At 40.5% G+C, this 288,358-nt stretch overlaps 1 protein-coding gene across 2 annotated transcripts; it reads left to right on the top strand.

Moving 5' to 3' along the window:
• The first annotated feature begins 50,787 nt into the window (after positions 1–50,787).
• nfatc3a (nuclear factor of activated T cells 3a) lies at positions 50,788–231,901 on the top strand. 2 transcript variants are annotated; one of them, XM_063066829.1, is made up of 10 exons: positions 50,788–51,132; positions 70,098–71,211; positions 87,054–87,216; positions 125,497–125,696; positions 132,911–133,083; positions 135,533–135,673; positions 146,699–146,754; positions 147,375–147,501; positions 167,379–168,140; positions 227,592–231,900. In XM_063066829.1, exons 1-10 carry the CDS (start codon positions 51,045–51,047, stop codon positions 227,711–227,713), a joined length of 2,946 nt encoding a protein of 981 aa, XP_062922899.1. In that variant the 5' UTR covers positions 50,788–51,044; the 3' UTR covers positions 227,714–231,900. The 2 variants fall into 2 exon arrangements, with proteins under 2 accessions (XP_062922899.1, XP_062922900.1); XM_063066830.1 differs by lacking the exon at positions 50,788–51,132 and adding an exon at positions 52,221–52,343 and having other exon boundaries at positions 227,592–231,901.
• The last annotated feature ends 56,457 nt before the right edge of the window (positions 231,902–288,358 follow it).

Genomic DNA, 288,358 nt, shown 5'->3' with positions numbered 1-288,358 from the left:
GCCTAAATGGGGTACCTGGCCAAGTACTAAAGGCCTGTGCTGATCAACTGGCTTGGGGGGGTGTGGAGGGTGGTTCACTGAGATCTTTAACCTCTCACTTCGCCAGTCTGAGGTACCCACCTGCTTCAAGCAGGCTTCAATTATACGGGTGCCTAAGAAGAGTGTGGTGAACACAAAATAACCTGCAGATGCTGTGATCAAAACAACACTGTCAGTACGCTGGATGAACTCAGCAGGGCGGGCAGCATCAGTTAGAAACGGTGAGTCGACGTTGGACTTGAATTGACCTGCCTCAACGACTATTGTCCAGTAGCATGCACCTACATCCACGGTGATGAAGTGGTTTGAGAGTATGGTGATGAGATATTATCTCCTGCTGAGAAGCAACTTGGATCCAACTCCAATTTGCCTACTGGAACACCCAACCCGAGAACATCTGGACAGCAAAGGCGCATACATCAGGATGCTCTTTATCAATTACAACTTGACATTTAATACCATCATCCCCTCAAAACTAATCAGTACATTTCAAGAACTTGGCCTCAATACCTCCTTTTGAAATTGGATCCTCTATTTCCTCACTTGCAGATCCCAGTCAGTTGGGATTGGCAACATCTCCTCCACAATCGCTATCAGCACAGGTGCACCACAGGGCTGTGTGTGTAGCCCCCTGCTCTACTCACTTCACAATTATGACTGTGTGGCTCAGCACAGTTCCAATGCCATCTTCAAATTTGCTGACAACACCACTGTCATAGGCTGAGTCAAAGGTGATGACAAATCAGCATATTGGAAGGAAATTGAAACTCTGGTTGAGTGGTGCCATAGCAACAACCTCTCACTAAATGTCAGCAAGACTGAGAAGCTGACTATTGACTTCAGGAGGCGGAAACAAGAAATCCATGAGCCAGTTCCCGTGGAAGGATCAGAGGTGGAGAGGGTCAGCAACTTTAAATTCCTCAGTGGCTTTGTTTCAGAGGACCTGTCCTGGGCCCAACATGAAAGTGCAATTACGAAGAAAGCACGGCAGCATCTCTACTCCATTAGGAGTTTGCAAAGATTCATCACGGTATCTAAAACTTTGACAAACTTTTATAGACGTGTAGTGGAGAGTACATTGGCTGCATCATAGCCTGTATGGAAACACTAATGGCCTTGAACAGAAAATCCAACAAAGAACAGTGGAAATGGCCCAGCCCGTCACAGATGGAACCCTCCCCACCATTGAGCACAGGAAGCATTGACATAGGGAAGCAACATCTATCATCAGGGAACCCCAGCATCCAGGACATGCTCCCTTTCCACTGCTGCCGTCAGGAAGAAGGTACAGGAGCCTTAGGACTCACATCACCAGGTTCAGGAACAGTTATTCCCCCTCAACCATCAGGCTTTTGAACCCAAGGGAATAACTTCACTCAACTTCACTTGCCCCATCACTGAAATGTTCCCACTATCTATGGACTCTTATCTCATGTTCTTGAAATGTCTTGCTTACTTATTTTTTTTTATTAATCTTGCTTTATTGTATTTGCACAGTTAGTTGCCTTTTGCACACTGGTTGAGTGCCCAAGCTGTTGCGGCCTTTCAATGATTTTATTATGTTATTATTCTGTAATAGATTTATTGAATATGCCCTCAAGAAAATTAATCTCAGTGTTGTATATATGGTGAAAATATGTACCTTGATAATAAATTTACTTTGAACTTTGAATTGGACCATGTGCAGGCTGAGGTGATTAGGTGTCATTAGCTTAATTAGCTTGGCACAACTTTGTTGGCTGGGAAGGTTGTTCCTACGCTTGCCTGTTGTATATTCTATGAAATTTTAATGGGAGCCAAGCCATTAAACTAATAATGTTTCTGCATCCGCCTTGCCTATTGCAAATCCGCATTGCAAAAGCACCCACCCCCCTCTACTCAGCTGCTCCCACCATGTGACTTGGGAGGGATGTTCAAGATTGAACCCCAAAGGATAAATGTCCATTACACCTCAGAGAGCATGTGAGACTATTTGGAAAGGTTTCCATCTAGCACCCTTTAGCAATAGCACAGATGCCACTAAGTTGGAAAGAGTGCAGACAAAATTTACAAGAATAACAACCTCTCTTTAATGACCGAGTTATAGGAGAACACAAGAGAAAATCTGCAGATGCTGGAAATTCAAGCAACACACACAAAATGCTGGTGGAACGCAGCAGGCCAGGCAACATCTATTTAAAGGAGCTATAGGAGAAGTTGGGCAGGCTAGGATGTTGTTCCTTGAGGTGTAAGAGACTGAGGGGGAACTTACTGAGGTGTATAAATTCATGAGGATTAGAGATATGGTGGATGCTGGGGTGGGGATTTATAAAATTTGGAGTGCATAGGTTTAAGGTGAGAGGGGAGGTGAGTGGTCTACTCAGAACCTGATGATGGGTCTTGAACCGAAATAATCAACTCTTCATTCCTCTCCAGAGATGCTACCTGACCTGTTGAGTTCCCCCAGCATCGGCAGAATCTGAAAGGTGATTTTTTTTTCCACACAGAAAGTGCTCTGGATATGGAATATGCTCCCAGAGCAACTGGTTGAGGCAGGTAGAATACAAACTTTTAAAAGCTGTTTGGGCAGGTACATGGACAGGAAAGAAAATAAGAGGAATTTTTTTGCATAGCAGGGGAATTAAGGGTCATGGGGAAAAGACAGGCAGGTGGAGATGAGTCCATAGCCAGATCAGTCATGATCTTATTGAATGGTGGAGCAGGCTCGACGGGCCAGATGGCCTACTCCTGCTCCTGTTTCTTATGCTCTTATGTTTCTTATGGATGTGGGCCAAATACAGACAAATGGGCCCAGCTTAGATGGGCATTGTAGTTGACATGGATCATTTGGGCTAAGGAGTCTATTTCCATGGTGTTCTCTATGCTATTCAGAATATCAAAAGCACAAACTATTAAAATCAAATTAACAGTTAGAGATTATTAACAATGCAAGAAAAACAGAAGATGTGAAGATGAATGGGGATGTTGTTCCAGCACCTGGCCTAACCAGCCGGCCTCTGTGGGCTGAGTGTTTGAGGGCTGCAGGTGGAATTATAATGAGGTTTGTTATCACTGACATTTAGCATGAAACTTACTTTTTTTTAAATCTTGCACTGCACTGCTACCACAAAACAGCACTGTAAGCGACAATATGAAATATAAACGATATAAAAAAGGTAGTGCAAAGAAAGAGCAAAATAATAAGGTAGTGCATCTCTTTCACCTCAGACGATTGAAGTTTGGTAGGGGCCTCCAGATCCTAAGAACTTTCTACAGAGGCACAATTGAGAGCATCCTGACTGCCTGCATCACTGCCTGGTATGGGAACTGTACCTTCCTTAATCGCAGGACTCTGCAGAGAGTGGTGCGGACAGCCCAGCACAGCTGTAGATGTGAACTTCCCACTATTCAGGACATTTACAAAGACAGGTGCGTAAAAAGGGCCCGAAGGATCATTGAGGACTCGAGTCACCCCAACCACAAACTGTTCCATCTGCTACCATCTGGGAAACGGTACCGCAGCATAAAAGCCAGGACCAACAGGTTCTGGGACAGCTTCTTCCACCAGGCCATCAGACTGATTAATTCATGCTGACACAACTGTATTTCTACGTTATATTGACTATCCTGTTGTACATACTATTTATTATCAATTTCTATAAATTGCACATTGTACATTTAGATGGATGCGTAACGTAAAGATTTTTACTCCTCGTGTACATGAAGGATGTAAGAAATAAAGTCAATTCAATTAAATAGTGCTCATGGTTTCCGGGGCTGTTCCGAAGTCTGATCGCAGAGGGGAAGAAGTTTTTCCTAAAAAGTTGAGTGTGTGTCTTCAGAGATAGAGATTGCAGCGGGAATAGAGAAGGAAATCCATGAGGAGAAGAGTATCTGTTGTAAATTTACAAAAAAAACAAGTCTGCTGCCAGAGGTCTGCAATAAAAACAGAAAATACGGGAAACACTTGGAAAGTTAGCAGCAGCTCTGGAAAGAGAAATAGTACATGTTTTAGGTCAGAGACCTTTTCTGATGAAGGATCATGGATCTGAAATATTAACTGTTTACAGATCAATAACTGGTCTACTGATGGAGTCTGTAGCTTGGTGGGATCTTGGAGGTTAGTTTAGAAATCTGGGAAAAAGTATTCCTGTTAATCCCAGGTCAGGAGCAGTGCTGGAAACATAATGAACTCTGGTTTAATGTATAGAAGACTTCATATATGGTGAGCACTCTGGGTGATCAAAGGGGCCTTGATTGCCATGTATGAATGATCATCGACATCGTCGACTGTACGAAAGCAGACTTGGAAAGATGTGCACCTGCTCATTTAGACTGAGTAGCACATGTCTTTGATGTTCTTGCTGTGCATTTGTAGGCGGCCTGTACTGAGATCCTGCAAATGTTTCTGGCAAAGGCCTTGAGGGATCCTGAAGCAACGAAGTGGACGGCAGTGGTGACTTACTTGGTCAAAGGCAAAGCTTGGGAGCCAATCTTGTTCTAGCAAGCCGTAAGCAGTTAACGCAGGACTTTGAACATCCACACACACTGGATTCCAACATGCCTGAGGGAGTTTTCCGAGCTGTTGTCCTTCTTTTGTCATACAGGTGTGTGATGTGCACGCTGATGCTGCTCTTGCTGATCCAGATGGTCCGAGGCCCAAGCTGGGACAGCACCAGCAGCACATGCTCATGTGGAAGAGACGAACCTCCAAATGTAGGTTACCAGCACCAACACTACAACTGAGAGTAGTATCACTGTCATTATAGCCTTCACAGCTGACAAAGCAATCTCTCAGCATAAGTCCTATGAACTAAGACTTTCATTGAAATGGCAGGGGAAGCAGTTTATATCAGTACACTGGTATAACTCCCCATTTAGTCTTCAGTTGATGTAATGTCCTGCCACTAGTATTTTTCTTGTAAGTCTAGGATTTCAATTCATTTAATGTTTATGTTAAATTTTTAGAGGCAGTGAGTGATTAGGAAACCATTCCAATCAAGACAATTGACGCTGTCAGGATCTGTTAACAGCTGTAATTAAAGTAAGTTTATTTTATGTACATCAGTAAATATTTCTATTTTGTTATTTCTCCTGCAGCTAATGTTCTGCCTGTATTCATGTTAGCATTCACCAGGTTTATTATTTGCAGTAAAAATTCAGTAATCTGGCCTGTTCTGTATTTTGCTGCTGTAATTTCAGCTATTCCATGCTAATGAATATTAATACTTCAAAGGTCTTTTATTCACCTGTTACCCACAGGGTGAACTTGCCATTGAGCTAGTTATGTTGTTAGGCAGCAGGGAATTGGGGCGCTATTGAATGGAAAGGAGGTACAGCAGACATTTTGCTTGTTGAGCCTGGTACCAAACCATGAGGATTTCCAAATCGTTGGATAGCAGTTCATCCTAGTTTACTGTATTTTCTGTCAGCAAAGAAAAGAATGATCTTATTAATAGTCAAGGATCTGGTTGGTAGATTAGAGCTGCTGCATTCCTTAGTCCTATTGTTTTTACAGTGCCCTCTTTGTCTTCTAGATATTTCAGTGGTGAACTGACAGCTGACCGTACCCTGTGACATTAGCACCAGGGGATTAGAAAGAGTTTGCTGCATTATTAATGAAGGTTTGCTGCAAAATAATCTGTTGTCAGTTACAAGAAATAGCACCTAATATATGGCTCGTACTACCTATTTTTTGAACTTTCCAGTTTTGAAGTAGCAGTGGAGAGAAGCTGTTAAAATTTTAGGCTCTATAGAGTCACAGAGGCTGATTAAGCTCCCAACAAGCGCATTTTTGGGATCTGAGAGAAAACTAGAGCACTTGGAGGAAGCCCACATGGTCACAGAGAGAAGGTACCAATTTCACAGAGTTCTGCCCTCTGCAGCTGTGAGACAGCAGATCTGCCCCTGTGATACCATGCCATCCTGAAACTGGTAGATCACTTCCTGTTGCATGACATTTTGTCCCCTTGTACCATCTATACAGTAATTTTCTCTCAAATATTCCATTTAGTTTTCAGTTCTGTTTCAATACTCCACATTCTGTTGCTTCAACCTCCTTTGTTCAGATGTTGTACTTTATAGCATTCCCTTGGGGTGTCCTTGAAAACAAAGTGAGCTTTCAGTAACATGTTTGGAAAACGAGCAGCAAACCACTAGTAACCTTTTTTTCGAGTTCCTGGGATCTTTTTCTGTTCCTATAAGCGCTCAGAATTATGAAACATGCATCAAACCTTGTGTTAAGTTTAAAATATTACATAATCTTAGAAAACAATGAAGAAATGACTTAAAGATGTTTAATTTTCAACATATAATTGCTTTCTCTAAGTCATGAAGTTAAGTATAATAGATGGCTTTTTTATCAGTCATATTTCACTGAGCAACACTTCAAAAGTCTTGTACCTTGCAGTAGTTACTATTCCTGATAAGTCGATGGCTTTAACTAAGAATTGAACCAATTGCCATATATTTCATTCCCTCTGCACTTATTGATATTGATGTATTGACTGCTGGGGCAATTTACATACTAACAGCTCGTGCTACAGCTTTCATTTACATTTACCTTTTAAAGTGGTTATGTCTTGTTGCTCAAAACCATGTGAGAAATGCACTTCAGTCTTCAGTTGTAATGGAAGACATACAAGCTGATTCTGCTGTAACTGTGTTCCAGGTCAAAAGGAGGAAGTTTGGGCGTTTATTCTCTGTACCTTCTGGGCAGCTTATTGGAATGAAAGTTCTACATAATTAATTTAAAAATTGTGAAGGAACAAAGGTTTTAGTCTGTGGGGTCTTTCCTGTAGTTCGTATCAAGTGACCTGAATACCAAATCCATCAGGAAGACTATATTAAATTTTAGTCTGCATATTACATTTTTTTCACTTTCCACTGGGACTTTGATATCATTGAGTTCACAAGGAAGAGGAGCTCTGTGTCCGTTTAGTTGTGTTTACACATTTCCATTCAGCCTGTCCACCTCCTTTCATCTGTCTAAAGGTGCAGACATTTTTTTAAGCATTGGAAATCTTCGTCCACTTTTATCCCAGTCAAACCATTTTCATTATGCCTAATGATTATTCATAGCGGATTCAGCATTATTCCAACATATTGAGCACAGATTTCCCACGCCTTGGTGGGAATGGTGAATAGCGGAAAAACTAACTTTGAAGACCAGAAACAGTCATCAATTCTGACTTCTTTTCCTCTTCTCTGGCTATTGGAGTTTTAATTAATTTTCAGCTATATTAAATCTGATGTTCAGTTTGGACATATTGTGTTTGTTTTGACTGCTTCACTCTTAAATTCTCGTAGCTAGACTTTTATTTGGCCCTGTCAGTTTATCCTCTTGTAAATTAACTTTTTTTTATATACAACTGCTAATAGTTTACTTTGTTTAGATTAAGTACTTTAGGAGTTTCTGTTTCCACTCAGAAACTAATTGTGTGAAAAATATATATATACTTGCTGGGGAAAGATTGCAGTATTGCATGAGACCCGTTGCTGTTTCTTCTTTTAAAGCAACCATAAAAAGTAAATGTAATCTGAAAGAGGCAGTAAAAACTCGCAGAAGCTCTCCAAGGTAAACACTCCACTATGTCACACCTCTGTGCGCTGGCTGTACGTATCTGAATTTTATCCCCTGACCTACAAAACAACTGATGCAGGATATACCAATCATAACATACGGACTAAAATTTAATTCACGGTCTTTAAATTGTACATTTCCTTCCGAAGTGACTCATGAAAATCCACACATCTCGATTTATCTGTTCTGAAGCAGGTTCTCCAACTAAAAATTATACTTCTGTTCCTCTTCCCTCAGACGTGGCTTGACCTGCTATGTATTTGCAACAGGCCGTGTTTATTTTAGTTTTCCAGAATCTGCAGTATTCTATTTCATTTTCATTATTTAGCTGGAAGACGAATTTTGTTGAGTTGCCATTAAAGGTTAATGTCCTGTTGGGAAAAAAAGGGAAGTAAAATGGGCTGAATGTGAAAGAAGATTATCCCTTCTACCCCACCCCCCATCTATTACCTCAGCCATTGCACTGCACTGTAAACACCTTAAACCACTTTTTATAATGCTGTTTACATTGTAAATACATGCTGATATTTATGTATTTAAGCACTTTTTATTTCATATGCATACTTTAACCTCTAACTTTATCTTTTACATAATTCTTTATTCTTTATAGTTGTTGAACGCTGCTGGTTTTTGTTGAATTACACCAATGTAAATTCCTAATACACAAAAATAAAGTTGGTCCTTGATCCTTTGGCTTTGATCTTCTGGAAAACTAAACACAATTTCCATTTGACCATAAAAAAAAGTCAAAAAAGATATTACCAGCAAGATAATGATGAACAATTTACTTGCTCGAGCATGTTATTTAAAATAAAACTACAAAGTCCAATTAAAACCTTGGAGACTGGAGACTGGAAAGGAGAGGTCCAGAGTCTTGTTCTGGGATTGGAGGACTGTTTTGTGTGTGTGTGTGGGTGGGTGAGGGGGGAGGAAAGGGGCTCGTTTTGTTGTGTTCTGTGTTGCCCTGCTAGGCATTGCAGACGTGCTATGTTGGGACGGGAATGTGTGGCGACACCTGCGACCTGCCTCCTGCCTCCAGCACATCCTTAAGATGTCGAGATGGTTAACGCAAATTTCAGTGTATGTTTCGATATAGTGAATCTGAAGACGATAACAGAAGGTAACACAAAACCAAAAATGATTGTGTTGGAATAACTCACATTTATATAGCGTTCTCTGTTAATGCCTGTTTTTGTGGGTTCTGGGAAGAGGGGAGTAGGACGCTGAGCAGACAGTGGCAGTGAACGGGTGTATTTTAAAAGGATTTGGAAGGGATAGAAATAGGTATAGCAAAACACCCTGAGCTTTACCATGTTACAATTAGAATAGTTACATTTATAAATTAGATTATCTATTATACTGGGGCCTTATTGACACACATGCTGTGAATTCCAAGTAATGAAGTTTAGTTTTGCTTTCCATACTAGAGGACACAAGGCACTAGAGAATCTATTGAAGGTATTTAAACAGTTCTCATGAAAAGCACCAACACAAAGAAACAAAAGGACATGTTGAAGTTCCATAAAGAATTTCACTTGTGAGGATTGCAAGGTGAGATCCTGGAGCAGGGTAACAAGTTGTGACAAGGTTACCTACAGGCCTCACCACCTCATTCTGGAGTGCACAGGCCAGCACAACAATTTCATAAGCTTACCGTTCTTTTTATTAACCTAATCCCAAAATTGATGGTGATTTTCTCCCTCTCCAAAATCTCAGAGAATGAGTCTAGGTTTGTAGTTCGAGATGGAAAGTGCCACTTCTGACTGGTTGTGTGACTCAGGGAAAAGCTGTTAATCTAGGAGCATCAAAGGGAAAACCCTGTAAACTGAGATAACAGTGAAACCATGGTGTGGATGGAAAAACAGTTGGAACATCGGTGAGTCACTGGTTCCGAGTGGGGATTCTGCTGGAAGCATAATCCAGCAGATTAAGAATCAGAGTTGTGATTTGGAGCCAGGAACTGAGTTCGACTGGAAGGTTAAGAACCTACTTTAAACATTATCACCAAAAGATTTCCATGTATTGGAAAAAAATCTAGAATTCTGACTCAGATTTAAAATTGTTGATGGAAAACAATGATTCCAAAATAGTTAAGCCATGAAGAGAGAATTCCACTTCATTAAAGCCAAGAATATGTTTTTGCTTAACACCCTCAGTGCGAGACAGAATAGGTAGCAAACACGAGAAAGTCTGCAAATGCCGGGAAATCTGAAGCAACACACAGAGAATGCTGGAGGAACTGAGCAGGTCAGGCAGCATCTATGGGAAAGAGTAAACAGTCAACGTTTCAGGCCGATACCCTCCTTCAGGACTGGAAAAAAGATGAGAAGTCAGAGTAAGAAGGTGGGGGGAGGGGAGGAAGAAGCGCAAGGTGGTAGGTGATAGGTGAAACTGGGAGAGGGGGAGGGGTGAAGTAATGAGCTGGGAAGTTGATTGGAGAAAGAGATAAAGGGCGGGAGGTGGGGAAATCTGATAGGAGAGAGTAGAAGACGATGGAAAAAAGGGAAGGAGGAGGAACACTAGAGGGAAGTGATGGGTAGGTAAGGAGATAAGATGAGAGAAGGAAACATGAATGAGAAATGGTGAAGGGGAGCATAGAGATAGTGGGTTTTTCAGCTAACTCATTGCTCAATGCAACTAGGACCATTGAAGAACAATACCAAGCTCAGTTTCTTTGAATTTACATTCATATTTTCCACTGGATAGTTTTCAGTAACAGTATTGCTGGTGTCGTGCTTCAGTTCATTGTACTGGTTTCCAAACAAAGTGTACCTCTCTGTAAGATGAATAAAGTAAGAGATTTTGTGCATGAACTATGCTAGGGGTTTATAATCTATTTGAAGACTTGTACTTACACAAGTCATGAGATTCAGTTGAGAGTGTAGTAACCGAGGCAGACAATTTGGGAATACCTGAATCCTAAAATAATGACATAATAATGACCATTAAACCCTTCCAGTGATGTTAGTTATAGGATACATATAGACAAAGTGACCAGGGATAACTCACTTCTGTGTTATTCTTTCTACATAATGCTGACATACTAGTGTGAAGCAATTTTGAGTTCAATTCCATATTATGGTAAGCCCAATATAGGCCAACAAAGTCCAAACACGTCTGTCTGGCATTTAATATTTGAGGTTGATTTTTCTCAGCCATTTACCATATTGCTGAGGCTTTGGCTGTGCTCATAGTTCTGACGTTAAGTACATTGGTTTCATTATACTACCAAGTTTTCTCAGGCTAAACAGCAGATCTTTATTTAGTTCATGCAAGTATAAGTTAGCATAAAAGTTTTCTGGTATTTTACAAATAAAATGAAGTTTAGGGCTCAGATTTGCATGAAGCACAATTTACTGAAGAAATACTATTTTACTGTTATGAATTCAGCTCAATTAATGTTCAAACATTATTTTTCTTACTTCCACATAGAATAATGCTAAATCTCTGAAAACAAGTGATTGTGTAAATACCTACAGTTGAAATACCCAACTTTAATGAAATACGTACATAACTGATCCACATATAGGTTTCTCTGTTCATACATGCAGAATATGGAATTTAATTTTAGAACATAAATATAAAGCTCAGAGGCTAACATATTGTTTCTTAAATGCTTGGCATCCACATGTAGTCATTTCATTTCTGACACTACAGTGTATTTTTCTTTCCTGGATGTTAACAGAAGAAATTTGGTGGTGGGCCTATTTTCACATCTACCTTCCTCTGAAGTATTGTAGAAATCTTTAAGGTTCACGATCCTTCACACGTAAATGAACTTCCTATCTCGGTTTCACTCAGGTGATCCATGTTGCCACAGCAGTAAGGAGCGCAAAATTTTAAACTCTGGATCAGAATTTTTAACTTGGAAGCTTTTGGTTCTAGATGTTTAAAATAACTAAGATGGGTCAAGTCTTGAAATTGGAAATATATGGCAACAAGATGCTCTTCCATAGCAGTTTCAAAAACCTTCACAGGAATGTTATCAAACAAAACTTGAGACAAAGCCACAAAAGAATACAGTAATCCAGCTGATAGGTCACGATAGCAATGGTAGCAGTCAGCGCAACAGTATTTCAGCTGTTTATTTTTAGTGTAACTTATAATAATTTGTTATGCCTGCACTGCACTGCTGTCACACATTACATAAGTCACGTCAGTGACAATACCCCTGATTCCGATTCTGAAATCCATCTGCCAGCCACTAGATCACTACATTTCTACAATTCCGTGCATGTCCCACCACACACTCATCGCTACTCACTAGTGACATTTGCTGACATCCATCAGCCTATGCCCACTGTCAGCAGATTGGCAGGAATATCACCCAGACACTTTCAATTCAAACACTTACTCTTGCCGATGAAAGTGTTATACAGCTGCTGCCACCGACCACTGTCTGGTAACTACTACTATGGCATTCATTGACTGTCAGTAAAGGAAAGGGCGTTGGTTATCATGTCACAGCCACGACAGAAATCAAGGGCACAAGAAGGGAATGCATTGTTGAAGGCACTTGGACCTGCTCCTTTCATTCCACTGCTTCCTCACACATTTTCGTCACTGCACAAGGTAGGATGCTTCACTTCTCTCTGTGCCTTTCCCTTGTAGACTTAAGCTGCAATTTTTATGGTTTTATAATTGTGTGACTGCTTTGAAAACTTGAGTAGGATGAACACAAGCAACTGCCTATTTGAAATTCAGAGCAAAATGGAGAGGCTGGAATCTTGAAATAAGATCAGAAAATGTTGGAAACGTTCAAATTAGGCAACATCTGTGAAAGAGAAACAAAGTTACTCTTTCTGGTTAGAGACTCTTCATTAAAACTGAAATGTTAACTATTGGAGTGGGTTACATAATACCCTACAAGACATCTTTAAATGTGAAATACCCTTAGAGAGTGAGACCATATATTTTGGGTATATACCTCAAGAATGGTTGAAAAGAGATAAATATTTAATGGATGTACTGCTGGTGGCTGGTAAAAAGACCCTTACCAGGAAATGGTTATCACAGGAGAGCCCAACTTTAAATGTATGGATGGAAATTACAATGGACATTTACAAAATGGAGACAATAACAGCATCTGTTAATCATAAGTTGGAACAATTTTATTCATACTGGAAAAAATGGTTTAACTACATAACACCTCATAGGCCTGATTTCATTCTCACAAGTCAATGAATATGTTGTAAAAAAAATCACTCCCTACTCTGTACATAGTTTTCTTCTTTCAATTGTTCTTTCTTTCCTCTCCTTTCTATAAGTGTATACCTCAGATAAATATTATGTGGAGATTTGTGACAAATATGATTATATGATATATATGTACAGTGTCTGAAATACATCTTATGGAAATGTTAGTCTGATGATGAAATTCAATAAAAACTAAATTACAAAAAAAATGTTAGCTGTCTTGTTCCACAGATGCTGTTTAGTTTGCTGGGTGTTTTCAGCAGGCTCTGTTTTTGATTCATATTGCCTATTACATTTATTGATTTTGACAATTATTTTTCTAACTTTCCTTTCAGAAGTCCGATATTTTCCTTGCTAAGAGGGTTTATCTTCTCCCATTGACATCTAAATGGTTACTTAGGTGCACGTTGCAGCAGATCTGCTGATGGACTAATTTGCTGTCACCAACTCTCTATTGGGAAGTGTCTTTCTGATCCTCAGTACCTTCCTCAGAATAGCCAAGTTGAATTCTGGTCTCTTGTACCTCTGAAACCCCGCTCCTTTTACTCATTGACAATGTCACCTAAAAATATTTCTTCCTTGATCAGGCTTTTATTTTATTTAGAGATACAACTGGTCCTCCTGGTGCACCAGCACCGCCACCCGTCAACCACCTATTTAACCCTAACCTGATCACAAGACAATTTACAATGACCAGTTGTTAGGATTGTAGGTGGAAACTGGGGCACCCAGAGAAAGCCCATGCAGACACCTGTTCTTTTGAGATGAGTTAAGACTTCTGGAAATGATGGCTTGCAGGTGATGTCGTACTTGGCACTGTGGGTCCTGGGTTTAGTGAGTTATTTAATTACCAGAAATGCAGACCTACATGCAAAATTGTTGCCGGAGATGAATTCAGTCTAGTTGTACAGAGTCTGAAGCTGGATAGGCAAACCCATACCTGCGGTGTGCGCTACAAAATTGCACGCAAATAATTCTAAGTTAAAAATTTCTCAACATTAGGTGATGCGCTAAGAATGAATAAATATAATAAGTTATATATTTCTTTCAATATAATATAACAGTTTCTAAAAGAAGGAACATTGTCAGTTGTAGTGGATATGTTTCTAGTGAGTTGGACTGTGTGATGCTGAGGTCTCTTAAAGGTTATTAATGACACTTGCAGGTGGACAAGGATCTTCCAGAACAGTTCTTAACAGCCATCGGTCCTTATTTTGCTTTCTCCTGCTCCAGGACATAGTGTGGTCAGCAGAGGTGGGTGAATGGTGTATGAGATTAAACTGTTGACTGAATGGGCTAATTTCATTTGACCTAATGGTTTATGATAAACCTTGCATTTGTATAATCAAATATTGGTGCACATTTCTGTCTAAACTTCCTGCTGCTCAGGAGAGGCAGCCAACATAATCAAAGACACCTCCCACCATAGTCATTCTCTCTGCTCCCTCCCCTAACACCCCCACCCCCCCGCCCAACAGGCAGAAGATGCAAAAGCTTCAAAATTCGTACCACAAACCTACCCCATTTGAACTTGAACAGAACTCTTGCTCAGTAAAGATAGACTTTTGTTCTCACAATTCACCTTGTCGAGATCCTTGCTGGTATTTGCTATCTGTGCTGCCTTTTCTCTGTCACTGTAGCACTTCATCTGCATTCTGTTATTGTTTTTTTTTCTTTTGTACTATCTTGACATAGTTGACATACTTCTGCACAGAAGGCAACACAAAACAAAGCTGCTTTATTGTACATATTTCAGAACATGTGACAATAATCAGCCAGTTACCAGTTAATTGTAAACAGAGGAGATTTTTATCCTGTACTCCAAACTGGATTTGAACCAAAGACCCTGAAGGAAAATTAAACAGCTGGTTTATTGCAGCAATCACCTCAGTCTCAAATGGATTGGATGATGTATGTCTTTGTGTCATGACAGGCATTGGAAGCATTTTTTATGCTAGTTGTGACATAAATTTTCTATGGATTTTACAGAACCTGCAGACTACACAATACATGCTGCTCTGGCACTGCGAATGTCACGAGGAAGGCTGGTGTTTATTATCCGTTCCTGCATGTTCTTGAGAAGATGCTGAAGGGAAACTTCGGTTTATGGTCGTCCGTAGCAAGATTTCTAATTGCACCTCAGGGCAAGGTGGAGCGATTCATGGTTATGGAAGTCCTTGGTATGTGGGATTGCTGCTTTTTGTAATGTACCTGCAACCCAGACACGTGTGCAAATGGCAAACGAGGGCAGAAAATTCTGGAAAACAGGAAAGGCAGCATCATTGAAGACAACAGGTTGGTTTACATTTTGGATGTAAACACTTTTGTCGGAACTTTTCTGAAAAGGTGCTGATGGTGAAGTAATGTGAGAAGAAATCTGTGAATGTTTCTCTTAGGAACAAAAGGTTTAGTGGCCTGAGATGCCCCGACAGTAGCAACATAATTCCATTTGCTTCTCTCCTGTCTGCTGGATCTACACTTGCCAAGAATAGGCCTTCGAAATGTTATCAGTTCCAACACAGCTGCTCAGCCCAGAACAGTGCAAAGCTTTCTAGCCTTTAGCAGAAATCCCTGCCACAGAATTGTTTTGAATAATACCTAAGAAATGCCACTGGACCTACTGGTTACCAAACTCTCAAAGGCTTAAATGTCTCTGATATTCAAAAGCATTTAGAACTATTGTAAAAAAAAACACATTACTTGGAATAAAATAATTCATGCAAAAAAGTTTTACTTTTAAAAAAACAAAGTAAAACACAAGTAATTTTAGTTAATTAAAGGAGGGAAGGGATGAACTATCTACCAACAGGTCAGAGGTATCTGTATTCACACAGGAGTGTGAATTTCAAACGAGTTACAGAGAGAAAGCCTGACAGGTGAACATAAACCTGTCAACATTTCTGAAAGAAATCAAGGCCAATGTATTTTACTAGTTAACGACAAAGGGATTCAATTATGTCTATTTTTATGGAATGAATATTTCTGACTTCCTGGCAGATTCCAGGCCAGAGTGAAGAGATAGATCTACACCCTGAATAGTGATTCCTGAGTACTAATATTAGTGGCTGACACATGAAAGTTATGGAACATTGAATTTCCAGGTAGGTCAAGTCACTTTTTATTGTCATTTCGACCATAAACTGCTATTACAGTACCTAGTAAAAATGAAACAATGTTCCTCCAGGACTATGGTGCTATATGAAACAACACAAAACTGCACTAGACTAAGTGAGACAACACAAGGCTACACTAGACCACGTAAGACAGCACAAAAACTACACCAGACTACAGACCTGCACAGGACTACATAAAGTGCACAAAACAGTGCAGGGCAGTACAATAAATAATAATCAAGACAATGGGCACAGTAGAGGACAAATTACAATATAATAATAAATGATGTAGATGTCAGTCTAGACTCTGGGTATTAAGGAGTCTGATAGCTTGGGGGAAGAAACTGTTGCACAGTCTGGTCATGAGAGCCCGAATGCTTCGGTACCTTTTGCCAGATGGCAGGAGGGAAAAGAGTTTGTATGAGGCGTGCGTGGGGTCCTTCATAACGCTGTTGGCTTTATGGGTGCAACATGTGGTGTAAATATCTGTAATGGCAGGAAGAGAGACCCCAATGATCTTCCCAACTGACCTTACTATCTGCTGCGGTGTTTGTGATCCGAGACGGTGCAATTCCCGAACCAGGCAGTGATGCGGCTGCTCAGGATGCTCTCAATACAACCTCTGTAGAATGTGGTGAGGATGGGGGGTGGGAGGTGGACTTCTCTCAGCCTTCACAGAAAGTAGAGACGTGGCTGTGCTTTCTTTGCTGTGGAGCTGGTGTTGAGGGACCAGATGAGATTCTCCGCCAGGTGAAACCAAGAAATTTGGTGCTCTTAACGATCTCTACGGAGGAGTTGTTGATGCTCAGTGGAGAGTGGTCGCTCCGTGTCCTCCTGAAGTCAACAACCATCTCTTTTGATTGGTTTACACTCAGAGACAGGTTGTTGGCTCTGCACCAGTCTGTTAGCTGCTGCTCCTCCTCTCTGTATGCTGACTCATCGTTCTTGCTGATGAGACCCACCACGGTCGTGACATCGGTGAACTTGATGATGTGGTTCGAGCTGTGTGATGCAGCACAGTCGTGGGTCAGCAGAGTGAACAGCAGTGGACTGAGCACACAGCCCTGGGGGGCCCCCATGCTCAGTGTGAGGGTGTTGGAGATGCTGTTCCCGATCCGGACTGACTGAGGTCTCCCAGTCAGGAAGTCTAGAATCCAGTTGCAGAGGGAGGTGTACAGGCCCAGCAGTTTCAGCTTTCCAATCAGTTTCTGAGGAATGATTGTGTTGAATGTTGAACTGAAGTCTATGAACAGCATTCGAATGTATGTGTCTTTTTTGTCCAGGTGGGTGAGGGCCAGGTGGAATGTGGTGGCAATGGCATTGTCTGTTGAGCGGTTGGGACAATATGCGAACTGCAGGGGTTCCAGTGAGGGGGCCCAACAGGGTCTTGATGTGCCTCAAGATGAGCCTCTCGAAACACTTCATGATGATGGATGTGAGTGCGACGGGACAGTAGTCATTGAGGCAGAACACTGAAGACTTCTTCGGCACGGGGACGATGGTGGCGGCCTTGAAGCACGTAGGAACGATGGCGCTGCTCAGGGAGATGTTGAAGATGTCATTGAGAACATCTGCCAGCTGGTCTGCACATCCTCTGAGCACTCTGCCAGGAATATTGTCTGGTCCAGCAGCCTTCCGTGGCTTGACCCTGCACAGGTTTCTCCTCACATCGGCCACTGTGAGACACAGCACCTGGTCATTGGGAGGAGGAGTGGTCTTCCTCGCCACCATAAAGAACTTTTGTAAGTGAGCTGAAGCATAACCAAAACTGGTGAAGGTATCTTTAATGTAATGAATAATGAATAAAATTGTTTTTATAATGTTGGTAGTGCAGAACAAAATACCCATGCGATTAAGGAAATACTGCAATTTTTTTCAGTTTATCAGAAGAATTTAAGATATTCGCTGTCTTCCTACTTGTTTTGTCATGCCCTTCCATTCACTCCTTAGGGTTCTGTCATGATGGATTTATCAGCATCTAATCACCATAGCAACCTTGGCCTCATTCTGCCTTTGAATTTTTTTAAAGAGGTACAGCAGGGTAAAAGGCCAGTGTTGCCCAATTGCACCCAGCTAGAGTTAAAATAGAATACCCTAATAAATTTAACTGCCTATCAGTATTTACTTAAGTAAGAGTTTGTTATGTGCATAACTAGGTGGGGGAGGGGAGAGAAAGTATGAATGAATGAATGAGAAGAAAGTGCTTTATCAGGCTATCACTCTGTTCAATGTAACTGAAGTTATGATTTTAAAAGTCTACTAGTTCTCATTTTGATCATTATTCTGTGCAATGCAGTCCCTGGATAGAACAGCAACAACTTAACTAAGGTACTTGCCCGATGACAATCTCAATGGTTGAATGGTTCAGTAGTTCCTTTTAATATCAGCATACAACCTGAAATTCTTACTCTTCACAGATACCCATGAAACAGAAGAAAACCCCTAAAGAATGAATGACAGAAAAATGTTAGAACCCCAAATTCCCCCTCTCATGCACAAGCAGCAGGAAAACATCAACCCTACTCCCTCCCTCCACTTGTTCCAGCAGGAGGCATCAGCACCCACCAACCACAAAGCAAGCAGTAGCAACGCCGCCAGAGAGGGTCTATGATCCACAGTCCAACAAAGACCATTGTTCGCCCAACAGTTCAACATGCCACAGGCTCTCTCTCTAACTATCAAGCCTCACCCCTTCCACAGCGAGAGCGTAGACGAACAGATCACTGTTTCAATGTTACAGCCCGAGGCGATGTTTATTCGAACGCACCCGACTTGAGAACCAGCAGACTCTTCCCTCCCACCCCCATCGACAGGGAGTGATCGCCCCAGAGCTGAGGCCACCAACAGCTGCAGCCACTGCATTGACGTTCCGAGCCCCTGCGATGCTTCAAGAGGCGGCAGCAGCGAGAAATCGGGCCACAGGGGCTGCTCAAGGGTGCACATCTTCCAGGCCACTCCTGGAGATAATCGAAAGCGGGTGGTCACTGAGTTCTGGGAGCAGGAACCTACCGCCGTGAAGAACTGCAGTTTGAGTGACCTGTAGATCACAGATTCTGCCAGGACCACAGCCACCTTGAAAAGGGAGAAAGAGACATTAAAGAGAGGTTTTTAAGCTGCACCACAGATGAACTCGAAGATTGCCCTCTGGCACCATCTTAACTCCTCCGCCTAGTCAGAGGCATTAACTAACAATAGACGATAGACAATGGGTGCAGGAGTAGGCCATTCAGCCCTTCGAGCCAGCACCACCAATCACTGTGATCATGGCTGATCATCCACAATCCTTTCATCACCCTTTTCTGCCTTCTCCCCATATCCCTTCACTCCGCTATCTTTAAGAGCTCTATCTAACTCTTTTTTAAAAGAATCCAGAGAATCGGCCTCCACTGCCTTCTGAGGCAGAGCATTCCACAGAACCACAACCCTCTGTGTGAAAAAGTTTTTCCTCCCTCCATTCTAAATTGTCTACCCCTTATTCTTAAACTATGGCCTCTGGTTCTGGACTCCCCCAACATCGGGAACATGTTTCCTGCCTCTAGCATGTCCAATCCCTTAATAATCTTATATGTTTCAATCAGATCCCCTCTCATCCTTCTAAATTCCAGTGTATACAACCCCAGTCACTCCAATCTTTCAACATATGACAGTCCCTCCATCCCGGGAATTAACCTCGTGAACCTACGCTGCACTCACTCAATAGCTTGAATGTCCTTCCTCAAATTTGGAGACCAAAACTGTACACAATACTCCAGGTGTGGTCTCACCAGGGCCCTGTACAACTGCAGAAGGACCTCTTTGTTCCTATATTCAATTCCCCTTGTTATGAAGGCCAGCATGCCATTAGCTTTCTTCACTGCCTGCTGTACCTGCATGCTTACTTTCAGTGACTGATGAACAAGGACACCCAGATCTCATTGTACTTCCGCTTTTCCTAACTTGACACCATTCAGGTAGTAATCTGCCTTCCTGTTTTTACCACCAAAGTGGATAACCTCACATTTATCCTCATTAAACTGCATCTGCCATGCATCTGCCCACTCACCCAACCTGTCCAAGTCACCCTGCATTCTCATAATATCCCTTCACATTTCACACTGCCACCCAGCTTTGTGTTATCTGCAAATTTGCTAATGTTACTTTTAATCCCTTCATCTAAATCATTAATGTATATTGTAAATAGCTGCGGTCCCAGCACCGAGCCTTGCGGTACCACACTAGTCACTGCCTGCCATTCTGAAAAGGACCCTACTCTTTGTTTCCTGTCTGCCAACCAATTTTCTATCCATGTCAGTACCCTACCCCCAATACCACTTGCTCTAATTTTGCACACTAACCTCCTATGTGGGACCTTATCAAAGGCTTTCTGAAAGTCCAGGTACACTACATCCACTGGCTTTCCCATGTCCATTTTCATAGTTACATTCTCAAAAAATTCCAGAAGATTACTCAAGCATGATCTCCCCTTCATAAATCCATGCTGACTCAGACCTATCCTGCCACCGCTATCCAAATATGCCGCTATTACATCTTTTATAATTGATTCCAGCATCTTCCCCACCACTGATGTCAGACTAACTGGTCTATAATTGCCTGTTTTCTCTCTCCCTCCTTTCTTAAAAAGTGAACCTGGAGATGATGAAAAAATAATGAATGTTACCGCAAATTTGAAGGTGAATATATTTTTTGCAACTTCTACTGCTTGTTTTTGACATGGTGAACTATGGGATGATTCGTTCACTCCTGCCAACTAATTCCACATTTAATTGAGAAAACTTGGATATTTTCTATTGACAATAAAATATTTAAATATTTTCTATTACTGGTTAATGGTTCCCTAATACAATTAGATGGAGTTTTAACCTCAAAATCTACCTTGTTATGATCTTATGCTCCTCTGCCTGCACTGCACGTTCTCTGCAGCTGTTGCACTTCATTTTGCATTCTGTTGTTCTTTTATCTTGTACTACCTCAGTGCACTGTGTAATGATTTAATCTGTACGAGCAGTATGCAAGACAAACTTTTCATTGTACTTGGTACATGTGACAATAATAAACCAATTCCAAATCTGCTTCAAGTTAAACAACCCTCATGTAGGCAACTTGCTTCAACAAAAGCAGAGTCATGCATAGATAAAGTCATGCATTAATTTCAATTAAGCAAATAAATTAAGCTTGAGAAGGAGGTGTTTTCCTTTTATTCTTTCTGTATTAGGAGCAGACCTTGAGAGTGTTTCGGATTTATTAAGAATTTCTGCTTCAGAAATTTGTGTTTTCTTCAGACTTAAAAGTCCAAGTGGTCATTTTCTAATTTAGCAGCCATTGTGGGAGCCCCCACCGTGGGACGCATCAGAAATCCGCATCAGCCTAGCAGTAAAAGTACTGGAAATCTGTACCTTTTCTAAATACTTTAAGTTAATTGGAATTCAAGATGTCCTGCCTCTTCAATTTATTCTATCACAGCACATTTGAGGGAGATGTATCTGGTTCAGATTTATCGAAGACAAATCCTTTTCCATGACACAGTCCCAAATCTCAGCCTGCCAGATTAATTTTTCCCCTTGGTGATATCCATTTCATTGTTTGTTTTGGTAACCTTTGATCTTCCTGCCACTAAATGCTCCCAGCCTTAATGATCTATTTTGAAGGATTGTGTTCCTCTGCTCTGTGCCTTGACTTGTCTGGATTAGCTCCAAGTATATTCCACTGGATTCTCAATATCTTGAATATAATGCACTGCAGAGTGCATCAAGCAACCTCATGGTGTCTTTATAAATAGCTATACTTCTGCATCGTAGGGTATGATAGTGGACACTGACAAATTGTAGACAAGCGTTGGGCAACTTTGGTGGATAACTCTTCGAAACCAACAAGCATTTTTGCTTATTTTCAAGAAAAAAATATAATCACCAACTTATTTTAACTATGATTTTGTCAGGGTTCATGAACCTTTAGCAAGACCTGATGCACCTTCATGTGTGCAGCATAGGTAGCTGAAGTAAATAGACTTCAGTGAAAACATTCGAAGCAGTAAATTAATAATAACTTTGAAATGAGAAACAGTCAGGCCTGACTGGATTGCATGCAACACTGCATATTGCAAGAAGTTAATGAATAAATAGCTTTGACATTATTAAACATAATTCACAGAAGTGTAAAATGCCAAGCAGGTGTGTGTGTAGATCAGTCAAGCAGAGGCATAGATCTTCCTAACTAACACACACAAAATGCTGGAGGAAATCAGGAGGTCAGGCAGCATCAGTGGAAAGGAATAAAGAATTGACGTTTTGGGCTGAGACCCATCATGAATACTGGAAAAGGAGGGGATAGGAACCAGAATAGCAAGAGAGAGGAGTACAAGCTAGAAAGTGACAGGTAAAGCCAGATAAGGAGAGAAGTAGCTGGGTGGGGGGGGGGGGGAGAATGAAGCGAGAAGCTGGGAGGCACCCAAGGGATGCCCTTTTCTCACTGTTACCATCAGGTAGGAGGTACAGAAGCCTGAAGGCACACACTCAGCGATTCAGGAACAGATTCTTCCCCTCTGCCCTCCGATTCCTAAATGGACATTGAACCTGTGAACACTACCTCATTTTTTTTAATATATAGTATTTCTGTTTTTTGAATGATTTTTAATCTGTTCATTATGCATATACTGTAATTGACTTAGTTACTTATTATTATTATTTCATTTTGTTTTTTTTCTTCTATATTATGTATTGTATTGAACTGCTGCTGCTCCTAAGTTAACATCACATGCTGATGATAATAAACCTGATCCTGATAGGCTGAAAAGGTAAAGGGCTGAAGAAGAAGGAATATGAGAGCAGAGGTGAGCGGAGCATTGGAGAAAGGGAAGGGGGAGGAGACCCAAACAGAGGTGATAGGCAAGTGAGGAGAAGAGAAGGGGTAAGAGGGGAGCCAGAATAGGGAATGGAAGAAGAGAGGACGGGAGGAGGAGAAATCAATGTCCATTCTGTTAGGTTGGAAGCAACTTAGACAGAAATTGAGCTGTTGCTCCTTCAACCTGAAAGTGGCCTCATCATGACAGTACAGGAGGCCATGGACCAATATGGCAGAATGAGAATGGGGTTTGGAATTAAAACATCTGCCTAATAATCACGTTCCCTAGGCCCGGAATCAATAAGTGAACTGGATAAAATGATGCTTAAGTTGAACATCAGTAAGCTATTGCTCTCCGCAGTTTCGAATCTTTTTATGTGCCTGATTGCTCTTAAGATCAGCAAGTAGGACTGGGATTGTCCATTGATTGGGAAGATTGCTGAACTTGGCATTGAATTTTCCCCACAAAACTCCTGCCACAACTTGAACTGTTAAAAGAAATCACCATACTGGTCACAAGAAAATTCTTTAAAGTGGGTCACAAGCATCTGAGGTTCCACTGCCTTGTTATCAGAAGCCCGAATCTCAGCTTCCACTTGAGAAAACCAAGACAGAGGTAGACCATTTAGTAGAAAGTAATGTCTTAATTAGCAGTTTCAGTCGGACAACCAAATGTGAAATAACTGAAATAACATTGATTATAAGAGCCAAAAGTGAGTACAATGGTACAATGGTACAATGGTAATTCTCTTTAGGGGTATCTCTTTATGCAACAAAATAGAACAATTATGCATTGTAAATTAAGGGCCACATGTACTGTATACAGTAGATATCTCCACCAAGTGTTTAGAAATGAAGAGTAATGTAAAATATCAGAAGAAGACATGAATATTCTAAAGAAGGATCAAAGAGAATGTACATTGTTCTCAGTGTTATGTTTTGTAACTCCAAAAACTAATCAAAAGAAAAACATGGGAGCCAGGAAATGTGTCTACTTAGTTTCTTTTTAGTGAGGTGCACACATATGACGTGGTGGTGTAATAACGTATGCTATGCACGTGCTTCATACATATAACCTGTAATGAATGATGTAAACACACAAAGAATGCTTAATCAAACAATATATTTACAATATTACTGAAATATTAAATACACAACACTCCTCCCTGCCTAGCTATAAACTCCAACTCAATATAGAATGCATCCCAACTATATAATTACTAAATAGACACCAACAGTATCGTAAGTTTTAAATGATCCCATTCAGGCCGAAAGATTTAATCAGTTGGGAGGGTTTCTTACTCTTGTGGAATAACGTCTTTCCTGAAAAGGAAGATCACTCCACTTGGCAGGTGAGACTTTGGCTGTGCAACAATCTCAGGTCCTGGGGCTTCCTCTGTGGTGGTTGTAGGAGTTGACCCTGGGACTGCAGGAGCTGATTTAGACAGCTCTGGACACCTTCCCTCTCCAACAGCTGATTCTGCTCTCCTCAAATGATCGATGTGTCATCTCCGGATGACATCAGACATAATCTGCACTCGTAAGAGAGTGGTGCAGTTCTCTTATTAATCTTTCCAAGTACCCACTTTTGATCACCTCTATAGTCTTCTACCAGCACCCATTGTCCAGGAGTGAAACATTGAAACTCCTTGTTTGAGGAACCCTCAATTTGTCTCAGCTGTTTGTCCTGCATTCCTTCAGAGATCAGGTTTGAGGAGATCCAAGCGTGAGCACAAGGGACAACCTAGGAAGAGCACAGCTAGTGAGTTGTTGGTTGTGGAGTGTGCTGTATTGCAATATGCAGGAGGAAATTGGCGAGCTTCTGATTCAGTACTAGTGCAGCGTGTTCTGCTGACATTGTGTGCAGTGCGTTCTTTAGACTCTGGGCAAACCTTCCCACCAAGCCATTTGCAGCTGGGTGGTACAGTGCAGATATAACGTGTCTTATTCCATTAATTTTCAGGAATGACTTAAACTGTTCTGCAACAAACTGTGGTCCTTTGTCATGGACTAAGTACTCTTGAACACCAGTACTTGAGAAGAGGCTTCTCAGCACATTAGCAGCATGCAAGGCTGTAGTGGAGGCTATTGGGAACACATCTGGACGTTTTTCAGCTGCATTCACTACTACTAAGAATCCATCAGCATTTCCATGAGTAGTTCTCCTCTTGAATTCGATCTTGTGATTGTGTCCTCTAAGGAACAGAGCCCATCTCTGCATTTGTGCTCCTGCTGTCAGTGGAGCATCCTTCTGTGGGTTGAAAATGGACACCAGTGGTTGATGATCAGTAATGAGGTTAGATTATGGGAGAGAATTTAACCTCATTACTGATCATCAACCACTCCCATAAAACCCCAAGCTAGACTCAAGACCTTTGTCAATCAGTGTGTAATTTGTCTCTGCAGCAGTAAGGGAATTTGATGCAAAGGTCACGGAGCGTTCACTTCAATCACTCATAACATGTGACATGACTGCACATGCACCATGAGGCCAGGCACCACAGGCAAGCTTTACTGAACAATGTGGTTCACAATATGTGCATACAGAGTCTGACACCACCATTTCCTTCGCCTTTTTGAAAGCCACCTCACACTGCTTTGTCCATTACCATTTCTTCCCGATCTGTAGTAATGAGTTCAAGGGATGGAGCACAGTGACCAGCTTTGGCAAGAACCAGTTATAGTAATTGGAAAATCGTGAAAAGGACATCAACTGTGACATATCCTTTGGCCTTGGGGCATCCACCACTGCTCGAATTTTCTCAGCACACTTGTGTAATGCTTGTGCTTCAATAGGGTGACCTCAGGAAGTGATGCTTGGTTTACAGAATTCACTCTTGCTGTGTTGTGCTCGGAACCCATAATCTTCTAATCATTTTAACTCTCTCTTTTGGAGATGCTCTTTGTGTCATCTTCACCGGTAAATGATGTCATCCAGATAACACTGAGTGCCTGGGCAACCTTGCAACACGTGGTCCATAGCCATAGCTTTCCACCAGAGTACTCTAAAAATTCAATGCGTTCAACATAGATTTATTATCAAAATTCATATGCAGCATGCAACCCTGAGATTCATTTTCTACACAGACAACCACAAAACAAAGAAAGCCATGGAAGCCATTCAAAGAAAAGCGTCAACAACCCCCCCCCCCACGTGTAAAAACAAATTCCGCCAATAATAACAAGAACATCAACAAATTTGTGAAAATGGCAACAAGAAAGAATGAGTAAAAACACAGAATATAAAACACAAAGTTCATTCAGCTCAGTGTTCATTATCTGCAGGCCACCCCAATTCAGCGTCGCCCAAAAGAGCAAAATAGCAATAGAGAAAGGAGCGACTAGGAGCTACAGTCCAATCCACAAACTACAGACCCAGCACTTTGGAACCATCCGCTGACAGCATCAAGGGAGAGCGGGACCATTCGAACGCTGGGGCTTTCCTCTGGCAGCAGCGAGCACGAGACTGCTCGATGGCGCTGAACACTTGCTCACCTTCCGCACTCACCTTGACATTTTCAATTTTCCTCGGTGCTTTAGTCAGCAAGATCAGAGAGAAATGGAGTCGATATTGAGCTCACGCCCCATCGCTGAGCTTCGTGGCCTGAAGGCTACTGGCCTCCCAAAACCTTCTCAGAGACGGCAACGCACCAGATCACTGAATCAGCCCAAAAACACACCATCAAACCATAGGTCACAGGCTCCATCAGCACCAGAGCCACATTTAAAAGAAAAAGAAGACCTAAACGAAGTGAAAGAATCAGATCCGTGGACCATCTGGAGACTTTTGTCTGTAGTAGCCCTGTTCACTAGCCATTATAGCGATAAAGCCTTTTGTGAGTGTTTATAGTGAGAAATACTTTGAACTCTTCTTCCATCTCCATCGATAGGTAGACCTCAGCTAAGTCCACTTTGCTGAAGTGTTTTTTTTCGAGAAAGGTTTGCAAAGATATTCTCTATCCTGGGCAGAGGGTATTGATCTACTTTCAGTACTGGCTTGATGGTGACCTTAAATCGGTCACCGCGGGTCCTGACAGACCCATCCTTCTTGGCTTCTGGGACCACTGATGTTGCACATGGGCTCAACTCAATCTTGGAAAGAATTCCTTCAGCCTCCGTGCAATCTAGCTCACTGGCTTCTTTATTCCAGTTGGTATAAAGAACTGGATGAGCTTTTTCCAAAACTTGGATGTGGCATTTTCATGTAACATTATTTTACCATTGGTATGTTTGAGTTTTCCTGTGCCAGCCTTGCTGGGGCATCATCCACTACCTTTCTTAGTTCATTTTCAGTTGGCTTTATTGCAGGGGATGTGGCATGCAAGTAGTGGATGGAGTTCCAATCAAGTTGTAGTTGCCTCAGCCAATTACGTCCCCACAATGGTGGCCATCCTGTTTTTACCACATGCAAGCCCAAAGTGGCTTGTGGGTTGTAATTTAATGTTATGAATGTCATTCACTCAAAAGCTACCTTTTTTCCAGTACAGTATAAACTCTTAATTGGATATCTGCAGGCTTCAGTTCAGTATCTTTGCAATGCCATTCAAACTCATTTTATGTCATGACTGAAACAGTCAAGCCCGTGTCCAACTCCATTTTAATTAATTTCCCATTCACTTCTGACGTAAACCATATCGCTTGTCGATTGTTAGTTTTCACAATATAAACTCAAGGTTAGTTAGTCCCGTGTCGGTCACTATTATACCTTTCATCAACAGCATGCAGATTAGTGCTCTTTTTGGAACTGCACCTTGACTTTTTATCTTTATCTCCCCTCGTGCAGTCCATTTATTTTTGACCACCTGACATGCTCCTTGTGCATGTCCTACTTTGTTGCATTTTGTGCAAGTTTCACCTCTAAATTTGCATTGGTCTGGTGTACGTGAGCCCCTGTAACATAATTTGTTTGGCCAGGCAGGTTTCTGCTTAGATGTTGCAAATTTAGTTGACACGTACCTTCATTCCTGACTGCAACTCAATAGCATCTCTGGCTGCTGTTTCCATTGATACAGTGATTTCAACTCTTTTAAATGTGAATTGTGCTTCAATTCGGAGACATTTTTGACTGCTTCCTTGTAATATTCCATAAACTAAATGATCTCTTAGTGTATCATTAAGCCTATCACTGAATTGACAATGCTCAGTTAATTTCTTCAACTCAGCCACGTAAGCTGAAATATACTCCCCTTCTTTTTGATTCCACTTATGAAACCTAACGTTCTGCAATCAACAACAATATCGATTCTAAATGTTCTTGTGTTATGTTTACAATGTCAGCGAAGCTCATTTCAGCGGACTCAGAGAAGTTAAATTTCTAAGCAAACTGTACACTTTTCCACCTGTTTTGCTCAGTATCACTGGTATTCATTTATCATTGGCTATTTCATTTGCTTCAAAATACTACTCAATTTGTTCAATGTACTGTACATCATCTAGTTATCTGTTGTGGAATCGAGTGCATCTATCTTTCCGATATGGTTACTGTCTGTCACACCTTGGCATTTAGGGCAGCAATGAAGGCCCTCCATCTCTGTCTGTCCTTGGCCATCTTCTCTATTGTGGCCCAGGTGTGGTTCAGGGTTCTCAATTCTGCTCTATGGTATGGCACCGACTTGTCTTTGGTTTCCCACATTTCCTCCATCCTTCGGCAGTCCAATAAAGTACTGTCCTGATTATGGAATTGGCCTCTCTTCTTGTCACATACCCAATCCATCTCCAATGTTTCCTCATGATGATTGTGGCCATATCCTCTTGGTGACACTGAAGGAGTAGGGGGTGGTTGGGGCTCTTTCTTGGCCAGAAAATACGGAGGGTTTTCCAGAGGCTCATAGTGTGGAATGATGACAGCTTGGCAAGGTCATTCTCTGCCATGCGCCGGCATTCTGACCCATACAAGATGTGGACAGAACACAGCTCTGGTACAGCTTCACTTGGTGTGGACGCTTTACTTGGTTAATCCCCATGCGTTGCTCACCGATCTGAAGACATTTCTAGTTTTACTGAGTCTGCACTAGATGTTGTCCTTGGTTCCACCAACCTGCTCAGTGATGTTGCCCTGGTAGGCAAATCAGTCAGTGCTGGGTAAATCAATGCCATATCCCTTGATGGGAGTTGGAGACTCTACTTTGAGAGCCATGGTCTCAGTCTTTTTCCAGCTGACTCTGAGTCCAACCTGTCCTCCAAAGGTACATAGGTGCTAAGGTTTCCTCGCATGTGCTGGTGTGCATGAGGTCATCCACAAAGTTAGTGTCTTCTAAAGTAGAGAACAGATTCCACCTAATGCCTCTCATCATATCTGTCATTATTTGCCTCATAACCCAGTCTATCACCAGGCGAAATAATATCGCCAACATCACACAGCCCTGCTTGATTCCTGTCTAGACTTCAAAGCTCAAATTGCAGTCCTCAACTGTGCAGGTGAAGTCAGCATAAACACTCTGGATAAACTGGACAATTTTGGAAGGGATCCCAAATGATCTGACAATTCGCCAGAGGCTCTCCCTGTGGATGCTGTCAAAAGTCTTTTCAAAGTCCACAAAATTCACATACAGTTGTCTCTCCACTGTTCTATGGTGTTATGTAGCATCTAGTTGACACAGCCTCTGTTTCTTCTGAAGCTATCTTGCGCCTCATCAAGCACACATCAACAACATCTGAAATCCATTGGACAATGACTTTGCGAGAATCTTGCTGGGCACTGACAGAAGTGTGATGCCACGTCAGTTGTTGCAATCACAGTACTCCTTTCTTGGGGATATCAACAATGACTCCCTTTGCCCAGTTCTTGGTACTTGTCCCCGTTCCCAGACATAGTAAACAGTGGTTGCAGGATGGCTACTGCCACTTTTGGTTCAGCTTTGAACAGTTCAGCTCCAAGTTGTCATGTCCTGGAGCTTTCCTGTTCTGTAATGATTTAATAGCAGCAACAATCTCTTCTTTGTTGGCTAGATATGTGTTGATGTCAGGGTCCTCTGTTGCCTCTTGAATGTCAGGTTCTTCATTTGGTGGTGGTCAATTCAGTAATTCTCTGAAATACTCTGTCCTTGTGTATCTTGCTCTTTCTCAGTTGTCAAAAGCAGATCATTCTTATTTCTCAAGGGAACACTAGGTCTGGCTTGTGTAATTCTCGCTTCGCCTAGCGGCTTGATCTCGGGGGTGATAACACCCCCCCCCCCGCCGGTCCAAACTTAAGAAATCTCGTTTAGGTGGATGCTGCACGATGTGTTCCCTGTTACAAATCAGTACCTTGTATAACAAACAGTACACAATATGTGATTAAACGATTAAGCTTTATAACTCTTATTTTGACTATATGGTTAGTAGAGAAACAAAATATAAAAGAAAAAGGACACCAATCTTATTAAACAGTCTGTGCACAATCGTTGGAGCTCACTCAGTAGTCTTCCTTCCACCATTCGATCTCTTCTGAGTGTCGCCGACCTTTGGACCCCCGCTCGGAGTCCACTCCGTCCGGCGGCCTACCGAATCTCTCCATTCGCGCCTTCTCTCTTCATCCCTCTCTCGCCTTCTGGCAAAAGCCCGTAAAACCCACAGCTTCCAGAATCACCAGACAGGGCAACAGAATCCTGATTGGCTAACATGCATAATTATCTCCAGCCATAACCCAAACATTTCTGCTACAGAGAAACCATTACCTCAGCAGTTAATATTACAGAGAAGCCATTGCATTAGCCTTAGCAGTGAAACATTACAAAGAAGCCATTACACTTGGAATTTTCTGCATAACAATTTTGAAATCTTGTATATATTTCCTTGATGGGCTGCTGCTTTGGCCTTCTCTGCAAAGTCTTCCATGTAGACTCCCATATCCTTCCTTTGAAATCTCTTCACTTTCTTGTTTGTTTCAGTTTATGCTAGTTGAAGTTTATCCTTAATTTGTGTTGACTTTACATTTTACACTTTCTTCCTAATTTTCCATCTTTCTTCTAAGGCTTTCCATGCTTCCTGCTGTACCCATTCTTTGTCCTTCCCAACTAGACAAACCTCGCTGCTCTCCTGAAAGACTGATGCATTCTGTTTCCACATACTGTCAATCCTGTCTACTGACACAACCTCCTCAAGGTCTTGCAAGGCCTGGAATCTGTTCTTCAGCTGAGTGGTGAAGGCAGATCTCTCACTGGCATTCTTGTGCTTTTCAACTTCAAAATGCCTTTGTATGTCTGTTCATTGTTGTTTCTGTAACGATTTTTTTTGACCATTCAGGGTTGTTAGCCCTGAGCTAGATCCCCATATCTGGAGGGCCGGAGGACCACTCTTAGTCTGGCCTCAACTATTTCACCTGCTTGGCATGGGTGACCCTACCAACAGTCAAAGCCTAAGGCAACATAGCTCTCCGCATCATTGAGGCACACAGCCCTCCAAACCCTACGTCATCTTTCCGGTGTAGCCAACCATTTCTGCTTTTTAAAAAGTTACAGTATTATTATTATCATCCAGTACTCACTATTTATGAACTCATGAATTTTGTCCATTTTCAGCCTTTATTTTTAACTCAAACGTCTCTCTTCCCTTCTGAAATAAAAATTGTGCCGCTCTCCAACAGGTAGGTAGTTGTCTCGGGTTTGTTTTAATACTTCCTTGTTGTCACTGTTATGTTTTGTAACTCTAAAAACTAATCAGAAGAAAAATACGGCAGCCAGGAAATGTGTCCACTTAGTTTTATTTTCTTTAGCGAGGCGTACACATATGATGTGGTGCTATAGTGACGTATAGCATTCACATACTTCTATATATAAGCCATAATGAAACAAAAGAATGCTTAATCAAACAAAATATTTACATATTACTTAAATATTGCTGAAATATTAAATACACTACACTATGCACATTGATTGAATTTGTGGTTGGTAAAAGTATTACAGATAATTTAATGTGAGACCTATGGACATTCATTGATGCTGGAAGTTACCATAGCACCCAGCTTAAGAAAAGCACAGCTCACTGTACTACACAGGGAAAGGACATCAAATGTTATGGTTAATGGGTGCAATGGTCGAGACTGACATCTTCATGGTTTTCACAAATTGCAAAGCTATTCACATTACTGTTCAAAGATAAGCAGTTCAAGAATCCCACTAAAGCATTATAAACAGAAGTAAATTATCATGGTCCGGATCGGGGTCCCTTTAAATTTAGCTTGTTTATGTTACAATCCGGACCGTTGATTCCCTGCTTTCCCATGTTCCTCGACTTTGGTGATTAGAGGCAATTAACACTCGGCTGAACCGGTAGTTTATAGTCTCCGGCTTTCAGCTGTTTGGTGTGGGAGTGTCTGCAAAGTCACGGCAGGCCAATGTCATCTGGCCAGAGCAAGCCTAGTCTCCGCCCGAAGCGAGTGCCGGTAATTTGCCTTTTCCTCACCGGAGCAACCCTGTCCAGTTACCTTGCCGAAGCGAGCCTGCAAAGTTTCCTCATCAAGATGGGTCTGTCAGTTAACCCGCCGGAGAGAATCAGGAGCCGCTGTCTACTGTTCCCGGGCCGAGTTGAGAGCTCGTCACTACCCGGAGGCTCCAAGTACCACGTCCTGGCTCTGGCGGCATCCCAGTACCACGTCCATGTCCTGGCTCCGGCGGAATCCAAGTACCACGTCCAAGTCCAGGCCCTGGCGGCATTCAAGTACCACGTTCTCGTCCTGGCCCTGGTGGCATTCAAGTACCGTGTCAAGTCCTGGTCCTGGTGGCTTCCCAGTTCCGAGTCAAGTCCTGGCCCTGGCAGTCTGTGATTCCTGTCCTACCCCCCTGTCTGAATCCCTTCTCTGCTCCTCTCGCCTCTAGCCCTTGACTGCAGCCCCCGCCTGCACTTCGGTCTAGTTCCATCACCAGAGCTAGATAGGTACTGTCTGGTGTTCATTCGTGTTGGTCTTGTCTTGTCCTTGCCTCCGTGGGGTAAGTCAGGCCGTCTTGCCATTGCCCCGTGGAGGGGTCATGTCTCGTCGTGTCTTGTCCTCACCTCTGTGGGGTAAGTCAGGCCGTCTTGCCATTGCCCCGCGGAGGGTCGTGAGTCCTGGCCCTATGACCTGTACCCAAGGAGGGGTCCCGGCTCTCTGTTCTGTGTGTGAGTCCCGGCCCTATGTCCTGTACCCAAGGAAGGGTCCCGACTCTGTGTTCTGTGTATGTGTCCATGGTTCCATGTACCTGCTCTCCCAAGACCGAGGCTCTGTTTTCCATGTTCCTCCTCTCCCTAGCCCATGTCATGTCCATGCCTGGTTCTGAGGTCCGAGCCCGAGGCAAGACCCAGGTACTGGGTCCTTGCCCAGTCTCGGGCTCGGAGTCCATACCCTAGCCTCTTCATGTCTCCTCTTGTTCTGGGAGCTGATTCCGAGTCCTAGCCCAGACCCTTGGTCCCAGCCTAGTAGTAGTCCTCAGTCCTTGTCCAGTTCGCTACGCCTGCTCCTGCCTAGCTCTCCTGATATCAAACAATAAACTAAATCTAAGTAACCTCACAAGATGTGTCTTGCATTTGGGTCCACCCCTGCTCCCAGTGCCCCAGCCATTGTGACATAAATGGCTTGTGATAAAGATGGGTTTCGAATTCACTGTCAACCTTTTGACATTAGTGAAAATGCTGAACCATATGTACTTTATTGATTTTTTCACTATATAGTATATGCAAAAGTTATTTAAAAGTTTCATGCAATCTGAAAATGGATGAAAAGCTATATGATCCAACATATTTTAGTCCTCTAGAAGGCATTCTCATTGGACTTTGTTGCAGTCTTTCAGAAGCCTGGCTTCAACACCTGTTACCTTCTTGCATTGGAGACCGAGTTAACTGATGGTGTGAAACTGGAAAAGACTGTGGAGAAATTCATTCGGATGGTTCCACAGTGCATGAACTTCCATTGATATGGTTAATGTAATGCTCATTATTTTCATTAAAGTTATGTTCCTGCAAAAGCAGTTAAATTTAAAGTCTCACTCATAGACCTACTGCCAAGGGACTGTCAGACAGTTTGGCAGCAGTCTCAAAAGAAACTGTAAGTGATCAACAGACATTGCCTCAGCACATCTCAGAATTTTGCAAGTATGTGGTGGGAAGTGGAAATCTAGCTTCACACTGAGATCGGATACTGTCCACTCCACCACCCGGTTGCACGGCCAGTCCAGTGGCTGCTGAGAGGGTCTGATGAACTTTGCAACAAGACTTAGCTGAAGAGGGTATGTATTTTTACAAATGACCCTCACTGCTAGAATAGATTCAGGATTGTTGAATATCAATTCCAACGTACAAGCGTAAAATAGAATTAAAGAATTGTTACTCCGGATCCAACGCAGCACAAAAAAACACACATAATAGGATAAAGAACACATTAATAAAAACAGAATATATAGAAATATAATACATTGGTTGTATGTGTATAAAGTGACATCGGGTACAGAAGTGTCTGTACACAAGTGAAGCTCTCTGGTTCTATTGGCTGCGTATCACTAGGGAAGACAATCTCTGGCCCCGCCAAACATGTGAGACTGAGGTGCAAGCCCACCCCAAAACCCCATTTGTGTGGATGCTGTGTGATTTGTTACCTTGTTACAAACAAGTACCACGAAATAACAGACAGTACAGCACATACAATTAAACATTTAGTTTTATAATTCTTAATTTGACTAAAAGGTCAGTAACAAAAAAGCAACAGAAAAAGAAAAGGCCCCCCCACTTTAGTGAAACAGTCTAATCTGCACAAGTTGGAGCTCATGGTTTCCCCTTCGACAATCCTCCTTGATCTCCCCGGGCTTCATCGATTCAGGGCCCCACTCCGGGTCGAGTCCTACGACGTCTTCTCCCTTCGTCTTCCGCTGAACGAGAGACCCAGCGTACCCCGGTCTCAGGCACACAACATGAAAACACACTCCCTTCATTGGACAGCTCACATTCCAAAGCCCCCGTTATCTCTGACCATAATCCAAGCACTGCTTCTACAGAAAGACCATTATGCTAGCAGTGAAACATTTCCCAGGGTGTCACATAAGAATGAAAGCAGAACAGGAACAACATCCCTATAAGGAAAGATTAACCGTATGGGGCTCTTTTGTCTAGACAGGCTAAATGGAGTAGATTCACAAATCCAATCACTACAACAGAACAAAAGCTACTTAATTTTTCAGCAAGTGATTCCTCTCCTGAATTAAGAAGCCCTTTTCATCATCAACAAAGCGTAGTTGAATCTGCCTCACTTTACTCTCTGACTAAGATATAAAAGCTCTGGGTCTAAAATACAAAAGCTTAGAGGTATTTATGTTAAAACTGCTGCTTAATTAGCACATGACCTACTACTTTAAGCTTTCTTCCCTTCTGAAACAGTTGCTGTGGAGCTGTAGTTCTTGCCATTTGCAAAACGTACTTGTAACTCACAAAGACTTCTTTGATAGGAATTGGCACTGGGTCCGTTGTTTGTCATCTACATCAACAATCTGGATCATAATATGGTAAACTGGATCAACAAGTTTGCAGATGACTCCTGGATTGTGGGTGTAACGGGCAGTGAGGAAGACTATCAAAGCTCGCAGCGGAATCTGGACCAGCTGGAAAAATGGGCTGAAAAATGGTAGATGGAATTTAATAGAGACAAGTGTGAGATGTTGCAATCAGGGTAGGGTTTACAGAGAGAATGGTAGGGCACTGAGGAGTGTGGTAGAACAGAGGGATCTGAGAATACTTATCCATAATTCCTTGGAAGTGTAGTCACAGGTAGATAGGGTCATAAAGAGAGCTTTAGGCAAATAGGCATTCATAAATCAAAGTGTTGAGCGCAGGAATTGGGATGTTATATTTAAGTTGCAAGGCCTAATTTGGATATTCTGTGCGGTTCTGGTCACCTACCTATGGGAAAGATATCATTAAGATGAAAGAATACAGAGAAAATTAACCAGGATGCTGTCAGGACTTAAGGGGAAGTTTCCCTAGGTTAGGACTTTATTCCCTGGAGCGCAGGAAAATGTTGGGAGACTTGACAGAGATAAAATTATGATGAGTATAGATAGAGCAAACTTTTTCCACTGAGGTTGGGTGACACTGGAACTGGAGGGAATCAGATGAAGGCAGAACGTGGAATATTTAAGGGGAACATGAGGGGGTATTTCTTCACTCAGAGGGTGGTGCAAATGTGGAATAAGCTTCTGGTGCAAGTTCATTTTCAACATTTAAGAGAATTTTGGATTAGTATATGGATGACAGGGATATCAAGGGCTTTAATCCAGGTATGGATCAATAAAACTAGGCAGTAGCGACTAGATGGGCTGAAGGGCCTGTTTCTATGTTGTAGTATCCTATGACTAATATACCACACCCCAAAACTGGAACGTCCAGTATGCACCATCAGGCAGCAGGTGCACGAGAACATTTTCATTTGCAAGTTCCCTGCCAGGTCACACATCACACTGACTTGGAAATACAGTATGTCATTCTTTTACCATCTCTCAGACAAAATCCTGCCTTTCTACCTAACCGAGTCCCTTCACCAAAGGGATTACACTGGTTCAAGAAGCTGGGGCATCATTACCAACTCCTTGTGAATTTTGGATTGAAGATATCAAATTCTGACCTTAATAGGGGTGACACATTCTACTACTCATTGAAAAAACAGGAAGTATTTTCTCACTTCATTTTCAGGAACAAAATTCCTCCCTTAATTTAAAGGACTTCGAGAGGAGTGGTTGGTGGGGAGTGGGACGTGAACATCTGCTTTCATAAATGTTAGATGTAGGCTTAGAGAAGGGGAGTGGAATTGGTTTTGAAAATAAGGCTTACACCAATTTTAGTGGATTCTACCATCCTCACTGAAATTATAGTAAATGATCAGGAGAAACCCTGGAGAAAATTGTTTAAGTATTTGCATGTTACACAATAGAAAATTGTGCACATTTATCATTGAGAATGTTCTAACAAAGGACCAGAAGATGTATATAAACTTGCAGAATTGCAAAATTTCATTATAAACAGATATTGTATTTTGGTTGGACTAATAAAAACACTAGTTACTACACCGTAACGCAGAAGGATCTTAAAAAATGGCAATAGACAACAAAGCCGTCACTTCTGGAACTGAACCTTGGTTAAATCACTCTTGTACTCTGCTGTTCTAATTTCCATCTAGCAGAAAGGAAATATAACCATGGGAAACATACACAAGGATGTTTTCAAGGATGATGCCAGACCCAGGTTAGAACAGAAAGATCAGGTAATGAGCTTTCTTTTCTTTAGGAAAGAGAAGATTGGAGGAACAAGAGAAAGTCTGCAGATGCCTGAAATCTGAGCAACACACTCAAATACTGGAGGAACTCAGCAGGCCAGGCAGCAATTATGGAAAAAAGTACAGTGGACTATTTGGGCCAAAACCCTTGTATTTTTTTCCATAAATGCTGCCTGGCCTGCTGAGTTCCTCCAGCATTTTGCGTGTGTTGAAGGTTGGAGGAAATTGGAATCTGAGAGAGAATTTAAAGATTGAGGAAGTTCAATGGTCAAGACAAAAAAAAAGAGGATGTTTCCACTTGTAAGAAAATCCAAAATAAGGGGCCATAAATACAAGACTCCATTGAGAAATTTCCTAGAGTGATTAGAACATTATCAGAGGTGTAATTAGTACAAGATACAAAAAGGTATGCGATGTTGCTAAATTGAGATGTAATTGCATGGAAAGAGCGCTATATGGAATGTTTGACACATCTGCTAAGGTTGTTTGAGTAAGAGACTATTTCTATGCCATGGAAGTCAATGTAATTCAATGTAAAAATCAGGCATTATGTTCTACTTGGTAGGAGATAAATATCCTCTTCCTTGGAGTCGAGATACTTGAACTTTTTACGATTATCAGATGCATATTGAAATATTGCACTTCTAAAAGATAAATGAAATATCCGTGCCCTGATTCATTCTGGACTGACTTGTAATGCAGTTGTCATCTCCTGAAGACACATTGCTGAGTTCTCTGAAATTAAGAATCCATTTTCTTAAGGATTATTTTCATTCAGATTTGCATTTTAATTTTCTTTAAAAATAATGGCTTTACTTGTTGTTTGCTGCTCAGCACAAATGCATTCTTTAATAGCCTCTTAATGTTAGAGCACCAGTCAGGGTTCAAAACCAACAAAGGTAGACTGGTTACTAGATTCATTTGTAATATTCAGTGGACAACCAGAATGCTCATCTCTTGAGTCAGTATAAACCTTAAGCATGCTATGAATTCTGGCTTACTGATTTTCAAATTAATTATGTGCTGTAATAATAGGGTGGATAAATATGAGTCATCGCTGTATGAACTGTTAAATTTCATCAAATATTTTTACAGAAGGAATCATTTCTGATAAGTATGACATTCTTTGCCTGTTTGCCAAGCAAAAGCATGGACTGGATTATTCGAGAATAAAATGCATTTTGCTGGAGCTCATTTAGAATAATTGCACTGGCATACATACCTTTATATTGAAAAAACAAACTACTTATGGTAGTTTACAAATCCACTATATAACATTCAGGTAAATTATCTATCCAGTCTAATTCAAAAAGATTATGTAAGATCCACTCATTGTTCAAATCTCAAAGGAAACTCTTCTGATGGACATTTTATCCACTATCCCTGTGCAAAGGATTGATTAGTTTGCTATACGAGTTGTATGGAATTTTGCAAGGCAATCCCTTTGCTATAGTTCTGGATTTGTATTTTTATTCAGATCTATGGTTATTAATTTATTCTAGACAAGTAATCAAAGAGCTAAGTCACCACATTCATTACTGCCAATTATTCTCTCATACTTGTCAAACTATAAGATTAAAATAACTTACTTTAATATTCTCAATCCTCCTTTGTTGCCAAAATATTGTGTTTGTTTTTATAAACATGAATTATTTATTGACAGGAAAATTCTTAGGTTGCTCTTGGTTAAGCAAACGACACAGTGCTCTTTGCACAACAGAAATCAGTTGCCCTTTTAATATCTACATGGATACAATGATCAATGCAACTGAAGGAATTAGGAATGAAGTTGCAACTGCACAACAAGTTAGAGGAAAGAATTAAAAGAATTTTTATTTACATGGCACCTTTTGTGGTTATGTGCCATCCCAAAGGGTTCCACTGTTAATGAAATACCTCTGAAGTGTTGTCACTATTCTACTGCACTGAAAGACAGCAGCCAATTCATATATACTAAGGTTCAACAAACACACACAAAAAAAAGAATGATTACATCAATAGTTTTAATGGTGATGCTGGTGGTAAAGTGCTTCTACACAGGCAAATCTGGTCTCTTGCCAAAACTGTTCCCTGCTTTAGAATTATCCTGAACTGAAAAAAAACTATCAGTAAAATTTCCTCACTTTAAACTATCTGCCTAAATCTCTCTCCCTTGTCAGCACCGCACTCATTTCTAAAGAAAAGTGCAACTTCCTTGTGCCAATGACAGTGCATCCACTCACTGGGTCCCATCCTTTCTCAGATCATGCTGAACATGATTTCTCCCTGGGTTGGCAGAGGATAGCATGAGATCAGCAAGGCAGTCAACCAAGAACCAATGTCAATAAGAGCTCTCTGGCATCTAAGCATGAGGTATGAAATACCATGCATGTGCAGACATAACTGTGGAACCGAAGTTCTTTGAGTTCGGTCTTACTGAAGGCACTGTAGTTTTTAAGACCATATGACATAGTAGCAGAATTAGGCCCATTCCACAAATCAAACCTGCTCCACAATTCCATCATGGCTGATTTATTATCCCTCTCAACTCCATTCTCCTGCCTTCTCATAACCTTTGACGTCCTGACTAATCAAGAACCTATCACCTCCACTTTAAATATACTCAATGACTTGGCCTCCACAGCCACCTGAAGCAATGAATTCCACAGATTCACTATCCTCTGACTAAAGAATTTCCTCTTCATCTCTTTTCTAAATGAACCTCCAAGTGGAATGAACCAATGTTTTGTTATTGCTGGAGTGGACTTGGAGCTGATTTGAAGCGGCGGGATCTGAGGTGAGTGGAGGCAGTGGAGCCTGTGCCCAAGAGCAAGGAACAAGCCAATATTTGAACAATTTAAATGTTAGGTCAGATTTGAAAGGTCAGATATGGGCTAAAAGGTGGCAGGATCCAGGCCTGAGAGCATATCAAGACAGTGGGGCCCAGGCCCGAGGGTGTATTGAAGTGGCAGGCTGCAAGTCCATGAGTGAGGAACAAGCTGAGGTTTGGCTGCTTTAAATGCCGGGCAAGATGGAAAAGTTCAGGATATTGGGACCGAAGGCAAGGGACGTGCGGTGTTCAGCTATCTGCTTGGTGAGGTTAACTCATCTTTGTGCTGAACTGAGGCTGTGGCCTGTAACTACCAGGCTCCTGGTTTGGCTGTGGTGATGATTGGCTTTGTGGCTGTGATCTCACTTTAGTGAATTTTAGTTCAGAATGTTATTTGCTTTTTGTTGTTTGCACGATTTGTTCTTTTTTTTGCACAATGGTTGTTCAATGCTCTTCTTTTTTTAATGGATTCTATTGAACTGTGTTCTTTAGTCTGTGGCTGCCTGTAAGCGGATGAATCTAGTATTCAATCTTTGATAATAAATGTACTTTGAACTCTTTGAACTTTTTGAACTTTAGAGGAAATATTGTCCATACATCCAAACTATCCAGACATTTCAATATGATAGGTTTCAATGAGACCCCCCTCCCGCCCATTCTGTTAAACCTCAACAAATACAGGCTCAGAGCCACCAAACACTCCTCATTCATTAATCCATTCATTCCCAGAATCAATCTTGTGAACCTCCTCTAAACCCTCTCCATTGCTACACACAACTGTTCTTAGATAAGGGGCCCAAAACTGCTTACAATACTCAAAGTGTGGTCTGACCAATGCCTTATAAAGCCTCAGCATTACATCCTTGCTCTGATATTCTTGTCCTCTCGAAATGAATGCTAACATTGCATTTGCCTTCCTTACCACTGACTCAACCTGCAAGCTAACTATTAAGTAATCTTGCACAAGGACTCCCAAGTCCTTTGGATCCCTGATTTTTGAATTTTCTCCCCTTGTAGAAAATAGTCTATGCCTTTATTCCTTCTACCTAAGTGCATGACCACATACTTCCCTACATTATATTCCATCTGCCACTTCTTTACCCATTCTCTCAATCTATCCAAGTCCTTCTACAGACTTCCTGCTTCCTCAATACCACTTGCTCCTCCAGCTATCTTCATATCGTCTGTAAACTTGGCCACAAAGCTATCAATTCTGTTATCCAAACTATTCATATATACATGAAAAGAAGCGGTCCCAACACTGATCATGTGGAACACCACTAGTCACAGGCAGCCAACCAGAGAAGGTCCTCTTTATTCCCACTCTTTGCCTCCTGCCAGTTAGCTAATCTACTATCCAAGCAAGTGTTTTTCCTGTAATACCATGGGCTCTTATTTTGTTAAGCAGCCTCACGTTGGCACCTTGTCAAAGGCCTTCTGGAAATCTATGTAAACAATATTCGCTGACTCTCCTTTGTCTATCTTGCCTGTTAGTTGCTCAAAGAATTCCAACAGATTGGTCAGGCAAAATTTCCCCTTAAGGAAACCATACTGGCTTTGGCCTATTTTATCATGTGCCTTCACGTACCCTGAAACGTTATTCTTAAAAATGAACTTCCCAACCACTGAAGTCAAGCTAACTGACTAATAATTTCCTTTCTTCTACCATCCTCCCTTCTTGAAGAGTGGGGTAACATTTACAATTTTCCAGTCCTCTGCAACCATTTCCAGAATCCAATGATTTTTGAATGATCACTACTAATGCCTCCAGAATCTCTTCATCTGCCTCACTTAGAACCGTGGGTGTAGTACATTTGGGGCAGGTGATCTATCTGTCTTCAAACCATTCAGTTTCCCAAGCGCTCTTAGTTATAGCAACGACATTCACTTCTGCCCCCTGACACTTTCAAATTTCTGGCATACTGGTAGTGTCTTCCGTAGTGAAGACTGATGCAAAATACTTATTAATCTTTCTCTTCCATTTCTTTGTTCCCCATTACTTCCTCTCCAATGTCATTCTCCAGCAGTCCGAAAGCCATTTTGCTTCTCTTTTACTCTTCATACATCTGAAACATTTTTGGTTTTCTCTTTTATATTATTGGCCAGCTTCCCTTCATATTTCATCTCTTCTCTCCTCATGTCTTTTTAGTTGTCTTCTGTTTTCTTTTAAAAGCTTCCCAATCTTCTAATTTCTCACTACATTTTGCACTACTGTGTGCTCTCTCTTTTGCTCTTATGTTGTCTTTGACTTTCCTTATTAGCCACAGTTACATCATCCTCTCTTTAGGATACTTCATCGTTGGGATGTATCTTTCCCGCACCTTCCAACTTGTCCCCAGACACTCCAGCTATTGCTGCTCTGCCTTCATCTCTGCCAGTGTCCCCTTCCAATTGACTTTGGCCAGCTCCTCTCTCATGCTTTTGTAATTCCCTTTACTCCACTGTAATACAAGAACAACTGACTTTATCTTCTCCCTCTCAAACTGCGGGATGAATTCTATCATATTATAATCGCTGGCTTCCAAGGGTTCCTTTACCTTAAGCACTCTAATCAAATCTGGTTAATTGCATAACGCCCTATTTAGAATTGCCTTTCCCTTCGTGCTCAACCTCAAGCTGCTCTAAAAAGCCATGTCCTAGGCATTCGACAAATTTCCTCTCTTGGGATCCAGCACCAACTTGATTTTCCCAATTTACCTTCACATTGAAATCCCCCATGCCTATTGTAATATTGCCCTTTTTACATGTCTTTTCCAACCCTGTTGTAATTTGCATCCCACATCCTGGCTACTACTTTGAGGCCTGTATATAACTCCCATCAGGATCTTTCTACCCTGCACTCACCTCTTCCCACTGACCGCAATTTTCCTTTATTATCTGCTTGTCCTTCCTCACAGTGTCATTACACACTGTATTGACTTGTATACCAACTGCCCCATCCTCAACCCTATCACTTTGATTTTCACCAACTTAGTTTAAGCCCTTATTAACAGCTCTTGAAAGCCTGCATGCAATGATATTGGTCCCCCTTGGGTTCAGGTGTAACCTATCCTTTGTTGTACAGGTCATACCTTCTCCAGAAGAGATCCCAGTGATCTAGATATCTGAATCCCTGCCCCCTGCACCAAATCATCATATTCTTACCCTCATTGATGCATGGCAGAGGGAGCTCCAGAGATTCCTGCCCTGGCGGTCCAGCTTTCAGTTTTCTACCTAACTCCCTATCTTCTCTCTTCACATTCTCTTCCCATTTCTTGTGTATGTCATTGGTAACAATATGCACCATCTGGCTGCTCACCCTTCCCTTGTTCTAATGCTGTGAACCTGACCTGAGACATTCCTGACCCTGGCATGTGGGAGGCAAAATACCATTCATGTGTCTTCTTCACATCCACCAAATCAGCTGTCTGCTCCCATAACTATGGTATCCCAAATCACACTGCACTCCTCTTCTCCCCCTTCTGAGCCGCAGAACCAGACTCAATGCTAGAGATACGCTCGCTGCGGCTTCTCCATGGCGGGTCATTCCAGCCCTCCCCCCAGAGTATTCAAAGTGATACACTTATTATTGAGGCGAACAATCATAGGGATACACTGCACTGGCTGCCTGTTCCCTTTCCCTCTCCTGACAGTCACCCAGGTACCTGCCTCCTGTATTCAGGGGTGATTACCTCCTTGTAGCTTCTACCTATCACCTCCTCATTCTCCCATATGAGCCAAAAGTCATCAAGCTGCAACCCCATTTCCTTAACATGGTCTCTAAGGAGCTGCAAGTTGGTGTACTTTTTGCAGATGCAGTTATCAGTCGGACCAGAGGTCTCCCAAAGTTCCCACAGTTCACCCAAGGAAGATACCACTAAATCTGGATCCATTCTCCGAGCACTAGCTATGTACTAAAAGTAAAAAAAAGCTTGCTAGAAACCTACTAGGAGCCTTGGTCTGTTCTTGTCCAAGCCTGTAGAGCCAAAGCCGGACCACTCTAACACTGCCCCACTCCAACAATGACCACTCTGCTTCCTATTCCTATCTTTTTATTGGCTCAAGTAAGACCCACTCCTGATGAGACTTGCATTTTTCACATGTCTCCAACTCTGCATTATGTCACTCTCTCCCTTGCTACTTCAAGCAAAGAGTCACTCCAACGAGACTTGCAGTTTTCACATGGCTCCTAGCCTGCAATATGCCACCCTCTCCCTCACTACTTCAAACAAGGACTCTGTCCCGATGAGACATAGTTTTCAAATAGTTCCTGCCCTGCAATATATCGCTGAAGATATATCGCTGAGTATTCCCTGGAGTGGAAAGGATATTTGGATGTTACTTTCTGAAAAGTCAGGGGAGTAGTGGCTTGGGATGATTAGAACTTTCAATGTGAAAAGAGTGGAGTCTCCTTTGTTGCTCTTCACTGTAGAGTTCCTCTTCTGTTTATTCAGGAGAGTGAATGCTGACTGTGGTCACGAGTAACCTATGGCTACCGGTTAGGGATATATGCTGACGATCCCAAGAAAAGAGCAAAAACATTCAACACATGGAGGGGATCTGGACTAGAAAAAGTAGTAAGAAGATAAAGACAGATAAAGACAGTGGTTGGTAAGTTGATGGAGAAAATCTTGAGAGGCAGGATTTATGAACATTTGGAGAGGTATAATATGATTAGGAATAGTCAGCATGGCTTTGTCAAGGGCAGGTCGTGCCTTATGAGCCTGATAGAATTTTTTGAGGATGTGATTAAACACATTGATGAAGGAAGAGCAGTAGATGTAGTGTAAATGGATTTCAGCACGGTATTTGATAAGGTACCCCATGCAAGGCTTATTGAGAAAGTAAGGAGGCATGGGATCCAAGGGGACATTGCTTTGTGGATTCAGAACTGGCTTGCCCACAGAAGGCAAAGAGTCATTGTAGACGGGTCATATTCTGCATGGAGGCCGGTGACCAGTGGTGTGCCTCAGGGATCTGTTCTGGGACCCTTACTCTTCGTGATTTTTATAAATGAGCTGGATGAGGAAGTGGAGGGATGGGTTAGTAAGTTTGCTGATGACACAAAGGTTGGAGGTGTTGCGGATAGTGTGCAGGGCTGTCAGAGGTTACAACGGGACGTTGATAGGATGCAAAACTGGGCTGAGAAGTGGCAGATGGAGTTCAACCCAGATAAGTGTGAAGTGGTTCATTTTGGTAAGTCAAATATGATGGTAGAATATAGTATTAATGGTAAGACTCTTGGCAGTGTGGAGGATCGGAGGGATCTTGGGGTCCAAGTCCATAGGATGCTCAAAGCAGCTGCGCAGGTTGACTCTGTGGTTAAGAAGGCATACTGTGCATTGGCCTTCATCAATCGTGGAATTGAATTTAGGAGCCGAGAGGTAATGTTGCAACTGTATAGGACCCTGATCAGACCCCACTTGGAGTACTGTGCTCAATTCTGGTCACCTCACTATAGGAAGGATGTGGAAGCCATAGAAAGGGTGCAGAGGAGATGTACAAGGATGTTGCCTGGATTGGGGAGCATGCCTTATGAAAACAGGTTGAGTGAACTCGGCCTTTTCTCTTTGGAGCAACGGAGGATGAGAGGTGACCTGACAGAGGTGTGTAAGATGATGAGAGGCATTGGTTGTGTGGATAGTTAGAGGCTTTTTCCCAGGGCTGAAATGGCTGCCACAAGAGGGCACAGGTTTAAGGTGCTGGGGAGTAGGTACAGAGGAGATGTCAGGGGTAAGTTTTTTACGCAGAGAGTGGTGAGTGCATGGAGTGGGCTGCAGGCAACTGTGGTGGAGGCGGATACGACAGCGTCTTTTAAGAGACTTTTGAATAGGTACATGGAGCTTAGAAAAATAGAGGGCTATGGGTAAGCCTAGTAATTTCTAAGGTAGGGACATGTTTGGCCCAACTTTGTGGGCCAAAGGGCCTGTATTGTGCTGCAGGTTTTCTGTGTTTCTATGCATCCTTCAGCCATGGTTACTTCCTCATTGGCATTAACCATAAACATGTCGTATGTCTGCGAGAACCCAGAGTGCAGTCAAACTGTGATAGACTGGATACAAATGGCCTCCCATTATCTCCAGGCTGCTGACATCGGAGCAAGGAGGGTCATCAGTCATGCATTGCAACAGTCAAATGCTGCAATCAAATGTCTTATTTCTGTATTTTATAACAGGATGAAACCAAGTGCAAGTTGTGGGGAGAATGCAGAGAAGCTTTGAAGATGATTTGGACAAAATGAATGAGTGGGCAAATACACTTAGTGGTCGCTTTTAGGTACAGGAGTGGAACCTGGTGTGGTCTTCTGCTGCTGTCGCCCATTCAGTTCAAGGTTCAGCGTGTTGTGTGTTCAGAGATGCTCCTCTGCACGCCATTGTTGTAATGTGTGGTTATTTGAGTTACTGGAGCATTGTTGTTACTTTGAACCAGTCTGACCATTCTCCTCTGACCTCTTCAGTCATTTTCACCCACCGAATGCCATTCTACTTTTCTTTTTGATATTTGCAAAACTCTCTATAAGCTCTAGAGACTGTTGTGCGTGAAAATCCCAGGAGATCAGCGGTTTCTGAGATACTTAAACTACACTGTGTGGCACCAACAAACATTCTACAGTCAAAGTCACATTTCTTCCCCGCTCGGACGTTTGGTCTGAAGAACAACTGAACCTCATGGTGATGCCTGCCTGCATTTTTGCATTGAGTTGCTGCCACATATTTGGATGATTAGATAGTTGCATTACAAGTGTACCTAATAAAGTGGCCACTGAGTGTACAGATATAGAACGTGTGGTATAGCATGGAGGAAAATTAAGATGCCTACTTTTGTACAGGAAACAAAGAGTGGTGATTGGGAAATGTTGATAGACAAAGAGATCCAGGGGTCTCTGTACACAAGTCACTGAAGGCAAACGTGTACAACGAGCAGACAACATGTTGGTCTTCTTCGCATGAGGCTTTGAGAACAGAAGCAAGCATGTCTTACTACAATTAAACAGCAATTTGGTGGGGCTAACTTAAGTATTATGTCCATATTTTTGTCTCTTAGCCTTAAAAAAGGATATACTTGCCTCAGAGAAAGTGCAGTGAGGATACAGTGGACTGATTTCTGGGAAAACAGGACAGTCCGATGAAGAAAAATTGAGTGAACCAGGCCCTTTATTCACTAGAGTTTGAAAGTAATTGAAACATTCAACATTCTGACAGGTTGACAGTCTGTATATAGGGTAGATGGTTTGCTTGTTGGGGATTCTAGACACTGGGATCATAGATATGGGCTAAAACATTTAAGACTGATTGAGGAGAAGCTTCTTCAGCCAGTGAGGCATGAATCTGTGAAATTAACTACCACAGAGTACCATGCAGGCCGTGCTATTAAACACATGCAAGAGTAGTATTTTTGGGCCACAAGAGACACAAGGTGGTTTGGAGAGCAAATGGGAATTGAGAGAGAACAGTAAATGGCAGAGAAGGCCTGAAGGGTCAGCTGGCCTATTCTGGCACCTTTTTTTCTGTTTCTATGTACAAAACTCAAAAGAAAGACATGGGAAATTGAACTCATTGTGGCCCTCATCTGATGGCTTTGACCTTGGGTAAGGAAATGCCCTATGTTATTTTGTACTAGTAGTCTATTCTACTGCTGAAGTTATGGGGGGGATGACTCTGTCCATGTTGCCATGGAACTTTCCATTCAGTTGGACTACGCTGGCTGCGCTACCTGCCCCTTGTCGAAAAGTTAGTGCAGAAGAACACAATTTAATTGTTAGTCAGTCAGGAAGTGGTTTGCGCAAAATGCTATTGAGGCTCCATAGGAAAAGGAGATGGCTGCTAACGAGGGTTCCCTGTGTAGTTTGTTGGTGATTTGGAAGAACACTTGGTCACCAGATCATCCAGGAAGAAAAAGCACCAAGACCTTCCCTGACTAGTAATGACAAAGACCTTTCAGGTACAATTGGACTTTCTGTGCTCTCGAGGTAACTGTGTTGGAGATGGCTCTGTGCTCTCGAGGTAACTGTGTTGGAGATGGCCCCGTGCTCTCGAGGTAACTGTGTTGGAGATGGTCCCGTGCTCTATGGGCTTTTCTCAGGGATACATAGTTGTTAAATTTGTGTTGGTTCTGGAAGATCATCAGTTGGGTGAAAAACACCTTCTAGTTTGCTTAAGACATGCAGGTTTTCTTGTGCGAGGAGCTGTTAACAACATATACACCAGTCTGCAGCATTCAGAAGGAACACGTCCAAGCATGGTGCAGCTGCTGCAGAACTCTGTTGGAAAACCACATTTAAAAACCCTGCCACCAGCTGTCTATACACAGTTCAAGGCCTTCAGATGAGAGCCTCACTGTAGGCAGAGGGAACCTATGTAAACAAAGACTGATGTAAATGAAGTAACATGCATTGAGAATAGCATATATGAATTATGAATGTAATATATCATACAGTATACCTGCCAACTTTATGAATTGATGATTTTGTAAGAAAATCCATAAAGTTGCATCTTTGTGATCCACCTCATGTTCCATGCATCCAAACTAGCATAGAATTAGTTTTGCTTCAGTCTGTAGCCCCTGTGTTATTCATGTAGTTTGTGGGTCCCTCACCTATTGCTATGACCCTGCTCCTCAAAAAAAAACTTTGAGCTTCTTGCATCCTTACAAACTACCACTCTGTGCCTGACTTTCATTTCCTATTCAAGGTGCTGTGGTCTCTATATTGTAAACCCATGCACATTTTGCACCCCCCACCAATCAGATTGCCTCCCACACTGATACACCTCTGCAAAATGACACCTTTGAGCAACACACACAAAACGCTGGTGGAACGCCGCAGGCCAGGCAGCATCTATAGGAAGATGTACAGTCGCCGTTTCAGGCTGAGGCCCTTATCTGTTCTTTCAGTTAGTCCTGACGAAGGGTCTCAACCCAAAACGTCTACTGTACATCTTCCTATAGATGCTGCCTGGCCTGCTGCGTTCCACCAGCATTTTGTAAGTGTTGCTGGAATTTCCTGCATCTGCAGATTTTCTCGTGTTTGCGTTTTTAAATGACACCTTTGTGTAGCTCTTATGATAAACTGTTCTCTTTCACGCTTTGAACCTTTCATCATTCTCTAGACCATGTGCATATCCTCACAAATTCCATAAACTTGAGTTCTCACACTGTTCACCAGCCAACTTCCTAATTAACACACAGCAACATACATAAAAGTTGCTGGTGAACGCAGCAGGCCAGGCAGCATCTCTCAGAAGAGGTACAGTCGACGTTTCAAGCCGAGACCCTTCGTCAGGACTAACTGAAGGAAGAGCTAGTAAGAGATTTGAAAGTGGGAGGGGGAGGGGGAGATCTGAAATGATAGGAGAAGACAGGAGGGGGAAGGATGGAGCCAAGAGCTGGACAGTTGATTGGCAAAAGGGATATGAGAGGATCATGGGACAGGAGGCCTAGGGAGAAAGAAAGGGGGGAGGGGGGAAAACCCAGAGGATGGGCAAGGGGTATAGTGAGAGGGACAGAGGGAGAAAAAGGAGAGAGAGAAAAAGAATGTGTGTATATAAATAACGGATGGGGTACGAGAAGGCCCTGATGTGGTCTTCTACATATTGGCGAGACCCGATGCAGACTGGGAGATTGTTTTGCTGAACACCTATGCTCTATCTGCCAGAGAAAGCAGGATCTCCCAGTGGTCACACATTTTAATTCCACATCCCATTCCCATTCTGATATGTCTATACACGGCCTCCTCTACTGTAAAGATGAAGCCACACTCAGGTTGGAGGAACAACACCTTATATTCCGTCTGGGTAGCCTCCAACCTGATGTCATGAACATTGACTTCTCAAACTTCCGCTAATGCCCCGCCTCCCCCTCGTACCCCATCCGTTATTTATATACACACTTTCTTTTTCTCTCTCTCCTTTTTCTTCCTCTGTCCCTCTCACTATACCCCTTGCCCATCCTCTGGGTTTTCCCCCCTCCCCCCTTTCTTTCTCCCTAGGCCTCCTGTCCCATGATCCTCTCATATCCCCTTTGCCAATCACCTGTCCAGCTCTTGGCTCCATCCCTTCCCCTCCTGTCTTCTCCTATCATTTTGGATCTCCCCCTCCCCCTCCCACTTTCAAATCTCTTACTAGCTCTTCCTTCAGTTAGTCCTGACGAAGGGTCTTGGCCCGAAACGTCGACCGTACCTCTTCCTAGAGATGCTGCCTGGCCTGCTGCGTTCACCAGCAACTTTGATGTATGTTGCTTGAAATCCCAGTATCTGCAGATTTCCTCGTGTTTGCGTTACTAATTAACACGTCCCTTTCAATTCCATTTGGCAATATCGGTTGAAGCCCAACTTTGAAATTTCTGCCTGTTATTCCAATACTTTTCTCTATTAGTCATCTAACACAGCTTGATAATCTTCTTGATTCTCTGAACACCTTTGAGTTCCACGCTTTACCCCTTCTCAGTTTAAGGCTCAGAGGCATTTGGGCTCAACACTTCTCTGCTTTGATATCTTGGAGATGCTCCTTAAAGCAGCTATTTGATAACACTTTTGATTTATTTGTCTTAAAGACGGGATATCCTGGTATTTCAGTATCAAATTTGTTTGATAATGCTCATACAAAACACCTTGGAATGTTTTACAATATTCAAGGCAATGTTGTTATTGACTTGCGAAATTCAACATCGAAGTTAAATGTTGATAAATATGCCTTATCTGATGATAAATTATCTTTCCATTTCACTTCCTTGTTATACAAATGCCAGCTAGGAAATGGAAAACTGAAATGAAAAAATAGTGAAGTCTGAGAATTCTCGGCAGGCGAGCCGTTCACATTTCTTGCGTTATAAGATATTCCGCAGTCGAGATATTGCAGAAATCATTGGATGTCCGTCCTCCTCATGGTTGGACTACAACTACCAGTGGGCACTGAGTGTGATGTACATGCGCAGTTGCGGGGTGTGTTTGGTGGGGTGGTGGCCGATGCGAGGGCCAGTGACGTCTGCAGTAGCAGGAGGAGGGCGCTGGCGCTCCAGTGAGCGCGTGCTGGCGGGGAGGGCCTGCGGGCGCGCGGGCGGCGTCAGCGAGCACGGGGCGGCGGAGGGAGAGCGAGCGCCGGGCGGGACGGCGAATGAGCGAGCGATGAGGCTTGACAAAGTTTGAGAGGCGCACGGCGGCGAGCACGGGGTTAACTGCTTGGAAACGGGACGGCAAAGCCAGCGAGCTGAGAAAGAGCCCCGGGAAAGTTGGCGCAGGGAGAGAGAGAGTTCGGGGCCCTTCTGTTATGAACTTATTAAACAAGTAGGGGAACGGGAAACTGATAACCGATGACTACTGTAAACAGTGGCAATGACGAGTTTGACTTTAGGCTGATATTTGGTGAAGACGGTCCGCAGCCCGGACTAGGCCCTGCAGGTTTGTACGAGTGCAACGCTTCCAGATTGATGGGGTTAACGCACTGGAACAAAAAAAAAGTTATACTCGCTTTTTTGCATAATGGGATATATTTTCCTTAAAATCCGGGCTATGCATGTCGAGATTTTTATTTGCCATTGCGTGTGTTGTATCAGTGTGGTCATAACTATGAAAAGGCGAAAGGCCAGGTACGGCAATCATTCGGGTCTCTTGCCCATTTTCCCCCTCCCCCTTATCCGATTTGATCGTGCGGAATATACGCTCGAGTCATATGGAGATAAATTGTATTGTTTACACACGCACAACTGGTCGTTGCTTTTGTTTTGCTCTGCTGGTGACGAGTGTTCTGTATACACTAACTGTTTTTAGAGGTCATTTAGTTTTTTTTAAGTTTAACTTTATACTCAATATTTACCTTAGAAACGAAATCATGCAGTTGAAGCATTTGCCACCTCTATTTAGCACACTAGTCGGCTATTTTATTTCTAAATATAATTTGGCATGTGCTGTAAAGTATAACTGAATATTATATATTAATTTCCCTTGATCCCTGCTGCGTTCACCAGCAACTTTGATGTATGTTGCTTGAATTTCCAGCATCTGCAGAATTCCTGTTGTTTTCTCTGCCTGTGTGTTTATCGTTGGTGCACGCCGGAAAAAAAACGTAAATAAGAGGTGTATCTCTGAGAGCCCATATGGGACGTGGGAATATAGAAAGTAGACTTGGAAGTTAGCCCAGCATTCAAGTCATCAAATTTGCCAAGACACGCCATGTGCAGTTCAGATGACAGTGGAATTTAAGACGAGGGAAGTGATCAGGAAGGTAGATCCACTTGCAGCACCGCATGGCATAGGACAGTTCTGTTGCTGGAGGTGATTGCGAATGTCGGCTGGAAATTGGTGTCAATCCACCGTCAAGTTGTCGTTTCGTAATATACTCAGCTTGTTCTTTCAAGTGACCCCCGGATCTGTTAGGGACGTCGACAGTAAGAAGACTATAAAAAAGAAAGTGGAGTACCAGCTCCTTCAGTGCCTGTGATTGGACGACTGAAATTTCATCAGGCTCCTGGTTAATTATAATTAAATATCAGGCTGACTTCGCCTGAAAGGACTACCGCCGTTTCTGAAGTTTTATAGGAGTCTTTATTTTAGACTTCAGGCTTATTTTGCACAGTGGTGGGGCTACAAAATGCTTTGTGCCACATCAGCAGGTGAGCAGCAGTTTCTGAATTAGCACTTGTATTCTCTTGATAATTTGAGCTAGATCAGTTGACGTTAACGTTTGTGTAATAATTAATTTTTTAAAATGATTTTGGTATGATTGAAATTGTAGGTGCAGTTTCCATGAATGTTTTTAAATGCTAATAGTTCTGTTTCTTAACAGGTATTGTATAATTTGTATTTTGTTGTGATTATTTTTTTGTCAATTTTACTAGAAAGAAACTTTCAACAATTTCTAGATTGACTGGTTTATGTGCTGGTTACTATGTGTTTTGCTAAATAATGAGCAGGAGATTTGTTTCCATGGAGTAGAGATCAGATAGCTATGTGTGGTATTTCAGTAGGTTAAATTTAGTGTGATAGTAACTATAGTAGTGTAGTGACATGGCTCATTCTTAGTGATGTAGAATATAGTTACCGAACTGTAATTACATCAAAATTCTGCTTTGTAATTCCAGGATTGTAAATGGAACTTCAGAGTTGTCTTGGTTCTTCCTCCAAAGTCCACTGACTTTGTCTAAAATAGTTGTCCGTTTGAGGAGTTAGTGTTGTAACTCTCCAAACTAGGGACTGCAGGCTGCCGCCTTTTTTTTCTGGTCCATGTTTTCTCTGAATAAACAAAAAGGAAAAATTGACAAGATTTTAAAAAATTACTGTTTGTATTGGGCTACTGCACACTTTATCTCCAAGTATCTTAAGGGCAATTAAATATTCTCTCACATGAATTAGATGGATTGCCTAAAGGAATAATTTTCTTGTGTAATAATTCCCAAAGAGTAGAAATTGAGCAGAAAAACACTGAACATATGCATGTAATTGAGCTGTATTGGACAAGGTAGGAGTTTGAAATATTTTGTTGAGAAATTAAGACTTGACCTCTAGATTTTTCTGACCATACAGTGTGATAAAAGAAAGAGTAGGTAAAGAAGAGCTTCAACTCTGACTTCTGGTGCTGTTGGTATGGAGTTTTCTTTGGTAGGTTAATATAGCCACTGTAAATTGTCCTCCATGGGCAGGTGAATGCTGGATCCTAAGGTGATGGGAGGTTGATAAGAGGAGAGAGCTGATGGAAATGTGTGGTTATACTAAGTCCTTTCACATCAGTGAAAATGAATGCTTGCTTGGGGTGGACTCAGTGAGTTGACAGGCCTAATTTTATATCCTGTGACTCTTAACTCCAGGGCCATTATAGCCAACTTTGCATCTTTTAAGTTCTTGACAGGAGTCAGATCAAATAACGAGTATTTAATTGTCTTTCAGTTTTCATGCAAAATTTCACTGACCCATTCAATTTAATTTATGTAGGATATATTGTCAATATTCATAAAGTGGAATGATTTGTTAATGTATGTTCAGTCAGTTAATTGATTACTGTTAAGTGCATTTGTAATAATATGAAAATATATTCGTTGGTAGACATCAGAATTCAAGTCATTGTTTCCTTGTGGAATATATTTTCATTTTATTAATGAGTACAACATTTAGACATTAAACAAAATTTGAAGTGTTTATCAGTCGGAATTTTGGGCCTAGTGCTAGTCTTTTATGTAGGTGGCAGCTAATTATAGCAGTGGTATTTTGAAGTAGCACATCAATGTTGTGTTGACAGTTAGTAGCACTTAGAGTTGTTTGAGTATTTTATGAGTGGGCAAATCAGCTATGGTTTAGCCACATGTCAGGGTTATTTAGCTACAGTCTGGGTTAGAGTTTTTCGTGTTTTTTTTAAATGTCTGTTCCTGAGGTGCATTTTGCTGCAGCTTAAGTTTTCTCAGACTTCATTGATTATTATTGCCATTATTTATTACAAGCAGTGTTATTTAGTCAGGGTAAGTACCTTATTTGTTGACTGGTGTGAATTATACAGCTAATGTTTGAACTGTCATTTGCTTTAATGTCAAATGATATCTACAGGTGCCCTCAGTTCATCGAAATGTAGGGAAAATCTTGCGAATGAACACACCATTCTTTGTGAAGCTAGCTCTTGGCATCTGCACATGAAATTCTATATTCTGAAAGTAAAATGTAAATATCTTTACATGTTGGGTGTCATGTTAGAAAAAGAATGTAATTAGATGTTTTAGGGTAGCATAGAAAGTATTTTACTTGTGTACTACCTGAAATAGCTTGGTTGGTTGTTTCTGACTCTTGAGTACATATTTATACCTCAAAGGTAAGATATTATTTAATCAGAAAATATTGGCTTGTAAAATACTGTGGATTGAGTGTTAAATTACCATGATTAACTTGTAGGATTAGAATAAATGTTGTAGCTTACAAGCAGTATTGTCAATACTGTATCTGTCTTCCTAAGGCTACTCGTTTGACAGTAAAATTTGGCAGCATTTGCAGAATAAAGTTGCAGTGTTTTGTGGTATTTACTTAATATAACTTTTTTCTCTCATTAGTTTGTATTCAGTGCAAGATTAAATATTTGTGAAGTGTACTGGTTAAAACATGAAGGCATGCAGTAGCATATGGTGTGACTTAATAGATTCTTTTTCTTGGAAATGATTGAGGAATTTTAGTTGTAATGTGGTAGAGTTCATAAAAGTGTGCATAACTTAAAACTGGTGGTCATCAAGGTGTTTTCCTCTTCCTGTATCCCATAATTCGCAATTATTTTCTGTATTAAACATCAGTTATTTACTTTTGTTTCCTATAATTAGCTGTACACAGTTGGGGAAAGTCAAAGTCTGGGTCTTGGTTTGAGATACGTTGTTGAAAATGTAAACTATGGTTGTGCCTATTCATGTTCCTCAAGTATCATTTTAATTGGTATTTTTGGTGTTTAATATTTTCTGTTTCTTTTTTATTATTATCAAATCAGATGTCAGAATGCCAATGACATCTAACCTAGTGCTATACAAGGTAACCTTTGCTTAGAAAAGCATGACTGACTCTAAAAAGTGACTTCTATCTTTTTGTATGTATCCAGTCATAAAGCCAAAATAAAACGGCCCATGTTTACTTTTCACGTTGAAGCACATTGGACAGATACAATATAATATTTCAATTTTTTTATTGTCTAAAAACTTGAGTTATGCACTTACTGTGTTATATAACAAGCTTGTCACTATTCTGACTTTTAGACGCTTTTGAAAGTGTATTAGTATTGTGCTCTTTTCTTAGAGAAGGTAGCTCGTGAAATGTTTCGTGAAACAAGTAAGCTAGAGTCACTGACCCTGCACAGATGATGGCTAAAATGACTATTCCAGTATGTCCACTGACCATATTTATAGGAACGTAGATTTTCAGTACTTATTTGTTGTACATTTACCACTATTTATTGCAAAGCTTTTGTAGTCTTTCTCACAGGTGTTTGGAATTGTGAGGTGAACATAACACATCAGCTGTATCTGACCTGATCGGTGTGGATGTACTGGGTCAACAATCATTTTCTAAGGCTTGCCAAACAATCTTCTGATATTATTCCATTTTAATGCTTGAAATTTCACATAAGCTATAAAGCCAATCAAAACAGCAGAAAAATGAAGCAACATAATAACTGATCCAGAACAAGATCCCAGAAATAGTAATATGATGATAACTGGATAAGTTATTAATGGTGATGTTGGCTAATGAACAAATGTTAACCAAGATACCAAAAAATGCTCTCAGCTATTCTTCAAATAATAGCAGGCATTCTTTGAAACCATCTGAGAGGACAGACTGAACCTAGGTTTAATGATAGTAACTCTGACACTGTTGCACTTTTTCAATTTTTGTTTCTATGGATTAGCAATCAGATAGCCATGTGTGGTATTTAAATAGTTATTTTTGCGTGCAAACGTTTTCGGTGTACCCAAACCCGTTTCTTTCTAAGCGTTTTAACAGGATGTAGTTGATGGTAGTGATGCAATTTGGATCTGGCTGTATAGTGTAGTTTCCTCGCCTATGTGTTTCAAAAGGATAAGGGTGCTAGCCACTGGGGAGTGAGGGCCCTTTTTCTCCATTTTTCTCTTCTTTTTGCTCTTGCTCTGTTTTGTCTTTTGCCAAGTTATCTTCCAACACATTTTGGTGCAGTACACAAGAAAACTGAGAGAATGTATAGTGAGTGTGCTTATTCTTTTATAGTTATCAATCAAAAACTGCAAATAACTGCATTGGAATCCACAGTTAGCTGTGTGTCGACAACTGTGCATTGGAGTCACAATGTTTGCTGCTTTTAGATAATTATCCCACAGGCACAACTAGGATTATGATCTACCTTGAATTCCCATTAATATTTAAACAAATTTGCCCAGTGTTTAATTAATATACATTTGCCTTAAAGGGACACACATCTACATGGTGCAGTTGATTAATGTATCAGACCAGGTTGTCGGACTTGCTTATCAGCTATTTTCTGTATACTCAGGCTGTTTAGGAGTGAGAGAAGGAGAAATTAACTTCATTGGGAAATTGTCAAGTACTGTTGGCTCACTCATTCAAAATAGATTTCTGTATTTTAAGGGGGTTGAGATTTTAGGAAATATTGCTGAGGTGGGGGAGAAGCTGGATGCCCTATCCCCATTCTCATTTCTTCTATATGGCAGCACTTGCACTGCTCTGTTACCCTTAATATCTTGCTGAGCAGCTGATGGAGTGTGGCCGTCACCATGTCTGATGAACTTATAATTATGGACAACATCAGATCATCTCACCGAGTGTTCTGATATCATTCTCCCTTCCCCATTTGGTTAACATAAAGGCCTAGGCTGTTGACTCTCAGCTCTGAAAATTTTTAGGGTAGGGTTATGAGTACAGATGCTACTTTTTTTTAGCATGGGACATTGTCATCAAAACCTTACATATTGGTTACCAAGGAGGAAAGAGAAAATTATATAAAAAAATAATGTGGGGGGTTTGTGAAAGTACCTCCATGTTCTATAGGTTAAAGCAAGCAGGATGGGCACTGAGCTCATTTGGGAGCAATACCTCATCATTTATGATGCCTAGTTTTACTTTATAGGAGATGATGGCATTCAAGGCCTGTCACAGTTGTCGAGCATTGCTCTGTGTTTCAGATTTAGTCAGGAGTTCCCGCTTTGCATATGAGATGGCTTTCCGGAGGTCTTACCTGAACCCATTGTATTTTTCTAGATTGCCAGTCTTGAATGACACTGATCTAGCCCTCAGCAGATTTTGAATCTTTTCATTCATCCAGGCTTTCTGGTTGGGGAAGACGATCATTTTGTGGGGCACATTCATTTATAAAGTCCATGACAGTCGTGGAGTATTTATTCGGGTCCTTTGAGTTCTTGAACATAACTCAATCCACCAACTGGAAGCAATCTCATTGGTATTCTTCTGCTTCCTGTGACCATTTCTTTGTAATCCTTGCCTTTGTTGCCTTGCTCTTTAGTTTCTGCCTATATGCAGGTAGGAGGTGAATAGCCAAATTGTCATGTTTCCCCAAATATGGTTGAGGGATGAAAGGGTAGGCTTTCTTGATGGTAGTGTTGCGGTGTTTGAGTATGCTTGGTGCTCTAGTGCTGTAGGTGATGTGTTGGTGGTAGTTGGTGATATATCTGTTCAAGTAGCCTGATTGAAGTCCCAGGCAAGGATTTGAAAGGCTTCAGGGCAGGCTGTTCCTTGTATGGAAAATACATCAAGTGCTAGCTTGGTATCTGCCTTTGGTGATATGTAAATTGTATTCAGGATCACGGTGGAGAACTGTCTAGGTAAATAGAATGGTTGGCACTTAATCATTATATATTCCAGGTCGTGAGAACCAGACTGAGATAAGGCCGCTACATCCAAACACCATGATGACTATATAATGATGCAGATGTTATTGCCTCTGCCCTTTCTTGATGGCATTGTCTGGTCCATACAGTGGATTGAGAACCCCTTGGGCTGGAGTGCCATGTATGGAGTGTGGTGGTGAGCCAGGTCTCAGTGAAACAGAATGCTGCAATCCCTCATTTCCCTCTGATGCAGAGGTTAGAAGTTGCATTCTTTCCCAGGATTGTAGTCAGTCATTCAATGGCCTCCTTCGTTCAATAGTTCAAGTTCACTGAAAACATCCGACACTTCCTGGATTGCTGGAAGCAGAGACCTTCTGCCAGAACAAAAGAGTGGGAGCCTCAGCTCCAGGGAAGTTCAGCGACGCGGCAAGAAGTTGCCTTGAATGGTGCAATCAGTGGTAAGAGGATTAGAGGCACTCACTGCCTAACATTTACAGTTCCCTGAGGCACTTAAATTTCTTAAGATGGTTTAACTAAAACTTGCCTCCCTAATAGTTTAAATAAAATTTGTTTTACTTCACCTGACAAGTTGGGTGAATTTCCCTTTTTCGATTTTAAAATTATTTTTAAGAACTGATTCTTTCTTCTTGCAACTGAACACTTTAAAAAGATAATGTTAGTGATATTATCAGGAAAACTCCTGTTAGAGAATTTGTTGAACATGAAAATATGTGGAAATTAAATTAACAATAATCATCAAGCAGGCTGATTTAATTAAATAATGTTTGAAGATTGGAGATGAAATTAAAACATGGTTGAATCATTTTGGCTGATTGAACAATTGATGAAGTTTCTATTACATCTTTTTTATAATTTGTGGCCCAGTAACTACTCCAGTAAGTTCCTGCAATGATGTCATTAGTTAGCAGTTATTGTTTAATACACACTGTAAGTTTATATTAAACACATGCCTTTTCATCAACCAGTTGTTTCCTGTTTGAGTTGCTGTTTATTCTGCTCAACCTGTACTTGTTATCTGTGGATCCTTTTTATGCATCATTTAATGACTACCTGAGGACTGTGGTGTATTTGGTGGAATTAACGTGTTTGAAATATAGATGGCACCTTTGATACCTGTATTTCTCATACCTGGAAGAACAAAGATGGAAAATGCTTGGGAATAATGCAGTGTATTTAAACACATTGTGTTTATGCGTGCTCAGATTATGATTGGACAGAAGATTGCATTGTCCCTATTTGTAACATTTCTACAGGTATTTGGTTTAAAGTATCAAGCACAGTTGAAGCTCAAATTCAAGTTGAAACTGGTTCATATTCACATCTTTCATGTAATGCAAAGTGTTATAATTTGTAGTACTCTGCTTCACATGTTTGTGCTCAGATGGTTAGTTATTCTATGATTTAGAGTCCTGATAGAATCAGTGCTGAAAGGGTTACTGTAGCATTATTTTTACTTGAATAGAGATGTGTTATAGACTGCATTCATGCTCTGGCACTTAAGCAAACTTACCTGCTGTGCATTGGCAACCTGAAGTGAACCACTGCCTCTGTGCAGCTTTGCCACGACTTTAATATGAGCCCTTGCCCTCTGCAATTGGGTCAGTATGAAGAGGCCCTCTGTGAAGGTTAGTGTGAGGCAGGCAGGGGCAAGCAATGTGGCTCTTCTGTGCTCAGATGCTTGCCTGAAGCCTGCACACTGGGCAGCTTGGTGAGTGCAGCCATTGCTGAAGATTGACTGAAACTACTTCCTGCATCCTGGATTCTACAGTTTGGGTCTTCTTAGACGTGATGGAAATTGCTGCTTCCCCCTCTTTGGCTGCACTGCTGTTACTAGCCCAGAGTTACCTTTATGGTAACATGCTCATTGCCTAGTTACCACAATTGTGAGCAATTGTTTTGGTAAGGCTATTAATTCTATTACATTGTGTTTAACTACCCTGTCATCCCGATCCTGATAGGCACCAGATCCCCTTTCCCTTATTTTCTATTGATAATCATAGATTGAGTTACAAAGTTTCAATTTAAGTACCCCAGGTATTTCCACTATAACATACGGTTTTAACTGTATGTAATAGTGTGCTGCTTTGCAACTAAATCATTAGCTCTTTGGATAAGTGTATTTTGCATGTCAATGAAGTCATGAAGGTATTACAAACACTACTTTCAGGACATAAGCCGTTTTAATGTGTCAGATATGAATGTTACACAGGTGAAGAAAAGCAAGAGGTAAAGCTCAGAATGGGTTCAACTGAGGGAGATTTTTTAAAGTGAAATAAAGCCATGAAAGTAGAGGGAAATAATTTCTGTTTTGCTAACTGACTCATGAAGTTTGTGTAGAATACTGCATGTAGAATTGAAGTTCATTCACATAGAGAGCAGAAAGATTGGTGCAAGTTGCAAGTTTCAGTTCATGAGATGCTAGCCATAAGTATATATAGAGAAGGAACTGCTCCCTTATTTAAACTGGGGTGGGATCTATGCTCAGTTGAATCCGTTAACTGTGGCTAAAGTTGTAGCTTGAAACTGTGTCTTTATATTTATTGATTACGACAGCTGCAAATTAACACAATTTTATTAACCACATTCTCTGAAGAAGTGGGAAAAAAACATTGAATAGCAAAAATATTAAAGCTTTGTACACCATTTCTCTTGGGTAAATTCACCCCACACCATTTCCTCAAAAATTGGTCACAATTTAGTTGTTCTTCCTTTTTTACCCCCTTCCATTCCCATCTGCTATTTGATCTTTGAATCATCCCTCTTTCTGGCCTGCATGCCACGTCAGCACTGGGGAAGTAAGGCAGTAGTACAGAGAGGGGAGTGCTGGAAATAATAGAATGGACCTTGCTAAACAAAAATACTTTGATAAGATTCCCTGGATTCTTGCTGAAAGGTTGATCTTGGGCCTATTGCATGTTCATAGATCTCACGTACCTGGTACTTAATGCTTCATTGAAGTACTTTGGTATTTAACAATATGATTCAAATGGAACAAAATGCATATTTTTAATTTGTATGATTAATCACAATTTTTAATGTACAACTTTAACAAAATAAAATGATGGAAGGTTCAGATATTAATAAAATCAAAGCTATAGAAAAAAATAGTGATTTGGATAACTGTGATAGAATGGAATAGAGTATTTAACAGTAATAGTGCACGAACAAACCAAGGGAAAATATTAACATGCTAAAATTAAAGGCTCATCATCTGAATGGACTTAATATTCATTGTAGAGATAAGATTGTATGGTGACAAAGGCTGGGAACCAAATATTCTGGGTTACCTGATGTTTTTGAACAATCAGATGAAAAGCAAAAGAGTGGTTGGGCTGAGGGGGAGTGAGTACCTGATAGAAATATAGCTTTGAAGGATGAAGTGAAGACACGTGTATGAATTGATCTTGTTCAAGACCGGATAGCAAGTGTAATCAGCTTGGGCAGAGATTAAAGAGTAAGGGCAAAAATATCAATGATTGCTAATAAGCTTCGTAAAAGTTGAAGTTATCAATCAAGAAGTAAGAGCTTGTAACAAAGCTAATAAAATGTAGGGAATGGGAGTTGGAAAGTGCTTTAATTTTCATGTAGCTAAGTAAATCAAATCTACAGATTGTGGCAGCACAGTTCTGTACAGTTGACATAGCACTGTTAAAGTGCCGGCAACTCAAGTTCAATTCTGCCAGTGTCTGTAAAGAGTTTGTATGTTCTCTCCATGACCTCATGGGTTTCTTCTGGGTGTTCCAGTTTCCTCCCACATCCCAAAGATGTACGAGTTAATTAGTCACATGTTGAGATTGGATGGTGCAAGCTCATTGGGCTGGAAGGGCCTGTTACTGTGCAAAGTGAAAACAACAATAATTAAAGTGGTGACTTCAGAGAATAGACATTATTTATGGAATTCTTGTTTGTATGGTGTGAAGATGCTTCCGGTTTTTAAAAAGTAATAACAGACTTAAAGAGAGGGAGGGACAATGGCGAAGATTCCTTCAAAGGAGGATGACATGGTAAAGCATATTAAACCTGTAGTGAGGCAAAGGGCTGATAGATTATCTTTGTCATAATCACTAGTAAGTTTGTTACTCGTATTATAGTCTGTGAAATTCATGCCTATTTTACCACATTCCTCATTTGAGTCGTACTACTTCTCTTGGTCTGTCAGATAAGGAGAAATGACAGGCTAAGCCAATGGATTCCACAGTTTAGATTTTATGTAGAAATGAATGGAATTAAGAGTAGGTGGCGTCCACAAAAGAACGGACTACCACAGGGATCAGTCCTGGCACCTCTACTATTTAATATTTACACAAATGACCAACCAACCTTTCCTAACACACGCAGGTTTATCTATGCAGACGACCTGTGCGTAACATAGCAATACAAGCTGACTCCTTCTAAGAAGTTGAAGTACGACTTACAGCAGTCCTCGAAGCAATGAAGCAGTACAGGTCGACCTTCACTAATCTGGCACCATTGGGACCTGAGGAGTGCTGGATTAGTGAAAATGCCGAATTACAGAATGATCACATTAAGCATAATCAGTGCCGGATTATCAAAGGAACCGGATTAGTGAGGGTCGACCTGTATTATGAAAAATAGTGTCTGAACCCAAATCCATTAAAAACTCAAGTGTGTGCATTCCACCTAAGGAATCGAGAAGCAGCTCGGAAACTCGATCTTCTGGTGTGGGAAGGAGCTCAAACACCATCTGACTCCAATTTACCTGGGCGTGACCCTGGATAGGACGCTCTCATTTGCCACCCACATTCAAAAATTCCGAGGGAAAGTTGGCTCTCGCAATTCTTTCTTGAAAAAATTAGCAGGCACGAAATGGGGAGCTAATGCTCACACACTTAGATCAACTGTGCTAGCACTCTGCTATGTACCTGCAGAATACTGTGCACCTGTATGGGGCAGATCAGCCCATGTGAAGAAAATAGACCCGTTGCTTAACAAAACCTGCTGAATAATCACAGGTACTCTGCGCCCGACACCCACTAACAGCATTTACAGACTTGCAGGCATTGGTCCCCCAGAGATCCAAAAGACACTACAACAAAAATTGAAAAAGGTAAACAGAACTCGGATCCATGGCACCTACTACACCATCATGTGCCAGTTTCCAACAGCCTAAAATCGAGGAAAAGCTTTGCTACAGTGGAGGAACTACCGCACAGAACATCCCCCCCCCCCCCACCCCCCAAACATACAGGATTGAGCTCTGGCAACAAACAGAAGCCAGAACCCCACCAAACAATACAGTGCAAGACCCCACAGAAATGTTGCCAGACGGGGCACTGCTTTTCAGACGGAAGTGGTGCACTCTCAAAAGAGTGAGAGCGGGAGTTTGTAGGACGGGAGACAATATGGTGAAGTGGGGTTTAAAGACCAGCGAATCCTGTGAGTGTGGCGAAAGGGTGCAGAACATTGAACACGTTCTGCGCAACTGCCCACTCTCACCTGATTCAGCTGATGCTGACCTGCTCAACATCAACCAAACAACACTATGGTGGCTGGCTGTCTGGTGTGACAAGCTATGATGATGATAGTTTAGAAGACTGAGAGTTCATTGACATTTAGAAGTTACTTTGAGTGCTCAATAAGGAAGATATGGGAAAAATATTTCTGAGTGATGTCAGAAACTTCAATCTTAGCATAATGAGGACACTATTGAGACTGAACTGACTTGAGAAATTACTTCTGTCAAGAGGTTGATGAATTGTTAGAATTCTCTATGTTGGAGTGCTGTGGAGGCTTATTTGTTCATTACATTCAAAATACACTGTGGCACTCCTCCTGTGGTCTTCTGCTGTAGCCCATTTACTTCAAGGTTTAATGTATTGTGTTTTCAAAGATGCTCTTCTGCACAGCACAATTGTAACATGTGGTTATTTGAGTTACTATCACCATTCTGTCAATTTGAACCAGTCTGGCCATTCTCCATTCACTTCCCTCATTAACAAAGCATTTTTGCCTACAGAATTGCTGCTCACTAGATGTTTTATTTTCGCACCAGTCTCTTTAAACTCCAACGACTCTTGAGCATGAGAATGCAAGGATTTCAACAGTTTCTGAGATACTCAAACCGCCCTGTCAGGCACCAGCAATCATTGCACAGTCAAAGTCACTTAGATCACATTTCTTGCCTATTCTGATGTTTGATCTGGAACAATAAACTGAACCTCCTGACCGTGTTTGAAGCTTTTATACATTGAGCTGCTGCCACATGATTGGCTGATTAGGTATTTGCATTAATGAGCAAGTGTACAGGTGTACCTCATAAACTGGCCACAGAGTGCACATTGGTAGATTTCTGGCTATTAAGAGGATCAAAGTATATTTAGTTAAGAAATTAATGTGGATTAGCCATGTTCTTGAATGGCTTGAATGCTGAATGTATCTTTCATTTGAGGGGCTGAAAGGCCTACCCTGAATGTATTTCTATAACACTTACATTTTTTTCCCCTAAGGTAATCTACAATGTAACTGCTCATTTTCTAATTTTCAGCAAGTCCAATTTTAATGTCACCTTGCTGGTTAAGTAAAGGTTTTTAAGTTCTGAACTCCACCCCGCATCTTTCAAAGACTCAAAGGTCAAGTTTAATGTCAGAGAAATGTATACAATATACATCCTGAAATGCTTTTTCTTTGCAAAACATCCACAAAAACAGAGAAGTGCCCCAAAGAATGAATGGAAGATAAATGTGAGAACCCCAAAGTCGCTCCCCCCTCGTGTGTAAGCAGCAGCGAGCTTCGATCCCCCCTCCCCCACCAGCAAAATTAAAAGACGCATCGGTACAATCACCAAGCCCAAGCATGTGCTAAGCGATAGCAAAGACACAGACCTTGCAGTTACCCCCCGAAGATCTGCATTTCATCCGAATTCGGCAACCCACATGTTCCCTCTCTCCCTGGCAAGGGAGAGGGAGGTGTCCCCCATTTTCACAGCGGGTGGGAGACATAACAACAACCCACTGGTTTATGATCTTAAAAGTCCGTGTCGTCACTTTTTCCGAGCTCTGTGCCCGAAGATTGCAAAGACCTCGGGTCTTTGGGCCCACAGCAAAAGATTTTCAGGCTTCCCCGATGACACGAGTCTCCGGCTGTGATACTGACCCTCGATCCGCCCACCTCTAGAGCTCCGAGATCTTAGGCTTCCGAACACAATCAAGATTCTCAGGCCAAACCCTTGTCGAATAGTGGCCAGTCGTGGAACCCCAACAGCGGGTCCCATTCCTGCAAAGAACCGAAGCTTGCTTGTAACTCCAGGTCAGGGTCCTCAAAAGAACCCTGAAAGGAAAAAATAAAGGTATTAAAGATAGAAATAGAGCTGTTTCCGAAGATGCAAGCAAAGGAGTCGCTGTTAGGTGCCAACACTCCTCCTAAGCTCCAGCCCTACCTTTGCGCTCTAAGCTGCTTAATATAAACACCTAGGGTAAGAAAATTGGAAACAGGAGCAGGAGTAGACCAATTGGCCTCATGAGCCTACAAAAGCTACTTATTAAGATCACAACTAATCCAGTCTTGGCCTCAGTGCCACTTTCCTGCTGTCTCCTCATCTTCATTGACTATTTTGTAGTTCATCACATGAACTGCTGTGATTCACAAGGGTGGCCAGCGGTGCCATTTTTAGTGCAGTTTGCCTGCATATAAACAGTGCCCTTCACCTCCACAATTCCTGAATTGATAAATGGAAACAAAAATATTGATTCTTTCAAGTACATTGGACAGAAATATGTGTGAAGAAAATGTGTGCCTCTTTAGCCACGAATTACTTCTGACTGTTTACAATTCACTTTTGTCTCATTTGTGATCAGAGGATTTTTCTGTTAGATTTCAGTAAACATCAGGAAAATATTGTTTGAATACAACTTGGAGTTGGAGGATAAATATGTCTTTGATTATTGTTTTGTAGTAGATCTGTGTCAATACACTTGGCTAGTTCAAACCTAATTCTTTGTGCATGCAAAGTTAAGTTGACACAATTGTTCAGGTCACAAAATGACCAGTGTAGAATCTAAGATCGTTTTGGTGAATTAAGAAACTTTGGTCTTATAGAGGTGGGACTAAGCTTAAAGTTTAGAACAAATAAAAATCTGCTGTTCAGCATGCTATGTTACAACCTAATGCAGCTGGAGTTTGTTACAAAAGTGTATGGAGTGTTTTGTACAACAGATCTGTAATCCTTTAATTGATCAACAAAAAAAAATTGAGTGCAGATCTCCTTATAGTAGGGTTAAAGGTGGATGCAGCATGTCCCTATCACTGGTGAGATTTATGCCATGTTTTTATGTGAATGAAGGAAAGAAATCGCTGGGACACGTGTGAGGGACCAGGTGATTTGAGGATGGCATATGACCCTTTTTCAAGAAGTACAGCAAGGAAAATTCAGTAATTACAAACTATGGGTCTAAAATCATAGGGAAGTTATTGGAAAAAAAATTCTGAGGACAGTATTAATGATGACTTAGAAAGATAGTACATATCAGAGATTATTAGCATGAATTTGACAAGGGTAGATTCTGTTTGATCAATCTGATTTTTGAAGAGTTTACAAAATGTATTGATGAGGGTGTGGTTTTACGTGGAACAGTAAAGCCTTTGACATTGTATCACATGGAAGACTGGTCAAAAAAGTTAGGACCAATGGGATCCAGGGCAAGTTGGTATATTGGATACAAATTTAGTTTTATGGTAGGAGACAAAGGGTCATGATAGAAATGAGGTATGAGATGCTGGAAAACTAGAACAAAACGTAAAGGAACTGGAGGAAATCGGGTCAGGCAGCATCTATGGAGAGAAATGTGCAGTCAATGTTTTCGGCAAACCCTTCATCCGGACTGATCAATCTGATGATCCTTTGAAGGGTCCTCCAGCTAATTCATTTGATGGTTGAAGATTGTTTCTATAATTGGATGTCTGGAGACTAATGGTGTTCCACACAAATCTGTTCTGGGACCCTTGCTGATTGTAATAAAAATTATTTTGATATGCATATATGAAGCATGATCAGCTTGTTTGCAGATGGCATGAAGATTGGTAGAGTTGATAATGTATTAGGCTACAGGGTGAATTTGCTGTGTTGATGAAGTGGGCTGAGAAATTGCAGATGGAGTTAAATCCAGATAAATCTGAAGTTATGCATTTTGAATGAGGCTAAGACAGGCACCATCAATACACCCTGGAGTCTTAAGGAGTATTGGGAAACAGAGGATCCTTGGTGGCAGTGTAGGTAGGTAATGTGAAAAATGCCTATTAGCATTCATTTGTTGGGCCATTGAATATAAGAGCAGGGAGGTTCTGCTCCAAATGATTAAAATACTGGTCAGACCTCACCTGGAGTATTGCACGCAGTTCTGGTCACCACATTATAGGTACGGTATGGTAATGCTCAAGAGGATGCAAAGGAGATTTACCAGAATGTTGCCTGGGTTGGAGTATTCCAGTTATGAAAGCCTAGAGAAGCCAGGTCTATCTTCCCTGGATTGGAGGAAGTTTTGGGAGGGGGGATATAATTGAGATACGTAAAATTATGTAGAGTATAGATAGAGTGGACTGCAGGAAGCTTTTTTCCATATATGGGGCAAGTAATGAAAATAAGATTAGTACAGATTACTCTTCACTGGTCAGCATGGATATGATGGGCTGAATAGCCTGTCTCCATGCTGTTTGGCTGTATGACATAGTGGATTTCCAAAAAAAAATCTTTTCTCTAAAACAGGCACCATTCTTCTGTGTCTTTGTATTGCTTCTCAGCACTTTTGGAGTCCTCATGATTCTCTGCAAACTGAGATCGATTTACATCAGTGACTTTTCAATCTACCTAAACCTCCTGAGAAAAATCTGTAAAATCTCAATACTTTTCAGTTGCTTATTATTATCTCACAACAGTCAAAATACAGGATTGGCTAATATAAAGTTTGCTTTCTATTATTAAATATAAGGACCTTATTATTTACTAGTTGATTGGCTGTACATTTAGAACAGCAAAGATTATAGTGACCCTCAGATTTATTTCTTTTATAGTGATTGAATATAATGTAAAGCTCAATTTATAACTTGGTTGACAAATGAAAATTGTACTCCGTTGGTACCAATTTAGATACTGCAGAGAGAACTATTAATTTTTAAATCCATTAGTACAAAACAGTGGTACAATTCTGTGAGTTAAATGTGGTCAGATTGACTACTGCGTGGAAGCTCTTAGCATAATGCAGTCTATATTTGACATTTTAATGTTCAGTGCTACCTAAAGTGCCTTTATTGCCCTAGCCCCTTATTTGCAATACTTGTTAATACTCTAAATGCGTCGAATGTTACATTTTGCTTGTTATGTTTTGTGCAACTTTCATCTTGGATTGTCTGGTGCTAACAATAGTAGGTTGGCCTGGCCATTTTGTGGAAAGTTAGACAATTATATAATGGATGGCCAGTTTACAACAACTTTCATAGCATATGTCAGTGATATTAATTCTGATTCTGTTACTTGTGTTTTGTTTCACTCTACTAAAACAAAGTTTAATTCAGTGTCATAAAGTTGGAATTCTTCTTAGAATTCCCTTGCTCTAGTTCAGTAGGAGATCATCCTAGTCAACGGATTGTTGAATAAAAATTGAAGCAGATATGTAACTAGATAAATAATGGTTGTTTTGAAAGTTGCCTGCATATGTAGTACCTAAACATCTGGCGTTAGATCAGTCACTTTTTTGCAGCTTAAGGATTGTGAATAGTGTAAATTCAGTAATTTAAGATTTTTATTAATCTGTGGAAAAATATATGTTCTTGATATGCTTGTTTTATTTAAACTCAAGGTTAGTAAAGCTCAGTTTACGCGCTGATACAATTACTAATATTATGGCCATAGAATTCCTAATAGTAATGTTCGCAGAATTATTAGTGCATTTTCAGTTACTCTGAGAAACTTGTAGCAACTTCAGAACTTCTGTGGTCTTGCAGATCAATGCATAAGTTTCTTAGGACTCTACAGATTGGAGTTCCGCCATCCCGGGAATTAACCTTGTGAACCTACGCTGCACTCCCTCAATAGCAAGAATGTCCTTCCTCAAATTTGGAGACCAAAACTGCACACAGTACTCCAGGTGTGGTCTCACCAGGGCCCTGTACAGCTGCAGAAGGACCTCTTTGCTCTTATTCTCAATTCCCCTTGTTATGAAGGCCAGCATGACATTAGCTTTCTTCACTGCCTGCTGTACTTGCATGCTTGCTTTCAGTGACTGATGTACAAGAACACCTAGATCTCGTTGTGGTGAGCTTTCGAGGCACCTCCCAGCAGCACAATTCTACGTTTAAAGGTGTTGAAACATCGAGGGAGAAACTTTTTTGTACACATTGGCTTGAAAGTAGAGTTTTAGGAGTTTGCTGCATCTTGTAAACCTCCCAAAACACTTTGCATAAGATGAAGCCCATTTGGTTCATTGAATATGGGGACCATGCTGTGCATCATGAAACCTTACAGTGCAGTAGTCTGACACTCTCACCTTGTTCTTTGGGATTCTTTAAAATGTCTTGATTGATTGAGTCAGCTAAAAGGAAACTCAATTTCTTTTGTCTCACGTGAAGGATAGCAGCTTTGAAGATATCGCATACTTCAGACACACACGAAGTGTTATCCCAGATTAATTGTTTTAAACCTTGAAGTGGGTTAGATCTATACCTTTTTAATCAGTCAAGCTGTAGTTATACTGACATAATATATTGGATGTCAGGATGTAGAAAAGTTACGATAAGATTTTTTCCTCTGCAGGATTAATTCTGTTCTTTGGCAATGAATTTCCATAACCTGCATCTTCATGGGATTGCAAAAATCAATGGTAGATGTATAGGTAAATTTAACAATGCTTACGTTGAGGTATTGACTTGTGTTTGTATATTGTATCATTTAAGTAATATGGATATATATATATATATATATATATAGAAAAGGGAGAGGAATATTAGTGCACTTCAATTTCAAATAAAGTCAAATAACTATAAATTCTAATGACAAAAGAAACACATTTAATGAAAAGTATAATTTAAATTCTGTTTTGCTTTCAGATACAGAGCCTGATGATTCGGCATCATTTTACATCTTCAATGAAGGCAACCATCAGTCAAATATAATTCAACCAATAGGTATTCATCACCATGAAACACAGGCAAATTCTACAATATTCTCATCGCCACACCGGCTGCAGGCCTCAAATGTCCAAGAGTCAAAGTATAATCCAGTAGGTGCTCCAAAAGCATTTGAATGTCCGAGTATTCAGATCACTTCCATCTCTCCCAATTGTCACCAAGGAGTAGGACCTAATGAAGAAGAAGTGCATGCAAATAGCACAGATAATGACTATATGGAAAGACCATCCAGGGACCATCTATATCTTCCTCTTGATCCTTCCTATTACAGGGATGCATCACTAAGCCCAAGTCCTGCTAGCAGCATTTCTTCCAGGAGTTGGTTTTCAGATGCTTCATCTTGTGAATCTTTTTCTCACGTATATGATGACGTAGACTCTGAGTTGAATGAAGCTGCTGCTCGCTTTACACTTGGTTCTCCTAGTGGATCACCTAGATGTTGTCCAGCAGATGAGTCATGGCATCCAAATTATGCAATTGCAAATTCACTGTCACCTAGACAATCACCTTGCCATTCACCAAGAGCTAGTATTACTGATGAAAACTGGCTCAGCCCTCGTCCAACTTCAAGACCATCATCCAGGCCCACTTCTCCTTGGGGAAAGCGACGGCATTCAAGTGCAGAGATCTGTTATGCAGGCTCACTTTCACCACATCATTCACCTACTCCGTCTCCTGGTCATTCTCCAAGAGGAAGTGTTACAGAAGATACATGGCTTAGTAATACTGTTCTTCAGGGTGCCTCCAGTCTAAGTCCTGGGCTTGTTCCATTTCAGTGTTGCCCTCCAGAGGCTGACATACCTTTAAAATCAAGGAAGACCTCCCAGGATCAGGCAGCTACAGTATCAGGGAAAATAGATTTGACTTCAGAAGATCAAGGAAGCTTATCGCCTTCAGTTGAATCTCCAGTAGATGATCTTTCTGGTACTGTACATCCTTTAAAGAAAGATTTGTCAAGTGAACAGTTTCTTTCTGTTCCCTCACATTTCACTTGGAACAAACCAAAACCTGGTGGCCATACACCAATTTTTCGGTAAGTTTATTTGAGAATGTTGCCTGTGCAATTTTGTTTTTAATGCCAAGGGAAGTAATGATCAAAAATGTACTGTGGGTGCTAACAGTTATGTTTAAGAATGTTAAGTTCTACATTTCATTGATTCGTTAGTACTCTCCACCCTGAAAAGCAGTTGAAAGCTAAATTAATATATAGATTTTTGTTAAAGTTACCTAATTGTACTGAGTTAAAGTGTAAAAATTCTCCATGGCTTCCCTCCTCTTGAATTTTGAATGATCTTATGTGCATGCCTGCACAAAATATTGTCCCTTAAGAAATGGCATCATTTTCATGAATATTATTTGACACTTAAAAAGGAAAATGAGACATGGTAAATGAGTATAAATGATAAAAAAAACTAAAACTAGATATTTTTGAGTATTTGTGTAGCCAGAATGGCCTCCAAGCACATTCTTGGCATAAATGCAGCACTTTATCTTCCACAGGACCAATTCTTAAGCAATTCTGCAATAAAATAGCAATTGTGATTTTCAAGTTACCCTATTATCCTGGTCTTAATGCCAGAATTCTTCAACCCCCATTGCTGCCAATTTCTGCTGACTGGCAATCTGTATTGCACAGATTGCTGATATCTTTTGTTCTATCAGAACATGTGAGGTTGCCAGTTCCTGGTTTCTTTGTACTGAATTGAAATTTCAGAAGAAGTAACAATCTCCATCACCTGATAATGAAATGTGACCTTTTTCAGAACAGTGTCTGGCCCTTAAAGTAAGGAGAGAGCCTTTTAAAACTACTTTTTTTGTACTTTTCAGATGTATAAATTTCATGACCTCCTAAGGTTGCAAAGTGCCTTTCCTTTTATTGTTCCCAACTTCTTCATCCCATTAACTTTCTCCACTCCTTCCTCAATCTGTTTTAGTTCCTTTTGTTCTTATCCTCCTCATCTATTAATAATTTCCTATCTCTTTATCTTCTTGCATCTTCATGAAATGCCACTAGATCTTATTAGAATATTTAAAATGACCTTTTAAACTATCTTCTTTAAGGATTTCTATTATGAATGAAATGCTGTAATCCAAAGTGTTGAATCAGGAAAATGTCCACTTAGTTTTTATACCTTGCATAAGTGATCATTATTTGGACAAAAACAAAATCAATGAAGAATTTGCTTCTGAGGTTAAAATAACTTCAGGATAACAAAGTCTTAGTGGAGAACTGCAGCTCCTGAAAAATATCTATGCATATTCTGATGTGAAGCCCATGTAAATTCTCGTATGCAAAGGTTGCCAGCACTGGTTAAGGTTTCTTAAGATTTCATCACATGGACTGCCATCTCCCATTGCCCCATTTCTGCTTTGGTTGATAATGCCTTTTCATGCCATTTGAAAACAAACATAATTTCTTCAATTTTAATACAGCTAAGAAGTGAATATCTTTTAGTATTTAAAACATTTTTGTTTTAAAACCCACTGTCTGCAACAATGCCATTATTCTGTACCTTTTCAAGACAATCTTAGAGCATTGGTGTCTCTTCCTTGCACATCTAGACTCTCAGAGTCTAAAGTTACATTTGTATGTTGCATTATTTGGATTATGGTCTTGTTCCACTTCTAACTACTACATAATACTCACTGTATATTTCTTTTGGCATTGACACTGCAAAATGTGCAATATATTTAAAGTGGAAATAATTAGTTTCCCCATGAGTCAAAGCTAGAAATTCTAAACAAATCCAAGTTGTAAAATGTAATTGATTTTGCAGATGTGTGGTGTAACTGTTGATTCTGAGACTGGTAACAATATAGTCTCGGGAGTTGCATTTAACTTCGGCTTGCAAAATTGCGACAGCTAAAATAGCTTTCTTCTAAGATTATAAACAGAAGTTACTTTGAAATGTTTGAAACAGGTGTGATTTAAGAAGAGTTCAGCTTAACCTTCATATTCACTCCCCTAATAATGTTTCCTTTTGAGCTAGACTTGCAAAGACCCCAAAGTCTGAATCAAACACAGGCTTCAGTGTATACATTTTCTTAAGCACCAAGAAACCTTGAGGCTAAAAATACCAGGCTTGTTACAGTTTTAGTCCCTTGGTGTTTTTTCAGCATTTGCTACTTGCTGAAATCTTTCAAGGGAATTTTATAAAATAATCAGAGTATCAGCAACTAAAATAAACATGTGAAGGTTAAATAATTTACATTGTGGAATCAGAAACTATATTTATAGAGCCAGATACAGGCAAACAAAAATGCTGAAGGGGCAGATCCTGAAGGAAGTTAAGTAATTATGTAGTTCAAGATTTTCTAATGGTTAAATTTTTTTTTAAATAACTGAGCATTCTGATCCCATAACTGTGCGATACAAAGACACAGCTGGTTAGCTGTAAAAAGAAAATTCATTTTTAATAAGATTCGATTAAATATTCTGGCAACAAGCATTACGGATTGCTAAAATAAGTATAGTGCCTTCTGATTAATTGGGACACATTTGGGGCCAGTACATTTTGGCCCAATTAAGCAGCTGCTCCAATTAGCCACAGTTTAATGGAAATAGTTAAAAAGGTATGAGAGAGACAAACTGAATTACAAATTATGTATTTAAATGAAATACAGAACAATTTGAACACTGCCAATACTACTACAGTACTATAAAACTGTATTACTTTCCAACAGTTACCAGTGGATGAATTCATCCAGTGTACGCTACTGTATTCTTTTGACTGTAAATGAGCAAAATTAGCGCAGACACCTAGTACAGATAAAGGACTAACTTCATAAAATGCTTTCGCCAATTGTACCTTTCAAATCTTCATTTTCATTGTAACATTCAAGATGATTATCGATACCTTCAAATTCTTCATTGTCCCTAACTTGTTGAAGTAGTGAAGTCTTTCCATTTTTATGCCTAGCCATTTCTGGCATCTTCAAGTCTGAATGCTTGAAACCATAGTGAGTGAAGCAGTTCTGATTTGTCTTGCTGCTAATTTCTCACCAACAATCAGTAATAAATATCACTGCTTCTTGAATGCAAGCACACACATCTGATGCTATTTAAAAACTGTTCACTCTAAATATTGTGTAGTGTTTAACAACCACACAAGTGCACATGACTGTTGCTAGTTTGAAACTGTTCGACAACAGACTCCTGCCTCAATAAAATGGCATAGTGTCCCAAATAAACGGAAGAATCACAGCAATTTTCTCATTTAGTTTTTGTTCTTTAAGAGTTGTTCCAAATAAGTGGCTGTCCTGATTGTCCAATGGCCCAATTAACCAGAATCCACTGTAATTATATGAATCAATAATAGTTAGGATAGAGGCATCATAATGGATGGCATGATGATTAAAGCAAACATAGAATGTATTCTGATCACCAGGAGATATAAAAGTTGGAATGATAGGTGAACAAGACTGGATGCAAAGGTTCCCATGAATAATAAGGTTCACAATCAATAATTATAAGGATTTATACATTTTATTTTTTTATAAATTCACCCCAGGCTGCCTGCTTCCTTGTATACTTATGACGTGCATGGTTACCTATTTGTTTCGATCTAATTATTTTGGTAGGTTAGCCTTTGTGAAAATTGATGAGAAATTGGATTGAATTTAGGGGATCTCATCATTGTAATCAGTCTTATTTCTAATGCAGTTACAAATTAGTTCTGTAAATGACAATTTCAAACAAGTGGGAGTAACTATATTTCTTTGTGCAATTAATTTATTTTTAAATAACAGATGATTATCTGTTCACATCTATTCCTAACTCCATTAAAAAGGAAGATGGACAAACATTTGCATGCTTGCTATGTTGTCCGGATATTCCGAAGTGCTTTACAGTCAACTTAAGTACTTAAGTGTAATCTTGAAACTGGTAACTTGCATAATGTACAGGAATGGATTCCCAGAATTGAGAGTGCGTATTTGACAGGATGGTATTTCAGCTACTGTGGGTGCCTCACTCAGGTTACTCTGATTCTATTCAGACCTTCTGTACTATCAGATTGAAGCTTGCATGTTAGTATTGCGGCTGTGTGAGTTTCTCTCAGGCACTTCAGTTTCATCCCAAAGATATGCTGCTTATTAGGTTAATGGGTGACTATAAATTGACCAAGTGTGATGAGTGGCAATAAAATGGGAGTGTATTAATGGCTATATATGAGATATCCAGAATAAAGTTGTGGGATGGTTTGATGGAATTGCTCTGGGACACAACGGCTGTTTACCTGGTGTATTGAAATACGGAATCAGTACTAAAAGGGGTCATTATTCAATAATATTTCGAGAGATGCAATATTGAGAGCTTTGCAGTGCTGTGAACCCGATGCAAACTACTACTCTCCTTGCTACTGTGCCAGAAACCTCATATGAGTCCAAGTGAATCAGGCATAAACAGAGGGTGACGCAACTTCTGTTATATGAAATACTGGTGATGAGAGAGATCTAACAATCCAGATGGTCTGTCAATGTATGGGGCCAATTCTCAGCAATGGATTGCACCTACCTTGCAGCTCCATGCCCCGTATCTCAGTGCTGAGCAGATATCTGCTTGTTCTGGCCCACCCAACATCAATGCTCACAGATCTCCACACTTGGGAGGTAGCAGCAGAAGCTATGGATTTAGAAACATAGAAAACCTACACCACAATACAAGCCCTTCTGCCCACAATGTTGTGTGGAACATGCCCCTACCTTAGAAATTACTAGGCTTACCCATAGCCCTCTGTTTTTCTAAGCTCTATGTACCTATCCAAAAGTCTCTTAAAAGACCCTGTCGTATCCGCCTCCACCACCGTTGCTGGCAGCCCATTCCATGCACTCACTACTCTCTGAGTGAAAAAACTTACCCCTGACATCTCCTCTGTACCTACTCCCCAGCACCTTAAACCTGTGTCTTCTTGTGGCAACCATTTCAGCCCTGGGAAAAAGTCTCTGACTGTACACACGATCAATGCCTCCCATCATCTTATACACCTCTATCAGGTCACCTCTCATCCTCCGACGCTCCAAGTAGAAAAGGCCGAGTTCACTCAACCTATGCTCATAAGGCATGCTCCCCAATCCAGGCAACATCCTTGGAAATCTCCTCTGCACCCTTTCTATGTCCTCCACATCCTTCCTGGAGTGAGACAACCAGAACTGAGCACAGTACTCCAAGTGGGGTCTGACCAGGGTCCAATATACGTGCAACATTACTTCACGGCTCCTAAATTCAATTCCACGATTAATGAAGGCTAATACACCATATGCCTTCTTAACCACAGCATCAACCTGCGCAGCTGCTTTGAGCGTCCTATGGACTCAGACCCCAAGATCCCTCTGACCCTCCACGCTGCCAGGAGTCTTACCATTAATACTATATTCTGCCATCATATTTGACCTACCAAAATGAACCACTTCTCACCTATCTGGGTTGAACTCCATCTGCTACTTCCCAGCCCAGTTTTGCATCCTATCAATGTCCCACTGTAACCACTGACAGCCCTCCACACTATCCACAACACCTCCAACCTTTGTGTCATCAGCAAACTTACTAACCCATCCCTCCACTTCCTCATCCAGGCCATTTATAAAAATCACAAAGAGTAAGGGTCCCAGAACAGATCCCTGAGGCACACTACTGGTCACCAACCTCCATGCAGAATATGACCCATCTACAACCACTCTTTGCCTTCTGTGGGCAAGCCAGTTCTGGATCCACAAAGCAGTGTCCCCCTGGATCCCATGCCTCCTTACTTTCTCAATAAGCCTTGCATGGGGTACCTTATCAGATGCCTTGCTGAAATCCATATACGCTACATCTACTACTCTGCCTTCACCAATGTGTTTAGTCACATACTCAAAAAATTCAATCACACTCGTAAGGCACGACCTACCCTTGACAAAGCCATGCTGACTATTCCTAATCATGTTATGACTCTCCAAATGTTCATGAATCCTGTCTCTCAGGATCTTCTCCATCAGCTTACCAACCACTGAAGTAAGACTCGCTGGTCTATAATTTGTGCCATGTTCTAAGCAGACAGGTTTGTGGAGCAGCAACATGTATATTTCTATAAAATAGAAGGGTGAATACACTTGGGAGTATTTAACGGAAGTAATGGAAGTATTATAATGAATCGACACACTAAGGCAGTAGTGAGTGTGGTCGGTGTCTAATGTAATTTGGGAACATTACTGTTAACTTTCAAAGTATCTCTTCATGTGAACCTTTGCATCCCATCTTGTTCACCTATCATTGCAGTTTTTATATATCCTGGTAAGCACTTTACATTCTATACTTTAATTATCAAGTCATCCATTTCAAGGCCTGTATCCTAATTACAGTGCTATCAATGACTGCTTTCTGACTGCTATGGCTTGGTGTTCACTCCCCATCTACCATTTCATGGCACTAATATTTCATTCAGGTTTTATTACTGGACCTTTTTGTTTTGCCCACCATTAACCCTGGAACTAGTTATTCTCTCTCCATCTTTCTTTTGAAGAAACTTCTTAAAATGTGTTTTGTTTTTGGTAATTTCTTAATTCTTCTTTGGATTTCATTGTCACAATGAAATATGTTGGCAATGATGATAAATGACTGTGGGTTGATTTGGAGATGAGTTTCAATTTCTGTTTGTTCTGAAAGTAACTGATGCAGGTTGGGTTAGTGTAGTCCCTTGTTTTGCAGTGCAGAATTTCTACTGTAATCTGCCACTACCTGCTGCATGGGGCGCATCAGGTACAGAAAGTGCATTGTAATTGCTGAGGAAATCAAATAAGATTAAGATCAGTATCATCAAAACAACTTTAATCCATCCTGTAGGCTTTGTATTCTAAAGGATGTTCCCATATCTGAACTTTTGTTTAATGCTGAGTAGATACTATTTAAGAAGAAAGAAAATGTGTGCCAAAATGCTCTGCTAATGTAGCAGTGGGGCCTGGTCCATGCCTATTAAAACTCAAAAGATCTTGTGTTGAAAGCTTTGTAATGATTTTCTTTAGCAGAGGTTCTTAGTATAGAAGTACATATAGGCAATCATGAAGTTATTAATAATGAAAAAATTTTAATCAATGAGATTAGAAATTCAATCGTAATTGAAAGTAGAAAATTTGTCAGCTACTCTGCTTTGAAAAAAAATCATTATAAATATTATATTACGATCTAACACAACTAAGTACTAAGAAATGGACTAAATGTTATTTTAATGCAAAACTTAAAAACATTGCTTTCTACTTGGGTTTTTGTTGCTATTTTCTTAGATCTTTATTGTCAATGCTGAGGACAATGAGATTGCAGTGCCACTCCATTCACTGCAAACCAACATAAAAACACAATGACTAAATTTAAAATAATGTCTGAGTTATTTGGAATGATATCTAAGTTACAACTGAATTAAAAACAAACAACTCCAAAATGAGGCATTGTTCATTTGCACGTAGTAACGATGCCTACATAATGCCAGTGTTCACCTTGTAGCGAGCCAAATTTAAACATGGATGTTGCACACATTTTCTATAGAGGGTATGGAAAGTTTGATTTAAATTGAAATCACTGAAGTGGTAATTTGGACACCAAACAACTGATATTTTTAATGGGTCAGATAATTTTGCTTATTGAAATTCTGGATCTATTAGTGATAGTAGTAGAACTTAGTAGTAAGTTCTTACAAATGCTAAGTTGAACTGTACTTGAATTAGCCTGATGCTCTGAAGTACAACTATAATACAGCAGCTGTGATGCAAGTAGACTCAGGATGAAGGAACTGAGAGCAAAAGCTGATTTTGATGACTGTCATCATCATCATCAGTATGTGCCTTGTCATATGACGTGGGCAATCATGGCCTATGACCATGATTACTCTTGGCAAAGTATTTTACAGAAGTGGTTTGCCATTGCCACCTCCTGGGCAATGTCTTTACAAGAAGGATGACCCCAGCCATTATCAGTTCTTTTCAGAGATTGCCTGGCCATAGTGCTTGCGTAACCAAGACTTGTGATGTGCACCAACTGCTCATATGACCATCTGCCACCTGCACCCATGACTTCCCCTGACCCTGATTGGAGGGACTAGTCAGGTGCTACACCTTGCCCAAGGGTGACCTGCAGGCTAGCAGAGGGAAGGAACACATTACACCACCTCTGATAGAGATGTAGGTCCAATAATTATTGCTATTACAAAATTCTTTGTTTGGATAATGGTAAACAGTTTCCATTTGTGCAATAGCTCTGACATCCCAAAAATATTTTTAAGCATTTAAACAAAAAAATTGAAGCTGAACCACAGGAAGTAACCAAAAGTTTAATTAAAGAGGATCTTGGAAGAAGTCAGTCGTGAAGAGGTGCAGAGAATGAATTACAGAGCTACTGTACAAGGAACTTGGTAATACTCAAGAGATTAGAATTGCAGAAGTCCAGATATCTCCAAGGGTTGTAGACCTGAAGGAGAAATAAGGAATAGTAAGCGTATGGAGCCATTTAGGTTAAGAATTTTAAGATGAATAGGAGAATAGGACCAATCAAGTGTGACAGTGGAAAAGTGTGTATGGAACCGGAGGAGATAGCAGACGTACTGAATGAATATTTTCATTGAATTGAATATATTCAATTCGGGAAAGGATCTTAGCGATTGTAGGGATGACTTGCAGTGGACTGAAAAGCCTGAGCATGTAGATATTAAAGAAGAAATGTGCTGGAGCTTTTGGAAAGCATGAAGTTGGATAAGTCACTGCGACCGGACGAAATGTACCCCAGGCTACTGTGGGAGGAGAGGCTTATTGAGAAAGTAAGGAGGCATGGGATCCAAGGGGACATTGCTTTGTGGATCCAGAACTGGTTTGCTCACGGAAGGCAGAGGGCGGTTGTAGGTGGGTCATATTCTGCATGGAGGTTGGTAACCAGTGGTGTGCCTCAGGGATCTGTTCTGGGACCCCCACTCTTCGTGATTTTTATAAATGACCTGGATGAGGAAGTGGAGGGATGGGTTAGTAAGTTTGCTGATGACACAAAGGTTGGAGGTGTTGTGGGTGGTGTGGAGGGTTGTCAGAGGTTATAGCGGGACATTGATAGGATGCAAAACTGGGCTGAGAAGTGGCAGATGGAGTTCAACCCAGATAAGTGTGAGGTGATTCATTTTTGGTAGGTCAAATATGATGGCAGAAAGGGTGCAGATGAGATTTACAAGGATGTTGCATAGATTGGGGAGCATGCCTTATAGGTTGAGTGAACTTGGCCTTTTCTCCTTGGAGCGACGGAGGATGAGAGGTGACTTGATAAAGGTGTACAGGATAATGAGAGGTATTGATCATGTGGATAGTCAGAGGCTTTTCCGCGGGGCTGAAATGGTTAGCACGGGAGGGCATAGTTTTAAGGTGCTTGGAAGTAGGTACAGAGGAGATGTCAGGGGTAAGTTTTTTACACAGAAAGTGGTGAGTGTGTGGAATGGGCTGCCGGTGATGGTGGTGGAGGCGGATATGATAGGGTTTTTTAAGAGACTGCTGGACAGGTACATGGAGCTCAGAAAAATAGAGGGCTTTGGGTAACCCTGGTAATTTCTGAGGTAAGGACATGTTCTGCACAGCTTTGTGGGACGAAGGGCCTGTATTGTGCTGTAGGTTTTCTATGTTTCTATGAAGGAATTACTTAGTTGGTAGCCTTTATAGAATGGTCAGTGGTGATGCATGAAAACTGTGAAAAGAGAATGGACGTGGGCAGCAATGTTTACGATAGCCTCGAATTCACTGAGATTGGAATGAGATAGGCAAGTCAGAAGTTAGGGGGCATACTCTAGACTAGAAATAACAAAGGCATTTTAGGATAATTTCAACAGGTATCATGGTATAATTACTGTTTTAGGAATGCAAAGTCTTGGACTGATAAATTTGAGTTACAATCACATTCCACCAATTTGGGAAGTTAAACTTGCTAACCATTGTGAATGTTTATAAGAGTTACTGAGTAGTTATGCAGTTAATTAAATAGTGAGAGGTGTTTAATGACTTTTTTTGTCTGCAATAAAAATAATAAGACTAGCTTGTTAATTTCTTGCCTAGCTATTTTAACAGCACCTCTATCATCAAGGGCAAGTGCAGCTGGTATATGGGAATCCTGCCACTTGCAGGTTTCCCCCAAGTTGCACACTACCCTGCCTTGAAAATATATCGCTGGCCATTTTAGCATCGCTGGTGAGTTTTCAGTAACTGCACAATTGTATGTTGCCACAGTTGGTAACAACTTGACCAAGTGTGTCCCTCATCACTCTGTCATTAATATCAAGCGAAAACCCAGTCCTGGTTCATTGAGGAGAGCTGAAGAGCTTGAGAAGAATTTTTTTTGTGATAGATTTTAGGTAATAAAAATGACATACTGAGCTGAGCAATTCCACAGTGAATGGATCTGCACAAAGCTCTGCAGTCCTGCCACATCGTTTCCTGAATGATGGCAACCAGTTTATAGAAGTGGAGGTGAAAGTGGTGGTTGCTCCAAGAAAATCTCATCCTGAGTATTAGTGGTGTCCAGTGTGAGAGTGCCAAGGACTAGACTGAAGCGTTTGCAGTCATCTTCAATGTCGTTTGTTGACTGCAGGCTGCAGAGCCAATCTACATTGAAACACCCAAGTCCGCGCCAACGTCCTGCCATCAAATAACAGAAAAGTAACATAAAAAGAGTAACCAGAAACAGAAACATGTAACATGAATTGCAGAGTCCAACAAAGAGTCCTTGCAGAATGAGGAAGACTCCTGCTCCTTCCTCCGGCAGCAGTGAGCAAGCGGGAGAGAGGCAGACTGGTCAAATACAGGCATACAGCGCTGAACACTCACTCACCTTCTGATCTTGTCCTCATCAGTTTTAATCTTGCTTGATGCTTTAATCAGTGGGGAGTAATGGACCCGATCATGGGTTAGCGTTCCATTGAGGCAAATACAATAGAAACATTCAAAAGGCTCTTAGGCACATGTATATACAGTATATGGACTTTGTATAGGCAGAAGGAATTAATTTAGTTAGGTATTTGATTACCAATTTAATTAGGCTGGCACAACATTGTGGGCTGAAACACATGTTCCTGTGCTGTACTGTTCTAAGTTCTCTGCTGAGGAAAGAACAAGCAATAGAGATTAAGCAGTACATTTACTTGAGCAACTCTATAAAAAAGGTTCAAGGTTGTTATTGTATTTCTTAGTGCAAATTCAATTTGTAAATAAGGTAATTTATCAATTTCATGGAATTGCATGATAAATAAATGTTCTTTATTGTAGGTCCCCTTGCAGTCCTGATTTTCTTTGTAGATAGTAATGCTTTGTGCAAGTCACCAGCACGTTCTGGTAGTACTTTGTTCTGAATAAAATCAGGTGTTAGATAATAGTAAGTTGACTGTATTATCATCATCTGAAGCATCCAGATCTAAACAATTCACCTTTTTTTTTCTGATGAGAATGCAATCAATGTCTTATTTTCTCTAAGCAGATTAGACACAAGTCTTTAATGACTATGAATGCTGTCAAGTCAGGCTGGCGGAATGTTTCAAAAGGAGGATGTCGCATGGTCTTTACCCCACCCTCTGGAAGTTTTTATGTTTTATTGTTTTACACCATTGAATCATAGTGGATTTAATTTGGCTTTTTTGACACTGATCAACAGAAAAAGACTTTCATGTCGAAGTGAAAACAGATCTCTACAAAGTGATCTAATTTAATTACAAATATAAAACACAAAATAATTGATTGCATAAAAATTCACCCCTTCAAGCCAATATTTAGTAGTTGCACCTTTAGCAGCAATTATAGCCTTGAATCTGTGTGGATAGGTCTCTGTCAGCTTTGCACCATCTGGACACTGCAGTTTTTCCCCATTTTTCTTTACAAAACTGCTCAAGCTCTGTCAAGTTGCATGAGGACTGTGAGTGAAAAACCCTTTTCAAGTCCAGCTGCAAATTCCCAATTGGATTGAGGTCTGGACTCAAGTACATTATCTTTGTTGTTTTTAAGCCATTCCTGTGTAACTTTGGCTTTATGCTTGGCGCCATTGTCTTGCTGGAAAACGAATCTTCTCCCAAGTCGCAGTTCTCTTGCAGACTCATAAGGTTTTCCTCCAGGATTTCATTTTACCCTCTACCTGCACAAGCCTTCCAGGGGCTGCTGCAGTGAAGTATCCCCACAGCATAATGCAGAGACCGCCAAGCTTCATGAGAGGATGGTGTATTTTTGATTCTATGCACAGTTTGACTTATGCCAAACATAGCTTTTTCAGTCTAATAGCCTAAAAGCTCAATTTTGGTTTCATCAGAGCATAGAGCCATCTTCAATCTGAGTTCAAAGTCTCTCACGTGCCTTCTGGCAAACTCTAGCTGAGATTTCATGTGTGTGTGTTTTTTTTCAACAGTGGCTTCCTCTTTGCCACTCTCCCATAAAGCTGTGACTGATAAAGCACCCAGGCAACAGTGGTTGTATGCACAGTTTCTCCCATCTCAGCCACTGAAGCTTGTAACTCCTCCAGAATTGTCATCGATCTCTTTGTGGCCTCCCTCACTAGTCCCCTTCTTGCACGGTGACTCAGTTTTTGAGGACAGCCTGCTCTAAGCAGATTTACAGCTGTGCCATATTCTTTCCATTTCTTGATGATTGACTTAACTGTTCTCCAAGGGATATTCAGAGACTTGGAAATCTTCTTGTATCCGTCTCCTGACATGTGTTTTTCAATAACCTTTTCGTGGAGTTGTTTGGCGTCTTTTGTCTTTCTGGTGTAGTTTTTGCCAGGATACTGACTCATCAGCAGTTAGACCTTCCAGATACAGGTGTATCTTTACTACAATCAATTGAAACACCTTGAATCCAGACATGGTCTCCATTTAACTAAATATGTGACTTCTGAAACCAATTGGCTGCACCAGTGATGATTTGGTGTGTCATATTAAAGGGGGTGAATACTTGTGCAATCAATTATTTTGCAGTTTTATATTTATAATTAATTTAGATCACTTTCTTGAGATCTGTTTTCCCTTTGACACAAGAGTTTTTCTGTTGATCAGTGTTTTTAAAAAAAACCAAATTAAATCAACTATGATTCAATGTTGTAAAACAATAAAACATGAGAACTTCCGAGGAGGTTGTGGGGGGGGGGGGTGAATACTTTTTATAGGCACTGTATATTAAAGGAACAAGATACTTTTGAATTATTTTATGAATTAAACATACAGTGAATATCTTTCGAGGAGGATATTCTAGTTAAATGATAAACTGATTAAAAAGGTTTGACTGCCGTCTGAATTATATGCAGCATTTTAGAGAAACCTCACATAAATGGCAGTTTTGAATTCTACCCCCAGACAGATTACTTAATTTTGATTTAAATTCAATTTCACAGAGTTGCATGATCAATAAATTTAATGAAGAAGTTTACCTTATTTACACTTTCAGTTAGCCTATAGTCCTATGCAGCTTGTGCACTGTGGTGTCTTGGATGCTATTGAAATACATAGTGGGTTGATGTTTGAAAACTGTTGCTTTTACGGCCAGTCTGCCCACCCATTTGGATGCATAAGAATTTCTAGATCTCTGTAAGAAGATATAACCAGAGATCCACATAAAGCATGCCTGAGGCTGAGTATTCCTTTGTGATTGACTTGCCTTCTGGCCTCTTAAAACCACTGAAATGTACTTCTTTTTCCATCCATGGTGCATCAGAGCTGTAGTGTATACAATGTGTACTGTATTTAGAATGTGCATAGCTCATGCTATTACATAGAACATAGAACAGTGCAGCACAGTACAGGCCCTTCGGCCCACAATGTTGTGCTGACCCTCAAACCCTGCCTCCCATATAAGCCCCCACCTTAGATTCCTCCATATACCTGTCTAGTAGTCTCTTAAACTTCACCAGTGTATCTGCCTCCACCACTGACTCAGGCAGTGCATTCCATGCACCAACCACTCTCTGAGTAAAAAACCTTCCTCTAATATCCCCCTTGAACTTCCCACCCCTTACCTTAAAGCCATGTCCTCTTGTATTGAGCAGTTGTGCCCTGGGGAAGAGGCGCTGGCTATCCACTCTATCTATTCCTCTTATTATCTTGTACACCTCTATCATGTCTCCTCTCATCCTCCTTCTCTCCAAAGAGTAAAGCCCTAGCTCCCTTAATCTCTATTAGTGTTTTTATTCAATAAAGTACTTTACAAACTGTGACATTTATGAGCAATATGAGATCCACAGACTCATGAGAGCTCTATCTGTTTTGGAGTCCACTCCAAGCTGTTCACCATCCTAACTTGATGCACATTCCCATAAGGCTGAGTTAACCCTTAATAACATGGAAGGGGCATCTTCACCAGAACTTCTGGTATTCAGGATCTTAGGACCAATTTAAGACATTTGTGGGTCGGCATTTAATGTTCACACACTATAAAACAATTAAAGCAAACAATCCAAATAGCTTCCAGATAGATTAAAAAAAAGACATGCAGGTTTCTGTTTCCATCAGTGAGTAAATACTGTGCATATGCACAAACACAGAAATCACCTATGTAAAACCTATATAAAACTCTCAATTTCTTTTCACCTGCATAGCTTAAATCTATGTAAAATTATGAGTTTTCATTTATACACTCTCTTCTATAATTTCAAGGCAGACTTGGTATTTACTGAATCCAAATGGTAGTTACCCAAGTCATAAGTTGGAGAGAAAAAACGTATTTAAGGAAGGTGTTAAGAGAGGACAAATAGAAAGAGACCCTAAAGCTTTAAGTGATGGCAATGTAGACACCTTGGCTGCAAAGTCATTAAATTCGGTACTCTTTATAGGTGCAGAAAGGTGAGCAAGCTGTTTGTATCAGATGATAAGTGCGCGAGACCAGCCGATGATGATGCTGTTTTATACTCCAGAGACAATTCAATCTCTCTCTGAGCTCATTTGTGCATGGTTCTGATCATATCTTCGTAGAATGAAAATTGAACTTTAACGACTACAATGGCATTTCATACCTGTGGTCCCACTGTTTACATTTTATTGTGAAGTATTTTGGACATAGCATTACTATTATAATTTAATTAGCCTTATTAACAATCCACTACCATTGATAGTCTTAGGGAAAATCCATGTTTTTAACCAATTTCATCCTTCAGGATGCATTGTATCGTGGCTAGTCATACATTACCAGGGATTAGTGGAGGAATGCTGACCCATGAAGAGTTGCAAATTCAGCTGGAAGGAGAAGATCGGCTTTGGTTGGTAACAGAAAGATTATTGAAGTATACTTGTTCTTAATGGCAAGGTTATGAGAACCATACACACCAGAATGACCCTTTCAGCTTGCCTTGCCATCCCTACTGTGACACCGTCAATCCTGTTTGCCTACATTTGAGCTTGTGTCTGTCTTTGCCTTTTTAGGTTAGATTAGATTCAACTTTATTGTCATTGTGCCGAGTACAGATACAAAGCCAATGAAATACAGTTAGCATCTGACCAGAAGTGCAAAGAATAGTGTTACTTACAAAATAACTGCGAATAAAAAGTAAGTGCTATAGCACACGAATGTAAAGGTACTGAGACAGTACAATATGGGTGCAATACTGCTTAGCACTGTGATGTGAGGTTCAGCAGGGTCACAGCCTCGGGGAAGAAGCTCTTCCTGTGCCTGCTGGTGCGGGAGCAGAGGCTCCTGTAGCTCCTACTGGATGGGAGGAGAGTATCTAACAGCTGCTTTTTAAATGTTGTAAAAGTATCTGCATTCAGTACTTACTCTGGCACTTCATTCCAAGTATTCACTGCCTTATGTGGAAAATTCTTTTCTCTTAGATATTACTTAAAATATCTTTTTGATGATGTTGAAATAAATGCAATAACATTTTGCAGGGTACTTAAAGCATATGTATATTTTGACTTCCAGTACATCATCGTTGCCTTCCTTAGATTGGCCTTTGCCAAGTCAGTATATGCAGTATGATCTAAAGATTGAAATGCAGCCGAAGACCCATCACAGGGCTCACTATGAGACAGAAGGGAGTCGAGGAGCAGTGAAGGCATCTTCTGGAGGACACCCAGTTGTTAAGGTACTTCTTTTATTTTGTAGATTGCTGAGAAAGTTAGTTGTTTGTTTTACCCTTTTGTGTTTTAATTGAATATCAACTTTTGCTTTTATAAATTAGAAATTTTGTCTATTATTGGCATTTATGTATTTTGGTGTCAATGTACTGAAGGAAGGATATCTTGTACACAGTTCTGGAAAAAATATGTAATAAACTTTTCTCATAAGGGATTTCTTACTGGGAAATTTCTGTTAACTTGCTTCAGTGAGGTGGTTCTGTAAAATATAGTACTGAGTTTTTATTTCACTAGTGCTTCAATTAACTTTACCTCAGATTCTTTTTGTTTGTCAAGTAAGTGTTTCTTAAAGTTTTATGTATGAAGAGAAAGCAGAACTAAATTGTTTTGTTTTTACCTCATCATCCTATAAAAGGATATCATTTATCATTGGTGTTTGATGTCACGAGCTTCCCAAGTCAACTATCGCTTGTAATGCATTGAAAACAAAGCAGCAAGAACAATTGTTTGTTACTATGGTTTCAATGTGTTAAAGTTTCGTATTCTCTTACCTGTTAGCAGATGTTATCACTGTATATTATTGGTTAATTTTTTTTGTGAAACATTGCATGGAAGAAAAAGCAGAATATAATAGGTTGAAATGGTTCAAAATTTAGAAGTAATGGTCCGTATATGTGAAAAGATCCTAATGTAATCTGTATTCCATTACCGTGTGTTGATCTGTGATCTTTAAAAGTTTTCCTCCCTGTTCTTTGCATTGAAATATACAGTATATATTATTTGCTATAGTTAAATAATTCTTTAAAGTATAATCTCTGCTTGTGTTTTGCTTCTGATATTATTTTGCTTGATTTTGCTTAACTTTTTTTTTAAAAAAAAGGCAGTTTTATTGATTACATGTGGGAATTTTGCAAGGATAGGAAACAAATGTATTCAGCAAATCCTCATCGGGGCCGCTGTTTATTTGGGGCAACTCTTAAAGATCAAAGGCTAATTTAGAAAATAGACAGGATTCTCTTCATTTATTTGGGACAATATACCGCTTAATTTGGGCCAGGTAACTGTTGCCAAACAGCTTCTAACTAGTGTCATTCATGTGCACTTGGGTGGTCATTAGACCCTACACCGTGCTTAGAACAAACAGTTTTTAAATAACATCAGTTGCATGTCTCAGTTTTTTTTCTTAAAAAGTGACTTTTGTCACTGATAGTTGGCGAGAAATATGCAATAGGACAATTCAGAACTGTTGTGCTCCCTGCAGTTTCAAGTATTCAGGTTTGGAGATGCCAGAAATGGCTGGGAATGAAAATGAAACAATTTCACAACTTTTATCAAGTAAGGTCTATGAAGAATTTGAAGGTATCAGCAATTATCTTGAATATTACAACAAAAATGAAGATTTGGAGGATCCAATTGTCGAATGCATTTTTTTTAAGGCAGTCCATTATCTGCACAAGGTGTCTGCAAGGGTTTTATTCATTGCATATACTGAATGAATTCTTCTGTCGATAACTATTAGGAGCTAATATGGTTTTATAGTACTGTAGTAATATTGATAGTATTCTAATTTGTTCTGTATTTCATTTAAGCACATAATTTGTGATTTAGTTTATCTTTTCATGCATTTTTAACTCTTTCCATGAATCCGGCTAATTAGGGGCACCCACTTAGTTGGGCCAAAATGTACTGTTAACATTGTATCCTAGTTAACTAGACTCTATTTGAACGTGGCTGTGTCATTTTGACTATGTTATAGATTAAAATGTGCCTTTTGTTTCTGATCAGGATTCTGGTGTTGCATGATGCAACACAATGTAGGCGTAACAATGTATAGTTTATTTGATTGCTGTTGGGGGGGTGGTTGGGGTGGGAAGAAAGAAGAGCAATGAGAGAGTGCTGTTTTTCTGACACAAAATATCATTGTTTTCATCCTCTACATTTTTAGGCTGGTTCTTCTTGGTCAGCATTGTGATGAAAAGAATCACTTGTATTGTCCATTCTTCAGGTCAAATAGAAGCACTTATTACATTTGCTTTTACACTTGCCGGTAGGTGAAGATGGTCCATGCACTCTTGCAGATTGTCAGGAATATGGTAATTTTATACATAATCAAAGACCTGGAACAGCATCTTTCCACTTCACCTTATTTAAAACACATTCGTAGCAGCACAGAACCAATCAGGTGGAGGTGAGTCTGGGATCAGTTGTTACTTGATGTACTGATATATCAGTTGTATGATCACCCTAGCTCGCTAGGACTCGAATGTCTTGTACTGTGGGAATGAAATGTACTGCCTTCCATAATTAACTGCGGTACCAACAATGGACTGGATACTCTCTCACTCTTTTCTTCTCAGAGATGCTGGTGGTCTTATTGACAAATGCAGGAACTCTGTAAAACCTCATAATAATTAGTCACTGGATGTGATCCCATAGCACTACTTATCTTAGTTGTGCTCCATTGGCCATCTGATTGTCCCTGGATCCATTTATTCTTCTTGTGTTTAGGAGCAAATTTGCATTGTCCTCCTTATCAGTAATGTATCATCTCACTTGTTTTTCCTGGCTGATTCTCAAGGCCTAACTGATAATTAAGTTAAGAATATATGCCATCACAGTCTTCACTGAGGCAATTAATCCTTTTATTTTTGCTTTTCCCCCATGTTCGGCTGGGTAAGGGATGACATCCACTTCAATCTGTTCTAGGGTGATTGATGAGGCTCAAAGTATATTTATTATTAAAGTTACATATTGTTACTATATACTACCTTGAGATTCATTTACTTGCAGGCATGTACAGGAAAAGATGCAGTAGAATTTTACGAAGAACTGTAGCCACATTTTCCTTTTAATTTTGAGTTATATAAATCAAGGTACTGTCACACATTCCCTCTCCCCATCCTTCTTTCTCATCCTTCCTTCTCCCCACTCTGTTTGTCTTGCTTGTCACATCGTCCCTATCTATCTTCTTGTTACATTTTTAAAAATTATGGGAGGGACATTGTGCTTTTAATTCAATGCATAAATAAAATGTTTCTCCACAAAATCCTTTGTGAAAAATTAATCAAAATCACAAAGCTGAGCACTCACAGTTTGAATTTTACTATCAAGCTGAAATACACTGAATAAGTGCATCCAGCTGCAGCTTCTGAAAATCTGTTAAGGAGTTGGAGCTGGAACTGGATGAGCTCTGCATCATTCGGGAGACTGAAGGGTGTTATATAGGACATATATAAGAGGCAGTTACATTCAAGGTGCAGGACACAGGAAACAAGGTGACAGTCAAGAAGGGGAAAGGGATTAAAGAGCCAATGCAGAGTACCCCTGTGGTTATCCCCCTCAACAACAGGCATATCACCTTGGATACTGTTGGGGGGAGTGTTGACTTCACAGAGGAAAGTCACAGCGGTCAGATCTCTGGCACTGAGTCTGACTTTGTTTCTAAGAAAGGGTGCAGAAGAGGCAGGCTGTGGTCTTAGGGGGTTTGTTAGTTAGGGGAATGGAAAGGAAATACTGTGGGCGAGAACGAGATTCCACAGTGAAATGTTTTCTCCTGAGTGCCAGGGTCTGGGATATCTTGGATCGATTCCTCAGCATTCTCAAGTGGGAGGGTGAACAGCTAAACATTGTGGCCCATGCAGGTATCATTGACATGAGTAGGGCGAGTGACAAGGTTCTGCATAGGAAGTTCAGGAAGTTAGGTGCTAAGTTAAAGGGCAGGACCTCCAAAGTTGTGATCTCATAAGGTTTTAGGATCATTGGGTTCTCTTCCAGGGACCTGTAAAGAAAGGATGGCTTGCACCTGAACTGGAGGGGGATGAATGTCCTAGCAGGAAGGTTTGTTAATGCTGCACAGTTGGGTTTAAGTTAAGAGTTGCAGGGGGATGGGAAACAGAATGCCAGAACAGTGGGAGTGGTTGTGGAGGCAGATGTTGGTAAGACGTCAGACAAAATCAGGAATCAAAAGGTTGAGCTTGGTGCGACTTGTATTCTGAGCTGCTTATATATCAATGCAAGAAGTATTGTAGGAAATGTGATGAGCTCAGGGCATGAATCAACACCTGGGAATTAGACATTATAGCCATTTGTGAAACCTGGTTGCAGGAGGGGTAGGACTGGCAGCTCAATATTTTGAGTTTTAAATGCGTCAGAGTGAGAGGGATTAAAGGAGGAGGGCTGGCATTAATAGTTGGGGGAAAATGTCCTGCAGAGGCATTATGGGTAGAACGGAGAAATAAGAAAGTTATGACCACATTAATGGAGCTATATTACAGACCACATCATCAAGATTTAGAGGAACAAATTTGTAGAGATCACAAACTATTGCAAGAAACAAAAGGTGGTTATAGCAGCTGATTTTAACTTTACACATATTGACTGGGAATCTCATTCCGTAAAAGGACTAGATAGGGTTGAGTTTGTCAGATGTGTTCAGGAAAGTTTCCTTCACTACATAGAAGTCCCAAAGAGAGATCCTGCAATGCTGGATCTGTTGTCCGGGAATGAGATAGGACAGGTGACAGAAGTTTGTGTAGGGGAACACTGCATCTAGTGACCACAATGCCATTAGTGTCAAAGTAAATATGCTAAAAGAGAGGTCCAGTCCATAGGTTGAGATTCTAAATTGGAGAAGGGCCAATTTTGATGGTACAGGTGTCCCCCGCTTTTCGAACGTTTGCTTTACGAAACCTCACTATTACGAAAGACCTACATTAGTACCCTGTTTACGCTTTCAGAAGGTGTTTTCACTGTTAAGAAGAAAGGCAGTGCGCGATAAAAAAAATCAGTGCGCGATAAAAGGCAGCGCGCACCCCGAGCAGCTGCTCGCCCCCGGATTCGGAACGGCATTGCCTAAACACGAGCCTGTGAGCAGCCGTTTGCAAGATGAGTTCTAAGGTATCAGAAAAGCCTGAAAGAGCTCGTAAGGGTGTTACACTTAGCATAAAACTAGACATAATTAAGCCTTTCGATTGTGGTGAACGAAGTAAGGACTAAGTGAGTTTGGCTTGTGGAAGCTGACGAAGATGATGTTGAAGAGGTTTTGGCATCCCATGACCAAGAACTGATAGATGAAGAGCTGATGCAATTGGTAGAGGAAAGGATAACAATCGAAACCGAATGCAGTAGTGAAAGTGAAGCAACTGCGTGAGATTTTCGCTGCAATGATAAAGTACGACTTTAATTTTGAAAGGGTACGTAGGTTTAGGGGATATTTGGAGGATGTTTTGAGTCCTTGCAAACAACTCTGTGATATAAAAATGCTCGAGGCTCAGCAGTCAAGCCTTCCACATCAGCGACAGCAGACGATGAACCTCAATCTTCGACATCAAGGCGGGCAGTCATAGGAGAAAGTGAGCTGCCTGCCCTGATCGACAATGAGATGACACCCCCGTGTCCCATCACCCCAACCCCCAGGCCCCAGACAGTTACTGTACCGATTCGCGGAGAATGCAGGGGTAGCCGGGAGGCACACAGCACATCTTTAAGAAAAAAGCCAAAATAAACATGCTAATTAATTAGGTGCCGCCTAGCACGTAATTGTTGGCCCAGATCAGTGCCGGGCAGCACCGAATTAATTAGCATGTTTGTTTCGGCTTTTTTCTTAAAGATGTGCTGTGTGCCTCCCAGCTACCCCTGCGTGCTTCGCGGCAATGTATCTGGTCGGCGGCCCAGAGGGTGGGGGCCACTGCATCACCCAGCCTGCGATGACTCAGTCTAACACACCATCATCAGTGTGCTCGATGTCTTCCCAATTCCCGTAAGTGATACTACACTGTACATACATTATTCCTACTTTATATCGGCTGTGTATTTTAACGTGTTGTTTGGTAGATTTGGCAGCTTCATAGTTTAATAGCTTCATAGCTGGAGAGCGTGTTTATGCCAACAGCGCTTGTGTGAGATTTTCTGCCGAGAGCGCTTGTGTGAGATTTTTGCTATGGAGATCTGTGCAGGGAATCGTTGTAGAGAAGTATTTCTACTTTATATAGGCTGTATATTTTTCTTATCATATTCCTGCTTTTACTATATGTTACTGTATTTTAGGTTTTATGTGTTATTTGGCATGATTTGATCGGTTATTTTTGGGTCTGCGAACGCTCACAAAATTTTCCCATATAAATAAATGGTAATTGCTTCTTCGCTTTACAAAATTTCGGCTTACAAACCGTTTCATAGGAACGCTCTACCTTCGGATGGCGGGGGGAAACCTGTATCAGAAATGGGCTACCAAGTGTGGATTGGGACAGGCTGTTTTCTGACAAAGATGTACTTGGTAAGTGGAGGCCTTCAAAAGCAAATTTTTGAGAGTACAAGGCTTGTATGTGCCTGTCAAAATAAACAGGTAAAGATAATAAGTGTAGGGAAGCTTGGTTTTCAAGAGATACTGAGGCCCTGGTTTAAGAGAAAAAAGGAGCATCGCAAGTATAGACAGGAACAAATGAGGTGTTCATGGAGTATAAGAAATGCAAGAGAACAAAAGAAATGGGGAGGACTAAAAGAAGCATGAGGTTGCTGTCGCAGGCAAGGTGAAGGAGAATCCTAAGGGATTCTACAGATATGTTAAGAACAAAAGGACTGACTGGCTGCATCACAGTCTGGTTTTGGGGGGTGGGGCTACTGCACAAGATTGAAATAAATTGCAGAAATTTGTAAAATTAGTCAGCTCCATCATGAGTAGTTTCCAAGAAATGTTAAAGGAGCGGTGCCTCAGGAAGGCGGCATCTATCATTAAGGATCCCACCACCTAGGACATGCCCTCTTCACACTGTTACGATGGAGGAGGAGGTACAGAAGCCTGAAGGTGCGCACTCAGCGATTCAGGAACGGCTTCTTCCCCTCTGCCATCTGATCTCTAAATGGACATTGAGCCCATGAACACTACCTCACTACTTTTTTTATTTCTGTTTTTTTGCACTACTTATTTTAACTTCAATTTTTGATAGACATAAACTAAATGTAACCCAGGTCTATATTTATCATGTATTTCATTGTACTGCTTCCGTAAAGTTAGCAAATTTCACCACATATGCCAGTGATATTAAACCTGATTCTGATTGCAGGGGACACAATTGGTCCTTTGGAAGACTAGAAAGGTAATCCATGTGTGGAACCAAAACAGATGACAGAGATCTTAAATTAACTTTTTGCATCTGTATTTACTCAGGAGATGGACAGAATGTCAATAGAAGTGAAGCAAAGCTCATCAACTTCATGGAGCCTGTAAAGATTAAAGAGGGGGATGCATTAGCTGTCCTGAGGCAAATCAGGGTGGAAAATCCCCAGGGTTTGACAAGGTGTGCCCTTGGACCCTGCGGGAGGCGTGCAGAAATTGCTGGGGCTTTAGCAGAGATACTTAAATCATCCTTAGCGACAGGAGAGATGCCAGAGGATTGGAGGATTGCCGATGTTATTCTGCTGTTTAAAAAAAGCTTTAAGCATAAGCCAGGAGATTATAGACTGGTGAGTCTGACATCAGTTACAGGAAAGTTGTTGGAAGTTATTTTAAGGGATAGATATCGACTTATTAAGGATAGTCAGCATGGCTTTGTGCATGGTAGGTCAAGTCTAACCAATCTTAGAGGTTTATTTGAGGATGTTGCCAGGAAAATGGATGAAGGCAAGGCAGTGGATGTTGTCTGCATGGACTTCAGCAAGGCATTTGACAAGGTCCGGCATGGAAGATGGGTCAAGAAGGGTCAGTCGCTTGTCTTTCAAGATGAGGTAGTAATTTGGATTAGACTGGTGGAGTGCTGCAGTGGTTGGTGCTGGGTCCTTTGTTTTTCATCTATATCAATGGTCTGGATGATAATGTGGTTGATGGGATTAGCAGATTTGCAGATGACACCACAATTGTGGGTGTAGCAGACAGAGGAAGGCTGTCATGGTTTGTAGATGGATCTGGACCAGCTGGAAAAATGGGCTGAAAAATGGCAGATGGAATTTAATGCAGACAAATGTGAGGTGTTGTACTTTGGTTGGACCAGCCATAGAATGTCTTACACATTGAGTGGTAGGGCACTGAGGAGTGTGGTAGAACAAAGGGATCTGAAAATACAAGTCCACAGGTAGATAGGGTCGTAAAAACGGCTTTTGGCGCATTGGCTTTCATAAATTAAAATATTGAGTACAAGAGATGGGATGTTATGTTGAAGTTGTATAAGATGTTGGTGAGGCCTAATTTGGAGTATTGTTTGCAGTTTTGGTCATCTACCTACAGAAAAGATGTAAACAAGGTTGAAAGAATGCAGAGATATTGCTGGGTTTAGAGGACCTGAGGTAGAAGGAAAGATTGAATAGGTTAGGACTGTATTGCTTAGTAGAACATTGGGAGGAGATTTGATAGAGGTATACAAAATTATGAAGGGTATAGATAGGGGAAATGCAAGCGGGCTTTTTGTCACTGAGGCTGAGTCAGACTATAGCCAGAGATCGTGGGTTAAGGATAAAAGGTAAAAAGTTTAAGGGGAACATGAGGGTATACTCACTCAGTGGATCATGAGCTGCCAGCACAAGTGGTGTATGCAAGCTTGATTTCAACTTTGAATCGAAGTTTAGATAGGTACATGGATGGTAGAGGTATAGAGGGCTATGGTCCTGTTGCAGGTTGATGGGAGTAGCTAGTTTAAATAGTTTTGGCATGCACTGTATGGGCCAAAAGGCCTGTTTTTGAGTTGTACTTCTCTGACTCTTAAGATATTTTCCCAGATTTTAACCATAGCATTCTTACCACCCTATCTTGATCTCACAATTTTGTCACACATGAAATTTTCTTTTTGTCTTTTCAATAAAAGAGTAATATTTATTGGTCATCCATTTTTACAAAGCCGTCTATGAAATATTATCATATAACAAGTGTTGAGCTTGCCACTTCATTCTCAGAATTATCTCCCTTCGAAAATTTTGTAGGAATATTTGAGTTGGTATACATACTTATGTAAGGCAGGTAGATCAAGCACAAAGTTAAATGCAGTTGCAGAGACCATTTGACCTACTGTGCAGTCTTAGATGAAAATGGACTTTGTTAAATTCGATTCCCAGCTCTGGTCCAAAATTGTCCATTTTTTAATGTATTCATTTTATTGTTTTCATATTCACTTGCTGGACCCAGCTATTTTAAACCTGTCTTTCATCAGCAGGCTAAAGAAATTTAGTGTGTCCCTGTCATTCCTTAACAGTTTTATTGATGTCCTGTAGAAAGCATCCTATCTGGATGTGTCAGGGTTTGGAATGGCAACTGCTGCTCTTGAAGGGAAGAAACTCAGAGCTGTAGACACAGCTCAGCACACCACTGTCTTACACTTCTTACTGCCTTGGTAAAGCAGCCAGCATAATCAAAGATCTCACCCACCCTAGAGATTATCCCTTTTCTCCTCTCCCAGTGGTCCGCTTTTAAAAAAAACATATCCTTGTCTGTAAAGACTTTGTAATGAGTCAGTTAGAGGGTATTGTAAAGTTGTAGAAGAAGGGCTTGTGATAAGAATTTGTGGAACATTTTGGCCTTAACACTAAGTGGTACATGTGGTGTAAATCTAATACTGTTTATCAACCAGGTAACACCATCCTTACTGTAAAGTATGGTGGAGGTAGCATCATGCTATGGGAACAACAGGAATTCTGCAGATGCTGGAAATGCAAGCAACACACATAAAAGTTGCTGGTGAACGCAGCAGGCCAGGCAGCATCTCTAGGAAGAGGTGCAGTCGACGTTTCAGGACTCCTGACGAAGGGTCTCGGCCTGAAACGTTGACTGCACCTCTTCCTAGAGATGCTGCCTGGCCTGCTGCGTTCACCAGCAACTCTTATGTATCATGCTATGGGGATGCTTTTCAACAGCAGGGACTGGAAATCTTGGTCAGCACTGAAGGAAGTGAATGCTGCAAAGTACAAAGTGGTCCTGGATAAAAACCTGCTAGCCTCTACCAGAAAGCTTAATCTGGGGAGGATGTTCTCATTCAGCAGGACAGTGACCCAAAGCACACTGCCAGGGCAACCATGGCATGGCTTGAAATGAAGAAAATTGATGTCCTTGAGTGGCCCAGTCAGAGTTCTGACCTAACCTGATCGAACGTCTCAGGCAAGACCTCAAGATTGCTGACCTCTGCCACTCCTCAACTAACCTGGCACAGCTTGAGCAACTTTGCAAGGAGGAATGGGCAAATCTTGCTCAATCACATTGTGCAAAGCTCTTAGAGACTTGTCTAAAAACACTTGGCTGTAATAGCTGCAGAGGTGGTTCAGCTAAAGTACTGAGTAAAGGGGGATGAATACTTTGAACTGCTGACATTTCAGTTTTTGTATTTTTTTCATGCTTTACAATTTTCTGTTTTTTGAGCTCTACTGTGGGGGGGGGGTGGAGAAAAAGGAACATGTGATTCACAAATAAAAATAAAAACAAAAGGGCCTGCTGTCATGTTCAATATGATCAGCTGCACATTCCTGTACTAACCATGATTCCTTCATTGCTAAATTAATACTTTAATTGTGTATTTCTATTGGGTTTTGATATTTTAATAGTTAAATGTTTATTATACATTGTTTCTGTATATGACCAAGAATTCATGGTTAAATTGCAAATCAAACTGCTACAATCAGTCTCTCAACAAAAAAAGAGCTCAGTCAATTGGTGTTGGATCCTATCCTCTGTATGAACATTCAGTGATGTCACTGTTCCCATGCCTACTTGGAATTCCAAATAACTAAACTAGAATAAAATGTTTCATTTATTAAGCAGAGGCTTGTTTTCTTTGCAGTGGGGGGAGGGGCCATATACACCATGAGGTGCACAGGAAGAAACTTTGCATAACGAAGGTTCTAAAACCAGTGAGCAATGGTTTATGTTGAGTGAGACGGTCCGAGGGGATCTAAGAATTTTTTTTTTCTGTTCAGGGTGTTTGTAATCTGGAATGCACTGCCTGAAAAGTTTGTGATAGCAGGTACTTGAAATTTTGCAATAAATGTCAGAATTATTAAGGTATAAAAGGTTCTGCACCAGATGTTAGTAAGTGGATTATTATAGCAATCAAGATGGGAGTGTAGTTTAGTTATCATAAAATGTATTTGTTTTTAATATTTTCCAAATAAGTATCAACTACAGCAGAAGCACTTAAGATTGAATGGCAGTGAGAAAGTGAAGTACAGTGTAGGTTTGTGTTATGGCAGTTTTGGTAATGAAAATTCACTCTTACAGAATTCACAAATTACTACTGAAATATTGAGATGTTGAATAAATATTCACACTTGCAGAAGTTATGTTAGAAAAATAACTAAACAAAAAAAAGTTTATTTTGCTATGTTTGTTTAGTTTGTGTAGTGGGAAATTGCAATAGGGTCACTGTTCTTGGAATGTAACCTCTCCATAACGTAAGATAATATATTACATTATCATTGGAAAAATGTTTTGTGCTTTCAAGTGGAGAAGACTAAGAAAGATAGTGAGAAAAAATTGAAATAGTTCACTCCAAAAAAATATGAATTACATTTAGAAACTTTTTTTCTTGCTTAAGTCCTCTGGAAAAGGATTTTGGCAATTGTAGGGATGACTTGCAGTGGACTAGAAAGCTTGAGCATGTAGATATTAAGGAAGAGGATGTGCTGGAGCTTTTGGAAAGCATCAAGTTGGATAAGTCACCGGGACCAGCCGGGATGTATCCCAGGCTACTGTGGGAAGCGAGGGAGGAGATTGAGTCTCTGGCAGTGATCTTTGCATCATCATCAGGGAGAGATTCCAGAGGATTGGAGGGTTGCAGATGTTGTTCCCTTATTCAAGAAAGGGAGTAGGGATAGCCCAGGAAATTATAGGCCAGTGAGTCTTACTTCAGTGGTTGGTAAGTTGATGGAGAAGATCCTGAGAGGCAGGATTAATGAACATTTGGAGAGGCATGATATGATTAGGAATAGTCAGCATGGCTTTGTCAAAGGCAGGTTGTGCCTTATGAGCCTGATAGAATTTCTTGAGGATGTGACTAAACACATTGATGAAGGTAGAGCCGTAGATGTAGTGTATATGGATTTTAGCAAGGTATTTGATAAGGTACCCCATGCAAGGCTTATTGAGAAAGTAAGGAGGCATGGGATCCAAGGGGATATTGCTTTGTGGATCCATAACTGGCTTGCCCACAGAAGGCAAAGAATGGTTGTAGATGTGTCATATTCTGCATGGAGGCCTGTGACCAGTGGTGTGCCTCAGGGATCTGTTCTGGGACCCCTACTCTTTGTGATTTTTATAAATGATCTGGATGAGGGATGGGTTAGTAAGTTTGCTGATGACACAAAGGTTGGGGGTGTTGTGGCTAGTGTAGAGGGCTGTCGGAGGTTACAACGGGACATTGGTTGGATGCAAAACTGGACTGAGAAGTGGCAGATGGAGTTCAACCCAGATAAGTGTGAGATGGTTCATTTTGGTAGGTCAAATACAATGGCAGAATATAGTATTAATGGTAAGACTCCTGGCAGCGTGGAGGGTCAGAGGGATCTTGGGGTCCGAGTCCATAGGACACTCAAAGCTGCGACGCAGGTTGATTCTGTGGTTAAGAAGGCATATTGTGCATTGGCCTTCATCAATCGTGGGATTGAGTTTAAGAGCCAAAAGGTAATGTTGCAGCTATGTAGGACCCTGGTCAGACCCCACTTGGAGTACTGTGCTCAATTCTGGTCGCCTCACTACAGGAAGGACGTGGAAACCATAGAAAGGGTGCAGGAGAGATTTACAAGGATGTTGGCTGGATTGGGGAGCATGCCCGTTTGAGAATAGGTTGAGTGAACTCGGCCTTTTCTCCTTGGAGCAACGGAAGATGAGAGGTGACCTGATAGAGGTGTTCAAGATAATGAGAGGCATAGATTGTGTGGATAGTCAGAGGCTTTTCCCCAGGGCTGAAATGGCTAGCATGAGAAGGGATAGTTATAAGGTGCTTGGAAGTAGGTACAGAGGAGATGTCGAGTTAAGTTTTTTACACAGAGAGTGGTGAGTGCGTGGAATGGGGTGGCGGTGGTGGAGGTGGGAACGATAGGGTCTTTTAAGAGACTTCTGGATGGCTACATGGAGCTTAGAAAAATAGAGGGCTATGGGTAAAGCCTAGGTAGTTCTAAGGTAGGGACATTTTCGGCACACCTTTGTGGGCCGAAGGGCCTGTATTGTGCTGTTGGTTTTCTATGTTTCTGTAGAAGATGACAGTGACCAAAGGTGCAATTTGTCAAATTTTACAGGTCTCATTAGTTCTATTTAGTAAATGTCAAGGGAATTTTTTTCCAAGAACTGATATTAATTTAAAATTGAACTTTGGACTTCTAGTATTTATTTGTATCTGCTGAAATGCATGACATTTAAGTTCAGTTTGTTGCTTGTGAATTGTGAAGCCAAGTGTATTTAATATTCAATGTCAAATGTTTGGATATGTATAGAGACCCGGATATCTACCTGTATTTTTGTGTCATATTTGGTATGCACCTTTTGATTTGGAAAATATTTCTTATGAACTTCTGATTCTGATAAACATTTCTGGAAAGCTACTGACTTTATGATTCAATAGAATGCTACCTAGAGAATTTTGAAAGCTGCTCATTTAACTTCAATTCCAACTTGAAAATAAATAACAATACTTGCTGGTATACTTTTCTATAGAAATTCACCATTGAAGTGTTTGAGAATAATTGTGTTGTTGGTGAATTTGCATATGAACAGTTGGTTTCTTGGTGAGATAATGCTTACAAAAGTTTGCCATATTCTTACCCAGTTTGTGCCAGTGTTTTTATCAAAATCTTTTGAGCCGTATGTCCCATATGGATGAGGTGCTTTCTGCTGAGAGGAAAGGGGAATTTAATGTGAGATACTTATGAGCCTCTGTGGCAGTCTGCTTGAATGGCTTTGGCAGAGAAATCCTAAATGTAAGCATTAATGTTGTCTCCGGAGAATGTAACTAAAATAGTAAGCAGGGCAGCTGTTTAAATCACATGATTACCAGAAGTCAAAATGATTTGAAATTGGGTTTGTCACCTTATTTAAATGTTGAGTGTTGGTGCCCTAAGTATGTTTAGCAATTAAATCTAAAAGCTGGAATACCAAGTAAATCAATTGCTTATTTGTTGTCATCTGAACCTATGGAGTTATGGATATTTCTGTTCAGATCATTTTATTTTAATTTTGCCATGTAAACAATTAGTGTGTATTGCTTGCTGCTGTGCTGACAGCCATTTGCTAGTTAAGACAGCTTCTACAGGTGTTCATTTGCCAAAATTGTGTTTCGCACCTTCAGAGTGCTCTCTTTGGATCTTTATGTGCATTTCATTTTATTGCTGTTATTTTGAGACCTCTGGAAAATATTCAAACACAATTCCCCTTCACCCCACCACGTGTGGTTGTTTACAACTGGTTGCCTTTTCTTTCATGTTTATTCCTAAGTTACCTCTGCAGGTAGGAATACTATTTTTACCTCAGCAGACTAAATGAATTTCCCCTCCCCTGGGCACTGATGCCAAATATAACTATAGTAAAATATATCTAGGCCTTGCAAAGTGTTTGTAATGGAAGTGTTAGTAGTATTACTGTATATACTTTAGGTACTTGAAATAAGTGTTAACCAATTAAGCAGCTCTTTTTAAAAGAACTCTTTTGTAAATTGTGAATATATTTGCACTATTTAATTTTCATGGGTTTTCAAGATTCAAGTACATTTATTAACAAAGAATGTATAAATTGTACAACCTTGACATTTTGACAGTATTTTGAATTAGTGCACGATTTCTCCATTACCCTTACATAAAGGTCAAATATTGATCAATTAGTACCGTAAATTCTGGTGTATAGGCCGAGAATTTGGCCCTAAATTTTGGTCCTAAAATTAGGGGGTCGGCTTATACAGAGGATGCCAACTTTGAACAACAAATACACAGAAGGCAGATCGTATTTATTGGCTGTTTTTGAGTCAAATACAAAAGAGAATACAAACGCTTATGAAATCTACACAAAAGAAAAGATCTACAAAACACATTCTGTTTCTCAATTTACTTGTACACACTGTTGTCAAACGTTCATTCCATTGTTGATGCATGAATTCTTTGGTTTGTTTAAACTTCCATCTAGTGGCTGGAGCACGGACATCAAACCACTGGGGATGACTGCAATGTCCGTTTTTTTTCAGCTTTCAATGCTGCTTTTGTCTCACCTGACAAGTGCGCTTTGAACATCTCCCAGACAAGTAGCGACTTTTCCTTCCTGAAACCTTCGGGACGTCGATGCCACACCTCTTTAACCCACTTCAAACAACCCGCTTCATCCATCCAGCCGCGTTGTTGAATGTAAACAACACCCTGCGGGAAGTTTTCTTTCTTTGGGAATGTTTTCCTCTTAAAAATCACCATTGGTGGTAGTTTGGTCCCATCAGCCATACACGTTAACATGACAGTAAAATGTTGCTTCTCGTGTCCAGTTGTTTTGACAAGGGCTGTTTTCTCCCCTTTCTGATTGACAGAGTGGTTGCCAGCAAAATCAAAGAAGATTGATGTCTCGTCCATGTTACCAATCAGTGAGAGTGGGTGAGAATGTGCCTTTCGATGCTTGGTTACAAATGATTGGAAGGCCGTAATCTTATTCTCAAGGTTGCTCGGCAACTTCTGAGCAATCTTTGTTTTTTATCTCGACACAAGATCACGTCTATTCATAAATCGGGTGCACCAACTTCGTGTAGCTTTGAAATTTTTGCTGACCTAAGTGTTTTTCGGCCCATTTCAATGCTTGAACTCGAATCATTCCTCTGGTAACAATGTATCCAGACGATCGCTGGTGATTCATCCACTCTAAAACTACTTCTTCCAGTTCTGGCCACTGGCATGTTTTCCCACGGTTTGCACATTTCGTCTTTGGCATTTCCCTCAGCGTGTCTTCTGCCTTTCTCCACTCTCTCACTTGTTTCTCGTTTACACTAAACTTCTTAGCAGCTGCAGAATTATTCGTTCCTTTAGCAAAATCAACAACCTTCAGCTTGAAGCCAGCATCATAGCGCATTCGTTTTAATCTTCTATACATGGTGGTCGCAAACTCAATACTGAGTACATGTACTGATCCCTCCACCCCGTGTTGTGTTTTAACGAGATTACGGTGGGCGCTAAATGGTTCCATGGGGGTTGCATTTCAGAGAATTCTTTACCATTGGGAACCTAATCCAAAACTTCCATCTCTGATTTATTTATTAAGAATTCGCTTATAACGCTCTATAATGTGTAGGCCGATTTTCTTAGCAGATACTGGTTCACAAAATTTCCAGGTTCTAGATCCGGAAAAGCTGAGTACTGGCATGTGAGATCTTGTGATCTTTTCTGGTTAAATCAAAAACCTCTACAAAAGGGGTCGGCTTATACAAAGGTAACATGAAAAAGTCACTTTTTTAACCTTGAAAATGGGGGTCAGTTTATACTCGGGGTCGGCTTATACACCAGGATTTATGGTAATTTTCATTTAATCTCCAGTATTGAGAGAATGGCACAGTAAACTGAATGAAGTATGACTTTACCCATTTGAGACAAAGAATATTGTTATCATGCTCCAAGTGAAAACTAAGATCTATTTGGAGGTAATGCTACAAATTTAGGTCTAAAGCAACACACAAAATGCTGGAGGAACTCAGCAGATCAGGCAGCATCCATGGGAATGAATAGATGGTTGATGTTTTTAAGTTGAGACCCTTCTTCAGGACTGGAAGGAAGGGGGAAGAAACTAGAATAAAAAGATGAGGGGAGAGGAAAGAGGCAAGCTGGAAGATGAGTGAAGCCAGATGGATGGGAAAGGTCAAGGGCTGGAGAAGAAGGAATCTGATAGGAGAGGAGAGTGGATCATAGGAGAAAGGAAGGGGACCTAGGAGAATTAATAGGCAGCTGAGAAGAAGTAAAGGGTCAGAGAGGGGAGTAAAGGAAGACTTTGTTTACCAGAAGGAGAAACTGATACTCATGTCAACAGGTTGGAAGGTACCCAGACGGAATATAAGGTGTTGCTCTTCCACTCTGAAGGTGGCCTCATCTTAGCGCAAGAGGAGGCCATGGACTGACACATTGGAATGGGAATCAGAATTAAAATGTTTGGCAAAAGGGAAGGGATGTTGCAGAGGTGCTTGACGTCCTGATGTGTCGGTCCTTGGCCTTGCTCAATGTTTAAGGACAATTTGCAGTAATATTATAAAATTTAATTTAATTGCCTGTTGATACCTTCTTTCATCGGGTCTCAATCTGGAGAAGATGGCAACGCGACGCAGCGTGCGTTGCATCTCCGGTGAAATGATATCGTATTTGTAAGTAGGATGCCGTGCACAATTCTGACTTGATGAAGACAGATGTGAGAAGCAGAGGAACATCTGGATAAATTTCTGAAATGCCTGGTTTGCTGCCGCTGCTACTGTGCGATGGGGAATCTCCAGAGGGAAGGCCCCAAAATCCCTGGCTTTGCCTGCTGCTGGCAACCGAGGCTGAGGTCAAAGTGTTCAGCAGAGATGGTGCTCGGTACTCTGTGTCGGAGGGTTGATCAGAGCTCGAAGTTTTCGGACAACTCAGAGTTGGACTGTGGTTGGGCATGGCAGGGAGAGTTTTCTTCCTTCTCCCATCTGCGTAAGACGTGGGACTTTTGAGAGACTTTGAACTTTTTTACTGTGCCATGGCCTGTTCTTCATCAAGTTATGGTATTGTTACACTGTTGTAACTATATGTTATTATTATGTGGTTTTTGTTAGTTTTTCAGTCTTGGTCTGTCCTGTGTTTCTGTGATATCACACCGGAGGAATATTGTATCATTTCTTAATGCATACATTACTAAATGACAATAAATGAGGACTGCGTGTCCTCATAATCTAATCTAATCTAATCATGTGTAGTCAGAATAGACATATGTAAAATATATCCATTGTGTTCTTCAGCATGTCACAGCTCTGCTGCTGAGCTTGGTGGCAAGTGAGTGTTGGAGCAGGAAATTAGATCTGCTACATCTGACTTCTGGCATATCTTGCACATCTACCTTTCATTGTCCACATGCCGAAATCCAAGACATGCTGAGATATGAAAGACTAATGATACCAGGATCTGTAATTCCTTACTCAAATAGATGAAAGAAGTATTTTTACGGAATTAAGTGAAAGAATAAAGAGGTATAAATTAGCACAGTAAACTTTAATGCCATACAATATACAAAACAATGAACAGAAAATGGCAGGTTTTCAAAACTAATTTTTGTTAACTTTGTTCCAAATGTTTCATAGCGTATTTAAAATCTGAAGATAAGAGCTTATAAGAGAAAATCATTTATAAAAGCTGATTTTCAGTGCAATGAGGTTGTTTGGTGTTAAGATATAAATTAATATGAAATATTTACTTAAAATAGAGTGGACAAGTTCTGTTATTTTTATTCGCCTCTTGTGCAAAGAACACAAATTGTGCCCTTTATATTTCTCTGCCTTCTCCTTAAGCAAAATACTATTCTGTTGAAAGGGTTGGAAAGAAGCTAATTTTGGCTTTTAATTGCATATTGTGGTCAGCAGATGCTACCGCACAATTTGAACTTGAAGGTGAACTTTTTAGCTACCAAAATAATGCTTTTGTTATCCTTTTCTGCTAATTAACTAGACACTGTTCCTGGATAGTGGGAATGTTTGCATGGATGGTGGTAACTTTCTGGTACTGTGTTCAAATGACCAAAATTTAAGCTTCACTGCTAAATACTGCAGGGCTGACATGGGAATTATTTAAGAAGTTGGCACCAGAGCTTTATAGTTTTTAAAAGGACATACTTTAATCATCACATTTGTTATGTTCTGTAAGTGGTGTTTAATCCATTGCCTCAAATTTCTTCCATACCTGGCAAATATAACCTCCAGTATTTAAGGTGAGTGTTTTATGAAAGAAAATACTTCAACCTATTATAATTTTTACACTGGAAAATCAGTATATCTAATTAACAGCCATTTTTGAAATGTTCATTGAATGCAGTATTAGGCCTCCAAGATGGTTCTTTTCATTTCTTCCATTTTTTGCTTACAGTACTGTCTCTTACTGTGAGGAGAGACTGATTAATTCATTGACTCATCAATGTTGAGGGAATAACTATCTTTGTGGGTAGATCCTTTACAGCTACAATTCACTGGAGTACCTGCATCTTGCAGTCAGCTTTAATTTGTCCAATATCCAGAAGATGGACGAGGAGGATAAGCAGCGTGTAGAGTAGTTTTCAGTTCTGCTTCCACCTCCCAACCCATTTTCACTCCATTTGTTGAATTAAGTTTCTTCAGTGAGGATATTTTTTACTTGAGGCCTTGGTTTTAACAAAAAAAAAAGGAAGTGCATAGCAGGTATAGGCAGGTAGGAACAAATGAGGTGCTTTTGGAGTATAAGAAATGCTAGAGAGCACTTAAGAAAGAAAGCACAAAGCCTAAAAGAAGGCATGAGGTTGCCCTATCAGACAAGGTGAGGAGAATCCAAGGGGATTCTACGGATGTGTTGAGAGCAAGAGGATTGCAAGGGATAAAATTGGCCCTCTGGCAAGATCGGAATGTTAATCCATGAGTGGAGCCAAAAGAAATGGGGAACATCTTATATTAATTTTGCATCTTTATTTAATCAGGAGACAGACACACAGTCTGTAGAAGAGAGGTAAAGTGGCATTGACTTCATAGCCCTTATGTAAATAATAGAGGAAGAGGTGTTTGCTGCCCTGAGGCAATTAATCCCCAGGGCCTGACCAGGTATTCCCTCAGATCCTGCAGGAGACAAGTGCAGAAATTGCCGGGGCTTGAGCAGAGATACTTAAATCATCCTTCGTGACAGGTGAGGTAGTGGAAGATTGGAGGATACCTAATGTTGTTCCACTCTTTAAGAAAAGGAAAGGTACGTTGCATCCGGAGTTTCTCTGGTTAGCGGATGATTTCCCTCCATGCCTCTCTGACGTAGTGGGGAACCGTGTACGAGGCAAGTTACAGCAGTGGTTTACCATTGCCTTCTGCTGGGTGAGTTTCCAAAGAGATCACCAGCTCATAACCCTGCATAGATGGAAAGCGTGCAGGGGAGCTGGCTGGATTCAAACTTGGGACCTTTCATCCTGAAGTCCAGCACTGATGCCACTACGCCACCATCGAGGTCACTCTTTAAGAAAGTCTCTAAAAAATAAACCAGGAAATTATGGGTTGATGAGTCTGACAGCAGTAATGGGAAAGTTATTGGGAGGTATTCTAAGGGACATGGACTAAGGATAGCCAGATTGGTTTTGTGCATGATAGGTCATATCTAACCAATCTTGGAGTTTTTCGAGGAAGTTACCAGTGAAGTGGATGAAGGTAAGGCAGTGGATGTTCTCTACATGGACTTTAGCAAGGCACTTGAGAGGGTCCTGCATGGGAATGTGATCAAGATGGTTCAGTCTTGGCATTCAAAGTGAGGTAGTAAATTGGGTTAGACATCGACTTTGTTGGAGAGTGAGTTGTAGTAGATGATTGCCTCTGACAGGAGGCTTGTGACGAGTGGAGTGCTGCAGGGATCAGTGCTGGCTCCGTTGTTCTTTGTCATATGTATCAGCAATCTGGATGATAATGTGGTTATCTGGATGGTTATCTGGATCAGCAGATTTGCGGAAGGCACCAAGATTTGGACAGCGAGTAAGGCTATCATGTCTTGCAGCAGGATCTGGATCACCTGGAAAAATGGGCTGAAAAATGGCAGATGGAATTTTATGCAGACAAATATGAAGTGTTGCACTTCGGAAAGACCAACTAGGGTAGGTTTTATACAGTGAACAGAGCACTGTATAACAAAGGGATCTGGGAGTACAAGTCCATAATTCGTTGAAAGTGGAGTCACAGGTAGGTAGGGTTGTAAAGAAAGCTGTTGGCACATTTACCTTCATAAATCAAAGTATTGAGTACAGGAGATGGGATGTTTTGTTGAAGTTGAATAAAACATTGATGAGGGCTAATTTGGAATATTGTGTACAGTTTTGACCACCTACCTACAGGAAAGATGTAAATAGGGTTGGAAGAGTACAGAGAAAAATTATAAGGATGTTCCTGGGTCTGGAGGAGCTGAGTTATAAGGAAAGATGGGTTAGGACTTCATTCTTTGGAATTTAGAAGATTGAGGGGATAGTGGTATACAAAATTATGAGGGTGTAGATAGGGTAAATACAAAGAGACTTTTTCCTTTGAGGTTGGGTGGGACTATAACTGCAGGTCATGGGTTAAGAGCAAAAGATGAAAAGTTTAAGGGGGACATGAGGGAAAGCTTCGTCACTCAGAGGGTCATGAGAGTGTGAAACAAGCTGCTTGCACAGGTGTTGCATGCAAGCTGGATTTCAATGTTTAAGAGAAGTTTGGATAGGTTCATCGATGGTAGAGGTATGGAGGGCTATGGACCAGGTTTAAATGGTTCAGCACGGACTAGGTGGGCCGAAGGGCCTGTTTTTGTGCTGTTCTTTTCGATGACTATGATGACTGGAATTATATTTAAGAATTAGCCTTTTGTAAATAGTTTTGTAAGATGTTTCAAATGTATGAGCTACATTATTTATTTCTTGACTTTATTTTGTATATTGAATTTGAACATGGGGAAGGTTGTATGGATGTTTTTGTAATAAAGTATGTAATATTATCAAAATTGCAGTAATGTGAAGGGTGATGATGGCATCTTGCACATAATATGCAATAAAGCAATTTACAAATCTGATTCTGTCCTTTTCCACAGTAATGGATACATATCATTTCCGGCAAAGTGTCTTCCCCGATGAATTAAGACATGTTTTGTTAATATCTTGTCTGCTACTGATAATGTAAAAAGATTGATAGTTCGAGCAAAAAGAATCTGTGTAGTAGTACATAAACTTAAAGAACCTCTGCTTAAATATTTTGACTGCTAATTTATGGATATGTTGAAAATGATGGTACTTTTTAAAATTAATTAACTACTGTTTTTGGGTTTTATCCTGATTAAGGACTGTCTTAGTCAACTGGTTCCCTGCAGTGTGGTGGTCTGAATTGTTGAATCAAGATGGTTCAAGGCCAAAGGAGTTCTCTAAGTATTCTGGTTTATTAGGGAAATGAGCACCTACAGCATGCTATTGTAAGGAATAGAAAAATCCAAGTTGGTTGGTGTTCCATTGAACTTCCAAAATATAAAATACTTTATGCTACAAATTGGAAAAGCATTACCTGAACCCTATGCACATTTAACTTGTATTGTGTTGTGCTTTTTAAAATTCTCATGCATTGTCTGTCTATGAATTGATTGGTGATGATATTCCCACTTCTGGAAACGAATGTAGTTGATCGACCTGGGAATCATGCACCTTCCAACCTGCCAGCAGAATATGGGTGCCTGCAGACTGTCCTCATTGGGCAATACAAGATCAATGGCTGACGATTCTGAGTGGCACAGCTGTTCAGTTGGGGAGGCAATGGGCATTTGGGGAATGACCCCAAAGTGGGCAAGTGGCAGCATTTGTTAGGCAGCCAGACTGTTGGAGAGAGGAAGTATTGCGCAGCTGAAGAGTGGATTGAAGCTGGGATTTGGCGGGAAATCTACAGAATTAAGAGAAAAAGAACTAAGAAAGTGGGGGATTGAAGCAGGGCCTGACACAGGCAGCTATGGAAAGAGGTTATCATGTGAGGAGCAAATAGATAAGGAAGGGATTAAGTTTAGTGATGATGGAGCTGAGGAAGGGAAGATGTGGGCAAGGTCATATGCAATATATCACTGTGCATGATTGTGTGGATGTACATGGACATACTAAGTCTGTGCAGCACAGCCTGTTGTTGCCATTTGGATTGGATCAAGACTTTGATCCGACGAGACTGTTAGCTGCTGTGCAGAGGCCAACTTACTATAAAAGAACTTGCATATAGCTCTGGAACTGTAGTAAAAAATTAATCATCTTTATTTCCGCAGGGCTGGCTAAGAAGGGGAGACTGTTATTTAAAAGCAGCTGGAGGATTTTTTTTTCAAATTACCATCTTAATGCAATTGGCTGAATAAGTTAAATTTTGAAATTAGTTTTCTTTTGAATTTAGTTAACTGTATATAACTTAAACCATTCACAGAGATTGTAACCTCATGGTTACTTGGAACTTGGGACTGCTTTTTATCCTGTAGTGACCTTTGGTGTTAGCCCCTTCACTACAATTTTACTTGCGTATACACTGACCTTTGCCATGGAAACACAAGAGAAACACAAACAGCTTGCCAATGGTCCAATGTGAAAGCCGCGGGTGTCAGTGCAAGTGTAGTGTTACATAGATTGGAGAGGATGATGGTTGTAGCAAATAGGCCCCACTACTGGCACTGTAATATTTTATGTAATGCTAAAATACCCAAATGATTTTTAAATGTTAAAAATGTTTTTCTCAGTTAATCAGGGAACATAAATTTTGCATTGTTGCATTGTTTATAGGGCAATTCTTGCTATTTCTGGCAAGTGCTGACAAAACAGATGACCAAAATAAAATATCCTTAAATTAGATGATCAACATATGTAATATTATACAGCAGTTTTATTTTAGTTTCTGTTTACTATGACTGCAGAAAGGGCATGTGGTGGTTTTACTGATCTGGACAGTATAAATGTCAGTACTTTAATATAACTCAGTATTCATATGCTTGAGTTGTGATGTGTAGCAGCTGGTTGACTGGTGTCGAGTTAGATTAAATAACAGTGAACCCTGTAGACATTGCATTCTCGACCATAGCACGGTGTGTTTGATCCATATTTGTCACTGCAATTTGCTTATGATTGACATGATATCGCCCTCATATTCATGGTTATTTTGAGTAAAAAAAAGTTTTAATCCCAATAATTTGAAATGTAAGCATCACTCTCTTTGATTTTTGCCCTCAGTCCAGCAAAGGAGCATTAAGTCTTTGGGTATCTCAACACATCACAAATATTATAGTCTGGTATTTTTACTTCTGAGAGGAGAATAAAGTCTTCTACTCATTCGTTCTCAAAGCTGTAATATAAATTTAATGACAATTTATTTGAATTCCACTTGTTTAAATGATAAATAATACCAAATTCAATAATTTTGCTTAGCTTTCTATTGAATTAATGAACTTGAAAATATAATACTCTCAAAATTTAAAATCCTAACAACTACTCAATTTTAATTTTGGTTGCAACAGGTTGTTTTCCCATCCTTTTGTTGCATTGGCCTTTTTTGAACACTATTTCTGAACGTCTCATTAGACTGATTTCCTGCAAAACCAAAATCTTCCAATGCAGTGAAAGAATCAGGAGGTGGCAAGACAGCCACTCAGTCCTTCATGCCAATACTGTCACTCAGCCTAGTCCTAATATCAACATTGGTTCTGTAGCCCTGCCTGTTTAAACTTTTTCAGTTTGTGTCCAAGGTCTACTTAAATGTTAGGGTTTTTTTTGTCTCTTCCACTCTTTCCCTTTCAGCAAACTCCAGACTCGACTTGTACTGCCATCTGGGTGAAAGAATATTTCCTCATCTATCCTCTGATTCTTCTATCATTATTTAAATCTTGTACCCTGACTTTTAGATCCCTCAAGTAAGGTAAATAAGTCCTGACGAAGGGTCTCAGCTCGAAACGTCGACTGTACCTCTTCCTAGAGATGCTGCCTGGCCTGCTGCGTTCACTAGCAACTTTTATGTGTGTTGAAGGTAAATAAGTCCTTCTCTTGACTCTATTTAGGCACTTAATTTTTTTTCATCTCTATCTTAGACTGTAAGATGCAGAAGCAGAGTCAGGCTATTTGGCCCATCAAGTCTGTTCTACCATTTGATCATGCTGATTTATTTTCTCTCTCTACACGTTGTCCTGCCTTCTCTTCGGAACCTTTGACTGACATCCTTACTAGTCAACCTCTGTTTTAGATATACTCAATTACTTGGCTTCCATAGCCATATGTGGCAATGAATTCTACAGGTTCGCCATCCTCTGGTTAAAGAAATTCCATCTCTTCTCTGTTTTAAAGGAATGTCCTTCCATTCTGAGGTAGTGCCCTCTGATCCAAGACTCTACTCGCTATTGGAAACATCCACTCACATCCACTTGATCTGGACCTTTCAGTATTTGGTAGGTTTCAATGAGATCCCCCCCCCCCCCATTCTTCTAAACTCCAGCAAATACAGGCACAAAGCCATCAAACTCTCCACGCATTAACCCTTTCATTCCCAGGATCATTATCGTAAACCCCATCTGGATCCTCTCCAGTGCTGGCACATCTTTATGTTACAAAGAGAACAACCCCAACTATATAGCCGAGAATTTCCTGTTCTGTACTACCCTTGTCACTGCATACTTATAGATTGGTGTTGTGGAGAAGCCTGTTGTTCTGGATTGAAGAATTATTATCGGGATATTTATTATATGGAATTTTTTTTTTCCACAGGCTGGGAGAATGTATCTAGGGGGTGCCCTGAGGGTAATTCCTTGGCTGAGGGTAATGACTTGGCATAGGGTGCACGTGAGGTACCCAGATTAGCCAGCGACATGATAATAGGTGTGAAGACATGTTGTGATGAGGATATTTGAAACTTAATGGGATTGATAGGTTGATAAAGTGAGTAAAAACTTGTCAGATGGAGTTTAATGTGGAAAAGTGTGAGGTAATCACTTCAGTAAGAGGAATCTAAAGATAAAATATTAGCTATACATAGAAAGATTGCAGGTGAAAGAAGTGCAGAGGAATCTGGGTATTCTTGTGCATGAATTGCAAACTTTCAAGCAGGTACAGGACATGATTAGGAGAGCAAATAACATCTTGGATTTTATAGCAAGAGAGTTGGAGTTTAGTAAAGGGAAGCATTGTTACAGTTCAACAGGGAATAGATGAGGTCACACATGGAGTATCATGCATAGTTTTGGTCTTTTTAAAAAAAAAATGGATATATACTGGGTTTGAAGGCAGTCCAAAGGGATTCATTAGATCAATTCTTGGATGAGAGAATTGTTCCATCAAGAAGTTAAAGAATCATATACAATGGAGGTTGAAAGCATGAGTGATTTTATTTGAAATATGTGAAATTCTTTACATAATAAGTTATATGTTAAGATGTTTTCACTAGAGTAAAAATCTTAAACAAAGGGACATAGTTACAAGGTATGGGGTGGCTATTAAACCTCACGCAAACTGGGACACAAAATGACATTTGTACTGAACAGCAGCATTAACATGTAATGGGCACAGTTGCAAGAATAAGTTTGTGAACCCTTTGCAAATACCTGATTTTCTGCATTAATTACTCATGAAATGTGGTCTGATCTTCATCTAAGTCACAATAATAGACAAACGTAACTAATAACACATGAGCAATTGTACTTCTCATCAATACTGATGTGACGAGAATACACATAAAATTAAGATGTTTGCTGGCCTGGGCTAGCATCAGTGGCATCAGCAGTTGGTCTGCCACCTGCCCTCAGGGGAAGGAGAGATAAGGAACAATGGGGCAGCGTCTGGAGATGTGTAATGAAGGGACGTGGGGGAGAGAGAGCTGTCTAGAGCGGCTCCCCCCTTTGAACCTTGAACTGTTTGAAGTGATGGACAGGCGATACCCCAGCAGGGGGATAAAAAGGGACAGGTTCGCTAAGAGAGACACACGCCACCCGAGGTAACGAGACCCTGGAAGCGGTGCGCCTCTCACGAGTGGGTGAGAAGTATCAGACAACGACCAGGATGGAAAGGTACGATCAGCAGGAACCCTAATGTGTCCGCCCTTGCCTGGGTGCCGGGTTCACTGCAGAGGATCGACCACATCTGGAGGAGGGGTCACAGTCGGTGACCTCAGGTGACATCACCAAGGACCCGCCCAAAAGTTGCTTGTGAGCAATCTCGCCGGTCTGTGAGTGAAGCCGTTCTGAATGATCAGTTGTTCCTGTTCTATCTCTCTCTTCCCCCCACGTTGTCCATCGCCATGGCAATGATTACTGCGAACTGAACTGGACTGAACTTTGAGTCATTTTGAAATTTGGTCATTTACCCCTAGACAACGATAGAGCTTGATTGATGCTGTTATCTTAATTCTGTGCACATGTGTGTTTATCATCGCTGAACTGTTGCATTTATTATCCTTTCGATTACTGTGTTGCTTGTTTCTTTAATAAAACTTTCTTAGTTCTAGTACTCCAGACTCCAACTGAGTGATCCATTTCTGCTGGTTTGGCAACCCAGTTACGGGGTACGTAACACTGAATACGACATTTAAACAATCACAGTCTAGGTTCAAAAACTTATGTGAACCTCTGGGATAAAGCCTTCCACAAAATCTATTTTGTGTCAGGTATTCCAATCAGTGAGATGAGATTGGATGTGTGGGGTGTAGAAGTGCCCTACCCTATAAAATAGACACACAAAGTTAGGTTACTGACAGAGCCTGCTCTTCTCAAGAAAGATCTGTTTATCTGAACCATGCCTTGATCAAAACAACTTACAGAGGATCTTAGAATTGTAGAGATGCATGAAGCTTGAAAAGGCTATAAAAGCATTTCTAAAAGACCTGACTGTTCATCAGTCCACTATAAGAGAAACTGACAACAAATGGAGGAAATTCAGTACTGATGCTACTCTCCCTAGGAGTGTTTGTCTTGCAAAGATCACACCAAAGAGCACAACGTGCAATGCTGAAGGAGCTGAAAGGAAGCCAAGTGCAACAGCAACATGTAGAAATCTCTAGAACTTGCTAAAGTCTTTGTGTTCACTATAAGAAAAAACACTGAATAGGAATGGTGTTCATGAGAGGACATCACAGAAGAAACCACTGCTCTCCAAAAAAAACTACATGTCTCAAGTCTGTAAAAGACCACCTGGATGTTCCACAATGCTTCTGGGACAATGTTCTGTGGACAGATGAGATAAAAATAGAACTTTTTAAGAGAAATGCACGCCGCTATGTTTGGAAGGAAAAGGGCACTGCACACCAACACCAAAACCTCATCCCAATTGTGAGGCATGATGGAAGGAGCATCATGGTGTGAGGCTGCTTTGCTGCCTTGCAGCCTGGAGTGCTTGCAATTGTTGAGGGAGTAATTATTTCAAAATTGCGTCAAGACATTTTACAGGAGAATGTCAGGGTAGTGGGCCGTCACCTGAAGCTTAATAAAAGTTGGATGATGCAACAAGACAGTGATTGGAAGCACAAGAGTAAATCAACAACAGTGGTTTAAAAAGAGAAAAAAAAATCTTGTTTTGGAAGGCCAAGTCAAAGTCCAGACCTTAACCCGATTGAGATGCTGTGTCAAGACTTGAAGAGGGCTCTTCATGCAAGGTATCCCAGAAATACTGATGAACTGAAACAACTTTGTATGGAGGAATGGTCTAAAATTCCTTCTCACCATTGTGCAAGTCTGATCAGCAGCTATAGGAAATGTTTGGTGGAGGTTATTGCTGCTGAATGAATTTCTACCGGTTATTAAATACAAGGGTTCACATACTTTTTTCAGCTTGAATTGTGAATGATTAAATGTGTTCAATAAAGACATGAAAAGTGCAGTTGTTTGTTTGTTATTAGTTTAGGCGGATTGTGTTTGTCTATCATTGTGACTTAGGTGAATACTGTATCAGACTACATTTTATGAGTAGTTAATGCAGAAAACCAGGTAATTGTAAAAGATTCACAAACTTGCTCTGTCACCATATAAAACCCTGAGATTTGTTTTTTTTGTGGGCATACTCAATAAATGCAATGACCAGAATAAAACCAGTGGAAGACTGCACCAACATGGCAAACAACCAGTGTGCAAATACAAAAAGCAAGGAAGAAAAATAATAATGAAGCAATAAATATCGAGAACATGAGATGAAGAGCCCTTAAAATTAAGTCTGTAGGTTGTAGGAACAGTTCAGTGACAGGACATGAAGTTGAGTAAAGTTATCCCCTCTGGAGCCTGATAATTGAGGGGTAATAATATGAGTCTGGTGGTATGACCTCTGAGGCTTCTATCATAAATTTTGCTGAGGCAAATGTTTAAAACTAAAGTCATTCATTTCTTAAATTAAGCCTGAAATCCCTCAGCAAATCCCCTTGCTACTGAGCGCTCCCAACCACCCTTTTATCTTTATTGTCCCCTTAGAAACTCCCACCACTCTCGGGGGGCGGGGGGGTGGTATATCACCCACTTTGGGAATCACTGTTCTAACACTTCCCACATGGTAGGACTAATGTTCTGATTTATGTATATTTCAACACAAGTGTTGTTAAGAAAGGCTGATGGGTGTGGGCACGGATCAGCATATGGAATTAAGACTTTGTAACCATTAGTGTGACTTGGTGAGGTAGGACTAGTAGCTCAATATTCCAAGGTTTCATTATTTGGATATGATAGAGCAGGAAAGATTACAGGGCTAAGGTTTGCATTACTAATAGGGAGAATTCATGGCATTGCTCAGACAGGAAAGCTCATCCACTGAAACTGTATAAATTGAACTGAGAAATAAGAAGTGAAATTTTGCGAGTATAAAACTTGTATGTGCCTGTCAGAATAAAAGGCAAGCATAATAGGTTTAGGGAATCTTTCAAGAGAAATTTTGGCACTGGTTAAGGAAAAGGAGAAGGTGCACAGCAGGTATAGGTAGGAAGGAGCAAATGAGGTACTTAAGTATAAGAAATGAAAGAGAACATTTGGAGGAAAATCAGGAGGGCTAAAAGAAGGCAAGAGTTTGGTCTAGCAGACAAGGTAAAGGCTAATCCCAAAGGCTTCTGCAGATATAATAAGAACAATAGGATAGCAAGGGCTAAAATTGGTCCTCTGGAAGATCAGAGTGGGCTATGTATACATGGAACCAAAAGAGATGTAGGAGATCTTGAATGGCATTTTGCATCTGTATTTACTTGGGAGATGCATGATCTATAGAGGTGAGGCAAAACAGCACTGAACCCATGGACCATATACATATTACACAGGAGAAGGTGCTTGCTGTCTTAAGGCAAATTAAGGTGGATACACCCCCAGGACCTGATGAGGTGTTCCACTGGACCCCGTGCGAGGTTAGTGGGCTAGTGTGAAAATTGCAGAGTCCCTAGCAGTGATATTTAAACTGTCCTTAGCCATGGGTGAGGTGCCAGAGGATTGAAGGACAGTTAACATTCTTCTATTGCTTAAGAATAAGACAGGAAATTATAGGCTGGTGAGCTTGGCATCAGTAGTGGGAAAGTTCTGGGAGGGTATTCTAAGGGACTGGATTATATAAGTATTTGGATAGACGGGGGGCTGATTAGAGATCGTCAACATGGCTTTGTGCATGGCATGGCAGGTCGTGTCCAACCATTGTTGTACAGTTTTTTTTTGAGGAAATTGCTAGGAAAATTGACAAAGACAAAGCAGTGGATATTGTCTTACATGGACTTTAGTAAGGTTTTGATAAGGTCCCGCATGGGAGATTGCTAAAAATGTTCAGTTGCTCGGTATTACAGATCAGGTAGTAAGTGGGATTAGACATTGGCTTTGTGGAAAAGCCAGAAAATGGTAGTAGATGGTTTCCTCTTTGATTGAAGGCCTGTGACTAGTGATGTGTAGGGAAAGGGTGCTGGGTCCGTTGGTTATTTGTTATTTGTATCAACAATCTGGATCAGCAAATTCGTGGATGACACCAAGATTGGGTGTAGTGGACAGCAAGGAAGTCTTATCAAAGCTTGCACGCAGGATCTGGACGAGCTGGAAAACGGGCTGAAGCATTGCAGATAGAATTTAATGCAGAAAAGTGTGCAGTATTGCACTTTGGGAGGACAAACCAGGGTAGGACTTGCATGGTGCACTGCAGGGCATTGAGAAATTTGTTGAACAGAGGAATAAGGGAATACAGATTTATAAATTCCTTGAAAGTAGCATCACAGGTACTGTGGGTAAGGTCTTAGAGAAAGCTTTTGTAATTAATCAAAATATTGAGTACAAGAGTTGGGACCTTAAAAGTTGAAGTTGTACAAGATATTGCTGAAGCCAAATTTTGCGTATTGTGTGCAGTTCTGGTCATCTAACTACAGGGAAGATGTCAATAAGATTGAAAGAATGTAGAGAAAATTTACAAGGATATTGCTAGGACGTGAGGATCTGAGTCACAGGGAATGGCTGAATCAGTTAGGACCTTATTTCCCAGAGCATAGCAAAATGAGAAGGGATTTAATAGAGGTACGTAAAACTACAAGGGATATAGATAGGGTAAATGCAAGCTTTTTTTTCTCTAAGATTGGGTGAGATGAGAACTAGAGTTATAGGTTAAGGGTGAAAGGTGAAATGTTTATGGGGAACATAAGGGAGATCTTCTTCACTCAGTGATGAGAGTGTGGAACAAGCTGCCAAGGAAGTGGTGGATGTGGGTTTGATCCAACATTTATGAGAAATTTTGGATGGGAGTATGGTGGAGGGCTATGGTCCAGATGCATGTCGATAGGACTAGGCAGCATGGACTAGATGGGCTGAAGGGCATGTTTCTATTCTATAGTGTTCTATGGCTTAATGGCACTTCTTTTTACATGAAGACTGGAAAAATAGCTGGAGTTATGAAAGACCTATTCTCCAGAACTCTTTGCACCTCCTAGCCAAGCTGTTCTGATATAAGGACATCACTGTCATCAACCTGATATTATGTAAAATTGCTTAAGTATGTCTCGTTTCCAAAAAGCAGGACAAATCCAATCCAGTTAATTGTTTCCCAATGATTCTACTCTCAATGATCAGCAAAGTAGGGGAAGTTGTAGTTAACAGTGCTTTCACAGATCACTTCCTCACCAGTAACCCATTAGAAAGCACCCTATTTTGGGTTTTGCTAGGACTGCTGAGTACCATTATTCATGTTGGATCGGAGAATTGCAATCCAGAGGTGAGGCTTCTGTGACCCTATTGTTAAGGCAACATTTGACTGAGTGTAGCAACAGGTGCTGCATCAAAGGAGAACATTCCAGTGGCTCGAGTCGTACATCGCACAAGTCAAGGTGATTGTGATTGTTGGAGGTCAGTTAACCCAGCCCCTGGACAACACTCTTGGAATTTATAATGGGTATATTCCAAGACCTAAGCATCTTCAGATGCATTACCAATTATCTTCCTTCTGTCAGAAAGCCCAAACGGGGGATTTTGACTGATGAATGCACAATATTCATTTCTGTTTGCAGCTCCTCAGCACATTAAACAACACGTGCCCAATAGTAGTGGGGAAATGGGAATTACTTTCAAACTCTTGATCTTCAATAACGTTATCATCACTGAAACAGCATCCTATCATCAGTGTCCTTAGGGTCACTACTGAGCAGAGACTGGACCAGCTACATAAATACCCTGACCAGAAACACAAGTGTGTATCATGGAGTGAGTGGTTTACCTCATGATTCACTAAGGTTTTCCACCATCTCTGAGGAGCAACTCAAAAGTGTAATGAAAATAGTGAGTATTGCCGAAAGTGCGAGTGCAACGCCAATAACTCCTAAGGTTTTGCATATTCCAGGCCCATCACCAAGCCATGTTTCAGTAACAACTAAAACCATTTACCTCAAGTGTCTTGTCAGCTTGTTTTAAACTCATCTGCTACTTTACATTTAGGCTTAAGTATCTAATGTTCTACTTTCTATTTCAATATCTGGTTCTTTTCTCTCTCTCTCTCTCCAGCTCGTTCTCTCTCTGTCTCTCTGTCTCTCTCTCTCTCTCTCTCACTCTCTCTCTCATATTCCTCATTCTCTCTCTCTTTCCCTGTTTTCTCTCTCTCTCTCTTTCTCTCTGTTTCCCCCGTTCTCACTCTCCGTTTCCCCCGTTCTCACTCTCCGTTTCCCCCGTTCTCACTCTCCGTTTCCCCCGTTCTCACTCTCCGTTTCCCCCGTTCTCTCTCTCTTTCCCCGTTCTCTCTCTCTTTCCCCGTTCTCTCTCTCTTTCCCCCATTCTGTCTCTCTTTTCCCCGTTCTCTCTTTTCCCCATTCTCTCTCTTCCCCGTTCTATCTCGCTCTGTCTTTCCTCTGTTTTCTCTCTCTCTGTTTCCTCTGTTCTCTCTCTCTTTCCCCCTTCTCTCTCTCTCTTTCCCCCTTCTCTCTCTCTTTCCCCCTTCTCTCTCTCTCTTTCCCCCTTCTCTCTCTCTCTCCGTTCTCTCTCTCTTTCTCCGTTCTCTCTCTCTCTTTTCCCGTTCTCTCTCTCTCTCCCTGTTCTCTCTCTCTCACCCCGTTCTCTCTCTCTCTCTCCCCCATTCTCCCTCTCTTCCCAGTTCTCTCTGTTTCCTCTGCTCTCTCTCTCTTCCCCATTCTCTCTCTCCCCCATTTTCTCTCTTTTTCTGTCCCCCCCTCCCCCTCCCCCTCCCCATTTGACTATTAATCACTTTCCAGTTACCTTCCCAATCCTTGATACTTTGAATGTCCTAGTTCCAGCCATCTCATTTACAGCCATTTCTGCCCAGTTGCTCGGGATATTCTTCCCTCCCAGTAAGAGATCTGCTGCATTATCCATCATATTACTTTGTTACATTTGTTCTGACTGTGCAACCATCCCTCTCTAGCAGTGTGTGTTTTTGATAAGACACATAGAGAGCTGGCCTGGCCTGCTGCGTTCACCAGCAACTTTTATGTGTGTTGCTTGAAATTCCAGCATCTGCAGATTTCCTCGTGTTTGTGCTTTTGGTACAAGTTTACTGTTTTTCTTAGTTTAGTTCTGTGAGGATTTTTTTTAAATTCACATTTTCTATGTCTATCTCTCGATGCATTTTTGAACATCATTCAAAGCTTAAAATATGCAAATAAGCAATTATTTATTTATATGTAAACTATTATCACCGCTCTGTTGTGCCCCTCTTTCATTTTCTCCCAATGTCCACCCTATCTCGTATCAGATTCCTTCTTCAGTCCTTTTCCTTCTACATATCACCTTCCAGCTTGTACTTCTTGCCCTCTCCACACTTTCTTATTCTGGATTCTTCCCCTTTCCTTTTCAGTCCTGATGAAAGGTCTCAGCCCGAAACATCAAATATTTATTCCTTTCCGTAGATGCTTTCTGACCTGTTGAGTTCCTCCAACATTTTGTGTGTGTTGCTCGGATTTCCAGCATCTGCAGATTTTCGCTTGTTTGTGATTAGTAGATGCCTGAATGTTTTATTGCATTTCATTGTTCATTGTGCTGAAAGAACATCATTATTATTAATCAACATAAATTGTTGAACTGTTGAGTTAATCAAAAATTGACTTTGAATTGGAGCAGGTCAAGGTAAGAACACATTGGTATAGCTCATTTTGTTAACTTTAGGAAATACCAGAGCTTTGGAGTTTGATTCTTTGAAATGTCATCACTGTTGTGCTGCCAGATGAAATTCTTCTAGTCCTTCAAACCGTGCTGCCCCAGCATCCCCGATGACACCAATTTAACCCTAACCCAATCATGGGACAATTTCCAATGACCAGTTAACTTACCTGGTACGTGTTTGGATGACCTAAGAGCCAATTTGCACAAAGCAAAGTTCTACCAACAACAGTGAGATCACCTGTTTTATTAATGTATGGATGATAACAATTGGAAAAGACACATGCGAGTAATAGAGTCATGTAAGAGTCGAGGCATTGTCTGGGTATGTGCTGTTAACTTCAATTTCCAGTTTACGCTATGGAAATATATACAGCGCGACTGCTTGGTATATTTTCAATAATCAGAAAATTTCCAGTTTCGAGCTACTGCAATGAAGTTGAAAATGCAAAGGTGTGTGCGTTTGTTTGCAGACTAGTTTTTGTAGTCCCTTAATGGGGAAATTGAGATTTTCTTAATTTAAAATGCTGAACCTACCGCTCAATCCACTAAAAATACATCATAAACAATTATAGGGCAAAAAATGTTGTCTGCTGTTGGCAGATCATTACAAATTGCAATTTTTCTACACCTTTTGAATAATTTATCTCTGTTTTAAGAAAACAAAACTTGGCATTCTGTGTAATTAGTTTTTTTTAGCGTGTGGCACCAGCCAGTCAGCCATTCTTTGTCTGGCACGTGGTGTCAGGATTGGTCTCCTTTCGGAAAAACCAGGTCACGATATGAGCATTCCTGACTTGACCCTTTTTTTTTTAAATGAGGCCGAGTGGCTAGCTTGACACTCAACCCGGCACGGATGGAAAGCGTGCTCGAGGGGTGGCCCGACTTGGATTCGAACTCGAGAGCCTTCGCTTCGGAGTCCGGCGCTGATGCCATTGCGCTACCAGCCGGCCTGTGTTATCATAATGCACAAGAATAAATTTAACTCTAGAAATGACAGCAACTTTATTTAGTTTTGTTCTGCTAGGAAAGTGCTTCATAGGGGTTATGCAGGGGTTGCAGATGGCGGCATTTTCACAGTTTGGAACAGTTGTGGAAGGATGGGGTTGGAGGATGCAGAAGATTTGCCTCTCCAGTTCAGATTTGCTACTTTTAATGCATTCAGTGTGTTTGGGTTAACAATGACTTGCAAAATTATTGAAACTATATATAATTTAATATTAATTAAAATGTAATTAAACATTTTGAAGTAGTAAAAGCAAAGTAAAATAATACGGGGGGAGGAACTTTGCCTTTAGTGCTAAGAAACTTGATTGAAATGATTAGGATCACCTGTCCTACACTATGTCTAATGTGATGGGAGAGAATCCCAGTAAGATTTGGCTGTTGGGTGATTTTATCTGCAATGTGTCATGCATCAGTATCTGTGATTCAGTAAGGCTTGGATTTCCATGGGTCCATGGATGTTCAGGGTTGGTACAATTTCTTGGTGTTCACCTGGCGGAGAATCTCACCTGGTCCCTCAGCACCAGCTCCATAGCAAAGAAAGCCCAGCAGTGTCTCTACTTTCTGCGAAGGCTATGAAAAGTTCATCTCCCACTTCCCATCCTCACCACATTCTACAGAGGTTGTATGGAGAGCATCCTGAGCAGCTGCATCACTGCCTGGTTGGGAAATTGCACCATCTCGGATTGCAAGACCCTGCAGCGGATAGTGAGGTCAGCTGAGAAGATCATTGGGGTCTCTCTTCCTGCCATTACAGATACTTACACCACACGCTGCATCCGTAAAGCAAACAGCATTATGAAGGACCCCACGCACCCCTCATACAAACTCTTCTCCCTCCTGCCATCTGGCAAAAGGCAACGAAGTATTCGGGCTGTCACGACCAGACTATGTAACAGTTTCTTCCCCCAAGCCATCAGACTCCTCAACACCCAGAGCCTGGATTGACACCAACCTACTGTCCTCTACTGTGCCTATTGTCTTGTTTATTATTTATTGTAATGCCTGCACTGTTTTGTGCACTTTATGCAATCTTGGGTAGGTCTGTAGTCTGGTGTAGTTTTGTGTTGTTTTGCGTAGTTCAGTGTAGTTTTTGTATTGTTCATGTAGCACCATGGTCCTGAAAAACGTCTCATTTTTACTGTGTACTGTACCAGCAGTTGTGGTCGAAATGACAATAAAAAGTGACTTGACTTGAACTGTATGCCAGCTATGGTCAGGAGGGTTCTTCCCGTTGAAACACTACTATAGTATAGCTATTAATCCTTCCTCTTTCGGCTTTTTGTTTGGTCAACTCATAATAAAGTTAAAAACCATTTTCTAAAACTGCAGGGTGGACTACATTTCTAAATTAATTTCAGATGAAATTATTGATTTAGTTTACAAATTTTAAATAATTTGTTTTGCAGAATTTCATTGTGGTTAAATTATCGCACTTCAGTAACTGTGCGTAACTAGAGTATTTACAGTGTAACTCCCACTGCTGTTCATAGCAGAATTTGTTGCAGCATGGGACAGTAGCAGTTTTGAATTAATTTTATTGAGGGTAGATAATTGAGATAACATTGAACTGGGAAAATTGTCATACTGCAGTAGGAACTTGTTTCTATGTGGTTGAGGTTTAACGTAACATTTTTAGGTAGGATTTTGAATTTTTACTGCCTAGAGATACACTTTATAGTTTAGAGGTAGGCATCACTCACCTGGAGTTCAAAGATTCACTGTAACAGATTGAGCAGAAATGTCCTTGTTTCATACAGAACCAGTGTGTTTTTGCACTTCTAAATTCAAAGCATGGTAATCGGTGATGATCCAGAGTTCAGATTCTGGCGAATCTGACTTCCCACTTCACTGTTGGTATAAATAGTGAACATTTGGATGGGGTTGCCAACCTTGATTAAAACAACTGGGTTCTTTATCTTGGTTATACTTTATACTTTTAATTAACTTCTGGTATTTTAACACTTTATAATGTTATTTAAACCTATTTGAATTGCTTTTAAATCCCGAGTTATCATACTTGTTTTCCAGTTGTCGAGGAGAAGGTTTAAAATTAACACAGTTTTCTAATTAGAATGTTATGTTGCAAAAAAAAGCTTTCTGGTGTACTAGTGAAATTGATGGAGTGAATGTGTTCTGATTTGATCATTCCAAGTGTGCAGTCCTGTTATGTTTGGTCTGGCAGAAGGAGGTGAATCTTTTGGACAGGAGGGTGCAAGGGAAATTACTAGAAATACTGATGCACTTTATATGCTTTATTTTTCTTAATGCTTCTCGACTTGTGTTCCTTTGAATATTATTAACTCCAAAAGCTACAGTGCCTGCATCAGAACTCAAGTTTCGACCCAAAACATTGACAATCCTTCCCAGCAGATGCTGCTCAACCTGCTGAGATCCTCAGCATCTTTTAGTTCCTTGGGTCTCCGGTAGCTGTAGCTGTCGTCAAAATCTGGAACACAGTATTGAATGAAGCACTATTAAAAACAATATTGTTGTTCTTCAGCAGAACTGAATTAACAGTATTAATTGCACAATTTATTTAAAAGGTGGACAAGATGGATTGAAGTGTAATAGAAACTTAATTTCCAATATGGTATTTTTTATGTTTTTCATATCGTTGCAATATTACATCATACCAATAAAAGTCAGAAATGTGTTAGGGCAGAACACAATGCAGTTTGTACTTGAACAATTTCACGTTTGAATGTTTGATACTAAAAAATTCAGGTTTTTCAAACAAAGTAATCTATTTTTTAAAACTATACCTGTGAGCTTGGTTGACAGCTAATATGTAAACAATGTATTAATTGCTGATAGATTACTTTAGCTGCATTATATATGTGGTTTATGTTAGTGTTTCTGATGTTCCATTGCTGTATTTTGTGATAAATTTATGTTGTTGGAAGGAAAATCAAGGAAATAAAGATATTAAGATGAAGTTAATTGCACTAACTTACTGTACTGCTGAAAGGAGTAGTTTAAGAAAAAAGGGCAATTTTGAAAATAATTTGCAGCTCACTGGAGAAAATAATTTGTTCTTTTGGAGCCTATTAGCTTTCACTTGAGCAAATCTGCAATTTTTTGCTTCTTTAAACGTTTTGTTTTCACAGCTTCAAGGTTACAATGAAAAGCCAATCAACTTGCAAATGTTCATTGGAACTGCTGATGATCGCTATTTAAGACCACATGCATTCTACCAGGTGCACAGGATCACTGGGAAGACTGTCGCCACTGCTAGTCAGGAGATTATAGTTACCAGCACAAAGGTTCTTGAAATTCCTCTTCTACCTGAAAACAATATGACTGCAAGGTACTTATCCAAGTCTCTCAGTGGAATTATTTTTGTCTTTCTTCTTTAAATCTTTGTATAAATGAAAGGTAAAATCACCTGAAATCTGATGGAACTTTAATATGTAATTTGAATTTATGAAGAAAGTTTCTGATAGTGTTTATACAGGAAGGAGAAAGATGCATATATTTATTTAAATGAGATAGCTTCAATATGTCAGGATAAGATTTCAAGGTTGATTAAGATTGTTTAATGTCATTTGCAATATACAAGTGTAAAGGAGAATGATATAATTGTAACTCCAGATCCGATGCAGCCAGAAATAAATACAATAAGATAAAGAGCACGAGAATAAAAAAAACATAAATATAAATACATAAGATAGCTTGCATACATAGATTGATTGTATCTATATAAAGTGATGCTAGGCACAGGAGTGTCTGTTCATAAAGTGAGTGACAGGAAATGATAAAGTAGTAGTGGTGGAGGGATGTGCTGATGCACTGAACAGTTTTGAGTACACCACCGTGCAAGTGGGTGTTCGACTTCCTAACAAACGGATTTCAGATAGTCAGGATGCACAACTGCTCCTCCCTTCCGATCATCCTTAACACTGGTTCCCGCCAGGGCTGTGTATTAAGTCCACTAACGTGCATGCTGCTCACACAGGACTGCACAGCCAAACACCTGAGTATTCACATTGTCATATTCGCGAATGACATGACAGCGGTGGGGCTCATCACCAACAATAATGAGAGATCACGACAGTCTTAGATTTGGTCATTTGTGCAGTTATAAATGGTAGCTAATATTCATATTGTAGCGGTAGCTTCCCTTTGTTTTTATTATGCTTTAACTTTGAAAAATTTTATTTCTTTGCTCCCCTCAATCGACCTTGAAAGTAAGAAATGCTTCAGTGAATGGCTCCTAATTTAGAATAAAGATAGTGACTTCAGCAATTGCCTGTTAAGGCACAACTTTAAGAGAAAGTTGAGCATATTTTCAATTTAATGAATGCTTGAAGATACAGCTGTTGTGGGAACTTGAAATGGAGTATTCGCTTAGTAAGAAAGCAGATGTCGTCTTATTTCTAATTTTTGGGTGTTGTTAAAATATTTTTATTAGAGAGAGCTTGTTCTCTGTTGTGCTAAATAAAGTCAATCCAAAGCAAGCTTTCAACAAATTAGTCAATGTACATGAAGTGTATGAAAGATCTGGCATAAATGGATGATTATGTGATTGACATTTTAGTAGGATTTTGTGTCTCATAGATTTGGATTGCATTTTAAATGTAAACTGACTACATAGTGACTTTAATAATTGAGGAATTTCCCAACATTGCAAGTTGTTTGCTTTGAATGAAATCTTAGACCATAGACATTTTTGTCTAACTTCTCCATATTAAGCAAGCTAGAACAGTACTTTTGACATGTATGATTTTTATCATGTACATCCAATTTGTACTTCTAACAACTTAAAAGATGTTTTGCATTTTGGAAGTGACTTAACATGTTTTCATTTTGCGAGCTGAAAACTAAGTAGATTCTACTGGGCTGCTTCTGCACGTATACTGAACAACAACATTTATATTAGTATGGCTGTTTGCCTTTGCCGTTGTTGCCCTCAATGCAATCTGAATAATATGCCACAAAGAGATCTCTCTCAATTCTGATATTAGTTCCTTGCAAAGAATCTTGAATGGCATGGAGTTGTATATTTTCCTTTTGTATTTAAAAGAAATGTATGCATCTTTCTAGTTCTAAACAACATTCTGTGGATATCAGAAATTAAGAACATAGTCCAGTTGACATTTGAGTGTCTCTCTCAAGCATTCTTGTTTTCCTTCACTGGTAATTTGAAGAAGTGAAGAAATTTCCACATCCAAAACACTTACTATCCTAGCATCTCCCACACCTCTGGTGGGTAAAGCTAAGAGTCTTGAACATTTCAATGAATCCTGTACGTGACTATTCAACACCGCCCCCCGCCCCCCCCGCATCTCCCCACCTTCCCTGGTTTCAATTTTATCTTCCTCATTATGATTATTTCATTTAGTTTATATTTTCAATCCTCATTTTGCTTCCCAAATGCCTCATTTTGTACTTCACTGCATTAAATATTAACTCATGTGATTGCGATTTTTGGCAGTAAGTATACCTTCTGTTGTTCTCCTTCCTATTCAATATTTTTCTAATGATTCGGGCCACTTAGAAGCTTTGAAATTATGGTCTCTATTACCTGAGATCCTCGATGTACAATCAAAATATGATAGTGATAGTAATCACCTTGGTACAAGTTCTTGTGGCCATTTACACTAGTAAACTCAGCATTACACAACCAAACCAGGTTAACACACAAAATGCTGGAAGAACTCAGCAGGTCAGGCAGCATTTATGGAGGAGAATAAAGAAATGGGAAGAGACCCTTCATCAGGACCAGATCAGGTTAATTTTAAATGTGTGGTGTAGTAAGGATCTAATTGTAGGGGGTGGAGCCCTCCACTCAGAAAAATATTAGCTAATGCTTATATAATTATATGTATTTAATTTGTGTGGGAACAAAGTGTGGCTAACTGTCAAGAATATGAATACATTAATGCTGCTGCAAAGTGGAGGATTGATCTTTGCTTACCAGGTTGGGAGGTTAACTTAGCTCTTGGTGACTCTGTATAGTTGCCAGAAGCATTTAAAATTAACCTGGATACAAATAGGCAGCATTGTTGACTAGTTGAAATTTTTGAATCAGGCAAGGCAGGGAAAAGTCTGTCTTTAGATTTATTCTCAGATGTATTTGACCCCTTTGGAGACTCTGTGGTTAGAATATTACCCTTGTTTCAAAGCACTATAAAATTTGAATGTCAGATGCAGTTTTAAGTGCCCCTTCTGCATAGAGAGGTCTCAGAAAAGTACAGCACAGAAACAGGCCCTTTGGCCCATCTACTCCATGCTGAATCATTTAAGCTGCCTACTCCTATCGACCTTACCGGGCTCATAGCCCTCCATACCCTTACCAGCCACGTACCTATCCAAACTTCGCTTAAATGTTGAAATTGAGATTGTATGCACCACTTGTGCTGGCAGCTCGTTCTGCACTCTCACAACCCTCTGAAGAAGTTTCTCCTCATGTTCCCCTTAAACTTTTCACTTTATAACTGATGTCCTCCAGACCCAGGAGCATCCTTGTAAACTTTCTCTGTACTCTTTCAACCTTATTTACATCTTTCCTGTAGGTAGGTGAGCACAAGTGCACACAACACTCCAAATTAGCCCTCATCAGTGTTTTGTACAACTTCAACATAACATCTCATCTCTTGTACTCAGTGCTTTGATTTATGAGGGCCAATGTGCCATAAAGGGTAGGGCATAGATATTTACCAGTTTAATGGTTCTTGTAATAAAAACAAGAAATGGTATTAAAAAAAAGATGCTTCTTGTCACTGGATATACACTAGTTACTGCACTTATTGTTCTATTGCACTGTTGAAGAACCACATTTGAATTGCAGTACGGTAGCATAAAATTACATATGACTTAATTTTTTACATTTCAATCACTATTCATTGTATATACAGTTAGCATTAACAGGATGTTCATAAATTTGATTGAAATGTAATCTTGTGCCACTACTGTACACTGGACTCCACGTATATAGCTAACATAAAAAACCTTTCTCAGAACTGTGGGCAGGGTGGAAGGTTGATAGTTTTTAAGCGCAGCTACAGGAAGGAGTAAGACGTTAGACACAATAGTCGATGAAGATAAGTCAGATCAGGTGATAGGGAAAATGATTACTGACAGTGCTTGAGGCATTTTAAAGAACCACTTCATATAGCTAATGAGAAAATCTGCATTGCTGGAAATCCGTGCAACACACAAAATGCTGGAGGACCTCAGCAGGCCAGACAGCATCTGTGGGGAAAAAAGCACAGTTGGCCAAGACCCTTCGGCAGGACTGGAGAGAAAAAAAACTGCGGAGTAGATTTGAAAGGTGGGGGGACGGGAGAAAGAAACGCCAGACGATAGGTGAAACCAGGAGGGAGAGGGATGAAAGAAAGAACCAGGAAGTTGATTGGTGAAAGAGACAGAAGACCATGGAAGAAAGAAAAAAGAGGGAGCACCAGCGAGAGGCGAAGGGCAGGCAACGAGATAAAGCAAGAGAAGGAAAATGGAATGGGAAATGGTGAAGGGGAGGGCAAGTTGCATTACTGGGATTTTGAGAAGTCAATGTTCGTGCCATCAGGTTGGAGGCTACCCAAACAAATATAAGGTGTTGTTCCTTCAACCTAAGTGTGGCCTCATCACGGCAGTGGAGGAGGCCATTGGTGGACGTATCGGAACGGCAAGTGGAACTAAAATGGGTGACCATGGGGAGATCCCACTTGTTCTGGTGGATGGAGTGTAGCTGCTTGGCAAAGCAGTCTCCCAATCTACGTTTGGTCTCATTGATATACAGGAGGCCCCACTGGGAGCACCAAACACAGTAAATGACATAGAAACATAGAAAATAGGTGCAGGAGTAGGCCATTCTGTCCTTCGATCCTGCACCGCCATTCAGTACGATCATGGCTGATCATCCAACTCAGAACTCTGTACCAGCCTTCCCTCCATACCCCCTAATCCCTTTAGCCACAGGGGCCGTATCTAACTCCCTCTTAACTATAGCCAATGAACTGGCCTCAACTGTTTCCTGTGGCAGAGAATTCCACGGATTCACCACTCTCTGTGTGAAGAAATTTTTCCTAATCTCGGTCCTAAAAGGCTTCCCCTTGATCCTCAAACTGTGAACCCTCGTACTGGACTTCCCCAACATCGGGAACAATCTTCCTGCATCTAGCCTGTCCAATCCCTTTAGGATTTTATATGTTTCAATAAGATCCCCCCTCAATCTTCTGAATTCCAATGAGTATAAGCTTAGTTGATCCAGTCTTTCATCGTATGAAAGTCATGCCATCCCAGGAATCAATCTGGTGAACCTTCTTTGTACTCCCTCTATGGCAGGAATGTCTTTCCTCAGATTAGGGGACCAAAACTGCACACAATACTCCAGGTGTGGTCTCACCAAGGCCTTGTACAACTGCAGTAGTACCTCCCTGCTCCTGTACTCAAATCCTCTTGCTATGAATGCCAGCACACCATTCGCCTTTTTCACCTCCTGCTGTAACTGCATGCCCACTTTCAATGACTGGTGTATAATGATACCCAGGTCTTGTTGCACCTCCCCTTTTCCTGATCAGCCACCATTCAGATAATAATCTGTTTTCCTGTTTTTGCCACCAAAGTGGATAACCTCACATTTATCCACATTAAATTGCATCTGCCATGAATTTGCCCACTCACCTAACCTATCCAAGTCACCCTGCATCCTCTTAGCATCCTCCTCATAGCTAACACTGCCGCCCAGCTTCATGTCATCTGCAAACTTGGAGATGCTGCATTTAATTCCCTCATCTAAGTCATTAATATATATTGTAAACAGCTGGGGTCCCAGCATTGAGCCTTGTGGTACCCCACTAGTCACTGCCTGCCATTCTGAAAAGTTTATTCCCACTCTTTGCTTCCTGTCTGCCAACCAGTTCTCTATCCACATCAACACCTTACCCCCAAACAGACCCTAACAGACTCACCGTTAAAGTGTCACCTCACCTGGAAGGACTGTTTAGTGCCCTGAATAGTAGTGAGGGGGCAGGTGTAGCACTTGTTCTGTTTGTAAGAATAAAGACCAGAAGGGAGATCAGTGGGGAAGGATGAATGGACTTGGGGGTCGTGCAGGGAATGATCCCTGCAGAAATTGGGGGGGGGGTGAATATGTTCTTCGTGGTGGGATCCTGTCGGAGGTGGCAGAAGTTTCAAAGAATTAAATGCTGGATGTGGAGGCTGGTGGGGTGGTAGGTGAGGACAAGAGGAGCCCTATCCCTGGTAGTGTGGTGGGAAGATGGGGTAAGAGCAGATGCGCACGAAATGGAAGAAATGCAGTTGAGAGCAACATTGGTTGAAAAAGGGAAGCCCCCTTTTTTTTTTGAAAAAGGAAGACATCGTTCTAAATTGAAAAGCCTCATCCTGAAAAAGTCCTCATTTTCCCCTTCCTTTGGTGCTTCCCCCCTTTTTCTTTCTTTCGTGACTTTCTGTCTCTTCCGCCAATCAACTTCCCAGTTCTTTACTTCATCCCTCCTCCTCCAGGTTTCACCTAACACCTAGTGATTTTCTCTCCCTCCCCCCCCCCCACCTTTTAAATTTACTCCTCAGCTTTTTTTCCCTCCAGTCCTGCCAAAGGGATTCGGCCCGAAATGTCGACTGTACTTTTTTTCCATAGATGCTGCGTGGCTTGCTGAGTTCCTCCAGCATTTTGTATATGTTGCTTACTTTATATAACTAGCAGTGTGTTTTCAACTCACATGGAGATTTCGGTATTTAGAGTTAGAAAGAAAACCTTCCACAGGTAAGGTACAGATTAAAATTATCTGCAATTTATATAATGTGTGTGTGTCAAAATCTTCAGCTGACATTTCTAGAATTTGTCATTTTTTGTGGTCCTTAAGAATGATGTGGCAAAGGTGAATTTTGCTACTTAAAGATTTCAGCAATGTTTATTTTGCTGACAAAACAGAATATTTCTTAGTGTCATAACAAGTAAAGAGATTAAGAGGAGGGGAAGAAAGGTCCTCAGCTGTATTTCTGGTATATGCAGCCTTTTCAGGAAGCAGTCCGAGATTGCATGGCTGAAATCTGACCTTCCATTGAAAAGCTCAAATGTTGCATGGATCTTGCTTGTGTTACAAGACAAGCTGAGACATTTTGCTATGCAAATTTTTAAAATGGAGCTTCCCTTGTATCCAGGAAAATTTGGCTTCAGGCTGTGAATAAAATTCTGTGCAAGGTTGGTATTACCATAACCTCGGGCCTGTCTGTGCATCAGGGTGTCATTATGTGTGAACATTTGCATTTGTTAGGGGCTGTGGCTTAAAAATTCTTGTCCAGGAAACAGGCTCGTGGATTACTGGAGAGCAAACTTGGTTATGTGAATGAAGATTAATGATTCATGTCCGCTGGTCTCAAAGAACATTTTCATGATCACTTTGTGGTAAATTACACCTTCCATTTGTGTTGGGATAATGCTATGCATTTCGACCTAAATCCTGCCATTTTGTTGCTGCAAGTGCTGGTTGTGTACCTTTTTGTTCTGAAAGAGTTTAATGTGAAATCATATTACTTAAAAAAAATCTGTTTTCTTTCTTTTAGCATTGACTGTGCAGGAATTTTGAAACTCCGCAATTCCGATATAGAACTTCGCAAAGGTGAAACTGATATTGGCAGAAAAAATACAAGGGTTCGCCTTGTTTTCCGTGTGCATATCCCACAGCCCAATGGAAAAGTTGTCTCATTGCAAGCAGCTTCAATTCCTGTCGAATGTTGTTAGTATTAAAATTTCTTCCATACAAACTCCGTATTTTTAAATTATTCCACATATTGCTGTTTTAACAACCTGCTTCATTTTCTATGTGTAGATTTTGTGACTATCATACATGATTACATGTCGGAACTGAGCTTTTAGTAAAATTTCGTATTCCCTGCACTGTACTTCAGCCCTATCTTCCCAGCCAGTCCTACTGGTTGACTAAAGCATGCAATTATATATGGTTTAAAAACAGCAAGAGTTCACTTATAGCAATCGTTGCCATGCCAAGCAAGTGGTAAGAAGATTAGAAAAGTAGGCTGATCTAAAATTCCAGAAATAGATGGGATTTAGGATTCATTGCATGGTACATTGTGAGGTGAAATTAAGCAGTGTTATCTGGGCTAATATACTTGAGAACTCTACTGTTTGATATTTTTGCTGATTTCCTTTGTATATTAACTCTGTAATGATTAACATGCTAACAAAATTCCATTCTTAGTGAAACTCCTGTTTATTTGTCTGTTGGAACACAAATTTTCTTTGAGATAGGATCTATGGGCATTTAGAGAATCATGGTCTGATCAGGGACAGTCAGCATGGCTTTGTGAAGGGCAGATCGTGTCTATCTAGAGTTCTTTGAGGAGGTGACCAGGCATATAGATGAGGGTAGTGTAGTGGATGTGATCTACATGGATTTTAGTAAGGCATTTGACAAGGTTCCACACAGTAGGCTTATTCAGAAAGTGAGAAGGCATGGGATCCAGGGAAGTTTGGCCAGGTGGATTCAGAATTGGCTTGCCTGCAGAAAGCAGAGGGTCGTGGTGGAGGGAGTACATTCGGAATGGAGGGTTGTGACTAGTGGTGTCCCACAAGGATCGGTTCTGGGACCTCTACTTTTCGAGATTTTTATTAACAACCTGGATGTGGGGATAGAAGGGTTCGTTGGCAAGTTTGCAGGTGACACAAAGGTTGGTGGTGTTGTGGATAGTGCAGAGGATTGTCGAAGATTGCAGAGAGACATTGATAGGATGCAGAAGTGGGTTGAGAAGTGGCAGATGGAGTTTAACTCAGAGAAGTGTGAGGTGGTACACTTTGGAAGGACAAACTCCAAGGCAAAGTACTAGTAAATGGCAGGATACTTGGAAGTGTGGAGGAGCAGAGGGATCTAGGGGTACATGTTCACCGATCCCTCAAAGTTGCCTCACAGGTGGATAGGGTAGTTAAGAAAGCTTAGTTAGTTAGCTTTCATAAGTTGAGGGATAGAGTTTAAGAGTTGCGAGGTAATGATGCAGCTCTATAAAACTCTGGTTAGACCCCACTTGGAGTACTGTGTCTAGTTCTGGTCGCCTCACTATAGGAAGGATGTGGAAGCATTGGAAAGGGTACAGAGGAGATTTACCAGGATGCTGCCTGGTTTAGAGAGTATGCATTATGATCTGAGATTCTAAGGGAGCTGGGGCTTTACTCTTTGGAGAGAAGGAGGATGAGAGGAGACATGATAGAGGTATACACGATATTAAGAGGAATAGATAGAGTGGATAGCCAGTGCCTCTTCCCCAGGGCACCACTGCTCAATACAAGAGGACATGACTTTAAGGTAAGGGGTGGGAAGTTCACGGGGGATATTAGAGGAAGGTTTTTTACTCAGAGAGTGGTTGGTGCATGGAATGCACTGCCTGAGTCAGTGGTGGAGGCAGATACACTAGTGAAATTTAAGAGATTACTAGACAGGTATATGGAGGAATTTAAGGTGGGGGTTATATGGGAGGCAGGGTTTAAGGGTCCGCGCAGCATTGTGGGCTGAAGGGCCTATACTGTGCTGTAATGTTCTATGTTTTTGAGTTGGTAATTAAACATTTCAAGGGCTACTCAGACATGATAGCTCTTGAAAATAAACGCACTAAGAAGCATATTACATCTTTCAGATAATGAGTTCAGTAATTTTGTTTCTTGACATTTCTTACAGCTTTCAAGTAGCATTAAATCATTATTAAATAATTGCTGAAATTGTTCACTTCAGTTAGATTTGTTTTAAAAATGAGCATAATCTTGAACACTTTGTACTTGAATTGCACCTTGTCACCTTAATTATCTCCAGACACTATCTGGGGTTCATTACAACAACACACATCAAAGTTGCTGGTGAATGCAGCAGGCCAGGCAGTATCTCTAGGAAGAAGTACAGTCAACGTTTCAGGCCAAGACCCTTCGTCAGGACTGGGGTTCAATAAGTACTTTGCAAGCTTTTTGAATTCTTACTAATTGTCTGCAATAGTTTTTTTTCCCCTTAAGTACCCAAAACTGCTTTAAGTCCATATTTGGACATAGTGCATCAGTCTTTTAGGTGGGGAAAAAATAGCTGAATTTTTTTGACTGATGCTTGCATAGCTGTGTACTTTTTCTGAACTTGTATAAAAATTGATAGCTTAATATATGCAGTAATTTCAATCATTGGATTAACACAGCCCAGCGGTCTGCTCAAGAACTCCCTCAGATTGAAAAGTATAGCATCAGTTCCTGTTCTGTCACTGGTGGAGAAGAAATGATCATCAGCGGCTTCAATTTTCTTCCGGAGTCCAAGGTTATCTTTCTTGAAAAGGGCCCAGGTATGTGAGAACATTATAAGCCACACACGTCTATAATTGTATTTATTCCAAAGGCAGTATAATTTTCCCTATTATTGCAGCTGTTTGCATTTAACACTGGCTGACTTTCCTTTGCATATCCTTTACATTCTTTTGATAAAAGTATTTCAGTTGAAAAATAAATCAAATGAAATAACATTTAGCTTTGAACCAGCACTGTTTGTCTTTGCTCTTTCAGTGTTATCTGTATGCCTATTTTCTGGTTTATTACTACCTGTTTTTTTTTTAATGAGGTTCATTCAACCACATTGCAAGGATATATTTTAATATATGCTCTTCATCTCCTTTCCACTTGTGCATTCAAAAGAGTCGCTGTTTCATTGCTGAAGTTGTTTCAAGTCTAACCTGACTGGTTCATTGGAAAGATTTCTTGAGAAACTTCAATTAATAAGTTTTCATGTTTGGTAGCTGTATAGCCATAGCTAAAAGCTCTACAAATCTTGTTCTTATACTGAACAAGAATTTAAAAACACATATTTATTGCAATGCAATGTAATTTTTGAATTGCCGCATATTTTTCTTTGAAGTGATTATTCTAATCAGGCTGCACACAAGTGCCATTGTCCATCTGCTTGCAAGGTGCCTTCTTTCTAAACCTGCTTCTGAAAAGGTCTCCTGGTGTGAACCTTCCAAAATAACCAACCCTGACTTAATTAAGAGGCTCTGTACAATGCTGCACCTTGCTAATTGCCAGTGTCATGAAGAACTTCATCAGCATAATTTCATAACCTGGAACTAGCATTCAAAAGAAAAGGAAGCATTCAGAAGAAAAGGAAAGGTACATCGCATCCGGAGTTTCTCTGGTTAGCGGACGATTTCCCTCCACGCCTCTCTGACGTAGTGGGGAACCGTGTATGAGGCAAGTTACAGCAGTGGTTTGCCATTGCCTTCTGCTGGGTGAGTTTCCAAAGAGATCACCAGCTCGTAACCCAGCACGGATGGAAAGCGTGTAGGGGAGCCGGCTGGATTTGAACTCGGGACCTCTCATCCCGAACTCTGGCACTGATGCCACTACGCCACCAGCTGGGTCTCAATTATTAAAAAATTAACCATACATTTGAAAATAAACATTAAATTATTGAAGCCCAGGTACCTGGAAGCAAGGAATAAATAATGAAATAAATTAGCTGAAAATTAATTTTAAATTTACCTATAATTTGTTCCCTCAAATCCATTCCTTTGTTAAGTAGGCATGTTGAAGCTGTGCCAAGTCAAACCTGACACAGGTTCAGTGAGAATGTTCTTTGTGAATCTTCAGTTTTCTGCTCCAACATCAGACTCCATGAGCTGTCCAACATTGCAATCAAATCAGAAAAATATTGCTCATCAGCAGTTAGAAAACTGACAGCTTATTATTGAAATTCGAAAAAATCGCATGACACATTTGAGTATGTTGTAGTTGTATTTCTCACTTTATAAATATAAGTCCACTAGTATGTATCTATTTACCTGACTTCAAATAATATATGATTGATTATAGTAAATAAGCAAGCTATTCATAGTTACATGGATTTTTAAGGGTAAACGTACTCATTTTCCTTCATTAACATTCTTTAAAGGGGAAGTTCCAAGTAACGCGATGGGCTTTGGTGTTTGCCATGTTAGACACATGCTTCTGGATATTTTGACAGGATATTTTCAGCAGATTACAAGATTTCTCTGACCTAGATTTGGAAGCTTCTAGCGTAACCCAATCTGCACCATTCATTCATCAGACATTTAAATTATGAATATTTTTGGGTTGTGTTTGCATATCATTTAGAAGCTCCTGCTTTACAGAGTTGTGCAGTTTTAATCAGAAGAAAGTAGTAGATCGTATTATATGACAAACTATTCTATTTTAAAACAGAATATTATTTACCCTGCGTAAAGATACCTTGGGAAACGTTATAGTTAAATGCATTCACAATGTAATACTTTTCTGAAGTCTTTATTTAGATTTGACCCATAACGTAAAAGCTTAAAACTCCATTCTAATATATTAAATTGTTTATTTAATTTAAAATTATTTTAACTTTGAGCTGGGGGGGGTGCGGGGGGGAAGGGAACGATCAGTGCCTCAGATGCTTTTCTAAAAATCTGTTGATATCCAAGTACAACGTCAGGTAATTCAGATTTCTTCACATTTTTCTTTGCATTTTTGTAGCACAGTTTTTCATCACTCATCTGAATACATGCAGTAGGAAGCAGCATAACAAATCAGGCAAAATTTATTAGCATTTTCTATTTAATGTTCAAAATGCCCACCATTGTTGCTGCACATATCCTGACCATTCTCTCCTGAAAGTGTGAAGTTTTGGTGAGAGCTCTACCTCACATGGACAGAATATGGATGTTTCAGTGAGAGAAAGTTGAAGATCATTCAAGGGAGCCACAGTTTTACGGCAGCATTGGAAATATTTTTATAAGGAATGGCATGGAATGCGGTATTGATGTTACAATCAAATCAGGGATGATCTCATTGAACAGCAGTGGAAGTTTAAGGAACTGAGGGGCCGACTCCTAAATTGTATGTTCATTTATAATAATTTTGATGTTTTGAAGTAAAATAGAAAATACAGTTAAGTTAGCAGATCAGGCAGCATCTTAGGAGTGAGAATCAAAGATACTGTTTCAGGTCAGTCCTTTCCACAGTTAATGTTTCAGACATCTCATTGGAACTTCTGATCTGCTGAGTATTATCAGTGTTTTCTGTTTCCAGTTTCAAATTAAGTTTTTGTTTTTATTTATTTTTAGTTAATGTAAACTAACTATTTAAAATGCAGACATTTTGACAAGTAAGTTTTCATATGTTTATAAGTTGTTTCTATTTTGTTTAAAATAATTGTAGAGGTGGATGTCCCAGCTGTCATCTAATGGTTACTGATATGCCACCTCTCCAGTCTAGTATTTTGTGTGTAATTAATTATTTGGGAGGACTACACTACAATAAGCCTAAAATTGAGAGAAAAAAAATACATTTTTATATCTAAAAAAGCAAGTGATGTCGAAAATGTGTTAAAGTTTAAATAATATTGAAATGAATTTCCTCTTGAAAAGGTGTAGCTTGCAACTTAAATGCATGATAATTTAAAAGCAGATGGTGGTTTCAATTTCCTTTTCACCTAGAAAACCTCTAATTTGAAGTGGTATGTTGGGTTTAATAGAAATTATCAATCAGTGAGCCCAGAATATTTTTTTTCCTAGACATTTTTCATTCATGTCAATACTTCACCTGTTAAAATGCAGTTGGGTAAAACAGAATTTTCCTTTCAATCTAATACATGAGGGAAAACGTTAAATTAACTTGAAAGTGAATGCCATTCCCTCTTTTCTAGACAGAAAATTATGATCTTTCATGCAACAGTTTGTCACGTACCCCGTGACGGGTTAAAGAACCAGCACTTTGGAGTCCAGTATTGCTATTAACTAATAATATTTATTAATAACTACGCAATACAGTAATATAAATGTAGATGAATCAAACAGGTTAGCAATGATTATATATGAGTAAGTGTGGAATATATATGAAAAACCAAGCTTCTTCAAGTCCAGGGATAAAAAGATACAGTCTTACGGTAATGAGTAAAGTTCAGTTCAGTTCAGTTCGTGGTGTTGAGTAGTGATGGAGAGAGAGAGAGGGAGGGATTTGAGTCTTCAGGTGAGCTGACTCCGTCGATCTTCTCGTTGTCCTCCGAAATCCTTTAAACGTCACCAACTGTGACTTCAACAAAGGGGTCTGTTCTTCTGTAGTGGAGCTATCAACCCAGGCAGAGGTTGGACACATGGACAACTCCCCATCGGTCAATCCCTTTTCTCACTGCAAGAGCCACTGATTGATCCGCCTGATCGATCCTCCACAAAACCCACTTTTTCTGTGGGCACAACAAAGCTCATTCAGTGTCCAAAACGTGCCTGAGGTCTATCATCTGACCTCCTATTTATCTCACCGTACTGAGTACCAACTGTCTCTCAAATAACTCCTCCTTCCTTTGTCTGTGTAAAAAATGTACAAGCAGGCAAATGTCCTTGGAGAAAGTAGAAACATACTTCCAGAGAAATCATATCCTGGATTATCCATCAAATAACGCCGCCCTCGGTCACCATAGTGACTGACGAGCTGTTCGGTGCCCTCTCCCAACTCAGCAAAAATCCAAAAGTTCCTCGTGCCTTAAAGTGACAGTCCAAAAGTTAGTCTTCGTCTCTCTCTCTCCCTCTCCCTCTCCCTCTCCCTCTCCCTCTCCCTCTCCCTCTCCCTCTCCCTCTCCCTCTCCCTCTCCCTCTCCCTCTCCCTCTCCCTCTCCCTCTCCCTCTCCCTCTCCCTCTCCCTCTCCCTCTCCCTCTCCCTCTCCCTCTCCCTCTCCCTCTCCCTCTCCCTCTCCCTCTCCCTCTCCCTCTCCCTCTCCCTCTCCCTCTCCCTCTCTCCCTCTCTCCCTCCCTAGTTCATAGGGGTTATTCAGGACCCCATCGCAAGTTCCTTTCTTCATATTTTTGTCACAAGCAAGAAGTGTACGAAGTAGCAAAAGATTTATTAAATGTTATATACTCATACCATTTCTGGCATTGAAATGAGTATATGAGAAAGCAGCAAACATTTGTTAAAGGCATCGTGTTCAGTTAGCTAAGTTTGGATTTTTCAAAATCCTAATGTAAGTTGTTAAATGTACAGATAATATAAAAATAGTTATGGCATTTGAACCTGGAGGAAAAGCTACAGAATGTCAAACGCTCTTTCTTTTTTTTGTAATTTATTTTTTATTGAATTTCATCATCAAACATTTCCATAAGATGTATTTCAGATACTGTACATATATATCATATAACCATATTTGTTGCAAATCTCCACATAATATTTATCTGAGGTATACACTTATAGAAAGGAGAGGAAGGAAAGAACAATGGAAAGAAGAAAACTATGTACAGAGTAGGGAGTGATCTTTTTTTACAACATATTCATTGACTTGTGAGAATGAAATCAGGCCTATGAGGTGTTATGTAGTTAAACCATTTTTTCCAGTATGAATCAAATTGTTCCAACTTATGATTAACAGATGCTGTTATCTTCTCCATTTTGTAAATGTCCATTGTAATTTCCATCCATACATTTAAAGTTGAGCTCTCCTGTAATAACCGTTTCCTGGTAAGGGTCTTTTTACCAGCCACCAGCAGTACATTCATTAAATATTTATCTCTTTTCAACCATTCTTGAGGTATAAACCCAAAATATATGGTCTTACTCTCTAAGGGTATCTCACATTTAAAGATGTCTTGTAGGGCATTATGTATCCCACTCCAATAGTCTTTGATAATGGGGCATTCCCAGAAAATATGATAGTTTGCATTTTGATTTCCACAATTTCTCCAGTAAACGGGGGGTTACTATCATAATGGGATTTCTGAGAGGGTGTAATAAAATATCTTATCAAGTTTTTCCACCCGAACTCCCTCCATTTCTGTGAACTGGTACACTTCCATTGATACCTCCATATTATTGTCCAGTCTTCCTCATATTATTATCCCTCCTTCCTTCTCCCATTTTCTTTTAATGTATGAAGTTGAATGTGTTTTTAAGATTTGACAAACCCTTAAACACGCTTGAAATTATTCTACTACCGTTGTCTGAATTGCATGCTTTTCTAAGTAGCTCTATCAGACATGTACTTGCCTTGGTTACATTTTTAACCGTCCTATTAACACACTGTCGCTTCTGTAAATACCGGTAAAAGTCTTGTTTTTCTAATAAGTGTTTCTCTTTGAGCATTTCAAAACTGAACAGTGTTCCTTCTTTCATTATATTGCGAATATCTGTTATTCCTTTCGCTGTCCAGTCCTTAAATCTAGCATCCAGTTTATTTGGCGAAAAATCAGAGTCATATGCACACCATTTAAGAATTGCAATGTCTCTCTCTAGTTTATCTTCTTTTACAATAGTTTTCCATATTTTAAGAGTCCATTTCACCCATGGGTTTTCAATATTGTTTATGTAACTTTATGGGTTGTTATCAGCCGAAATTGCCTGTATGGGGATGAAAAGTATCCTCTCCTCAATGTTTTTCCATTGAGCGTCATATGATGGGTTGCACCAGCATATCACGGCTCTCAACTGTGCTGCAAAATAATAATCTCTGAGAGAAGGTAGGCCCCATCCACCTTTTCCTTGGCTAATTGCAAAGTTTTGAGATGAACTCTAGGCCTTTTACCTTGCCATATATATCTTGATAGCATCTTGTTCCATTCATTGAATTGATTTTGGTTAATCTCTATTGGTAGGGTCTGAAAGAGATATAGTAGTCTAGGCAGCATATTCATTTTAATAGATTCAATCCCTGAACTGAGACCAAGAAAAGGAATTAGGTTCCATCTTGTTATATCTTCCTTAATTTTTTTATATGTAGGCTGATAATTGCATTCTGATAACCTTGCCAAATCTTTTGGCATAATGGTGCCCAAGTATTTGACGGACTCTGTTTGCCATGCCCAAGGATATCTACTTTCAATTTCTCTTGGTGGGCTATAGTTATATGAAAGTAGTTGGGTTTTATCTATGTTGATGTTGTATGGCAAACGCTCTTAGTAAAAGTTTGTTATGGGTTCAGATAATTTTCTTAAGAACTGCACATATTAAAAAAAGTCTTGGAGACAGTCATTTCAAAATTGCTCTAATCATAATGCTCTCTGAGAATTGTTTCAGACATTAGAAATCAAGGAAACCATTTAAAAAGCAAAAGCAGTTCAGAGAAAACTGAGTCAATCGGAATTAAACGAAACCTGGGTTTTGACTCTTGAAGGAACACAATAATGTAAAAACATGGGTTTTTTTCTTTGATTGATCTGCTAAGGTTAGTTGTATGGCCTTTGTTATTTTATTAAGACCTTATTTTTGTTTCTTGATCAAATTTAATTATAAAGTATGCAAATTTTAATCTCTTGCTTTTTCAAATTAACTTTTGAATGTAATTTCATTTTTTCCAATCTTTAATGTCATAGAATGAAATCTTGATAAATAAATTTGTCTGGTATTGCCCAATAAATAATGGAATTATCAACACTATGAACATCAGTTTTGGTCATCTGTGCTTAGATTTTCATATATATAGGAGAAATATTGATGAGCTTGCCTCCAGAGAAATATTAGAGCTTTAGGCATATTTTCAGAATAAAGCATTTTGTTTGGAGTATTAGTCACATTTTTTTCTCCAATTATTGTGGGTAGTATTAGCACTTCTTAAACTAGTGAATTTAGCTTGATTGAAATACTTTGAAAATATAAGCTAAAAATATTTTTGTAGCTTCTGCAAGAAAAGACTGAACTTTCTAATCATGTCATCCTAATTTTTTAAATATGTTTCTAATACTAAATTAATAAAGTAGTTCAAGATATTCCCTCTTCAATAAATATTACGCATGATAATTAGCTTAGCAGTGATTCAGTTAGTGGCATTGTTAGAAGGTTTTGAGCTCTGATCCCAGACAAAACACAAACTCAGTTTTTTTGAGGTTGTAACTTTTGGATAGTTTGATAAATTGAGGCCTCTATGCTGCCAGGTAGCCTTAAATATCTCAAAGAAGTAGTTTGAAGAGCAGAGATGCTCTCGCTAGGATACTTCAACGTTTCATAATACAGGTTTTCCCCCTGTATCCGAAGATAGAGTGTTCCTATGAAATGGTTCGTAAGCCGGAATGTCGTAAAGTGAATAAGCAATTATCATTTATTAATATGGGGAAAAATTTTTGAGTGCCCCAGACCCAAAAAATAGCCTACAAAATCATGCCAAATAACACACAAAACCTAAAATAACAGTAACATATAGTTATAACTTATAACATATAAGCAGGAATGATATGATAAATACACAGCCTATATAAAGTAGAAATACTTTTCTGCAGCACTGTCTAGCACAGAGAAAATCTCGCGGAAGCACTCTCGACAGGAGCACTCTCTCCGGTAACCTTTAAGCTTGAAGCTGCCAAATCATACCAAATAACACATAAAAGTACATAGCCTATATAAAGTAGAAATAATGTATGTACAGTGTAGTTTCACTTACCGGAATTGGGAAGACTCCAATAAATTGTAGTTTCGTCACAGTTAAACATTTATGCAAATAACCACCTGACGCAATCGGCAGTCGCCTCTGATCTGGGCTGACATTTACATGCCGGGTGGCACCTAGTTAATTAGCTTGTTTATTTCGCTTTTTTCTTAAAAATGTGCTGGGTGTGTTTCGACTACTGCTGCACCGCTGCATTCTTCACGGCAGTGTATTGGTCGGCGGCCCAGAGGTTGGGGACCACTGCTTAAACTATGAAGCTGCCTTTACCTCAGACACCGATCAAACTACCCATGACTACCTTTAAATTCCACTTTCATCACCAACGTCCAGTGCTTTCTGTTTCAGCTTATTAAAAAGACTGACTGATTTCTCCTTAAGTATAAGAAAACTTAGTGGAACACCATGCTTTGTACACCCATCAATCCACTCAAACAATAGACTCTCCATTTTATCCATTATCAGATGCCGACTAAGAGAGACCACTTTGCTACGAGCAGAACCAACAGTAACATTGGCAACTTTCAAAATTCTTTCTCTCTGCATATAAATAGTGTGAATGACGCAGGCAAGTTCAACGCGCGGACAATGTTCTTACTTCGTTCACCACGATCGAAACGCCTAATTATATCTAGTTTTATGCTAAGTGTAACACCCTTACGAGCTCTTTTAGGCTTTTCAGATACCTTAGAACTCATCTTGCTAACGGATGCACAAAATAAATCAAGATAAAGCACGTGTTTAAGCAATGCTGGCTAGAATGCAGTTCTGGGGGAGGAGCTTGGCTGTTCGAGCGCGCGCTGCCTTTTTTTGCGCGCTGCATTTTTTCGTAACAGTGAAAACACCTTCTGTTAGTGAAAACAGGTAACTAATGTAGGTCTTTTGTAACAGCGAGGTGTTGTAAAGTGAACGTTCAGAAAACCGGGGCCACCTGTAGCAGTTAATCTGACTGTTTTTTCGTCACAATGCTGTTTATGGAGAATTTGTGTGCAAACTAGTAAGCATGTTTCCTAGAATCAGTGACTACATTGCAATAATAAAGGATCTCATTGGCTTTAAAAAGTATATTGAAAAAGCCATGAAACTTACTGCATATGTCCATCCTAAATTAATAAGTTATCCTAATTTATTCTAAATTATCAAATTCATCCTTGTTGCTACCATCGGGGAGGAGGTGGAGGAGCCGGAAGACTCACACTCGATGATTCAAAAACAGCTTCTTCCCTTCCATAATCATATTTCTGAACGTTCCATAAATACTACCTCATTACTCTTTATATTTTGTACTGTTATTTTCGTAACTTACGGTAACTTGGAGGTTTAGTTTGACTTCCAGTCTAGACTGAGTAAAGGGATTCATTAATTGTATGAATCAGCCACTAGTAATTTAGTTCTGAAGAGTTTGAATTCTCCTTTCTGTGGACTTGAGGATCTGATGTAAACCATGAATCCAGATCAGGCAATGTGAAGAATTATATTAAACCCCTGGTGCCATGTTAATAATGAAATATCAAATAAAATTCTATTTACTGTTCAGATTTTTTATAGTTTTGTGAAGTGACTGTGTACTAAATAGTTTGCGAGAAATGTGGTAAAATACTGTATGACTGTAGCTGAAGTGGAAGTATCCACATATGCATGCACTCCTTCTCCACCAACAAATACACACAAAACCATATGGACATTTGTGTCCATGTGCCGCTCATGCTCATACTCCCTTTGCAGCCTCCTCATACGAATGTGTTACTATATTGTTTCCAACCCCTCCTGAAGTCTGTCCACTATTCTGTAAGATCAGCGTGTGATTCATTTCATCAGGTACATTTTGTTGCATGATTTCCTTAACCTCTGGTCCAAAAATTTATCCAGCTGCAATCTTACCAAATGCAGTAAGCATATATAACAGTTCGTCTCTGCGTGACAAGAGAACACACATAGCAGTACAATAGTCTGTTTTATTATCTTGTACATTATTACACATTGATAAATTATAATTGTGTATATTATTCTCTATTATTAGTTAATATTATTTATTATTATTGCTAAGTATGCTGTAACAAAATAATTTCCCAATCAGGATCAATAAAGAACTTAAGTTCTTTATTGATTCCTATTCTTCTTCTTCTTCTTCTTATTATTATTTGGCCAGTTGGGGCTCGTCAGCCTTGGACAGCAGCCCGCCCTAGCAGAAGGAAAAACTCTGATTTTAAACCTCCGCTGCTTTGCGGCCATACCCACCCATGTGAAAGGCTTCGGGAGTAAACCTCAAGGAAGAAATCTGAAGCCTGGGTCCCTAAGGTAGTTTGATGTTGTTTACAATTTCACTCTGACAACCTCTGCGACGACACTGGTGCCAAGCTGTATTGGCACTTGCCCTTCCCTTGGACTACATCAGTGATGTAGAGAGGAGGAACCCACTGCATGGGCAACAGCCGGTTCTACAAATCTTCCCACCCAGGCTTGTGCCCTGGAGAGGACACAGTCCACCAGCGGTGCAAACCCATTGTCACTGCCTATTATTATTATTATTATTATTATTATTATTATTATTATATATGCCCATTAATTGTCTCCCCATAGTCCTTGAGAATTCCTCTGAAGAAATTCACTCTGGTCTCACTTGCATGGTCTTAACTGTTATCCTGAGATTATAGCACCTAGTACTAGATACTGGAACAGAAGAAAGTATCCTCTCAGCATCTACCCTGACAGTACTTTCAGAATTATGTTGCTATGTGCACACATTTCTTTCACTGCACCTCACACCACTGTCAACATAATGCCTTGCTACCCACAATCTTTACCCAATGCAACATGAATAAGCATAGTCTTTAGATTCATGTAGCACCTGTATGCATTGATTTAGAGGAATGCTTATGGTATTGCAGATCCTTATTGGTTGCACATGTGGTCATTTTGTTTAACAAAAATCTCATTGTTTTAATGTGATTTACAGATGGACGTCCTCAATGGGAGGTAGAAGGCAAAATTCTCAGGGAGAAGTTTCAAGGGGTAAGATAATTTTTGATTTAAACCAAATTTAAAAAAATATATTTACAATCTCTTGTGTCTCAATTGGTTATTTTACTGCAGTTTCTTTTTATCAAATTGCAGTTATTTTTAATTTTTTTTCCCCCAAATGGGTAACTGTATGAACTCTGAAGTTCAAGGCAATTTTAGACTATTTACCACATAATTGTACTGGCTTCTATAGAACTAATTTACTTGAAACTTGAACCTTTGATTAAAATTGATTATTTTGATAACTGTAAGACTTTAACAGTATTATTTTAAAAGGCAATGTAATTGATTATGTCAAATTGATTTTATTCTCAGCTAATGTTGAGCTTACTAGCAAATAATAGCCTTTATTATAGCTTATTATTATACTTGGCAATTGGCTAGAAAATTCCATGTTATGGAAAATGCTCATTTTTGCACACTATTTCAAATTATATATGTTCCAAATAGATTTGGTGTTCATTTCACTATTTTATAATCTCAATTCAGTTTTGTTCTTTGCCTGCCTGCCTCCAAAACTCATTCCTTGAACGTGATAAACAAAATTAATTACTTTAAACATTGCTAAGTGAATTGTTCTTGAACTTATTCTTTAAAGTTATATTTTCCAGGTTAATCTTGTTGTTGAAGTTCCTCCCTACCATAACAAAAATGTTACATCTGCGGTTCAAGTACAGTTTTATGTTTGCAATGGCAAGAGAAAAAGGAGTCAATCCCAGCGCTTCACTTACATGCCAGGTAATTGAGTTCTTTCTCTTGACTTCATTTTAGCAATACAACTGTAAAAAAGAGATTAAGTTCCCTGCAGCAGAGAGAGTTGGAGTAAGAAATATTTATTCACTTAGTACTGTACTGACTCTTCATCTGTTCTTTTAAATTATGATTTTATTAATACTGCTTAAAGATATTACTGCTGTGTTTGGTTAAGTTTCCCAGATTGGTTACTAAACATTCACAATATTTTCCATAAAATACTCATTTTCATTGCAGACGTAACAAGTTATAGAATGTATTTAAAAAGATTATGGATGATGAAGTTAAGGCAAAACTTGTATAATTCTCATTATTTCAGCTGAACTTTTTACTTGATCGCTCACATTTAACAAATAAAAAAAATTAACACATTTTGACAGCATTAATTATTCATTAACACCAATTGATGGCCAACTCTTTGGCAATTTCTTTTTAATGCAATGGGCTAACATTTGCTTTATAACAGAATGTAGAACTGAAGATGGAGTCCTTTTACTGAAACTTAAATTAGCACACAGAGCAAGTAATTAGAAGCTCCATGGAGTTTTGACCTTTAGCTGTAAGCAGAATGGAAAACAAAGGTTGGGAAATCTTGGAACATAGAAAGCGTTCTTCTGTCCATAATTTAACCTACTCTGACTTGATCCTTCCCTCCAAAATAACCATCTATTTTTCTATCATCCATGTGCCTAAGAGTTTCTTAAATAGATGGTGAGACCAGATACTGAGATTTGCATATGTTTTTGATCTTATTTAAGAAAAGACAGAAGGTTCACCAGACTAATTCATGGAATAACAATAAGTTGAGCAAGACGAGCCTCGTTCTATTCCGTTTAGAATAAGGGATGATATATTTGGAGTGCACAATATTCTAAGGAGGCTTGCCTGGTTAGATGTTGTAGACATTAGGTGGGAAAATCTAGAACTAGATAATAGTTACAGTACATTCTGACAAAGATGAATGTCCACTGAGATACAGGTAACATAGGTTTAGTTGGTGTTTTTAAAAGTCTGTTTTTACCTGCTTAACGGTTCTAAAAGAATTAGGGTTCTAGGGTAAATATACAGTGGCATGCAAAAGGTTTGGGCACCCTGGTCAAAATTTCTGTTACTGTGAATAGCTAAACGAGTAAAAGATGAAGTGATTTCCAAAAGGCATAAAGTTAAAGATGACACATTTCTTTAATATTTTAAGCAAGAAAACTTTTTTATTTCCATCTTTTACAGTTTCAACATAACAAAAAAGGAAAAGGGCCCACAGCAAAAGTTTGGGCACCCTGCATGGCAGTACTTAGTAACACCCTCTTTGGCAAGCTTGTAAACGCTTTTTGTAGCCAGCTAAGAGTCTTTCACTTCTTGTTTGGGGGATTTTCGCCCATTCTTCCTTGCAAAAGTTCTGTGAGCTTCTTGGGCCGTCTTGCATGCACTGCTCTTTTGAGGTCTATCCACAGATTCTCGATGATGTTTAGGTCAGGAGACTATGAGGACATGACAAAACCTTCAGCTTGCGCCTCGAGGTAGTCCATTGTGGATTTTGAGGTGTGTTTAGGATCATTATCCTGTTGTAGAAGCCGTCCTCTTTTCATCTTTAGCTTTTTTACAGATGGTGTGATGCTTGCTTCCAGAATTTGCTAGTATTTAATTGAAAATACCAAGAAGTTCGATTCAAAAGGTTCAAGGGAACATCTAAACAAGCCTGATGCATTTTGGAACCAAGTCCTGTGGACACATTTCTTTCACTGCATGTTGAAGTAGAACTTTTTGGCCGCAATGAGCAAAGGTATGCTTAGAGAAAAAAGGGTGCCAAAGGGGGTGTTACTAAGTACTGTCATGCAGGGTGCCCAAACTTTTGCTCTACCTCAGAAGGCAGTGGAGGCTAATTCTCTGGATGCTTTCAAAAACGAGTTAGATAGAGCTCTTAATGATAGCGGAGTCAAGGAATATGGGGAGAAGGCAGGAACGGGGTACTGATTGTGAATGATCAGCCATGATCACAGTGTATGGCGGTGCTGGCTTGAAGGGCCGAATGGCCTACTCCTGCACCTATTGTCTATTCTCTATTCATGTAAAGAACCCCTGTCCAACTGTTAAGCATGGGGGATCAATCATGCTTTGGGCTTGTGTTGTAGCCAGTGGCACAGGGAACATTTCACTGGTAGAGGGAAGAATGAATTCAATTAAATGCCAGCAAATTCTGGAAGCAAACATCACACCGCCTGTAAAAAAAAAAGCCGAAGATGAAAAGAGGATGGCTTCTACAACAGGATAATGATCCTAAACACACCTCAAAATCCACAATGGACTACCTTGAGGCGCAAGCTGAAGGTTTTGCCGTGGCCCTCGCAGTCCCCTGACCTAAACATCATCGAGAATCTGTGGATAGACCTCAAAAGAGCAGTGCATGCAAGACGGCCCAAGAACCTCACAGAACTAGAAGCCTTTTGCAAGGAAGAATGGGTGAAAATCCCCCAAACAAGAATTGAAAGACTCTTAGCTGGTTACAAAAAGAGTTTACAAGCTGTGATACTTGCCAAAGGGAGTGTTACTAAGTACTGCCATGCATGGTGCCCAAACTTCTGCTTCAGCCCTTTTCCTTTCTCGTTATTTTGAAACTGTAAGAGATGGAAATACAGTTTTCTTGCTTAAAATATTAAAGAAATATGTCATCTTTAACTTTATGCCTTTTGAAAAGCAGTTCATCTTTTACTCGCTTAGCTAGTCACAGTAACATTAATTTTGACCAGGGGTGCTCAAACTTTTTCATGCCACTGTATGCATGAGGTGTGAAGGGAAGAAAAAATTGACTGCGAATGACAAAATACATATCAGTTGCAGTCAGATTTAACATTTGGTGCTGTAATTTGGTTTTCTTCCATTATATGAAGCCATAACAGTCAGGGGAAAAAGGTTAAGGCAAACCAGTAGAGCAGTTAATATGTTCAGTTTACTGCTGATTTATTCTCCTATCAATATTGATCTTTTGGAGAGCAATTCTATATGCCTTAGTTTGTATATTATACAGAAACAATAAACATGAGAAAGTATAGGGAAGGACAGAGGACAACATAGTTACAGTGAACAAAGTCAGTAAGTTCACAATTCATGCATTCATGAAGATCTTACATTTTTATCTTCAACCTCTTACATACTGTACTGAAAGCTTTGGAATTTTGTTGGTTGTAAATTTCTCAATAAGATTCAGTAGGTGCCTGGGTATTTATTAGTCTTGAAGTGTATTGGTGAGTGTCAGCAAGCTATTTGGCCGCTGCCTATGCCAAGAAATATCACTATCAAATCAAACTCTGTTGTTGACTAATTTACATGTCTAATAAGAGTCAAGAATCAAGGCTGCATCCCAACTCAAAACTTAGCAAGGAGCTATATCCACTGAGATTTTAAAAATTGGTGGTGAAGTTTTTCAGTCTTGTATCCACAATTTCATCAACATCCGACACAGAAAAAGTCATTATCAGGATCCTCCTGAACCACTACCTTTTTGTGACTGATGAGCTGTTGGCTGAATCACTGTGCAAGTTTCATCCATCTAGAGGCAGAGCAAATATGATCTTCACTGCACAACATTCCAAGAAAAGCGTAGGGAGCAGCATTTGCTTTCAATTTTACCTTGTGTTTGCTTGATGAAACCATAATACTAACCACTGGTTCTACAACAGATGAATCTTGACTGGTGTCAAACAAGATGAGTCATTGTCCTAAAATAATCTTTAAATCTTTGTCGCTGCAACTTTGCATTTCACCTTCAACAAACTTCCTGTAGGAGCAAAGTAATCTTCAAAATTAACAAAAAATTGTTCAGTCTGACAGTGTCTGTTATGCAGAACAAAGGAGTCACCCAAACCTGAGTAGTCAAACTACAGTATGCAGATGATGTGTGTTTATTCATGCTTAGAAGTTGAGCTTTAAGATGGTATCAACTCGTTTACAAAGGATGTGAGAGGATCAACCTTGACGTCAAAATCTGCAAGACCAATGTCTTCTGCCAAACCTCCCTAATGTACCAAATTCACATTGATACCTTAGAAAATCTTAGAGCCAACTGTTATGGAAGGCACATATTAGTGAAGAAATTCAATGGTGTGTTCAATATGCCAGTATTGATCAGTAAAGGATAAGGATATTTTAAGATCAAAACTTCCAATCTGACACAAAACTGCTAGTCTGTTGGACAAATACAGTGATCCATACACTTCCTTCCGATATGCTTCTGAGACATATCAGACATGTCCATACCACCAACAGTATATCCTCAAAATCGTTCAATTTCTCCGGAGGAATAAGCAACCATCTCCCATGTCTTGTCCAAGACCCCAGTGAATGTCAAGTGGTTATGTTGGACTGGCCATGTCGCTCAAATGTCTGACAACGGAATGCTGAAACAGTCACTATTCTAAATGCTGTTGTGGAGATTACGAGGTAGACAGAGAAAATGCTTCGGGTATGTGTGTAAGGTTTCCCTGGTGCAATATTCCCACAAATTTATAGAAATATTTGGCCCTTGACTGCTCAAAGTGGAAAAACAGCATTCAGGATGGTATCAGGAGCTTTGTGATCATACATTAAGAGCACAAAGAACCTGTGCCTAAGTGGTGGAAACTACCCACCTGCCTGGCACGAAAGGTACCTTCTCCACAGGTGGAAGAGTCAGATTCTGACTTTAGCCTCGTTATCCACCTGAGAACCTAAAACCCAGAGTGGAAGCAAATGATTCTTGATCACAAAGACCATCTAAGAAGAAATTGGATTGAATGGATATAAATCTGATGAATGGAAATTAAAAGCAAGAACCCCGAAGGGTTTATTGTAGGAGTTCCTACAGCTCAGCTGATAGCATTGAATCCATTTGTACAGCTACAGTTGCTTATTCTGAAACTAGTTAACTTATACTTACTGAAGTAAGTAGGTGTATTCCTGTTCTGAACTTATGGTTGGATAATATTCAAGTCCTCTGGAGTGCACTTTCATATGCAATACTGTACAAAAAATAACTTCCTAAGACTTTCCAGAGCCTTGTGGTAATGATATTTGTTGTCAATAAACTTATTAATGTTTGCCACCTATATTCTCATACAAATTATTATGTAGATGACAAACAACAGGGATCCAGTACCAATCCCTGCAGCACAGTACTGATCACAGCTGTACAGAGTGGAAAAACAACCCTTCATCCTTGCACTAAGCTGATTTTGTATCCTTTTGCTGGTTCACCTTGGATTCCAAGTGATCTAGTCTTCCAAACTAGCCTGCCATGCATGATCTTCTCAAAGGCTTTGCCAGAATTCATGTGGACATCTACCTACTTGCATTCGTCAATCTCTTGGTCACCCCTTCAAATTACAAAAAGTCATCATGAAAGACTTTCCATACAAAAAAATATCATGCTGACTATCCCTATCAGTCATTGCTTTTCAAAGTGCAGATAGATACTGTCTCCATTAATTTTCTCACCACCCTGTAGTTGTGTTAACTCAGAATAAGAATTGGGGAGGAGGAGTAGTAGTACAATCTGGCAGGTGATAGGTGGAACCAGATGAGACTGGGAGGTGATGGGTGGTAAAAGAAAAGGGCTGAAGAAGATGGAATCTGATGGGAGAGTAGAGTGGACCGTGGGAGAAAGGAAAGGAGGGGAGAGGTACCAGAGGCAGGTGATAAGCAAGTGAGGAGAAGAGAAAGGGTAAGACGGGAGCCGGAATGAAAAAGGAGAGGAGGAGGAAGGGGGGAAGAAATTACCAGATGTTAGAGAAATCAATGTTCATGCTGTTAGGTTGGAGGCTACCCAGGCGGAATAATAGGTGTTAACCCTCTAACCTGAGAATGGCCTCAGTGTATCACTCGGAGAATGCTGGAGGCACTCAGCATGCCAGGCAGTATCCTTGGAAAAGAGTAAACAATCGATATTTCGGGCTGAAACCCTCGTGTTTGGATTTCCTCGTATTATGGCCTTGTCATGACAGTAGGGAAGGTCATGGGCCAACAAGTTGTAATTGGAGTGGAAGTAGAATTAAAATGTTTGGCCACTGGGAAACTTGCCTGTTGTGGACAGAGCTTTAGGTTAACCTTGGTTCACATAACTAGTTTCCCAATCTCTGGACAGAATTGAGCAAAAAACGCTATTGGATTACTATGGAAGGGATGCGCCTTTGAATTGCATTGATGTTAAAACTCTTGTTTGGAGAGTATCAAGGAATTGGAGGAAAATGGAACCACTGAGATATTTTCATAACGGCACAAATTAAATTCCTTGCATTTTGTTTGCTGGTGTACAAAATGTCTTCAGTTTAATTCATTATTTTAATGTTCTGGCAATATTCACAAAGCTAAAAGCATATAATGCAGCCCATGATATGAATATTTCCTGTTTTCATTTTAAGAAATGTTTACTGGACCAATGATGGATCAGGACAGGTGCTGGCAGGAAGTGGCTTGTACTGCTGAACAGGAACCAGTTATTATCTATAAACCACGTACTCCTGCTAAACTAAGTGGCAGAAGCTGAGGCCTGAACTAGTTGTAAATTGTTTGCTGCTAACACCAGAGAATGTGTGGGTGTATGGCACCCAACCCATAGGAAAATAGTGCAAAAAACTTTTGTGTTGTCATGATGTGTAAAGCAACCTAATCTTTAAAGTTAATTTCAAATATTTAATGTGAATAATTGGTTTATTCTAGCAAAGGCCTTATTAAAGCTGTTAAAGTCGTTTACAGATAGTTTGCCCTTCAATTTGGTTAACCCTCAGCGAACTAACTTCTTAAGTATTTTCTTGTTTGCTTTACATCTGGTTACAGAAAACAAATTGTAACTTAATATTTGGTCAAGAATATTTCAGTTTTGACTGGTTACTTACCTTCTTACCTAGAACATTTTTTTTCTGAAGGACAGGCATTGCAAAGGTTTAATTCGGTAGGGTGAGAATAATATTTTGAATGTGACAAGTACAATTAGAGGAAATATTAAGAGTTTTTGTGTACTTGAAAGTGGATAATGCACCAAGCTCAACTGAAAGGTAACCGAAGATGCTACAAGAAGTAAGGGGAAATTGCAGAAAATGTGACCATAATTTTCAGTCTTCCCTGTTTGTTATCCTGAGACCTGTACCATTTTGTACTAGATGGTTGAAGCAGACTTCAGCCTTGCAGTCCCTTTCAGAATCATGTTCCTGCATGTTATGCTGCTTCTTACCAATGACCCCTCCCCCATCCATTTGCAACCTTTCACCCACAAACTCTACCCCACGCTGAGTGAAGGGTGTTAACCTTTTTAATAAGAGAGGTTATAATAGCGTGAGGATATTCTTGAGGGGTCATCTAATAAGTCCATTTGGGTTGAACTTGGGAATAAGAAGTGGATGGTCACCTTGGTAGGAGTATTTTATAAACCCCCTGAGATTCAGCAAAAATTTGAGCAGATGTGTCGAGAAATTGCATGTAGTTGTGAGAATAATAGGGTAATGCCAGTGGGACATTTCAATATTATTTTATTTCCTGATGTCGACTGGGACACCCATAGTGCAAAGGCTCAGAACAGGGCATAATTTGTGCAGTGTGTTCAAGACAGTTTCCTTACGTAATATGTAGATGTATCCAGTTGAGAGGAAGCAATACTGGTATGAAGTGGGCCAAGTATTTGAAGCAGCATTTGGGGGAATGCTTTTTAAATGGGCAAATCCCTAGGGCTTGACTGAGTGCAGCCCCGGATCTACTAGGAAGGCAGGGCTAAAATCATGGAGGCCCTTGCAGAAATACTTGCTTTGTTTGCCACTAGTGAAATTCTGGAAGATGAAGGTGGGCTTATGTTGTTCCGTTGTTCAGGAAGGTTAGCATGAAAGGCCAGGGAACTACAAGCTGGTGAGTCTTCAGTTGCAGAAAAGTTACTGAAGGGAAACTCTGAAGGGCAAGGTCTGCCATTATTTGTATAGTGAAGCCTAGATCAGGTTTTTGTTCATGATGAATCTTCTAGAGTTTTTATAAGAGATAACTAAGGGGATGGATGAAGGTAGGTCAGTGGTTGTTGTCGGTATGGACTTTAGAAAGGCCATTAACAAGGTCCCATATAGTAAACTGATCTGGAAGATTAGATTGCATGAATCGGAAGGAGATAGCGAGGTGGATTCAGAATTGGTTCGATGAGAAGAAGCAGGGGCTCATTGTAGAAGGTTGAGTCTCTAACTGGAGACCTGTGACTTGTGGAATGTGCCAAGGATCAGTGTTGGGACCTCTGTTATTCATTATTTATACAAATGTTTTGGATGTGAATGTACAAGGCACAATCTGCAAGTTTACTGATGATACTAAATTAGAAGGTCTTGTTGATAATGAAGCAGGTTAAAAATGAATTACAAAGTAGTCTTGAACTGTTATGGTAATGGACTGAAGAATGACAAATGAATTTCAACTGATAAGTGTGAAGTGATGCATTCTGAGCATTCAAATCAGGGTAGAACCTATACCATGATTAACAGGGTGCTATTAAGTGTTGTCGAATGAAGGAACCTGGGAGTACAAGTGCCCAGTTTGCTGAAAGTGGCTACACTAGTAGATGGTGGTGAAGGTGTATAGCATGCTGGTCTTCATTGGTCAGGACACTGAGTTTGGGAAGAGGGACATTATGTTACAGTTGTATAAGTTGATGGTGAAATCATACTTCGAGTATTGTGTACAGTTTTGGTCATCCTGTTATAGGAAAGACAGGTAAGCTGGAGAGGATGAAGACATTCAAAGAACATTTGAATTTTCATTCTTTAATGAATCTCAAAGTTTGTATACAACATACATATTTTGATACATTTATTATCAATGTAATAATAAGAACAAAATGATTCAATTCAAGAACTGTTGGAGATGAAATAAGGCTTTATATCTGTCACTTGAAAGAGAACTCTGAAAGAAGCAAAGCAGCATTTAAGGCCGTGAAAGCCAAACTTCAAAGGGAGATCAAGGCTATGAAGAACAACTGGTGGAATAAGCAAGCGGAAGAACTGCAAGCAATGTCAGACAGGAATGACTACCATGGGCCCTTCTCAGGACTGAAAGCTGTCTATGGTCCAAGAAGCAGTACAGTGGCCCCAGTAAAAACTGCAGATGGGAGCAAGCTATGCGGTGACAGGAAAGACATCACTGAGCGGTGGAGAGTACACTTCTGTAACGTTCTAAACCAAGAAGGTGCGGCTGACCGCAATGCATGTGAAAGGCTCACAACTAGACCGAGAAGAGCTATGTGTACTCATCACTATGACAGAAAAGATACCAGAAGTTGTAAAGCACCCGGGCAAGATGACTTTCCATCAGATGTACTGAAGGAAGGTGTTCCTGCTCTGAAGACTGAACTGTTGAACTTACATAATGCTTGTTGGCAGAGTCAATGTCTCCCTCAGGACTTCAAAGATGCGATGATAGTCACCATCTACAAGAAGAAAGGCGACCGTAGCGTTTGTGGAAACCACCAAGGAATCTCCCTTCTGTCCACAGCTGGCAAGATTATGGTGAAGATACAAGATCATCTCAGAAGGTGTGCTTCCTGAAAGCCATTGTGGCTTTAGGGCTGGAAGATTTTTACTTTGAGGCAACTCCAGGAGAAGGTGGTAGAACAGCAGCAACCATTGTACATTGCCTTTGTTGATTTCTGTCAAAGATTTGATGCGGTGGACAGAGAAACACTCTGGGAAGTGCTCAAAATTTATGGCTGTCCAGATAAGCTGGTTACGATGATCAAGTTGTTTCATGAGAACATGTCTGGCAAAGTATCTATTGGAGGAGACGTTAGCGAAGCCTTCACCGTCAACCACGGGGTAAAACAGGGATGCATTCTTGCTTCAACTTTGATCACACTATATCTTGCTGCAGTTTTGGAAGTAATGGACCATAATTTGGACAAAGCTGTGTACATCAGGACTCGCTCAGATGGAAAATTGTTCAACATGTCAAGACTCAAAGCCTCAACCAAATCAAGAGAGATATGTGTCAGAGAATTTCTGTATGCAGACGACTCAGCCCTGGTTGCTATTGATGTTAATGTGATATCAAGAAATTGTAGACCGCTTCTTGTTTGCTGCCACTCTTTTTGGCCTAAGAATCAATGTCTCCAAAACCAAACTTCTGTACCAGCCTCTTCCTCTGTGTAGTCCCAGTGAGATCCAACCACCAGTCATATTGGTCAATGGGGTAGCACTGAAATGTTCTGACTCTTTCATATACTTAGGAAGAGCTGTGACCAACACCAACTCATCAGATCTGGAAGTTGAGAGGAGAATTCAATCAGCTACAAAAATCTTTGATGCTTTGCAGAAGCGACTTTAGTCTCGCATGACATTAAAATGGCAACCAAGGTAACAGTCAGGAGAGGGAAGGGCAAGGGTCAGATACTAGAGAGTACCCCTGTGGCTGTCCCCCTTAACAATAAATACTCCTGTTTAAGTACTGTTGGGGGGTACGACCTACCTTGTGGAAGCAACAGTGGCTGCGTCTCTGGCAGAGTTAGGGTAGGGAATGGAAGAGAATGGCAGTAGTGATAGGGGACTCTATAGTTAGGAGGTCAGACAGCTGATTCTGTGGATGCAGGAAAGAAACACGGTTGGTAGTTTGCCTCCCAGGTGCCAGGGTCTGGGGTGTTTCTGATCGCATCCACGATATCCTGAAGCGGGAAAGTAAACAGCCAGAGGTCGTGGTACATATTGGTACCAACGACATAGGTAGGAAAAGGGAGGAGTTCCTGAAAACAGACTACAGGGAGTTAGGAAAGAAGTGGAGAAGCGGGACCTCCAAGATAGTAATCTCGCGATTACTGCCTGTGCCATGCGACAGTGAGTATAGGAATAGAGTGAGCTGCAGGATAAATACATGGCTGAGGGATTGGAGCGGGGGGTAGGGATGTAGATTTCTGGATCATTGGGACCTCTTTTGGGGCAGGCATGACCTGTACAAAAAGTACGAGCTGCCCTTGAATCCAAGGGGGACCAGTATCCTGGCAGGGAGGTTTGCTATTGGGGAGAGTTTAAACTAGAATTGCTTGGGGGGGGGGGGCGGGCGGAGTGAACAAAACTCACCGCTTTATTTTCACCATGGATGTCCAGTCCCTATATACTTCCATCCCCCATCAGGAAGGTCTCAAAGCTCTACGCTTCTTTTTGGATTCCAGACCTAATCAGTTCCCCTCTACCACCACTCTGCTCCGTCTAGCAGAATTGGTCCTTACTCTTAATAATTTCTCCTTTTGCTCCTCCCATTTCCTCCAAACTAAAGGTGTAGCTATGGGCACCCGTATGGGTCCTAGCTATGCCTGCCTTTTTGTTGGTTTTGTGGAACAATCTATGTTCCGTGCCTATTCTGGTATCTGTCCCCCACTTTTCCTTCGCTACATCGACGACTGCATTGGCGCTGCTTCCTGCACGCATGCAGAACTCGTTGACTTTATTAACTTTGCCTCCAACTTTCACCCTGCCCTCAAGTTTACCTGGTCCATTTCCGACACCTCCCTCCCCTTTCTAGATCTTTCTGTCTCTGTCTCTGGAGACAGCTTATCCACTGATGTCTACTATAAGCCTACTGACTCTCACAGCTATCTGGACTATTCCTCTTCTCACCCTGTCTCTTGCAAAAACGCCATCCCCTTCTCGCAATTCCTCCGTCTCCGCCGCATCTGCTCTCAGGATGAGGCTTTTCATTCTAGGACGAGGGAGATGTCTTCATTTTTTAAAGAAAGGGGCTTCCCTTCCTCCACTATCAACTCTGCTCTTAAACGCATCTCCCCCATTTCACGTACATCTGCTCTCACTCCATCCTCCCACCACCCCACTAGGAATAGGGTTCCCCTGGTCCTCACCTACCACCCCACCAGCCTCCGGGTCCAACATATTATTCTCCGTAACTTCCGCCACCTCCAACGGGATCCCACCACTAAGCATATCTTTCCCTCCCCCCCTCTCTCTGCATTCCGCAGGGATCGCTCCCTGCACAACTCCCTTGTCCATTCGTCCCCCCCATCCCTCCCCACTGATCTCCCTCCTGGCACTTATCCGTGTAAGCGGAACAAGTGCTACACATGCCCTTACACTTCCTCCCTTACCACCATTCAGGGCCCCAAACAGTCCTTCCAGGTGAGGCATCACTTCACCTGTGAGTCGACTGGGGTGATATACTGCGTCCGGTGCTCCCGATGTGGCCTTTTATATATTGGTGAGACCCGACGCAGACTGGGAGACCGCTTCGCTGAACATCTACGCTCTGTCCGCCAGAGAAAGCAGGATCTCCCAGTGGCCACACATTTTAATTCCACATCCCATTCCCATTCTGACATGTCTATCCACGGCCTCCTCTACTGTAAAGATGAGGCCACACTCAGGTTGGAGGAACAACACCTTATATTCCGTATGGGTAGCCTCCAACCTGATGGCATGAACATTGACTTCTCTAACTTCCGCTAGGCCCCACCTCCCCCTCGTACCCCATCTGTTACTCCTTTTTATGCACACATTCTTTCTCTCACTCTCCTTTTTCTCCCTCTGTCCCTCTGAATATACCTCTTGCCCATCCTCTGGGTCACCCCCCCCCCCGTCTTTCTTCCCGGACCTCCTGTCCCATGATCCTCTCGTATCCCCTTCTGCCTATCACCTGTCCAGCTCTCGGCTCCATCCCTCCCCCTCCTGTCTTCTCCTATCATTTTGCATCTCCCCCTCCCCCTCCAGCTTTCAAATCCCTTACTCACTCTTCCTTCAGTTAGTCCTGACGAAGGGTCTCGGCCTGAAACGTCGACTGCGCCTCTTCCTATAGATGCTGCCTGGCCTGCTGCGTTCACCAGCAACTTTGATGTGTGTTGGAGGAAGGGGCTGTTGGCTCACAAATAGAGAAAGCTTGGAGACAATACGAGAGGGAGGATATGCAGGTGATAGAGGAGGGATGTGCTCAGACCGATGGTTTGAGGTATGTCTGTTTTAATACAAGAAGCATCATGAACAAAGTGGATGAGTTTAGAGTGTGGATCAGTACTTGGAGCTCTGATGTTGTGGCCTTTACAGAAACTTGGATGGCTCAGGGGCAGGAATGGTTAATTGTAATGCTGGGCTTTAGATATTTCAGAAAGAACAGGGAGGGAGGCAAAAGAGGTGGGTGTGTGGCACTGCTGATCAGAGATAGTGTCAAGGCTGCAGAAAAGGAGGAAGTCATGGAGGGGTTGTCTACGGAATCTCTGTGGGTGGAAGTTAGAAACAGGAGGGGGTCAATAACTCTATGGGATATTTTTTATAAACCACCCAATAGTAACAGGGACATTGAGGAGCAGATGGGGAGACAGATTCTGGAAAGGTGTAATAATAACAGGGTTGTCATGGGAGATTTTAATTTCCCAAATATTGATTGGCATCTCCCTCGAGCAAGGGGTTTAGATGGGGTGGAGTTTGTTAGGTATATTCAGATACCTACACAATATGTAGGTAAGCCTACAAGAGGAGAGGCTGTGCTTGATCTGGTATTGGGAAATGAACCTGGTCAGGTGTCAGGTCTCACAGTGGGAGAGCATTTTGGAGATAGAATTGTGATCACTACCTCCTTTACCATAGCATTGAAGAGGGATAGGAATAGACCAGTTAGGAAAGCATTTCATTGGAGTAAGGGGAAATATGAAGGTATCAGGCAGGAACTTGGAAGCATAAATTGGGAACAGGTGTGCTCCAGGAAAATCTACGGCAGAAATGTGGCAAATGTTCAGGGGATATTTGCGTGGCTTCTGCACAGGTACGTTCCAATGAGACAGGGAAAGGATGGTAGGGTACAGGAACTGTGGTGTACAAAGACTGTTGAAAATCTAGTCAAGAAGGAAAGAAAAGCTTATGAAAGGTTCAAAAAACTAGATAATGATAGAGATCTAGAAGATTATAAGGCTAGCAGCTAATTTAAGAATGAAATTAGGGAGAGCCAGAAGGGGCCATGAGAAGGCCTTGGTGAGCAGGATTAAGGAAAACCCCAAGGCATTCTACAAGTATGTGAAGAGCAAGAGGATAAGACGTCAGAGAATAGGGCCAATCAAGTGTGACAGTGGAAAAGTGTGTACGGAACCGAAGGAAATAGCAGAGATACTTAATGAATACTTTGCTTCAGTATTCACTATAGAAAAGACCATAAGACAAAGGAGCAGAAGTAAGCCATTCATCCCATCGAGTCTGCTCCGCCATTTTATCATGAGCTGATCCATTCTCCTATTTAGTCCCACTCCCCCGCCTTCTCACCATAACCTTTGATGCCCTGGCTACTCAGATACCTATCAATCTCTGCCTTAAATACACCCAATGACTTGGCCTCCACTGCTGCCCGTGGCAACAAATTCCATAGATTCACCACCCTCTGACTAAAAAAATTTCTTCGCATTTCTGTTCTGAATGGGCGCCCTTCAATCCTTAAGTCATGCCCTCTCATACTAGACTCCTCCATCATGGGAAACAACTTTGCCACATCCACTCTGTCCATGCCTTTCAACATTCGAAATGTTTCTATGAGGTCTCCCCTCATTCTTCTAAACTCCAAGGAATACAGTCCAAGAGCGGACAAACGTTCCTCATATGTTAACCCTCTCATTCCCGGAGTCATTCTAGTGAATCTTCTCTGTACCCTCTCCAACGTCAGCACATCCTTTCTTAAATAAGGAGACCAAAACTGCCCACAGTACTCCAAGTGAGGTCTCACCAGCGCCTTATAGAGCCTCAACATCACATCCCTGCTCCTATACTCTATTCCTCTAGAAATGAATGCCAACATTGCATTTGCTGCCTTCACTACTGACTCAACCTGGAGGTTAACTTTAAGGGTATCCTGTACAAGGACTCCCAAGTCCTGTTGCATCTCAGAACTTTGAATTCTTTTCCCATTTAAATAATAGTCTGCCCGTTTATTTTTTCTGCCAAAGTGCATAACCGTACACTTTCCAACATTGTACTTCATTTGCCACTTCTCTGCCCATTCTTCCAATCTATCCAAGTCTCTCTGCAGACTCTCCGTTTCCTCAGCACTACCGACCCCTCCACCTATCTTCGTATCGTCAGCAAACTTAGCCACAAAGCCAACTATTCCATAATCCAAATCGTTGATGTACAATGTAAAAAGAAGCGGCCCCAACACTGATCCCTGTGGAACACCACTGGTAACCGGCAGTCAACCAGAATAGGATCCCTTTATTCCCACTCTCTGTTTCCTGCCAATCAGCCAACGCTCTATCCACGTATGTAAGTAACTTTCCTGTAATTCCATGGGCTCTTGTTAAGGAACCTCATGTGTGGCACCTTGTCAAAGGCCTTCTGAAAATCCAAATATACAACATCCACTGCATCTCCCTTGTCTAGCCTACTGGTAATTTCCTCAAAAAATTGTACTAGGTTTGACAGGCAGGATTTTCCTTTAAGGAATCCATGCTGAGTTCTGCCTATCTTGTCATATGCCTCCAGGTACTCTGTAACCTCATCCATGACAATCGACTCCAACAACTTCCCAACCACTGATGTCAAGCTAACAGGTCTATAATTTCCTTTTTGCTTCCTTGCCCCCTTCTTAAATAGCGGAGTGACATTGGCAATCTTCCAGTCTTCTGGAACCATGCCAGAATCTATCGACTTTTCAAAGATCATTGCTAATGCCTCCACAATCTCCACAGCTACTTCCTTCAGAACCCGAGGGTGCATTCCATCTGGTCCAGGAGATTTATCTACCTTTAGCCTATTCAGCTTCCTGAGTACTTTCTGTGTCGTAATAAAAAGGATCTTGGCGATTGTAGGGATGACTTACAACGGATTGAAAAGCTTGAGCATTTAGACATTAAGAAAGAGGATGTGCTGGAGCTTTTGGAAAGCACCAAGTTGGATAGGTCTCTGGGACCAGATGAGATATACCCCAGGCTACTGTGGAAGGTGAGGGAGGAGATTGCTGAGCCTCTGGCAACGATCTTTGCATCATCAGTGGGGAAGGGAGAGGTTCCGGAGGATTGGAGGTTTGCGGATGTTGTTCCCTTATTCAAGAAAGGGAGTAGACCAGGAAATCGTAGACCAGTAAGTGGTTGATAAATTGATGGAGAAAATCCTGAGAGGCAGGATTTATGAACATTTGGAGAAGCATAATATGATTGGGAATAGTTAGCATGGGTTTGTCAAAGAGAGGTCATCCCTTATGGCCCTGATTTGAATTTTTTGAGGATGTGACTAAACACATTGATGAAAGTAGAGCAGTAGTTGTAGTGCATATGGATTTTAGCAAGGCATTTGATAAGGTACCCCATGCAAAGCTTATTGAGGAAGTAAGGAGGCATGGGATCCAAGGGGACATTGCTTTGTGGATCCAGAACTGGCTTGCCCACAGGAGGGATCTGTTCTGGGACCCCTTCTCTTTGTGATTGTTATAAATAACCTGGATGAGGAGATGGAGGGATGGGTGGCACAAAGGTAGGGGGGTGTTGTGGGTAGTGTGGAGGGCTGTCAGAAGTTACAGCGGGACATAGGATGCAAAACTGGGCTGAGAAGTAGCAGATGGAGTTCAACCCAGATAAGTGTGAGGTGGTTCATTTTGGTTGGTCAATTATAATGGCAGAGTATAGTATTAACGGTAAGACTCTTGGCAGTGTGAAGGATCAGAGGGATCTTGGGGTCTGAGTCCATAGGACACTGAAAGCTGCTGCGCAGATTGACTGTGTAGTTAAGAAGAGATACGGTGTATTGGCCTTCATAAACTGTGGGATTGAGTTCAAGAGCTGTGAGGTAATGTTACAGCTATATAGGACCCTCATCAGACCCCACTTGGAGTACTGTGCTCAGTTCTGGTCACCTCACTACAAGAAGGATGTGTAAACTATAGAAAGGGTGCATAGGAGATTTACAAGGATGTTGCCTGGATTGGGGATCATACCTTATGAGAATCAGTTGACTGAACTTGGCCTTTTCTTCTTGGAGTGACATAGGTGACCTGATAGAGGTGTATAAGATGATGAAAAGCATTGATGGTGTGGATAGTCGGAGGCTTTTTCCTGGGGCTGAAATGGCTAACACAAGAGGACAGAGTTTTAAGGTGCTTGGAAGTAGGTACAGAGGAGATGTCGGGGGTAAGTTTTTTACGTAGAGATTGGTGAGTGCGTGGAATGGGCTGCCAGCGATGGTGGTGGAGGTAGATACAATAGGGTCTTTTAAGATGCTCCTGGATAGGTACATGGAGCTCAAAAAAATAGAGGGCTGTGGGTAACCCTAGGTAATCTCTGAAGTACGTACATGTTCGGCACAGCATTGTGGACTGAAGGGCCTGTATTGTGTTGTAGGTTTTGAAAAGCACAGTTTAATTAGGAACAGTCAATGTGAATTTGTTAAGGGAAGGTTCTTTCTGACTATCTTGATTTGAACTTTTTTTAAGGTGATTTCAAGGAGCAATTGGCAATAATTTAGTCTACAGGACTAAAGCATGACTTTTGCAAGGGGCCCAAATGTCAGGCTGATCAAAGAAATGAAAGAGAAATGGTAGCAAATTGGATGCATAATTGGCTTAGTGGGACATAACAAAGATAATGGATGGCTAGTGTTTTGCAGGTAGGTTGTCAGGCATGTTCCCTGAGGTAGGTACCTGACACCTTGTTTGAACAGATATGAACAATTTTGACATGTATGTACGGTCATGATTCTAAAACTTCATTTGATACAAAAATTAGCTGTTTAACTAAAAGTAAATAGAAATCTTTGGGCTGCTTGATCAGTCAGGAAAAATGTCACCATTGAAGTTATTTCGAAGAAGTATAAGATAATACATTTGGAAAAATGCAACAAGGTAGTGAAATACAATAAATCGGATATTGAGTGTGGTGGAGGAACAAAGAGACCTTGAAGTTTATGTCCATTAATCCTTAAAGGTTGCAGGACAGATCAATAGGCAAGATGTATTATTTCCTTTACTAGTTGAAGTGTAGAATATAACAGATTTTTTCCCCTCGAAATATAATACTACTTAGACGACAACTTTATTAAGTTTATTTCTGGTCACCATATATTGGGCAAAATGTGATTCTGTTGAAGAGAAAAAAATCTTTTCAGCAGACTGGAAGAGTTTATTATAAGGAAAGGAAAGTGGCTGGAGTATTTTTTTTAGAACGAAGTAAGTTGGGAAGATGCTTATACAAGTGTAAGAGCAGTGATTGGTGGGGTATGGACCTGGTACTGGAAGGAAGAACTTGTTTCAATGGTTCTTTTTCAACTGATAACAGATAGGATGGTTTGAATGGGCATTTCTGTGTCATGGTATTTAAATGAATCTATAAGAGAACAAATTTTATAAGATCAAATGTTTAGTGAATATAAAGCTACTAAATGGAACATTAAATAGAGTGAAAGTGACATTTATGTGTGCATCTCGAAAATTAATTTGGGTTGAGATGTTGAACGCAGCTGTTAATGTTTGTTGTCAGGGTTCACAAATCATTTGATATGTTTAAATGGAATCAAACTACCAGTGCTTTGAAGTTTTTGATATCATTTGGCTGTACAGCATGGAGAAAAATATTTGGTTTGGAATTTTATTTAACTCTTTCTGCACTGTGCTATACTGTTTTGATCCTCTACCAGTTTGTAAAATGCACAAACAAAAAAATGGCTTAAGACCATTTGTGAATATGGGCTGATTATAATAAACTAATATTTAAATACTGATCACCTTTGATTTGAGTTAATCTTTCAGATTTAATACTTGCTGAATTTTTTTTTGTAGTTAATTTGCTCTTATTGCAACTATTTACTTAAGTGATATCAACAGTGCTATTAAAGGGCTTATTTTAAAGGGTAATGTGTTCAGTTGAGAAAATTTATATAGGGATCACCTGTAATGTTGGTCATCCAGTTTAAAAACAAATTCATGACTTGTAGGGCTGAATTTGCTTGAAAACCAAGGGCATTCGTCTGCAAGACTGAATTATGAAGCAGCTGTCTTCACATACTGTACTGCTCAACACGCTTATTGCGCAAAAGTTTTGCGTTTTAAAAATTAAAATCTATGATTAGTGGCAGTAGAACAGAAATCAGTGGGTTCTGTTTCTGTTCGTTTAAATCAATTTCTAAAGTATTTTAACAAACCTTCCAGGTGATTTCCCTTAATTATAAAATTCATATTGTGTTTAATAATATTGTTGACGTAGTGGATAAATAGGTTTTTCTGATATGATTAGAAAACAAAGACTAGGTAATTTTATTCTCAGTTTTGTTTGATTAATAAAGAATAGGGATGTTTAACGTGGTTTTCATTTTGCTTAGGTTCAGGAAGTCGGAAATTTGAGCAAATTGCACAGCCCTGATCTCTCTCCAATAATGTTGGTATAGAAGTTGTGGTTGTACTTAGGTGTCACACAACAACATCAAGTTAACCTCTGATAGTTCTTGATTTTAAATAGTTAGTTTAGATTCGTTATTTCAGATGTTTAAAGAAATGTACAGTACATTCAGATATGATCATGTACATGAGTGCTCAAAATAAACTTTTATCTCTTTAACTTTCATCTTAGAAATAAAATTTAATTATTATTTTTTGCCTTAATGGTGTTATTTGAGGGGGATAAATTATTACAAGTATTTAATAATGTGTAGAATCTTTGTATGCTTTGTATGCTCTGTCGTTAAAAGCAACATTAAAATGTCAGCTTAGACTATATACTTTAGACACAGTGTAAGTTTTAATATCTACAGGTTCTTTCTTTGGATAAATGTCTTCTAAGCTTGAGTTCCCAAATTCAAAGAGAAATAGTGTCGAAGCATGAATCTAGATATTTAAGAAGAAATAGAGGCAAAATTAGAGTGATTTGGTGCACTTGTGACATATGCCTGTTTCTAGTCTTAAATTTATTTTTACCTTTGCAGTTTTAATCAAGCGGGAACATACTGATGAGATAGAATTACCCACTATTCCTACTCTTCCGTTGTCTGTTGCGCACACTGCTAATATATCTGGTCTACATCAAGTTGGATCTCAGCTGCCTTCCTCGGATAGTGGACACCATGAAAATTTGACATCTGTTTCACAGAGGAACCTTGGACCTCCTCTGCAGCAAACTTACACATCGATGATTTCTTCACCAGTAACATGTTTGCCACATCTGCCAACAAGAAGCATTAGTCCAGGTTCTGAATGCCCTGTTATAACTCCCCTGGGGCATCAGTCTTTCCCAAAACCAGCTCCACCTATTGGTCCTCCTTACCAGCCTATGCAATCTAACATGATATATAATGGACAATCAGGTCTTCCCATAAATTCGGTTTCTAGCCATGTATATGAGAGAATATCTTATCAGCCTGATGTAGCTGGTCCACTTCAAATTAACATGGGATGTCATCAAATGCAACAAATGTACTGTTCTCCAAATCCAGGCCCAGGTTCATCACCATCTCCAACAGCAGCGCATCCTTTGGGACATTCATCACATTCTGGACAATCCTCACCACAGCTGCACAATACAAGTTTAGCCAGCCTTTCAGGACCCCCTCCATTGACACATCACAATGTATGTAATCCATCCCCATTTTCAACACCAGAGAGAGCTTCGTTGAATATTAAACAAGAGCCAGAGGATAATGAGCTACCTTTCCAGACTATTGGACTGCAGGATATAACACTTGATGATGGTAAGTAATCCAACTTAGTTTAAACGCTTATTCTTTGAAAGAATATTGTTACCAAAGAAATGGTATACAAATTTAGAAAAGGTACGAGTACTCATCCTAATAAGTTTTCACTTTACTACTACTACTAAGCTCTTGCACTTCATTAAAATTGTGCTTTTAATGCATTTCTTTAAGAAGAATCTGCATTGTAGGTAACCATTAATAGAAAAAATATTTCTTTTGCCATCAAATTTTTCTCAATCCTATCTTACAAAATGCTAATTATCTTACAATTTAAGATAATTGTTTAATTTTTTTACTGACTGAACTGCCTAAAAGTTCAAGTGTTAAACCTCATGCTAAGGATCCCACATGATGCGAATGTCAGCAAGGACATGATTGCTGGTTCAGAAAAGAAGTCTGAAAACAGAAACTGTTTCAGAAATAGGTAAGACAATAACTATGCAGCAGAGAAAATATACTCTTTTCATTCAGCAGCAATGTGTTGAATACTTTTTAGAGATTAGCATTCTGCTGAGGGCCAGATCAGTGGCATTCAAGTTTGGCGAGCAAGTTAAGTACAGGAGGTCTAGGTACGATCTCTGGTGAGCCATTTCATGTGAAGTGCAATTCGGGACCAAACTTGTATTACTGAAGGATGCTCAACAGCTGTGGCAGGGTTTGAATGCTATCACCTCCTACTCAGTTAAACCAAGCAGCATAGGTGATAACAAGGCTTTGCTCCCAGCTAAGCTCAATGCCTTTTATGCTCACTTTGACCATCAAAACATAGAGGCATCTTCCCAAACACCCACAGTCCCCGATGACTGTGATTTCAGTCTCTGAGGCATCCTTCAGGAAGTTGAACCCATGGCAAGCACCTGGCTCAGGCAGGGTTACTGACTGAGTAGTAAAGTAGGCTTCAATTACACTGGTGTCTAAGAAGAATGTGGTAACCTGGCCCAATGACTATTGTCCGATGGCACTTAAATCCACAGTGATGAGGTGCTTTGAGAAGTTGGTGATGAAATAGATCAACTCCTGCCTGAGAAGCGACTTGTATCTACTCTAATCTGCCTACAGTTACAACAGGTCATTAGCTCTTCACTCAATCCTGGAACAACTGAACAGACATCAGGATGCTCTTCATTGACTACAGCTTGGAATTCAATACTATCACTTCCTCAAAACTAACAATAAGCTTCAATTTCTAGGCTTCAGTACCTTCTTGTGCAATTAGGTACTCTATTTCCTCACTTTCAGAACCAAGTCAGTTTCAGATTGGCAACAGCATGTCTTCCACAATCCCCCTCAGCACAAATGCACTACAAGGCTATGTGCTTAGCCCCTTGCTCTACTCACTTTACTCACTTAATACTTATAACTGTGAGGCTAAGCATAGCTGCAATGCCATATTTAAGTTTGCTGATGACACCACTGTTGTTGACTGAATCAAGGGTGGTGATGAATCAGCATAGAGGAGGGAGATAGAAAATCTGGCTGAGTGGTGACACAACAACCTCTCACCCAAGGGGATGATTGTTGACTTCAGGAGGAGGAAACCAGAAGTAATTGAGCCAGTCCTCATCGGGGGGGGGGGTGCGTTGGTGGTGGTGGAATCAGACGTGGATAGGACTGGGAACTTTCAATTCCTCTATATTATAATTTCAAAGGGCCCAGGACACAAGTTCAGTTGTGATGAAAGCATGGCATTGCCTCTACTTTCTTAGATAGTTGTGCAGATTTGGCACATCATCTCAAACTTTGACACTCTTCTATAAATGTGTGGTGGAGTGCATTTTGACTGGTTGTATCACAGCCTGGCATGGAAACACCAATACCCTTGAACGGATACAGCCCAGTCCATCACGGGTAAAGCCTTCCCCACCATTGAGCACATCCACACGGAATGCTGTCACAGGAATTATCATCAAGGACCCCCACCATTCAGTCCATGCTCTCTTCTCACTGCTGCCATCAGGAAGGAAGTACAGGAGCTTCAGGACCCACACCATCAGGTTCAGGAAAAATTATTATCCCTCAACCATCAGGCTATTGAACCAAAGGTGATAATTTCACACAACTTCACCCGCTCATCACTGAACTGTTCCCATTGAACTGAACTCACTTTCAATGACTCTTCATCTCATGTTCTCTATCTATTGCTTATCTATTTATTTTTCTCCCTTTATATTTTCACAGTTTGTTTATTTTTGCACATTGGTTGTTTGTCCTGTTGGTTGAGTTCTTCCATTGATTCTATTACATTTCCTGTATTTAGTCATAGTCATACTTTATTGATCGTGGGGGAAATTGGTATTTGTTACAGTTGCACCATAAATAATAAATAGTAATAGAACCATAAATAGTTAAATAGTAATATGTAAGTTATGCCAGTAAATTATGAAATAAGTCCAGGACCAGCTTATTGGCTCAGGATGTCTGACCCTCCAAGGGAGGAGTTGTAAAGTTTGATGGCCGCAGGCAGGAATGACTTCCTATGATGCTCTGTGTTGCATCTCGGTGGAATGAGTCTCTGGCTGAATGTACTCCTGTGCCCACCCAGTACATTATGTAGTGGATGGGAGACATTAACCAAGATGGCATGCAACTTGGACAGCATCCTCTTTTCAGACACCACCGTGAGAGAGTCCAGTTCCATCCCCACAACATCACTGACCTTACGAATGAGTTTGTTGATCCTGTTGGTGTCTGCTACCCTCAGCCTGTTGCCCTAGCACACAACAGCAAACATGATATCACTGGCCACCACAGACTCGTAGAACATCCTCAGCATCGTCCGGCAGATGTTAAAGGACCTCAGTCTCCTCAGGAAATAGAGACGGCTCTGACCCTTCTTGTAGACAGCCCCAGTATTCTTTGACCAGTCCAGTTTATTGTCAATTCGTATCCCCAGGTATTTGTAATCATCCACCATGTCCACACTGACCCCCTGGATGGAAACAGGGGTCACCGGTACCTTAGCTCTCCTCAGTTCTACCACCAGCTCCTTAGTCTTTTTCACATTAAGCTGCAGATAATTCTGCTCACACCATATCTTGTGTTGACTGTGTATGCCACAAGAAAATGAATCTTGTGGTTGCATGTGGTGAAATAGGCATTCTTTGATAATAAATTTATTTTGAACTTTGAACCTTGTAGTTTTAAACAAGAACGGAGGTGTGGAAAGGTGGGGCAGGGAATAAAAGAAAGAAAAGGGCATGATAACATGAGAAGAAAAGGAATAGAATGACAGCATGGTTAAGAAGCAATAAATAGAACAATGGGTTTAGAATAGTTGTAATTGTTAATGGTGGAACTATTAATAGCACCTGCTTTCCAAACAAATGAAAGGCATTGTTTATTATATCAGGATTGATTTTATCAACAGCTGCTTATGCTGTTTCTAATCACTGCAGAATTGTCCCTTAATTAAAGATTTTTTAAAGAATTTTTTTAGCATGCATCTATGTTGAAATGCCATGAGTAAATTTGGGCATTCTAATGTTACAATGAGAGCAGCTTTCTTTTACTAATATTCCTCTACGTTTTTCCTGAAGCTAACTTTTAAAGTCTTTTTGTTTTCAACAGCTCTTTCTTTACTGTGAAAGAAAAGAATGTTATTTCCTTCTTTGTTAAAACTATTATATTGTCTCATCCTTCAGTTCTTGAATATAATCTTGGAGAAAATTAGGTTTATACCAGTCACACTAAATTCTCTCTCGCCTACATTTACTAACCTTAGAGGTTTAAGGTTGGGCAATAGGAAGTTCTAAAATATTCCACAAGGTCAGTCATCCTTGAACTGGAAATTTTGTTAGAACAGAAATTGAAGTTGACCTCTGGAAATGTAGTTACAAAATGCACAGCCATTAACTATATACATGACACATGTTCAGGAGCAATTTCTTTTTTGATGTCGATCACCCAGTTACGTAAAGCTTGTGAAGGAACTCTGATTCATCTAAAGATTAAAGATTTTTAAAAGATTGGCTTTGTTTGTCACATGTATATCAAAACATAAAGTGAAATGTGTCATTTTGGGTCAACGACCAGAATAATCGGGGGATTGTGCTGAGGCAGCCTGCAAGTGTCACCACACTATGTCTGTGGAATGCGGGAGGAAACCGGAGGAACCCCACGTGGTCATAAGAGAATGTACAAACACCTTGCAGACAGCAGCAGAAATTCGAACCCTGATTGGTGATTGCTGTCTATGTAACGTGATTGTACTATGCTGCCATCCTGCCCACCACTGAGCTTCACCACTAAACCCAGTGGGCTGAATTGAGCTGGCTGCAGCAAAATTGCTGATGTTGAGCAGTTCTCATGTAGGTAAGTCTGGTCTTATTCTTGACTATGCTGAGTGACAGATCCTGAAAAGAAATCTGACAGTTTCTGTTTTGAACACAGCTACTACGCAGCCCTTCAAAAGTTTGTCATCCACTTGAGCACAGAAGTTTCTCCCCATCTCTGTACCAAACAGCCTACCTCTTAATTCTGAAATGTGTGTCAAATACTCAATGCAGCCTGGAAATAGCCTCTGAAACTCCTAAGATTTTTTTTTATGTCCCAATGATATCTCCTCTTATTTTTCTAAACTTGAGAGAATACATCCCTAGCCTACTTAATCTTTCTTCATAACAATCCTGCTAAACCTGGGACCAATCTGGAATCTTTGCTGCACTCCCTTAAAGGTAAAAACATCCTTTGGTTAGGGAACCATAACTACATAATACATCAAGTGTAGTCTTATGAAGCCACTGTACAATTTCAATAGTACCTCTTTCTCCTATATTCTAATCCCAGTAAAATATACCATTTGTCCTTTTAATTGCTTGTTGCATCTGCACTTTGGTTTTAAATGACTTGTGTACAAACTTGTGTCTGTTCACACATTGACACTACCCTTTTGTGTTATGGGTACATCAAAGTGGATGACCTTCCATTTTTCTGCCATGTTCTCATCTATGTCTCTTTGAAGGCTCTTTACATTGACCCTCGCTGCTCATAAACCCATCTGACTTAGCATTGTCAGCAAATGTGGAACTATAACACAATTATTCTTCAGATGCTGAAAATCCAGAGTGACACACAGAAAATACTGGAGAAACTCAGCAGGTCAGGCAGCATCTATGGAAATGAATAAATAGTCAACGTTTCGGGCTGAAACACTTCTTCAGGAAATAACATGTTTGGACCTTTCAGTCAAAACATTCGATTTAATGGTGAAAAGCCAGTGGGCCATGTAACCCTCAATTCCCTGATCTTTCAAAAATGTATCTGGTTCCTCAGGTAATTCTAATGATTTAGCCTCCTCAACTCTTACATGTTAGAGATTTCCAAGCATTCACTACCTGGAGCTCAAGCTGCTGCAGGTGGAAACACTTCCTACATGTGATTATGTAGAAAACTGGATGTATCCTTGATTTCACACTCAGCAGAGCTGCCTTGCAATGCCACACCCTTGGTAATAATTTTGAAAAGCCATATGTGTATGGGAACAGAATCACCTCTCACCGAATTAACTTGCAACAGTATCAAAGTAGCAGTATTATATTTCTCCCATTGACCCCATTCACCAATACTTGTACTCTGAAGATCAGTGTTTTCTAATGCTGCATTCAGCAGTTTTCATCAGCCATGAAGAAAAGTTTATTTTGGCTCTGCGTTCTGCTTGGAGACGGATAGGGACCACAGGTGGCTAGGTCTGGATGACTGCTGAAAACTGCTAGAAACACAGCAATATAAGTATTGTTTCACTTTTAGGAGCATCCCTGTTGCCAAACAAATTATCAAGGAAACATTCTTCCTGACAGCGTATTTGAATTAAAATTAAACTTTTTGGTTTTGGGATTCATAAATATTTAAGAACTATTAATATTTCTTTACCAAAGCAATTATTATTTAAACAAAAGATTTTGATTACAATGAGAGTAAATTCAGTACTCTCCAACAATTTAAAATTTATCATTGAGGAGGTTGCTTTGTGGCACATCAATGAAAATACGTTGGTTGCAAATTGTGCATGGATATACTTTGCAATATGTTTTTGTTTTAATCTGTTTTGAATCCTTGTAAGAATATAATTAGCACACACCCATAGTTCTGTAGAGGTGTAAGCTGCCTTGAATTCTGCACTCTTTTCGTGATGTTTCCACAATGATGATTGTTAAAGACATTTTAGATTATTAACCCGGTCTGAAAAAGGGTAAGATGTTAGATATCCAGGTCAAAATCAAGTCTTAATGCCACACATCAGTTAGTTTGCTTTTATTGCCCTGCTAGATACAACCTTAAAAAACATCAACAAATGGTTGGTTACCCCTTTTATTAATCCATATCGTATTATTTTCCAAGTGCATAGTCTGCAGCATTTTTTTCTCTACTACTAATGTGCGTTTGAGCTGGTTTTATAAGACTGTCTCTTAAATACAGATTGGGTAGTGAGAGCACAACAATAATATAGGTTCAGCTCAGACTGATATATAATTTGATAGAGCAACTTGGAAGGTAATTTTATTACCAAAACTGAATGCTCTTTTTGGTAGAAATCACAGAGGAAGGAAGTACTTTTTGAATTGTCTTTCAATTCATATACTGCAGCCACAATGAAAGAGTATATGACTTTTTAGCAGAATTTGAATAAGTTAAGTGCTGAGTATGGTTGTGGTAAAGGACTTGCATTTTCTCTGCATTGCAAATTTCATCTGACTTTGGTGAATCTTTAATACATAGTCTTGAGAGGTATTGAGCTTTATTAGTGCAGTTAATATTTGATTATATTCCTGACCACTTCTGTGGATTCAGTCAGTAACTCTTATTACAGGGTTCTCAGCATATACTCTACATGGTGACAACCTGTCAGGTTTGATATCTGGGGACTTGGCAACAGAATGTTAGAATGCAAGGGAGTATCTTGTTTTTAAAAGAACATCATCTGGTGCCTGTTAACATAATTGTGCAGGCCTGCAACAGAACCTATGCAGGTTTTATTATTGATGAATCAACTAGTTGAAGATGCTTTCCCAGAGAACCCCTGCATGAACTTCGGATGTGCACGACCATCTTGTTTTGCAGGATACAACTCAGCTACTAGGTCCCCATAGTCTTTGGTCTACATAGTCTTGTAAGAGTTCCTTGGTACTACATTGTTTAATATTATTTGATGTAGAACGTTTTTTTCCCCCCTGTGATTAGCTAGTTAGCAGATAATGGAATTCTGCACAAGTTTTGTTGACCAGAGAAAAGACCAATACTTCAAGTTCCAGAGAATGCTTTATATATTTTAGAAGTGAAACTGCAGAAGTCCTAAACGGGGAAGGGAAACTTTGGCAGCTATATAAAATATCTTTGGCTTGTGCTGCTTTGGTTATTATTTAAAAGTTCAATCATATTGTATCTCATTCAGATTTTATTTTGGTTTACAGTCAGAGTATCTAATCCAACTTGAAAAGACTATTGATCCACATATAATATTTCAAAAATCTAGTTTTTCAGAATAGTATGAGCACACTTTCAGATTCAGTAGAACTCTGTTCTGTTGGTTTTGATTATAGACATTTTTTAATCCATTAGTATTACCCTTTTATTTTAAAATAACGCACCAGAACAACAAAATGATGAACTTGTAATACAGGATGACATACTTGGCAAATAATGAAGTGTGCAATAGACAAGAGCTAATGTATCTATAACCGAATAATCTCTTCAGTGCTCAGCAGTCCTGCTATATTTTGTATCAAATGGGAGTGGACAAATAAACTGCTACCCAGGAGCACTTAACATTGATGGAGACCAGTACATTAGTGCTGAGGTAAAGCTGAAGCATTTTATATACATCGTCAGCCTAAAGTAGTGCATTGACCTTCCCATAGTTCCCACTAACATGGAAACCAGTCTTTGACGAAAACAATTCCTTTCTTTGGTATCAGTAAGCTAAGGACACAGCAGAGGTAATGATGTGTGATGTGTTTCTTGTCAGGCAGTTCCAATGCAGCTGCAGTGATAATCTACATAGTAATGTAAAAAGTTGCCTAGGAATTTGCTAATATGGCAAATTATTTTCTGTTTTCTCTCTGTCTTCAGGAATGCAATGAAATATATTAACAGTGCTACCAAGCTGTGTTAATTAGCTGATAAGCTGCTATCTGCCAAATTTGGGTTTCACCAGGTCCTCTTTGCAGACTTCTTCTGGAGCAGGTGTGACCTGTACAAAAGGGACAGGTTGCACTTGAATCTGAGGGGGACCAATATTCTTGTGGGCAGGTTTACTAGAGCTGTTGAGAGTGGTTTAAACTAACATGGCAGGGTGCTAGGAACCAGCATGGTGGAGCTGAGGATGAGCCAGCAGGTTTAGAAGTAGATGATGGTTGTAACATGATCGTAAGGAAGGACAAGCCAATGATTGGGTACAAATGCAGACAGAAGAAAGAGTTGAATTGTACCACAGAAGTAAAATTCAAAAGAACAAAGAATGCAAGACTTAAGTGCGGTATTTAAATGTGCGTAACGTTCAGAATAAGGTGGACAAGGTCGTGGCACAATTAGAGATTGGTTGGTATGATGTTGTGGACATCACTAGTTGTGGCTGAAAGAAAGTCACAGTTGGGAACTCAACATCAAAGTATATTCTATGTATTGAAAGGAAGGCATAGGCGGTGGTGTGGCTCTTGGTAAGAGTTGGAATTACATCTTTAGAAAGAGGTGACATAGGGTCAGAGAATGTTGAATCTTTGTGTAAGGGTTTAAAAAAAAACACAATGGGAATCATAAATAGGCCTCAAAGTAGTAGCCAAGATGTGGAGTTGAGATTGCAGAGGGAGCTGGAAAAGCCATGTAATAAGGGTAATGTTATAGTCGTAATGGAGGACTTCAATATGCAATCAGATTGGGAAAATCAAGTTGGTGTTGGATCGTAAGCGAGGGAAGTTGTTGAATACCTCTGAGATGGCTTTTTAGAGCAGCTTGTGCTCAAACCTACTCAGGGAAGGGCTATCCTAGATTGGGTGTTGTATAATAACCCACATCTTTTTGGGGAGCTAAACGTAAAGGACCCCCTTGGGAGGTAGTGGTCATAACGATTGAAATTGTACTACAATTTGAGAGGGAGAAACATAAGTCCCATGTATCAGTATTGCAATGGAATAAAAGGAATTACAGAGGCATGAGGGAGGAGTTTGCCCGGGTGGATTGGAGGAGGATACTGGCGGGGATGACAGCAGAGTAAAGGTGGCTGAAATTTCTTGGAATAGTTTACAAGGCACAGGATAGATAAGTTCTGTAGAAGAAGTTGTTCTCGACAGGCAGTGGTAAGCAATTGTCGCTGACAAGGGAAGTTAAGGACTGCATAAAAGCCATGGAAAGAGCACATAAGGTAGCAAATGTGAGTAGGAAGTTGGATGATTGGGAAGTTTTTAAAATCGAACAAAAGGTAACTAAAAAAGCTACAAGATACTAAAAGTTTTTTCAGTTATATAAAGAGTAAAAGTGAGTTGAGAGTTGATATTGGACCACAGGAAATGATGCCGGTGAGGTAGCAATGGGGGACAAAGAAATAACAGATGAACCTGATGGGTACTTTGCATCTGTCTTCTTGGTTGAAGACACTGGCAGTGTGTCAGAGGTCTGTGAGTCTCAGGGAGCAGGAGTGAGTGCCATTGCAATTACAAAGGGGGAAGTGCTAGGAAAACTCAAAGGTCTTAAGGTGGATAAATCACCTGGACCAGATGGACTACATCCCAGTTCTGAGAGAAATTGCTGAAGAGGTAACGGATGCGTTGGTAATGATCTTTTAAGGATCACTGGATTCTGGCATGGTCTCAGAGATCTGGAAGATTGTAAATGTCACTCCACCCTTTAAGAAGGAAGAAAGGCAAAAGAAAGGAAATTACAAGCCAGTTAGCCTAACCTCAGTGGTTGGGAAAGTGTTGGAGTCTATTATTAAGGATGGGGTTTTGGGGTACTTGGAGACTAATGATAAAATAAGTCAAAGTCAGCATGGTTTCTGTAAAGGGAAATCTTGCCTGACAAATCTGTTATGAGTTCTTCAAGGAAGTAACAAGCAGGGTGGACAAAAGAGGAGCAGTAGATGTCATTTACATGGATTTTTAAATGGCATTTGATAAGGTGCCACACATGAGGCTGCTTAACAATATAAAATCCTATGGCGTTACAGAAAAGATATTGGCATGGATAGTGGAATGGCTGGCAGGCAGGAGGCAGTGAGTGGGAATAAGGGGGGCCTTTCCTGGTTGGCTGCCAGTGACTAGTGCTGTTCCTCGGGGATCAATGGGACCACTATTTTTCAAATTGTTTGTCAGTGATTTGGATAATGGAATTGATGGCTTTGTGGCAAAGTTTGTGGATGATATGAAAATAGGTGGAGGGGTGGGTAGTGCTGAGGAAGCAATGTGATTACAACAGGGCTTAGACAAATTGGAAGAATGGGCAAAAAAGGATGTGTTGTCATTTGAGAGAATCCAGAGGAGGTTCATGGAATGAAGGGGTTAACATATGAGGAGTGTTTGGCAGCTTTGGGCCTGTGCTCACTGGAATTTAGAAGAATGCGTGGGGATCTCATTGAAACCTACAGAATGTTGAATGGACTAGATAGGGTGGATTTGGAGAGGATAGAACATAGAGTAGTACAGCACAGTACAGGCCCTTCAGCCCACAATGTTGTGCTGACCCTCAAACCCTGCCTCCCATATAAGCCTCCACCTTAAATTCCTCCATATACCTGTCTAGTAGTCTCTTAAACTTCACCAGTGTATCTGCCTCCACCACTGACTCAGGCAGTGCGTTCCACGCACCAACCACTCTCTGAGTAGAAAACCTTCCTCTAATATCCTCCTTGAACTTCCCATCCCTTACCTCTTGTATTAAGGATGTTTCCTATGGTGGGGTACCTAGAACTGGAGGACACAGTCTCAAAATTGAGGGGTGATCTTTTAGAACAGAGATAAGGAGGATTTTTTTTTTAGCCAGAGAGGAGTGAATCTGTGGAATTCTCTGCCACAGACTGCGGTGGAGGCCAAGTGTCTGGGTATAGTTAAGTTGGAAGTTAATAGTTTCCTGACCGGTCAGGGCATCAAAAGACATGGTAAGAAGGCAGGTGTATGGGGTTGAGTGGGATCTGGGATCAGCCATGATGGAATGGCAGAGCAGACTCGATGGGTGGAATAGCCTAATTCTGCTCCTATGTCTTATGGTCTTGTGCTCTAGACTGCATTATAGCCCTGGTTCAAACACAGACAAAATAAGAGCTCTGAATTCTTGAGGTGAATTGAGAGTAACCTCATTTGACAACAGCAGCATTTGACCCCATGGTATCAAAGGTCAGCTATTAAGTTAAAATCAATGACAGTTTAGAAAGCTTTCCATTGACTGTCGTCATAGTGCAAAGTAAGATGCTACTAGTTGTTGGAGGGCACTGCTGGAATTCAGGAGAATGAGAGGGGCTGTAATAGAAACACAAAATTATGAAAGGGTTAGATAAGATAAAGACAGGTAAGTTGTTTCCACTGGTGTGTGAGACTAGAACTAGGGGACATAACCTCAAGACTCTGGGACTATATTTAGGATGGAGATGAAGGGAAACTGCTTTTCGCAGAGAGTAGTCAATCGGTGGAATTCTCTGCCCAGGGAAGCAGTCGAGGCTGCCTCATTAAATACAATTAAGATACAGTTCCTCCAGCATCTTGTGTGAGTTGTTAAGATACAGTTAGGTAGAATTTTGTATTTGCAGGGGAATTAAGGGTTATGGGGAAAATGCAGTAGATGAAGCAATGGTCCTCGGCCATATCATCCAAGGTCTTATTGATGGCAGAGCAGGCTTGATGGGTCAGATGGCCTACTCCTGCTCCTATTTATGTTCTTACGTCCTTAGCCATTTTGTGTACATCTACTTCACTTGCGGCCTACCTACTATCAGAAGTGAGGATTTTAACCATAGTACTCAATTGGTTTTGCAACTTGTAATGTGGCAGTCTGTGCCTGTATGCTGCAAGACCTGGAAATCACTCAGAGAGTTGATGGTAATGGTAACAATTACAGCACATGCTGGGCAATGATCATTACCAGCAAGAGAAAGATTTTGAACACTTCCTCAGAACATTTAATACTTTTCACCTGCCTGAGTGAATGCAGCTCCCACAAATGTAAGGAGTGATGACAAGAGAGCCTTGGATAACCTGAGTGGTCCTAAATCTAGTCAAGGAAAAAAGGGAAACAAAAATGAAGTTCATGAAGCTAAAGTCAGACTGGCCCTGGAATATAAAGGGAGCAGTAAATTGCTCAAGCAGGTGATCAGTAAGGCTGAAAAAGGTCATGAAATGTCCTTGACAACCAGGGTCAAGTATAATCCTGAGGTTTTTTACTCTTAATTTTAAGAAAGAGGATGTTTAAGAAGAGAGTAGGTTCACTCAAGGAAGGAACTTGTGCTTGGAATCAAAGCAAGTGTTTGAGATATTATATGAGTATGCTATGTTTGCATTTACTGAGGAGAAGAAATCGGAGGACAGTGAAAGCAGAAGGATGTGATCATGTTTTGGGACATTTTGAGATTAAGGAGAAGATAGTTCTGGGTCTTGTGTAAAACATTAAGTTAGAGAAGTCCTCAGGGTCTGATGGCATATGTCCCAGAATATTGAAAGGAGTAATTGAGGAAACTTTTGGGGCTTTGACAGGGATTTTTGTGTCCTCCCTAGAAACGAGATTGGAGAGTAGCAAATATTGTTCAAGAAAGGAAATAAGGACAGTTATAATTTCGGATAATTATAAGCCAGTAAGCCTCACGTGAGTGGTATGAAGCAATTGGAGGGACTGAAGGATAGGATTTGTGTACGTTTGAAAAGATATGTCTTGCTTAAGGACAGTCGACATGGCTTTATGCAGTTTTTTGAGAAAGTGACAATGGTGCTTGATGAGAGTAAAGCTGTGAATGTTACCTACATGGACGTTAATAAAGAACTTTAATAATGTTCCTCATGATAGGTTAATTCAGAAGATAAGGATACATGGGGCCCAGGATAAAATGCAAGTTTGCATTCTGAGTTTGCTTGCCTATAGAAGATAGAGTAGTGGTAGAAGACTCGTATTCTGGATGGTGGTACATGACCAGTGGTGGCCTGCAAGGATTGGTGGAAGGACCTCTGTTGTTTGTGATACATACCAATGACTTGGATGAAAACTTAGATGGAGTTGCGGACAGTGTAAAGGACTGATCAGTTACAGATATGGCCAGAGAAATTCAGTTTGAGCTTAATACAGGCAGTTGTGAGGTGGTCAAGTGGAAGGAAAGGGATACAATTAATGGTAGGTGTTTTAAAGGCATTGAAGGATAGGGGGATTGTGGGGTTCAATAGTTGGCTATGCTAGTGCCTAAGTTGGTCAAGATGATGTATAGAATACTTGTCTTCATTGGTAGGGGTGTTGAGTGTAAGTGTAAAGAAGTCATGCTGCAGCTATATTAACGTTTCATCAGACCACATTTGGAGTATTGTATGCAGTTCCGGTTACCCTGTTATAGGAAAGATGTAGAGATTGTAGGAAAGATGCAGAGATTGTAGGAAAGATGCTGAAGACGTTTATCAGGATGCTGCCTGGATTAGCAAGTATGAGCTATAAAGACAGTTTGGACAAACTTTAGTTGCTCTCCATAGAGTGTCAAAGACTAAGGAGAGGCTTAATAGAGGGTTGTAAAATGATGAAAGGAGTAGAAAAGGCACACAGTCAGAATCTGTTCCCCAGGGTAGAAATGGGGAAGCATCAGAGGACATGATTTTGAAGTTAAATGAGGAAGTATTAAGAACAACATGGGCTCAAGTTTTTTTTTAACACAGTGATGGATGCCTAGAATGGTTACCAGCTTAGTAGTAGAATCAGACTGTGTTTTAGAGGCTGTGTAAGAGGCTTTTAGATAAACACGTGAATATAAAGGGAATGGATGCAGTGGATGATAACCAACAGGAGGATTTTTACTATAAATTGGATTCAAGATTGGTGTAACATTGTGACCAAAATAGTATGTCCAGTGCTCTGCTGTTCTATATCAGAACAAGAAACTACCATTCATGGTGAAACAATTTACCTATGATGACAATCCGGAGCCAGAGTTAGCTTCTCATGATGAAGTGGGGTGTAGTGCAAGAGAGAGATGGATGTTTGGTGGTCAGGAAGATGAATATTATATTAGAGCTCAGTGCGTATAGATGTTCTGGTAACAGTGAGGGCTCCAACATCTGCTGGCTCTCTTTCTCTACCACTTGGTAGGACCAAGACAGCAGATACATGTGAACAACAGTGCTTACAATTTCTTCACCAATTTGTACATCATCCTCATGGAAGTATGCAGCTTGCCTTTATTGTTCTGGTTCTCATGATACATGCTTCACCACATAAACTGCAGCAGTTCAAGCAGTTGGCTCATTATTGGCTTAGACTATTAGAGATGGCAAATACATGCCACCTGTAATTGCTATCTCATCCCATCAAAGAGTGGAAAAGAAGCTAGTCACAAAATAATCTGCAGATGCTGTTGTCAAAGGAACACTCACAATGTGCTGGAGGAACTCAGCAGGTCAGTCAGCATCAGTTGAAAAGATTAGTCGATGTTTTGGGCAGAAACCCTTCGTCAGGACTGAAGGAAGAACTTTGGGGAGGGTTTGAAGAATGTTGAAAAAAACAGTAATTTGAAAGACAAATGGATGGGGGAGGAGAAGCAGGGAGGTGATTGGCAGGAGAACAACGCGCAGTAGTAGAAGGAGGTGGAACTATGAGGGAGGTGATGTGAAATAGGGATAGAGGAAGGGAGGGGGAGGGAATTACCGGAAGTTGGAGAATTCTATGTTCATACCAAGGGGCTGGAGACTACCTAGAGGGTATATGAGGTGTTGCTCCTCCAACCTGAGTTTAGCCTCATCATGGCAGTAGAGGAGGCCATGTATGGACTTATCTGAATGGGAATGGGAAGCAGTGTTGAAGTGGGTGGCTACCGGGAGATCAGGCTAGAAATTGATTTACTGTAGAATTCACGTGCATTATTCTACAAACGTTTGTAATATGAACAATTATTTTAAAAGATCGTTTTATTTAAATGGATCTTGCTATAGTGTGACTACCCTTTTACCAGATGAATAGAGTAAGAACCTTCAAACTAAGTTGGTGGAGCAACAAATATTAGTCTTTCGACAAAATAACGCCTTTCATGCTTCTTTCTTCTATTTTTTTTGCAAGTTTTTTTTATGTTGGTATTACTTTATACTTACTACAGCACAAGAAGTTGATTGGTCCAGCCCAACAGAGCAGCCACATTTCTTCTCTCATTTCCTTGCGTCCCTGCAATTTATTCTCTTCACTACTTACCTACATTAAAGGGTAATTTACAGTAGCCAAATGAACCACTGGAAACTCTTTTGAATGTGGATAAAAAGCCCACCAGCCAGCAGAAGCCCACTCAAGCACCAGGAGAATATACAAACTCAGCATCAGGATTAAAACTGGATGCAGGAGCAATGAGGCGACACTGTTAGCTGCCAATTCACTATATATTTCTATGTTCTATATTTTTCAGGTTATAAAGTATTTTCTGAGTGGCAAATGTTATATTATGTCCATGCTGTAGAAATAATCAAAAAGTTGACTTACTTCAAATGATCCTATATGCACAGACTTGCATAATCACGAAGTTCCTTTATCTACCAAATGTTTCTTGATCCACCTAGTCCAAAAAGATTGCAGCTGTTGCTCAGCTATAAGAATAATCTGGGCTAATTATAGGTGAAGGCTGCTGCTGTGGTGAAAGTTGACACCATGCCACTTACAGGTTCCACTCAGCCACAAACATATCTAAATATACTTCACTGAATAATCTGGTGCAGCCACAGGGAATCTCTGCATACCCATAACCGTTAAAATGGGGCATGTAGGTGACAAACTAGGCAATTTATATCAAGGTTTGTGCTTAAGGTTCCTTGAGTCTTACTATTAATCTATTTAAATATTTTGTAAGGCTAAATTGGTTTTGGAATTCACTGGACTTCCCCTGGGAATAACTAAGTCTAAACAACAGAAGCTGGTGTAACAAAATTAAAGCAATTAACCTGCTCCTGCTAAATGGAATACAGGCAGTGTAGCAATTTTATGCTGCATCTCATTTGTGTGACTGCAGTACCTCCAGCACCAACTCCACTCTCTGCCTACTGGATGAGTCAATAGGCAGCAAATCATGAGTGGCTGTAATGTGAGCCCGCATTGCTTAAAGCAAATCAACATCTCCTAAAGAGATGTAGTATTGTGGCAGAAACTAGGACTAGCAGGTATTCTGCAAGCAAAGTTGACTTTCGAATTAGTGAAGAATTATTCAGCTAGGTAAGAGGCTGGGATTTTAGGTTTTTAGACCTTGACTGCATGTACCAGGATTCCTGCTTCAGAGCTTTATCTGCTTTGCTTTGAAGTTCACTGACCTGTCACAAAGTAATCAAGGTCAGTGAATGTATCTTCCTTTTCGTGAATCAATTAAACATACTGACTCCCAAGGGTGTTGCTTAGTTTTCCAAATGCCTTCACTCACTAACAAATCAGGACTCAAACCCAACATTTGTATATGTTCTCCATCACATGCGCACAAGCCTAACATAGATGCAAGCCTTGTAGCCCCATTTTGAACCTTCTCCACATGCTCACCATTTGCCATGATAACCATTTAACTAAATGTGCTTCAGAACACTAATTTGTAAATTTCTTTTCCCGAATTGGCACGATTAGGTAAAATTGCTCTGAAGAGATGATTTTTGTGAGCCGTATTCCTTTGAGATATAAACTGCTGATAGTACGAAATTGGACTTCTAACTTTCCTTGCACCATGCATTGTAACAAAATCTTCTTAATCCTTTTGTCATTTAATACACCTTGAGAATTATAACATGGCATTATGATTTTACCCTTTCATCTACCAGCTCATGCTGACACTGCAAAAGGGCACAGAATTAAGCAGCAGGGGTAGATGACTCGCTGAGGAGAGGCAATCATACACAATCTCATTTCTTTTCTGGTTTCTGAAGCAGACGGTGTTGACAATGTGAAGTTTGCAATGGTTTGTCTGCAGATTTTAGAACTGGCTTATTTATACTGTTTTTGTTCAAGAAATTATTGGTTCATTTCGTCGAATTCCAAAGAAGCAAAGACCGTGAATTGCAAAAGAACTGCTTGTTCATTTAAAGCGGAATGGCTTAATGAAACATAGAAACTGCTACACTGAAAGCTCATGAGGTCAGGAACGTGTAGCTATGAACGATACAGAAACTAATGTTACCTGCGTGTGTATGACCGTGATGCAAAGGTGCTGGAGAATTTGCAAGTGGGAAGAAGTGGAGTAATATTTTGAAACTTAACTTATTAAAGATGATGTGCAAAAGCTTCAGTGAGAAAATTCTTCATTACCTGCTACAGGCCTGCTACTTACGTTTTGTGAGTGCTGATGAATAAGAGTGAAAATGATTAAACTCAGAGGAGATCGAAGTTCTTATTAAGGGTATTTTGGGCTAGCTGTTAAAATGAATACCTCAATATATAATATTCAGTGCACACATGTTGTCACTGGGCAAAAAATTGCACAGCATAAGATTTTAGTGCACACTGGTCATTACAAATTAGAGGGAACATTGCTTTGGGGTAAGGTTACTTACCAGTTCTGGATTTGGGTATTGTCTTCATCAGGGAAAATGAGATGAAAAATGATGAAAATAAAGTATTTAGTTATTAAGAAACCTAACAAAAGCCTGTTCAGTAGAAGATTTGGCAGAATTAGGATTCCATAGGTTTCAGCAAAAAAGTGATGATTATCCCCGAATGTTGACTATCTGATGAACAATATGTCATTCCATAAATAGCAACCATTCTAAATTGAAGTGCTGCCAATATGGCTCTGTGCAAAGGAGCTTGGAGGATCTCAGCAGCAGTTCAGGTCCAACTGACTAAAAGAGACGGTGTTTCCATGTAAAACTAAAAAACAATCAGAATCAGGTTTTATTATCACTAATAAGTATCGTCAAATTTCTTGTTTGTGGCAACAAAACAGTGCAATACATAAAAATACTATAAATTACAACAAGATAAAATAAAAAAATAGTGCAAAAAGAGAGCAAACTAGAGAGCTGGTGCTCATAGGGTCATGGATTGTTCACAAATGTTAGAGTGGAGGGGAAGGAGCTGTTCCTAAATCGTGACAGCATTTTTCCTCGTATGTCTGCTGACAAGCATTGGTGTTGCAGATCACCCTCACTGACAGTCAAAGCTGGCGCACCTCAAGATTGTGTGTCTAGCCCACTGCTGTGCTCTACTCCACACCTATGGCTGTATAGCTAGGTACAGCTCAAATGCCATTTATAATTTTGCTGACGATACGACTATTGTTGGCAGAATTTCAGTTGGTGCAAGAGGGTGTACAGGAGCGAGGTATATCAACTAGTTGAGTGGTGTCGCAGCAACAACACTGCACTCAACAAGTAAGACTGAAGAACTGATTGTGAACTTCATCAAGGGTAAGATGAGGGAACGTACACCAGTCCTCCTAAAGGGAGCAGAAGTAGAAAGAGTGATCAGTTTCAAGTTCCTGGGTGTCAGTATCTCTGAGGATCTAACCTGGACCCAAAATATCAATGCACCTACAAAGAAGGCATGACAACAGCTATATTTCATTAGGAATCTGAGGAAATTTGGTATGTCACCAAAAACACTTGCAAATTTCTACAAGTGTGCCATGGAGATCATTCTAACTGGCTGCATCACCATCTGGTATAGGGGGTTGGGGGATACTACACAGGATCAAAATAAGCTGCAGAGAGTCGTAAACTTAGTGAACTCTATCATGAGCACTAGCCTTCATAGTATCTAGGACATCTTCAAGGAGCAATGCCTCAAAAAGGTAATGGCCTTCATTAAGGACCCCCATCACTTAGTCATGCTTTGTTCTCATTGCTACCATCGTGGCATTATGAAGGAAGTACAGAAGCCTGAAGGCACACACTCAACGATTCCGGAACAGCACCTTCCTGTCTGCCATTCAATTTCTGTATTGGCGTTGAACCCATGAACACTACCTCACTACTTTTTTACTTTTATTTTTCCACTGCATATTTAATTTAACTATTGTTATGTATATTTATACACACACACTCTTATACTAATTGCAATTCAGTTTTTTTCTCTATTATTATGTATTGCATTGTGCTGCTGCCGCAAAGGCAACAGATTTCATGACACATGCCAGTGATCTTAAACCTGATTCTGAGCAGCGAACCAGGCCAAATCACTTTCGACCCTAAGTTGAGATGGTAAAGTTTGTAGGGAGGATGCCTTGAGTTGTTTGGGTGGTGATTCAATACCACCAGCTGTCTCTTCCATTATAATTTGCAGGCATGTTGCAATACTGAGAAAGTGCAAAGAAATATGCAAAATGAGCACAAATGGAATGGATATGGCCTACTATACTGTATTTACATATTCATAAGTTTGGTCTAGATCGTCTACGTAGGGGTTTAGCTTTGCTATGAATCTGTGCAAATATTGTGAATGTCAGTGACTGATAGTTAGTGAATTTGGATTGCAGTCCATTGGTGTTATCCTCAGATGATTCTTCATGAATAGCCTGAGGTGTGGGGGGCAGTGGAGGGATGGACTTTGTAGGTTGCTGCCTGCTGTTCTCTTTTTTTGCTCATGTTGAAAAAGTGGCAATATTTTGATGATGGGAAAGTTGTGGAGCACGGAACAGATTGCCATTTATCTTGGCCTCTATTGGGTGCCACAGTAGTTTAGTAGTTAGCTCGACACTGTTACGGTTAAGGGCATTGTGCATTTCAGAGTTCAGTTCTGGCACTGTTTTGTAAGGAGTCTCTGTCTTCCTCCCTGTGGAATGCATGGGTGCTCTAGTTTCCTCCCGGGGTCTAAAGACATACTGGGTAGTCTAATTGGTCATTGTAAGTTGCCCTGTTATTAGGTCAGAGTTAATCAGGGTTGTAGGGTTGCTGGGATGGTGTCGTGCAACTTCACTCTGTATTGGTAAATAATGCAGCATTTCTCCTGAATGATGGAAGCATTCATTCACCATGCAAACAATATGCCCCATCAGATTTTTTGTGACAGTATGACTTTTGTTATGTACATCCATCGTGCATTCTCGTTGTTTGTGCATCAGTATGTCATTAGCTGATAACATTTGTTGCTAAAGAGCCAGGATTTAGTTTCTCATGGCTTGATTGCAGATGGCATGGTGAGCCACTGCAGAATCATTGCTGCTGCCAGGATACTGTGTATAGATTTGAATGCTTACTGCTTATGATTACCTGCTGATTGGATTTTGAGGTAGTCATCCTTTCATGGAACAGTGCTGATGATTGCTGTTTGTGATTTAGATGTAATCTATGGAACTCTGCACCATAGTGCAAGTTTGCACTTGTAAAAATCCCTGGTCTACTGTCTACTGCTTTTATTTTGAAGAAATGCATGTAGTTAACTACTTTTGAGTAGAGTCCATCATTTATTGCCCTTACATAAGTTAGTGCCACTCAACGAGCTGTTGTATTTCTAGTTCTAGCTTCAAAGTCACCAGTTAGTTTGTTGCTCTTTGATCAATTTAACAGCAATGTCATCTTTGTCCTGTTCCAGTTTACATTACTAGCAAACCTTAGTGGTGATATTCAAATTGAGGCCGTTGTTTTCTCTTGAGGTTCAGGTAGAAAAAATGCTTGCTGAAGACCATTTTACTATTGAAGGTCACTTTTCCCTCCTTACTTTCAACAGCTTGACCTGCTTTGTATGCCTTCTGTTCATCCTTCCAGTCATTTTGTTCTATGAGTAAAGTACTTTTTAATGCATGCATATCAGTTTGTACGAAAACCTTAAAGTAAGTAAATTGTTTTACAGCACCTATCAGCTCTTTCCAGAATTTCAAAAAAGGCTAAAACTTGAAACATAACAACTGAAATCGGCCTACAATTAACATATAAGTGTTCACTGATTTATTTAAATAGCATTGTTTGGAAGTAGTTTCTTCCTTTGGCTTTATGTATCTTCAACTCTACGTGCAAATAAGGATGCTTGCTGAAGTGTTAACAGATCAAGATTAATGTCATAATTTTTAAAGGCAGGCTTTGCCAGTTTAGCATCTAGAAATTTGTTCTCACAACTATTGCCATTTCGAACAAAAAAGATTTGTAGCATCAAAACTTAATACTGAGTTTTAATCTGTTCTTTATGTTTCTTTAAATTGTTGCAAAGCAAATTATGATTTTGTATAGAAACTGGAATAAGCAATGTTTGCTCTCCTCCATCCCAGTGCTTTCAGCCACAATCTGAATAAATAATCAGGTTTGAAGTGATTGAAATAGCAATTGGTAGATTATTTTAAAAAGTACTAGGAATAGGAAATACAATGCATAATGGTAACATTTTGTTTTGCACAATTTCCAGTTAGTTTAAAATTTTGCAAGTTAAAATTAACGATATCATGATGTAACCTTTATCATCTACAAGAATATATACAAATACCTATTTAAAATGTTAACATTTTTGTAGAAGTGTACCTCATATAACACACTATCACTCAAAATGCTGAGCATTTCATTCAAACCTACTTTGAAATTTTCTAATTACACTTCAAGAGGAAGATGGTGTTTTTTTTTACCAACTTTACACAGTGAATTTGAGCTATATGTGACCTTATCGCCTTCTGGGTCACGTGTACGTTTCCAGTAAATGCCATAATTGAGTCTGTAGAGTTATTTACAGAATGGGACAAACCATAATCCTACTTAAGCAAAGTGCAGAGTACATTATAGACTTGAAGTAAATAAGAATGTTGTTTTCCTAGGGGAGAAGTCTGTACTGGAAAGTATATCTTGTCCTGGTAGTATATGAGGTAATGATGTGAAAAAATGCATACGTATCATAAAATAACAGAGACGGCTCTTGGCTAGCTTGCAGAGAAATATTTTTACATGCTAGTAAATATAGTGTTTCTTCAAAATGTTTGCTGTCTCAAGTAGTATTTTTGAAGCTAACTTCAATCTGGGTATCTTTTGTTACAAAATGTTGGATCACCATTGGATTTAATACATACGTTTGTAGAACAGGCCCTTCAGGCCACATACGTTGTGCTAATTACTTAACCTACTCCAATATTCCCTCCCACATAGCCCTTCATTTTCCTTTCATCCATGTGTCTATCTCATAGTCTTTTACATGATCTGTTTTTCCCAAGAAAGGTGCTACTTGAAAATAGCTGAATGGTTTTCTAATGAAATTTCACTCTCCAACAAAAAAGATTATTTTGATTCATTTGCGATTTCATGAAGTTGACTTATTGAAATATATCTGCATGCAGGAAGGAAAGAAAAGTAATATCAATTCTTTGCCAAGTTGGATCGGGACTACAGAGCGTCGTGGGAGCTGAATTCTGAAGGAAGGCAGTTTTTTAAAAAACTTCTTCGAGTGCAAGAAGGGCGCATGACATCAACAGGACCGCGCGGAGAGTTTAAAAAGGCAGGTTGCTGCTAACGGCTCTTTTTTGGATCGGGACTACAGAGCGTCGTGGGAGCTGAATTCTGAAGGAAGGCAGTTTTTTTAAAAACTTCCTATGAGTGCAAGAAGGGCAAGACTGCACAGGCGCGTGACGTGAACAGGACCGTGCTGAGAGTTTAAAAAGGAGACCACCCTATACAGCGGGCAGCGGAGTGAGTGGGAGCAGAGTGTAGGGCTTTGGCTTCAACGGGCTTCGGCAGTAAACGGGAAGAGGCGAGAGCGAAGCGCCAACTCTTTTTTTTCTCCCCCCCCCCACCCTTTCGCGAATCGGCCCAGACAGACAGGAACAGCAGGGCTCTCACAGCTAACGGTACGAGCTAACGGTTTAAAAAGTTTGTCTGTTTGGCGAGGTAAGTGGGTGAGTAGACTTATTTTTCCTGTTTCATTCCTGTAGAATTAGATCGCATGCCTGCAGGGTTAGTGCTTTGTTCAGGGTGTCAGATGTGGGAATCCTGGGAGACCTCCAGCTTCCCTGATGGCCACATCTATGCCAGGTGCACCGAGATGCATCTCCTCAGAGACCGTGTTAGGGATCTGGAGCTGCAGCTTGATGACCTACTGCTTATCAGGGAAAGTGAAGAGGTGATAGGAGCTACAGGGAGGTAGTCATCCCTAGGCTACAGGGGTCAGAAAACTGGGTCACTGTCAAGAGAGGGAAGGGAAATGCCTGGATAGTGGAGAGCACACCTGTGGCTGTCCCCCTCAGCAACAAATATCTTGTTCTGGATGCTGTTGAGGGGGATGACCTGACGGGGGACGCCCATGGTGACCGGGTCTCTGGCAGTGAGGCTGGCGCTGTTGTGCAGGAGAGAAGGAGGGAGAAGAGAAATGCGGTAGTCGTAGGGGATTCCATAGTCAGGGGAACAGACAGGAGATTCTGTGAGCCTGACAGAGATACCCGCATGGTGTGTTGCCTCCCAGGTGCCAGGGTACGGGATGTCTCGGATCGGGTCCTGAATATTCTAAAGGGGGAGTGTGAGCAGCCAGTTGTCTTGGTACATGTTGGTACCAATGACATAGATAGGACAAAGGAGGAGGTCCTGAAGAGCGATTTCCAGGAGTTAGGAAGGAAGCTGAGAAGCAGGACCTCCAGGGTAGTAATCTTGGGATTGCTACCTGTGCCACGTGCTATCGAGGGCAAGAATAGTCGAATCAGGCAGATGAATGCGTGGCTGAGAGACTGGTGTAGGGGGCAGGGCTTCAGATTCTTGGATAATTGGGATCTCTTCTGGGGGAAGTATGACCTGTTCAAAAAGGACAGGTTACACCTGAACCCGAAGGGGACCAATATCCTGGCGGGGGAGATTAATAGAGCTGTTAGGGAGGGTTTAAACTAATTTGGCAGGGGAATGGGAACCGGAATGGTAGAGCGGAGGAAGTGGAAAACAGAAATAAATCTAAGATAGTGAGCAGTAAAGATGTCAGGAAAGACAGGCAGGTGATGGGGCAAATTTGTAGCCATTGGGATGAGTTGCAGTGCAATAAAGTTGCAGTGAAATCAAAGCGAGAAGTATCAAATACTGGTCTTAAGGTGTTGTACTTAAATGCACGCAGCATAAGGAATAAGGTGGATGATCTTGTTGTACAGCTACAGATTGGCAGGTATGATATTGTGGCCATCACTGAGACCTGGCTAAAGGATGCATGTCTCTGGGAGCTGAACGTCCAAGGATACATGGTGTATCGGAAGGATAGGAAGGTAGGCAGAGGGGGAGGCGTGGCTTTATTGGTAAGAAATGATATTAAATCATTAGAAAGAGGTGATATAGGATCGGAAGGTGCAGAATCTTTATGGGTTGAGCTAAGAAATAGCAGGGGTAAAAGGACCCTGATAGCAGTTATTTATAGGCCTCCAAACAGCTGCAGGGATGTGGACTACAGATTACAACTGGAAATAGAAATCGCTTGTCAGAGGGGCAGTGTTATGATAATTGTGGGGGATTTTAACATGCGAGTAGATTGGAAAAATCAGGTCAGCACTGGATCTCAAGAGAGAGAATTTGTAGAATGTCTGCGAGATGGCTTTTTAGAACAGCTTGTTGTTGAGCCCACTAGGGGATCGGCTGTACTGGATTGGGTATTGTGTAATGAACCGGAGGGAGATGATTAGAGAGATTGAGGTGAAGGAACCCTTAGGAGGCAGTGATCATAACATGATTGAGTTCACTGTGAAATTAGAAAAAGAGAAGCCGAAATCTGATGTGTCGGTATTTCAGTGGAGTAAAGGAAATTACAGTGGCATGAGAGAGGAACTGGCCAAAGTTGATTGGAAAGGGACACTGGCGGGAAAGACAGCAGAGCAGCAGTGGCTGGAGTTTATGCGGGAAATGAGGAAGGTGCAAGACAGGTATATTCCAAAAAAGAAGAAATTTTCGAGTGGAAAAAGGATGCAACCGTGGTTGACAAGAGAAGTCAAAGTTAAAGCAAAAGAGAGGGCATACAAGGAAGCAAAAATTAGTGGGAAGACAGAGGATTGGGAAGTTCTTAAAACCTTACAAAAGGAAACCAAGAAGGTCATTAAGAGAGGAAAGATTAACTATGAAAGGAAGCTAGCAAATAATATCAAAGAGGATACTAAAAGCTTTTTCAAGTATATAAAGAGTAAAAGACAGGTGAGAGTAGACATAGGACTGATAGAAAATGATGCTGGAGAAATCGTAATGGGAGATAAGGAGATGGCAGAGGAACTGAACGAGTATTTTGCATCAGTCTTCACTGAGGAAGACATCAGCAGTATACCGGACACTCAAGGGTGGCAGGGAAGAGAAGTGTGCGCAGTCACAATTACGACAGAGAAAGTACTCAGGAAGCTGAATAGTCTAAAGGTAGATAAATCTCCTGGACCAGATGGAATGCACCCTTGTGTTTTGAAGGAAGTAACTGTGGAGATTGCGGCGGCATTAGCGATGATCTTTGAAAAGTCGATAGATTCTGGCATGGTTCCAGAAGACTGGAAGATTGCAAATGTCACTCCGCTATTTAAGAAGGGGGCAAGGAAGCAAAAAGGAAATTATAGACTTGTTAGCTTGACATCAGTGGTTGGGAAGTTGTTGGAGTCGATTGTCAAGGATGAGGTTACAGAGTACCTGGAGGCATATGACAAGATAGGCAGAACTCAGCATGGATTCCTTAAAGGAAAATCCTGCCTGACAAACCTAGTACAATTTTTTGAGGAAATTACCAGTAGGCTAGACAAGGGAGATGCAGTGGATGTTGGATATTTGGATTTTCAGAAGGCCTTTGACAAGGTGCCACACATGAGACCACTTGACAAGACAAGAGCCCATGGAATTACAGGAAAGTTATATACGTGGATAGAGCGTTGGCTGATTGGCAGGAAACAGAGAGTGGGAATAAAGGGATCCTATTCTGGTTGGCTGCCGGTTACCAGTGGTGTTCCACAGGGGTCAGTGTTGGGGCCGCTTCTTTTTACATTGTACATCAACGATTTGGATTATGGAATAGATGGCTTTGTGGCTAAGTTTGCTGACAATACGAAGATAGGTGGAGGGGCCGGTGGTGCTGAGGAAACGGAGAGTCTGCAGAGAGACTTGGATAGATTGGAAGAATGGGCAGAGAAGTGGCAAATGAAGTACAATGTTGGAAAGTGTATGGTTATACACTTTGGCAGAAAAAATAAACGGGCAGACTATTATTTAAATGGGAAAAGAATTCAAAGTTCTGAGATGCAACGGGACTTGGGAGTCCTCGTACAGGATACTCTTAAAGTTAACCTCCAGGTTGAGTCAGTAGTGAAGAAGGCGAATGCAATGTTGGCATTCATTTCTAGAGGAATAGAGTATAGGAGCAGGGATGTGATGTTGAGGCTGTATAAGGCGCTGGCGAGACCTCACTTGGAGTACTGTGGGCAGTTTTGGTCTCCTTATTTAAGAAAGGATGTGCTGACATTGGAGAGGATACAGAGAAGATTCCGGGAATGAGGGGGTTAACATATGAGGAACGTTTGTCCGCTCTTGGACTGTATTCCTTGGAGTTTAGAAGAATGAGGGGAGACCTCATAGAAACATTTCGAATGTTGAAAGGCATGGACAGAGTGGATGTGGCAAAGTTGTTTCCCATGATGGGGGAGTCTAGTACGAGAGGGCATGACTTCAGGATTGAAGGGCGCCCATTCAGAACAGAAATGCGAAGAAATTTTTTTAGTCAGAGGGTGGTGAATGTATGGAATTTGTTGCCACGGACAGCAGTGGAGGCCAAGTCATTGGGTGTATTTAAGGCAGAGATTGATAGGTATCTGAGTAGCCAGGGCATCAAAAGTTATGGTGAGAAGGCAGGGGAGTGGAACTAAATGGGAGAATGGATCAGCTCATGATAAAATGGCAGAGCAGACTCGATGGGCCGAATGGCCTACTTCTGCTCCTTTGTCTTATGGCCTAAGTTCTGAAATCTTTATTCTTTACTATTAAAATGGAAGTCACTATAAAAAAAATTGTTTGACACATTTGTCATTACAGACCTTTTGCCCTACATATTCTTGTTGAATACTCAAGGCTGCAGAATGATTTAATTTATGATGCTTATTCTTTTCTGCATGCTTCTTGTCCCACAGGAATAAATTTAGATTACTAATAAGGAGAAAAACGAAATACATTTGTTAAGTGAATTTTGATAACTTTGCCACGCTGTCAACTGACAGCATGCAAATTCTTCATTACTATCATTTTAAAGTATGGTTTAATTATTAATTCAGCTGAACTTTTGGCAAGTAAAATTAGTTTAACGGATTTTAAATATTACATGATATTGAACCTATCCTTTTTTTTTACTTACTATGCAGTAATATTCCTTAAAAGATGTTTAGAATTACCTGCAGCACTCAGAGGACTTTATGCAAAGAAAAAAAATCAATCTCTACTTTTGAGTCTACAAAATATTGCAGGGAGCTGATAATTATCAGAGAGTTTGAAGGGTGGTGCTGGGGTGAGCTGATGATGACTGTTCCTGTGTGAGTTACATTTTTCAAAGCTGTATAGAGCTTTTTCTATGATTTAGAAAAGCACATTGTATGGATAATTAGTGACATTACTGAAATTCATAAAGCTTACTGGCAACTAGAATGGATTTTGATATAGAGATGTTGGTGTCAATATTGTTACTGACTGAAGCACATTTTATTTTCCTCAATTATATGTATTGAATATTGTTCTATTTCTAAATAATGCTCATTCTCTTAGGCTACAGGAGAAAAATACTTCATCATAGAAGGGTCTTGAACTATTTAGGGATACATCCTCAGAATTTTTCTCTATAAAGTGCATGGGATTGTGGCTGCTTTCACAGATTCTTAGAAACATTTGATTTCCAGGTGGCAATTCGGACCATGAGTCAGTTACCTGAAATGTGGCTTTTTCCCCTAGTGATTTTTGACCATTGTGATTTCTGCACATTGATTTTATCTACTGTCCTTTAAGCCCATGCATGCATCATTGTCAGAGCTATCAAGGATAGCTTAACTGCACAAGCTGGACTTTTCACCTCCTGCTGGATTCCTTGACTTTTGAATGGCAAATTGTTCCTTTATAAATTGGTTGATTTTGGAGTAATTGGGGAACATAACATTTTTGCATTTTGTGCCATCAATGCAAATATACATTAAGATCAGAATATTTTAATCCTTGAGCAGTTGGCTGAAAATTAGTCCCTTCAGTTTTATATTTGCATTTTGGTGTTTTTCTCACATTCAAATGCTGGAAGTTCTGAACAATGAGAGCTGATGTTAATTTTGTTATTGGGGCTTTTGCGTCTCTGATAGCTATCATGTATCTTAGCTGCCAGAAATATGATTAATTATATATAATTTATATATAAACAAAAAAATTGACCTCCCAAGAATAGTTACAACATTCCTTGAAAGACATCTTGCATCTCTTTATGTAAATACCCTTTTGAATCAAAATATCTATTAAAGAATTCAAAATTGATTCCTAAAGGCTAACTTGCAGGTTGAATTGGTGGTGTGGAAGGCAAATGCAACGTTTGCATTCATTTTGAGAGGACTAGAATATAAAAACAACGATGTAATGCTGAAGCTTTATAAGGCACCAGTGACGCGTCACTTGGAGTATTGTCAGCAGTTTTGGGCCCATTATTTAAGAAAGGATGTGCTGACGTTCGAGAGAGTTCAGAGGAGGATCACAAGAATGATTCGGGAAATTAAAGGGTTATCATATGAGGAACATTTGATAACTCTGAGCTGTACTGACTGGAATTTAGAAGAATGAGGGAACTTCATTGAAACGTATTGAATGTTGAGGCCTAGATGAAATGTATGTGGAGAGGATGTTTCCTGTATTGTGGGAGTCTGGGACTCAGAGGGCACAACCTCAGAATAGATGGACATCCATTTAGGACAGAGATTAGGAGGAATTTCTTTAGCCACAGGGTGGTGAATCTGTGGAATTTGTTGCCACAGGTAGGCAGCGGCCAGGTCATTGGGTGTATTTGAAGTGGAAGTTGATAGATTCATGTAAGTTAGGGCGTGAAATGTTACAGCAGAAAGCAGGGGAATGGGGTTGAGAGGGAAATGGATCAGCCATGATCAAATGATGGAGCAGACTCGATAGGCCAGCCGAATGGCTTAATCCTGCTGCTATGTTTTATGGTCTTATTCCGGCTAATTAGGACACATTGGGGCTAACACATTTTGGCACAATTAAACAGTTGCCCCAATTAAAAGTTTCATGGAAATGGTTGAAAGGAAAAAAAACAGATAAGCTGCAATTTAACTGAGTAACAATTTATCTGTTTAAATAAAACTCAGAACAAATTAGAACACTACCAGCACTTCTACATACTATAAAACTCAATATTGGCTCCTAATAGTTACAGACGAAGGAATTCATCTGCTGTGTTCTTTTGATTCACTGTAAATGAACAAAATCAACGCCGACATATAGTGCAGATTATGGATTGACCTCATATAATATTCTAGGCGATGGTATCCTTTAAAACTTGATTCTCATTATAGCATTCAGGATAACTTCATAGTTACTAACTTGTTGAAATAGCAAAATCATTTCAATTTCACTTCCAGCCATTTCTGGCATCCCCAAGCCTGAATGCTTAACTGTGGTGAACAACCCAGTTCCGAATTATCATACTGCTTATTTCTCGCCAAAATCACTGCTCGTTGCACACAAACACATGCAGTTGACGCTATTTTAAAAACTGATTACTCTAAGCATGGAGTAGTATTTCACAGCCATGCAAGTGCATGCGACTGATGCTAATTAGAAACTGTCCGGCAACAGTCTCCTGCACCAATTAAATGGCATGGTGTCCCAAATAAACAAAGGGAATCCTTGCTATTTTCGTGATTTAGTTTTTGTTCTTTAAGAGTTATCTAAAATAAAGATCAGCCTTGATTAATCAATGCCCTAATTAACCAGAATCCACTATATATACTTTCAAAAGGAGAAATTATAAAAGTTTATCAGAAACTAGTTTGTTATTCAAGTCATCCCAGGTATAATATCCTACTTTTAATTGTGAACAAATTGTAAAGCTAATCACTCCATTCTTTTTGAACAGGTTTTAACCATCCCTTTTCACCATTATTTGGGCTGGCACGTAGAACTAAATATACTTTTTAGTTTACAATCCTGTTGTATTGGTGGTTGCACTTTGTCGGGTTTAGAATTTGAAGGGTAACTTGGTTTCAATTTTAAATTTGATTTTACAGCTACATTAATTTATGTACATACAGAAACTTAGAACTTATGAAGGTCATATCTCCACTTCAGAGGGTCTTAAGGCTGCTTGAAGCTGGGAGTAATCAAGTTATTTTCTACAGCTATGAATTAAAAAGGAATAATTATTGTTTTAATAGGAGTATTCTTATCATGATGGTAGTTTTAGTCCCTTTCATATAGATTTTTAAACTGCTTTTCTACATCTGCTTTTGTAAAGGTCATTTTTGCTAAATGGATGAACATTTAATAAATTAAAGTGAGTTTTCATTCCAGAGAGGTGAATCATTCAAGTTTGTACTGGCCAACTATAATTACAACTTCAGCTTTGATTTAGTGTGATTGTTATGATACAATTTAAGAGTCACTAAATCACAGTCAAACTCTTCAATCTTGACTATTATGCTCAATTGCTTTTTAAAAACATGGGCACCTATATTTTCTTTATTTTAGCCCACAAATTGTTGGCAGCTGCAGGGAATTGTGCAGTTTGGCCAAACCAGACATTTTGGATTTGTCTTGCATCTTTTGCTAAATACTGTACCTAATGGATTACAAAGTCATGCATGCATTTGGAGTCCCTTTTAAATCAAAATATTGCTAATTCTTTCTTTCTAATCTCCTGGCTTCACATTTTTCTCTCAATCTATGTGCCTTCTTCCACCATTGTTTTATCTTTGCTGCCTAAAATCTATGCCATGTTTACTTTTAAGTCTTTTCTGTAATTTTCGTAGGTTTTATCTACCATTCTGGATCTAGCCTTCCCTAGTTAAGTACTGAACTTTTCAGCCAAGTCAAACTTAGGATGTTGTGATTTTAGTTTGTTCCATTTTCAGGAATGGATTGTTGATTGTGTGAGCTATCTTCAAGTCAAGTCAAGCCGCTTTTATTGTCATTTTAACCATAACTGCTGGTACGGTACACAGTAAAAACAGAACAACAGTCCTCCAGGACCATGGTGCAACATGAAACAACACAAAACTACACTAGACTACCTGAAACAAAACAAAACTACACTAGACTACGTGAAACAACAGAAAACTACATTAGACTTCAGGTCTACACGGGACTACATAAAGTAATCCCGTGTAGGCCTGGAAAACAGTGCAAAACAGTACAATAATTACTAAACAACAACAGGCACAGTAAAGGACAAATAACAATATAATAATAAATGATGCAAATGTAAACAATGTTTTAGCAGGAATTGAGAAAGAAATGAGCAAAAATTTTAAAGGGGCCTTCATGCAGGCCTGGTAAAGCAAATGTATGAAGACTTTAGCTTACAAATAATTATCTGGTGAATCTGTAATTCTAGCAAAGAACAAGTCTAACATTTTTAGAACAGCTTCTGCTGTGTTTTGTCATGAGATGACAACATCAGTCGACTGTCATGTGGTGGGACAGTTTCCTATCTAAACATGAACTGTATTTTTCAATTAAATAGTTTTAATTTTTAAGCCAGCTCCTCCCTTTGTGCTCTTTGAAGTTGTCCTCAATTTTAAATGTTAAGATTACTTTTATGTGTAAAATATAAAAATACTTTTACAGGGATATTTTGTAGAGTTTTGCCATAATGTGCAAACAGAGGGTACTTGGTATCTAAATTGTTTCCTGTAGTTTATGCCATTCCTGCTGCGTAAAAGAATATTCAATTTTCTACTCATTTAGATATGAATGTTTATCTGTGTAAAACCTAGGAGCTATATGTGGTTTAGAACTTATCACTTCAGCAAGCAGTTTTTTTTACAGGGGGTGCGTGGGTTGCTTAAACTCGAAGTAACGCCTTGTGGTTCATGTCATACTAAAAACAAGATGGGTCAACAGGAAACAATATAATATATTATGTACTAATTTGTGTTTGTCTTAAAGTATAGCATATTGATAAGTTTAATGGTGTGTGCCAGAGAGATTTCTTGTGATTTGTAAATTGCTGCAATTTTCACCACTCCAGCATTAACTAACTGAATGAGGGCTTCTCCTCAATCTTACCACCACTTTCACCATTTAGTTGCATTAGAACTTAAACTGTCAATTTTACTTTCTGCAAAAATTACAATGTTTAGTAGCATTTTTGATCGTCCAGTGCTGACCACTTTAATACCTTTGGGAGGTAAATTGTAGTGAGTTTTTATTTTAAAGGAGATTATTTCTCTGTCCTTTATGCTTGAAAGCATTTAATGATTATTTAATGTAGATTCAACACTCTGCATTAAAAAAGTCTTATGGGTGTTCAGAATTACTGTTTTCTAGAACAGCGACCATAGCTGTAGGAGCAGAATTAGGCCACTCGGCCCATTGAGTGCTCCAATATTCCATCATGGCAGATTTATTTTCCCAGTCAACCCCATTCTACTGCCTTCTCCCCATAACCTTTTGACGCCCTGACTAACCAAGAACCTGTCAACCTCCACTTTAAATATACTCAATGACTTGGCCTCCACAACAGTCCATAGCAATGAACTCAACAGATTCATCACCCTCTGGCTAAAGAAATTCCTCCTCGTTTCTGTTCTAAATGGACGTCCCTTTATTTTGAGACTGTGCCCTGTGGTCCTAGACTCACCCACTATAGGAAACATCCTTTTCACATCCACTCTGTGTAGGCCTTTTGATATTTGATAGGCTTCAGTGGGATTCCCCCCGTCATTCTTCTAAACTCCAGCAAGTACAGGCCCAGAACCATCAAATGCTCCTCGTACGTTAACCCTTTCATGCCCAGAATCATTCTTTTGCCCCTCCTCTGGACCCTCTCCCGTGTCAGTACATAAGATAAGGGGCCCAAAGCTGCTGACAATACTCCCATGTACAATCTGACCAAAGCCTTGTAAAGCCTCAGCATTACATCCTTGTTCTTGTATTCTAGTCCTCTCAAAATGAATGCTAACTTTGCATTTGCCTTCCTTGCCACTGATTCAACCTGTAAGTTAACCTTTAATGAATCCTGCATGAGGACTCCCAAGTCCCTTTGCACCTCTGATTTTTGAATTTTCTCAGCGTTTAAAAAAAAAGTCTACTCCTTTATTCCTTCTACCATAGTACATGACAATACACTTCCTACACTATATTCCATCTGCCACTTCTTTGCCAATTCTCCCAATCTGTCCAAGTCCTTCTGCAGACTCCCTACCCCCTCAACACTAGCTGCCTCTTCACCTATCTTTGTATCTTCTACAAACATGGCCAAAAAGCCATCCATTCTGCCATTCAAATCACTGACACATAAAGTGAAGAGAAATGGTCCCAGTATTGACCCCTGTGGAAAACCACGTTACCAGCAGTCAACCAGAATATTCCCATTCTTTCCCTCTCACCAATCAGCCAATCTTCTATCCATGCTAGTATCTTTCTTGTAATACATGGGCTCTTGTTAAACAACCTCATGTGTAGCACCTTGTCAAAGGCCTGAAAATCCGAGTACACAACGTCCACTAACTCTCCTTTGTCTATCTTGCCTGTTAGTTCCTCAAAGAATTCCAACAGATCTGTCAGGCAAGATTGCCCTTGAAGGAAACAATGCCAACTTTGGCCTAGTTTATTATGTTCCTCCAAGTACCCCAAATCCCCATCCTTAATAATGGACTCCAACTTCTTCTCAACCACTGAAGTCAGGCTAACTGGCCTATAATTTCCTTTCTTCTATCTCCCTCCCTTCTTAGAGTGAAGGGACGTTTGCAATTTTCCAGTCCTCCAGAACCATGTTAGAGTCTATTGACTTTTGATTTTTGAAAGATCATTACTAATGCATCCACAATCTCTGTAGCTACCTCCTTCAGAACCCTGGTGTGCAGTCTATTCGGTATTGGTGACTTGCCTTGCCTTCAGATCATTCAGATTTTCAAGTACATTCTCCTTAGTAGTAGCAACTACACTCACTTCTGCTCCTGGCACTCTTGAATTTCTGACATACTGCTAGTGTCTTCCACAGTAAAGATTGATGCAAAATACTTATTAACTTAGTCCGTCATTTCTTTGTGCCCCATTACTACCGCCCCAATGTCATTTTCCAGCAGTCGAGTTTCCGATCTCGCCTCTCTTTTATTCTTTGTATAGCTGAGAAAAAGCTTCTCATATTCTCTTTGATATTTTTGGCTAGCTTACCTTCTTATTTTATCTTTTCTCCCTTTATGGGTTTTTTAGTTGCCTTCTGTTGGTTTTTAAAACCTTCCCAATCCTCTAACTTCCCATTAATATTTTCTTTATTTTATGCCCTCTCTTTTACTTTTAATGCTGTCTTTGACTTTTCTTGCCAGCCGTAGTTGCCTTGCCATCCCTTTAGAATACTTATGAATCTTTAGGATGTATCTATCCTGCGCTTTCCAAATTGCTGTCAGAAACTCCAGCCATTGTTGTTGTGCTGTAATCCCTGCTAGTGTCCCCTTCCAATCATCATTGGCCAGCTCCTCTCTCATACCTCTGCAATTCCATTTACTGTACTGTAATATTCTGACTTAGCTTCGCCCTCTCAAACTGCAAGTTGAATTCTACCATATTATGATCACTGACTCCTAAGGGTTCCTTTACCTTAATTTCCTAATCAAAGCTGGTTCATTACACAACACCAAATCCAGAATTGCCACTCCCCTAGTGGGCTCAATCACAAGCTGTTCTAAAAAGCCATCTCATGGTCATTCGACAAATTCTCTCTGTTGGGATCTAGCACCCTGCTTTTCCCAATCCACCTGCAAATTGAAATCCCCTATGACTGTTCTAACATTGGCCTTATTACATGCCTTTTCTATCTCCCATTGAAATTTATATCCCACATCCTGGCTACTGTTGGGAGCTATTTGTGTTGCCTTTGTGCTGCAAGAGTGGCCATGGATCAGGTTCTGAACAGGTAAATGAAGACAAAGGAGAAAGCAGGTGATGGAGGTTTTGTTGTCAAATGAAGTATCACCTCACTTGTGACCAGACTCCTGCTAGACTAGAGTTACAGCAGCATACACAAAATGCTGGAGGAACTCAGCAGGTCAGGCAGCATCTATGGAAAAGAATAAACAGTTGATTTTTCGGGCCAAGGCAATTTTTCAAGACTGAGAAGGAAGGAGGCCGATGCCAGAGTAAAAAGATGGGGTGAGGGGAAAGAGGTTAGCTGGAATGTAATCAGTGAAGCCAGGTGGGTGGAAAACGTTAAAGCCTGGAGAAAGAGCATGATCGAAGAGAAGAGTGGACCCCACTAATCCCATCTTCCCACTGTCTTAATAGTGATAGAGTCCCTCTTGTCCTCGCCTACCAAGCCATCAGTTTCCATATCCAATGCATTAACCTCTAGATTTCCAGGATCTGCAGACTTGCTCATTTTTAGAATTACGGTAGTTTGGTGCAGAACCATCACAAGTGCGCTTGGATAAAAATATATGTTTAGCTCTGTCTCAATACTTCATAATGTAAGTGTTCAGGAAAGCAGGGAGATTTAAACCTCTCTTTTTCCCCTCAACTTTTGAATTGAAGTTAGGTGATTACAGTGAAGTTAGGAGATCTGAAGTGGCAGCTGGGCCTTGACACCATACTGGATTTATACTCCATGAGTCTTCAGAAATTCTCAGTAAGCTTTGCTTTTGTAATGGGACTTGCCTGGTCTGTTTAGCTTTGTTGCAAATCTGAAGTTTTAATACATTGATACCAAATTTACCAGGTAAACAATTCTCAATATGAGCAAAGAGGAGATTTAGTATACACTGTCATTTCCGGACTTTTCAGTGATATATATTTCAGCATTTATTTCAAACTTGCACATGTAAAGCCAATTGATTAAATGTGTTTATGGCATGGAAAAAATAGCAGTGAAAGTTATGCGTGATGTACGTCAGTTTGTGGTAATAGTTTCCACTGAGACGGACGTTGACTTTGCCCATGTATTGATCAATCTCTCTTCATATGAAATAGCTTCCTTGAAGTGCCTTGTGTTGAAGTTAACTTCTCAACTGTTATAATTTTAAAAGATTTTTCTCCATAACTTATCAGAATTAAACTTGATTAAGCTTTTCAGAATTTCTCTGCATTTCGTTCAGATGTTTTATGTCTTTTTATAGTTTACTGAATGCAGCAGAAACTTGCTTGTGCATTTTGAAAATTAAAACAAAGCATTCCAAAAAAAAGCTGCACTTCTGTTTGGTACTCAAGTAACATTTAGCTTTTCTATGTATGAAAAAGAAATGTAATTACTGATTCTATGCTTGATATTACCCTACAATATATGGTAATGATTATGAAACTTAAGGACTGAAATAATCTTCTCTAGTGGGGAGGTTTATTTATCAACTTTACATTGATTTCTGTTTGCAGAGCTCTAGAAGGGTTCTTACAGTTTTATTTTACTTTAAGCCTGAAAGCCTGTTGTGTAGTAGCAGTCAGTGAAGTGGAAAGCAGAAGGGTCCTATTGGGGTGAAACATTTAACTAGTGACAAATTCCTGGACCACAAGCAGTAAGTAGATGGAGAGATTTTAATTTCCATCTGGGCACTTCAAGGAAGTAGGCTCTCCAGCCTTATTTGAACATACAAAAGGTTAGTTCAGATTTAACCATCTGTAAATTTTATGTCTGTGTTTCTTATGAAACAGATAATCTGAACATTGTTTATGAATGCTGTTCTTGAGTTTATAGTAATTTTTAAATAAATTCTGCTCCAACCCAATTGTTAATCCATGTGTATTGAAGAAGTTTATGCAAACACACGCAACCTGAGGACATGTGGCTTGAATATATCTCTAATTCCAGGAACACCAAGAATATAGAGTATTTGCAGTCAGGGATGAAATAAGACTTTTCACTGTTTCATCTGTTCTTCTTCTTCAGATTTTTGGCTAATTAGCAAGGTTTGACAGTGTTTAGATCAGGAAACCTAATGTCTTTCATACTTAACACTTGCCTGAATCAGAATCAGGTTTACTGTTACTGACATAACTTATGAAATGTGTGCCAGCAGTACAGTGCAGACATAACATTGTACAATAAAAAAAAATGCAAAAGAGGAATAGTGAGGTACTGTACATGGACCACTCAGAAATCCAATGGCAGAAGGGAAGAAATATTGAGTGTGGGTCTTCAGGCTCCTATACCACCTCATTGAGTGTAGTAATGAGAAGAGAGGATGTCCTGAATAATGAGGATCTTTAGTGATGGATGCCGGCTTTTAAAGGTGTCCTTAGTGGTAGGGAGGCTTGTGCCTGTGATGGAGCTGGCTGAATCTGCAACCTTCTGAAGCTTCTCACAATGCTGTGCATTGGTGCCTCTATACCAGACAGTAATACAACCAGTCAGAATGCTCTCCACCGTGTATCTTTAGAAATTTACTAGTCTTTGGTGACATTCAAAATTTCCTCAAACTCCTAATTAAGCATAGCTGCTGGTATACCTTCATCATGATTGCAACAATGTGGTGGGCTCAGGTAGCACCTCCGAAATGTTAACACTCAGGAACTTGAAACTGCACACCCTTTCTACCGCTGACCCCTTCATATAGATTGGTGTGTATTCTTACAAATTCCCTTAATTCTGCCAATTCCTTGGTCTTCCTGACATTGAATGCAAGATTGTTACTGTGTCACTACTCAGACCAGACTATTTTGCTTTCGTACTCCTCATTGCCATCGGAGATTTTGCCAACAACATTGTTGTCATTGATGAATTTATAGATGGTGTTTCAGCTGTGCCTTGCAACACAGTCATGAGTGTCGAGAGATCAGAGCAGTGGGCTAAGCACAGATCCTTGAGATGGTCTTTGTTTGTTGTCAGCAAGGAGGAGGTGTTATCACAATGAGGAAGTCAGAATCCAATTGCAGAGGGACATACAGCCCAGGTTTTGAAACTTGTCCAATGATAACTGGAGGCTTGGTCTGTTCTATCCTAGGGTTGGAGGACTGTCTGTATGTGTGAGTCAGTGGGTTGGATGGAAAGGAGGAAAGTAGCTTGTTTTGTTGAACATTGTGAGCACATTATGTTGACGCTTGCAGGCTTGTCCCAGCACATCCTTGGATTGTGTTGATTGTTTCGCTCATGCACTGTTTTGATGTACATGTGATAAATAAATTAATCTAAATGAAGCTGGTATTGAGGGGATGATTATGTTGAATGTTGAGTTATTCAAAGATAGAGAGGGTCAGTAGCTTTAAATTCTTTGGGCAGTAACAAATTAGAACATCAGTCCAGGGACAAGCATATAAATGTCATCACAATGAAGGCATGACAGTGCCTCTACTTTCTTAGAAGTTTGCATAAATTGATAAAACTTCTATAGATGCACAGTGGAGAGTATCCTAACTGGTTGCCTAATGGCCTGGTATGATAACACCAATGCCCAAGAACAGAAAAGGCTACAGGAAATAGTGTATTCAGCTCTACTCTTGCCCTTCCTGAAGTTTATCAACATTTCCTTGGTCTTCCTGGCGTTGAGTCCAAGGTTATTGTTGTGACACTGCTTGGGCCAGTCCTTTTCATCATTCATTACATTTACATGCAGTGCTGCCTCAAGAAAGTAGCGTCCATCATTGAAAATCCCACCATCTAAGACATCCTCTCATCTCACTACCACCATCGGGCAGGTGATACAGAAACTTTAGGTCCCACACCACCAAGTTCAGGAACAATTATTACTCTGCAAACATCAGGCTACTGAAACAGCATGGATAACTTTAATCACAACTACTTTGAAATGATTCTACTGTAAGGTAATGTAATGGGTGACAGATAACACATATTGTTCATAATAGAAACTGTTCAACGTAATTCACAAACACAGTCAGTGAGTTGTGTTCACTTTAAGAGACCTTGTCTGAAGTAATGATGTCAGTTTAAAGTGACTGCTTTTGTTTTGATCGTAATGGAAGTAAAGGGCTGTGGCTTTTGTTGAGCACATAAAATGACTCTCACATGTTTTATTCACAAAATCCTACACTACAACCTAGTCTCACTTTTAAGGACTATTTACAGCTAATGTTCTCAGTATTGTTTTTTGCACGTTGTTTAGTTGTCAGTCTGTCTATGTATAGTTTTCTATAAATTCTATTTATTTTTCCTGTAAATGACTGCAAGAAAATGAATCTTAAGGAAGAACAGTATATGGTAACTTATGTACAATGATAAATTTGCTTTGACCTTTGAACTGTAATCAATCAACATCATCCTTATGTAGATTTTGCTGCCGTTCTGTAAATCCCAGTCTGCTTAATGCGTTTGGCTTTTAATTGGGCCGGTCAGATCGCAAAGCAAACAATCCAATTCTTGATTGGCTGGGGATTATCAGGATTATTATCTCTGGGCTTCACATTTGATGAACTGGGAGGATAGTTGATTAGAAAGCTGCCTGAGTGTCAGGTAAGGCACTGGTCACACTTCTGGTAGTACAGTAAAAAAACATTCACCTCTTCCTCAGAAACCATCCTTGTTTCATGAGGTCTGGAAAACTCGATTAGTACATTTAAAATCTCCACTAGCCTCATTTGAAATGCTTTTTATTTCCCTGACAGTTTGTCCCTCTGTTTTGTATTGCAGAGGGTGGGTTAGGTTGGGATCAGCTTGCAAACTTAAGCAAATCAGCTGTTTATTGGGATGCCAAATTTTTTTTGATCAAATTTTATTTAGACCCTGATGACAGTGCTGCTTTGTAAAGCTTCAGATTTGGTCCATTAATTTTTCTGCTTTAATGTAAAATGCAGTGTGGTTTCTGTGTTCAGAAATGTGAAGGTATTGCCATAATGTATTTCTGTAATATCCAGATTAGGTTATAGAATAATTGTGCATCAGATACACATTTTTTCATATAAACACTGTAGGCTTTAATTGGAATCAATTTTCTACATCTTATTTATTTATTGGTATTTCACATTCCTGTCCAGCAGAGAACAATCTCAGTTGTGTGCAAAAGCAAACTTTTTAGAAGAAAATGCATAAACATATATTGGAATAGGCCAGCCCATTTCATATACTAAAAATACTGCAGCCATAAATGTGCCAATCAGGTTATGGTGTATTTTTAGGTTTTGCTGTTTTTTTAAAATCTTGATCATATGTGAGCTTTGTTTGGCGGCAAGCTAACTTTCATGTCTGGTGGCAGTCTGACTTTCATGGTTCATTAGTTTCAAATGATTAAGTGCTCTCATGTATTTTTTTTTCTAATTGTTAGTACGCTAAGAATGTCAAGACTTCTGGTAACAAAAAAAACATTTAATATTGTTCTAAAGCGTAACATTTGATCTTGTAATTATTTTGTTCTAGGACCTTGTGTAACAAAATTACTGATCTCATTAAAAATAAATCTTTATTCAAATTAGGTTAAGATTTATATTTTTACATCAGACTAAAATAAGAGAATATACTGAGTAATTCTTCAAAAAAAAGTTGATGGGTCCACATACAGATTAATGCAATAGTGAGCAGATTATATTTATGATCATCAGCAATGCAAAATTTCACGAAAATTTTTTGGTGTCATCTTCCAAACACACCTGTGGATCTACTCACTATGACATCTGCTCACTGTGGCATTAAATTGTATAAGGACCCATCAATTTTATTAAACATTTACATAATATATTCTCTTAATTTAAACAAATATTTGAAAATTGTTACCCAATACAAGGCAGTATCTGAAATGGAATCAGTGTGAAAGAGAGAATCCAAGTTATTGAGTGAAATAAAACATCTCTGTAACAATACTTTGTATTTCAGTAAGCTTAGTAGCCAACTCAAGCTTGATTTTAAATATGTGGACTTCTAAAAAGAATATATTAAAATATGTAGTCTGCCCCTCGTTCTTACTTTTAGAAACTTAGTTAAATAAAGTTAAGTAAATACAGCAAGTTGCAATATTCATGATGGATTTTTATTGGTTAAATGATATGAGATACCACAAAGCCAAAAGACTGATAGAATAAAAACAAATTGCATGCATATTCTACTTATAAGACCATAAGACGTAGGAGCAGAATTAAGCTATCCAGCTTTTTCGGTCTCCTCAACAATTCTTGTCATTTATCGAAAACTACAGGCTGTTAAAAACTCAAGTGAAAAAAATCACAAACTTTGATAACAAAGTTAACACAACATTAAATATTTCTTTGGAAATTTTGTTCCCCAGAAGTAAATCATTGTTCTGGTTATATGTCAGATTTGCTTCATCAGAATTGTGATTCATTATTGTGGTATTGTTTTCAGTACAAACGTATGACCAATATAGAAACCACTTTTTAAAAAACACAGATAGATATGTATACAAACAGTTGATATTCTCTAAGTTCAACCTGGATTTAGATAACCCATCTCCAGAAAACCAGGTGAACAGACTAAGTACCTAGAATGAACCAATCAAGAAGTTCACCAGCTAGAGTACAGAGATGAGAGCTCAGTAGGCTGGTCAAAAATTGCTCAGGATAGGACGTTTCCATAATTCAGACATCAAACCTAACCCAAGTGCTTTGTCATCCTGCTGATCTTTATTTAAAATTCTTAATTTGTTGATTAATACGTAATCCTTTTCTGATAAATTTTCATCCATAGAAAATTATCTGAGAATGATTCATCAACATTGCTGAATTTTTAAGTATTTTATTACTTTTGCTATTGGCTAGTTGAAGATCATTTTTGGATTAATAACCTTCAATCTGAATTCAGTGCCAATTGACAAATAGCTTCAGATTCGCAGTTTAGAACTTAATCAGAACCTTAGATTTATAGCATGAATGCATTTACAATTCTGAACTATTGATATCTCTACACCTTATACGAAATCCCATTTTTTCCCTTTGTTTTGCATCCCAATAGTCAGCTATGATCTGATGAATTCAGACTCTAGAATGTTTCAGGGTTCAAAGTAAAGTAAATTTATTGTCAAAGTACATATATGTTACTGTATACAACTCTGAGATTCATTTTCTTGCAGACATCGGCAATAATTCCATAGAATAATAACCGTAACAGAATCAATGAAAGACCGCACCAATTTGGGCATCCAGTCTTTACTTTGAACTTTGAATTTTACTTCAGACTGTCGAAGCAAGATTAAAGGTATTGGTGAACACTCCAGCCAGTTGATGAACATAGGTATTCCATCTGGGCCAGATGCTTTCTGTGGGTTCCCCCTCCTAATGGATGCTCTCACGTTGGCCTCAGAGACTGAAATCACAGGCTCATCAGGGGGTGTGGGAGTCAGTGAGGATACTTTTTTGATGGTTAAAGCAATATAGAAGTTATTGAGCACACCTGGACTCATTCCACCGAGATGCAACACTGAGCGTCATAGGAAGTCATTCCTGCCTGTGGCCATCAAACTTTACAACTCCTCCCTTGGAGGGTCAGACACCCTGAGCCAATAGGCTGATCCTGGACTTATTTCCTGTCATAATTTACATATTACTGTTTAATTATTTATGGTTTTATTACTATTTAATTATTTATGGTGCGACTGTAACGAAAACCAATTTCCCTCAGGATCAATAAAGTATGACTATGTCTATGGAAGTGAAACCCTATTATCACCTATGTCACTTGATTTCACTTTGTAAGAGGTGATAGCATTCAAGCCCTGCCACAGTTGTTGAGCATCCTTCATTAATTCAAGTTTGGTCTGCAATTGCCACTTCACCTGAGATGGCTTTACAGAGATCATACGCGGACCTCTTGTACCCAGACCTGAAGGACAGTGATCAGGCCCTTAGCAGATGCCTATATCATGGTTCATCCAGGGCTTCTGGTTTGGGGAAGATGCTGAATGATTTTGTGAGGACACACTCGCCTACAACTGGTTTTTATAATGTGTTTTTGCAGCGGTTTTAAGTTATTTTAGTAGTTCCCTTTAGATTTAAAGCAAGTTATGTGTAGGCGCCTGTTTTGCAGTGGTTACTGCAGCTGTTTGACATTTGATGAAATTGATCCATTGCTGACTGTGATGTAGCAACAAGGTCACGTGTCAGTAAATTAAAGAAATGTGTGATTAGTATTAGCATTTAAATATATTTACTTTGTAACTCATACTTTTATTTTTGTTCATTTAGATTTAATAGCATGGCAGTTGTGAAATAAGGGCTACTTTTGTTTAATCAGAGGATGCATGAACAGGCAATGTGGCTCTTAATGGAACAGGAAATTAACACAGTAAAAATAAGAAAAAATAAAGTAAAGGCAAGAATGAGGTGTAATCTATATTTGTAATAATATTTTAAGAAAACAAATACAAATTTAAAAACAAGCCTGAGTTGGATACCAAGTATAATTTTGTGATTTGTATTGATGCATCCAGTCCTTGATAATCATGCTTTTCTTAGTTAATTTTTGGCTTGAATTTAAAAAGAGACTGCCATAACTATAATTTAAAGTGCAAAGATCTATTACAAAGGACTAGGATTAGACTTGCAGTCTTATGCAAAAACTTTGACTCTGGTGCTGTTTACTAGTATGTAAAGTTTAAAAATGTGTTTTAAAAAGTTGAAAGAATGTAACTGAAATCTTAGCTCAACCCAGCATGGATGGAAAGCGTACTCGGGAGCGGACCGGACTGGTTTCGAACCCGGGAGCCTCTGGTGCCGATGTCATTGCACCACCAGCCAGCCCAAGATTTGTTTTTATAAGAATTATAAAGAAATCCAGTATGACCATCTATCATACTGTCAAGCAAAGTGATTATTATGTTTAGTAGTAACTTTCTAACTTGTGCTTGGTTTGGGCTTCTTCAAGTCAAGTCGGAGCCTTTGTTTGAAGCATGGACAGACAAGTTTAAACATGGAGGGAAGAATGATTGTTATTAGGGCAGCATTTGAAAGTGTGCTAGCAAGGAGCAGTTGGAAATTTCAGTTTTAAGATGAATCAGGGAAAATTCTCCAATGGCGAAATCATAGAACATAGCACAGCATAGGCTCTTTAACCCATAACATTCTTTTGACTTTTTATCCTACTCCTAGATCAATGTCACTTTCCTCCTGCGTATTCCTCCATTTTTCTTTCATCCATGTACCTATCTAAGAGTCTCTTAAATGTCCCAAATGTATCTGCTTCTGCCACAATCTCTAGCAGCACATTCCATGCGTCCACCACTCGCTGTGTATCAAAAAACCTATCTCTTGACATTCCCCCCCCCCCCCCGCCTCCATACTTTCCTGCAATCACCTTAAAATTATGCCTACTCATATTAGCAATTTACACCCTGGAGAAAAAAAGACACAGGCTGTCCACTGTATCAATGCTTCTTATCATCTTGTACACTTCTACCAAGTCATCTCACATCCTCCTATGCTCCAAAGAGAAAAAGCTTTAGCTTGTTCAACTTTACCTCATAAGACACACTCTATAATCCAGGCCACATCCTGGTAATTCTCCTCTGCACCCCTTAAAGGTTCCACATTCTTTCTATAATAAGTTGACCAGAACGAGATATATTTAGCACAAATTGATAGAGTAATAGTTATTGAAGACTAATCCATTCATCTCAAGACACAAAAATATGCAGCAGTGGCATTATGCATGTGCATTTTAAGCAGTGGCATGCCCTGAGTTAGAAGCTCAGAGTAGGAATCTTTGATTTGATTTGCAGCTCTTGGATAATTAAGCCACCTGCTCACAAATGATGTGATCTGTATACTCTTAAGGCTTCACAAGTGATAAACAGTGACAAACGTCAGCCAGGGAAACCCTCTTTACTTTCAAAAACTCTTAATTGAATTATCTTCATTGAACTCACCCAGCTAAAAATCTGGCACAATATAGCATCAATGATATAGGTGGTTTTCTGTAGTGATTGAGTTATTACCTGAATTCCTAAAGTCTTTCCACTATTTGCAAGGGACAAGTAAGATTATAATGGAAATCCCCACATTTGCTTGAATGAGTGCAGATCCAGCGACAAAGTATTAAAGATTCAAGATTGTTTAATGTCATTTCCAGTACCCAAGTGTAAAGGAGCACAAAATAATTATTACTCCAAATCCAAGGAGGCACACAAAAAAACACAACAAGATAAAGAACATGAGAATAATTTAAAAAGCATAATAAATATAAATAAGGTAGCTTACATACATAAATTGATTGTATGTCTGTAAAATGACACTAGGCACAGGAGTGTCTGTACATAAGGTGACTGACAGGAAATGATATAGTAGGGGTGGTTGATGATGTGGAAAAGTGGGTTAGTGGGTTGAGGTGTTAATCAACCCTGGTCCTTGAGGAAAGTAACTGTTTTTGAGTCTGGTGGTCCTGGTATGGATGGTATGTAGCCTCCTCCTTGGTAGTAGTAGGACCAACAGTCCATAAACAGGGTGCATGAGATCCTTCATGATGTTACTGGCCCTTTTTAGGCACCTTACTGAATATATGTTCCTTATGGTACGTAGTCTGGTGCCAGTGATTTGTTGGGCATTTTTGACTTATGGTTGTGGAGCCTTCCTGTCCACTGCATACCATATTATGATGCAGTTTGTTCGGATGATCTCCACCGTGCATCTCTAGACCGATGTGAATATAGACATGCGGAGGGGTGTGAGTTCTCCTGAAGTAAACCATCTCCTTTGTCCTGTTTATATTGAGGAAGAGGTTATTTGCCTGGCACAGGGCCTTGGGCTCTTCCACCTCCTCTCTAGGCCATCTCATCGTTGTTGGCGATGAGCCTCACCACTGTCGTGTCATCACCAAACATGACAATGTGCAGTCATGTGTGAGCAAAGTGTACTGCAGTGGGCTCAGCACACAACCCTGGGGAGCAGCCATGTTGTGAACGATAGGGAGGGAAAAATGGTTGTGCATCCTGACTTGAAGCCTGTTTGTTGGGAAGTCTATAACACCCAGTTGCACAATTGTGTATTTAGACTGAGGTGTAGAAGTTTGTTCAACAAGATCTGTGGGATAATAGTGTTGAATGCCGAACTGAAATCTAGAAACAGCATTCTGACATAAATGTCCTTGTTTTCAAGGTGTGACAGGGCCAGATGCATTACAGTTGCTACGGCATCTGTCATAGAGGGTCTCTGTCAGTAAGCATATTGGTGAATGTCCAATGTGGCAGGAATGAAGTTCCTGATATCTGACATTACCAACGCCTTCACCCTTCACTGCTGTAGGGCAATATATAGTAACCACGAGATGTGCTGCAGCAATTGTAAAGGATTCAGCAGCAGCAATGCAGAAACTCATGACCTTATCATAAATTCCCAAATGATTTCTGCTTTGCCTACTTCAGAGAAATATTCATCTGGCAAGTGCAACAAGGTCCTGAATTACCTGCTGATCGTAACACCAGTGTGTATCATCATTATGGTCTTGTTTTTGTGGAAGTGTTTTGGGGAGAAGCTGGTGTCATTTTTCCATGTTTCTTTCCTCCTCCACCGCCTGTGCCTGTGAATAATCACTGCTTATCATTGATTCCATTCCAAAATCTTGTTGCACTTTCTGTCTGTGACGAAGGGTCTCGGCCCGAAACATCAACTGTACCTCTTCTTAGAGATGCTGCCTGGCCTGCTGCGTTCACCAGCAAATTGTATGTGAGTTGCTTGATCTAATTATTTTTTTTATTTCACAGCATTATATAGGTTAGAGCAGATTAAACTGCAGATGTTTATTGCAAAGTAGTAACTAGTTTGAAATGTTAGTACATGTTGTAGGCTAATGACCAAGGTTGCATTTTTTATAAATGATTGGTTCTTTTTGGATGGTTGGCTGGACCATTAGAAGTGAAACTTGCAGTTAAAATAGTTAAATGTTACTGTCATCAAGACTGAGCCAAGAACTTTTCTAATCCACGACTTGATGCTATTCACAGTACCAGTGTGACAATGATGGATGTTAGTAAATTACATTACACATCTGAAAGATAAAATATACTGATTTGCAGAGCCACAGGTAAAAGCTCAACTGAGAAATAAGTGAATGCTTACTTATTTTCAAGTTGATGCTGCAGTTTAGTTTCTGGCTACATATTTGACCTGGAATTGGAGAAGATTTGTAAAGCATTCAAAGTAAAACCCACATTTGGCTCACATGAAAGCCCAATTGTTGGAGCTGTTTATATTCAGCATGCAAGCAAGGTGCCTCCAGAGAAGCATTAGGAAACCACCTTGTAAATTTGATCCTCTGAAAAAAAGTATTATTTTGTTAATGTTACAGAGCTACTTTTGATTTCAGCATAGTTACATGAATGAGATGTAAAACTGTTGAGTTTATTTAACATATTGGACGGAAAGTAACTTGCATAAAAAATAAAGGCAGGATCAGTTTGCTCTGCCGTTCACCAAGATCATGATTGATCTATCTCATCTGCATTTTCCCTTAACATCCAAAATGATCTTTGTTGTGAATGAATACAATGACTGAACCTTCACAGCCACCAGTGTCAGATTTATTACCACTATCTTATATGAAATTAATTGTTTTGTGGTTGCGGAAATAAATAAATAGTGCAAATAAAGGAATAATGCAATCATGTTCACTATTCAGAAATTTGATGGCAGAGAGGATGAAACTGTTTCTGAATTGTTGAGTGTGGGTCTTCAGGCTCCTGTACCATCTCTATTGTTGTACAAAAAGTGGACGTGTTCTGGATAGTGGGGGTCCTTAATGATGAATGTCACCGCCTTGAGTCATCACCTTTTGAAGATGTTCTCAATAGTGGGAGACTTGAGGCTATGATGGAGATGGCTGAGTCTACAATCCCCTGAAGCTTCTTGGGATTCTGTACCTAAGAGCCTCCATACCAGTTAGAATGCTCTCCACTGTACATCTTAGAAATTTGCAAGGATCTTTGATGACATACAAAATTTCCTCAAACTCCTAATTAAGTAGAGCTACTATCTCTTTCAAAGCTGGAATGGAGATCATTGAGTCCTTTATTAATTTCATCCCTTGTCCTCACCTACCACCCCATCAGCCTCTGGGTTCAACATATAATTCTCCGTAACTTCCGCCACCTCTAACGGGATCCCACTACTAAGCACATCATTCCCTCCCCCCCTTCTGCTTTCCGCAGGGATCGCTCCCTACGTGACTCCCTTGTCCATTCGTCCCCCCCATCACTTCCCACCGATCTCCCTCCCGGCACTTATCCTTGTAAGCGGAACAAGTGCTACACATGCCCTTACACTTCCTCCCTCACCACCATTCAGGGCTGCGGGCAGTCCTTCCAGGTGAGGCTACACTTCACCTGTGAGTTGGCTGGGGTGATGTACTGCATCCAGTACCGGCTCCTGATGCGGCCTTCTATATATTGGCAAGACCCGATGCAGGCTGGGAGACCGTTATGCTGAATACCTACGCTCTGTCTGCCAGAGAAAGCAGGATCTCCCAGTGGCCACACATCTTAATTCCACGTCCCATTCCCATTCTGATATGTCTATCCACGGCCTCCTCTACTGTGAGATGAAGCCACACTCAAGCTGGAGGAACAACACCTTATATTCTGACTGGATAGTCTCCAACCTGATGGCATGAACATTGACTTCTCTAACTTCCGTTAATGCCCCACCTCCCCCTCGTACCCCATCCCTTATTTATTTTTTTTCCTTTGTCCCCCTAACTATAACTCCTTGCTATAACTCTGGGCTCTCTTCCCCCTTTCTTTCTCCCTAGGCCTTCCGTACCTTCTCCAACCTCATATCCCTTTTTGCCAATCAACTTTCCAGCTCTTAGCTCCATCCCTCCCCCTGCTGTCTTCTCCTATCATTTTGGATCTCCCCCTCCCGCTTTCAAATCTCTTTCTATCTCTTCTTTCAGTTAGTCCTGACAAAGGGTCTCGGCCTGAAACGTCGACTGTACATCTTCCAATAGATTACGCCTGGCCTGCTGCATTCACCAGCATTTTTTATGTGTGTTGATTCTCATTTTACACTTGGTTCTCAAATATTTCTGGCAGGGTTTGTGCGTCTTCTGTGAAGACAGATACAAATTGGTTGCTTTCTTTCTCTGCATTTCCTTATTCTTCTCTGAGTTGGCTTATCTTTAGGAGACTCACATTTGCCCTTCCTAGTCTTTTATTTTACTATGGAAGCTCTTAGTCTGGTTTTGTTTTTTTGCCAGTGAACTCTTATATTGTATTTAACCAATTGGTTTTTTTGTGTTAAATATATCCTGCAGATGATTTTGCAGTGGTAACTTGAATTAATACCCTAGTCTTGTTAATTAAGTAGTATACCTTTTACACAGTAGAACTGAAGTAATATGATTTGGGGTTCTTTAAAAATATTGTAACAACCTATAAGAATGTTTTCAAATCTTTTTTTGTTGTTATTGTGATAAAAGAATTTTTCAGTTGGCTCTATTATTCACTTGAAACTTTAAGTACAGTGGATTACGGTTAATTGGGACCCAGCAGGACCAGTACATTTTGGCCCAGTTAAGTGGCTGTCCTAATTAACTGAAGTTCCATGATGTAGTTAAAAGATATAAAGAAGACAAATTGTCTTTTAACTAAAGAACAAATTATGTAATTAAATAACATGTAGAACAAATTGGAACACTATCAATACTACTGCAGTGCTATAAAACTGTGTACAAGTTGAGCACCCCTTATCCAAAAATCCAAAATCCCAAAACCTCTGAAATACAAAATTTTTTGAGCACTGACATGACACCACGAATGGAAAATTAAGAGTGGATTCATCAGCGTTGAAGTGAACATATCTCGCTTAACAGTATGCTAATCATAAAATGAGCACAGATCTATTACAACGAACTGAAAATTGAAGGAAATGTAAATATTCAGCTAGCTGGTTACAGAAATTTAAGAAGAGGCACAATATTAAAAGTTTAAAGAGATTTGTGGTAATAAGGCATCTGCTGATCATGAAGCAGAAGAGAAATTGAAGGGCCAGAGCAGCATGCATTCATAACAGAACAAGAAATCATGTCAATTTATAAAATCAAAGAAGGATTGCTATGACAAAAACCCATGTTAATGAGGCAGATGACACTGGAAGAAACATTCAAAAAAGTCATCCAGCAGAGCACTTCCTCATCCCAAGATGATGGTTCAATGTACACATTATCATTTCATGCATAAAATTATTAAAAATGTTATATAAAACTACCTTCAGGTTATATGAATAAACTGTATATGTAATGTAAATAGATTTCGTGTTTAGACTTGGGGGTCTCATCCCCAAGGTACCTCATTATATAGATGCAAATATTCCAAAATCCAAAATCTGAAACACTTCTGGCCCCAAGCGTTTTGGCTCCTTATTCTTATCAACTGAGGAATTCATCCAGTGTACCTGTACATGACCACGATCTCTTGATTGACTGTAACGGAACAAAATCAGCACAGACATCTAGTATAAGATAATGGACCACCTTCGTCCCATGCTATTGGCTATTGCATCCTCCAAATTTTCATTTCCATTGTAACATTCAAGATAATTATCAATACCTTCAAATTCTCCATAGTTCCTAACTTGTTGAAGTAATGAAATAGTTTCATTTTCACTCCCAGCTGTTTCTGGCATCCCCAAGCCTGAATGCTTGAAACCACATTTAGCAAAACAGTTCTGAGTTGACTTGCTGCTTATTTCTCACCAACTATCAGTGACAAAAATCATTGCTTTTTGAACACAAACACACACAACTGATGCTTTTTAAAAACTTTACTCAAAGCACGGTGCAGTATCTAACAGCCGCACAAGTGCATGTGTCTGACACTAGTAAGAAACTGTTCAGTAACAGCCTCCTGTCCCAAGTAAACAGCATACTGTCCCAAGTAAACAAAGGGTATCCTGGGTATTTCCTCAGTTTTTTTTTAGTTGTCCCAAATAAGTGCCAGCCCCGATTAACTGATGGCCCAATTAACTATAATCCACTGTATTTCTCTTTAGTTTTAAATGTATTTAATATGCATTTTTAGTAAACATCACAAGTTGCTTCACAGTTGGAAGTCACGCCCAAGCAGGAACATACTGTAATGGTTACCAAATGTAATAGCTTTTAATTGAGGCTTGAATGGGGCAGTGATGTTACAAGCTGAGAGTTTAAAGAGACTGCAGCTATACACACAAGTTGTACTTGAGTTTATATCAATGATAGAACAAGAAATTGGCAATGGGAAGGATCAGAGTCAGAAGTGGTTTCAAAATAAGCTTGCTGAAATGAATGAATTCAAAGGATGCCATAAGGAATTAAATAATAGGAAGTAGTATTGAATACATGCTGATGCATTCCTAATTGAAAGACTACTCTCATATTGACTCTCGTTCTCACTCACTGTACTTTCTTACGGTGCAATATTCAACGTATTCATTCAGCTTCATTTATGTTCCTTTGCTCATTTTTGGTAGTTGACCCAGTAATACGTACAATGCAGAACCAAACTTTAACTTCAACATCCAACCCATCAGCAAAAATAGAGAACAGAATTGAATGGTTTGTTTTAAATGTGCATTAGTTTATACGTCAATGTATAAAGATGTACATTGTCCTATTTAAATTAGAGAACAGAATTGAATGGTCAATTGATGGAAAATTGAAAAAGACAAAAATAGATGAGAAAAAGTATGCTGGTTTCATTAGCAATGACAGTCTTGCAAGTTTCTGAGGAACCAAGTATACCATTTTGTTTATTGCAAAAAAAAATTTAGAGCATCATTGTTTTATGAATGATTGCTGGGCAAAGGCAGAAGTGGTAAAGGTAATTTGAATCACACTGAATATGTTTTGGAGGACTCTTCAGGTGGTTTAGTTTTCCAAAACAAAATCTGAACCTGTCAAAGTTTGGTAAGGAGAGCATTCAATAATGTTGAAAGGGAAAGTTCATGGCAGCTTGAAAGTACAACCCTGTTTGAATATTTATCATTTACATTAATTTCCAGAATAAAAAAGGACTTTGACCAACTTTCAGTACTTAGCAGTTCAAAATAATTCTCTAAAAATTTTGAATATTTTGTTTGATGTAGCCAAAAAAAATTTTTTTTGAAATTGGATGCTTGGTGAGGAAGGATATTTTCTTCAAATCAATCTTTTGAAGTAGCTGGGTCAGTTAGCTTCCGCTGGTCTCCAAATCATATTGATTTGAAAATTAAAGTTACAGAGAAAGCCAAATGCACATCAGGATGTTTCTATTTTCCATACCTAGATCAAACTTTAAAGGCTGTAACAATGTCACTCATTTGCAGAAGTCTTAGTTCCATAGAGTCATACAGTAATACAACATGAAAACTGGCCCTTTGGACCAATTGGTCTGTGCCAGCCACAGCATCTTCTCTACCAGCCCCAGATACCCAAGTTCGGCCCATGACCATCCAACCTCTTACCCTCCCATTTAAATGCCTCTTAAGTGTTGTATGCTTCACTCACTTATTTGCTTCATTCACCTATCCTGGCAGCTCATTCCAGGTACTGACTAACCTCTGTGTAAGAACAGTTCTCTCAGTTCTCATTTAAATTTCTCCTCTCTTGTGTCTGTCCCTGTTAATTTTGGACGCCCCAACCCTAGAGAAAAGACCATCCACCTTAACCATATCCCTATGATTTTATAAACTTTTATGAGATTATCCCTCATTCTCTAAGAAATAAAAATCCAATTTGACCAACCTCATTCTTTAATTCAGTGTCTCTAGTCTTGGCAGTATCCTCATAAATCTCTTGCATCCTCGCCAGGGTGACCAGAACTGTACACTATACTCAAAGTGTGGTTATACAACTGCAATAAGCTGCCCCTAATCCGAAGCTAAACTCTGTGCTCTGACTGATGAAGGCCAGCATGCTAAACACCACCTTGTCTGGTTGTGCAGACACTTTTGACAAATTGTGCACTTCTACTGACATAGAACATGACAGCTTCTATTTATTTAAAATATGACTAAGCCAAATAGTAGCTACTAAAAACTTGATTTTCTTCAATTGAACAAGGTAGAATACTTAATGGATGAACTCTTTCCTATTTGCAAAGAACATGAGAAACAGGAGCTGGACCCATCAAGCCTGCTCTGCCATCAATAAAACATCAGCTGATACGGCCATGATAATTATCTTGGACTCTGCTTCATCTGTAGTCTTTTCCCCATAACCCTTAATTCCCCTGAAATACAAAATTCTACCTAATGTATCTTAACAACATACCCAAGATGCTGGAGGAACTGTAAGTTAACTGTATCTTAGTTGTATTTAATGAGGCAGCCTTGACTGCTTCCCTGGGCAGAGAATTCCACCGACTGACTGCTATCTGCGAAAAGCAGTTTCTTTTTATCTCCATCCTAAACCTAGACCCTGAGTCTGGAGGTTATGTCCCCTAGTTCTAGTCTCACGCACCAGTGGAAGCAACTTACCTGTCTTTATCTTATCTAACCCTTTCATAATTTTATGTTTCTATTACATCCCCTCTCATTCTCCTGAATTCCAGCAGTGCCCTCCAACAACTATTAGCATCTTACTTTGCACTATGACGATAGTCAATGGAAGGCTTTCTAAACTGTCATTGATTTTAACTTAATAGCTGACCTTTGATACCATGGGGTCAAATGCTGCTGTTGTCAAGTGAGGTTACTCTCAATTCACCTCAAGAATTCAGAGCTCTTATTTTGTCTGTGTTTGAACCAGGGCTATAATGCAGTCTAGAGCATAAGACATAGGAGCAGAATTAGGCTATTCAGCCCATCGAGTCTGCTCTGCCATTCCATCATGGCTGATCGCTGATCCCTGATCCCAGATCCCACTCAACCCCAATACACCTGCCTTCTCGCCTTGTCCTTTGATGCTCTGACCGATCAGGAAACTATCAACTTCCATCTTAAATATACCCAGAGACTTGGCCTCCACCGCAGTCTGTGGCAGAGCATTCCACAGATTCACTCCTCTCTGGCTAAAAAAAACCTCCTGTATTCACTAATTAAACGTAGCAGTATGAAATAGAGAAAATGAATATTTTATAACTGAATATTATATTGAGAGCTAAAAGATAAATATAGGCTATTTCCTCAGTGTAATAAGCATTTTTAAAAAGAATTGGGTCAAGCATAAACAAATGGGATTGCTACTATTTTCCCATTAGTAGTAGCACACTATTAGCAAATATTAAATTGAGGTAAATGCCATGTAATTAAAATTTCACCTTCAGAGATCAGAATTGTGTTTTCGCTTAGATACCCAAATGGTTATTACTCCTTGATTAGATATAAGTCACAGATATTTCTGGCTGTCATCAACTACTTTGAAACATGGACTATAATATATCCTTTGTACATTGCAGAAGCAGGTGTTTCATGTGCACTGTTCAAAGGATGAAAAAGATTGTTGACTAATCAAATTTGAGTTGGCAAACTAGCATATAAATAGGAATCCTGAATTGTAGCTTATTAGAGGTGTTCATTTGTAGTTCACCATTTGAGTCTTTTTAAGAGAGCACCTCCTGTTCAAATATTTCCGCTAATACATAAATTTTCACTCTACAGATTGTCACTTATTTGAGACAACAGGTTATATGGACTAAACCTTTTTTTTTATTTTGAAAGTGTTATCAACTTGAATACCTCAAATATATGTTCAGTACTTTCGGAAGTCTCACGTCTTTTTAGCTCCCCATTAAATCCGAAAGAGTTAAGAGTGTCTTTTTTTCATATGTTTGCACCACGCTGTGTTGTAAATCTGACAAGCATTACATGCTGTACTTTGTTTAGAATGAGTGAATAGTTCTTTTTCCCCTCCATAAAGCAAATAGTTGAAAAGATGGGAAGATGAAGTATGCAAATCAGGTTCTTTGGTTATAAATCCAATCATAGATAAAGATGGTAGATGATTCAGTGGTAGATTTGAGACTTGAATCTGAGACTGGATGTGGCACACAGGTATGCTACTTGATAGCAAAAATTGATTTCTACTGTTGTTTAAAAAAAAATTGGAACAGCTTTGTTTCTTCTCGAGCATTAAGATAATTTTATAATTGCCGTCTAACATTGTGGGACATGCCTGTCTAGATTGAACAGGTAGCAATTCTGACAATGAAAAATGTATATGAAACAATTCTACCTTTAAAAGCATTTTTTCTTGATAGAAAATTACCAAGAAGGTGCAATTTACACTGGGCAACTAAGATTTTGCTTCTTGAATACATTTTGGTGTATCTTGTAGATTTTCAGCTGCTTATCATGAAAATCACCGTGAAATTTCCCTTTTTTTAAAAAAATCATGCACCTTTTTTTAAATTCACCTATATTTGTTATTTAAATTCATAATTCAAGTCAGTTAAAATGTTGCCCACAATGTAAGCTGAAACGTTTTGTATGTTGTTCTGTTATGCCTGGGTATGCATAGGCAGGGTGGATGCTACATGGTAGGACAGGTTTTAGAAAGGCTATAAATTTCTGTTAAGGATTTCAATATTTGAGACAGATGCTTCCCAGAATAACTTGATGCCAAGATTAAGGAAGGCATTTTTGTTAGTCCACAAATCAAACAATAACAGGCAATTCAAAGAAATTATAGTGGGACTGGAGAAAATTGCATGGAAGGCATTCAAGGATGTTGTTGAAAATTGTCTTGGCAACTACAGAGCACCAAACTACATGCAGTAGGTTGACACCATGCTTCAGGCATACAAAACCATGAAGTGCAATATGTCACTAAAGATTCATATTCTGCATTTCCTTTGGAGCTCTTTTCTGCAAATCTTGGCGCTGTCAGTTACAAGCATGGTTTAAGGTTTCACCAGGACATTCCGGTCATGGAGAAATGGTATCAGGGCAACTGAAATCCATCAATACTGGCGGATTACTGTTAGACACTTAAGTGAGAAGCCTCGGGCACCACGAGTACAAATGAAAATCATCAACAAAACATTTTTAGCTTAGTTGAACTACTGCAAAGCGTCAGTGCCATTATTTAATTAAGTGCATTATGTTCAACATAAATTAATTTCCTGTTTTTCCAAATTCCTACGTGATTTCTGTAGTTTGAAATTGTATTTGTGTCCAAGTGGTATATCATAAACAAAGAAACTTGAGGAAGCAACACCTTAGAAAAAAAATTGTCCAGTGTTATTAAAATGAGTGACCTGTTTTCAGCCTCCGTATGTGGCTTGAGGAACTGATAATTTTATCCATTTTCTTGTTGACACCATCCTATGGCTTCCTCACTTAACTGCAAAGCAAGCTGTGAAATTGTTGACTGGTCCATTTACAACAGAAACAAATTATTTTGCCTACACTAGAGGCTGGTGTGAATCTATATTTGTGAAGGTATTAGGTATTGGTTTCTTTACAAATGTTCGGCGGGAGGAGAAGATGGTGGCGCGATGCAGCTTGCAGCGGCCACTCAGTGGTGATGTCTGTTATTTGTCAAGTAGGGTGCCGTGCACAATCCTGATTTGATTGAGATGGACGTGAGAGCACGGAGGAACATCTGGTGAAACTTCTGAAATGCCTGCTTCACTGCTGCTGCTGCTACTGTGTGGTCCATAAATCTCCGGAGGAGAAGGCCCCGAGTCCTCGGCTTTGCTTGTTGCTCGGCGGCCGGGATGGGGTCAAAGCGCTCGGCAGAGGATGGTGCTCGGTGTTGGAGGGCTGGCCGGAGGCTTGAAGTTTTTGGATGGACTCATAGTCCGCTGCGGTGGGGTGCTTCCAATGGCGCTGCATCGGCAAGTTTGCAGCGCTTGGAGGTTCATGGCAGGGAGAGTTTCTCCCTTCTACCATCTGCGTGAGATAATGGGGCTATCAGGACTTTGAGACTTTTTTTTTTACCATGCCCATGGTCTGCTCTTTATCAAATTATGGTATCATTCTGGAGGAACGTTGTATCATTTTTTTTAATGCATGCATTTCTAAATGACAATAAACAAGGACTGAGTGTCCTCATAATCTAAATATTCAATTCCTTTATTATTTCTGTTTTTGATTAAGGTTTATTAACTTTCTTAAAAATAAAGAAAATAACTTGGAAACAGGATGTCCAAATTTCCTTTCAAAGGTTGAATTTTACTATTTAATTTTGCTGTTGATTTCTTGTCATTGGACTATTTCTTAAAAATAAATCTCTGGTTTAAAAAGAATTACAACCATGATGAAAATCTAATATAAAGACAGAGAATAAAGTGGATTCTGCTTAATTGGGCCAGGTATCAACTGGGGCTGCTGCTTATTTGGGACAACTCTTAAAGACAAAACCAAATCAAGAAAATTGCTAGGTTTCTCTTTATTTATATGGGACACTATGCTACTAAATTGGAGCAGGAGATTTGCCGAACAAGTTCAAACTAGCATCTGTCACACGCTCTTGTTTGGCCGTTATACGCAACACCATATCTAGAGCAAACAGTTTTTAAATAGCATCAGTCATGCGTTTGTCTTCAAAAAGCAGTGATTTTTGTGATTGACAGCTGGCAAGAAATAAACAATAAGACAATTCAGAACTGTTTTGCTCACTGTGGTTTCATGCATTCAGGCTTGGAGATGCCAGGAAGGGCTGGAAGTTAAAATGATTTCACTACTTCAAGTTAGGAACTACAAAGAATTTGAAGATATCAACAATTATCTTGAAGGTTACAATGAAAATGAAGATTTGGAGGATGCAGTCATCGATGACATTGTATAAAGGCAGTCTATTATCTGCACTAGGTGTCTATGCTGATACTGTTCATCGCGCACAGTGGATGAATTCTTCCATCAGTAACTATTAGGAACTAATACAGTTTTGTAGTACTATTGGTAGTGTTTTAATTTGCTCTGTATTTAATTTAAATATCTAAATTTGTTTAATCAGTTTGTCATTTTATGCCTTTTTTTAAACTATTTCCATGAAACTTCGATTAATTGGGGCCGCCGTTTATTTGGGCCAAAATATACCAAAATGCGTCTCAGTTAACTGGAATCCACTCTATTAGAAACTCAGGCAACATCTGTAATGACGGGAACAGAGGTACTATATTTGGTCGAAGACTCTTAATCTGATCAGGGAAAGAGAGAACACCAGGTTAGTTATAAGCTGCAGAAGTGATGGTGTGGCCAAGATGGTTAGCCATTAAAGGAATGCCTCCAAGAAAGGGTCTTAAGCTGCGATGGTGATAAGCTGTTTACAAGGCCAATTACGATGGCCTTTCTCAGCTCACACAAGAATTCCCACAAAAGTTCCAAGTTTCCTGGCTAGTTCCTGGCTGTCGTCCCAGTGCATTTCAGCGAATGAGCAGAAGTTTGTTGATGTTCTGTGGGATCCACAAGCACATTGATTTCATTAGAGCAGAAAAAAAAAATGATTTATATAAATTCCTTTCCTTAAATTTGTGCAATATACCTATTGAAAACATTAAAACAATGTGAGTTTTGACAGCTGCCAAAACTAATGGCAAAATTGCCAGCTGACAAAGACTTTCAGAGAAGTTTCCTGGCTAGACCTTGTCCTAAAATGGCCACAACACTCTTGTCTTTTGAATCCCAACCATCACTCATGGCCACCCACGCAATTTTAACACCACTTGACCAAGAGTGATTGCCTTCTGTACTTGGCTTGGCTGAAGTAAATTTAGATGCACTTCCACTTCAATGTTTTTGGCAGTAGAACTCAATATTTTGAAGTGCCTTGTAGCTGGGCTCTATAGATGGTGTTTTGTGCTGCTCACTACTTTCTTTCAACTTATAGGCTAAGCAATTAGCTTATCCATATTACCTGGGAAATTTGCATCAGAAACTAATAAACATTTTACTTATTCAGGGTGGTTGACTGTGAAATGAGAACCTTTAAATAACTGCCTATATGCAACCATAGCTTAAAATATTTACTTGAAGTGTGATACTTCAATAAACAGATCAATATGCTACATGAGAAAACAGGAATAAATTACAACAGTGCATTGATCCATTCATCTTGCTATTGGAATTGATATTTTTCCCCCAAGGTTGTGCTCCAAATGATGCCAGTAAGGGTGCTACTATTAACTGTTTAATATATTGTATTAAAATAATGCTATTGTTGCAGCATGTTATATTAAAAATAAGCATTTTAAAAACTATTCATTTTTAAATGCTAGTGTGCTGGTAAGGCCAGCAATTCTTGTCCCTCCCAATTGCCTTGGAGAAGAAAGTTGGTGGTGAAATGCCTTCTTGAATAGATACAATCCTTGTGTACTCCTAAAGCTGTTCAGCTAGAATGTTCAAACATCTTCGTCAAGATTGAATGCCTGTTGAACTATATTCTTGTCAAGTTCTTTAAACTGTTAATATTTGACATCATAATTGTGACTTTTTTCTGGGATAATTATCTATTTCTGGAAATGTCCTTACTTTTCTTCTTTCTCTCTGCTAGTGAACGAAATTATTGGAAGAGATATGTCACAGATTCCAACGTCTCGTGCAACAGCAGCACACGTGCAGCCACAGTGTGCCTGCCCTGAAGCTTTGGAAAATGAGATACCTGAAGGAGTTTAATGTCAGCTACAAACAGCATGTATTTAGTTGTCTTGCTGATCTTCGTCAGGTTGATGTCCAACATCAATCCCACCCTCAACCCCAACTTAAAAATTTGCTGTGCTTCCAACATTGTGGCCTTTTATAAACTGGAACAGTTGATCCGTGCATAGTTCTACAAGGGGTGCTGCAGTTCTATACTGAAGTTTAACCATATGGTGTCAGTCCTGCATTGTAATGTTCCATAAATGCTGTCTTCTGTTTCCTGCATTTAACAGCAACATGAATAATAACTCTGAAAAAGCTTAGAGGTGACTTTAATCTACTGTAGCAACACTTTGAGAGTTTGCTCTTCTTAAGTAGGTTAATTCAAATAATGTGTTGTATATGGATATTGTACTACAATTAAGGTAATTTGAATCTGCTGTAGTACCTACCTTAAAATATTACACATGTTTTAAGCTAAAATGGGGTTTAGTGAGGTCTGTGGTTTGGTGTTAATACAAATAGATGGTAAAAGAATTGCTGCAAATAGTGACATCTGCATTTTGTCATTCTGAAGGGTGCTTTTTAAGCTTATAGGTTTCTTAACGATGAAAACTTCCAGAGATAAGTAAACCTGCCCAGTGTAGCTAATAATCATGAAACCATCGTGTAAAAATGACTTAACAATTTATTTGTTAATAGGAAGCAAAGCCAAATGTACAATTGCATTTGTTTATAAGCTTAAATTGGTATCTTGTAGATTTAACAGACCATTCCATCATGGAAATGTGTGGTCAGGATGGGGAGGGAGGGTGAGGGAAACAACATTCCAAATTGAAGGAGTTTTTGCAACTTTGTAGATGTTCAAAATAGCACAAATACAAGCGCCTTACTAATTTAGCTTTTAGAAGTTGTCAGAAATAGAATTAATGCCTTTTGTAACAGATGTATGGAATAAATAATTTTTACTATGTCACAATTTAAGTTGAAGCCATCAAATACAAGTTAAAAGGCAAAAGTTTGCAGAGGATTTTAAGTGCTTTGGTCATTTACAAAAACCCATGTGACTCACGAATGTCCACTGGCTAACTTCATCTGGCAAGTCCCATGAAAAAGCAGTCGTATTAGCTGTATATGCAATATGGAACTGTGGGGGAAAATAGTTCACTTAATAGCACTGGTAATCTGTTTTTATATATAATTAGGATTGTTTAGATCAGCTATCAGATATTCTGGATTACATTTTAAGTAATTATAGATGGAGTTATAATTCGTGACTTTTGTCTTTGGTAAAGTGGAAATAAAGTTGAGAAACAATTGGCATAAATTTTAGGTTGTAACAGTGATAAAACTATCAGCATTCTCTGGCTTAGCACCATAAAACGGACAGCAAATTAATTTTCCTTGCATGTGCAGTTTAATGTAGAAACAACGTTGCTGTCACTGATTGAGTGCCCTGCAGGTTGTATTTCACAGCCTTTACCACTAGACTTGAGGAAAATTAGTCAAAATAACAGAATGGTATTTAAGCTATTTTCAAGTGAACTGAATAATATGCTGAAAATATTTTGCTTTAAGGTCAAAATTAGTTTTTAATGATTAAGATAACGATGGCTTAACAAACTTTCTGGCCCAAAAACTGAATCTCTCAAATAAATATTTCAAAATATTAGTGGATTTTAAAATATTTATTTTTTAAGATGTTTATTTATATTTTAGCTTCTATCATAATCATTTGTGTAAGCTCCAATCTCTATTTTTCCAACAGAAATGTTTAAAGTGTTTGCTAAAAATTGTAAAATTGTGTCTTTTCCTTTCTGGTTTGCTGTCTAAGAAAAAGTTTCAATGTGATTAGCTAGTCAACCAGCTTGATGTAATTAATTACGGCTGCCAGATCATGTTGAACTGATGCCTTACAGCAATACCCATCAGAAAAGGAAAGAATCCCATCTACCCCAAAAAACCACTGGATTATTTTGTGGACAGTTTTTTTTTGAGATCAATAGCAAGTGCCATTACTTCACCAGTAAGTACAAAATCTGGGCCCAGTTTTTCTTCTCAGAGAAGTTGTGCAGCATTCAAAGGACTAGCATGTGGAATAGTTGAAGTCCTGTTTGTTCAGCTCCATAGCAAACTGAATCATCACCACATTAAAAACAATGCAGTAGTCACTTGTGTAGAATACCAGTCTTAGAAAACATTTTTTAAAATTAAAATGCAAATGAAGCAACTCCTCTATTGGTCTATTCTGTATTTGTTCTTTTTATAAAATGCACACTGAAGGGCTGTTTTATAAAATAATACAAATACAGTTTAGAGAATGAGACATGAAATGATGTAATGCAGAAAATGAAACAAAAGTTGCTGTTATTCTTGTCAGGATAATAAATTTATTTTTTAGGCTTGGAATGCTAAGAAAATCATGTTCAATGCAAAGCAAAAAATTGACACCGCATGAGGAATATTAAAAAAACACAAGTGTTTAATTTTACTCACCTTCTTAAAAAAAAATTGAAGGACAATTTTGATTACTGTGGGACTCAAAAAGTCCTATTTGTAATTAATAGGGAGTTATTTGTTTTGAGTTTTTACATGTTGGGTGTTGATCTTCTAACTGCCAAATTGCAATTTCACATGTGGAAAAAATAATGAATTAGTTAATGAAGCAGGATTATATTTTGATGACTCTGCTCTCAGTTTTAGGAAGCTCTGACCTGAGTATCTTTTCTTGCACAATAGTGAAATGTTTCGTTGTTTTCCTGTCCCAATGCTGAACCATTATGATAAACATCAAACTTGGTTTAGTTCACATTATATCTAGCACTTATTGCAAAAAGTAATCAATGATGACTTGTACTGCTTTCCTGCCTTAGCTTTTGACCTTGAATATCATAGCATGTGGAGTTTGCAATGATTGGCATACCATGTGAGTTGTCCTTGCAAATTCTCTTAAGTGACTTGTGAAGCTGTACTATACTAGTGTACAGAAGCTCGTAAACTCCCCAGAAAATCCTATGCACTGAACCTCCCGTTGCCTTCAAAATTACCTTGGCGCCTGAAGACGTAGAAATTCTAGAACTGCTTTTTAAAAAAATCTATAGCTGTGGTCATCCACTTCTATATAACTGCTTTGTCAAGGATTACATACAAAGGTCTTAATAAATTGGCATTTTGTTGGCTCTTTCTTTAATAAGTATGTAGAAAGCAACAACTTCGTGAATCTTGTTTTTGTTTTAATTGATTGTCATAAAAGCACAGACTTTAGGCTATGCAAATTCAGCTTTGTTAACAGCACAGTGGAGTTTTGGCCTGCTGGTATTTACAAAAGATAAGCTGAAATATATGGTACCCTCTGCGCTGACTGGATGTGTTATTTAAAAAAAACACTCGTAGAACTTTTGGAAAGCTGTAGGGAAAGCCTTAACACTTTATTCAAATGCTACAGAAATCTGTAAATTTCAAACAACTTTGGTTGTATTTTAGTAAAATAAACTACATTAAGGGTACTGGATTATAATTGTGTTAGTTATAAAAAGGATGGAATTGGGATTGTATAATTTGGAACTGAAACTGGCTTCAGTGCAATTATGTTCATCCTTTGGAAAACATTACTGTGTCAATGGAACTGCCATCCTTTTTTTAACCAAAGAATAAAACTTTCACTTGCTGGTGTGAACACTTGCTTTAAAACTCTATTTTTGATACTCAAAACAGATGTCATTCCTAATGGTCGATTATTCAACAATTGTATGTTTTGTAGAAGGAACAAAACTACTACAGGCTACGTCAGCTATTTTGCAGATGTTTACAGAGCCTTGTAATTTCATGTACATTTTGTATTTTTAAATTTTGTAAGGAATTTTAAGATTGCTGTGCTGTTGAGAGACGTACAAATGAAGGAACTTACATCTAGGCTCTTAAATCATAGTGTTTAAATAAAATGTAAGATGTGTAACATTGAGTGCTTTTATCAGTTACTTGAAGTTACAGGCAGAAGGTTTTAATGTTCTTTTTTAAATGGTTATTTCACATAAAAATATACAGATTTGAGAAGAATACAGCAAACTCCATCTTAATTAACAATCAAAGGCTATGATGTCAAGCCATGTAGTGTATGGTGGATGATGGTGTTCCCTGCTTTTCTCTTGAAGAAGTTGTACCTTAATAAATGAATGGAATACACAGTGCAATTCAAGAGGCAGCTCTTAGGCCATGGGGAAGAGGCAACTACAAAGAACCCTGGTGAATAATTTGCTGTGGCAAACAGGTAGGAGACACATCTGTAGCAATCAGAAACTACGAAGGTACTGCTTTTACTCCGATCTACTTCTGACTACAAGTTACTGCTGCTTAGTTCATATTGTTTCTGGTTAGACATGTAGTTTACTAGGAAAAAGAGCTGGGGAAGAAACCACTTGGAGTGGTCTGTGACATACGGAATTAGCTAAAAAATCTTCTTGTTCCTCGAAGAATCTTTGTTCTTCCGACACCCATTCCACACGCAATTGCTCCTTCCTATACTAAATCCTGTCCTTCATGAAACCGCAATTTCCCCCCTTTTCCACCTGTAATTCCATCCCCTCAAACTTATTTGCACAACTCCCAAATCCAGTCAACTTGTGAAGACCTTTCCAATTATCATCATGGGAATATCAGAAGAAACTCTTTTTGCAGGTTTCCTTATGAGGGGTGATTGATAAGTTCGTTGCATAAGGTAGAGGGAGATGAATTATTAACTTCAAGCTTTGTGCATTATCACTCAGAGTTGAACTGCACATGCATGTAACAAGAGCGTCTTGGACCTCCAGGTGCTCCACAACAGGGTGATTGATAAGTTCGTGGCCTAAAGTAGAAGGAGATGAGTTATACAGCACTCCTTACATGCATGTGCAGTTCAACTCCTTGAGTGAAAATGCAGAAAGTTTGAAGTTAATAACTCATCTCCTTCTACCTTAGGCCACAAACTTATCAATCACCCCTGCTGTGGACCACTCCTGGAGGTCCAAGACGCCGACCTCTACAAAGAAGGGATCCGTATGTTCCACAACTGCTGGACTAAGTGTGTAAATGTAGGAAAAATAAATGTGCTAGGTTTTCTAAAATTGACTCTTTCTACCTTAAGCCACGAACTTATCAATCACCCCTCGTACAACACCTATTATTCTGTGCTGCACGACACAAACCTCAAGAATAAAATACTATGGTGTGTGAACAATGCACAAAATTAATGCGAGCACCTAGATTATTTCTCCCTTTCTCCAACTTTGGCTGATAGAAATTATTTAAAATTTAATAAATATTCTTAACAATCTCAAGGGAAAGATTATCCTTAAAGCAATCGATTATAAAATATTGCTAATGCTGTTCCAACTGTTCTCCACCTCAAACCAGTGTTTTACTGCTTTGTTGAAATGAAAAAGAATGTAACTGCTGCTGGATATCTGAATGAAAAACGGGAACTTCTAGGAAAACTTAGCAGATGAGGCTGCATCCATGAAAGTCACAATGTTTGGAATCTGTGACAGAGGAACTGAGAGATACAAAGTACAGCTAAGGCTAGAGACCTAAGAGAAGAGAATTCTAGGGATATCTAGGAGGTTAGGCTGCATTTATGAAGAGAGAAGACTCAAGTTAACGTTTTAGCTTGACAATTTTATATCACAACTAGCCAATCATTATAGTCATAGTCATACTTTATTGATCCCGGGGGAAATTGGTTTTCGTTACAGTTGCACCATCAATAATAAATAGTAATAAAACCATAAATAGTTAAATAGTAATATGTAAATTATGCCAGTAAATTATGAAATAAGTCAAGGACCAGCCTATTGGCTCAGGGTGTCTGACCCTCCAAGGGAGGAGTTGTAAAGTTTGATGGCCACAGGCAGGAATGACTTCCTATGATGCTCTGTGTTGCAACTCGGTGGAATGAATCTGGCTGAATGTACTCCCGTGCCCAACCAGTACATTATGTAGTGGATGGGAGAGATTGTCTAAGATGGCATGCAACTTGGACAGCATCCTCTTTTCAGACACCACCATCAGAGAGTCCAGTTCCATCCCCACAACATCACTGGCCTTACTAATGAGTTTTTTGATCCTGTTGGTGTCTGCTACCCTCAGCCTGCTGCCCCAGCACTCAACAGCAAACATGATAGCACTGGCCACCACAGACTCGTAGAACATCCTCAGCATCATCCGGCAGATGTTAAAGGACCTCAGTCTCCTCAGGAAATAGAGACGGCTCTGACCCTTCTTGTAGACAGCCTCAGTGTTCTTTGACCAGTCCAGTTTATTGTCAATTCGTATCCCCAGGTATTTGTAATCCTCCACCATGTCCACCCTGACCCCCTGGATGGAAACAGGGGTCACCGGTACCTTAGCTCTCCTCAGGTCTACCACCAGCTCCTTAGTCTTTTCAACATCAAGCTGCAGATAATTCTCACACCATGTGACAAAGTTTCCTACCGTAGCCCTGTACTCAGCCCTATCTCCTTTGCTGGTGCATCCAACTATGGCAGAATCATTAGAAAACTTCTGAAGATGACAAGACTCTGTGCAGTAGTTGAAGTCTGAGGTGTAAATGGTGAAGAGAGAGGGAGACAAGACAGTCCCCTTTGGAGCCCCAGTGCTGCTGATCACTCTGTTGGACACAGTGTTGCAAGCACACGTACTGTGGTCTGCCAGTCAGGTAATCAAGAATCCATGACACCAGGAAAGCATCCACCTGCATCGCTGTCAGCTTCTCCCCCAGAAGAGCAGCAGGGATGGTCTTGAACGCACTGGAAAAGTCAAAAAAACATGACCCTCTCAGTGTTCACTGGCTTGTCCAGGTGGGCGTAGACACGGTTCAGCAGGTAGATGATGGCATCCTCAACTAGTCGGGGCTGGTAGGCGAACTGGAGGGGATCTGAGTGTGGCCTGACCATAGACCGGAGCAGCTCCAGAACAAGTCTCTCCAGGGTCTTCATGATGTGGGAGGTCAATGCCACCGGTCTGTAGGCTTAAGGAACAACTCTTAACTATGAACATTGCCTTCAGGACTCAATATTGAATTCAATATTTTTAGAATACAGCCCTTTCCCATTTGTGTCAGAACTGACCAGTCCCATGAAAGGTCGTTAATCTAACATTAACTTTTTAATTCTCTCTGAAGTTAATGCCTGATCTCCAGGGTGTTTCAAGTTTTCTCTTATTTCAGATTTCTTGTTACTGCAGAGTGCTGTATCTCACAGCTCTAGCATTTTATCCTCCTTCCCTCATCTCCAGCCAGATCAACTGCAATTATCAAGCCTTCAAACTCTCAGCTACCACAGCAAAAGATATTTTTGAAATTATATTTCTAAAGCGTGAACCTTAGAATTGGAATTGGTTTATTATTGTCACGTACTAAAGTACAGTGAAAAGTTTGCCTGACATGCTGTTCACACAGATCAAATCATTGCACAGTGCATTGAGGTAGTGCAAAGTAATATATCCAACATGTATCATTGGGTTTCACCCCTGTCTAATAGCCCCACTTACACAGTAGAATTTATAAACAGAATTTCACATGAATAAAAATGTGTTTACAATTAATTCATTTTAAGGGAGACTTCCTTAGCTGTTCTGGGGGTAAGGTGCTGCCCTGTGACCTGAGGGAATGTCGTTGTATTAACAAGTTATTCATCCATTACAGAGAATGTGACAGTTAAAAATCTAGAAAAGTGGATATTTCCATGTTATCTAAATCACTCCACTTAATAGTCATAGTGAATGAAGTCCAAAGACAACAATGGTGTAAGAATATAAACACAATTGAACTTGCCCAAATAAGTAAATTCCTGAAACAAAATAGCTGTACTACAAATGGGTTTTATTATTAAAATTTATTAGTAAGTTGTGCATATGGTGTACCAATATACACAGATTATAAAGTTTTGCTGCCGATTTGAGAACAGTGGAGTGTGTAGTTACTAATGACAGATATACAGTAATGAAATTATTACAGTATTTCATAATGTGCTCCAGAGCATCCATATCACCAGTTTCTCTGTTTGTTGTGATTTTCAAGAACTGAAATGGAATCTAAGACCATAGCACTAAACAAATTAAATAGTAGTTTGACCCTGCTCATCTATATTATGCTCCAAGTCACAAAATACTGTATAACAAAATAAGGTTGCTTAATCATCTAAATTGTATGAGATCCTGCATACTGTGGAATGATTGTTGGAGTCAGAAGGGGTGGTTTGAGTATCTCAGAAACTGCTGATCTCCTGGGATTTTCATGCACAACAGTCTCCAGAGTTTACAGAAAGATGTGAGAAACCAAACTAACTGTGATTGGCAATTCTGTGGGCAAAAACGCCTTGTTAATGAGAGAGGTCAGAGAGAATGGCTAGACTGCTTCAAGCTGACTGGAAGGTGACAGTAACTCAAATAACTATGCATTACAACAGAAGAGCACCTCTGGATGCACAAGACTTCAAACCTTGAAGTGGATAGATTACAGCAGTAGAAAACTGAACGTACACTTTGTACCCACTTTAGGTACAGGAGGTACCTAATAGTATGGTCACAGAGCATAGGTTTAAGAATATTAAGTGAAAAAGAGAAATTATAGAGAGAATAGGGTCCCTTGAAGAAAGGAGAGAGATTTAATAGGAATCCAAAGGACAACTTTATCTCTGAGGTTAAAATATGGAATGCACTGCCAGAGGAGATGGTTGAGGCAGGTACATAGATAAAAGATAAATTGGTAAATTAGTTTCTCATAATTGTCACATTTACCAAGGTACAGTGAAAAACTTGCCTTGCATAGCATCCATATAGAGGAATTCATTATAACAGTGTATTAAGGTAGTACAAAGTAAAGCGTTAACAGTGTGCAGAAGAGTGTTACAATGCAGAGAAAGTGCAGTGCAGGTAGCCATTAAGGTGCAAGGCCACAACAAAGTAGATTGCGAAGTCGAGAATCCATCATGTTGTACTAGGGAACATTCAGTAATCTTGAATAGCAGGATAGAAGCTGTCATTGAGCCTGGTGGTACGTGCTTTGTGGCTTTTATATCTTCTACCAATGTAGAGGGATATGTGCCAAATGTAGACAAGTGGAACTAGCTTAGATGGAATTCTTGTGGTCACCATAGAGCAGTTTGGCTGAAGGCCGTGTTTATTTGCTGTATGATTCTGTTATTCCAAGTACATGCAAAATGCTGGCAACTATCCAAATTCTAACTTAAAAGAACTATTCTGTAAATTGTACTGTATGCATTCTACACTTTAGCTAATTGACCTTCAGTGTTGAGGTAATAGAGATGCTACATAAATACAACTTTTCAAATTCTTTCTTTTCTACAGTACAGGATTCTGTGAAGTATAGATCCCATGATCTGCAGAATAGTAGGAACCAAGTCATTTAACATTATGCCTGTGTGAATCCCCACATCATCTGGTGATCCTGTGAACTGTGTCTCAGAAGCCGGTGTCATAACATCCTTCAAAAGGGTGACCCTTCACAAGGCATTGGGCCCCAATAGTGTACTTTGGCCCGCAACTGCAAATCTGTGCTAACTAACTACCTGGAGTGTTTAAGGACTTCAAACCTCTCACTGCTGCAATCAGAAGTTCCCATCTATTTCAAAAAGGGTATCAATCATACCAGTGACCAACTAAGAAGGTCGTTAGGAAGGAAAAGATGAATTATGAAAGGAAGCTGGCGACTAATATCAAAGAAGATACTAAAAGCTTTTTTAAGTATATAAAGGGTAAAAAAGAGTTGAGGGTAGATATAGGACCAATAGAAAATGACACTGGAGATATTGTAATGAGAGATGCAGAGATGGCAGAGGAACTGAATGCCTATTTTGCATCAGTCTCCAGAGTGGAAGAATCTGCAGTATACCAGACATTCAAAAGTGTCAGGGAAGTGAAGTATGTGCAGTGAAAATTATTACTGAGAAGGTGCTCAGGAAGCTTAATAATCTGAGGGTGGATAAATCTCCTGGACCTAATGGAATGCACTCTTGGGTTCTGAAGGAAGTAGCTGCAGAGATTGCAGAGAAAGGAAAATCCTGCCTGACTAACCTACTGCAATTTTTTGAGGAAATTACGAGCAGGGTAGACAAAGGAGATGCAGTAGACGTGCTGTACTTGGATTTTCAGAAGACCTTTGACAAGGTGCCACACATGAGGCTGCTTAGCAAGATAAGAGCCCATGCAATTACAGGGGAGTTACTAGCATGGGTGGAGCATTGGCTAATTGGCAGAAAATAGTGAGTGGGAATAAAGGGATCCTATTCTGGCTGGCTGCCGGTTACCAATGGAGGTCCTCAGGGATTGGTGTTGGGACTGCTACTTTTTACGATATATGTAAATGATTTGGACTATGGGATTAATGGATTTGTGCCTACATTTGCCAATGATACAAAGATAGGTGGAGGACCGGCTAGCGTTGAGTAAACAGAGAGCCTGCAGAGAAACCTAGATAGTTGAGGGGAATGGGCAAAGGAGTGGCAAATGAAATACAATGTTGGAAAGTGTACGGTCATGCACTTTGGTGGAAGAAATAAATGGGCAGACTATTATTTAGATGGGGAGAGAATTCAAAATACAGAGATGCAAAGGGACTTAAGAGTCCTTGTGCAGGATACCCTGAAGATTAAGCTCTAGATTGAGTCAGTGGTGAAGAAGGCAAATGCAATGTTAGCATTTATTTCTCAAGGTATAGAATGTAAGAGCAGGGATGTGATGTTGAGGCTCTATAAGGCACTCATGAGACCACCCGGAGTATTGTGTGCAGTTTTGGGCTCCTTATTTTAGAAAGGAGGTGCTGACATTGGAGAGGGTTCAGAGAATGTTCACGAGATTGATTCCAGGAATGAAAGTGTTACCGTATGAGGAATGTCTGGCGGCTCTTGGGCTGGAGTTCAGGAGAATGGGGGGGGGGGGGGGCGGGATCTCATAGAAACATTCCGAATGTTAAAAGGCCTGAACAGATTAGATATGGCAAAGTTATTTCCCATGGTAGGAGAGTCTAGGACAAGAGGGCACGACTTCAGGATTGAAGGATGTCCATTTAGAACAGAGATGCAGAGAAATTACTTTAGTCAGAGGGTGGTAAATCTGTGGAATTTGTTGCCATGAGCAGCTGTGGAGGCCAAGTCATTGGGTGCATTTAAGGTAGAGATAGATAGGTTCTTGATTAGCCAGGGCATCAAAGGGTATAGGGAGAAGGCAGGGGAGTGGGGATGACTGGTAGAATTGAATGGCAGAGCAGACTCGGGCAGAATGGCCTACTTCTGCTCCTATATCTTATGGTCTTTTAAGAGATGGGTGAATTGTGTGAACATCTTTTGCCTGGTAGCACTCATATCTACTATGAAGTGTTTTGAGAGGTTGGCCATAGGCAGAGTTTAACTCCTTCAATGCAAGGAATTAGTCTTGCTGCAATTTGCTTACCACCACAAGTCTACAAAAGATTCAGTCTCACTAGCTCTCTACATGGCCTTGAACCACCTGGACAATAGCAAAACAGACTGTGCTTCATGAATTGCAGTTAGAAATTCAAAACCATCATCCCCTCAGTACATGCTGCAAAACTGGGCCTCTGTAGTTCCCTCTGCAACTGGATCCTTGTCTTCCTTAACAGGAGACCACAGTCAGTGCAGACTGGTAATTACATCTCCTCGCTAACAATTAACACAGGTGTACCTCACAGATGTATGCTTAGCCCACTGCTTTACTCTCTACACTCATGACAGTGTAGCTAGGCACAGTTCAAACACCATCTATGAATTTGTAGATGGCACCACTGTTGGTAATATCTCACATGGCTATAAGGAAATACTTCAGCTGGCAGAGTGGTGTCACAGCATCTGCGCACTCAACATCAGCAAAGCCAAGGAATTGACTGTGGACCAGGAAAGGGAAGTCAGGAAGTCAAGCCAGTCTTCACTGAAGGATTAGCAGTGGAAAGGGTGAGCAGCTTCAAGTTACCGGGTGTCAACATCTCAGAAGAAGACATGCTAGCAGCTCTACTTCATTAGGAGTTAGGGGAGATTTGGTATGTCAATAAAGACTCTAGAAAGTTTCTACGGACATATGGTGGAGAGGATTCTGACAGGTTGCACCACAGCCTGATGTGGTGGCTCCAGTGTACAGGATCACAAGAGGCTGCAAAGGGTTATAGACTCAACCAGTTCCATCATGGGCACAATCCCTTCCTGCCATCAAGGACATCTTAAAGAGGCAGTGATGCAAGAAAGCAGTATCCATCATTAAAAACCATCATCATTTCCAAACATGCCCTCTACAAGTTACCACCATCTGCAGGATCCTGAAGATTCACACTCAAAATTTTAGGAACACCTTCTTCCCCTTTACCATCCTATTACTGAACAGTTCATGAACACTGGCTCATTATTCATATTTTGAACTTTATTTTTGTAACATGGTTATTTTTTATGTCATGCATTATATTGCCACAATACAACTAATTTTATGACATATGTCAGTGATAATAAACCTATTTTCTGATTCAAATATTGATAACTCTACCATGCAATTTTAGCCAAATAAGAAATTAGAGTAACCACATGTCTCTGAGATATTTCTACAGTACCAGGAGCACCAACCAACTTCAACAAAATTTACAGCAATTATCATTCTGTTACTTTGGGAAGCTGAAAAGTCTGAAGGTAGATAAGTCACTTGGACCAGATAGACTACTCAGCAGGATTCGGAAGGAGGTAGCTGAAGAGATTGTGGAGGCATTAGTAATGATCCTTCAAGAGTCACTAGATTTTGGAATATTTCCAGATGATGGAAAATAACAAATGTCACTTGTCAGTTTAAGAAAGTAAATTATCAGCCGGTTAGCTTGATTTCAGTGGTTGGAAAGGTGTTGGAATTTATCTTTATGGATGAGGTTTCGCGATGCTTGGAAGCACATGATAAAATAGGCATGGTTTCCTTAAGGTGAAATCTTGCTTGACAAATCTGTTGAAATTTGTTGAGGAAATAACAGGCAGGATGGAAAAAGGAGTGTCAGTAGATGTTATTTACTTGGATTTTCAGAAAGCCTTTTACAAGGTGCCACACACGAGGCTGCTTAACAAGATTAGAGCCTGTGATAGTGCAGGAAAGATTCTAACATGGGTAGAAGATTGGCCGACTGGCAGGAAGCAAAGAGTGGGAATAAGGGGGGCCTTTCCTGTTTGGCTGTTGGTGACCAGTGATGTGCTGTGGGGGTCAGTGTTGGGACCACTTCTTTTCACGCTGGGATCGATGCAAGCAAGTTTTCCATCAGAAGTTTCAATGAACAAACAGAAGTACCCATTTAAATACTGCAAAATGAATTGAAGTGTGCATTAACCTGAAGATTTAACTAATAACTGTTTTCATTAGGAAACAAATACTGCCATATGACTTGTATGAAATCATCTGAACTTCTGTGAACTTTTTTTGTATATAGGTTTTAGTGCATAATCCCTGAAGTTGAGATACAGTACTGTGCAAAAGTCTTAGGCATGTGTTTTAAAAAAAAGTTCTGTAAAGTGAAGATGCTTTGAAAAATAATGAAATGAGAAGTTTCTAAATATCAAAAAAATTACTCTAAAGAGCAGTAAACAGTTTTAAAAAAAACAAATTAATATTTGGTGTGACTGCCCTTTGCCTTTAAAACTGCATCAATTCTCTTAGGTGCATTGTTGGTTGTTCCGAAAAGTAGGTTGTTCCAAGCATCTTGGACAACTTACCAGAATTCTTCTGCAGACTTTGGCGGTCTCACTTTCTTCTATCTCTCCAGGTTATCCCAGATAGCTTTGATGATGTTGCGGTCAGGTCTCTGTGGAGGCCATACCATCTGATGCAGAACCTCTTGTTCTTATCGCTGAAGTTATTTTTTATGACCTTGGCTGTACGTTTGGGTCTTTGTCCTACTGCAGAATGAAGATCTGATGCCTCCTTGATGGTATTGCGTGATGAATGAAAACCTGTACTCCTCAGCATTGAAGATTCTACTAGTTCTGATCAGATCACCAACTCCATTTGCAGAAATGCAACCCCAAGCCTGCAGGGAACCTCTGCCACTCTTCACTGATGGCTGCAGACACTCAACCGTGTAACACTCTCCAACTCTTCTATGGACAAACTGACTCCTGTTTGAGCCAAAATTTTCAGAGCATTTGCTGCCATTGTTCAGCATCCCAATCCTGGTGTCTCTTGGCCACTTCAGTAGAATGGCTTTTTGGCAGCAACCCTTCCTTGAAGACCACCTCTGACAAGACTTCGCTGGACAGTAGAGTGCATACTTGCATTCCAGTGGTTTCCGTGAGTTCAGAGCTGATAGCAGTGCTGAACTACTTAGAAGGGACATCAAGTTTGATGTATGTCACATTTGCTGCACTCAGTTTCCATGGCTGACTGCTGTTTCTGGTCATCAACCTTGGTCATTTCTTTGTGTTTCTTCAGAAAACCGTGGTCAGCACACTTTGGAACTCCCGTCTGCCACAAAACTTCTGCTTTGGAGAGACTTTGCTGATGCATGATGACCATCTTGTGTCTTTTTACAATGCTCACTCTTGCCATGGTATAAAAAACTGATGGTTTGAAGGTTAAACTGTCATATCTTCCAACCCTCACCTTTTAGTTTGGTTGTCCATCACCCAGTTTGATTCCCCTACACTCACATCTGTTTTGGTTAATCAGTTTAGTTCAGTCAACTCATTATGTCATTGATCATTAGCACCTGTTTGTTATCTTCGCTTAATCATGTTTGGATATATATACCTACAAAGTAATCAACATTTTATTTGAAAAGTGATCTATTACTTAGTATATTACTTTCTATAATGAAATACAAGTTCTCTGCAATGTTTAATTTTTTTGGAAAATTAATGTTTGGAAATCCAAATTTGCTCTTTTCTACTGACACATTAAAAATAAACATCTAAAATCAAATGTATGTATAAAAAAAAAGCTAGGGTGCCTAAGACTTTTGCACAGTACTCCAGATACAATTGAATAGAAAAGGGTGTAGAAGTAAAGCTGAATAAACTCAAGACTGCGCAGATTTTTTGCATGATTATTTTATTGATCTCTTGTATGTGTTATATGTGCCTTGTGCTGTGTGTGACTGTTGGTAATGTGTTTTACATCTTGGCCCCAGAGTAACGCTCTTTTGTTTGGCTGTATTCATGCGTATTCATGTATGGCTGAATGACAATTAAACTTGAATTGAGATTCTGGAAATCCAGAGCAACACACACAACATGGTGGAAGAACTTAACACCATTGCTTATTCCCCTCTGTAGATGCTGCCTGACCTGCTGAATTTGGTTATGATTGAGCTGCTGGCAAACCGCAGACCCATTTTTTTCTCAGTTTGCTGTTCTTCACTACATTTGGAAGGTAGCCTAAGCTCTACACAAGACTATATTTCATCCATTTTTCCTTCAGAATATGGAGAATAACCATGACAATTTGGGGGTATTAGAGATTTTCTTTATGTGCATCTGTTGTACACTTTACTCATAGTTATATTCCTCATCATGACCTTCCTCCCAATAGCACCTAGCTGGATTCTTGGAGAGGTTCCATGATCCTTCAACTTAAAAACGTAGCTTCTGCATTTACTCGCTATCAACAGCCTATCCAGGTACCTCTGACCCCTTTGGAGCACTGTTTCTTCTCCTGTCAGTCACCCTCAAAGCAGCTGGAAGAATAATACTTGTTTTAATAAATCCTTTTAAGAGCTGACTGCTGAGGTAACAAAATCTTGTCACAGACCACCAGAGTACTCAGCTCTCAAGCTGTTACAGAGAAACCTGACATCATTGTTTCAAGAACCTAGTAAATAAAAGATCATCATATTTTTTGGATTTCTAAACATTATTAGTCTGGTAGACAATGCTAACATCTCACCTACCAGAGAAAGGCTATGAGCAGCTAATTCTAATGAAGGAGGTGGAGTTTCATCAACTAGAAGGTAACTGAAGATTTGTCAATGATGAACACATGGATTATGCACCATGTTAGTATGTTAAGCTTTAATTCCTTCTTTACTTCAAATTATTTGTTGATAATGCTTTTTTGTAAGTAACACTTTAATGGTCAGATTAATGAATGAACAGAAGACATCACTGGCAGCAATGTGCACCCTGCTCTTGCATTACCTCTGTTCATGCAGACAATGCCGAACTGATTATTCAAGGCTCCTTCCAATCTAATCACACATTAAAGAACATTATCCTTGGCAATGGCCATGGGATCTCCTGTTGGCAGGTGCCAATAATTACAGCACTCCTGGAACCTTAGTGTTAGGACTGTCTAAGTTTGTCTCCAAGCAACTAGTCAGTAGGCTTGGAGCCATCAATATGTCAGAGAAGGTGTTTTGTGCCTGCAGCATAAAGGGACAGCAGATGCCCAGGAGATGTGCAAAACTACAGAATTATAGCTCTATTGACACATGCCAATTTCACGTTGGTATCTTGGAAGTTTATGTAGTTCACTAGCACTCCTGGGTTATCCAGAGGAGACATGACTACCATGTGTGCAGACAGAGACTATGCACCTACAGACAAGTAGCAAGTATCATAAACACAAGCACCTGCTCATCCTCATTGGCCACATTGGTAAAAAAGCTGACAAGGTCAGTTGCCCGTTGCATTTTGAGTGGCTGAAAGGTGTCCGGCAAGTGCCTCTGGCAGAAACTTGGAAGGGTTCCTGAGGCAAAGTGGCCAAGTTTAAAGCAACTTCGATGTTTCTCTGGAGTCTGGATGCCCATTCCAGGTATGGGAGCTGATGTGCTAACCAGAGTCTGGTGGATACAGATGTAAAGGAAATTCCTCCTCTGAGAGTATTCTCCATATGGCCAGTGTAGTTTTCTCTAAACTCATCTCTCTGCTATCCCCTCTAATGCAACCAGAGGAATGCAGCTGGCTGCTGTTCCTCTGGGTTTTGCTATTGTCTACAGTTCCCTGGAGACCACACTATCAGTGTATTAGCAGAATCCATGGCTACATGATGGTGCAGTTAAAAGGCTTGTGTCTTCAGTGTCTCAAAATGAAGAGCACTTTTCACAAAAGTTAGCTTAACCTTTCTTCAATGTTTGCCATCACTATTTCTGTGTGTGGAGTGGGGAAGCTGCCACCCGAATAGAACTGCAGAATTAATTGCCAAATTTATCTTAACCCTCGTCCTTGACCACTGCACTCTTGATTTCACTGGAGAGTTCCAAGAAGCTCAGGAAATCACTGCTGACTCAGCCAAAAACTGCGGTCAAAATTGCTCTCAATGAGCAATTATTCAAATCATCAATCTGCTCTCATTCGGTTCTTTCTCATTGGGTTCTTTCCCATTCAAACATGTTAAAAAAAATGGAAGTCGATGTTGAGTTACTGATGCAGCACACATTTTAATGCATTTCATCCTCTAGACTACACGTGCACACAGAAGGTAGGATTCCCCTTCAGACTGAGTATTTTAAGAATGACAAAACTTAATAATGCTAAATGTGAAAACATATATATCTTTTATTTTTGTATAACAATTAAGAGGCTGACTATCAGTGGATGAGAGGAAACAATTTGCTGGAAGTAACAGCCGCAGAGGGAACTTTAGGCTTTTGCACACTAGTGAAGTTCCAGAGCGGGAACTTTACTTGAGTTCCTCTCTGAGGCCTTATTGGAGAATATAAAGTCTGTAATGGAAAAATGCAGATTAACATGGAGCAGAATGTTGAGGTTGAATGAGGCAAGAACATGAAGGAATTTGAAGCCAAGGAACATGACATTTACAGGGGAAGAGGAACTAATGGGGTTTGCAGGTCAACACCACAGTTACCAAAATTAGGTAAGATATTGAGTACATTATTTGAGATGGGTGAGAAATAGTGGGGGACAGGAACCTGTAAAGAATGGGAAAACTGAATCTGAGAACAGAAATGAAATGTATCTGCATAGGAATGAATGCTGCAAAGAGGTAGGTGAGGCTGTCGTAAGTGTGGAAGTTGCAGCAATCCACTTAAATACATTCCCAATATGCTTTAAGCTTGAATTTAATGGTCATTCTGAGCTTCCAGTAAATCAAAATTTTAATCTACAGTGTAAGCAGCATTATATCAAGCATCTTCACTCACACAGGAGGCACAGTAGCGTAATGGTTAGGGCCACACTTTACAGCCCCGGCCGCATGATTGGAGTTTGATTCCCGCTGCTGGCTGTTTTCCCAGTGACCATGTGGGTTTTGGTTTCACCCCACTTTTCAAAAAGATGTAGACATAGACATACAGTTAGAATTGGTGAGTTGTGGGTATGCTGTGTTGGCAACACTTGTGGATTGGTCAGCACAACCCTCTCTGATTAATTTAATGCATACGGCACATTTCACTTTATGTTTCAATGTATGCGTGACAAGTAAAGCTAATCTTTATCTTATCAGTCAATGCCTCTCACAAAAGTAATAACATTAATACATAATAATATGAGGAAATCCAAGTTAAGCTGCTGATCACGAGCAACCAAAGTGTCTCTTGTATCTTACGACATCATCAGAATAAACATTTCCCACTGCTATTCGTAATTGCTCTGTTCCACAAAGGTCCAGCTAAAGGGCTATCAAATATTTAACTGCTTTGAAAAATGTCTGCATTTCAATTCTAATAACCTTTTAAAATGTAATGAGTTGATGTGTTTAGCCTCTGAGAACAATTGGAACACTGGTTTCAATGCTACATAGACATGATTAAGAACATATTGTCTGAATATTGTTTGATTTGTTCAAACTGAGAAGAATACAATTACTTTTCGAGTTGCTGAAATGATTAGATCAATACTTTCTAGTCAAGATATTTAAATGAACAAAGGTGGGAAATTTGTTGTCAATTTTAAAGAGTAGTCATTCATGATTCACCAGCAGACACAGGCACTAGGCTAACTGCACTGTTCGGGGATGTTACTGTTTTGTCCCACAAACATATAAATTTTTTTTTAATTATATCATCTTTTTATAAATGTGTATTAGGAAAGAAAACATTAATCCTACATCTAATATGAAAAAAAAACATAGCTACTTTCTTAACTTATTACAGTGAGCATTTTTATCATCTCAAACTAACCATGGAGGTCAGGAATTGACTTGCCCTGTGAAAAGTCACGCAGTAGGTCTATATATGAGATATGGGATAGATGCTCTGCTCTAGGTACTAATCAAACTGTATATGGTCACAGCAAAGGATATGAGTGAACTACATGAATTAAAGTTCAAAATTAATTTATTATCAAAGTACATATATGTCACCAGATACTACCCTGAGATTCATTTTCTTCTGTGCATTCACAGCAACTACAAAGAAACACAATAGAATCAATGAAACCCCGCACAGATGGACAACAGCCAATGTGCAAAAGACAAGCTGTGCAAACACAAAAAAGGAGGAATGAAAACAAAATAATAAATAAATTAGCAGTAAATATCAAGAATATGAGTTGTAGAGTCCTTGAAAGTGAGTCCATTGATTGTGGAACCAGTTCTATTGTGTTGAGAGCCTCTCTGGTTCAAGAGCCTGATGGTTGAGGAGTAATAACTGCTTCTGAATCTGGTGGTCCAGGACCTGAGGCTCCCGTACCTCCCTCCTGATAGCATGATGGCAGCAGCCAGAAGAAAGTATGTTCTGGATAGTGGGGATCTTGATGGTTGCTGCTTTCCTGTGACAGTCGTCCTTGTAGATGTGCTCAGTGCTGGGGAAGGCTTTACCCATGATGGACTGGGCTGTATCCACTACTTTTTGTAGGCTTTTCCATTCAAGGGCATTGGTGTTTTCATACCAGGCTCTGATGAAACCAATCAGTATACTCTCCACTTTACACCTATCGAACTTTTTCAAAGCTTTCAATGACATTGGATTTTCTCAAACTTCTAAGAAAGTAAAGGTGCTGCCGTGCTTTCTTTGTAATGGTAGTTATGTGATAAACCCAGTAGAGATCCTCTGAAATGATAACCCCAAGGAATTTAAAGTTACTGACCCTCTCCATCTCTGATTCCCTGATGAGGATTGGCTCATACACCTTTGGCTATCTCATCCCGTAATCAAAAGTCAGCTTTTGGTTTTGCTGTGAGGTTCTGCATTCAGCCAAGCTTTCAATCTCCCTCCTATATGCTGATTCATTACCACCTGTGATTCAGCTAATAATAGTGGTGTAGTCAGGAAACTTAAATATGGCATTAGAGCTGTACTTGGCCTCACAGTCATAAGTATCAAGTGAGTAGAGCAGGAGGTAACGCACACACAATTGTGGTGCACCTGTGCTGGTGGAGATTCTGGAGGAGATATTGTTGCCAATCTGAACTGACTGGGGTCAGCAAGTGAGGAAATTGAGGATCCAGTTGCATGAGGAGGTATTGAGGCTTAGGTATTGGAGGTAATCGATTAATTTTGAGGGAATGATAGTGTTGAATGCAGAGCTGTAATCAATCAGGTGTATCCTAATGTACGCAAGCTCTCTGTCCTCATGTTCCAGGATTGAGTGAAGAGCCAATGAAATGGCATCTGCTGTGGACCGGATATGACGGTATCCAAGTCACTCCTCAGGCAGGAGTTGATATGTTTCTTCACCAATCTCCCAAAGCACTTCATCACAATGGATGTAAGTGTTACTAGACGACAGTCATTGAAGCAGGTTGCCACATTCTTCTTGGGCAATGGGGTAAGTGAGGCCTGCTTGAAGCAGGTGGGTACCACAGACAGTTGAAGCAGGAAATTGGAATCATTTGCCTGTGCCGTATAGCAGTGAATGATTGTCTTGGACTTTTTTCTTGTGATTGCAAGACCCTGTTGGACATTGTTAATGTAGAATACCGCAAGTCCGGTTCACTGCTTTATTGGCAAGACTGGTGGCAGGGGAACTGCGGACTGAGCCGTGGACTTGCCAGTTGCAAGGTGCAGTGGAGGGTGGATGGGGTTGGGGGGCGCGGAGACACCAGTGGTGCGATGGTGCTGGATTGGGTGCTGTCGAACAGTAACATCCCGGTGGTGCTGTTCTCCAGTGTTCTCAGTGGATTGCATTCGGTGTGAACTACTGAGGGCTTGTTCTTGCTGACAACGACCATGCTCCATCAATGCACAGGACATGTCACTCAGGGACTTGGGTTATATTCAATTTTTTGTGTAACTGTTTACTGTTATCCTATATGTGCCTTGTGCTGTGTGTGACTGTTGGCAATGTGTTTTGCACCTTGATCGCAGATGAACTCTGTTTCATGGGTATTCATGTATGGCTGAATGATAATTGAACTTGTCAAGTCATCTATCCACACTTCATTGTGCCCTTGATTGTGATGGGAAAGGAAGGAAGTGTGGACATATCTTCATTCTCATTTAAGTGCATGAGGTTCATAGAAACTTTGAAATGTTGAGGATGGAAGGCTAACGTTTCCTCAACTGGATGTTCTAAAACTAGCAATCCTGTGATCAAGGGGTGGTTGTTTCAAATGGGGCAAGGAAATGAAGTTTTAATCAATGGCATCTATGGATGCTTGGATGATAATGACTGAAATTCAAGGAATATTTTGGTAAAATTAGAGATGGTTTGAGGTATGATTCCAAGCATGGTGTCAAAGGCTGTACAGCCACTGCTGCTCTAGATTGTGAAGTTATATCATTCCAATATGAGAAACAAAGATGTCAACAATCAAGGAATTTCCAGTAATCTCAGGATCTGGACAGCGAAGCAAACACTTCCACAGACCTCCCTCAAAGCTAGCCAATCAGACTCTTCTACTGCTAAACTGTCCACAGTGCTTTGAACCAGCCAAACAGATTTCAACATCTAATCAATATCCATTCAGACACCAGAGGAGTATATAAGCCACATTCTGAGGAGACAACCTCAACTGTCCACTGATGATGATAATGATGATGATGATGGAGCTGAAACATCTGCCAAGCTCAGCGAACAACCAAACTTCCAAATCATTCCCATGCGTGGAGCTGCTCAACTGGTCACGCTCAGTCAGCCTCAGAGGGCATACCAGGAAGTCAACAAAAATCAGGCTCATGCAAAATTACTGTCGAATATAAGAATGGGCTTGAATATACAAGTTTAATTGTGGTTCTTAGTGGAATGATTCTCTCTCATTGCACCTTCTGGTTTCTCCTTTAGAGAGAAAACTAATTAGCACAAATTAGCTCAGGATAAAAATTTATTTGCTATTTTATTGTTCAGAGAATGGAAGAAAACATAATAGACATTCATCTGCCTCCATTGTCATTCTTTGTAATTTGAAAAAAATTATGGAAACACCCTCACAGAAAGCCAGAACCGCCGGCTGGATTTATATGCATCTGTTTGTGTGTGTGTGGTTCCATTAAAGCATAATCACTTTGATGAGCCTGAATAAATATTAGATGAAATAGACTGTTTAACACAATAGGGCAGTGTCTTTTAAAATGATTATTTCCAGTAATTAAGTTCAAAGGAACATGTTTGAAGGCTTCTCAGCAAAACAAAACAATGCATTAAACTGAAGGAAAGTCTTTGGCTGAATAGAAAGAGCAATATCTGTGAACACATGGTACACATACTACTGATATGTCATCAGTTATACCTGTTGACATATTAAGTGCAGCAGTTATATTTAGAAAACTAAAATTGACAATTAAGAGCTTTTGTTCTCAGCCTTTTGTTTAACTTGTTTACACTTACTCATGACCTCCTTAACATTGGTCCAGATTATAATTGATGTACAGCAGCACTGGCCTTGACATTGCTTTTCAGAGCAATGGCCCTGTACAGAATCCGAATCAGAATCAGGTTTATTATTACTGGCATGTGATGTGAAATTTGCTAACTTAGCAGCAGCAGTTCAATGCAATACATAATCTAGCAGAGATAAAAATAATAATAAATAAAATTAAAAAAAATAAATTATGCATTTTGAATTGATTTTAAAATATGCAAAAACAGAAATACTGTATTCTTTAAAAAAGTGAGGTAGTGTCGAAAGCTTCAATGTCCATTTAGGAATCGGATGGCAGAGGGGAAGAAGCTGTTCCTGAATCGCTGAGTGTGTGCCTTCAGGCTTCTGTACCTCCTACCTGATGGTAACAGTGAGAAAAGGGCATGTCCTGGGTGCTGGAGCTCCTTAATAATGGACGCTGCCTTTCTGAGACACTGCTGCCTAAAGATGACCTGGGTACTTAGTAGGCTAGTACCCAAGATGGAGCCGACTGGATTTACAACCTTCTGCAGCTTCTTTCAGTCCTGTGCAGTAGCCCCTCCATACCAGACAGTGATGCAGCCTGTCAGAATGCTCTCCACGGTACAACTCGAAGTTTTTGAGTGTATTTGTTGACATGCCAAATCCCTTCAAACTCCTAATAAAGTATAGCCGCTGTCTTGCCTTCTTTATAACTGCATTGATATGTTGGGACCAGGTTAGATCCTCAGAGATCTTGACACCTAGGAACTTGAAGCTGCTCACTCTCTCCACTTCTGATCCCTCTATGAGGACTGGTATGTGTTCCTTCATCTTACCCTTCCTGAAGTCCACAATCAGTTCTTTTGTCTTAAGTTGAGTGCCAGGTTCTGTGGCACCACTCCACTAGCTGACATATCTCACTCCTGTACGCCCTCTCGTCACCACCTGAGATTGAAAAATGGTTGTATTGTCAGCAAATTTATAGATGGTATTTGAGCTATGCCTAGCCACATAGTCATGTGTATATAGAGAGTAGAGCAGTGGGCTAAGCACACATCCCTGAGGTGCACCAGTGTTGATTGTCAGTAAGGAGGATCGTCACCAATCCGTACAGATTGTGGTCTTCCGGTTAGGAAAACGAGGATCCAATTGCATAGGGGGGTACAGAGGCCCAGGTTCTGCAACTTCTCAATCATTCACAGAAGTACAGTGTATAACGGAGGTTAGATTTGGGCATACCTGACCTCTCCCTGTGCCACTGGACTGAGCACCAAAACTCTGTGTTCTGTAATGTAGTGAACTGAGGGACCACCTGCAGTTCAATAGTTTGATTGGTGAACTTCACACTAATGACAGCTAGTGTATCCAGCACTGACCCCGTTCATTTGATTAGGTTACAGACCTTCATTAAAATATTAAGGAAGATGTTTTAAAACTTCAATGATTTCAATTTACATAGTTTAAGATGAATATATTGATTAAAATAAGTAGAAGAGGCATTGGATAGCATGATCTGGCAGAGAGCCGTCCAGCAGCCTGACGGCAATACTTTTATTATTACTGCCTGGCTGCATCTCACAGCTAAAAAAAAATCCACCAGCAGCTGCAATGGACTAATGAAAGAGAGACGTAAAGGACTTTGGCAAGAGCAGGGACAGAACTAAGATTAAAATATTTGAAGACAGGCACCACAAGACAGGTGAGGTGATACAGCCATAGAAGCTGATGGAAACCATAGTGACTATACCTGGAATAAGTGCTGCGGACTGACAAATCTCGAATCAGAGATGATGAGCTAGAGTCTGAGAGTCGGACGTTGAGATGTACCAGTGAGCTAGAAGGTTACCTGGACACCTAAGTTAGATACTGCAGAACTGGACTGTCAAGAGGGACAAGAGGATATGATAACAAGCATGCTGATATGATTACAAGCATACCCTTGCATATGTTCAAAAAGTACAAGATTAAACAGTTTGTGTGAACTGTAGAAAATAGGAACAGGAGTGAGCCATTCTGCTCTGCTGTTCTTTATGATAGGTGATCATCCAAATTCAGTGAAGTTTTCCTGCTTTCTCCCAATATCACTTAATCTCCTTAGCTAAACTCTTCTACATTAGTGAGATCCGTCATAAAATGGGGGACCGCTTCATCGAGCACCTCCGCTCCATCCACTACAAACGGATCTTCCTCATGGCCAAATATTTTAATTCTGATTCCCATTCCCATTCTGACATGTTGGTCTATGGTCTCCTCTTGTGCCAAGATGACACCCTCAGGGTGGAGGAGCAACACATTATAATCTGTCTGGGTAGCCTCCAACCTGATGGCATGAACATCAATTTCTTCAGGTAAACAAATTCCACCACCCCCCGCCTTCCCCTCTCTGACCTTTTACCTCTACTCACCCATCTATTACTTCCCCGGGTCCCCTCTTCCTTCTCTTTCTCCTATGGTCCACTTTCCTCTCCAATCAGATTCCTTCTTGAGCTTTCCCACCCACCTGGCTTCACCTATCACCTTCCAGCTAGCCTCCTTCTACTCCCCCACCTTTTTATTCTGGCATCTTCCCCCTTCCTTCTCAGTCTTGAAGAAGGGTGTCAGCCCAATTATCTGTTCATTTCCAGTGATGTTGCCCGACCGCCCGAGTTCCTTCCAGCATTTTGTGTGTGTTGCTCTGAAAGCTATATCTAATCCTTGGGTTCAGCTGCATTTTACAACAGAGAAGTTGTGATACTTTGGATTAAAAGATTTCTCCTAACCTCAGTCCAAAATGGCTTACCTGGATCTGGACTCCCTCACCAACTGGAACATTGGGTCTGTCCGGTAAGTCAGGAATGTAGAAGTTCCAGTGAGACTACTCCCAACACCCATTTCTCTAAACTCTAATGAATAAAGCCTATCTGTCTCAACCTCTTGTACATTAGTCCTGGCATTCCAGAAATCAGTTTAGTGAACCGAGGAGGAAAGGCTAAGCGAGTTGGGGGTTTTCCTTTTGGAGAGAAGGAGCAAGAGAGGTAGCTTGATAGAGGTGTACAAGATGATAAGAGGCATAAATTGAGAAGATAGCCAGAAACTTTTCCATGGTGGAAATGGCTAATATGAGAGGGGTGTAATTTTAAGATGATTGGAGGAAAGTTTGGAGGGAATTTCAAAGGTAAGTTTATTTTTACACAGAGAGTGGTGAGTGCATGGAATATCCTGCCGGGGTGGTGGTAGAGGCTAATATAATAGGAGTAGTTAAGAAACTCATAGATAGGCACGTGGATGATAGAACAATGGAGAAGTATGTTGGAGAAGGGTTAGATTGTTCTTCGAGTAGGGGAAGCGGTTGCCTCACCATTGTAGGCCAAAGGGTCTGTACTGCGCTGTAATGTTCTATGAATCAGCACAACATTTGCTGCTCTATAAGAACATTCTTCCTCAAATTAAAAGATCAAAGCTGCGCACAGTATTCCAGATATGATCTCAACAAGGTCTTGTACAATTGTAGCAAGACGCCTGTGCTCTTACATTTGAATCCTCTTGTGTTGAAGGCCAACAATACCATCTGCCGTGAAACTGCCTTTTGCACCTGTACGTTTACTTTCATTGACTGGTGCAGATAGACAGCCCAGTTTCATCTTACCTGTCCTTGTTGTTGTTGCTCATATAATAATCTACTTTCCTGTTTCTGCCACCAAAGTGGACACTGTCTCATTTTCTATGGTATACTGCATCTACTATGTGTTTGCCCACTCACTCAGCAGTCCAAATTACACTGGAGGCTCTCTGCATCCTCATTGGCTCATACTTCCATCCATCTTTGTGTTGTCTTCAAACATAGAGAAATGACATTTAATTCCCTCATCTAATTCATTAGCATACAAGTGAATAACTGGAGAGCAAACACTGAATCCTGTGACACCCCTCTGGTCACAACCTGGCAACTTCTAGGTCCTGTCTGCCAGCCAGACATCTACATTACTCCAAATCCCAGGTGCTGGAATTCTGTATCTTCATCCCATAGGTGGAACCTTGTGATGAATGGGAGCAGAGACCGTAGAGAGGATAAACAAACTGGTCACAGCACGTGGGTACAGAGCGCTATTCAATTTCGGGAATAAACCTCTGGGATCGCATCGAGGAGCATGAGACCTGAAAATTACGTTCCCTGTCCTGTGCTAAGGTTAAGGATCACTCCTAAGTCCGGAAGGGAATTGGAAGCAAAAAGGAAAGATCCATTTGTTGCCTGTTATCTATTATCAAAGTGTGTACACTATACACAACCTTGAAATCCATCTCTTTACCAGCAGCCACAAAACAAAGAAGCCTTATACAACCCATTAAGAAAAAGACGACAGTCAAACACCCAGTGTGCATGGAAAAAGACCGATCATGCAAACAATAAAAGTAAGCAAATAACATTCAGAACGGAAGTTCACAGAAGTGAGTCCACAGTCATGAAGCCAGTCGTCACTGCAGCCGATCCAGGAGCCCATTAGTTGCAGGCCACGGCCTTAGTTCAGTGCAGAGACGACTAAACCTCACGGATCAGCAAGATGAGCTGAACCGGCCCGTCCCTCAGCTCCAGGCAACAACCTAACAGTTTCAATCTGGCCCAGCGCTTCAATCATCCAAACTTTGGGTTGTTCCTGGCTCTCAGGCCTGGGACGGGCCTGCATCCTTGATTCGGCCTGTACTGAACCGTTCCAATTTGGCCCAGGGCTTAAATTGATCAAACCTTGTGTTTTTTCTTGCTCTTGGGGCTGGGCACCGCCGTCTCGACACTGCATCGCCTCCGCTCGCCTCGCCTGGGTTCTGCCGCGTCGAATCACCTCCAAATCTGCTCCAGCAATGGCCAAATGTTGGCTTATTCCCCCTTCTCATGCCCAGGCAAAGCCGCCTCACTTCAGCCCATCCACACCACACTGCAACTGTCCCGTGCCTTCGAGACTTCAGTTCACACCGCAAAAATGCCAGGTCGTACAAGCGGTTGAACAGCTCAACTCTGAAAGAAAAGTTGCAGGCTATTGATTCCAGTGACCATATCCAAGAAAAAAATTGATTAACACAGTCATTTTTTTTCTTTTGTTTCCAAGTGATCGCTGTGCTTCACTGGCACCATTTTAAACCAGAAGTTTAAGGTGGCATTGGTGAAGAAGACAAAGTAGGCGGAGATTCTACAATTAAAGTGGGAGGAAGAGCTTGAAGATATTTCACCCCGAGCTACCTTCACACACCATGCTACAGCTAATTGCAGGGTGCCAAATGGAAGTTATTACTGAAAGTTCTGCACTTTGTGGTTTAGTCTTAGTTATCTCTGCACGAGGTAAAAGAATACTAATCACTAAACAACTTTCCCTTGTCTCTGTATTGAAATATTTAGTAAAGATTATTACACTCATCACAACAAGCATTAAAGCTTGCACAATACCAAATAGTGATTTATCAGCTGGAGAGCCAAACAATAACGAGCAAGCTGAAACAATTGGCTTGTTAATAGAGGAATTTAAAAGGTCTTTTTTTACACTAAAATGGTCCACTTCCAAATTCTGTGCTCCCGCTCCAGAATTTTGCCTGCCAAGAGTGCATATTGCAGATTCCACTGTGTGATGCGCATGATTTTGCCAACACTTAAATACTCAGTAGTAGACAACATATCCTGGAATTTCCAAAATGTGCTCGTAGCATGTGAGGCCTGCTGCTGAGGAGGAGAAGGTGGAAAGTATGGTCGTGACTGTTCTGCTGTTGTCATATTCTCGGAAAGCAATAGAACAACATGATAACAGTGTTGCTAAAGGGGTAGTTTAAACCTGCATGTAGGTGGGGTGGTCTGTCATACCAGATCCCGGGTTGAGTGAAAGCCCAGGCTTCCACCTGTATTTGGCTGCATGTCCATTACTACCTTGATTGAAAGAAGGTCTTTTCACACGAAACATGCTCAAAGTGCTGGAGGAACTCAGCAGGCCAGGCAGGATCTATGGAAAAGAGTAAACAGTCGCTGTTTCGGGCTGGGACCCTTCATCAGGACTGAGTCCTGCCTGACTCAGACTGCTGCCTGGCCTGCTGAGTTCCTCTAGCATTTTGTGTGTGTTGCTTGCAGTATTTCCAATACTTGCAGGTGTTCTTTTGTGATTTTAACATGAAAAGAAGTTTACTTGGAAAGAAGCTATGTAGATTTGCCTGAAACATAACCTTATCTTTAATTCAGGATTTTCCTTGGGGAAAAATTATAATCTCGAACAAATTTACCTTATGATGAACTTTGAACTGGATGAAATTCACATGTAGGAAATTATGCAACATATCTGAACACTTATGGCTGCTGGTTATCCTAAAATGTATCTCTGCCCTGAAACAGAGCCAAAAACAGAATCATAAGGCAATATAATACCACAGTTTGATAAAATCTCATCCATTCTCTTCGTAAATGTACGCTAACTTCTCCAACTGTGAACTTGCTACATCTGAATTACTAGCTGAGCAACTGTGGAGATTCATGTGTTTCTGAAAACCAAATGTTTACACCTTGTTTAAGCTGGTACCTCCATCTGAACCATTTTTATCTTCAACAGGGGTGAAACTTTCAGCGTTGTCTAACTCTTATAATGAAAAATGTGTGGTTAATCATGCATCTGAGAAGTATTTGGCTTTCTCTTGTGCAATCCCACAATACATGTGAGATAAAAGTCTTGCTTCACTAAATGAAGATAGGTGACAAGAGATAATGGAAAAATAGAAAGACAGAGAGGCGAAGTCCTAAAGTACTAAGACTTCTGATTGTGAGACGATAGCAGTTCCTCAGTAGCTAATAGAAGTTTGAAACTAAAAACTGCCGTTACTCAGGTTAAAGGACCATATGAATGCTTTTTAATAGAGGCAACCGATAGCACAGAAACTGATTTAATTTGAAATAGATTTCACGATATTGGAGGAAACGGACACAGGACAAGTAAATGGATAAAAAAAATCGGAAGATGTTATTTAACAGAGAAGCAGGTGAGGTGTAGGGTGCAAAACCCTCTTTGTTTCACATGTTCTAGGTATCGGCAAGCACGGCAGCATAAATTACCACAACTTTGCAGAACAAATGAGAATAAAGTCGTGGTCAGAGTTATCTCACCACCAAGGGCATAACCATATTTTCCAGTTATTAATGTGGTCATTTCAGGGTGAATTTTAGACCTTAAGACATGGGAGTAGAATTAGGCCGTTTGGCTTGGCGTCTGCTCCACCGTTCCACCATGGCTAATTTATTATCCCTCTCAACTCCTTTCTCCTGCCTTCTTCCCATAACCTTTGACGTCCTGACTAATCAACTTGTGCTCTAAATACACCCAATGTCTCAGCCTCCACAGGTGTCTGTGTCGATGTATTCCACAGATTCACCACCCTCGGGCCAAAGAAATTCCTCTTCATCTCTTTACTAAAGGCTGTGCTCTCTGATCCTTGACTTCCCCACTATAGGAAATACCGTCTAGTGCTAATCAGCAATAGGTAATTTCCATCTTTAATGAAAACAGAAACATGTTAAGGACCTCAAAATCTTAGCATCCCTGTCCACTCTCACAGGATAGAATTGGCTGCTGGCCAGTCTGGGCATAACAGAGGCAGGGCTTCATCCTGATAAACATCACAGGGATGTAGTTTACCTAACCAATGTTATATATGACTAGTATAGCATAAAGCATGATTAGTGTTGCCAACTGTTTACCCTGAGATTAGTGTCTAATAACGTTGTGTACATAAATCAAACTAACTCTTCACAACCATAGTGGGTTCCGGTTGAATGACTGTCTAGTTTGCCGGGATTAATAATTTTATTGCAACAGCATAGCTATTCATTGGCGCTGCAGCTTACAGACAAACTGAAGTTTGATCCAAATCACATTGTCCAAGATCACCTCTACTCACTTACAGAAGGCAACAGAGGGCACCCAAATCATTAGTGCGAGCCTGTCAAAATGACCAGAGAACACTGGGACACACAAGGCATCCTACTAGCCCAAGAAACAGAAAGGAAACTCATGTACGAGCAAAAGTACTGGGCCTGTTTATTGCCGTGCACTTCTAAAAAGTGGTGGGTGGCTCTTTTTAACGCTCCTGTTTATGTGTGGGTTTTCTCCAGCAGCTCTGGTTTCCTCTCACAGTCCAAATATATGCCAGTTAGTAGGTTAATTGATCTTTGTGAAATTGTTCAGTGATTAAGCTAGCGTTAAATCGAGGGTTGCTGTGGGGTGCGGCTTGAAGGGCCAGAAGGGCCTATTCTACACTGAAACTCAATAAATAAATCAATTGAGAAAGAGACAGAGGAAATGACCCAAAATACTTGCACTGTGCGTGTACCATCTATGAATCATTATGCGTCAAATAGCGGTGAGCAACCAGACTCCTATCCCTAGCATGCTCTACATTATATTAGCACCCACAATAAGACCCACAATAGGTGAGAAGAATTCATAGTTTAGCTCAGAGCTCAAGTTCTTTGTTTGCCACACCAGGTGAAGTTCCATCTAAGTAGTTCCATTCCTCGTACACTTTTATTTAGAAAGGATTAGACAGAAGTTTCATGCAACTCTTGTGTGTGTAGCATGCAAATGCTCTAGTTGCCAATATATACACCAAAATCAGTATGACCACCACATGGTCAACTGTTGCAGAGAGCACAAAAGAAGCATCTGCTATCTGAGTAAGTGGTTTTAGATTTTTCTTCTCTAAGAACTACAATAATTTAAATGAAAATCTGAGGCTACAAGCTTCCATCACAAGTAGTGAACAAAAACAGACAGGAATCTCCAACTGCTTCATTATTTCCTTCTGACTCCTTAATCACAGGGCCTAGGGCACACAGATTCCTTCTCTTGGCAGCATTCTTGCACTGGAGGTCAGCACCACTCTGCCTTTCCCGCTGTTCTGAGAAGTGAGATGGCAGAATTGAAAAGAAGCTAGCTACAGCCAGTGATCAGAACAAGCACCTTCTGTTTTCCATCCTAATGAAACCTAGAACAGTACAGCACAAGAAAGAAGCCCGTTGCCCCATGATGCCTGTGCCGAACACGATCCTGAATTAAACTAAATTCTTCTGCTTGTACACGATTCATTTCCACCCCCGTCCCCCCCCCCCCAGTCCCTGTGTATTTATGTCTCTACCTTCCAGTCCCTAAAACAGCATTATCCTATCTACTTCCACCATTACCCCTGGTGACCTGTTCCAGGTACCTGCCACTCTCAGTAAAATAAAAACTCACCTCACACATCTTCCCCTCTCACCTGGAATGGATGCACATAGTACAAACTTGCAATTAGGTTCATTTACTTTGGTTCATGACAGGCTGGAAGATACCTTAATTAGGGAATGTGTTGGACCTTCATCCTGAAGCAATCACTTCCAGTACTCTACCCTGTCTTAGTGAAAGGTTGTGTCAGTTGTTATCTCATTTCATTTGTTGATTACTGTGATGAAAGTTCAGTTCCGGTTTGTTTAAACTGTCTGACTGTCTATAAGTTATGCATTAGTTCCTCCTACTATGGACTCTCTGGGCTATTGCATTTGTGATTTGCTGCTCCTTTGCTGAAACATGCTGAGCTTTTATCTACTTAAAATCTCTGGATCTCTCCAAACTTCATTTTTAGCTATTTCACATTTACTCATGGAATACTTAAACACCCAAATAGTAAACTGCTGAGGGAACCCATGGGTCGAGTAGCAAGTGTGGAGGCAAAGGGAGGCTAGACATTTTGCACTGATACCGCTATCATGACTGAGTGAAAAGAGAAAATAGCCTGTAAGATGGGAGGGAGGCATTGCACAGGGGTAGGCGGTAAGTGGAACTAGGTGAGAGACAGGAATAATGGACAAATGCATCATGGCGGGGGAGTGGAAGGGGAAAGTACAGACAGATGCTGGAAGACGATAAGTATAACTACAATGCCTATAAAAAGTATTCACTCTCGTTGGGAGTTTTCATGTTTTATTTTTTACAATATTGAATCAGTGGATTTAATTTGACTGTTTAGACACTGATTAACAGGAAAAGACTCTTTGTGTCAAAGTGAAAACAGATCTCTGCAAAGTAATCAAAATTAATTACAAATATTATACACAATAATAGATTGCATAAGTATTCAACCCCTTCAAGTCAGTATTTAGTAGATGTACCTTTGGTAACCTTCAGTCTTTGTGGATAGATCTCTATCAGCTTTGCAAATCTGGACACTGCAATTTTTCCCCATTCTTCTTTATAAAACTGCTCAAGCTCTGTCATGTTGCATGGGGATCGTGAGTGAACAGCCCTTTTCAAGTCCAGCCACAAATTTTCAATTGCATTGAGGTCTGGACTCTGACTTGGCCACTCCAGGACATTAATTTTGTTGCTTTTAAGCCAACCCAGTGTAGCTTTGGCTTTATGCTTGGGGTCATTGTCTTGTTAGAAAACAAAACTTCTCCCAAGTTGCAATTCTCTTGCAGACTACATCAGATTTTCCTCCAGAATTTCCCTGTATTTTGCTGCATTCATTTTACTCCCTACTTTCACAAGCCTTCCAGAGCTTGTTGCAGTGAAACGTCCCCCCAGCGTGATGCAGCCACCACCGTGCTTCACGGTAAAGATGGTGTGTTTTTATTGACATGCAGTGTTTGGCTTCTGGCAAATGTAGCATTTAGTCCGATGGCCAAAAAGCTCAATTTTGATTTCATCAGACCATAGAAATTTCTTCCAGCTGACTTCAGAGTCTCCCACATACCTTCTGGCAAGCTAGCCGAGATTTCAAGTGAGATTTTTCCATTGTGGCTTTCTCTTTGCCATTCTCCTATAAAGCGGTGACTGATGAAGCACCTGGGCATCAGTTGTATACGCAGTCTCCCCAGCTCAACCACTGAAGCTTATAACTCCTCCAGAGTTGTCATAGGTCTCTTGATGGCCTCCCTCACTAATCTCCTCCTTACACAGTCACTGTTTTTGAACACAGCCTGTTCTAGGTAGATTTACAGCTGTGCCATATTTTTTCCATTTCTTGATGATTGACTGAACTGTACTCCAAGGGATATTCAGTGACTTGGAAGTTTCCTTGTATCCAACTCCTGACTTATGCTCTTCAATAATCTTTTCAGAGAATTGCATAAAGTGTTCTTTTGTCTACAGTGTAATTTTGCCAGGATACTCACCCACCGGCAGTTGGACCTTCCTGATGCAGGTGTATTTTTACTACAATCAATTGAAACCCTTTGAATGCACACAGATCTCCATTTAACTAATTACGTGACTTCTAAAACCAATTGGCTGTACTAGTGATGATTTGGTATGTCAAATTAAGGGGGGGTGAATACTTATGCAATCAATCATTTTGTGTTTTATATTTGTAATTAATTTAGATTACTTTGTAGAGATCTCTTATCACTTTGAAACAAAAGAATCAGTGTCAAAAAAACCAAATTAAATCCACTGTGATTCAACGTTATAAAACAACAAAACATGAAAACTTCCGGTGTGGGAAAAGGGGGTGAACACTTTTTATGGGCACTGTAGATATGGCAGAAATGATGGGCAAATGTGGTCAGTCAATTAATGGTGGGGGTGGGTTGTGAAGAATGGAAAAGGTGAACAATAAAAAAAATCCTTGCAAGGTGGATGGGAATGGAAAAGGGATGAGTAGCTTAGAAACTCCAATGTTCATACCATTGGGTTGTGAACTGCCCAAGTGTGGGGGAAAAATGTCTGGTTCTTCTAGCTTGTGTTTGGCCTTCCTTTGGCTAGGGAAGGGACTGAGGTCAGACTGGTTGGTGTGGGATTGGGAGTGGGAGTGGGGAGGGGGGCCGAAATGACACGTAGTGGAAGTTCAATGTGGTAATGGTGGACAGGGTGCAGGCGCTCGGGAAGATGGCCGCCTAGTCTATGCTTGGTTTCATCCGTGTAGAAGAGGCCAAATCAGGCGCACTGAACAGGGTGGAAGAGGCACATGCAAATCTCTGCCTAACCTGGCGTGACTGATCAGGTTCCTGGGTGGTGGTGAGGGAGAAGGCAAAGGGATGAGAGTTGCATAGCCTGTGGTTGCATTGAAAGTGCCGGGGTCAGGGAGGAGTGGATGTGAAGAGATCAGCAAACCAGGGAGGCATGGGGAGAGTGATGCCAGCAAAAACCGGCGAGGTGGAGAGGGGTTGGTGGGTGGGAACAGGGGAAATGTGACTGCTGGTGGGATCCATTCAGCTGGTGGAAATTGCAAAAGATATTGGAGACTAGCAATTGAATGGTTAAGGAAGATCTACCTCTTGTCCAGAGAAGCACAAATAAAATACAGCCCTTTCTTGTGCTGCATTACGTGAACATATGGTATATGGGATCTCTGACCACAACCTGTATCTGCATTTTTAATGCATTCTTTTTAATTAATATTTAATGACATCTATTCCAAGGCCCTCAATGCAGTGACTGGTTGCAAACGCATGCACTTTACATTTATTGTATAAGTGCCACCAGTCTGTTTTTATCTTCTTGTCTCCTGTCTAAAAGTATTATCACTGTAATCCTTCACTGATTGCTAGTAATGAGTGACTGAAGGGTACAATGAAGAACACATCACTCATGCACTGGGGACAGTTCAGAAGGAACAGCACCAGAGGGATCTTAGTTTCTGCGGAACAGTCAACAGTAATATGAAATAAAGTATCCACTTTACTCCCATGGAAGTAAACAAACCAGGTGCCTGAAATCTTCTGCAACACACACAAGACCCTGGAGGAACTCAGCAGGCCAGGCAGCATCTATGGAAAAGAAAGTACAGTTGACGTTTTGGGCCGAGACTGACCCTCTTCCTGATGAAGGGTCTTGGCCAGAAACGCCGACTGTACTCTTTTCCATAGATGGTGCCTGGCCTATTGAGGTCCTCCGACGTTTTTTGAGTGTTGCTTGGATTTCCAGCAACTGCAGTTTTCTTCTTGTCTGAAACCTTTTACTACTTTGAATAAAATGTGGGTTTAATGCTTTTATGTTTCATTTTACAGGTTGCAACTTAAGACCATAAGACATATGAGCAGAATTAGTCATAACGTCCCATTGAGTCTGCTAAAACATTCAATCATGGCTGATTTATTTTCCCTCAATCCCATTCTCCTGCCTTCTCCCTGTAACCTTTGAGAACTTACTAATTAGGCAAGAATATTCATTGAGTTTAGTATACGGAATCAAAAGGATAAAATATGATCAGATAGCTAAAATTGAAACAAATCTACTTAGAAAGAGAATTGAGTACACAGCTTTTGTATTTTACTTATATATCCCATGAGATAGTGCAACCATTTTGCTCTTGCCTAAACTTCCAATCTTGAAGAAGCACATGTGTCAACAGCCCCTGGTGTTTCTAAATGAACTGGAAATGACAAAGTGTTCTGAAAGATCAGGATTCTATAATCATTGCTGATACATATGGCCACAGTTACAGCAAAGGGTATTGGTGAACTACTATAGCAGTTCAGTATTTTCATGGTGACTATTATCCAAGTTTATTTATGCCCATAATTTAAGTGTCTTAATTGCAATCAATTGCCTTCTTTTTTTCTCTCCACCCAAGAATCAGATGCTGATCAATCATTTGCTATGTCTTCTCTTTGTACCACTGCCTCCCGAATCCTCTTGGGTATCTGGACTGCTTCTCATGTGGTCTCCTGCAAACCCATGATTCTAGTCGTTCATGTTGCTCTCAATCTTGCTGAGCTGAAGTGGGGAGATGACCTTGTGAAGCTCAAGTTTATACCCAAATAAACCATCCTTCTGAAAACCATCCGACTCTCTGAACAAGTCCACAAGCCAGTGTCTGTTTACTGATCATACTCATGGAATGATTCATCGTTCTCAGATCAGTCAGTTAGTTTTTCTCCAAATGACTGCACACCTTTCATATCGAAAAGAAAATGTCTCTAAAACAGCGTTATCAAGGTCCTGTAATAAAGTGTCAGTACTGAAAGGGCAAACCTGACTAGTCCCATTGTTCTCCAACATATTCCAATAGTTTATTGGCCCAGTTTACAGTTTTTAATAGGCTAAGCCAGATATATAAAATCATAATTTCTACAGATATCATGCAGCAGAAAATGTCTCTGTTTTGCTAATTAAAGTACAGATATTTTGACTAAAATTTAGACTCTACAGGTGAATCCTTTTATTTCTTTAGGTCCAACTTCTTAGAATCATAATATTTCAGAATTATTTTTAATGACATACTAATCTGTACATGGTCAGATCAGTAGGAAGTTGTACTCTATGCAAGGTGATGTGATTTTGTTAGGGATTAAAATGTCCACCAGTTCTCATCTGACCTCCAAATGACACTAAAGTCTAATACCTTTCACGCTGCCTTTTCTTTATGTTTGCAGTTAAGATGTTCCATGAGGGATTCCAGTTGGTGTAATATCTGCCTGAAAGAGTTCCAAGGTCTTTGACCATCAGGGACGTCAACCTCACAGAGAGAAAGTACCTTCAAACGAGCCCCATATCTGCAAATTTAAGTCTAAACTAGAAATAGCAGAGTGGCGCAAATAAATCATTTTTTTGACCATTGTAACATTTTTTTCTTCTTTATTTCTCGAAATGATAGTCTTTAACCGTTGATTCAAGCCATCCTCTTAGACATTCATATCCCGACTGCCCTTCACCCATTTCTATGTGTGATACACTGCATCAAATGTTGACTGACTCATTTTGATTCAAGTAGTTTTACCAGTCCGTGCTTCCAATCTCAAAGTTCAAAATAAATTTAGTATCGAAATACATGTATATCGCCATATACTACCCTGAGCTTCATTTTCTTGCAGGCTTTCAGAGCAGATAAAAGGAAACAGAATAGAATCAAAGAAAAACGACACACGACAAACAATTAATGTGCAAATGACAACAATCTATGCAAATACAAATAATAATAAATTAATAAATTAATTGTTAACAATGCAGTAATAAATTAATTATTAATAACAAATTATGATACACATTAATGATTAATTAACAAATTAATACATATTGAGAATATGAGTATCAGGTTCAAGAACCTGATGGTTGAGTGATAATAATTGTCCCTGAACCTAGTGGTGTGGGATTTGAAGCTCCTGTACCTTCTTCCTGATGGTGGCAGTGAGAAGACAGCACAGCCTGGATGTTGGTGGTCCTTGATGTTGGATGCTACTTTCCTGCGACAGTGCACCGTGTGGCTCTGCTCACTGGTGGGGGGTGGGGGGTTTACCCTGTGACGGACTGGGCTGATTCCACTAATTTTTGTAGGTTATTCCATTCAAAAACACTGGTGTTCCAATACCAGGCCGTGACGCCACCTGTCAGTATACTCTCCATCATGCATCTACAGACGTTCGTCAAAGTTTTAGATGACATGCCAAAGCTGTGCAAACTTCCAAGATAATAGAGGAACTGCCAAGCCTTCTTAGTAATGGCACTTACTTGCTGGACGCAGGAGAGATCCTCTGAAATGACAATGTCAAGAAGTTTAAAGTTTCAGCAGTTTCATGTTAGCTACTGTCTCTGAGCAGGAGCTTGTGAAATTGTCTATGGTATATAAATATGTAACACCAATAAGTGCAAGAGAAAAAAAGAGCCAACTGATCATCAAATTCTGTACTTACTGTATAAGATCTCTTGCAAGTTCCACCACCATTGGTCCTTGTTGACTGAATGTTTATCAAAGATGGTTGATTACTGGTAAAAAAATCAATCCCATTGCCCAAACTCATGAAAGACAATCTGTATGGCACCAACAAATCATGTCTGCCTTGACATCTCATCCCTTACCTGCTCAGGAGAGAAGGAAGAACAGGAGAAAGAAGAGGAAAATTACCAGATATACTGCTTCCTACTTCTGTGAACTTGGTCAGACCACTAGGGATTCACTGTGGTTACCTGTGCAGGTTTCTTACCCGAAGGTATTGGTTCCACAAAGTCAGCTTGTTCCCACACTTTCCCCTAGAGGCTGAGTTGTGCTCCTAATGCTGCGGTGTTATTTCCTCATGTTTGCCGACAACTCCCCTTCTCTTGCTTCTAGTCTGTCATTCCTGCTGGTGGCTGATTTCTGATATAAAATCCATCCAATGTGTAAAAACGTGGCAGCCTGCTACAGTTCTGTTAGAACTGCATTGAATTGTCTAGAACTGTGTAAAATTAGGCTGTGCCTTAAAACTCCCTTTCTCCTGGCCAGAAATGATAGTGTCCTTTGTCATGCTTCAATAGGATCTAAATATCCATTAAAACCAGTGCAATATACAATATACTTTCAGACTACTTTATTCAATCAATTACATTTGAAAGCATGAGTTCATTTATTATCTTCTCAAATTACAGTGCAAAATACATAAAAGCAATTAGTAGAATATTAACTCTGAAATCTACTTTAAACTGACGTCGCTCAGATAGAAAATTTGAATAAAAAGTAGAAGTAACAATTTGACATGAACTGCCACCTAATATTTGATTTGACAGTGCTAATAGATAAAGATCAGTAATCTATCGTAACCTCCCAGCCTCTCACTCCATACCCCACTTCCCCAGCCACCCACCTTCCTCCTCACCTGGTTTCACCTATCAACTGCCTTCCTTCCCCTTCCTTTCCAGTCTTGACAAAGGGTCACAGCTCGGCATGTCAACCATTTATTCTCCTCCACAGGTGCCGCCTGACATGTTGAGTTCCTCCAGCATTGTGTGGAAGCTGCAATGATCTATTGGTGCTGTGCTAAATTTGCTTTACAAAATGTAGTCTAAGTGGTTTAACCATTATAGTAAGTAGACAGTTGTTGCATACACAAGCTATCCTTTCCTCTCCTTACATTCTATGGCTGTGGCTGGACGCAGGAAAAAGCTGACGTCCATCAATTAAAAGATGAATGGTTACTGTAATTAATCATAATCTCAAGGTTATGAGAGTTCCGACAGAGTAAAAGAAATGATTGCTGGTATTTGAGACAATGCTATGTTATCAGTTAAACTCTAAATTTTCACGGTCGGGCTGGTTTGTGTCGCTGTGACTACTCCACAATTTAAAGTTACCACCTACATAATGTGGGCCAGCAGCCACAGCAGCACACTATCTTGTCACCTATCGCTGACCCATTGTACTGCATCTATTTATTATCAGACATTCAGCAAGACACACTGACTGTTGAGTTCCGGCCACATGAGTGGAAATGGTTTCATGGACAGAGGTGTTTATCCACCACACCTCACACACCATCATAGATCTCCTTTTGAGCTTACTATTTCCACATACAAAATTAAGATGTTGCACAAAACAAAATGCAGCTTTAAAATAAAGCAGAAGAGCTGGAAAGTCTTCAGGTCAAGCACCACTCAAATATTTCTGCAGAGAGGGTGCTGGTGGAATACTTCCTGCATTTTCTATTTTATTTCATATGTCCAACATTTGCAGCATTTTGCTTCTCAAATTACATCAGTTCATTAACATTGAAGGTAAGGTTTAGATTCTTCAATCTTGTTTATGATCCCTTACCGCTATAGTAATACAACATCGGAAACAAAAAATGTCCTTTTGTTAAATAGAATAGTGGAAGAAATCTGTTAGTTGTAAGGAGCCAGCTTAAATACAGAATACTGTAGATTAGATGGCAGCTTGAAGATTATACTAGATGTATTCTTTAGTATTGTTCTCCATACTGCACAAATTTATGTGATTTTTCACCAATTCATGCACCTCATTCTCTGCACTAACTCTATGCAATGGAGTAGCCACAGGGCTACTCAATTTCATACTCAATGGCTACTCAATTGCATGGACTTGTAACTGGTCGCAGTTACAATAAAATGAGAAATGTGGTCTCTACTACCAGCTGAAGTCTGTCCAGGAGGGTGCGAGTATATTTTAACCTCTCTTTTGCTCCCCCTTCCATTGTCATGTGACCTACATTCCAAATGCTTCCTATTAAATGACCCTTTTCACCATTTATACAGTCAATCTTCTATTTCCAAGTATTTGATTTACAAATCTTGAGTTCACGCTTAAATCTTTAAGGCAGAGGTGGGCAACCTTTTATATTCCATGCGTCAATTTTTTCACACACGAGTTCAGATGCACCATATAACTCTTGTACCCCTGCAATTCTTGAATAAATATGTTAATATAGAACTCGCACGTGAAAAATTGACACATGGAATGTATATGGTTGGCCACCCCTGCTTTAAGGTCTGTCTGTTCAATTATTGAAGTTATCTTTTTTGCATTAATGAATAATGCATTTTGCTTCTCTCACGTTGAATGTAAAGGCATGTGTTATACCAAAATTCCCATAATGCATTGTGTCTGCTTTTTGATTTATGAAATTGTGCTTAATAAACTGTTTTCCAGGGTATGCATCTTTGTCGTAAATTGAGAAATGCCTGGATACTAACCTCCACCCAGTTCATCCAGACAGTGGCAGCTGGTAACAACTCTGCTGTTCATTTAACCTCTTCTCCAATCTTCCCTGCCACAGGCCTCTATTTTTGTACTTTCCATTCCTCCTGGCCCAGTTCTATGGCTTTGTACTTGATAAAATCATATTTGCCTAGAAGATGCACATTTCTTTTTATTGTGGAGGATCTTATTTTACCAAGCATGATAGTCATCATTCTGTATCTTTATTACAAAATTGGATGGAGTTTTTCTCTTTATGACCTATGTGAGCCCAATTGATCTTTTCCCAGCTTCCAGAATCCACCAAATAACATTCTTTACATACTTCATGTTTCTACCTTACCACCACAATATGGAGTTCAGAGCTCCACACTACAAGTGTCTCAGTAGAAAGAGACGGACACTGCACAAGCCCTGTAACTTTAATATCCACTGTAAGGAAAAACTGAGAGTCTCAGTGTGGGCAGCCTTTGACTGCTCTCATGTCTATAAGAACTTCCCCTTATAAGCTAGATGTTTTCACTAATGGGAAAGGTCTTGCTCTCTCAATGTGCGACCATCTGTGGATCACAAGATGACATCCCTCATGGTGAGGCCCAGCACCCTGAGTGGGTGGTCGCCTGCTTGATCCTGGGCTACTAAACCACGGCAGCTCTGGCAAATATGATGAGAGCCAGACTAAGGGGATCTAATTCAGAATGCTTTAGACTGCTCAAGATGCATTTCCTGCAATAGTCCAAGAACACCCTGAGGTACCTGACAAGCAGATATGGAGACATCAATGTTGAGTGTCACAGAAGATGCCAAGGAGCCAACGGGGTCTGAAGAACAGATTGCCAAGGCTGGCGTATCCCCACTTGAGCATCTACAGCCTTATCTCTCGCTGAATAGAAAAGTTTTATAAACATGGGATATGGCATCATTCTTCCTGCTTTGCTTCATTATACGGAGTTTTTCATTCCTGGAGTGTTATTCGCCTTTTGCCAGACTCTTCTGGTAGATGGCTCCTTGTAGGATGGGACAGAAACTTGTTCCTCAGGGCATATCTCTTTTGACAAGGACTATCATTTCTCTTCGAATGAATGCGGGAGCTGACTTTCCCCACCACCACGCCACGTCCTCCACATAGCTTCCGTCTCCTAGTATCCAAAGTGCATGTGGCTGCTGGATGCCTGCCATGATCAGTATGCTTTAAGGTTGATCGGTCTATGTCGAAGTGTGGGGAACTGTGCTAAACTGAGTACAGCGGGGAGCTTGTTTTTCTGGTGGTGCAGTCGCAATTCATTAGCAAGGGAAAATAAAAATAAGGCAGGGACAAGCGGAGCGGCCATTGTGTGAGTGGACCAGGGTTAGAGTGGGGAGGCTTTGGCGAGAACGGACTTGGACGCGGCAAGTATATGGTGATTTTCTTCTTCTTCTTCTTCATTTTCATTTTCTGTCTGTTAGTGCACAGTCGGAGCAGTAAGAATGGCTCCAGGGGCTGTGTTGTGCTCTTTGTCTGAGATGTGGGAATTCTGGGATAACCACATCAGCACCAGGCGCATCGAGCTGCAGCTCCTCAGAGAACGTGCTAAGGAACTGGACTCGTACGGGAAACTGAGGAGGTGATGCAAGCTTCAGAGAGGTAGTCACAACTAAGTTGCAGGTGGCAGGTAAATGGGTAGCTGTCAGGACAGGGAAAAGAAATGGACAGCCGGTGCGGACAACCCCTGTGGCTGGTCCCCTCGATAACAATAAACCGCTTTGGATACTGTTGAGGGGGATGAGCTACCGGGGGTCGGGGGGGGGCAGTAACTGGGTCTCTGACACTGGGGCACAGAAGGGAAGGGGGAGAAGAGGAGCGTAGTTGTGACAGGGGATTTGATAGAGTTTTAGACACCAGATTCTGTGAACACGATAGAGATTCTGGCGAGGTTCTGGAGGTCTGGAAAAATGCAAATGTTACTGCACTCTTCAAGAAGGAAAAGAGGCAGAAGAAAGGAAATTATATACCAGTTAACCTGACCTCTATGGTTGGGAAAATGTTGGAGACAATTGTTAAGGAAGTGGTTTTGTGGTACTGAGAGGCATGTGATAAAATTGACCAAAGTCAGCAAGCGTTTCCTTAAGAGAAAACTTGCCTGACAAATCGGTTAGAATTCTTTGAGGAAATAACAAGCACAATAGCAAAGGAGAAGCGATGGATGTTGTGTACTTGGATTTTCAGAAAGCATTTGACAAGGTGCCATGCGTAAGGCTGGTTAGCAAGATAAGAGCCCATGGTATTACAGGAAAGGTACTAGCATGGATAGAACATCGGATGATTGGCAGCAGGCAAAGAGTGAGAATAAACGGAGCCTTTTCTGATTGGCTGCTGGTGACTAGTGGTGTTCTGTAGTTGTCAGTGTTGGGACAGCTTTTTACGCGGTATGCCAATGATTTGGATAATGGAATTGATGGCTTAATGATGAGGTTTGTGGACAATACAATGTTAATTGGAGGGGCAGGTAGTGTTGGGGAAGCAGGGAGGCTGCGGAAGGACTTAGACATATTAGGAGAGTGTGCAAAGAACTGTGAAACCCCTGGTTTCCATGGATGCATAAGTCCAGAGAAGACACACTCTGGTCCCACCAAACACGTGAGATTGGGACAGCTCTCCCTGCCCCAAACCCCGGTTTATGTGGATGCTGTGTAATTTGCTACCCTGTTACAAATTAGTGCCAGGAAATAATAAACAGTACACTGCGTATGATTAAAGGAATTGTATTGATGAAATTTAACGAAAGGGTTAGTAAAGAATAACGAAAAGGAAAGGGGCTCATTCTAATTAAACAGTCTAATGTGCACAAGTTGGAGTTCATCTTGAACTTCTCTGTCACTCACACACTGGGCCCTCGGTTAGCGTGAAAGCTCACACCACCTTCCAAACATCGCTCGCCATCCATCTCGAACAAACAGGTCTCCCACCGGGTCGAATCCTATGACTGGTTCTCCCCAGTGTCTTCTCTCTTCATCTCCCACCAAACAAAAACTCCGAGACCAACCTTAGTGCGCCTCACCAAAAAATCCTCCCCCCAGCTCCGGCATCCTAACTGGATGGCACACATTCCTCATCATCCCTTATCTTCAACAATGACCCAAACAGGCTGACACCAGAACAGACTGCTCTTACAAAACTTCCAGATGAAATACCTACAGCATAACAGGCTTGCGCCCTGGAGAGAGAAGACCTTCCAGGCGCAGATCCATGGTCTTTCAAGACTAACGGATGCCTTTTATAACAGTAAAGACGTGAACCAGGGTATAACACACTTCCCCCACCAAAATATTCATGTCCTCATGACTTTGAAATAATTTGTCGTCCCGTCATTAATAACACCATGTTCAAAGGAATTTCATGATGTCAGAACCTCCAATCCATTTGTAAATGGTAGTGACATATCTCACTAGGGAGATAGTTGCAACCCTTTGTTCCCCCGGTGCTACATAGGCCAGCCTTTCTGGGGGTTTCCTGACTTTTTGAGACCTCCTTATCCCATCACCTACTTCTTCAGTTTCAGACATCCCTTGGGATACTTCTGGTCTATCTGGCGAGGCCTCCCCATCTGTTATTTGTGCCTTTTGGCAACCCAGGCGCTTGGCTGAGCTCAGCTTCATTCCCAGTTACTTTAGAGCCCAAATCCCCTTCATCGTCCAGCTGCAAGCCTGCCTGTCCACTGCTAGTGCACCCCCCCCCCATTTCACCTGCCTCAGCAGAAGGATTGGGAATCTCTTCCTCAGTTAGTGGGGAGCCAGCGAAAGGCAGCATATACCACACACCCATTTCCTCATCCTCTGAGTCCGTATCCTATTCAGGGATGGGGGCCAGTCTAATCCTTCCTGCTGTTGGTCTTTCAGTCACCCCACATCACCGCAGAGTCCTCTTACTAGGTGCAGGGTCCAAGTCAGGTTCCGGGTCAACACGCACCTCTTGTCCTAGAGGTAGAAGGTGGTTCCAATAGAGAAAGTTGACAGACATCCGACTCTCCACTACATAGGGCGTAGCCACCTAGTGTCAGCCAACTTATGCTTCCCAGGTGGCCCCAAATTCTTTATGAGGACTTGGTCTCCAGGCATGAGGTGGGAGAACCTAACCTTTCGATCATACCCCCTCTTTATTTCCTTGATTCTGTTTGGGAGCCGAGACCTCAGCTAATTCATAAGCCTTTTTTGGCTCCCTTCTCATATCAGATACATACTTCAGATAAATCTTCCGCAGTAGATCTTCCTCGCCAATCCCAAAAAGAGGTCGATGGGTAACCTCGCCTCATGTGCAAACATCAGATAATATCACGAGTACCTGGTAGCTTCATTTCGTGTACAGTTGTAGCGGTGGACCAGATGTCCAACATGTTGACTCCACTTGCCCCTTTTGTTGATCTCCAAGGTTCTGAGCATGTCTAGCAAGGTCTGATTGAACCTCTCGGGCTAGGGATCACCCTGTGGATGATAGGGAGTGGTCCTCGACTTCTCGACTCCGGGCATGCTCAGTAACTCATGGATGAGCCTGCTCTCAAAATCCTGTCCCTGATCACTATGTATCTGCCTGGGAAGGCCATAATAAATGAAATACTTCTCCCATAACACTTTGGCCACAGCGGACACCTTCTGATCCTTGGTAGGGAAAGCTTGCGCATATCTGGTGTAGTGATCCATAACGATCAAGCCATTCACCATGTTGCTGGCATCTGGCTCTATTGACAGGAAGTCCATACACACCAGGTCAAGGTTCCCCGCACTCTGCAAGTGAGACAACAGAGCGACCCTCACAGGCAGCGTCTTCCTCCGTGTACATTGAATGGAAGACTTGCAGTACACTTCGACCTCTGGCTTCAAGTGGGGCCAGTAGAACCGATCTTTGAGCAACCCATAGGTCTTGTCAACCCCCCAAATGGCCAGAATCATCAAGGAGTGACTTCGACACAATCCTCGGGTAGTTCTCAGGCAGAACCAGCCAAGGCCAGTCCGGAGGCGACGTGACCTGGTATAGGATTTGGTTCCTCAACTACAGACTGGGCCATTCTCTCAGTAGTAGAGACACCACAGAGTGTTCATCTTGTCTGCCTGGGTCATGTACCCTTTCGCAACCGCTGACCAAACAGTACCAATACACGGGTCATCTTGCTGAGTGGCTGCCACCTCCCCAGGGCTCAATTCTGGCAACTGCTTTGTCTTCAGAGCAGTCAGATTGTAGTGAGCTTGTGGAATGGCGTCATCAGAAGCTCCCAAAAGATCTACCGCTCAATTCTGCCCTTGTCTTTCCTCCCCCATGATGGAAAAATGGCATGTGGCTTTGACTCCAGGGACAGGAACGCTCTCCCACTCTCCATCCCTGTCCAGCCCTTCATCCGCACGTCGGGATAAAGTATCGGCATCAACGTTCCTACTTCCTGGCCGGTACTTCAGGCTGAAATCACAGGCAGAGAATACCGCCAACCACCGATGGCCTGTGGCATCCAATTTCGCCCTGGTCAGGATGTAAGTTAATGGGTTGTTGTCCTTCTTCGTCTCGAACTTGGCACCATATAGATAGTCACTTAGCTTATCTCACAGCCTATTTCAATGGGACTCCAATTAGTTTCGCTCAGAGAGTGACAGACTCTGGCTGACAAACATGACAGGTCTCAACCTTGTGCCCTGATCCTGATACAGATACAGGACACCCCCTAAGCCCTCACTGCTGGCATCTGTTTGCAATACACATGGCAACCGGGGGTCTTCAAAAGCCAGCACAGGTGCTTTCGAAGGCAACTTCTTCAGCAACTGAAAGACCTCGTCACATTTTGCATCATATCTCACTCCAAAAGGCTCTGAAGGGCTAAGATAATCTTTACCATCTTCTCCTTTCATACTCCCTTTCTTCCCCAAGGGTTGGTAACCGCACAGAAGCTGATTTAAAGGGTGACTCACTTTGGAGTAGTCTTTCACAGACCTCTGATAGTACCCACAGAATCCAAGGAACGAGCGCAAGGCACTCACAGTCCGTGGTCTTGGTCATGTGGTCACTGCCTCTATCTTAGACTGATCTACAGCTACTCCCTTCTGTGAGACCATGTGCCCAACGTAGTTGACAGAGCTCCTCAAATCCAGCATACTGAACCACTGCGCACCACTCAGACAGGCCAGTGCATCCTCCATTGTCGGGACTGTACACTAGTCAGGGACAGTACACCTGATCAGAGTCTGATAGTCCACACACATCCGTACTTTCTCACTCTTCTTCCTGGCCACCACTATTGGAGACACATAAGGGCTTCTGGACTCAGTGATGATCCCAGCGTCCTTCAACTTCTGCAGATGCTGTCGAACGTCCTCCAGCTCTGCAGGTGCCAGTCGCCGCAACCTTTCTGTGAATGGGGTGTCCTCTGTCACCTGGATGGTGTGGTGAGTGCTCTAGGAACAACCCACATCAAACTCATCAGTAGAATGGACATCTTCCAGCTTCAACATCTTCTCTATCAACCTCTTTTTCCAACCTCCAGGTACCGAGGAGTCCCCAAAGTTGAATGACTTGGCAGTCAACTTTCCCCTTTTCAGAGAGAGTCTCTTCCCAGCTTGTCTCACAGGGACACTGGTCATTACTGGGAGGAGGTGCACCAATGGCATCCCCTGCTTGAGGGTGACCTCCCGCTTTGTAGTGTTCCTGACACTTATTGTCATCCTGTTCGCCTGTACAACCGAAGGCTTCTGCCATTCGGGCCTCACCAGTACCCCAGCGGGTAAGCATACTGTAACTCCTCTACATGGTCTTCCGGAGCATCCACCAAGAAGGCCTTGGCATCAGGCATTCCGGAAAATTTGGGATTTCCCGTCACTCTAGCTACTTCCCCAGGCTGTAACATGACTGGTTTTGACTGGGTGAACCTTACAGTCCCTCGTTTCTGCTCATCATCCAGCCCAGGGCTGCCACACACTTCCTCAAAAGCAGCTGGGAACACAGGGTGAATGGACAATGTCTTCAGAAAGCTCCCTCCAACTTTCTCCCACTAGCCTCCTCACAATAGCAGTATCATCCCCACAAGAATTGAAGCTCTGTCCTTCTTGATCAGGTCTGGACAAACCAACACTAATGCATCAAGGGCCTAAGTTACTCCCACATCCGCCTCTGCAAACTCCAGCTTCAATGACAAGTGACCATTGTACAGGTAGTCATCCGTACTAAGACCCCAGATCTCTAGCACACCGAGTAGCGTCAATGATAAATGTGTCAAATACCAGTTGTAAAACGAACGGTACAGCAGAGTAATCTGAGAGCCGGTGTCAAGTATGGCTCTTGCATAAATACCCTTGACCTGTAGTGATACACTGGAGCTTGGCCCCACTAAGCCTTCGGGAACAGGGATTTTTGCTTTAGGGTGTTCCTTGATATATTGCTGGGAACGTGTTCCCCCTGAGACACCGGGCCATTCCCTCACTGAGTCTCTCCACTTGGGTACCCAGGGGCTCACTCTCTGAAGGTTTCCCCGTCCTTCACACTCTTGCCTGACGGTCCCTCTTTACCGGTTATAACAGATAATACCGGTTGCTCCCCTTCTCACGGGACCCTGTTCACTTACAGCCCTCTGCTTAGTCCGTCCCCTCGGGGGTCCGACTCCCTGTCGGCTTCATTGTGCTGGGTGGTCACACACGCTGATAACATCCGGGACATCTCAGTGCAAAGCTCTGTCACAGACTCCTTTACCACTCCCCAGCGTGGGTAATCAGTCGTCACTTCAGCCAAGGGGACTACTACCAAGGACTCTACCCTGCTGACAGAGGCCTCCACTGCCTCCATCGCCTCCATCGCATTCTCCTTCTCTGATCAGCTCGACAAATGAGGGAAGGGGCGCGTCTTGTGGGACATTCGGAGACCCAAGCGATCATGTCTGGTGAATGGGCGCCTTTCGCCACTTGGTCCATTCTTAACTGATTCACCTCAGCTATTTGAATGGCCCCCCTACGCCACAAGCAAATCAGCTGCCGCTCTAGCCGAAAAATGTGGGCGGAAAGTCTCTCCCCTTTCTCTTTACATGTTCTGGAACCTCGTCATGAACTCCATTGCACTTCCTGTCGTGCCAAGCACATTTTCTGGTGCTCGCGTGTAGCCTGCCGAAGTAGCAAAGGGGTTCTGCGTCTACGGATCTCACTACGTCAGCAGCTCAAGCTTTCAACCAATCGCTGTCTTTTTACGTCATCAGAGCACAGCCACTCATCCAGCATCTGAGGGGTCTGCTCCGCCCAAGTCTCACGCTCCTCCTCTCCCTTGGGCGCGGCTTCACGCCTGAGAACGTTCACAGCTTTCGATAACTTGGATCTCCCCGCCTGTGCACGTTGCCATTTATCCGCCAGGGAGGTAAGGGCCGATACCAACTCCGAATTCTTACTCCTTGCTGGAGAACTCATCAGACCTTCCACATCAGACCACTCCTTCCCCTCGCTCCGCAGAAACGAGAGGAAATTGTCTTTGAAGTCTCCGCCCCCAGCTACGGGAAACTCGGCTTCTGATTTGGCTCATCTACACTCCCCTCCACCCAGAAAGTATGGACAGCCCACACCCCCCCACCTGTCCCGGGTCCTAATAGTACCAGGCAGTTTCACTACTGTTACATCTGAACTAAAACAAAGTCCTTGCCCACCAATTTGTCAAACCTCTGCTCCACGATCGTAACTGCTTCCACTGCTTTAACGGTACTTAAAGTTCGACTTAACAATTCACCAGGGATACGAATGTCTACCCCACTCAAAACACACGCATTCGTTACCAGTAACCTTGTGGATTCGCACCACGACTAAACCCCTGCAGCATCCATAACCACGTATCATAATCACTATACCGGAAAACAGCTTAACGCAGGCTTAAACACACAGCCCACCGGATCAGTGCTTAGGGCAATCACACAGAATCCAATGAAATCGATCGCGGACAATGCCCCTACAATGAAACCCCCTGGTTTCCTTGGCTACGTAAGTCTAGGGAAAACACTCTCCGGTCTCGCTGAACTCGTGAGATTGAGACAGCTCTCCCATTCCAAACCCCGGTTTGTGTGGATGCTGTGTCATTTGCTGCCCTGTTACAAATTAGTGCCACGATGTAACAGACAGCACACCACATACGATTAAAGGAATTATGTTTATGAAACTTAACTTAAGGGTTAGTATAGAAAAACAAAAAAAAGGGCCCATTTTACTCAAACAGTCAAATGTGTACAAGTTGGAACTCACCTAGAACATCTTGGTCACTGGGCCTCGGTCTGTGTAAAAGTTCACACCACCTTCCGAATGTTGCTCGCAATCCATCTCGAACAAACAGGTCTCCTGTCGGGTCATATTCTATGACCGGTTCTCTCCAGCATCTTCTCCCTTTGTCTCCCGCCGAACAAAAAGCCCAAAACCAGCCTCAGTGTCCCTCATCAAACCGCAGCCCCCCCCCCCACAGTTCCAGCATTCTAATTGAATGGCACACATTCCTCATCATCCCTTATTTTCAACAATGACCCAAACAGGCTGACAGCAGAACAGACGGCTCTTACAGAGCTACTAAATGAAACAACTACAGCATAACAGTAAAGATGTGAACCAGGGCATTACAGGTGGCAGATAGAATACTGTGTTCAAAGGTTATCAAGTATACAACTCTGAAATCCTTCTGCTCCAGCTAGCCATGAAACTCAAGAAAGAAAAGAAAGGCCACACAATCACCAACCCCCAATTCACTCCTCCCTGCACAAAAAAATGAACAAAAATGGAGCAGGGACATCAATCTCCAAATCTGTCCTCTCGCACAAAAATTTAAAAAACGGAATAGGCAAACAATCCTCATCCAGCAAAAAAAATGAACAGCGGAACGACCCCCCCCAATCCCACCCCCTGCGCAAAAAAAACAAGAAAGATTGGGTGAAAAATACAGAATATAAGAAACTAAAGGACTGAAAAAAAGTCTATAGTCCAAGTCCACATCCAAACCACAGAAAACCTGGGTAACGTTCTCCGGGCCCAGCAGCAGACTCTTCTGTTCCTACAGCAGAGCAATCAAAATGCTGGCAGCTGGTGCTCACCTACCACATTCGTCTCGATGGGTCAATCTCCCTCGTCACTTCAATCAGCAAAGTAGAGCTGAACATTGGCTTGTGTCATGTCCAGCAGCCTGCCCGCCAAGAGGTTCGTGCACACTGCCTACCGAAATCCTCTCGGAGTCTGCAGAGCACTGGAACACCCAAATGATCTCCAAACAACAAATCACAGGCTCTAACAGTTCAAAAATCACATCCAAGATGAAAACCAAGCGTATAATACATAAAAGAAGTGAAATATATGGTTTCATGATCTATCCAGAAGATGTCAACCAAAGGAGCATTGTACGCAGGTGCCATTATGACTGGAAGATCCAGTGTTGAGAAATATATCAGTGTGCACTTTGGTGGAAGGAATGAAAGCGTAGACGATTTTATAAATGGGAAGAAAAATCAAAAATGTGAGGTGCAAAGAATCTTGGGAATCCTTGTACCAGATTTAATAAAGGTTAATTTTCAGGTTGAATAGGTGGTGAGGAAGGCAAATGCAATGTTAGTATTTGTTTTGAGAGGACTAGAATATAAAAGCAAGGATGTAATAGAACATAGAACATAGAATAGTACAGCACATTACAGGCCCTTTGGCCCACAATGTTGTGCCAACCCTCAAACCCTGCCTCCCATATAAACCCCCACCTTAAATTCCTCCATATACCTGTCTAGTAGTCCCTTAAACTTCACGAGTGTATCTGCCTCCACCACTGACTCAGGTAGTGCATTCCACGCACCAATGACTCTCTGAGTAAAAAAACCTTCCTCTAATATCCCCCTTGAACTTCCCACCCCTTACCTTAAAGCCATGTCCCCTTGTATTGAGCAGTGGTGCCCTGGGGAAGAGGCACTGACTATCCACTCTATCTATTCCTCTTATTACCTTGTACACCTCTATTATGTCTCCTCTCATCCTCCTTCTCTCCAAAGAGTAAAACCCTAGCTCCCTTAATCTCTGATCATAATGCATACTCTCTAAACCAGGCAGCATCCTGGTAAATCTCCTCTGTACCCTTTCCAATGCTTCCACATCCTTCCTATAGTGAGGCGACTAGAACTGGACACAGTACTCCAATTGTGGCCTAACCAGAGTTTTATAGAGCTGCATCATTACATCGCGACTCTTAAACTCTATCCCTCGATTTATGAAAGCTAACACCTCATAAGCTTTATTAACTACCCTATCTACCTGTAAGGCAACTATCAGTGATCTGTGGACATGTACCCTCAGATCCCTCTGCTCCTCCACACTACCAAGTATCCTGCTATTTACTTTGTACTCTGCCTTGGACTTTGTCCTTCAGAAGTGTACCACCTCGCACTTCTCCAGGTTGAACTCCATCTGCCACTTCTCAGCCCACTTCTGCACCCTATCAATGTCTCTCTGCAATCTTTGACAACCCTCTACACTATCTACAACACCACCAACCTTTGTGTCGTCTGCAAAACTTGCCAACCCACCCCTCTACCCCCACATCCAGGTCGTTAATAAAAATCACGAAAAGTAGAGGTCCCAGAACAGATCCTTGTGGGACACCACTAGTCACAACCCTCCAATCCGAATGTACTCCCTCCACCACCACCCTCTGCCTTCTGCAGGCAAGCCAATTCTGAATCCACTTGGCCAAACCTCCCTGGATCCCATGCCTTCTGACTTCCTGGATAAATTCTAAGGCATTACAAGGCACTTCGTGAGCACTTCGGGACTCCTTATTTAAGAAGATGTGCAATGTTGGAAAGGGTTCAAAGGGGATCACGGGAATGATTGTGAGAATGAAAGGCTCATCATATGAGAAGCGATTGATGATTCGGGGCCTTTATTTGCTGGAATTAGAAGAATGGGGGGGATATCATTGAATCTTATCAGATGTTGAAAGGATTAGATAGAATGGGTGTAAGAGTATGTTTCCTATGGTGGGGGAGTCTAGGACCAGAAGTCACAGGCTTGGAATAGAATGACTTCCATTTAGAATGGAGATGTGGAAGAATTTCTTTAACCAGAGGGTGGTGAATCTGTGGAGTTTGTTGCCACAGTTGACTGTGGAGGCCAGTTCATTAGGTGTACCCAGGTGGAGGTTGATAAGTTTTTGATTAGTCAGCAAGTGAAAGGTTATGGCAGGAGAATGGAGTCGAGAGGGAAATGGATGAACCATGATGAAATGGCAGAGCAGACTCAGCAGACTGAATGACCTAATTCTGCTCCTATCTCTTATGGTCTTATCATCTGTTTCAGTGCATTTTCTGAGTGGCACCCATCCAAAGCCATTTCTTACTCGTTTTGGTCCATTTCACAATTCTTTGCAAGTGATCCGATTTGGGATTAGCACTAAACACAACCACACTTTAGCTCACCAACAATGAGGACAATTAATTCCAATGCGGTTGGCATCTGTCATTTGGAAAATTCTGGAATCCACTATTAAGGGGGAACAGCAGGATATTTAGAAAAATTACAAGATTTATTGCAATGGGTACAAAGCAATAAAATCAAGCTTTGATGCTATTTTGCAGGGAGTTGGTGAGGTCGCACAAATCTTGATCTTAGTTTTTTATTGTAATTTCCATAAATCGGTAATTAGATCTCCATATCTATTACATACATTTGCTTTGTAGACAGAGCAGAGAAGCTTCACAATGTTGATTCCTGGAAAGAAGAGCTACCATACAAAGAAAGGTACAACAGGTTGGACCAATAGTCAGAGTTCAGAAGAATGGGGATTGATATTAATGAAACATAATATTCCAAGGGTTACTGATAGGGTATGCACAGTGGATTTTACTCCCAGTGTTGGGCAGTGGAAGTCAAGAGACTTATTTCAGAATAAGGTGTTGTCCTTTTAAGATGTAAAGTAGGAAGTCTTTCATCTCTCAGAGGGTAGTAACACTTCGGAGGTGTGGAAGTGAAGAAATTTAATTATAATCAAGGAACAGAGGGCAATTGAACTTATAAGAAAGTCAAAGGGTGTGAAGAAAGAGAGAAAAAGACTGTGGCCAGGACTGGATCTTACTGAGCAGTGGAACAGGATTAGTGGGGCCAATTGATCTACACATCCTGTTTGTTATGATTTTGAAATCATACTCTGAGGGGATAGGACTAAATAACACTTTATGAAGAATCCCATGTTAACTTCTGCTTTGTGCCTCACTTACATCACTTCCAACTTGACTCAAGAGATCTGCACTGGGATCAGTTCTTTTAAATTTCTGATGGGAACATTAGCTTCAACAGACACGTTACTTTTGCTCTGAAGTTGGTCTGCTTTGAAAGGTAGCAAATAAACCAATGTAAAACAGACTTCTGAAACAATAGCACAAGTATTAAAAAACGACTATATATGGCGCTCTGTGCTCACAGGCATTTAGAAAATTTATCACAGCCAACCTTTTATGTGCTACGCTAGAATCTACTCGTGTGATTTGCAGAGAAACCGATTTCATCAGCCCAGGACTGGCCAGATCATGACTAGGAAAAATATTGTGCTTTCACCCATGCAACCTTCAGTAAAATAAGTGTGCTGGAACCGGATCGGCTATCCAGAAAAGTCTGTATCTCTCCTCACTAGTCAAAAACACTGTTGACAGATGCTTCCCGTGTCTGTTAATAAGTTCAAGGTTTGAGTATTAGGTTCTGCGAAGTGCCAGGAAAACATGTGGGCAAATAATTTGGATCCAAGGTTACATGAGACTTGCGTAGCATGTAGAGAGCTGCCGTGATATTTTCAGCTGATGACATCATCTGGGTGTGACTGAGTAATTCCATCTAATTTGAAATTTTTCCAAACCATGGCTTGCAATGTGTCGAGAGTGGGAACTGACGTGGGATATCGTGAGCCCTACGCAGGACCAAGCAATACTGGATTGCAGCCCATGGCTACAATTCCGCACATGATAAGTAGCAGATCTCACACTCATTGCCTTGCGGAATCAGTCATGAGGGGCCTCACGTTCTCCTAGGAAGAAAGGAAGAGTCAGATGGGAACTGTGTCATGCCCCTGCCGTAATCATCAAATGTCACGTAATTGCTGGTTACAGAGAGATGAGGAGAAAGGCCCACGAGCTGGTTAACTGGCTGTTCTCAGTGACAGTGCAGGGAGAGAACTGGGGAGGGCAAGGAGCAAAGCCTGGTATCAAATGCAATGACTGCTGATTATCCAACTTGCCTCTGGATATATTTGTCTCACCCATTTACAACGATGAACTTACATTCAACTGAACTCCATCTGTTGGTACTGACAGGAAATTTTGAAGTGCGTTGCTGATACGAGTATCTGCCTGATCTGCATGTTCCAGGCCAAGAGTTTGCATAGTCCCACACGAGGATGCCAGCCAGCTGATATGTTCTTTTTTAGTGGGGTTGGTCAATGTTTGTGTGGGCGAGATCGGTGGGTCTAAATTTTCCCTACAGATGTGCCCACAGCCTTGGACCCCAAATGATCAGAGTTAAATAGGCAAAATGTCAGACTCTACAAAATGGTCGACCCACCACATGGGACGGTTCTGCTTCCTTGAAGGCTGGGATAGCCCAGGTTAGGGGGACGTTGGGAGTGGCATCTGGATTCCAAAGAAATTTAGATAAAACCCAATAGCATTGCCGTTTTGTTTTGCAGGGTTAACCTGTTCCATTCAATTCCCAAAATAAGACATCAGCAAGCTGTAAACATGGGTACCAGCCAGCATCAGCATTGGCCTACAGCACTGGCTGGCAATGTCGTCAGCTGTGAAGGTGGCAGCTGCGTTGAAGCTGCTCAATGCCAAGACACTATTGGTCTCATCACACCTGCAATGTTACATCTTGCTGGGCAGGTGACTTGTTTGCACACGACAGTCAACACAGGTACTTACTCCGGAAAATACTGACTTATGGTATTTCTACAGATGCACTGTGGAGAGTATTCTAACTGAATGAATCACCACCTGGTATGGAAGGGCCACAGGATTGGAAAAAGCCACAGAAAGTTGTAAACTCTGCTAACTCCATACTGGGTACTAGCCTCCCCGGCATTCTGGACACCTTCAAAAGGTAATGTCTCAAAAAGGCAGCTTCACCATTAAGGACCCTCGTCACCCAGGACATGTCCTCTTTTCATTGCTACTGTCAAAGAGGAGGTACAGGAACCTGAAGACACACCCTCAGCGTTTCAGAAACAGCTTCTTTCTCTCCACCATCAGATTTCTGAATGGACAATGAACCAATGAACACCACCTCACTATTTTTACCTCTCCTTTTGCTATACTCATTTAATTTAATTTCCTTTTTTATATATGCTTATTGTAATTTATCATCTTTATTATTATGTATTGTAATGTACTGCTGCCACAAGACAACATAATTCATGACATAGAAGACCATAAGACCATAGAGGAGCAGAATTAGGCCATTTGGTCCATCGAGTCTGCTCTGCCATTCCATCATAACTGATCTATTTTTCCTCTCAGCCTCAATCGCCTGCTTTCTCCCCAAATCCCTTCATGCCCTGACTAATCAAGAATCTGTCAACCTCTGCTTTAAATATACCCAGTGTCCTGGCCCCACAGCTGCCTGTGGCAATGAATTCCACAGATTCACCACTCTCTGGCTAAATTCCTCCTCCTCTCCATTCTAAAAGGACATTGCTCTATTATGAGGCTGTGCCCTCTGTTCTTAGACAGAGGAAACATCCTCCCCACATCCACTCTGTCAAAGCCTTTCAGCATTTAATAGGTTTCAATGAGGTCACCCTTCATTCTTCTGAATTCCAGTGAGCAGAGGCCCAGAGCCATCAAATGCAATGATATTAAACCTGATTCTGATTCATAAAATGCTTCTACCTCCTGATCTGTTACCCTATGTCAGTCCTGCCTCCCTAACACTTGCTATAGTTCAGTCACGCATTCTGATCTAATCCATCGTGCCAAAGTTATCTCATGGGAGAGTAGAATTGATGGATAGCTACCAGGACATAACATCTGCTCGTTTCATCCAGATCCAAACTACACCCAACAATTGATATGAGCAAGTTCACCTTGCCATCTGCATCTTAGCGAGGAGTTTTCTGGGAAACTTATGCAAAGGTCGTAATCTACCACTTGGAGCAGGACTACAACAGTCACTGCTGAGGTTTCCAACGCTGCTTGCTGTTTTTTGGACAATACTGCACTGCAATAGAATCTGTTATAAGGGTCTGTAGCAACAAAACATAACATAACCTGGAGATGTAAAACTATGGTTAAACACAGAAACAGAAAAAGATTGTCATTCTAATGACAACTACTAATATCACTCGTTTGGCTCACCCAAATCCCACCTGCTATTCCTCACTACCCACATAGCCTCTTCCTCCGGACCTTCCAGGTTTCATAGGGTGTCAGAGCACTAGCCTGCACCATAAACTGCTCACTCAATAAATCTTCTTCTGCAGACTCTAATAGTTAAATATCTGAAGCATCCATTGCACCAAAGTCAAGTGCACACATGCTCAATTCCACAGCCAAATAAAGCACTGACCCTGCTTGATCCTGAGTCCCTACAGCTGCAATTCTCCACTGTGATCCAACTCTACCCTGTCACTCATTAACTCTCAGGGACACTTTCACCTTCCAGCCCACCTGAAATTCATTTATCCTGGCAACGTGAAATGAAAAATGGTGGAAGGTCAGGCCACCTCTGTGGACAGTTAACATTTCGGGTGGATGGCTTTGCGTCACAACAGAGTGTGTACCGCACCAGTGTTGAGATGATGCCCCAAGAAGGTGGCACCCCTCATTAAGGACCCCCAGCATCTGGGACATGCCCTCATCTTAATACTACCACAAGGGAGGAGCTGGAGGAGCTGCAGGAGCCTGAAGATACACACACTCAGCATATTACGAACCACTTCTTCTCCTCTGCCATCAGATTTCTGAATGGACTGTGAACTCCACCTCAATATTTTGCTTTCTTCTTTTTGTATTTTCTTATTGCAATTTATAACAATTTTTTATCTATTGTACTGTACTGCTGCAGCAAAACAAATTTCACAACAAACTGTATGACAGTAATAATAAGTCTGATTCTGATATTCTGCTCAGTGCAGTCTCCCTGGTGCTTTCCAGAATTGTACATTTCCAACTGCGTACTTCTAAGTTAATTAATCGGCTGCTGTAAATTGTCCCCAGTGTGTAGGGGAGTGTTAGTATCTGGTGGGAGTTGATGAAAATGTGGGGAGAATTAACAATGGGATCAGTGCAAGATGGGTGTAAACGGCCAGTCGATGGTCAGCAAGGATTCAGGCTTTCATCATTAGAGAAATCGTGAGAAACTAGCTATCTGAATGAGGAGCTCCAAGAACTTAGTATTAATTTATAACTTCAGTAAAAAAAATAAGCACTGGAGTAATTAATGGGCTTGAGAGGCAACAAATCCCCATGATCTGAAGACCTGCATTACAAGGTATTGAGAAGCTGGATCGGGCTACACCAAGTGTCATCTCCTGAAATTCCTCAAGTCGAGAAGAATAGTTCCCACGGATTGGATAGTAGCAAATGTAACCCCACTACTTATGGAGCAATAGAGAGAAAGCAGGGAATTATTGATCTGCCAGCCTGATGTCAGTGGTAGGGAAAGTGTTGGAATCTCTTTAAAAAATCAGCACGGGGCCCCTGGAATAATAATACAATTGGACAGAGTCAATATGGATTTAAGAAAAGGAAATCATGTTAGACAAACCTGTTGGAAAGTACTTTGAATTACAATTCGTAGAACAGGTAAGGGAATCTGTGAAGGTGGTGCATTTAGATTTTCAAAGGGCACCACACAAGAGATTGCTATGTTGCTGGCAAGTCTCTGCTGTGGATGGAGGATTGGTTAACAGGTCATGTTCAGGTTGTCACCAGCACATTGCCACAGGGACCGGGGTCCTAGTTGTTCGTGATCTATGTCAATGGTTAGGACTGCAAGACCAACTGCAACATATTGGAATTTGGTACAAAGCCGGTTGGGAGTGTGGCCTGTGAAAAGGTCACAGAGGGGCTTCCGGGTAAATTATTGGGATGGTAGGTAAAAAAAACATAAGACTGTGCACTATGGTAGAAATATAAAGATGAAATGTTTTTAAAATAGGTAGTTTGAATGGTGCTGTTATTCAGAGGGATGTGGGTGTCCACATACATGAATCATTGAAGCATGCAAGTTCAGAAGTAGGAAGGTACATGTTGCCTCCCGCAAAAAAATTGAGTACAAGAGTAGAACCAACTCATTCCAAGTACATGGCACCATGAAATATTGTGTGCTGAGGCTCTTTTCTTACCCAAGGAAGATACACTTACAATGAGGGGAGTGGAATTCACTAAATTAATTCCCAGGATGTTAAATTTGTCCCACAGGAAGTTGTACAGATTAGGTCAATGCTGTAAAGTTTAGAAGGATGGGAAGTGCTCCCAAATGAAACCTACAATGTTCTGACAGAGTTTGACAGGGTAGCTGGAAGGGTAATGTTTCCTCTGGCTGTAGCACCTAAAACAAGGGATCGGAGTCTAGATATTCAGGACAGAGATGAGAAGAAACAACTTTGCTCAGGGGATGATGAAATTCTCCCCTCGGGAGGGTGTGAAGTCTCAGTGATGTGGCAATTTAAGTCAGAATATGAATGATTTTTAGATTTATTATGTACTGGTTTGATATTAACACAGTGAAAATCTTTTGTTTGCAAGCCATCCAGGCAGATCATGCCATGCACAAGGAAAAACACAATTCAGTATTTGTGTAGTGTTGCAGTTTTATACAGAAAATACAGTGCAGGTAGACAGATAAAAGGAGTTGTGAGATCAGCGTTCGAGCGTTCATCTTTTAGAATACGAGAGGTGTGTTCAAGAGGCTGATAACAGCAGGATAGATCTACTTGAGATTTTAAGGGAAACAAATGATATGTGGCTAATACCAGATGGTTCTGAAGTAAAAGATCAGACCAATCTGATTAAGTCGTGGGGCAGACACAAGGTGCTAAAATCCCCCTTCTAATGCAGCGGTCCCCAACCACCAGGCCGCAAAGCATGTGCTACCGGGCTGCGAGGAAACGATATGATTTGGCGATATGAAACAATATGAGTCAGTTGCACCTTTCCTCATTCCCTGTCACGCACTGTTGAACTTGAACATAGGGTTGCCAACTGTCCCGTATTAGCCGGGACATCCCATATATTGGGCTAAATTGGTTTGTCCCATACGGGACCGCCCTTGTCCCGTATTTCATCCGCTAAGGTAGACCATTCCTATGAAACCGTTTGTAAGCTGAAATGGCGTAAAGCGAAGAAGCAATTACCATTAATTTATATCGGAAAATCTTTTGAGCGTTCCCAGACCCAAGAAATAACCTACCAAATAACACATAAAGCCTAAAATAACACTAACATATAGCAAAAGCAGGAATGATATGATAAGTACACAGCCTATATAAAGTAGAAATAATGTATGTACAGTGTAGTTTCACTTAACAGGATCGGGAAGATTAAGCCAAAACCCCGATTTGTAGAAAAAGAGTCAGCACATACACGCAAGCGCACGTCATGTATGCGCATATCACGCATGCGCACAAAGGTGCCCGCACAAGGCTTTAGG

Source organism: Mobula hypostoma, chromosome 14, assembly GCF_963921235.1.
Source record: "Mobula hypostoma chromosome 14, sMobHyp1.1, whole genome shotgun sequence".
Taxonomy (NCBI): domain Eukaryota; kingdom Metazoa; phylum Chordata; class Chondrichthyes; order Myliobatiformes; family Myliobatidae; genus Mobula; species Mobula hypostoma.
The sequence above is the reverse complement of the archived record's forward strand: the minus strand, read 5'-3'. Positions and strand labels throughout refer to the sequence as shown.

Excerpts from the sequence above, each read along its gene's own strand:
- nfatc3a (XM_063066829.1), top strand. The coding sequence starts at position 51,045 with ATGACTACTGTAAACAGTGGCAATGACGAGTTTGACTTTAGGCTGATA. Across the intron at positions 87,217-125,496 it reads GAGGACACCCAGTTGTTAAG|CTTCAAGGTTACAATGAAAA; the intron begins GTACTTCTTTTA and ends TTGTTTTCACAG. Across the intron at positions 125,697-132,910 it reads GAAAACAATATGACTGCAAG|CATTGACTGTGCAGGAATTT; the intron begins GTACTTATCCAA and ends TCTTTCTTTTAG.